Below are 288,358 nucleotides of genomic sequence, written 5' to 3'. Positions count from 1 at the left end.
TAGTGATTTTAGAGATACACCAAATTACAAGCAAAAGAACAAAAAGTAGATACATTTCAGTTGACTCTTTATTTTGTACATTCCGAGTTTTGAAATATATGTAATAACCTGTATCCATCATCACTGTGTCATACAGAATGGTTTCACTGCCCTGAAAATCCCCTGTATTCCACGGCCTTAGAGGTCTGGTGGTGTGAGCCTCGTCATCGATGTTTTGGGTGGTGGGGAATGTAGGTGTGATTTTCAGTTATTATCCTCTGCTTTAGGTCAGAAAAGAGAGGAATTCCCCACCTAGACTCATATTTTCATAAAACCATAGATAATGGAGGAATGCAATTCTGCAGGTCAAGAAATGAATCGTCAGGATATGTTGTTCCGTCGGATTACCAAGGTAAAAAAACAAAACAAACAAACAAAAAACAACAACAACAACAAAAAACTAAGAAATAAGGAAGGAGATCACATTTTAGAACCCAACAATGCAGCTTGAATTCTGCATTGATCTTGAGCTACTCATTTGGACTTTCTGAATGCAGTGTGAATGTTTCTTCCCAAGCAGTGGGGGACGCATGCACCTGCCGGTGCTCGTGCACACGGGATTGGCGTGCAGATGTGTGCAGGCCACACACGGAATGTTCTGCAGCTGCCCTGGGCCCTGGGTGTGTGAGGCGGCCCCCTGCCATGTTGAACTTTAAAGGGTGTGATGCCGGAATGTTGTTGGCTGAGTCCTGATTAGCATGAGCCCTTCTGATCCTCTTACCTCACACCTTGCCTGGCATCAGCCCAAATGGCGTTTGTGCAAATGGTTTATTGGCACGGGCTTGGGACGAAATCCACCCAAGAGGAGGGGTCCCTGGGGCCTTGCTATCCGTGGACTTGGATGAACTCATAGTGCCTGGGGGTGGAGAGGATGACCCTCAAACATGTTTTCCATCTCGTGTTTTTCTCCTAGATGCAGGACCCTAGATGCAGAGCCCCAGGGCACAGAGGATTCCAGATTCTTACAGGGGACTGAAGGAGGCTTGACTGAAAGGAATCAGGGCTGCGAGGGTGGGGGAGAGATTCTAGTAGTTTCTCCATTTCACAGCAATAATTCCTCCCCGCCCCAACCCAACACACACACATACACATGATATATGCATACACCTGTCTGGTGTGCAAGTTCCCCTTTTGCTCAGACTTCTGATTTTGCAGACACTTCTAAGGAAACATTGATGTTCCCTTTAATTTTTGTCTTCTTGCTCTTGCAGCTTCCCCGCCACGTGTGCAATATGACTGATCCCAACTTCTTTCTTTCTTTCTCTTTCTTTCTTTCTTTCTTTCTTTCTTTCTTTCTTTCTTTCTTTCTTTCTTTCTTTCTTTCTTTCTTTCTTTCTTTCTTTCTCTCTCTCTCTCTCTCTCTCTTTTTTTTTTTTTGTGGGGGATGGGTTTTCACTCTTGTTGCCCAGGCTGGAGTGCAGTGGCATGATCTTGGCTCACTGCAACCTCCGCTTCCTGGGGTCAAGCGATTCCCCTGCCTCAGCCTGGGATTGCAGGTGCTGGGATTGCAGGTGCCCGCCACCACGCCTGGCTAATTTTTACATTTTCAGTAGAGGCAGGGTTTCACCATGTTGGCCAAGCTGGTCTGGAACTCCTGACCTCAGGCGACCCACCCGCCTCAGCCTCCCAAAGTGCTGGGATTACAGGCGTGAGCCACTGTGTCCAGTCTCCCACATTTCTTAAATGATCTGCATCATAAAATGTGGTGCTTTAATTATGTGCTATCTGGTTGTTCCTCATTTCCTGGACACCTATGAGTATTATCTCCCAAACTAGTTTGCTTAGCTGTGTGGAGGCGTGCACCTCAAGGCATGTTCTTGCAAAAACCCACTTCCCCCATTCCCTTCCTGTGGTTAGAATGCTGGGTGCAAACAAGTAATTACTCTGTGTTTGGCTATGAATTATAATATAGGGCATTAGGTTCCCAGTACAAAAGGACTCCTTTTTTTTTTTTTTTTTTTTTTTTTGATACATGGTCTTGCTCTGTCTCCCAGGTTGGAGTGCAGTGGTACATCTTGGCTCATGGGGCAACCTCTGCCTCCTGGGTTAAAGCAATTCTCCTGCCTCAGCCTCCTGAGTAGCTGAGATTATAGGTGCCCGCCACCACACCGGGCTAATTTTGTATTTTTAGTAGAGACAGGATTTCACCATGTTGGCCAGACTGATCTCGAACTCCTGACTTCAGGTGATCCACCCGCCTTGGGCCCAGTTGGATTCATCTTTAAGGAACAAGTTAACCAAAAAGGAGGACCAAACATAATAAGCATACGTATTTTGTATATATGTAAAAATGTAAATGCACTAAACGATGCTAGGTAATGTTAATGGATATATGTGCTTTGTATATTAATACATGTTTAAATGTTATTAATATGTATTTGGATGTATATACTGTATGTGTATGAAATTTAGAATGGAAGTATATACACCGAATAAATAATGACATTTGCCTGCTCGGGGAAACAGAGAGGAGAGAAATTGGATTGTCTGGGGAGCCAATGGGAGACTACTTGTTTGTAAAATGTTATTTTTAAAAGACTCAAAGTAAATATAATGTCAGTAATTGTCCATTCTGGGTGATTGGAATGTAGATGTTTGATGTATTATAATTGCCTGATATAAAATGTAAAAAATAGGCTGGACGCAGTGACTCCTGCCTGTATTCCCAGCACTTTGAGAGGCCGAGGCAGGTCGATCACCTAGGCCAGGAATTCCAGACCAGATTAGCCAACATGGTAAAACCCCGTCTCCACTAAAAATACAAAAATTAGCCAGGTGTGTTGGCGGGCACCTGTAATCCCAGCTACTCTGGAGGCTGAGGCAGGAGAATCGCTTGAACCCGGGAGGCGGAGGTGGCAGTGAGCTGAGACCACACCACTGCACTCCAGCCTGGGCAGCAAGAGTGAAATTCTGTCTCAGAAAAGGGAAGGGGAGGGGAGGGGAGGGGAGGAGAAGTGGAGGTGGAGGGGGAGGGGAGGGGACGGGAGGGGAGAGGAGGGGGGGAGAGAGAAAGAGAGAGAGAGAGAAAGAGCGAGAAAGAAAGAAGGAAAGAAAGAAAGAAAAAGAAAGAGAAAGAAAAAGAAAGAAAGAGAGAGAGAGAAAGAAAGAAAGAAAGAAAGAAAGAAAGAAAGAAAGAAAGAAAGAAAGAAAGAAAAGAAAGAAAGAAAGAAAGAAAAAGAAGAAAGAGAAGTTGGCATCAGTCATATTGCACACATGGAGGGGAAGCTTCAGGAGCAAGAAGACAAAAATAAAAGGAAACATCTTTGTTTCCTTTGAAGTGTCTGCAAAACCATAAGTCTGAGCAAAAGGGGAACTTGCGGCACCAGACAGGTGTGTGCATATGTGTGTGTGTGTGCATATATGATGTGTGTATGCATATATCATGTGTGTATATATTATGTGTGTATGCATATATCATGTGTGTGCATATATCGTGTGTATGCATATATCATGTGTGTGCATATATCATTACACATTTGTTAAAACAGAGTGTAAAAAATAGTGAGCTGAAATGTATCTGCTTTGTTTTTTCTTGTACTTTTGGTGTCATCTCTAAAATCACTGTGGGTTTTTATGACCTTAGATATGGCTCATAAAATATTACCCTTTGTTTGCTTCTAAAAGCTTTCTAGTTTCAAAGTTTATCTTGACTACACTGGTCGATTTTGAGTTGATGTTTGTGTATCATACACGGCAGTAGACTAGAACTTTCTGGCCCCTTGTTAGCTGTTGTTTCATTCATTTTTCTATATCCTGTGAAGTAGGAGTCCAAAGTCATTCTTTTGCAGTTGGATATCCAGTTGTAGTGACCTTTCGAGCCTGAACCACTTCTCTCAGGCATGACACCGTCTTCCAACTGAAAACAACTAAGCAGTTCTCAAGTTTCCATGGAGATGAGGCAGACCACGTCCTATCCTTGTAGGAACAAAGATGCGATGATACCATGGTCTGCTACCAGATCCTGGGCTGCAGGAAACCCGAGGTGCAGGGCTCCACCATCACAGTGAAGCTCCTGCCTTCAGCAGATCCCACCACCTGTTGCCATTCTTCCCCATCATCTGAAAGAAACTCCTTTAATAAGTATTAAACTTGTACTGGAAAAAATTCAATAAGTAAATAAGATATCATTGTCGTAACAAACTCTGTATTTCTAAGGTGAATTAATAAAGCTGTCACCTCCACAAGGATTTTTTTTTTTTTTTTTTTTGAGACGGAGTTTCACTTTTGTCGCCCAGGCTGGAGTGAAATGGCCTGATCTCGGCTCACTGCAACCTCCGCCTCTCGGGTTCCAGCTCTAAATTTTATTTGTATTTTTAGTAGAGACGGGGTTTCTCCATGTTGGTCAGGCTGGTCTCGAACTCCTGACCTCAGGTGATCCACCCGCCTCGGCCTCCCAAAGTGCTGGGTTTACAGGCATGAGCCACCACACCCAGTCATGCATTCTTCTTTAAACTATTGGCTGCTTAAGACTCTGCTATTTAATTTCCACATCTGAATTTTCCAGCATTCTTTTTATTGTGAATTTCCAGCTTCTTTCTAGAGCAATCATAGAAGATACTTTGTATCTTCAGTCAACAACATTCAGACATGTGGAAATTAAATAGCAGACTCATAAACAGCCAGTGGTTTAAAGAAGAATGCACCGCTGGGTGTGGTGGCTCACGCCTGTAATCCCAGCACTTTGGGAGGCCGAGGCGGGTGGATTACCTGAGGTTGGGAGTTTGAGACCAGCCTGACCAACATGGTGAAACCCCTGTCTCTACTAAAAATACAAAATTAGCCGGGCGTGGTGGTGAATGCCTATAATCCCAGCTACTCGGGAGGCTGAGGCAGGAGAATTGCTTAAACCCGGGAGACAGGGGTTGCGGTGAGCTGAGATCGCGCCATTGTACTCCAGCCTGGGCAACAAGAGGGAAACTGTCTAAAACCAAAAAATAAATAAAGAGAGAAAGAAAGAGAAAGAAAAGAAAACCTAATTAAAATCACGGTAAACAGACATTGAGGTGTACATGTAAAGGTCTCCCTCTTTGGCTCACGAAACCCAATTTCTCACCACAAAACCATCCACTCCTTACACGTGTTGCCTTTCAAATGCTTTTAATAAAGAACAGGTGGGGAAGTACAAAGTGTAACAATTGAGAGTAGGAAAGAGGACCAGCATCCAACTCTGGGACCACACCCCCAACAGCTTCTCAGCGCCCCCTCCTCCTGCAGTTCATCCACCCGTCAGCATTTCTGCCTGCCTGGCCAGCCCGTCTGCCTGCAAGGCTCTGGCCAATCTCTCCCTGGTTTTCTTCACCCTCCTGGTCTGTCTCCGGATATCTGCACGAGTCACCAGTTGGCCCGAGAGGGGCGGTGGGAGCTGACAACCCACTCCTGGGGTTGGCCCCCCTGCCACAGCTGGAAACTGCCCAGGGGTGGACTCGGGCAGCCTGTGCACACGCTCAGCTCCAGCCCTGTCCAGAGATTCACCGGCCATCCCCGGTGCGAGGATACTGAAGACGTTCTCCAACTGCAGTGGACTCGAACCTTCGCCTTGGCTGCTGCAGGGCTGCAGGGCCTGCATTCTCCGGTAGGCGCAGAGTTGCTGTGGCTTCTCCAGGTGCTCCTCCCCTTTTCTGCGTCTGACCTGGTTGTCAGGATGAGACCTGATCCTTGTCACCGGCCTCGGGAAGATGCAGCTGGTGAGTCTCACGGGGAGAGCAGACCTCGCAGCTCGTCTCCGACGGGCCTTGGCCATGTGGATTTCTCGTTTCTTCTGTAAAGCCCAGGGCATCATGTTTCTTTTGAGCTTCCCCTTTCAAAAGAAAAGAAAAGGTGAAATTTCAGCCAAATGGAGGCTGGAGAAGGTCAGCTCTGGGGGGCTTCTCTCAGCTCAGTGGAATCTTCCCACCAGCCTCTCTTTCTGGGGAAATGTGTCTCAAACGGCACCGTACATCCTCAGCACCCGCAGGGTTTGTTAAACTCAGATCTCTGGACCTGAACCCAAGTGAGCCTGGGGTGGACCCTAGAGTCTGCATTTCTCCATGTGATGCTCATGCTGCTGGCAGGAGCTCCAAGCATTGACACTGGGTCCTGGGACCTCATCGGGCTGATGCGAGTCAAGGACTAAATGCTCAAGGTCATGTCCCAGGGCCAGTTCCAGACCTTGTCCCTCCTCATCCTCCTCGGAGGACACCCCTCTCTTCTCTTCCCTGCCACTGTCAGCTACACACATGCTGGTGCCTCCTAACCTATCCCCAACAGGACACCGGGATCCCAGACTTCCCTGTGAACCAAGACCTCACATTTCTCTGTATCTCTTGCTGCTGTGCTTCAGGACACACCATCATTTTCATAGCTCCTTGACTCCCTGGTCTCCAAAGAAATGGTGCCCTCGCCAACCCTTAAAATACTCACTGCCACACCCGGATCCCATCTTCACCTGAGCGCCTCCTGCTCCTGAAGAAAAACCTCAGAAACACCATGTTGGCTTTCTGTTTCTGATAAGCTCAATTAACCAGAGTTGTACCATGAGGGAATCTTTTGATGACATACTGGGAAAGATGATTAAGTTCTTCCTAAGATTTGAAATCCTTTCTTGCTCTAACTCAATTAGAAGACTCTAGTCTCATAAAGCTGTTTCAGATACAGACTTTATCAGGGCCTTCGTTTCTGTCCTTCTCATTTCATTTCTGTTGTCCTGGCATTAAGATTAACACTACCCCTTTACACAACCTAAGATGTTCCCCTTTGGAGGGAAAATTATTTAGTCCCCTTAGTTACAGGGCACCTGTGATGTGCCAAGCTGTACAGTAGAACCCCTGATCCAGAAGTAAACTTTGTAAGGCACCGTTCTGTTGATTTTCATCTTGGTGAGAAGGAAGACGTAATAAACACACTATAAACAAATTTCTGATAGAATCGAAGCTATTATCCCCATACAGTTTCATGGGCAAAAATGAGAATACTTTGAATATTATTCAACAAATATTAACACCTAAAGTATAACTTTCCACAACATCTAGTTTTAAGAACAACTCACTGCTAACTGCAAAGATGTTTTACAGAAAGAAAAAGGACACAAATGGACATTCTTGTGGTCGATAAAAATCCCGTACTCACCAGAACAGATGGTCTTGGAAAAGAGGTGAACGTGGGCTCTCCCATAGCTGTCGAGTTTCTCTTGCTGACCCCAGTCCTGAGATGCAGACAGCCCTTGGCTTGCTGGAAAATGCAGTGACTTCTGCATCTGGCTCCTCTTTTATAGAGAAAGGGAGTGATAACCCAATCACTGGATAATCCACAAGGAACGCCCTATCTCCGCCCATTGGATTTGAGGCATTTCTAAATCTTTATACAGAAACCAATGTGGTGTTACCGACACAGAGTGTTAGTAGAAAAAGAATTTAATATGTGTGTGTGGCGAGGTGGTATTTGCAGTTAATGTCAGCATTTTAGATGTGTTCCCTTTTCCTCCCCTTCTTTCAAATATCTCTGAAAGCATTCAATGGAAATAAGAATGGAACTGTTGGCTGGGCGTGGTGGCTCACGCCTGTAATCCCAACACTTTGGGAGGCTAAGGTGGGTGGATCACCTGAGGTCAGGAGTTCGTGACCAGCCTCAACATGGAGAAACCCCGTCTCTACTAAAAATACAAAATTAGCCGGGTGTGGTGGTGCACGCCTGTCATCTCAGCTACTCGGGAGGCTGAGGGAGGAGAATTGCTTGAACCTGGGAAGCAGAGGTAGCAGTGAGCCGAGATCGCGCCATTGCACTCCAGCCTGGGAGACAAAAGCGAAACTCTGTCTCAAAAAAAAAAAAAAAAAAAAAAAAAAAAAAAAAAAAAACCAAGAATGGAATTGTCCGTGTACATAAATGTTCATGCACTATTTGATTTAATAACAAAAATTAAAGACCATTTAAATGTTCATCCGGAAAAAAATGCCCAACAACTTTCCAATGTTGCTCACCCTGTGCTTTGGTTGGGATACCTGCTTTTGAGCTGTCTTTCACTTTAGTAATCTAGACTTTTGCTAGGTTCAATTTCATCTTAATGTCTTCCTTTTTTGTTGTTTGTTTTCTGAGATAGGGTCTTTGAGACAGTGTCACCCAGGCTGCAGTGCAGTGGCTCGATCATCGCTCACTGCCGCCTCGACCTTCTGGGCTCAAGAAATCCTCCCTCCTCAGCCTTCCAAGCAGCTGGGACCACAGGTACATGCCCCTCCACCCAGCTAATTTTTGTATTTTTTGTAGAGACAGGGTCTTGCCATATTGCCCAGGCTCATCTCAAATTTCTAGGCTCAAGTGATCCTCCTTCCTCAGCTTCCCAAAGTGCTGGGATTATAGGTGTGAGCCACCTCATCCAGCCAATTTCTAACATTCTTAATTGCAGTTCTAACTATAAGACACAATAAATAGCTTTAATTAAATAATAGGTTGAAAAGCAACTCCACACTGAATGAGAGACAAACTTTCCTTTCAATACAATAGAACTCAAAATGGCAAGGAGAAAAGTATAACTTGGATTACATTAAATTATGTTAAGATTAAAAAGATTTATTAAGAGCTCCCATTACTCAGGCTGGACACGGTGGCTCACACCTGTAATCCCAAGAGGCCAAGGTGAGCAGATCACCTGAGGTCAGGAGTTTGAGACCAGCCTGGCCAACATGGTGAAACCCTGTCTCTACAAAAAATACAAAAATTGATTAGGTGTGGTGACGGGCACCTGTAATCCCAGCTACTCAGGAGGCTGAGTCAGGAGAATGGTGTGAACCTGGGAGGTGGAAGTTGCAGTGAGCTGAGATTGCACCACTGCACTCCAGCCTGGGTGACAGAGTGAGACTCCATCTCAACAAAAAAAAAAAAAAGAAAAAGAAAAAAGAAAAACACCTAATAAATAAACAGACCTAATAAAAAAGAAATACAATCTCAACAGTCTTGGTCTATGTGGTTACTACTTAGTTTTTTCTTATTATTTTTCATGATCTTTTCCTTGCATAAATCTTCCTGGTTTGATCTTTGGGGAGGCAGACAGATGCTGGCTAGGAAGTTTAAGACACAATTAGCTTACATATTTATCACATTGTGGCTATTTCAACGTACTGATGCCTCCCCCAGCAAACTCCAATATACAGATACAATATCTGCACTCCAGCCTGGGTGACAGAGACTCCATCTAAACACACACACACACACACACACACACACACACACACATACACACAGAAAAAAGAAAGATCTCCTGTTAATCAAAATGCAGTGAGAAATCGGTGTTGGAAAATCATATTGGAAAATATATTTGCATGACATGCATCCAGTAAAGTACATCAAGCCAGAATACAGAATAGAAAGATGTCCATCAAATGAAAAAAATATATAAAAGATGTACATACAAAATGGGTGAAAAACTTCAGTAGGCACTACTGAAGACAGAATAAACGGTCAATAAAATCCTGAACACATGTCCAAATTCTGTTTGGCTTCAGATAAATGCTGATGAAAAATCACAATGAGATATTCATACACACTTCTGTTTGGCTAAAATGAAAAAACAGCAGTGCCAAGTGCAGACAAGGCTATGGAGCAATCGTACCATTCATGTATAGCTAGTGAGAGTTTAAGTGTATCCCAACCTGGATGTACATTGGAATCTCCTGGAGAGTTTGAAAAACTAATGGCAGCACCTACCCCTATACATTTGTATTCCACTGATGTTGGATGCAGCCTGGGGTACAGGAATTTTACAATCCCCCAAAGGCCAAAAGGACAGCCAAGGATGACACACCACTTCCCTGGGTGGTTTGGAGTCTGTGGTTCTGAACCTTGGTTTGCAGAAAACACACCTGGGAGTGTTTTCACACCTGGGCACCTTCCAGACCAATGTCTCAGGATGCCTATGGGAGGGACCAGGAAATCAGTATGTATGTATGTATGTATTTATTTATTTATTGAAACAGAATCTCCCTCTATTGCCTTCTGCCTCTGTTGCCCAGGCTGGAGTGCAGTGGCATGCTCTAAGGTCACTGCAAGCTCTACCTCCCAGGTTTAAGCTATTCTCCTGCCTCAACCTCCCAAGTAGCAGGGATTACAGGCCTGAGACACCACGCCCAGCTAATTTTTTTTTCTTTTTTTTTTTCTTGGAGACAGAGCCTCACTCTGTTGCCCAGGCTGGAGTGCAATGACGTGATCTCAGCTCACCTCAACCTCCACCTCCCAGGTTCAAGCGATTCTCCTGCCTCAGCCTCCCAAGTTCCAAGTAGCTGGGATTACAGGCCCCCGCCACCACACCCAGCTATTTTTTGTATATTTTTTTAGTATAGACGAGGTATCACTATGTCGGCCAGGCTGGTCTTGAACTCCCGACCTCAGGTGATCTGCCCACCTCAGCCTCCCAAAGTGCTAGGATTACAGGCATGAGCCACCGTGCCCAGCCACACCCAGCTAATATTTGTATTCTTAGTAGAGTCAGGCTTTCATCATGTTGGCCAGGCTGGTCTTGTCCTGACCTCAAGTGATCTGCCCACCTCAGCCTCCCAAACGTAGGGTCCAGCCCCACAGGGTTGGTGGGTTTTTCTCCCTGTGTGCGGAGACAAGAGATTGTAGAAATAAAGACACAGGACAAAGAGATAAAAGAAAAGACAGCTGGGCCCAGGGGACCACTACCACCAAGACGTGGAGACTGGTAGTGGCCCCGAATGCCAGGCTGCAGTGATATTTATTGGATACAAGACAAAGAGGCAGGGTAAGGAGTGTGAGCCATCTCCAATGATAGGTAAGGTCACGTGGGTCACATGTCCACTGGACAGGGGGCCCTTCCCTGCCTGGCAGCCAAGGCAGAGAGAAAGAGAGGAGAGAGAGAGAGACAGCTTACGCCATTATTTCTGCATATCAGAGACTTTTAGTACTTTCACTAATTTGCTACTGTTATCTAAAAGGCAGAGCCAGGTGTACAGGATGGAACATGAAGGCAGACTAGGAGCGTGACCACTGAAGCACAGCATCACAGGGAGACGGTTGGGCCTCCGGATAACTGCGGGCAAGCCTGACTGATGTCCGGCCCTCCACAAGAGGTGGAGGAGTAGAGTCTTCTCTGAACTCCTCCGGGGAAAGGGAGACTCCCTTTCCCTGTCTTCCCTGTCTGCTAAGTAGCGGGTGTTTTTCCTTGACACTGACGCTACTGCTAGACCACGGTCCACTTGGCAACGGGCATCTTCCCAGATGCTGGTGTTACCACTAGACCAAGGAGCCCTCTGGTGGCCCTGCCTGGGCATGACAGAAGGCTCACACTCTTGTCTTCTGGTCACTTCTCACTATGTCCCCTCAGCCCCTATCTCTGTATGGCCTGGTTTTTTCTAGGTTATGATTATAGAGCAAGGATTATCATAATATTGGAGCAAAGAGTAATTGCTACAAACCAATGATTATATTCATACATAATCATATCTATTATCTATATCTAGTATGACTATTCTTATATATTTTATTATTTATATATTTTATATATTTTATTATACTGGAACAGCTCGTGCCCTCCAGCTCTTGCCTCGACACCTGGGTGGCTTGCCGCCCACACCCAACAGAATTTATTGTTGTTATTATTTTTAAGAACTCCAAGTCCTGCCCGGGCAGGGTGGTTTATGCCTGTTATCCCAGCACTTTGGGAGGCCGAGGCGGACAGATCATTTGAGGTCAGGAGTTTGCGACCAACCTGGGCGAGTTGGTGAAACCCCATCTCTACTAAAAATACAAAAATTAGGCTGGGCGCGGTGGCTCACGCCTGTAATCCCAGCACTTTGGGAGGCCAAGGTGGGCGGATCACTTGAGGCCAGGAGTTCAAGAGCAGCCCGGCCAACATGGTGAAACCTCGTCTCTACTAAAAATACAAAAATTAGCTGGGCGTGGTGGTGGGCGCTGTAATCCCAGGTACTCAGGAGGCTGAGACAGGAGAATTGCTTGAACCCGGGAGGCAGAGGTTGTAGTGAGCCGAGATCGCACCACTGCACTCCAGCCTGCCTGACAGAGCAAGACTCTGTTTCAAAAAAAAAAAAAAAATTTAGCTGGGCTTGATGGCGGGCACCTGTAATAACAGTGACTTGAGAGGCTGAGGCAGGAGGATTGCTTGAATCCAGGAGGTAGGATTTGCAGTGAGCTGAGATCATGCCATGGCACTACAGCCTGTGTGACAGAGCCAGACTCTATCTCAAAAAAAAAAAAAAAAAAAAAGAACTCCAAGTCCTTCAATTGTAAGTCAAGAAGAGGACATTTCTGTCTCAGGTTTTGCAGCACATCACAGTAAAATTTAAAAGCACTGGTGTCTGGATCCCAAGCAGGATCATTTGTATCTGTATAATAGTTTGCTGAGGTGCTGAGGGAGGCTTCAGTACCTTGAAATTGCCCTATATGATAAAATATGTAAGCTAATTGTGTCTTTTATTCTCTTTTAGGGGGACGGGGTCTCGCTGTCAACCAGGCTGGAGTGCAGTGGCGCAATCTTGGCTCACTGCAAGCTCCGTCTCCTGTTCACGCCATTCTCCTGTCTCAGCCTCCCGAGTAGCTGGGACTACAGGCCCCCGCCACCACGCCCAGCTAATTTTTTTCGTATTTTTTAGCAGAGATGGGTTTTCACCGTGTTAGCCAGAATGATCTCGATCTCCTGACCTCGTGCTCCTCCCACCTTGGCCTCCCAAAGTGCTGGAATTACAGGCGTGAGCCACTGTGCCCGGCCCTAATTGTGTTTTAAACTTCCTAGTCCCCGGTCCAAATTGGCAAAATAGCCAGCGTCGTCTGCATCCCCAAAGATCAAACCAGGAAGATTTATATAAGGATAACATCATGAAAAATCATTTTAAAAAACCTGAGTAGTCACTGCAGAGACCAAGGCTGCTGAGATTGTATTTTTTTTTTTTTTGTCTGTTTCTTTATTAAGTGTTGCATGTTGATTTGTTTGTTTCTTTTGAGACAAAGTCGGTCTCACTCTGTCACCCAGGCTGGAGTGCAGTGGCATGATCTCAGATTACTGCAACCTCCACCTCCCGGGTTCAAGGGATTCGTGTACCTCAGCCCCCCAAGTAGCTGGGACTACAGGTGTGCACCACCATGCCTGGCTTATTTTTGTATTTTAGTAGAGATGGGGTTTCATCACGTTGGCCAGGCTGGTCTCGAACTCCTGACCTCAAGTAATCCATGCACCTCAGCCTCCTAAAGTGCTGGGATTACAGGTGTGAGCCATTGTGCCCAGCCTACAGATTTTGTTTTTGAGACAGGGTCTTGCTGTGTCACCCAGGCTGGAGTGCAGTAGCTCAGTCATAACTCACTACAGCCTTGATCTCCTGGGCTCAAGTGATCCTCCCACTTCAGCCTCTTGAGTAGTTGGGACTACAGGCATACATCACCATGCCTGACAATATTTATTTTTTATTTTTTGTAGAGATAAGGTCTTCCTTGTTGTCAGACTACTGAGCTCAAGCGATCCTCCCACCTCTGCCTCCCAAAATGCTGGGATTACAGGCGTAAACCACCGTACCTGGCCCTGTACAGCTTTAATAGATGTTTCCATATAGTTTTCCAAAGTGGTTATTCCAATTTAAACTCCCACAGTCCTTACAGGAAAGACTGGTCCCTCCATAGTCTAGTCAGCACTTACTTGGTGTTTCTGTGTTTTTCCCTTTAGCTAAGCTAATGTCTGTATAATAGTAACTCATTGTAATTTTTATTTTTTTTTTAGCATTTCCCTGAAGCTAAACAGGTTACACATTTGCTCAAATTTTGCTGGTCATTTAGGCCAGGCGTGGTGGCTCATGCCTGTAATCTCAGTACTTTGGGAGGCCAAGGCGGGTGGATCACTTGAGGTCGGAGTTCAAGACCAGCCTGGGCAGCATGGTAAAAACCCAGTTTCTACTCAAAATACAAAAATTAGCTGGATGTGGTGGTTGGAGCCTGTAATCCCACCTACTCAGGAGGCTGAGGCAGGAGAATTGCTTGAACCCAGAAGGCAGAGGTTGCAGTGAGCCAAGATCATGCCACTGCACTCCAGCCTGGGTGACAGAGCAAGACTCCACCTCAAAATAACAATAACAATAATAATAATAATTTTTTACGGTCACTTGTTTATATTCTTTTGTGTAGGATTCATTCAAGTCTTTCACCCAGTTTCAAGTGTGTTTTCATTATTTTTCTCTGTTTGTTTGACATTATTCTTTATATACTCTGGCTTGATGCATTTTCCCTGGGGGTACAGAATCAAAACCTCTTCCCCCACTCTCGTTTTCCGCCCTTTCTCTCTTACTGATGTATTTTAATGAATAGTTGCTCTTAATGTATCTTCATTGGTTCACATTTGAATTTTCTCCTTTCTATTTAGAGTTTTATTGTATCAAGAAGAAAGACTGTCTCCTCATTGACTGTGAAGTTGTTCTTCTACCTAGTTTTTAATTAAAGCTATTTACTGTGTTTTATATTTAGGACTGAAACTAAGAATATAAGAAATTAGGCCAGGCACGGTGGCTCACACCTGTAATCCTATCACTTTGAGAGGCCAAGGCAGGTGAGTCACTTGAGGTCACGAGTTCGAGACCACCCTGGCCAACATGGCAAAACCCCATCTCTACAAAAAATACAAAAATAAGCTGGGTGTGATGGCATGTGCCTGTAGTCCCAGCTACTTGGGAGGCTGAAGCAGGAGAACCGCTTGAACCTGTGAGGCGGAGGTTGCAGTGAGCCAAGATCATACCACTGCTATTCAGCCCGGGTGACAGAGTGAGACCCTGTCTCAAGAGAAAGGAAAGAAAGAAAGAAGAGAAGAGAAGGAAGGAAGGAAGGAAGGAAGGAAGGAAGGAAGGAAGGAAGGAAGGAAGGAAGGAAAAGGATAGGAAAGGAAAGGAAGAAAGAAAGAAGGAAAAGAAATTAAAATGAGATTGAACCTAGAAAAAACGTAGATTAGCAAAGTTCTGAAAAAGTTCTAGAAAAAACTCTGGATTAGCAGAGTTCAACAGCAAATATTTCCACCAAAGCACAAGATGAACAACGCTGGAAAATTCAGAGACAAGTGGGATGTGATGAAAAGAAGAGTAGAGAGAACTTGGAGAAGAATGGATATCAGAAGTGAAGGATACACATGCACCTTCCAAACTGATGAAAGACATCAACCCACAGATGCAATTAACCCCACACCCTCTAGGCAAAGGAAATACACAGGAAGCAATAATGAGCTACACTGTGGCCTACAAACCAACGACAATGAGAAAGAGTTTAGAGAATGCAGAAACTAAAGAAGCAAGGAAAAGCCTGACAGCTGACATCTCAACACACATAAAATGAGATAGACATCAGTGTAGCACCGTTTCTAACATGCTAAAAGAAACTTGTCAAGCCAGACACCTATACCCAACAGCAATATTGCCCCCAAATAAAGATGCCTAAATAAAGGTGTAAAGGAAAACAATTAGTTGTTAGCAGCACTGAATTAGAAAAGAAAATACTAGAATGAATTCTCAAGTCCACAGGGAAATAAATCCAGATTGAATGCCAGAAATGCAGAAAGAATAAAGATGAACGGACAAGATAATCTGTAGGTAAGTATTAGTGCATATTGCTTTATGTAGAATTAATATGCATGACAGTGGTAATACAAAAGTCAGAAAAAGCTAAAAAGAGCTAAAGTATTAGCATTTTGTGGGAGGGGTTCAAGTAAGTAATTGTATCAGAGTATATGATTTAATTATTAGCATAACTACACAGACTTGTATGGCTGTAAGTAGCAAGTTCATAGAGAGGACAATAAAATAATAAACATATTTAATTCAAAGTCAGCCAAGTAAAGGCAAAAGGAACATTCATTAACCGGTTAAGTCAAAACCTAGGAAAAATGAGATGATTGAAACAATTTCAAATGTACTGGTAATTATATTAAATGCAAATGCACAAAATAGAATTTTTTTTTTTTGAGATGGAGTCTCACTCTGTCGTCCATGCTGAACTGCAGTGGCATGATCTCGGCTCACTGCGACCTCTCCCTCCCAGTTTCAAGCGATTCTCCTGCTTCAGCCTCCCGAGTAGCTGGGATTACAGGCGTGTGCCACCACGCCCGAGTAATTTTTGTCTTTTTAGTAGAAACGGGGTTTCACTATGTTGGCCAAGCTGGTCTTGAACTCCTGACCTCAGGTGATCTACCTGCCTCAGTCTCCCAAAGTGCTGGGATTAAAGGCGTGAGCCACCTCGCCCGACCAAAGTAGTAATTTCTTTGCAACAACTGTGTTGCAAAATCCTATTCTATAGGATTGTAAATAAAAGTTTTGGGCTTTCTTTTCTTGAAGAAGACTTAAATGGTCTTTAGTTTTTGTTTTTAAATCAAATACTACATGAACATTTATGTAGATAGACAATTCCATTTCTATTTCTATAGAAAGTATTCAAAGATGTTTGGAAGACTGGGAGAAAAAGGAAACATATCTAAAATGCTGATATTAACTGCAAATACCACTTCGCCACACGCACACACGTATTAAATTCTTTATCTACTAACACCCTGTGTAGGTAACACATTGGTTTCTGTATAAAGATTTAGAAATGCCTCAAATTCAATGGGCGGAGACAGGGCGTTCCCAGTGGATTATCCACTGATTGCATTATCACTCCCTTTCTCTATAAAAAGGGGAACCAGATGCAGAAGTCACTGCATTTTCCAGCAAGCCAAGGGCTGTCTGCATCTCAGGAGTGGGGTCAGCAAGAGAAACTCTACAGCTATGGGAGAGCCCGCGTTCACCTCTTTTCCAAGACCACCTGTTCTGGTAAGTAGGGGATTTTTATTGACCACAGGAATATCCATTTGTGTCCTTTTTCTTTCTGTAAAACATCTTTACAGTTAGCAGTGAGTTGTTCTTAAAACTAGATGTTGTGGAAAGTTATACCTTAGGTGTTAATATTTGTTGAATAATATTCAAAGTCTTCTCATTTTTTGCCCATGAAACTATATGGGGAAAATAGCTTCGATTTTTTTTTTTTTTTAATCCAACATCACTAGGAAGGGGAAGAAGTATTATTTGGCCTTGCAGTCTTCAAATTGTCTCCTTCTCTGGAAAGTTCTTGAACTAGAAATTGCTTGCTCCCTTTAAAAAAAATAGTTCTCCAGTTAAATTTCATGATTAGTCCCCTAAACTCACTGTCACGATTCGTTGTAGTGAATTTCTTTCTTTTCTGTTTCTCCATTTCTCCTCCCTCCATCCCTGTCTCTCCTTTCTTCTTCATCACGGAACTTAATTATATCTGATATCCTATCAGAAATGTGTTTTTAGTGTGTTTATTACGTCTTCCTTCTCACCAAGATGAAAATCAACAGAACAGTGCCTTACAAAGTTTACTTCTGGATCAGGGGTTCTACTGTACAGCTTGGCACATCACAGGTGCCCTGTAACTAAGGGGACTAAATAATTTTCCCTCCAAAGGGGAACATCTTAGGTCATGTAAGGGGTAGTGTTAATCTTAATCCCAGGACAACAGAAGTGAAATGAGAAGGACAGAAACGAAGGCTTTAAAGTAGAAAGTGCCCTGATAAAGTCTGTATCTGAAACAGCTTTATGAGACTAGGGTCTTCCAATTGAGTTAGAGCAAGAAAGGATTTCAAATCTTAGGAAGAACTTAATCATCTTTCCCAGTATGTCATCAAAAGATTCCCTCATGGTACAACTCTGGTTAATTGAGCTTATCAGAAACAGAAAGCCAACATGGTGTTTCTGAGGTTTTTCTTCAGGAGCAGGAGGCGCTCAGGTGAAGATGGGATCCGGGTGTGGCAGTGAGTATTTAAGGGTTGGTGAGGGCACCATTTCTTTGGAGACCAGGGAGTCAAGGAGCTATGAAAATGATGGTGTGTCCTGAAGCACAGCAGCAAGAGATACAGAGAAATGTGAGGTCTTGGTTCACAGGGAAGTCTGGGATCCCGGTGTCCTGTTGGGGATAGGTTAGGAGGTACCAGCATGTGTGTAGCTGACAGTGGCAGGGAAGAGAAGAGAGGGGTGTCCTCCGAGGAGGATGAGGGACAAGATCTGGAACTGGCCCTGGGACATGACCTTGAGCATTTAGTCCTTGACTCGCATCAGCCCGATGAGGTCCCAGGACCCAGTGTCAATGCCTGGAACTCCTGCCAGCAGCAGCAGCATCACATGGAGAAATGCAGACTCTAGGGTCCACCCCAGGCTCACTTGGGTTCAGGTCCAGAGATCTGAGTTTAACAAACCCTGCAGGTGCTGAGGATGTACGATGCCGTTTGAGACACATTTCCCCAGAAAGAGAGGCTGGTGGGAAGATTCCACTGAGCTGAGAGAAGCCCCCCAGAGCTGACCTTCTCCAGCCTCCATTTGGCTGAAATTTCACCTTTTCTTTTCTTTTGAAAGGGGAAGCTCAAAAGAAACATGATGCCCTGGGCTTTACAGAAGAAACGAGAAATCCACATGGCCAAGGCCCGTCGGAGACGAGCTGCGAGGTCTGCTCTCCCCGTGAGACTCACCAGCTGCATCTTCCCGAGGCCGGTGACAAGGATCAGGTCTCATCCTGACAACCAGGTCAGACGCAGAAAAGGGGAGGAGCACCTGGAGAAGCCACAGCAACTCTGCGCCTACCGGAGAATGCAGGCCCTGCAGCCCTGCAGCAGCCAAGGCGAAGGTTCGAGTCCACTGCAGTTGGAGAACGTCTTCAGTATCCTCGCACCGGGGATGGCCGGTGAATCTCTGGACAGGGCTGGAGCTGAGCGTGTGCACAGGCTGCCCGAGTCCACCCCTGGGCAGTTTCCAGCTGTGGCAGGGGGGCCAACCCCAGGAGTGGGTTGTCAGCTCCCACCGCCCCTCTCGGGCCAACTGGTGACTCGTGCAGATATCCGGAGACAGACCAGGAGGGTGAAGAAAGCCAGGGAGAGATTGGCCAGGGCCTTGCAGGCAGACAGGCTGGCCAGGCAGGCAGAAATGCTGACGGGTAGATGAAGTGCAGTCCTGGGTTTTGCATCCCTTTCTTTTAATTCCCATTCTCTTTCCTACTCTGAATTGTCACACTTTTTCCTTCCCCACCTGTTGTTTATTAAAAGTATTTGAAAGGCAACATGTGTAAGGAGTGCATGGTTTTGTGGTGAAAAATTGGGTTTTATGGGATGAGGAGGGAAACCTTTACATGTCGTTGTACACCTCAGTTTCTGTTTACCATGATTTTAATGAGTTGTGGGGTTTTTTTGTTTGTTTGTTTGTTTTGAGACGGAGTCTCGCTCTGTTGTCCAGACTGAAGTGCAATGGTGCGATCTCAGCTCACCGAAACCTCCGCTTCCCGGGTTCAAGTGATTCTCCTGCCTCAGCTTCCCCAGTAGCTGGGATTACAGGTGCCCACCACCACACCCAGTTATTTTTTGTATTTTTAGTAGAGATGGGGTTTCACCACGCTGGCCAGGCTGGTCTTGAACTGCTGACCTCAGGCAATCTGCCCACCTTGGCCTCCCAAAGTACTGGGATTACAGGCGTGAGCCACCGTGCCCGGCCGTTAATTAGTTTTTATATTAAATTCTAATTTAATTTTTGGCCTGGCACTGTGGCTTATGCCTGTAGTCCCAGCACTTTGGGAGGCGGAGGAGGGCAGACCATCTGAGGTCAGGAGTTCAGGACCAACCTGGCCAATATGGCGAAATTCCATCTCTACTAAAAATACAATAATTAGCCAGGCGTGGTGGCGGGCCCCTGTAATTTCAGCTACTCTGGAGGCTGAGGCAAGAGAATCGCTTGAACCCAGGAGGCAGAGGTTGCAGTGAGCCAAGATCATGCCACTGTACTCCAACCTTGGTGAGACTTTGTCTCAAAAAAAAAAAATTCTAATATAATTTCAAATGAAATCCTTAAAAAATGAAAATAAAATATGTAAGTTTAAATGAAATGAATATATTACATAATTTATTAGACATTTATTACATTTTCATTTTTAAATTGTTTTCATTTTTTAAAAATTTTCGATTTAGGGGTACATGTACATGTTTGTTACATGGATACATTGCTTAATGGTGGAGATTGGGTTTGCAGTTTATGGGTTACCCAAATACTGAACATCATACCCAGGAGCTAAGTTTTCAACCAATGGGTAAATTCAATTAACCCAGCCTGAAGGATTGTTCAGTGTTTAGTCGTTACATTTTCTCCCTATAATATACATTCCCAAGGTGAAGTTGGTACGTATCCCAAGAGATTATTTTTTAATTAAACATTTTTACCCCATTTACTCTGATGTGTTTTTCAGAGTGGCTGTATGAAAATATCTCATGTACCGCATAAATATATACACATACTAGGTCCGTGCCTGCTGTTTCATTTTGAGTTTCCTTACCTCTTTCTCTCTATCATTGATCAAAACACGGAATGGAATACTTCATGGCAATTATTTTATGCATCTCAGGTTAGGTGGAAGCTACTGGTTGTTTTCACTCCAGCAGAGTTAGGGTGGTAGGAAGTGCCTATCAGCCAATGCTACCGCACACCAGCCTGGGCGACAGAGCAAGACTCTGTCGCTAAAAATACATACATAATTCATATATAATTATAAATACATTATATATTATACAATTATATGTTACATATAATTATATATTATAAAACAGCTATAATATAATTATAAATAGGGATGGGCACAGTGGCTCACGCCTGTAATCCCAGCACTTTGGGAGACCAAGGCAGGCGGATCAGAAGTTCAAGACCAGCCTGGGCAACATGGTGAGATCCCGTCTCTACTAAAAATACCAAAATTAGCCGCATGCCACTATACCTGGCTAAATTTTGTATTTTGAGTAGTCCCAGCTACTCAGGAGATTGAGACAGAAGAATCGCTTGAACCCGGGAGGCAAAGATTGCAGTGAGCCGAGATCGTGCCACTGCACTCCAACCTGGGCCACAGAGTGAGACTCCATCTCAAAATATATATATGTAATTATAAAGAGTTATGTATAATTTTTATATAAATGCATAAGTTATAATATATTGTATTATATATTATATTTAAATTATATTTATGTATTATATATAAATTATATAATATAATATATATTTGAGACTCCATCTCAATATACATATATAATTATAAATTATATATAATTTTTATATAAATACATGTTATAATATATCGTATTATATATTTATATAATATTTACATAATATATTTATATTTATATATTATATTTATATAAGATTTATATATTTATATAAAATATATTTATATTTATATAATATATATAATATTATATAATTAATAATACTATATATAAATATTATATTTAAATATTTATATAATTATATTTATATTTATATAATATAAGTATTATATATTATATTTATATATAATTTATATATATTTATATAATATTTATATTTATATAATATATATTTTATATATTATATATAATTTGTATATTATTCATTATTTATATACATTATATTTGTATATAATATATAAATTATATATAATACAACATACATAAATTAAATATATTATATTACATATAATATACATAAAATATAATTTATAATATATATAAATCATATATAATACAAAATTATATTTAAATATAATATATAAATTATATTTATATATATTTATATATTTTTTATATTCATATATTATATATAAATTATATATTATACAAGTATATATAATTTATGTATAATATAGTTATACAATTCTATATAATGTAATTATATATTAAATATATGTAAGTTATATAATATATAATGTATACATAATTTATATTATATATTTATATATATTATATACTTATATATATTATATATATTATTACATAGAGAGATCAACAAGAATCCCCATGTGCTCCCCAACCTGTCTCTGGGTTTCCATCTGTGGGATGCCTTTCCCAGTGACCTAAGGACCTTGGAGAGCTCCCTTCTGTGGCTCTCTGCAGGAAGACAGACTATCCCTAACTACAACCACTAGGCACAGAACAAAACTGTTGCCGTCATACCAGGCACCACATCAGTATCTTCGACCAAGACTGGAGCTCTCCTGGGGTGCTACAGAAGGCCACGGATAAGGAGTTTGTGAATTCTGGGGAGAGAAATATTTGGGTCTCCCCTAATGCCACTCTCTTACATCTCATCAAAGGGAAAGGTGGACACTGAGCTTACATATCCATGAGAGCTATAAGCAGATCCTAGGGAATTCCCTGTATCATGAAATGATCATGATGGTGACGATGATGATGATTATCACTATCATTATTTTGGAAAGAAAGTCTCGCTCTGTCATCCAGGTTGGAGTGCAGTGGTACAATCACGGCTCACTGCTGTCTCGACCTCCTGGCTCAGGTGATCCTCCCGACTCAGCCTCCCAAGGATCTGGGACTACAGATGCATGCCACCACACCCGGCTAATTTTGCTGTTGTTGTACAACACTATGTTGCCCAGGCTGGAGTGCAGTGGCATGTGGTATGATCATGGCTCACTGCAGTCTTAACCTCCTGAGCTCAAGTGATCCTCCTGCCTCAGCCTCCCAAGGAACTGTGACTACAGGCGCATGCCACTACACCTGGCTAAATTTTGTATTTTGCGTTTTTTTTTTTTTTTTTTTGGTAGAGACAGGGTCTCACTATGTTGCCCAGCCTGGCCTTGAACTCCTGGCCCCAAGTGATCCTCCTGCCTTGGCCTCCCAAAGTGCTGAGATTACATGTGTGTATCCAGTCAACATTATTAACAATAGCAAGGATGGGGATAAAGGAGAAGGAGCAGTGGATGCTGTGAGCCTCAACCCAGAGTCCTATCCATGGCTAATGCCTCCCTCCCCCAGCTGCTGAGACTAGTGACTGCTGACCATTCACAGCTGTCAGGATTACAGGAGGCCAGGAATTCCACAACACAGAGAAGTACCCCATCCTAGAATATGACTTTCTCAGCGGCATCCAGAGACCAGGCTCACACCTATAATCCCAGCACTTTGGGAGACCAAGGCGGGTGAATCACCTGAGGTTGGGAGTTTGAGACCAGCCTGACCAACATAGAGAAACCCTGTCTCTACTAAAACTACAAAATTAGCTGGGCATGGTGGCGGGCACCTGTAATCCCAGCTACTTGGGAGGCTGAGGTAGGAGAATCACTTGAACCCGGAAGGCGGAGGTTGTGGTGAGCCAAGATCGCACCATTGCACATCAGCCTGGACAACAAGAGCAAAACTGTCTCAAAAACAAACAAACAAAACAAAACAGACCAATGACTGTCAGATGCTAGAGATCTAAAGAAAGAATTTACTAAAGAATTTTCTTTCACACCAAAAGAGAGAAATATCTGGTTTCCAACACTTCCTCAAGACAGTGAACCCTTTCCAATACACAGAATACTTTTACTTTAGTAAATTCTGGATTGACCTTTTTTTCTTCTTACTTGCTGGGCCGCAAGATGGAAGAATTGTGGAGCCTGCCCTTCAAATTCTGCCACTGCACTCCAGCCTGGGTGACAGAGCAAGACTCGGTCTCAAAAATAAAAATAAATAATAAACGTATACATTTTGATGGGTTTGGACATATGCACACACCTGTGGTGCCACCACCATAATCGAGGTACTAAACATATTTATTCATGTCATGTGCTTTTCAAAGTACAAGGACCAGGTCAGGAGCAGTGGTGGCTCATGCCTATAATCCCAGCACTTTGGGAGGCCAAGGCAGGAAGACTGCTTGAGGCCAGGAGTTCAAAACCAGCCTAGGCAAAATAGTAAGAGCCTGTCTCTATAAAAATGAAAAGAAAAAGAAAAAAATAATACAGATTAGCTGGGCATGGTGGCATACACCTGTAATCCCAGCTACTCAGGAGGTCGAGGTGAGCAGATCACTTGAGGCTAGGAGCCTAAGACCAGCTGGGCAACATAGCAAGACCCTATGTCTACAAAAATTTTAAAATTTAGCTGGGTGTGGTGGTGTGCACCTGTAGTCCTAGCTATTCAGGAGGCTGAGGCAGGAGGATCACTTGAGTCCAGGAATTCGAGGCTACCATGAGCCATGATGGAGCTACTGCACTCCAGCCTGAGCAACAGAGAGATTCTGTCTCAAAAATATACATGTATTATTACTGTCCATCAAATTAGAAATTAGACGGTAAATTAAACTTTCTAACAATACTTTTTATAAGTACACATCCATCTTTGTCTATATATTAAATCTGATTTATTTGGTTGGGTCCAGTGGCTCACTCCTGTAATCCCAGCACTTTGGGAGGCCGAGGCAGGTGGATCACCTGAGGTCAGAAGTTCAAGACCAGCCTGAGCACCATGGTAAAACCCTGCCTCTTTTTAAAAAATATAAAAAAAGAAAAAGACTACATAATATGACTATGTGTTAGTAGATGAGTGATTAAATAAATTCTGGTACAGCAATTAATTGGAATACCATACCACTTATTTAAGACTTAGCTAAACACTCATATCTACCTGGAAAAAAGTCCACAGTCTGTTAATTTTTTAAAGTAATCTCCAGAATAATTAGTATGTAGTATCATAGTTTTTTTTTTGTAAAACTATTTTAAAACTCTAAATATAGGAATATATATTGTGATAAAATGCTTTTTCTAGTATTTATGTAGCAAATTATATTATTACATGCATAAGTTTAATTTTTCATAGATGGACTATAGTAATGGCCACCTCAAGCTCATATTAGAGAAGGGAAATGGAGTTTTATTTTATTTTATTTTATTTTTTAATTTTTGAGATGGAGTTTCACTCGTTGCCCAGTCTGGAGGTGCAATGGCGTGATCTCAGCTCACTGCGACCTCCGCATCCCAGGTTCAAGCAATTCTCCTGCCTGAGCCTCCCAAGTAGTTGAGATTACAAGCATGTGCCACTACACCTGGCTAATTTTTTTGTTATTTTAGTAGAAACGGGGTTTCACCATGTTGACCAGGCTGGTTTCGAGCTCCTGACCTCAGGTGATCCGCCCGCCTTAGCCTCCCAAAGTGCTGGGATTACAGGCATGAGCCACCGTGCCTGGCCAGGAAAGGGAATTTTGAATTGTGTTTTACATACTCTATATTTGTGAGAATAAGTACATATTATTTTACTAAATTTAAAAATCCAATTAAAAACTTCTAAATAAAACAACATTAAGAACTACGAAATATGAAAAATTTAGCACACAGGCCACCATATGTTTCCTCACCTATAAATAGTGATAATAACAATTTCCTTGTAGGTCTCTGTGAAAGTATTTACGGATAATGTATGTAAAACTGTTTATTACCATGCAGGCTGGAAAGTAATGTCCCATTCATTTGTCCACTAGGATGGCCATAGGGTGTTTGAGTTTTTTTCCTTTTAATTATTGAATTCCAGAGTTTTCAAACACATTCTATTGTTGTAAAGTGAATCATATTCATATTTTTTCCAAGGGTTTAGCGATTCCTTTTGCATACAAATTCAGGCTGTATGTGTTCACACATAGATCTCAAATAATACCTTAATTTTCACAATGAAAAGCTCTCTTCCTCACCCTGTAGCCTGGCTCCTAGAATCAACTTTTTTTTTTCCTGATATTAATTACATATTTGTAAGTTAGGTATTTATACTGCTTTTTCATTTATCAGCTTTAGACTATATTGAATTACTTTCTTCTCCAAAACAATTAGCACATAACTCTTACCTACTGTAAAATTAATTTTCCTCACCAAACATAATCATTTAAGGAATCTGGATAAATTAAAATTCAATGTTTATCATTTTATGACATCAATATTTACCATTTGTAGCATCTAAACCTTAGCCAGAGATGTAACAAGTAGTATGTTAATTTTTTTTATTTTTTCTTTTGATTTCTTAAATTTAAAATTTTCCTTTTTTATTTATTCCTATGAATCCAACACCTATTTTCTCCACCAGAAATGTAATTCTCTTTTCAATAGATCCAGATGTGCACGAGACAATTCATCAGCTTTGGCTTTTACTTGGAGACATCCCTCCCTAGCTCTCCCTCCCCTCGTCCCTCTCTGGATGGGAGAAAGATGCATACATGATCCCATTTTTGAAAGAAATTAGGAAGCTCAAAATCACAAAAAAGGCTGAGTGTGGTGTGGTTCACACCTGTAATCTCAGCACTTTGGGAGGCCGAGGTGCGAGAGAATGACTTGAGGCCATGAGTTCTACACCATCCTGGGCAATACAGACCTCCTCTCTACAAAAAAATACAAAATAGCCAGGCTTGGTGGTGTGGGAGGCCCAGGCGGAAGGATGGCTTGAGCTCAGGAGGTCAAGGCTGCAGTGAGCGACGATTGCACCACTGCACTCCAGTCTGGGCCAGAGTGAGACCCTGTCTCAAAACAAATGACGCACACAAGCCCTAAATGTGTGGCTATATCATTTTAACAGGCAGTGAATGTGGAGAAAGGACTGAAGAAAACTTTAGAGTTCATTTTGCATCCTGCTACCCGAACAGTTTTAAAATCCACAAAAAGCCCTGCACCCAAAAACTGACCTCCCCAAAGTCTTGCCCTCTCAGCCTCTTAGCTCAACCCCATTCCATGCCCCATCACTACCTTATCTGGTCCACATGCTCTCGCACCAAACCTGGTACTAGCCCGCAAGACCCGCCCATTAAACTTAATGCCCGCCCACAACCCCGCCCCCTAACAGTCTCTGGACTGTTAGCCCCGCCCGCATGCCTGGTACCGCCCCAGCCCCGCCCCAGAGTTGGTTCCCGCTCCCGGAACTAGCCCACGCCCACACTCAGCCCCGCCTCCAAGCCTGGTACCGCCCGCGGCCCCGCTCAGGAGCTAGTTCCGCCCCCAACCCTACCACAGACTCGCGCCAGGACAACCCTGCCTCCGCGGCTATCCCTGGTCAGGGCCCAACCTTGTTCTGTTAATAACTAAGCAAACTGGAACACCTCGGCCTGAGGTTTGCGTGCGCGGCCGCTGCTCCCGCCCGCCCGCTGCACATGCAGCCTGAACCCGGGGCCCCCGGACACGCCACATTTTGGGTTGGGACCAGCTGGAACCGGAAGTGGAGGTGCAGCGCCGCTAGCCGGGAACCGGAAGCGGAATTGCAGATGTGTAACCGGAAGCGGAATTGCAGGTGCGTACTGTGAGAAGAGCTGCGTTTGCAGCGACTGGGAGTCTTTTGGTCGCCGCGAGAGGTGCTGGGTTCGGTGAGTCTGAGTCCAGAGAGGGGTCCCAGCCGCGGGCCCTGCGTCCCTCCCGGGAGCTGGGTTTCCGCCCCTGAGGCCTTGGGCTGTACCCTCAGTTCAGCCCGAAGCTGCTGTTTCCTCCGGTGTCGGGGCCCCGCGCCCCTGTCGCCCTCACACGGGGCGATTATGCGCCCCAGGGGACTTTTGGCTATGGTTGGAGACGGTTTTCAATGTCACAAAAAGGGGTTTAGGAGGGACTATGTTACTACCGTAATCTAGAGGGTGGAGACCAGGGATTCTAGCAGCTTAGCATCCTGCAGCGCATAAAGCAGCCGCCGCCAGCCAAGACTCATCCAGCCCCAAATGTCAGTAGTGCCCAGGTTGGGAAACCCTGATGGAGGGCATTAAAATCTCTGCAGTCCTAAATGCACTGTAGAAATTATTTAGAATTCAGCTGAGTCACTTATAAGACCTAAAGTTACGAATTAGAGCATCTGGAGTCACCATAAAATCTCCAGGCAAATGAGTTAAGCAAGTCAAATGCAAACAGCTTTAAGCCCCTTGTCCCATTTTAGGGAGCAAATGGCCGGATAGGAATCTGGGGAATTCAGGCACAGCCAGTAGCCTGGGTTCTTATTATTATTTAAATCTTTTCTTTCTTTCTTTCTTTCCTTTTTTTTTTTTTTTTTTTTTGAGACGGAGTCTTGCTCTGTCGCCCAGGCTGGAGTGCGGTGGTGCGATCTCGGCTCACTGCAAGCTCCGCCCCCTGGATTCACGCCATTCTCCTGCCTCAGCCTCCCGAGTAGCGGGGACTACAGGTGCCCGCCACCACGCCCGGCTAATTTTTTTGTATTTTTAGTAGAGACGGGATTTCACTGTGTTAGCCAGGATGATCTCGATCTCCTGACCTTGTGATCCACATGCCTCGGCCTCCCAAAGTGCTGGGATTACAGGCGTGAGCCACTGTGCCCGGCCTCAATCAGTGTTTTTAAGTGAATTGGGGTGGTCTTTCTGTGCAACAACTGTGTTACTCTCAATAAATACATTTTATTATGCATACATATTACTCCCTACAAAAGCCCTCGTAAGCCATTTTTGTGCCCTTTTTCTTTTCGGACAAGAAAAGTATCATTCTAGCTCAGATTTGTGTTGAAACCAGCCTCAAGGTTCACCTATCCTCACTGATCTGCGGATTTCTGCATGATCAGGTGAGTAGCGTGTAGAACTTGTAAGCTGCAATACTCTACTGTGTAGAAATACTGCAAATGGATTTTTCCTGTGCTCAGGTTGTAAACACAAGGAATTACTAAGAGTGAGGGTATCCTTTTTTTTTTTTTTTTTTTGAGACAGACTCACTCTGTTGCCCAGGCTGGAGTGCAGTGGTACGATTTCAGCTCATTGCAACATCTGCCTCCCAGGTTCAAGTGATTCTCCTGCCTCAGCCTCCCAAGTAGCTGGAATTACAAGGGTGCACCACCACGCCCGGCTACTTTTTGTGTTTTTAGTACAGGCAGGGTGTTGCCATGTTGGCCAGGCTGGTCTTGAACCCCTGACCTCAGGTGATCCGCCCAACTCGGCCTCCCAAAGTGCTGGGATTACAGGCGTGAGCCACGAGTGAGGGTACTTTAAAAATTATTTGTTTGACCGCTTCTGTTCAAGAGAAAGATACTAAGGGGTGTGTGACAGTGTGTATGTAAATAAGTCAGTAAATACAGCTATATGCAAATCAGTACACAAAATAAACATGTAAACACTATTTAAAAATTTTTTTTTCAACCTTCCAAGATATCTCAATTTTTCTTTTATTTTTTTCTTTTCCTAACTGGCCTGCCAGCCTGTAGACTTGTGCTGTATAATAAGGTAGCTGCTAAGCGGGTGCGGTGGTGCACCCTTGTAATTCCTTGTAATTCCTTGTAATTATGTAATCCCAGCACTTTGGGAGGCTGAGGCGGGCGGATCACCTGAGGTCGGGAGTTCGAGACCAGCCCCACCAACATCGTGAAACCCTGTCTCTACTAAAAATACAAAATTAGCTGTGCATGGTGGCCAGCACCTGTAGTCCCAGCTACACGGGAGGCTGAGGCAGGAAAATTGCTTGAACCTGGGAGGCGGAGGTTGCAGTGAGCCGAGATTGCGCCACTGTGCTCCAGCCTGGGCGACACAGCGAGACTCTTTCTCAAAAATAAATAAATAAATAAGGTAGCTGTTAGTCCATGTGGTTGTTTAAATTTAAATTTAGACCAATTAAGATTCAATAAAATTGGCCGGGCACTGTAGCTGACACCTGTAATCCTAGCACTTTGGGAGGTCAACGCAGGTAGATCACGAGGTCAGGAGATTGAGGTCATCCTGGCTAACACAGTGAAACCCCGTTTCTACTAAAAATACAAAAAATTAGCCGGGCGTGTGGACGCCTGTAGTCCCAGCTACTTGGGAGGCTAAGGCAGGAGAATGGCGTGAAGTTGGGAGGCGGAGCTTGCAGTGAGCCGAGATTGCGCCACTGCACTCCAGCCTGGGCCACAGAGCAAGATTCCATCTCAAAAAAAAAAAAAAAAAAAAGATTCAATAAAATTTTAAATTCAGGTTCTCAGTCGCACTAACCGCATTTCAAGTGCTTGACAGCGACATGTGGCTAATGCCCCTATTGAAAAGCGAAGATTAAGATCATTTCCATCATCCCAGAAAGCCCTGCTGGGCGGCATTGTCCTAGTCTCTTCCATTTGTCCGTTGCAATGAAGCCAGAACGGCTGTTGTAAAAGATAATTTGTGGCCGGGAGTGGTGGCTCAAGCCTGTCTGTAATCCCAGAACTTTGGGAGGCCGAGGTGGGTGGATCACCTGAGGTCAGGCGTTCAAGACCAGCCGGGCCAACATGGTGAAACCCCGTCTGTACTAAAAATACAGAAATTAGCTGGGTGTGGTGACTTTTGAGCCCGGGTGGTGGAGGTTGCAGTGAGCCAAGATGGCACCACTACACTCCAGCCTGGGCAACAGAGCGAGACTGCATCTCAATAAAAATAAATAAATAAAAGTAAAAATACAGCTGGGTGCAGTGGCTCACACCTGTAATTCCAGTACTTTGGGAGACTGAGGTGGGCAGATCATCTTAGGTCAGGAGTTTGAGACCAGCCTGGCCAACATGGCAAAACCCCGTCTCTACTAAAAATACAAAAAGTAGCCGGGCGTGGTGGTGGGCGCCTGTAATCCCAGCTACTTGGGAGGCTGAGGCAGGAGAATCGCTTGAACCCGGGAAGCAGAGGTTGCAGTGAGCCGAGATCTCACCATTGTACTCCAGCCTGGGTGACAGAGCAAGACTGTCTCAAAATAAATAAAGATAAATTTGCTTCAGTCACTCCCCTGCCTGAAAAGCCTTTGGTGGCTCTCTACTGCCTCTCACCTTCAAACTCCCCACCACTCTTTATAATACCTTTTGAAATACAACCTTTCCCCTGTACTCTGGCCCCTTATTTGTCCACATGCTCCAAACTGCAAACTTGGCTGCCTCAGCAGCTTGCTTTCCTGCCTCTGCACGTGCACTTCCCACTGAGCAAGACCCTACCTCGACTCTCAAGACTCAACTCAAATGTTTTTAGTGTTTTTCCTTCCCAGGCTTCCCAGTCCGCTTCCTCCCAGATCCTGGGTTGGATGCCACGCGCCCCTCTGCCATAGCACATATCACTCTGACATGCAGCCATAGGTCTGTGTGTGTGTCCCACTCCTGGAAAGCCAGTTCTTAGATGACAGGGATCTTCCTCCCCTCCATCTGCAGCACCCGGCTTGGGGCAGGCATCAATAAAACATGAATGAAGGGTCAACGTTGGGACCCGAGGGCTGGAGAAGGGATTCGAGAGGAATAACTGGGTGAGGAAATGCTATGCCTCGTTTGGACTTGGGAGGGAAAAGGGGGCGGACCCACCAGGGGCTCACCTATGCAAAATTCTCTTTTCTACCGTTTGTGCAACACAGCTGCTGGCAGACCCCACTCATAAACAATTAGAAATATGTGGAACTGCAGAGAAATAATACTTTCTTTTTTTTTTTTGAGATGGAGTCTCACTCTTTCACCCAGGCTGGAGTGCAGTGGCATGATCTGGGCTCACTGCAACCTTTGCCTCCCGGGTTCAAGCGATTCTCCTGCCTCAGCCTCCCAGGTAGCTGGGATTACAGGCGCCCACCACCATGCCCAGCTAATTTTTTAAATATATTTTTAGTAGAGACAAGGTTTCACCAACTTGGCCAGGCTGTTCTCAAACTGCTGATCTCAGGTGATCTGCCTGCCTCGGCCTCCCAAAGTGCTGGGATTAGAGGCGTGAGCCACTGCGGCCGGCTATAATACAGATTTTCTTGCATGTCATAATACTAAAACTCAGGCTTTTACATATAAGTACAAATATATAAACTTTTCACATGTATATGTGAATTTTGGGGGTGTTGTTATTCTGCCAACCACAGAGACCAAATGTCAGAGACACTTGGCAGCTGTATTCATTGGGGGGTGGGGACTGTGGGGGGTGGGGGGTGGGGGCTGTGGGGGGTGGGGACTGTGAGGCTGCAGGCAGGAATGGGAAAGAGCCGCCCATCTCTGCTTGGCTCCAAGTACCAGCGAACAGCTGGCCTGTGGGGAATGGCTCTCCATTCACTCCTCTCCCAATCCTTCCCTCCCCGGACATTGGGGGTATGGGGGTCACCCAGGATAAATTCCCTGGGCAAGAGATCTAGGACGCCAGGGCCTGAATGCTGCATCTCAGGACAAATTCCTAGAGAGACTGAGTGGCCCTGCCTTCCATGAATAGCGAGCATCATCCACCCTCTACAGCTCTGTTTTGTCTCCCTGGCCCAAACTCACTCTTACAGTCTCTAACTCCAGACCGTGCCCCCTCGCCAACCCCTCCCACACGCACACCCTTGGCCGCTTTCTTTTTTTGTTTGTTGTTTTTTTAGACGGAGTATCGCTCTGCTGCCCAGGCTGGAGTGCATATGGCGCGATCCTGGCTCACTACAAGCTCCACCTCCCAGGTTCATGCCATTCTCCTGCCTCAGCCTCCTGAGCAGCTGGGATTACAGGTGTGCGCCACCACGCCCGGCTAATTTTTAATATATTTTTTAGTAGAGATGGGGTTTCACCACATTAGCCAGAATGGTCTCGATCTCCTGATCTCACGATCCGCCCGCCTTGGCCTCCCAAAGTGCTGGGATTACAGGCGGGAGCCACCACGCCCCACCGGCCACTTTCATCTTTGTGTGTATACACATGCGCGCGCACACACACACACAGCCCTTCTTTTCTCGTAAAAAAGGAAACATTCCATATATACTATTTGGTACTTTTTTTCCCCTTAAATTTACTGAGGATAATAATCTATTGATATCTAGAGATCTCTCTTTTTTTAACGGGTGCACTATAATGCCACAGTGAATAATCTTACACGACTTTTATATTTGTGTATCTTACAGATCGATTCTTAGAAGTTGTAGGAATCTAGGGTCTCTGATAGAAAATGGCTGGAGCTCTGCTGGGCTGTCATGAGAATAGGGGATGGGGAGAAGGAAATCAGCTGAAATGAGAAGGTGGAAACCAGGAGGGAGGGTGGCCAAGGCAGGGCACAGGCTGGAGAGGGGGTGACTGAAGCAGGGCACGGGCTGAGAGGGGGTGACCGAGGCAGGACATGGGCTGACGGGGATGACTGAGGCAAAGCACGGGCTGGAGAGGGGGTGGCCCAGGCAGAGTGTTCCCATTTCTTCCAGAGTGCTTTCCTGAGAGCGATGCAGGAATAAGGGAGGAGCGTCCTGCTTCCTGGCTGCCCTGTTGCTGTCGGAGTCACAGGATGGCAGCCATCATCCTGCCCCCGACTGCTGGTGAGTTGTGGGGTCTCAGAGTCCAGGCTTGAAAGGCTCTGACCCACAGCATGGGACGGGAGTGAGTTGGGCAGAGCAGGTGAGGCAGGAGTGGAGTCCCAGGGCCCAGAGGTCCTCAGTGTCTGACCGGGCGGCTCTCGGGATTTGGGACTTAGGCGTTTGGGTGTCTGTGGATGTCGCCTCTGTGGTGAATGTGCTGGAACTTTTGAATTCTCCCTTTAGTTCTTTCTGTGAACCTGATAAAAACACAGTGACACCCTTGGAACTTCAGTTTCCTCATCTGTGAGGTGGGAATAATCCCTTCCCCAAGTGCAGTCAGACCTTGAGCCCTGTTACCTGGCGTGGATGCCGCAGGGCCGTGCTCTGGTTTCCTTGGATTGCTGTTGCTGGGTGTTCGCGTGCAGTAGAGGTGGCTGCTTTGTGGGTGACTGTGTATGCTTGGGGACGTGGTCAATTGCAGGCAGGTGGGGGAGCTTCCAGGTGTGTGAGTGGACACAGGGCTGGTCTGGATTCCTGGGACTCGTTTGTCCTCCTCCAGCTCTGTCTTCCCCGTTCCCGGCCTCTCAGCGAGAAGGACACACGGAGGGCAGAGAGCTGGTTAATGAGCACCTGACAAGCTGGCTAAAGGTAAGTTAGATGTTCCTTTTTCCAAATCATTATTCCTTCAGCCAGAAGGTTGGACTCAATGCCTTTCAGTGGCCTGGACCTTCACGGCCAAACTCGCTCCTCAGGCATCCCAGGATCTCTGAGCGAGGGCTGTCCAGAAAATACAAGGGTGTGTCAATGTTTACCGCAGGTTCAGAGCTCCCTCCAGGGTCGCTAAGTACATCACGTGCTCCTGCGAGTTTTAAGGGAAAGCCAGGTAAAGACATGACAATGTTCTAAGCCCAAGCGATTAATGAAGGCTGTACGGAAATCATTCATTCACTTACCAAGTATTTCTCTAATTTCTGCTGTGTCACGGGCCCGTACTCCCCTGGAGATTGAGGGAAACGAGATCACAGGAGCACCCAGTCTGAGAGAAAAGACAGCTGCTCTGTGGTACTGGGCACTGGACCTGGGAGTGGCCTAAGGAGACAAGCATTGAGGGCTGAGCTCAGAAGCCAGGGAGGGGAGCTTGGAACCCCACCCCACATCTCGTGCTCAGGTTTCCCTAGCCATGGCTCTGTTCTGTTGGCCCCTCTTCCTGTGCACGTTGGTGCGGGTGGTCCTTGGCTAAGCCGTGATGTCTGCAATGCCTTAGGGCTTGGTGACCTTCGAGGATGTGGCCGTGGAGTTCACCCAGGAGGAGTGGACGCTGTTGGGCCCTGCCCAAAGGACACTGTACAGGGACGTGATGCTGGAGAACTTCAGGAACCTGGCCTCGCTGGGTAAGCCTGACATCATTCCTGCATTTATTTAATGACTCAGGAAGTAGGTCTTTCTTTTTTTTTTAATTGAGGTAACACAGGACACAAAAGTCACCATTTAAACTATTTTAAAGTGTCCAATTCGGTGGTTTTTCGTAGGTTCACCGTGTAGTACGACCATCACCACTAATTCCAGAGCATAGCTGTCATGCTGGAAATAAGCCCCGTAGTCATGAAGTGGTCTCTCCCCATTTCTCCCTCCCGAATACCTTGGCAGCCACTAACCTTCCTGTCTCTATAGATGTGTCTCTTCTTTTTGAGGAGGTGGTTTTCAGACAGTGTCTCCCTCCATCGCCCAGGCTATAGTGCAGTGGCGCAATCCTGAGTAGCTGGGACCACAGGTGCGCATCACCACGCCCAGCTAATTTGCTTATTTTTTGTAGAGATAGGATCTTGCTCTGTTGCCCAGGCTGGTCTCAAACTCCTGGGCTCAGGTGATCCTCCTGCCTTAGCTTCCCAGAGTGCTGGGATTACAGATGTGAGCTACCATTCCTGGCCCTATTCTTGCCATTTTATATAAATGGGATCATATAAAATGTGGTCTTTTGTGTCTCACTTTTTGCTTAGCATAATGTTTTCTGGGTTTTTTTTTGAGATGGAGTTTTGCTCTGTTGCCCAGGCTAGAGTGCAGTGGTGTAATCTCAGCTCACTGCAACCTCCACCTTCCAGGTTCAATCTGTTCTCCTGCCTCAGCTTCCCAAATAGCTGGGACTAAAGGCATGAACCACCACGCCCGGCAAATTTTTGTATTTTTAATAGAGATGGGGTTTCACCATGATGGCCAGGCTGGGACTCCTGGCCTCAAGTGATCCACCCACCTCGGCCTCCCAAAGTGCTGGGATTACAGGCATGAGCCACCACGCCCAGTTGTTTTCGAAGTATAGCCGTGTTGTAGCACATATCAGAACTTCATTCTTTTTATGGTTAAATATTGTTCCATTATGTGTATATACCACTTTTTATAAATCAGTTCATCAGCTGATGGAAATTTAGCCTGTTCTCATGTTTTGGCTAATGTGGGTAGTGTTGCTATAAACATTCATGTACAAGATTTTGCTTGAGCACCTGTTTTCTCTTGGGTATTTAACTAGGAGTGGAACTGCTGGGTCCTGTGTTAATTCTATGTTTAATGTGTTGAGGAACCTCCAAACTTTTACATTCCTACTAGCAATGCATGAGACCAGCAATGTATTACAATTTCTCTGCATCCTTACCAACATTCGCCTCTTTTCCTTTTTAAAAAAAAATTATGATAGCCATTCTTGTGGGTGTCTGTCTCATTGTGGTTTTTATTTCTATTCCCTAAAAAAAAATGATGAGATTGGCCATCTTTTCTTGTGCTTGTTGGCCATTTATACATCTTTTTTGAAGAAATGTTTGTTCAAGTGCTTTTTCCATTTGCGGGGCATTGTTTGCCTTTTTGTTACTGGGTTGTAAAAGTTCTTTATATGTTCTGGATCCTCGACCCTTAAGAGATACATAATTTTCAGATATTTCCTCCCATTCAGTGGATTGCCTTTTCACTATCTTGAATGACAGTTTTGCGGGAGATAGAACTCTTGGTTGATATTTTTCTTTCAGTACTTGGCGTATGTCATCATCCTACTGGCTTGTGGCCTCTATGGTTTTTGATGAGAAATCAGCTGTTAATCTTGTACATGATGACTTATTTCTGCCTTGCTATTTTTCAGGATATTCTCTTTGTCTTTGGCTTTTGACCGTTTAATTTTAAGGTATCTCAGTGTGAGTTTTTTTGAGTGTATCCTATTTGGAGATCCTTAAGCTGCTTTGATGTATAGACTTGTAATTTCCATCAAATTTGGGAATGTTTGGCCATTATTTTTCCATATATTCCTTTTTTATTATTATTATTTAGAGTCTCACTCTGTCACCCAGGCTGGAGTGCACTGGCACGATCTCAGCTCACCGCAACCTCCGCCTCCTGGGTTAAAGCAGTTCTCCCTGCCTCAGCCTCCTGAGTAGCTGGGATGACAAACGCACACCACCACACCTGGCTAATTTTTGTATTTTTAGTAGAGACAAGGTTTCACCATGTTGGCCAGGCTGGTCTCGAACTCCTGATCTCAGGTGATCCTTCCACCTCGGCCTCCCAAAGTCTTGTAATTAGAGTGTGACCCACCGCACCTTGCCAATTTTTCCATATATTCCTTCTGCTCCTTTCTCTGTCTCCTCTCCAGTAGCAACTCCCATTATGTGTATTGTGATGTTTGATGGTGTCTTCTGGGTCTCTTAGGCTCTGCTCATTTTTTTCCCTTTTAATTTCTGCTCTACCAATCAGGCAATCTTAATTGAGCTGGCATCAAGTTCACTGATTGTTTCTTCTGCCTGATCAAGTCTTCTGAGGAACCCCTCTAGTAAATTTTTCATTTCAGATAATATATATTTTTCAATTTAAAAATTCCTGTTTGGCTCCTTTTTATAATTTCCATCTCTTTATGCTTTTCTCTACTTGGTGAGAATTCATTCTGATGGTTTTCATTAGTTCTTTGCACACAGTTTCCATTAACTCCTTGAGCATATTTGAAATAGTTGACGTGAAGTCGTTGCCTAATAAATCCAATGACTGGGTTTCCTTGTGGATAATTTCTGTTCATTTCTTTTTTCCTATAATGCAGTTTCATTTCTTTGTTTCTTTTTTTTTTCTTTTTTTTTTTCGGAGACAGAGTCTCACTCTGATGCCCAGGCTGGAGTGCAGTGACACAATCTTGGCTCACTGCAAGCTTTGCCTCCCGGGTTCACGCCATTCTCTTGCCTCAGCCTCCCGAGTAGCTGGGACTACAGGCGCCCACCACCACTCCTGGCTAATTTTTGTATATTTAGTAGAGACGGGATTTCACTGTGTTACCCAGGATGGTCTCGATCTCCTGAAATCGTGATCCACCCACCTCAGCCTCCCAAAGTGTTGGGATTACAGGCATAAGCCACCACACCCAGCCCATTTTTTAATTTCTTTACATGCCTCATAATTTATTTGCTGAAAACTACTTTCAGAATATTACAATATGGCAGTTCTTTAAATCTGATTTTCCCCCCTCCCCAAGGTTTGTTGTAGTTGGTATTATTTCTTAGTTTAGTGACATTTCTGAACTAATTTTGTAATGTCTGTATTTGTCATATGTGACCACTGAAGTCTCTGTTCTATTAGCTTAATGTTCAGCTTGGGATTAATTTGCCAGAGATTTTCTTAAATACCTGGAACCCAAAAGATAACTAGTCTTTACCAATGGATCTGAATTACATGTTGAAGCATGCCTTCAAAACTCAGCTAAAGCACTTTACAACTCTGACTTAGCCTTCACTTCCTTCTTATGCAGAGCCTGAAGGTCAGTCAAAGGTAAGGGCTTGGTGCCTTCTCAGATCTTCTCTGAGCATGTGTTCATCCCTGGGTATGAACATGGCCTTCTAGAAATGTGTGGAGGGCTGGGCACAGTGGCTCACACCTGTAATGCCAGAACTTTGGGAGGCCGAGGTGGGCGGATCACCTGAGGTCAGGAGTTCGAGACCAGCCTGGTCAAGATGGTGAAACCGTATCTTTACTAAAAATACAAAAAAATCATCCAGGCGTGGTGGCACATGCCTATAATCCCAGCTACTTGGGAGGATGAGGCAGGAGAATTGCTTGAACCCAGGAGGCAGAGGTTGCAGTGAGCCGAGATCATGCCACTGTACTCTAGCCTGGGCAACAGAGTAAGACTCCATCTTGTGGGGGTGATAAAAAAGGTGTGGAAAGATGCTCTACTCCCCCAAGCATCTTTTTCTCCTCCCAGGTTTTTTGGTTAGTCTTGTTTGCTTCACAGTTTTCCCTTGCCCCATTCAGCAGTGGCTCATTTGCCTTTAGATGTGTTGGGATACACTTCCCTCTCCACCCTCCACCTTCCATAGGTGTAGCCTCTTCAGACCTGGGAGAGTTTGGAGTTACACAAATAAAGGGAAGCCCTTTGATCCAGCCCATCAGGGAGCCAGCAGACAGGTCAGAACAAACAACCACAGGTTTTTGAGAATAAGGTGCATTCTATTCCCTTCAGCACTAGAAACACAGGTTGTTGTCTTCAAGGCAAAATGGGGAATAGAGTGTGTGGCTAGAGTCAGTTAAAATGTCACAAATCTCTCTTACCCTGATTCGGCTGTTTGTCTCGATTAGGCATTCTCCTGTGGCTGTAAACTTTTGATAACATTCAAGAGCTCCAATGAAGCTGATTCTGTTTTTGCCCATTTACTTACTGTTTCTATGAAGGGATGAAGTTGGGGAGTTCCCTACTCCACTACTTTCACCGACATCACTTCTTTTAAGTCCTTCGTAAGCACCTCTGTTCCTAGGTCTGTGCTGGGATGTGGGTGTACAGTGAAGAATGCAACATGGTCCCCACCCTCATGGAGCTGTCTGTCTAATGCTATCCACTATGAAATGAAGATCTCCTCCTTTCCCTGACTGTATATTCTCTGTAGTTAAATCTTCTGGGCTTCCAGATTCTGTATTTAAACCTGGGCAGGGGCTCCTGGGACCAGTTATCCTGCAACCACCCTACATATTGCTTGTGATTTTGTGTATGTGTGTGAAAGACAGTTGCTATATTTCTTCAATTTTGGCATAATTATTCCTCTGCTCCTGAAGTCACACCTCTTCCCCTTCAGAACTGATTTCAGTTTCGTGGGGAGCTTGTCTGCTGCACAGTCCTCCTACATCATGCGTCTTTTCTCCATGTACAGGGAACCAAGTTGATAAACCTGGTCTGATCTCCCAGCTGGAGCAAGAAGATAAAGTGATGACAGAAGAGAGAGGAATTCTCCCAGGTACGTGTCCAGGTGAGCACCAGGTGGATATAAGTCCTTGTGAGGAACGGCTCTGGCCAGGGACCTAGGAGTTGGGGGTATTATAATACATTAGGAAATACCAGTCAGAGAACTGTGTAAATGCCCCTTTTCTCAAGAAGGCCAAGAACATTTGGTCTGAGCCCCCCCATGTACTTTCATGACTTTAACTTTCTGTCATCTCGTACTTTACTTGGGCCTCAGGGGAGAAAAAAAAGACATGTCTCTTTTTCTGACATTTAAGTCTCCTGTGAACTCTTTGATCAGTTTCAGTCCACCTTGCCTTCTTGACAGTTCCTTCATTCTGTCCACATCAATCTCAGTCTTCCTAGAGTCTTTCTTAAACATTGCCTAAAATTGTCACAGCCATATCTTTCATGGAATCCCTTCTCAAAAACCGTCACCTCTCAGATTCTGCCTTCACCCATGTATGCATTTTACCATTTCACCATCAACTTAAATTTGCCTCTTTTCTATCAACTTAAATTTCTTTTTAACTTGTTTCAGATGTGGAGAATCCACTTAAAGCCAAAGGGTTAACTCCTAAGCTGCATGTTTTTCGAAAAGAACAATCTAGAAATATGAAAATGGTAAGACTAACATGGGTGATTTCTGTTTTTTTTTTCATGGTAGGAGAATGCCCTACGTGAGAAAAGCCACAAAGACTGGCTTTGTTGGCCAGGCACAGTGGCTCATGCCTGTAATCCCAATACTTTGGAAAGCCGAGGCGGGTGGATCACAAGGTCAGGTGTTGGAAACCAGCCTGGCCAATATGGTGAAACCCCGTCTCTACTAAAAATGCAAAAAAAAAAAAATTAGCCGGGTGTGGTGGTGCACGCCTGTAATCCCAAATACCTGGGAGGCTGAAGCAGAAGAATCACTTGAACCCTGGAGGCGGAGCTTGCAGTGAGCCAAGATCGCGCCACTGCACTCCAGCCTGGGCGACAGAGCGAGACTCTGTCTCAAAAAAAAAGAAAGAGTGGCTTTATTGAATAGTTATTAAAGGAAAGTGTCATTTTTCCAAGAGAAAGTAGTGTCTCCGAAGAGATACTGTAAAATTATTTTGAATTTGGAAAAAAGCATTAGTTAGCCCCAAATGTCTTTTTCCTGAGAATTCCCACAAGTAAGTATTTCCAGTAATCTGAGTCAGATATTGGGTATTTGAAAAAGAAATTAGCCTTAAATTTATCAGAAAATACTCTGTGAATATGATAAAGACTTGCGGAAAGAATCCATCTTTTTTAAATGCTAAGAATTCAAACTGACAGAAGCAATGTACCAGCACTCATAGTGGCAAAAACATTAATTCCAATACTATGATACACAACAGAATTCCTGGGGGAGGAAATCCTCTGACAGCATTCAATGTTAAAAATATTATAAATGGTACTTATTAGTCATCTCTTAATCGACAGGAGAGGAATCATCTCGGAGCAGAACTCAACGAATGTAATCAGTGTTTTAAAGTCTTCAGCACAAAATCTTCCCTTACGCAGCACAAGAGGATTCACACTGGAGAAAAACCCTACAACTGCAGTGAATGTGGGAAATTCTACAGCAGCAAATCTTACGTTACTGTTCATAAGAGAATCCACAATGGGGAGAAACCCTACAAATGCAGTGACTGTGGGAAAACCTTCAGCAATTTGTCATACCTCAGACCACACCTGAGAATTCACACCGGAGAAAAACCCTACAAATGTATCCGGTGTTGTCGTGAGTTCCGCACTCAGTCAATCTTCACAAGGCACAAGAGAGTTCATACAGGAGAGAGTCAGTATGTATGTAATCAGTGTGGAAAGGCTTTCAGCACAGGGTCATCTCTTTCTTTGCACTATAGCATTCATACAGGGGAGAACCCTTACGAATGCCACAATTGTGGGAAAACGTTCAGGAGGAGCTCGAATCTGACACAGCACGTAAGAACTCATACTGGAGAAAAGCCCTACAAATGTAATGAGTGTGGGATGTCCTTCACCAGTAGCTTTTCTCTTACAGTTCACAGGAGAATACATAATGGAGAGAAATCCTATGAGTGCAGTGACTGTGGAAAAGCCTTTAATGTTCTCTCATCTGTTAAGAAACACAGGAGAACTCACAGTGGAAAAAAACCCTATGAATGTAATTATTGTGGGAGATTCTTCACAAGTAACGGGTACCTTTCTGTGCATATGAGAAAGCATATTAGGCAGATGTGAATTCAATAACTGCGAAAAGCATTCATTGATCTTTCATGCCTCAGATAACATGAAAGAACTCTTCACCAGATGTATGAATTACCTGCTACTGTATAACGTGTAACAAATTACCCCACAAAATTGTGTGGCTTCAAACAACAAACACTTATCTCACAGTTTTTGTAGGTCAGGAATTCAGAAACAACGTAGCTCCATAGTTCAGGATCTCTCAAGAGGTTACAGTCCAGATGTCAGCAGAACCATAATCATCCAGAATTTGTACTGGTGAAGGGACCACTTCCAGATGGCTCACTCACATGCCTGACAAGTGCATGCTAGGTGTTTCCGAGGGACCTGCACTTCCAAACCACGTAGGCCTCTCAACAGGGCTAAATTTCTTTATGGAAGCGACTTCTCCCCAAAGCCAGTGATCTAAAGGAGGCAACACAGAAAGCATAATGTCTTTTATGACCTAGCTTCAGAGAGAGCTGTTTTCATGTCCCTGTTACATTGGTCACACACACCAATCCTGATACAATGTGGAAGAACACCACACGAGGTATGAACAGTAGACATTCGGAACCATCTGGAAAGCTTGCCATGAAATCAGTGGAGATAATTTTTTATTTTATAATATTATTTTATTTTTTTAATTTTTTTTTTTTTTTGGAGACAGGGTTTCGTCTGTGCCCAGGCTGTAGTGCAATGGTGCAGTCTTGGCTTATTACAACCTCCACCTCCTGGGCTCAAGGGATCCTCCCATCTCAGCCTCCCAAGTAGCTGGGACTGTAGGCATGCACCACCATGCCTGTCTAGTTTTTGTAAAGATGGGGATTCACCATGTTACCCAGGCTGCCCTCAAAGTCCTGGGCTCAAGTGATCCACCTGCCTCAGCCTCCCGAAGTGCTTGGAATACAGGAACGAGCCACCACTCCCAGCCAGAACTTCTTAAGATAAAGGATGAGGGAATGTTTTCAGTGATACCTCTTACGTTAGGAAAAATATGAAAATGTTCCTTGGATACAGTACCCATGAGTGTGTTATTTTCAGAAAATCCTTCAGTGATTCCTCCCTTTACACATGAGAGAACTCATAGAGGAAACCCTAGGAACGTGATTGATGTTAGGATGCCTCACCTCTTACCTGAGTGGCCACATGATAACTTAGAACAAAAGGTGTAAGTGCTGTGTATGCAGAACTACCTTCATCAGTGTCTCATTTGTAGGTTGGGCCACTAGCTCATTAATTTTCCATCTTTTAAGTATTTATGGCTATAGCTGTCCTGAAAATCTTATTACCTTATTTTATATACAGTATATCTATTATAATTCTAAAACATCAATACATCAAATATTCAGAAAGGTATTTCCAAACAGCTCCTGAGTGATCTAGTTTGTTGTAACAGAAATTAGAGGCCGGGCATGGTGGCTCATGCCTGTAATGCCAGCATTTTGGGAGGCCAAGGCGGGCGGATCACAAGGTCAGGAGATCAAGACCATCCTGGCTAACTCGGTGAAACCCTGTCTCTACTAAAAATACAAAAAATTAGCCAGGCGTGCTGGTGGGCGCCTGTAGTCACAAAGCATAGAGTTAAAAGAGCCGTTTTTTTTTTTTTTTTCACTACGATGATAAAAATCACAGAATGGCTCATGCCTGTAATCCCATCACTTTGGGAGGCCGAGGCAGGAGGATCACCTGAGGTGGGGAGTTCGAGACCAGCCTGACCAACATGGAGAAACCCTGTCTCTCCTAGAAATACAAAATTAGCCAAGCGTATTGGCACATGCCTGTAATCCCAGCTACTCAGAAGGCCGAGGCAGGAGAAGCGCTTGCAACTGGGAGGTGGAGGTTGCAATGAGCCAAGGTTGACATTGCACTCCAGCCTCGGCAACAAGAGCGAAACTCGGTCTCAAAAAAAATTAAAAACAGAAGTGCCGAAAAAATCACAATGATTTGAGTTCTTCAAAAACCTTTGATTGGCTGCATTGGCTCTGTTCTGCATATTACTAGACTTCTTACATGATCACAAGTAACCACTAATTGGTTAAAACCAAAGTGAGTGTGTGTGTGTGTGTGTGTGGTGGGGAGGCGGTGTTCTGTTAGCTTCCAGGTGAATGCAGTATCTAACTGTTAATCCTGTTTATTGATCTATTTTTATAAGTGCTCCATGATTCTTTGAAAACAGTATACTGTGTATCTTAATTTTTGGATACAGGATGGACATACGTACTCAAACTAATAGTGTTTTTCAACATGTACTTTATTTTTTTCTCTCGACCTGACTTAGTGATAGAGGTATATTAAAGTCTTCCACTAGCATGGTGGGTTAACAAATTCTTTCTGTAATTCTGTCTTTTTTGCTTTATATAGGTTTATGTGTAATGTAACTAGGTGTGTAGAGGTTTACATATTTTCTTATGAATTTATTTATTTTCAGTAGGGGCCATACCTTTTCATACCAAAGAATTGTAACATTAAAATATATTAACAAAAAGAGATCAAACATCTCACTATCCTATAGACCAGGTACTCTTCCAAAGTGCCTTATGAACATTAACTGCATACTCACTATAGGCTTGCAAAGTATGTGCTATTACTATCTCCAACTTACAGATGGGAAAACTGGCATGGAATGTTTAGGTTGCTTGCCTGAGTTCACCAGCTAGCAAGTGGTAGAGCACAGATTGGAATCCAGACAGTTCATCCTCATAACCACTAGCCTGTTTATTGAGTACATTCCATGTGGCTAAGCACTGTTTGAGATATCATGTCTACAGCAGTGAATGAAACTCAAGTTTTGCCATTGAGGCATTTACATCCTAATGAGGAGGGGTGAATTATAGAAAAATCAACAATATGGCTGGCTGCTGTGACTCACGCCTGTAATTCCAATACTTCGGGAGGCTGAGGCGGGCAGATCATGAGGTCAGCAGTTTGAGACCAGCCTGACAAACATGGTGAAACCCCATCTCCAGTAAAAACACAAAAAAATTAGCCAGGCGTGGTGGCGCACGCCTGTAATCTCAGCTAATTAGCTATTCAGGAGGCCGAGGCAGGAGAATCATTTGAACCTCGGAGGTGGAGGTTGCAGTTATCCAAGATCACGCCAATGTACTCCAGCCTGGGTGACAGAGCGAGACTCTGTCTAAAAAACAGAAAAAAATCTGGCCGGGCGCGGTGGCTCAAGCCTGTAATCCCAGCACTTTGGGAGGCCAAGACGGGCGGATCACAAGGTCAGGAGATCAAGACCATCCTGGCTAACACGGTGAAACCCCGTCTCTACTAAAAAAATACAAAAAACTAGCCGGGCGAGGTGGCGGGCGCCTGTAGTCCCAGCTACTCGGGAGGCTGAGGCAGGAGAATGGCGTAAACCCGGGAGGCGGAGCTTGCAGTGAGCTGAGATCCGGCCACTGCACTCCAGCCTGGGCAACACTCCGTCTCAAAAAAAAAAAAAACAACAAAAAAAACAAAAATAAAAACAATATTCGTGTTATGCAGAAACATAAAGCACTGTGAGAGAGTTATGGAGGGCGGGGACTTGCTGTTTTACATAGCATAGGAAGGGAAAGGCCCCCAGTTAAGGAACATTTGAGGAGAGACTTGAGTAGGAGCTTGAGTCATGTGAATTTCTGTGGCAAGAGCACCGTTGGCACGCAAAGACCCACAGCACAGAGGCCAGTATGACTCAGGTAAAACAGGGATTCAGGGATTAGAGGGTAATCAGAGATGCAGATCCTGATCTTGTGGGGGTTTATAGGTCATTGTTAGGACTTTTCCTTACATGTTCAGGAAGTTGGAATATCAGAGTCCCAGCAGGAAACAGTTGACACACACGTCAACTGGGCTGATTCAAGTGCAGTTTCGATCAAGGGACAGAATTGTGAACAGGATGTAGAGAAACTGACAAAAGTACTTGAAATGGAACATCGGTCTTCTCCCCACCTCAGACATGGGTGCTTCTGGTTCTCCAGCCTTCAGACTCAGACTCGCTACTTAACACCGTCGGCCCTCCTGTTCTCAAGCCTTTAGACTTCACACTGGGGTTTGCACTGTTGACTCCCTGCTTTCAGGTCTTTGAGCTTGGACTGGAGCTAGACTACCAGCTTTCTTGGTTCTCCAGCTTCCAAACAAATGGCAGATCAGTGGACACCCATAAGCCTGAAGGGACAAAGGAAGGGAACAACTGAACGTTGTTGTTCAAGCGAGGAGAGGACCGCATTCCAGGAGCTCACAGGAGGTCAGTGAGGGGCAGCATCCAGCCTCGAGTTCTGCAAGGAATAGGGCCGGCCGGGCACAGTGGCTCACACCTATAATCCTGGCACTTGGGGAGGCCGAGGCGGGTGGATCACTTGAGATCAGGACTTCAAGACCAGCCTGGCCAACATGATGAATGAAACCCATTTTCTACTGAAAATACAAAAATTAGCCGGGTGTGGTGGCACGTGCTTGTAGTCCCAGCTACTCAGGAGGCTGAGGCAGAACTGCTTGAACCCCGGAGGTGGAAGTTGCAATGAGCCGAGATCATGCCATGGTCCAGCCTGGGTGACAGAGTGAGGCTCCATGTCAAAAAAAAAAAAGAAATAGCCAGGGCCAGCCCTCCTTGTCCTTCATTCTTCTGATATCATATTTGGGTTCCCCATTTGCCAAACTCAACCAAAAGCCAGTAAGGTAAGGGATTTCGTTGATTCTGTTCATAGTAACTAATCATCCCGTGCACAGCAGGGTAGAGGAGGTGGATCTGCTGCGGCGAATGGAAGATATCCTGTATTGGTCACTCCTTTTGCTTCTCAGAATCTACTCATGCCCATCACCTGGATGGAAAGTTCATATCCAAGCCCAGGAATTCCATCAGTTGCTCTGCTGCCCTGGGGTGCTGTCCATGCATTGATATTCCCCGCTGAAGCCTAACATAGTTGCCAACACCATTTCCTGTATAGGATGAGGGATAGAGCCACTGGGGAGGAAAGCACAAGAAATAATTAACCTGGCTGGGCACGGTGACTCACCCTTGTAATCTCAGCACTTTGGGAAGCCGAGGTGGGCAGATCACAAGGTCAGGAGTTGAAGACCAGCCTGGCCGAGATGGTGAAACCCCATCTCTACTAAAAGTACAAAAATTAGCCAGGCACAGTGGCGGGTGCCTGTAATCCCAGCTACTCAGGAGGCTGAGGCAGAAGAATCGCTCGAACCCAGGAGGCGGAGGTTGCAGTGAGCCAAGATCGCACCACTGCACTCTAGCCTGGGTGACAGAGCAAGACTCCATCTCAAAAAAAAAAAAGTAGTAACCTAAAGGACCTGGTTCCCAGAGGGGAACACTTCCACCAAGAGACACAGTAAGAGTCTCATCAGATGTTCAACTGACTTCTATGAGACCAGCACACAAGGAAAGAAGTCACCATACTGGCTTAGGTAACTAATGCTGTCATCCATTAGAATCTGAGGCTGCCGTTATCTGATGAGTGCAGGGAGAAAACATTTAGCATTCAGGGAATCCACTGGGATGTCTCTTGCTGTTGTTTCCCCAGTTTTAAAGATAAAAAAATTTCACCAGCTATATCTTGAGAAGGGCATGGTGAAGACCCCGTAGGCATGAGGATCTGGAGACGCTCTCCAGGTAAGCCGCCTAGACCAGCAGGATCTAGGTGAGAAGGAAATCTAGAATTTTCACCCTAGTCAAGGGTGAAGGGACATTAGAAGGTGCAAGTAAAGGAGTGTGATAAGCATCAATTGCATCTCTGAGACTTGTTCAGGTGGAAAGGGCTGTCTACAATTTGTCCACTGATCTTCCTCTTGTCAGTTTCTCCAGGCAATGGGACCAACCTTGATCCTGAGGGCGCGGTGGCTCACGCCTGTAATCCTAGCACTTTGGGAAGCCGAGGTGGGCGGATCACGAAGTCAGGAGTTCAAGACCAGCCTGACAAATATGGTGAAACCCTGTCTCTACTAAAAATACAAAAAGTAGCCGGGCGTGGTGACATGCGTCTGTAGTCCCAGCTACTCAGGAGACTGAGGCAGGAGAATCACTTGAATCTGGGAGGCAGAGGTTGCAGTGAGCCAAGATCACACCACTGCACTCGAGCCTGGGTGACACAGCAAGATTCCGTCTCAAAAAAAAAAAAGGAACTCCGGTAAATGCCACCTTTCCTACCCAATACCACTGCAACGTGCATCCCTTGTCTTTCCAAGACTCTAAGTATCCCCAGCAATGACACCCAAAACAAGCAATGGTCAGAATCTCAACAGGCAGCCCCCAGATTCTACAATGTAAGTGCCAAACTCATACCCCAGAAAACTATCTCTTCCCATTATCCCAAAGTAAGAGTTGATAGAAGCATCAGCAAGCAACACCCTTAACATAAATGAGGAAGGGAGCCCAGAATGCAAATCCCCTGTCTCCCCCAACATGAGTTGACTGCCCCTGTGGTGACCCCTCCTTTATCCCAAACACAAGGAATAATCATAACCTCAGCAGGCAACTCTTGCAGCCTCCCCTTGCAATATGAATATCTCTACGCTCACAATATAGATAGACAGAGCCCTAGCAAGCCAAGTATTCCCTGTTGGGGAATGTTGGGTACTCCAGTCTCAGAACATGGAAGACAACGGTAGTCCCGACAAGCTGGCAAATACTCTAAGCTCCCATAATACAGGAGGTGGTATAGCCCAGCAAGCAAACCTTCCAACATTTCCTGCACCCAGCAGACCCTTATCGGCTGCATTCCCAGTTGACTCTCAGAGCATCTCCTGCTCGCTCACTAGAAGCAAAGAAAGACCGGAGCTGGGGGTGAGGCTGAGAAGTAGAGAAAGGGGAGAAGGGTAAAAGAAAGAGAAGAGGGGGAAAGGAGACCTTCCAAGTTATTCTAAAACCGGCCATGAATTCCAGATGCCTCAAACAGCTACAATCAGATCAGGCACTCCAGCACAAAAAAAAGAGATTCCGGGCTGATGAAAAGAGGTGGTCTAGAGGAAAGGTGGGTGTGTTGGCTGGCCTTCAGGATGCTTACCAAAGACTCTTGCCACCTGACATTCCTGTCCTGTGTACCCCACCTCCAATATTGAATCATACATGACCCATACGATCAATACAGCACTACTGCATGTGACATCTGAGGCTAGGTCATAAGACACACTGAAGCTTCCTCCTTGGTCTCTTCTATTGCTCTTTCTCTAGGGGAAGCCATTCGCCATGCCGTGAGGAGACTCAAGCAGCCCCGTAACCAGTAACCAACTCACCAGCACCACATTGCTAGCCAGGGGATGGGCCACCTTAGAAGATCTTCCAGCCCCAAATTTTTAACTCTATTAATGATACGTAAGCTATCTGCAACCTACTTCAAAATGCATTAAAAAAGATGAATTGGTGGATGGCACAGAGATGTATATGACAAAGTAGAGCAAAATGTTACTGATGAATGTTCCTGTACATTTTTTCAAAAATTATTTCCATGCTTGAACATTGCTCATAATTTGTTATTATTCGAGAACTCCTACGAAGCAGTAAGAGAAAGACCAAGAGTTAAATCAGAGAAAGGAGCAAGTGCTAAGAACACTTCACAGAAATCCAAGTGGCTCTCCTAAGAAAAATGGGAAGTAAAACATTGAGATTACCTTTTTCATGGATCAGGAAGTTTTTTTCTTTTAAAAAGATAACAGATTGGCCAGGATGTGGAGACACTGGCACCTCCATATAATAATGACGGGAACTCAAATTAGTGCAACCTCCCCGGACTAAGACGAGGACCCAACCAGACCTAGTGCCACGCCGCGGCCAGGATGCCATGTGGAGAGGCGGAAAGAGCCGAACTGAAGCAGCGAAATCGGAGAAAACCGAGGCCGGGCGCAGAAAGCCGAACTGAACGAACCGAGTCGAGGAGCGGCGGGGAATCCAAGGCTGGGCGAGGGGAGCCAAAGACCGGGGGTGGGAGCCGAGGTCGGCCGAGAGGAACCGGAAGAGCCAAGGCCAATGGGAGGAGCTGAGGCCAGGCGGGAGGAGCCGCGCCGGGCCCAAAAGCGGCGGGAAGGGCGGCGGAGAAGCAGAGCAAAACCAGGCGTGGACGGAGGGGAAGTTTCAGGTCGGAGACAGCGAGGAACAGACGACGCCAAGGTGGGACGCGAAGCGAGGACTGGCGGGAAAGCCGAGGCTGGGCGGAAAGAGCCGAAACCAGGCGCGGAGAGAGCCGAAGCCAGGCGCGGAGGGAGCCGAAGCCGGGCGGGAGGATCCGAACTGGGCCGAAAAGCGGCGTCACCGGCGCCAAGGGAGGGAGGTCGCGGGGCAGAGACGGCGAAGGGAGGGCAGCACCTCGGGCGAGGGCGGGAGCGAGAGCCGAGCTAGGCAGAAACAGCGGAAGCCGGGAGCTAGTGGGTGTTTGGGGGCGGGCGAACCGAGGCAGGGCCCTGGAAACCGAGGTCCAGAGCGGGTCGAAGAGGGTAAATGAGGCTGGGTAGGAGGATCCGAGGACGCGTGGGAGGAGCTGAAGCCAAGTGGGAGTAGCCAATGGCGAGTGGGAGGAGCTGAGGCCAAGTGGGAGGAGCTGAGCGGGCGAAAAACGCTGAAGTTGAGCCGGGGCCCATTTTCTTGGGAGCAGGGGAAGGGGCTGTGGATGGTTAAGCCCGAAGCTGTCAACATGGCCAGAGTCACCTGCAGGGCCTCAAAATGCCTCTGCAAAAATTATAACAGTGAGAAAATTATGATAGTGAAAGACACCTGACCTAACCGACTCCATCTCGCCTTTAACCTCCAAATTCTCCTCGGTCATTCCTAGGTGTGGGCCAAGCTAACCTTGTGAGAAATTTAGTTATAGTTTAAATAATAAAAACCTTTCCTAAAACTAAACCGCCTTATAAAACTAAGAGACCACCAAGTTAGGATTAGGAGCGGGGCCCGAATTCCGCTAAGATGTAGACTTCGTTAAGGATTACCAGCCCTTGCTCAGGTGATCACAAGATTTGTAACCCCTCCAATTACTCCTGTAAATAACATCACTATTGTAGATTGACCTTTTGAGATGTCATTTAAGACTTTTGGGCCAGGCATGGTGGCTCATGCCTGTAATTCCAGCACTTTGGGAGGCCGAGGCGGGTGGATCACCTGAGGTCAGGAGTTCGAGACCAGCCTGGCCAACATGGTGAAACCCTGTCTCTACTAAAAATACAAAATTAGCCAGGCGTGGTGATGCACGCCTGTAATCCCAGCTACTCAAGAGGTTGAGGCACGAGAATTGCTTGAACCTGGGAGGCGGACGTTGCAGTGAGCCGAGATTGTGCCACTGCGCTTCAGCCTGGGCAACAGCAAGAGAGTGTTGGGGAGTAAGGGTACCCGAAGTCTGGTGGCGACAAAAGATTGAGAAGAGACAAGAGTAAAAGTGGGGAGCCAGGGGGCCAGATGCGAGGTAGGAGGCTGCAAAAGGCTCAGAGCTCTGGTCTCCACACTATTTATTGAGTATAATCACTTAGATCTAAGAAGCAGATGTTCAAGGCAAAACAGTGAAAGGGAGGCAGTGCCTCATAGGCGTAATCTATAGCAATAGCGCTTTAAATGAATCTCCTTTGTGCTCAAACAGCATGTCTTTAACTTATCGGAGAGAGCTAGTGGGAGCGGCTTTGCCAGGAGCCCGCAGGTCTGTCCACATTCCAGTGTTTCAAAGGAGTGTCTTTCTCCTTGAACACAGTGTTTACAGGTAAGAGCGCGGGTCTCGCTCTGAGCATGGGAACGTGATGGCAACTAGGAGGCATTCCTCCTCACAGGCCTTTTGTGGCTTTCCACAACTCATTGTCCCATACTTTTATGGCCAGTTTATAGAGGCACCCCACAAGCCTTTTCCCAACATGCCCTTTTCCCAACAGAGACTCTGTCTAAATAAATAAATAAATAAATAAATAAATAAATAAAGACTTTTGCATTTCTGATGACTGGATGATTCCTGTGGCTCCCCACCCAGAAACAAAGTCAGCGCACAAGGACTGTTTATTTCTACGTGTCCTGGACCAATTAGCAGCACCTGTTCCCTGCCCCGCCCACCAAACTATCTTTTAAAAACCCTAGCCTCCAAATTTTCAGGTTTCCCATTTAACCGACTGTGCGTGTTTTTTGTTTGTTTGTTTGTTTTGGTTTTTTGAGATGGAGTCTCGCTCTGTCGTCCAGGCTGGAGTGCAGTGGCACGATCCCGGCTCACTGCCAGCTCCGCCTCCCGGATTCACGTCATTCGCCTGCCTCAGCCTCCCAAGTAGCTGGGATTACAGGCGTCCGCCACCGCCCGGCTAATTTTTTGTGTTTTTAGTAGAGACGGGTTTTCACCGTGTTAGCCAGGATGGTCTCGATCTTCTGACCTCGTGATCCGCCCACCTCGGCCTCCCAAAGTGCTGGGATTACAGACCTGAGCCACCGTGCCCGGCCACTGTGCATGTTTTGAATTCTTTCTCTATTGCCATTCTCCTACCTTGATAAATCAGCTCTATATTGATGAGCAAAATGAACTTCTCCAGTGGTTTCAGGTCCTCCTGCCCTCCTGGTCCTGTTGCTCTGGGCCTGCCACCATCCCCTGCGAGGGCTGCTCCATCGGCAACAGCTGCATGTTCTCTGCCCCCAATGAATGCTCATTGGTGATATTTGCATAGCAACACCCCGTCGGCCTGGCAGACACTTTCTCTGAACTGCGCTGAGAACCTCTGGCCCCTCACCTGCTTATCCTCACACCGGAATCCTGTTTTGGTGTTTGCTTTTTGGAGGACTTGCCTGATAACACTGTTTTGCGAATGAGGAAACTGAGACGTGAAGGCACAGAGGGGTTAAGTAACTTACCTAAGGTTACACAGCTGGTAAGGGATTTAAATGGGATTAAAATGGGTACTCCAGAATGAGTACCCCTAACCATTGCGCTATGAGCAAAAGAGAGAATGAGAGAACCAAATCAAGATCCAAAAGAATGTCCTTATCTTGATTTTGTGGTCTCCCTGGTGTCTTTTGTTGCCCAGGCTGGAGTGCAGCGGTGCCATCTCAGCTCACTGCAACCTCCGCCTCCTGGATTCAAGCGATTCTCCTGCCTCAGCCTCCTGAGTAGCTGGGGTTACAGGCACGCACCACCATGCCTGGCTAATTTTTGTATTTTTTAGTAGAGCCATGCCTGGCTGATTTTTGTATTTTTTAGTAGAGACAGGGTTTCACCATCTTGGCCAGGCTGGTCTCGAACTCCCGACCTCAGGTGATCTGCCTGCCTCGCCCTCCCAAAGTGCTGGGATTATAGGCATGAGCCACCGCGCCCGGCCTCTCTGGCCTGTTTGAGTGAGGAGTTTCTAATACTTTCGTCGGTTTTTCCGATGGCTGGCACATCTAGAGTGCCTTTCTTTTTTATTTCAAAATATGCCCTGAAGATGGCAGTATTGCACCACCCTAAACCCACAAACCAAAATGGTTTCTCTTCCATTTAACTCAGGGTAAGAATTTGTGTTTTGTAGCCAGTGTGAAAGGAAAATAAATCTCCCTCCAAAATCACTAAGCCAAAGGGAAAAGTCAACTTGGGAACTGCGTGGGACAAACGTGCCTTCCATACTATTCCTAAATAAGATAGCTACAAAGATTAAAAAAAAAAAAGAAAAAAAGCTACACAGCCCCCTCACAACTTGCCCACGAGGAAATTCCTTGTGGACAAAGGACAGGCAGAACTCATGGTCATCCCTCTCTCCTATTGACTTCCTCTCTCCTATTGTTTCCCTTTTTTTTTTTTTTTTTTTTTTTTTTTTTTGTGATTGAGTCTCACTCTGTCACCCAGGCTGGAGTGCAATGGCACGATCTCGGTTCACTGCAACCTCTGCCTCCCAGGTTCAAGCAGTTCTCCTGCCTCAGCCTCCCGAGTAGCTGGGACTACAGGCATGCAACATCATGCTGGGCTAATTTTTGTGTTTTTGTAGAGACGGGGTTTCACCATGTTGGCCAGGCTGGTCTCGAACTCCTGACCTCAAGTGATTTGCCCACCTCAGCTTCCCAATGTGCTGGGATTACAGGCATGAGCCATCGCACCTGAACTCTCCTATTGTTTCACAAAGCCAGACTAAGGCCTAAGTGACTATTCCTGTAAATTGTGCATTCAGTGAAAGGCTAATGAGAAACTCAGAAGAGGCTGGGTGCAGTGGCTCATGCCTGTAATCCCAGCACTTTTGGGAGGCTGAGGCAGGAGGAGCACCTGAGGTCAGGAGTTTGAGACCAGCCTGGCCAACATGATGAAACCTTGTCTCTACTAAAAATACAAAAAATTAGCTGGGTGTGGTCGCGGGCACCTGTAATTCCAGCTACTCCAGAGGCTGAGGCAGGAGAATTGCTTGAACCTGGGAGGCGGAGGTTGCAGTGAGCGGAGATCATGCCACTGCACTCCTGCCTGGGCAACAAAGTGAAACTCTGTCTCAATAAAAAAAAAAAGAAAAGAAAAGAAAAAGAAAGGCTGGGTGTGGTGGCTCACACCTGTAATCCCAGCACTTTGGGAGGCTGAGGTGGGCAAATCACCTGAGGTCAGGAGTTCAAGACTAGCCTGGCCAACCTGATGAAACCCCATCTCTACTAAAAATACAAAAAATTAGCTGGGCGTGGTGGTGGGCACCTGTAATCCCAGCTACTCGGGGGACCGAGGGAGGAGAATCTCTTGAACCTGGGAGGCGGAGGTTGCAGTGAGCCGAGATTGTGCCATTGCACTCCAGCCTGGGCGACAGAACAAGACTCTGTCTCAAAGAAAAAAAAAAAAAAGAAAGAAAAAGAAAAATTCAAAAGAATGCAACCATTTACCTACGACTTGGAGGTCCCCCTCTCCACTTTGAGTTGTCCCACCTTTTTGGATGGAACCAATGTACATCTTATATATATTGATAGATGGCTCGTGTCTCCCTAAAATGTACAAAACTAAACTGTGCCCTGACCATCTTGGGCACATGTCATGAGGACCTCCTGAGGCTATGTCAGAGGCACGTCGTTAACCTTGGCACAATAAACTTTCTAAATTCACTGAGGCCTATCTCGGATATTTGGAGTTCACACCGGCAGACACTGATTCTTCTTAGGGTACAGGATGGCTTACAAGAGAGGAGTTTCTTTCTCTTTCAACTACATGCCATCTAACCAGAGGTCCCCAACCCAGAGCTACAAAATGCCAAAGAAAATTCTCCCCTGTATACCCTGTGTATCGAGATGGTATACCAGAATATTCATGGAAACTTACAAAATAGCGACAAAACAAAAGCAAAACAATGGGAAAACTCTGTGTAGACATCAATATGAGGGATGTAGACACATCCCTCATATTGCTTCTGACAACAGGGGGTCCTAATAGACATGAGGCGCCTAAAAGGAAACTGGGATCCTAGTGCGATGTCAGCTCGCCTTGAAAACTGGTTACAGGCTATTGGATTTAAAGGGACGCAGTTACCTTCCGGGCTGGTTTGGTTGTTCACAACACACACAACACGGTAAAACTTAGAAACTGTAGCACATCTTGGTGCTAAACAGCATAATAGTCTCCTTTTCAGTCCTCAGTGGATTCAAGCTCATTTCCAAATGATTGCCCTGATGTCCGTCTTCTGAAAACAATAATCACCAATTAGGTGAATCAATTAGCATTTACTCCTTCCACGAAGAACAATGCATCGGTCTCCTAGAGAGCAACCGTACAATTTATTCACTTTGTTGTTGTTGTTGTTTGTTCGTTTGTTTGAGATGGAGTCGTGGTCTGTTGCCCAGGCTGGAGTACAGTGGTGCGATCTCAGCTCACTGCGGTCTCTGCCTCCCAGGTTCAAGCAATTCTCCTGCCTCAGGCCTCCCGAGTAGCTGGGATTACGGGTGCATGCCACCACGCCAAGCAAATTTGTGTATTTTTAGTAGAGACGGGGTTTCACCATGTTGGCCAGAATGGTCTCAAACCCCTGACCTCAGGTGATCCACCCACCTTGGCCTCCCAAAGTGCTGGGGTTACAGGCGTGACCCACTGATCCCAGCTGTAACCGGGCTCAATGACTTTAATCTCTTTTCCTCAATGACTTTCATTCCTCGATGGCTTTAACCTGTTTTCTAAATGATTGCTCTGATGGCTAACATATGTCTATCTTCTGAAAACAATAATCACCAATTAGACATGTGAGCCCATTAGCGTTTAATCCTTCCATTAACAACATGACATTGGTCTCCTAGAACGCAATTTGCAATTATTCACTTTGAATAAGGGAAATCTCTTCGTCTCCACAGACAAGATAGCCACTGCCTTTGTGATCATGGATCCCAGTGAGCAATGGAAGTTTCATAATCGATGGTCTTCACTTTCTTCTCTGGAATGTAAAGCAAATTTGACTCAGCTGGGAAGAAGCCCATAAGAAAAAAAGATCAATATGAAACAAGGAGACTTGTCTGCAGTATGGCGGGCTAATTACCTTGAAAAACACTCCTACTACAGAACATTTAAAAAGGTGAATACACACCTGTAATCCCAGCACTTTGGGAGGCCAAGATGGGCTGATCACTTGAGATCAGGAGTTTGAGACCAGCCTGGCCAACATGGCAAAAACCCATCTCTACTAAAAATACCAAAAAAAAAAAAAAAAAAATTAGCCAGGCGTGGTGGCACATGCCAGTAGTCCCAGCTACTCGGGAGACTGAGGCAGGAGAATCGCTTGAACCCAGGAGGCAGAGGTTGCAATGAGCCGAGATCATGCCACTGCACTCCAACCTGGGCAACAAGGGCAAGACTCCATCTTAAAAAAAAAAAGAAATGAATACAAGGCCGGGTGTAGTGGCTCATGCCTGTAATCTCAGCACTTTGGGAGGCCGAGGTGGGCAGATCACCTGAGGTGGGGAGTTCGAGACCAGCCTGACCATCAAGGAGAAACCCTGTCTCTATTGAAAATAAAAAATCAGCTGGGCATGGTGGCGCATGCCTGTGATCCCAGCTACTTGGGAGGCTGAGGCAGGAGAATCGCTTGAACCCAGGAGGCGGAGGTTGCAGTGAGCTGAGATTGCACCATTGCACTCCAGCCTAGACAACAAGAGTGAAACTCTATCTCAAAAGCAAACAAACAAACAAACAAAAAACCCCCCGAAACCCTATTTCCAGATAAGGCCACATTCTGAGGTCCTGGGGACCAAGAGTTGATATATTTGGGGGTGCACAATTGAATTCATAGCATTGTTTAGGCACGGGGACCAACCTGTCATACCCTACATCAACCATCAAATGCGGCTGCTCTCTGGGGAGGAGGAATAACCTTGGACAAAATAACTCCCTTAAACCTAGGAAAGTTCCGGAAGAGGGACTCAGTTGTCAAGTTTCCAGAAGACAACTTTCCTGGAAGTTGGAAGAGTGAGCACTTAGTTCTGAATGGGGTGATCTGGGTGGTGCACGACAACATCCACAACAGTGGATGTGCCACGGCTCTTGCTGCATCCACTACAACATCCACTAGAGCATCCACTACCTCCACTACAACAACCACTACCTCCACTAGAGCATCCACTATCTCCACTACAGCATTCACTACCTCCACTACAACAACCACTACCTCCACTACAACAAACACTACCTCCACTACAACAACCACTACCTCCACTACAACAACCACTACCTCCACTAGAGCATCCACTATCTCCACTACAACAACCACTACCTCCACTAGAGCATCCACTATCTCCACTACAGCATTCACTACCTCCACTACAACAAACACTACCTCCACTACAACAACCACTACCTCCACTACAACAACCACTACCTCCACTAGAGCATCCACTATCTCCACTACAGCATTCACTACCTCCACTACAACAACCACTACCTCCACTACAACAACCACTACCTCCACTACAACAACCACTACCTCCACTACAACAACCACTACCTCCACTAGAGCATCCACTACCTCCACTACAACAACCACTACCTCCACTAGAGCATCCACTACCTCCACTACAACAACCACTACCTCCACTAGAGCATCCACTATCTCCACTACAGCATTCACTACCTCCACTACAACAAACACTACCTCCACTACAACAACCACTACCTCCACTACAACAACCACTACCTCCACTACAACAACCACTACCTCCACTACAACAAACACTACCTCCACTACAACAACCACTACCTCCACTACAACAAACACTACCTCCACTACAACAACCACTACCTCCACTAGAGCATCCACTACCTCCACTACAACAACCACTACCTCCACTACAACAACCACTACCTCCACTAGAGCATCCACTACCGCCACTACAACAACCACTACCTCCACTACAACAACCACTACCTCCACTAGAGCATCCACTATCTCCACTACAGCATTCACTACCTCCACTACAACAAACACTACCTCCACTACAACAACCACTACCTCCACTACAACAACCACTACCTCCACTAGAGCATCCACTACCGCCACTACAACAACCACTACCTCCACTACAACAACCACTACCTCCACTAGAGCATCCACTATCTCCACTACAGCATTCACTACCTCCACTACAACAAACACTACCTCCACTACAACAACCACTACCTCCACTACAACAACCACTACCTCCACTAGAGCATCCACTACCTCCACTACAACAACCACTACCTCCACTACAACAACCACTACCTCCACTACAACAACCAATGCCTCCACTAAAGCATCCACTACCTCCACTACAATATCCACTACCTCTGCTACAGCATCCACTACAGCATCCACTACCTTCACTAGAGAATCCACTACCTCCACTAGAGCATCCACTACCTCCACTACAGCATCTACTACTTCCACCACAGCATCCGCTACCTCCACTACAGTGTCCGCTACCTCCACTACAGCATCCACTACCTCCACTACAGCGTCTGCTACCTCCACTACAGCATCGTGGATCCACCACAGCAATCACCACATCCACTACAGCATCCACTCCAGAATCCACTACAGTGACTCCAACACAATGGCCTCCCAGAACATCCACCCCAGCATCCAGTAAAGTGAATCCACTAGAGTTTCCACTATAGTGGCATCCTTTGGGTCTTGGATTATAACAAGGGCTTCTAGAGGTGCTTGGGGTGTAAGATTCTGGGGTAGTCACCTTGAGGGCACAATCTCAGGCAGCAGAGTCAGCTTCATGAGGTTGGGGTTATGCTTTAGGAGATGGGTCAGCAGCCTCCAAGAAGGCTGGAGATCAACAGTTGAGAACATTAGACCATGGACTTATAGTCTAAACCACCCACCAGCTCTGTCAGCCCTATTAAAAGTATTGCTTCCTTCTTTGTGGAGTACTTTGAAGATGTTTTCTCTCACTTGTGTACTATCCTGATGACCACTGTCTCATCTGTGGTCATGCAAAACACACATGGAGCAGAGTCAAGGCCAGAATTTGCATTTCCTGGCTCCCAAGTCTGACTGTCTCAGCAACCCACATCCCCATTCTAACCCAGAGCCCAGCCAGAGTTCCTCCTCTGGTTGTGAGAGTGTGGTCTATAAAACCAAAGCCTTTGCCTTGCTTTCTCAGCCTGTCAGAGTCTTACGACTGGGTAGGAGCCTTGGATGAAAGGACAGGCAGATAGATAAATTGATGGATTGGCAGGAAGAGGGATGGAGGATGGATGGATGAATGGATGGAGGGATAGGTGGATGGATAAATGGACGGATGGATGGATAAGTGGGTGGATGAATGGACAGGTAGGTGGATAGATAGATGAATGGACAGACAAGATGGATATACAGACAAATGGGTGGGCGGATGGATAGAAAGGAAGGAAGGAAGGACAGATGGATGGGTGGATGAAGAGAAGGCAATAGACAAACATCTATGAAATTACAAATATAAATAGGTTAAAAAGGCCCCAAGAGAAGTACAGGTAGAAGCAGAATGATAGAAAAGGGGGAGGAGATCAGAGATATGAATGGGAGGAGGAAGGTGAAATGAGAGAGAAAGAAAAACAAAGCCCAAATTATAGCGTGACAGGAAGATTGGGTGGCAGAAACACACATGCAAAGAAAGAGAAACAAGTGAGACCAAAATTGGAGACATAATTCAGAGACAGTGACCAAGAAGGAGAGAAACTAAAGAACAGACACAAGGGAAGCAAAGCAAGAGAAGAAAAATAAGACAAGAGTGGGAGGAGGAGAGGGGGAAATAGAGAAAAAAATGGGAAGACAGAAAAGTCCTACATAGAAGGAAAGACAGAGGGAAAGATAGGGTAAGGAGATAGAGAAATAATGTAAAACAGAAATAAAAGTACGTCGGGCATGGTGGCTCATGCCTGTAATCCCAGCACTTTGGGAGGCTGAGACGGGCAGATCACCTGTGGTCAGGAGTTCAAGACCAGCCTGGCCAACATGGTGAAACCCGTTCTCTATTAAAAATACAAAAAATTAGCTGGGCATGGTGGCAGGTGCCTGTAATCCCAGTTACTCAGGAGGCTGAGGCAGGAGAATCACTTGAACCCTGGAGGGGGAGGTTGCAATGAGCTGAGACTGTGCCATTGCACTCCAGCCTGGGCAACAAGAGTGAAACTCTGTCTCAAAAAAGAAAAAAGAAAAGAAAAAAGGAAAGAAAGAATAAAAGAAAGTGAGGGAGCCATTGTGGGTGCAGGAGGGGAGTAGACAGGACAGAGAGAGAAGGGAAAAAAGAGAGAAGCACAAATGAAGAGAGGCAGAAATAGAACTGATCACAAAGAGAAGCACACAGAAGGAGAAAGATGAAGAGAATAGGAGAAAAGAGCAGAAGGCAGACACAGAAGAAGAGGGAGAAGAGGATGAAGAGGACTTGAAAGAGATAAAACAGAGATAAAAGAGTGGAAAGCAGTAGAAAGTAGGACAGAAACAAGGAGGGAGCAGGGTGATGAAGAAACAAGCAAGCAAACAACAAAAAAAATCAAAACACAAGGAGAAACAGTGAGATAAATACAAAGAGAGGAAGGGAATGAGAGGGAGAAGTGAAAAGGGGAAGCCAGGGTGGAGGCAGCAAAGAAGAGGCCCACACTGAACAAGATAGAGGAAAGAGAGAAGGGAAGAGGGAAAGAGAAGAAAGAGAAGCATTTCTTTCTTCTAGAAGGGTGGAAGGAGGCAGAGATACAAGGGTAGTAGCCAGCACTGGAAATCATCCTGAGGCATCAGATAATGATAAAGATAATGATGGTAATGGTAAGAATGACCACGATGGCGATGATAGTGATGGTAATGAGGGTGATGGTAATGATGATGATGGTGATGAAGATGGTAAGGATGGTAATGATGATGATGGTGATGGTGATGAGGATGGTAATGATGATGGTGATGGAGATGGTTATGATGGTGATGATGATGATGGTATGGTGATGGTGATGATGGTGCTGATGATGATAGTGGTGATGATGGTGATGATGATGGTGATGGTGATTAGGATGGTGGTGATAATGATGACGGTATGGTGATGGTGATGGTGATGGTGATGATGGTAGTGATGATGGTGATCATGATAGTAATGATGATGATGATGGTGATGATAGTGATGATGATGGTGATGGTGATGATGGTGATGGTGATGATGGTGATGATGGTGATGGTGATGATGGTGATGATGGTGATGATGGTGATGGTGATGATGGTGATGATGGTGATGATGGTGATGGTGATGATGGTGATGATGGTAGTGATGATGGTGATCATGATAGTAATGATGACGATGGTGGTGATGATAGTGATGATGATGATGATGGTGATGGTGATGGTGGTGATGATGATAGTGATGATGATAGTGATGATGATGGTGATGATGGTGGTGATGGTCGTGATGGTGATGATGATGGTGGTGGTGATGGAGATGGTGATGATATGATGATGATGAGGGTGATGGTGATGATGGTAATGGTGATGAGGATGGTGATGATACTGATGATGATGATATGGTGATGGTGATGATGGTGATAGTGGTGATTATGTTAATGATGATGATGACAGTGATAGCGATGGTGATGATGATATAATGATGATGAGGGTGATGGTGATGGTGATGAGGATGGTGACGATGGTGATGATAGTGATGATGATGATGGCGGTATGGTGGTGATGGTGATGACGGTGATAATGATGATGGTGATGATGACAGTGGTGGATATGGTGGTGATGATATAATGATGAGGGTGATGGTGATCACGATTATGACGGTGATTATGATGATGATGCTGGTGATAATTATGACGATGCTGATGATGATAATGCTGGTGGAAGCAACAATTGACACATACTAAGTGTTTACTGTGTGCCAGGCAACCTCTTTTAACTGAGATATAATTTACATACAATAAAAGGGATAGGTTTTAAGCGTACAGCTCAGTGAATTGATAAATGCATATACCTGTGTAATTGCTACCTCAGTGAAGGTACAGAACAAGGTACATCACCCCAGAAACTTCCCATGTACCCCTTTGCAACCAAGATCCCATTACCCCTCCATAGGAAACCCATGTTCTGGTTTTTGTCACCATCAATTACTTTAGCCATGCCCTGTGTAAGTGCTTTACACACAGCACAAATTTATTTTATGTCCCACAACAGCCCGAAGAAACAGGGACCACTTTCATCCCCATACCTAGGGAGATTCATACAACTAATCATAGGAGAGCCATGGCTCAAAATGAGGCAGAGGGCTTCTGGGAGCTCACTTGAACCACTAAGACAAATATAATATTTTGGGGGTCAAGTGAAGTAACCTTTCCCTGTCACCCGCTTAGAGTCTCTGACTGGGACTGACATAAGACAGATTAACAAGAGAAAACATACACATTTTATTTAGTTGAGGATTTTTGTTTATTTTTAGAGACAGTGTCTCACTCCGTCGCCCAGGCTGGAGTACAGTGGCACAATCATAGCTCACTGCAGGCTGCAATTCCTGGGCTCAAGGAGTCCTCCCTCTTCAGTCTCCTGAGTAGCTGGGACTACAGGTGTGCACTACTGTGCCTGGCTAATTTTTAAAAAATTTTTTAGAGATAGGGTCTCTCTATGTTGCCCAGGCTGGTCTTGAACTCCTGGCCTCAAGTGATCCTCCTGCCCTGGCCTCCTAAAGTGGAGGAATTACAGACCTGAGTCACCATGCCTGGTCTTCATTTAGCAATTTTTACATGTGCATGGGAGCCTTTGTAAGAAAAATGAAGACCTAAAGTAGCAGCTGGAGCCAAATGCTTATGTACTAGGTTGGACAAAATGTAATATGGTAGTTTCATCTCCTGCTTTCAAGAAGAAAAAGGCAAGCCAGAGTGTCCTTCTTGCATTTGCTATTTTTCAAGCATCTTTAACTCAAAATAACGAAAATGTGTCAAAGTGGCATACTTTCTTGTTGTGAAATGTTTTTGTTGTGCTTTTCTTACTTTTTATTTTTATCTTATTTATTTATTTATTTATTTATTTATTTATTTATTCATTCATTCATTCATTTATTTATTTTGAGACAGAGTCTCGCTCTGTCACCCAGGCTGGAGTGCAGTAGCACAACCTCGGCTCACTGCCACCTCCGCCTCCCGGGCTCAAGTGATTCTCCTGCCTCAGCCTCCCAAGTATCTGGGATTACAGGCGTGCACCACCACACTCAGTTAATTTTTGTATTTTTAGTTAGAGACAGGGTTTCACCACGTTGGGGCCTGGCTGGTTCTGAACTCGTGACCTCAGGTGATCCGCCTGCCTTGGCCTCCCGAAGTGCTGGGATTACAGGTGTGAGCCACCATGCCTGGTCAAAAGTGGCATGCTTTGGAGTGGCCTATTTTGATCCCCTACACAGGCAAAGGTAGAATGTGTTCTTGTCCCGAGTCAGCTGAGTCCACCAGGGGGAAGGGGAAGTTGTTAAAATGCAAGTTCCCAGGCAGCGCCGGTCCCCGGGGCCCACTTTTTCTTTCTCTATACTTTGTCTCTGTGTCTCACTTCTTTTCTCAAGTCTCTCGTTCCACCTAACGAGAAACGCCCACAGGTGTGGAGGGGCAGGTCACCCCTTCACCAGGCCCTGCCCCATAGATACTCACTGAGGAGGCCTGGGTTTGGCTTAGACAGACACGCCTTTGTTTTTAATAAGTGGGATTCTGTTAAGCACCCAAGGCCCAGGAGGCAGCTCCAGGAACCCAGTGCAGACACTCCCCACTCCAGGCCACGTCCCCAGCAACTCTTCCAAATGGTGCTGTGATCACTCAGCCGGGGGTTTCAAGGAATCCAAGTGGCTCCTCTGCGCAGAGACCACACGGCCATCCACCCTCCCTGAGACTCATGCCTTCCTTGATGAGCTTTCCTTGGGAGAAAAGCATTTTCAATTTTCCAAGAGACTTATATTGAATTTCACAAACCCAAGGAAGCCGACTTTACGCTGCCACCACAGCCAATAAGAAGTAGCATCGATTTCTTGGAGAACAGGGAACTTGGAGGGACTTGGGGATATAGGAACGTCCATCCTGGAGGGAGGATGAAAAATCAATGTTACCTCATTTAATCTTCGCCATGGTCATATCAAGTAAGGTCTATCATCAATAATAAGAGGGTAGGGCCTCTGTGGGCCATGATCAGCCTGCTAGCTGGATGGCAGAGAACTGGGAGCAGAAAGGAGGAGGGGCGAGAGCTCGAACGAATGTTGGGATTCCAGAGCCCAGGGTTAGGACCACCGCCCTTTGTAAAACCAGACAGATTAACAAGAGAAAACATGCACGTTTTATTTAGTTGAGGTTTTTTGTTTATTTTTAGAGACAGTGTCTCACTCTGTTGCCCAGGCTGGAGTACAGTAGTACAATCATAGCTCACTGCAGCCTGCAGCTCCTGGGCTCAAGGAGTCCTCCCTCTTCAGCCTCCTGAGTAGCTGGGACTACAGGTGTGCACCACCGTGCCTGGCTAATTTAGCAGTTAGTTGCTTTGTGTCTCTTCGGGCTAATTCAACAACCCCATACTGCGGAACTCTGGGCCAGAGTTTGGAGGAATGTGAAGACTTCAGAGGCGACTTTCATGCAGGCTCTGGAAAGCTCCCGGGATAATGGAGAAACCCATATTCGATAACCTCAACTTTCGATGGCCCAGCTCAGACCACCACCAGCTGGAGGTAGGTGGTCTGAAGAAATCCAGAGACCGCCTGGAGGGAGTGGGGGATTGAGTTCCATTGCCTTTGGGAGGGAGAGATTCCACAGCCCACATACTTTGTACTTTAGCTTAGGTCAACCCCTCCACCTGTGCCGTCGATCTCATCATCACTTGTTTGCTTAAGGACATAGATCTAGTAATGCCCTGCCTTCATCTCAAGGACATAGATCTAGTAATCCCCTGCCTTCATCTCTTTTCCCTCTGATGACTAGATTATCCCCGTCATCATCCATACTGCTATTTCTCCCATCTAAAACACAAGGAAAAAATAATAATAATAGGAGGGTAAAGTGAGAACTTTACCTTTATATTATTACCGGTAGTAGCAGTATTTATTTTATTTTTTATTTTTGAGACAGAGTCTTGCTCTGTCGCCAGGCTGGAGTGCAGTGACGTGATCTCAGCTCACTGCAACCTCTGCCTCCTCCCAGGTTCTAGTGATACTCCTGCCTCAGCCTCCCGAGTAGCTGGGACTACAGGTGCACGCCACCACACCCAGCTAATTTTTGTGTTTTTAGTAGAGACGGGGTTTCACCATGTTGGCCAGGATGGTCTCGATCTCCTAATCTTGTGATCGGCCTGCCTCGGCCTCCCAAAGTGCTGAAATTACAGGCGTGAGCCACCACACCTGACCCCCCTTTACATTATTAAAAATAATAATATTAATGATAGGAGGGTAAAGGAGTGGAAGATTTTGCAGGATTGGACTTTAGTTGGTTCACATCACTTTTTATCTGCATCCTTGGACAGTCCTCTTCAAAGCTGACTCTGGGTTTGGCCATGGGACTTACTTTGGGCAATGGGACAGTAGCAAATACCACATGAGCAGACGTTTGGAAAACATTTGCATTTGGGGGCTTTTTGTTTCTTCCGACTGGATGTCCTTGCAACCACCACCATACAAACAAGCCTGAACCTCCTGGAAGATAAGCAATCCTGGCTCTCCCAGCAGAGGCCTCAGCACAGGAGCGAGGCTGTTCCTGGAAGAACCGCCCAACCAACATATAGAACTGTAAGAAACAGGCCAGGCACCGTGGCTTATGCCTGTAATCTCAGCACTTTGGGAGGCCGAGGCGGGCAGATCACTTGAGATCAGGAGTTTGAGACCCGCCTGGGCAACATGGCGAAAACCCATCTCTACTAAAAATACAAAAATAGTAATAATAATGATAATAATAATAATAACGCTGGATGTGGTGGCTCATACCTGTAATCCCAGCACTTTGGGAGGCCGAGGTGGGCGGATCACCTGAGGCCAGGCTGGCTTGAGACCAGCCTGGCCAACATGGTGAAACCCCGTCTCTACTAAAAATACAAAATTAGCTGGGCATGGTGTGCATGCCTGTAATCCCAGCTACTCAGGAGGCTGAGTCAGGAGAATTGCTTGAACCCAAGAGACAGAGTTGCAGTGAACCGACATCGCACCACTGTCCTCCAGCCTGGGTGACAGAGCGAGACTCTATCTCAAAACACAAACACACACACATAAAAAAAAAAAAAAAAGAAAAAGAAAGAAGAAAAGAAATAAATGGTTGCTGTTTTAAGCCACTAAGTTCTGGGGCTGTAGCAAAAATTAACATGTGAAGTGACGTGACTCATTCGAAAGCACTCAAGGAACAGAAGGTGAGGAGTCTGTCTCCCAACCCACTACACTCCGTACTGTGCATGATAGCTCAAGACTGTTCAAAAGGCTTTCAATCCCATGGTCAAACCCATGATCACTCACCTGTCCACCCAATCTGGTAATAGGTCTCCACTCCCGGGATGACATGGACAGTATTTAACGTGTGAGTTTCCCGCATGTCAGAATAAAGCAAGATCTTGACGGTTCGTTGGTATTCTCGGAGTGAACCCTTGAGTGGTTGCACCATGGGGAGGTCTGGGAGCCCCTGGGGAAGCGCTTACTTACCAAATAGTATGGAAATAGTGCGATATTTAAACCGCCAGTTTGGTCATACCGGTATGTCCCTGCGAGTCATCAACTCCGCTGGTAGCAATTATTTAACCTCTTTTCATGTGTGGAAGAATCTAGGTGTTTTTCTCCTCTAAAAAAAAGGTACCCACAAATTCCAAGAGGTTTTCCTTCACACAAACCAACTCATAGACACATCCTCCCACCACACGACAGGTCCTTACTGGGACACCACACAAAAACAAGCGTATTCTCAGATAATTTAATCAGAATTTTAATATAAACAGGTCATTATCTCATATTTTACATGCAGAACGATTTCAATATTCCAAAAAAAAAAAAAAAAAGGCATCTTCTGTACATGGTGCTACTTGGCTCTTGTAGGAAAACATTGAAAAAATAATAATGGAGCTGTTGGTGGGTTTTGTTTCTGAGTTGTTTTCTGCAAAAGCTGCAGCATATTTGATCCTGCGTTGCCCACATGCAGGGCTGAGGCCACCCAGGCACACAAAGGGACGAGGAGCAGCAACTTTGAGGCAAAGTGTAAAGACTAAACAAGCTGTTCCTGAATATGTGCATGGATGCACACTTATTTTGAGGCTCTTCCTTCCTTCTCCAATGGGACCAAGAGCCCCAGATCTGGTTTTTAACAAGGATTTTCAGTGGCCCACACCCAGATAGAAATTTGGCTGGTGGCTGGTTCTGGACACTGACTGGGATCAGAAGGTAACAGTAAGCTCGAAAAGCCGTTGTGTCCCCTTCCCCCAACCCGATTTCTTGAGGACCCTTAAGGAAATAGTCACCTTCTGTTGCAGCCCCCTGAAAGTCCACCATGTTCTTTTGTATGTTCTAGGGGGAAAAAAAAAAGTGCTGACCTGTTCTTTTCATTTCCAACCTCACCTCTCATATAAATTAATATTCTGAAGAACATGCTAGAAGATTTTCTGAAGTGACACCCCTCTATGTGTACCACGAATATAAAATTGGCATTCCCTGTTCCCCATCCTCAACAAAACCATCGTTTCTGAAGAGCCTAAGGTGTCAAGGACTCACCAGGTGGCATGCAAAGGACATTTAACCCTAAACTTCCACCCACTGTGAAGTAGAGAAATGATTACTGCTGGGACTACAGCACATCCATTTACCAGGATGGCCAGCGCAAGTCATACCCTGATGATGCTCCTGCTCGTCCACAAGTGTTACAGGGGACTACAGATAAACACTTCCCAACCCAATAAACACATTTCTTGGTGGACTACCTGCCCTGGTAGGATACAGTGAAAGATCTGTCCATCAATTGGTAACATAGTCCCCAGGGTCGCAGGATGACCTGGGCAGACCCTTATGTCAGTTCCCACAGCTTCTCTCCATCGTCCTCAGCCTATATCCAGACAAGCAGCAGTGCTCCTCCTTCTCACTACTTCCAATGACGGAACAGCACCTAGGACAGCTCCCGAAACCTGAACATTTTCTGATGCGTATTTGACATCACCAATGCAGAGAGAAAGTGACGTGCTTAGTATTCTCCTCCTGGAAGAAGAAACTCCTGTGTGGCTTTCAGTACATGAATGAAAAGGCTTTTAATCATAGTGAGACATCTTTAAAAACAAGCAACAAAAAGTGTTACCCTAAGCTGGTTTTGTTGCTTTTTGTTGTTGTTGTTGTTGTTGTAATTTAACACTACAAACTCCCAGGACAACCATGTCTGTCTAGAACCAAAGTTTTATTGTTACAAAGTCAGCATTTCCTAATGTCAAAAGAGGCTTGCAACCCAAGAGCTGTTTGCTCTTTTCACTGTGGCAGTAGAGTCAAATAAATGAAACTGGTGAACCCCATTTGCAAGGGGCAGGCCCAGCACCCTACCTTTCTCCAGGGCGGGTGGAGAAAGCTGAGTCTGCAAGGGCAGTGCCTAAAAGTACCAGAGCAGCAAGATTTGGGCCCCACTGGCCCTGCCTAGACTCTTGCATGGGTTATCAAAGCTGCACAAGGTTCAACAATATCAGCTTGAGGTCAATTCAACCCCAACACAGAGATCCAAGGTGTTGTTGCAAAAAAAAAAAAAAAAAAAAAAAAAAAAAAAAAGGGGTGTTCAGCACATTAATGGGTTTGGATTGGAATTTCCCGCACATGCTCCCATCCCACTTGGAGAATTTTAAAAGACATTGTGTTAGGTGTTTGTGTGTGAGGTGTATCACCAGCCTGAAAGGAGTGGGGATAAACCATCGGGGAGCCCAGGGCACCTTTGTGCTCACTTCAGGGAAATTCCATGGAACAGGTGGGAATGCTTGTTCTGAATCAAAGCCCGTCTTTGCCCCAGCAGCCATCTCTCACCAAAGGAAGGTACACCTTGCGGGCGTACCTCATAGATCAGATACATCATGATGGCCTGGAACTTAGTGTATGCTTGGGGAACATAGTGACAGTAGATGGAGGATTTTTTTTTTTTAAAGGAAGATTAAATTCAGAGAAGAATATTACCAGCCAAGGAAGAAAAGGATCTATGCTCACATAAAAGCCATACCTTCTCCATCCCAACTCCCTCCCTCAAAATTCTTGCTGGTCCTTGGCATTCGAATCAGCTGATCCACATGTGCCCGGATTCAGACCGGTTCCAGGTAGAATTCTGAAATCTCGAAGATGTCTGTGATTGAATCACCTCTTAACAATACACTGAGGTAGACTGTGCTGAAAAACAAAAATCACTGTCCCCCATTCACCTGTTTATTTTTCTTTGATAAAAATGTACATGCGCTCCGTTTTTTATGAGAGTGATTTTCAGAGTGATTTTATATATTAAAATAAATACTTTTTCCCCTAATATAAGAAAAACTTTTCTGAATTAGAAAAATGTGAAAATTGCAGCTAGTGTAGTATACGACCACTACAAATTTACTAGGAAGAGAACAAAATACCTAGATCTACGTGTTTTTTTTTTTTTTTAATTTACGTACAGACCCTCATATTTACAAAATAAATTTGGCAAAAATAATTTCTGTACTCTTGCTCCTTGTACCCAATCACTGAGGCGTCTCAGCAATATTTTTACATGCTGTAATTTCTCGAATCATATAAATAAGATAGCAATAGACAATTGGGATTCGTGTCTACCTGTGTTCTTAATCAAGAATTGAGAGGGCTTGGAGGTTGCCATTATGACTCGATCCCATTCTTAAGCCCACAACTCTCAAGAGAAGAAAAGGAAGCAGTCAAAAAGTTGTAAGAAAATGCACTCAGGAATAGCGCATGGGTGATGATTTTTTGATGAACCAAAGTGATGAGTTCACTGTGTTCTTTGAGCAGCTGTGGTGGTTCTTTTCGCAAAGAGAAGAAACGGTGGATTCACGCCCATTCGGAAGTTCTTGGTGGTGCGAAAGGTCTTTTTCACGGTTTCTCCTCCAGACTCTACTCTCTTAGGGACTGCAACATCGTAAGTGTCTGCGCATTCTGCTCAGGCACCACACCTGGCCCAGATGAGGTCACCGGGCTCAGAGCAGCTTCCAGGAGTTCAGTACTGAGGACCATCGGATGCTCTCAGGGTGGAGGGGAGCCAGATGTACTCTCAGTGCACCTCTCTCTTTTATTGCTTAGATGTTCCCCAAATCCATCCAGGTTGTTGATCTTTGGGATCTGATGTTCTTGTGTTTGCACAATAACGGTAGGATGTTCACACCCAGGAGAGGAAACGCCACGAGAGGTACACACAGAGAACCAGAGGATGAACACGGGTGTTCTTGAAGGCAGGCTCAGAGCTAGGTAGCTACCAGCTTATCCGAACAGGAACCTTCCAGCAGACCCGGTACCTGAACGAGACCATCCACAAAACCTAGTCTCCCACACACTCCACGTGGCCTCACAGCGTCCAAAAGTGTTAGCAGCGAACGTGGCTTCATTCCCAGAAATGGATGCCTTTAAGACCAAACAAAGAGGCCACTTGTGCCTCACTCCCTCCCGTTCCCGGCCCCACAACAGGCAGACCAACTCACGTCTCCACTCCCCGCCAACCCCGGGGAATAGTCAATAACTTATGAGGCTAATACCAGAGACTTTAAAAATTAAATATGTTACAAATATATTCTCAAAACTCTGTCATCTCAGTTCTTCCTTTTTTTTTTTTTTTTTTTCCTTTTTCTATTTTGTTTTTCCTTTCTTTCTTTCTTTTTTAATGTCCTAGCTTGGTTTGGTCTTGAAAAGATTCATAATCACTCCAAATGAAATGTTCCTCCCTTGGCTCCCAAAAAGCATCTTTCCACCGACGTGAAAGGAGGGTAGAAACCTGAGGCTAGACTTCTGACACAAGAAGAATCTGTCGGGAGTACAGTCTCCCAGTCGATGAGAAGGAAGGAGAGAGGGGGACATGAGCTCGCACCCTTGAGAAGAACCTTCATGAGCCAATTCCCAAAGCATCAACTCCGCAAGGATACTTTGCACACACATCAGCCGTGTCGAATGGACACACACACGCATACACACGTGAGCACACGCTGGGACCACAGACCCTTATCCAAAGTATGAAAGCAGCAGCAGCTATTGGTCAATTTGAGGAACTGATCTGGTAAAGAAAAAAAAAAAAAAAAGAAATCCTTCAGCCTGGATGAGGGAAAAAAAAAAAAAAAAAAAAAAAAGCCGCCTTCATTGAAGCCCAACCTGTAAAGCTTGAAATTCTCCTGGAACAGGGCTGGGTATTTTTGTTTTGTTTTTTTTCTTTCGAACTTTTGTTCACAGACAAGAAGTTTTATCTTTTTTACTGCAGCTCAGACACCAGCAAAAAACAAACAAACAAACAAACAAAAAAGAATTTGTAAAAACAAGTGCTGTCTTCCATCTGCTGGGGGGAGAGAGGGAAAAACGAAAAAACACAAAATCCTGGTTTGAAACCGTCGTTGCCCCAAAAGGGCAGCAGTTAAATCCTCTGCGGGACTAGTTAAATTGGCAACCAAACGAGTCCATCTTAAGATGAACAGAAATGTATAGGAACGATCTCTGAACTCCATTGGACGTGGTAGAGTCGTGAGAATCCTGAGTTTTCCAGAGGCTTTCAAACCAGAGGAAAGTGACAATGGGAACCCCTGCCCGTCCCCGCCGCGGTAGGCACTGTTAGGAAGGATTGGACCGAGGCAAGGTCAGAATCCGCCCGTTTTTCTTGCCTCCGTTCATGTGGGTGTAAGGGATGTGTTCCTCGTAGCTCCGCTTGAAACCCAGCGAGGACCCTCCATCCCGGCCCCCCGCCTCCTCCCTCTGACAGTGCGAGGAACGGTCCAGGGGCACGTTCTCCATGTCCTCAAACTCCATCTCCAGCTCCTCACTCTCGGGAGCCTTGTTCTCCTCGCTGTGAAAGAACGACACCTCCGGAAAGCTGGGGTGCAGGTCGTCCTTGAGCAGGTTGACGATCTCCAGGAAGGTTGGCCTCATCTTGGGGTTGAATTGCCAGCACATGCGCATGAGGTCAGTGCTGCGGGGCAGAAGGACACGTCTTGGGTGAGTCTAGGGGCCCAGCCAAGCATCCTCCCAACCCCTACCCTCGTCCCTGCAGCCAACACCCACGGACCACACGTGTTCACATCAGATGCTGGCTGCGTGTGTGGACAATTGTCAAGGCAGAAATAGCAATGCTGGAGGTTCTGAGAGATGGCGTTTTCTTTTTGCTTTTCTCCTTTTTTTGGACACAGGGTCTCATTCTATTACCCAGGCTGGAGTGCAGTGGCATGATCATAGCTCACTGCAGCCTCTGCCTCCTAGGCTCAAGCAATCCTCTCATCTGGCCTCCCAAGTAGCTGGGACCACAAGTGTGCACCACCATGCCTAGCTAATTTTTCTATGTTTTGCAGAGACAGGGCTTTGCTATGTTGCCCAGGCTGGTCTCAAACTCTAGGCTCAAGTGATCCACCCACCTTGGCCTCCCAAGATGCTGGGATTATAGGCGTGAGCCACCATGCCTGGCCACTTTTTTTTCCCTTCCTTTTTTTTTTTTTTTTTTGAGACAGGGTTTCTCATGTTGTCATCCAGGATGGAGTGCAGTGGCACAATCATAGCTCATTGCAGCCTTGAACCCCTGGGCTCAAGCAATCCTCCTGCCTCAACCTCCCAAAGTGCTGAGATTACAGGCATGAGCCATCCTGTCCAGCCTGAATTTTTTTTTTTTTTTTTTTTTGAGACAGAGTCTCGCTCTGTCACCCAGGCTGGAGTGCAGTGGCGCGATCTCGGCTCACTGCCAGCTCCGCCTCCCAGGTTCATGCCATTCTCCTACCTCAGCCTCCCGAGTAGCTGGGACTACAGGCGCCCGCCACCACGCCCAGCTAATTTTTTGTATTTTTAGTAGAGACAGGGTTTCACCATGTTAGCCAGGATGGTCTCGGTCTCCTGAATTCATGATCTGCCGGCCTCGGCCTCCCAAAGTGCTGGGATTACAGGCGTCAGCCATCGTGCCCGGCCGAAAGATGGTTTTGAAAAGGGTTGCCTCATTTCAAAACTGGATCAAGAGTAATCCCAGCACTTTGGGAGGCTGAGCCAGGAGGCTGAGTCCAGGAATTCAAGGTTGCAGTGAGCTGTGATTGCAGCACTGCACTCTACCAGCCTGGGTGACAGAGCGAGACTTCATCTAAATATATATATACGTACATTTGGAGGGGGGAATACTAATATGTATGCCTGACAACATTTTTGTGTGTCTGTGTTTGTTTTTGAGACAGAATCTCGCTCTGTCACCTAGGCTGCTGTGCAATGGCACAGTCTCTGCTCACTGCAACCTCTGCCTCCGGGATTCAAGCAATTCTCCTGCCTCAGCCTCCTGAGTAGCTGGGATTATAGGTGCCCACCACCACACCCAGGTAATTTTTGTATTTCTAATAGAGATGGGGTTTCACCATGTTGGCCAGGCTGGTCTTGAACTCCTGACCTCAGGTGATCTGTTCGCCTCGGTCTCCCAAATTGCTGGGATTACAGCCACCCATTCCCAGCCACCTGACAAAATTTTCAGCGTATAAATAATTAATAGCCAAACATAGGTCTTGCTCCCCCAACCCCAGGTCTCCAGTTCCCTTCTCCCAAGATAACTACCACTATGGGTTTCTTGTGCAACATTCCAACTATACAATATGCAGGAAAATCTTATGATTTGCGAACACAAGCATGCCAGTAAAGACATAATATGTAAACAAGCACATATGTAAACACGTGTGCTTATAAAGATATGTAAACAAGGTGTACATGTGCCATATGCTGATGTACATGTAAACATATAGTATGCAAACATAAATACCTATGTAAATATATAATATGCAAACAAGCATACATGTAGCACATATGGAAACTCAAGTGTGTGTACCACCATGCAATATGCAAATGTATACACGCATGTAAAGACAAGCTATGCAAACACAAACACACCTGTAACATATAGCATGCAAACACAGTGAGCGTGTAGACATAGGAAAGGCAAAACCAAGCACACGTGTAAAGGGCAATACCCTTTCAATGGACACCTCACACACCTCAAACCCTTTCTACACTTACACTCTCTCTGGACAGTTGTCGGGTTGATCCAGATACCCTCCGTCCATGACAAATTTCAACACCTGTTCATTAGACAGGCCTTGGTAAGGCTGTTCTGCCAAGCTGGTGATTTCCCAAAGGACCACGCCAAAGGACCTGCCAATGACAGTTGAGAGTAGTAACAAAGAAACCATTCACACACACACACGCAAACACACACACACACGCACACAGGCAAACTAGCACACAACACACGCAAACACACATGCAAACACATGCGCACACACAAACACACGCGCACCCACGCAAAAACACACAAACACACATGCAAACACATGCACGCAAACACACACACAAACACACGCAAACACACACACAGGCAAACTAGGACACACACGCAAACACGTGTGCACACATGCAAATACACAAACATGCAAACACACACGTGCACACACATGCAAATACAAACACATGCAAACACACACACAAACTAGTATACACACGCAAACACACATGCACACACATGCACACAAACACACACGCACACAAACACAGGCACACATTTAATACACACAAACACACCCACACATACGCATACACATACAGGCAAACACGTGCACACACATGCAAATACACACAAACACATGCAAACACGCATGCACACATGCAAATAAACACACACACACGCAAACGCAGGCACATGCACACACATGCAAATACACACAAACACGCAAACACACACACAGGCAAACTAGCACACACACAAACACACATGCAAACACATGCACGCACACACGCACACAAACACACACACGTTTAATACACAAACACGCAAACACATATGCATACACATACACACAAACACACACACACGCTCACACACATACAAATACACACACAAACACACGCGCACACACACACACAAACACACAAACACATCTCTTGGTTTGCGAGAACATGGTTGGCCAGTTAATAAAACAATTCATGCTGCAGTCCATAAATGCTATGGAAGGAAAATCAATCTTGGGGCCCCCAAATCACTAAACTCAAGGAAAAAGTCCAGCTGGGAACTGCTTGAACACACTTGCCTCCCACTCTATTCAAAGTCCCCCCTCTGCTCACTGAGAAACATTCATATCTGATTGGCTCCTTTGGAGAGACTCATTAGAAACTCAAAAGAATGCAACCATTCGTCTCTTATCTACCTATGACCTGGAAGACCCCTCCCCGCTTCGAGTTGTCCCGCCTTTCCAGACCCAACCAATGGTCATCTTGCATATGTTGATTGATGTCTCACGTCTCCCTAAAATATATGTATAAAACCAAGCTGTGCCCTGACCACTTTGGGCACATGTGGTCGGGATCTCCTGAGGCTGTGTCATGAGCACGTGTCCTCAACCTTGGCAAAATAACCTTCCTAAATTAACTGAGACCTGTCTCAGATTTTCGGGGTTCACAATGCCTACAGGATTAATCAGGACATAAGAGTGGCCATGGGAAGGTCCTCAGACAGGACGCTGCCTTCCTTTCCTTGATTGGGGGTCCAGGAGGATGGCAGGCTTCCTTCCCCCGCTCTTGGCTGTTACTAGCACCTGGAATTCAAGCCCAGCGTCCGTCCACCCCTCCACACACAACTCACCACATGTCAGAAGAAGTGGTAAAGACCCCATCCTTCAGGGACTCCGGCGCCATCCACCGTACAGGGAGCAGACCCTTGCCCCCTTTCCGGTAGTAATCCGTTTCATAGATGTCTCTGGTCATTCCGAAGTCTGACAACACAAATAATTCACATGCTCTTAACCTTCAGCCTTGGTCCTACCATCTGCCATCTTGACTGCCCCACCTCTCATGGAGCCCTAAGAGGGGTTCACCTGGCCCTGGTGTGCGCTCACCTGGGTAGTAGCCAAATCCAGTAAGAAGGGATTCTGAGGGTGCACATGGGGAAGTGAAGGGGGAAGATGGGCTACTATTTAAAGGGAGGGAAAAGAAGGTACCAAATGACAAAGAAGCTACATTTTTCTTTCTTTCCCTTTTTTTTTTTTTTAAATATGGAGTCTCACTCTGTCCTCCAGGCTGGAGTGCGGTGGTGCGATCTCAGTTCACTGCAACCTCTACCTCCCTGATTCAAGCAATTCTACTGACTCAGCCTCCTGAGTAGCTGGGATTACAGCTCTCTGCCACCATGTCTAGCTAATGTTTTGTATTTTGAGTAGAGATGGGGTTTCACCATGTTGACCAGGCTGGTCTTGAACTCCTGACCTCCAGTAATCCGCCCGCCTCAGCCTCTCAAAGTGCTGGGATTACAGCTGTGAGCCACTGCGCCTGGCCAGGAGATGTCTTTTTGAGTCATAAATAGAATCATATCACTTCCTGCTGCCCCTTGCTAATGTAAGATAATGTCGAGATGACTTGCTGTGACATACAAGGTCCTTCTGGGTCTGGTTTCTGCCTCTGTCCTCAACCTCACATCTCATGCTGCTCTGGTCCCCTCTATATTCCTTTTTTGTTTGTTTTTTTGAAATAGTGTCTCACTATTGCCCAGGCTGGAGTGCAGTGATGCAGTCACAGCTCACTGCAGCCTCCACCTCCTGGGCTCAAGCAATCCTCCCACCCTAGCCTCCTGAGTAGCTGGGACCACAGATGTGCACCACCACACCCCTTTTTAAAAAAATTTTTCATAGAGATGGAGTCTCACTATGTTGCCCAGGCTGGTCTCAAACTCCTGGACTCAAGCAGTCCTCACACCTTGGCCTTCCAAAGCACTGAGATTACAGGTGGGGCCCCCGGTCCTACAAACATATCTTTTAAAGAAGTGAATGGGTAAATGAGTTTATCAATACATGCAATTAAATGACAGCCTGGTGGGGGCGGTCCCCATCCAAAATCTTGCCCAGGCCAGGCACAGTGGCTCATGCCTGTAATCCCAGTGCTTTGGGAGGCCAACACAGGTGGATCATTTGAGGTCAGGAGTTTGAGACCATCCTGGCCAACACGGTGAAACTCCATCTCTACTAAAAATACAAAAATTAGCTGGGTGTGGTGGCGCACGCCTGTAATCCCAGCTACTTGGGAGACTAAGGTGAGAGAATCGCTTGAACCTGAGAGGTGGAGGTTTCAGTGAGCCGAGATCCTGTCACTGCACTCCAGCCTGGGTGACAGAGCAAGACTCCATCTCATAAAAAAGAAAGAAAAAAAAAAGCCAGTGCGGTGGCTCACACCTGTAATCCCAGCACTTTGGGAGGCCGAGGCAGGAGGATCACGAGGTCAGGAAATCAAGACTATCCTGGCCAACGTGGTGAAACCCCGTCTCCACTAAAAATACAAAAATTAGCCAAGCGTGGTGGTGCACACCCATAGTCCCAGCTACTCGGGAGGCTGAGGCAGGTGAATCACTTGAACCTGGGAGGCGGAGGTTGCAGTGAGCCAAGATTGCACCACTGCACTCCAGCCTGGGCGAAAGAGTAAGACTCCATCTCAAAACAAACAAACAAAAGGAAACAAAACAAAACAAAACAAAAAACCAAAAAACAAAAACAAAAAGAAGTATCCTGCCCCTTTTATACTATCAGAAAAGACTTAGCGGCTCATTATAGACAACTTCCTTCTGAAATCAAACCTGTCGTGGGTCATTACGTTTTCAAAGCAGAAAGCCAGACGAACCTCCAATTTTGACAGTAAAATCGTGGGCAACCATGCAGTTTCTCGCTGCCAGGTCCCGATGCACAAACTTCTTGGCATTCAGGTAGGCCATCCCGTCAGCAATCTCTGCCGCCATCTGAATCATCTCTTGCAGGGTAGGGGGAGGGCGGCCAGGATTATTCTAAAACCGAAACATGGGGTTGGTGTTTCAGCAGCACTGGGATTTGAGGAGGCTGGGAGCAGGCGCCCCACCGAGTACCCCGCTGGGTCCCCCCGAGGCAGCTCACCTCAGCCTCTGGCCGCAGAGAACGGAGGTAGCTCTTCAGGTCTCCGTGAGCCATCAGCTCCATCACCACCAGCGTGGGCTGGCCCTTGGACACCACTCCCAGGAGGCGCACCTGCAGAGCAAGCCACCAGGGTTCTTGGAGGAGGGTCTGTGATTCGACTCGCCAAGGTTCTCCCTGCCTGGTGTCTATGTCACACACAGCACCCTGTGGCCTGGATGCAGTGTGCTCAGCCCTGGTCTAGGGGAGCAGACAGACCCATCTGGACAGCAGACAGATAGGCCTTTGTATTTTTTTTTTTTTTATTTTTAATTTTCGAGATGGAATCATACTCTCTTACCCAGGCTGGAGTGCAGTGGCGTGATCTCCGCTCACTGCAACCTTCGCCTCCCAGGTTCAAGCAATTCTCCTGCCTCAGTCTACCAAGTAGCTGGGGTTACAGACACCCACCAGCACACCCGGCTAATTTTTGTATTTTTAGTAGAAACAAGATTTCTCCATGTTGGTCAGGTTGGTCTTGATCTCCCGACCTCTGGTGATCCGCCTGCCTCAGCCTCCCAAAGTGCTGGGATTACAGCCACCACACCCAGCCAGGCCTTTGTATTTTAACCATTCTCTCTGCCTGGCTCTCTGTTCCCTGCCACATCCACAGGGCCCAGCTCCTCATGTCCTTTAAGTCTTTGCTCAAATACACCCTTGTCCAACCCTTCTTTCCTCCCTTTCTTCATGTTTCCATAGCATTTTCTCCTAATGTATAAAGGGTTTGCAGTCGGCCGGGGACGGTGGCTTATGCCTGTAATCCCAGCACTTTGAGAGGCTGAGGCCAGTGGATCACCTGAAGTCAGGAGTTCGAGACCAGTCTGGCCAACATGGCAAAATCCCATCTCTACTAAAAATACAAAAATTAGCCGGGTGTGGTGGTGGGCTCCTGTTATCCCAGCTACTCAGGAAGACGTGGCAGGAGAATTGCTTGAACCCGGGAGGCAGAGGTTGAGTGAACCAAGATTGTGCCACTGTACTCCACCCTGGGTGACAGACAGAGACTCTGTCTTTAAAATATATAAAAATAAAAATAAAGGTTTTGGAGTCTATCTCCACCTCCTGTTTTGGAAGCTCTACAGGGGCAGGAATCCACTGTATCGCAGGGACAAGAGCAGGGTTTTAAATGCCCCACAAATATGTGTGGCAAGGATGAAAGCACATGGGACTGAAAGAGAAACAAAAGAGCAGAAAGGCAGGAAGAGTTCATGCTGCCTTCAAGGGAGAGTAGGAATGATGGCAGGTGGTATGAGGTGGACCTCTGTGTGGTCCTGGGTTACAAAGGTGCCAGGAAAAAGCAAGAAATGGAGGAGTCTAAAAAGCAACGGAAGATTCTGGAAAATGATGGAAGAGTCCAGAAAGTGGTAGAAGATTCCAGAAAATGATGGAAGATTCTAGAAAGTGATGAAAGAATCTGGAAAGCAATGAAGCATTCCAGAAAGTGATAAGACAGTGATAGAGTCTGGTTCCAGGCGAAGTGGGAGAGGATGTGATTTGAGAAGGGAACAATCCCTCCCCACACCTTTAGGATGAGTAGTAGAGTGGGGGTTGGGCAGGAGGTTACACCCAGTGTCCTCTGTCACTCTGTGCAGGAGGAGGAGGCAGAGAGAGGGTAGGGGCAGGAAAGCCAGCCCGTGTCCCACCCCCGCTGGACTCACCACATGATGGCAGGTGAAGCCCTTCATGACCGAGGCCTCATTGAGGAACTCAATCCGCTCTCGGAGACTGGCTGACTCGTTGACCGTCTTCACTGCCACGCGGGTCTCTGCCTCACCCTTGATGATGTCCCTGGCGTTGCCCTCATATACCATGCCGAAGGAGCCCTGCCCCAGCTCTCGAAGGAGGGTGATCTTCTCTCGAGGCACCTCCCACTCGTCCGGCACGTACACAGAGCATGGAAACACTACTTCTCACTTATCTACACAGCATCTTTGGCTGATCCCTTGGGGGTCTGCAGCCACCTTCCACCCAAGCCCTCACCCAAACCCCCTCGAAAACACTCATGAAGTGAGTTCTGTGATCCAGGACCCATGCCAGGCACTGGGCGTATGGCTGAGAACAGGACAGGCATCTGCACCCATGGAGAGGGCATGGCAGAGACTCAAGGAAGGAGCCACAACCGATTCAAGATCCTGGTCAATATGTCCTGAGGCAAACCTGCATCCCCATCCTTCTTGTCTGATTTCAGACCCTTGCCACGGAATGGTGCTACTTCCCACCTGAGACTACTGTTTCTGCAAAGTGCCAAGGGGATGGAAGACAGGTTGTAATAGGTTGGGGGTAAAAAAAAAGCCAGGATACTTGGCAGCTCTTCCCATGAAAAGGTGGAGTCTATCTCACCACCCCTTGGCTCTGGGCATGGCCTTGTGAGTTATTTTGGTCAATGGGAATCAGCAGGAACAACCCAAGCAGAAACTCAGAATGGACTATTGCCCTGGAGCTTGCCCTCTCTTGCTACTAGGAACCAACAGAGTACCATGTAATGAAGCCTAGGCCAGCCTGCTGAAGCCTAAGAGGCCACATGGACAGAGTGAGGCTCAGCCTCCCCCAGCTTAGGGCCCCCACGTTGGGACCACCCAGCCTGCCGACCACCAGACATGTGAGTGAAATCATCTAAGACTACCAAGTGCTAGCTGACACACCAGCAAAATGTAGCTACATGGGTGAAGCCAGGCAAGACCAGAAGAAGAACCGCCCAGCTGAGCTCAGCCCAAGTTGTCGACCCCATCCAAGGGTCCCAGACCGGCTAGATGAGCCCATCCAGGCAGGTGCCAAATACCATGTGTCCACATGCACACCATAATGAGGTTTCTGCAGCGAGGGCAGTTTGGCAAGCTCAAATGACTAAGAGGGCTTTTCTTGGCCTCCCTGGGGAACCCATCCTTCACTCTCACTCAATGGTGAAGGCAAAGGAAGCTGTTGAGTAGGGTACTGGTCACCCACAGGGAAGGGATGGTACTCACCATCACTGGCACTGAGATACTCAGGGTTTGAAGAAGCGTAAAGCGGTCCCAGAGGCCCATCTGGCTGCCTGGAGGAGAAAAATGAGGCACATTAGCTTGAGGTTCTCATGGGACTCTGCAGGTCTCCAGAAAGGGGTTTCATACAAGACTCCTCAAGGCAAATGGCAGCCCTTACGAGCAGAATCCCCATAATTCTAGGTGCAGTCCAGGGCAGGGATGGGGGACCCTTATGTTTTGAATGGAAGCCCATCAGACAAGTACTTAAATGCATCAACATGGCAGCAGCACTCATCCCTCCCTGGGTGTTTTTGTTTTGTTTTGTTTTCACATTTCAGAGTTGGAGTCTTGCTGTGTTGTGGCTGGACGGCAGTGGTTTACTCATAGCTCACTGCAGTCTCGACCTTCTGGGCTCCAGAGATCCTCTCACCTCAGCTTTTTGAATAGCTGGGAATACAGGTGCTCACCACCACACCTGGCTAATTTTTAAAATTTCGTAGAGACAGGGTCTCGCTATGTTGCCCAGGCTGGTCTTGAACTCTTGGTCTCAAGTGATCCTCCTGCCTCATCCTTCCGAGTGGCTGGGATTACAGATGTGCACGACCATGCAGGGCTCTGGCTGGCTTTTATTATAATTTATGGCCATCTATGTAACACTTAAAAGCCACTCACCCAGTACTGTTCTACAGCGAACTCACCTCGACTGATGAGAAACAATTATTAAATTTTCAGGAAACAAGTGAGTCAGTTATTAAATACAAGCATCATTAAATTTTAAATTGTACAATGCCTTCCAAATAGAACAAAAAATGTAAATTATAGAGGCTTACAATTAAATAAATTACCCTAAAAGCAAAGACAATACATGCTCAAAACTCATCACTTTCTAACTGTCATACTCCATTTTACTATGATCAATGCAGTTGAGGTTATTTACCTTATATCATTTACACACCATATTGTATCCATAGGGTGAATTCAATGGGGAGCTATCATGTGTCTCTTTCCGACACTGTGCTCAGTAATATTATGTCTACAGCTTGAAATTAGACATGCTGGGAATATTTACATTACAGAAACTGGCAAAAGCTGTAACTTGGGACTGGATTTGTTGTTCTGTTGTTTGTCCAGGCTTGAGAAAGTGATGAGAAAAATGTTTTTTGTTTTGTTTTTGAGACAGAGTCTCCTTCTGTTGCCCAGGGTGGAGCGCAATGGTGCGATCTCAGCTCACTGCAACCTCTGCCTCCCGGGTTCAAGCGATTCTCCTGCCTCGGCCTCCTGAGGAGCTGGGATTACAGGCGCACACCACCACACCCTGCTAATTTTTGTATTTTTAGTAGAGACGGGGTTTCACCCTGTTGGTCAGGCTGGTCTCGAACTCCTGACCTCACGATCCGCCCGCCTCGGCCACCCAAAGTGCTGGGATTACAGGTGTGAGCCACCGCGCCCAGCCGAGAAAAATGTTTAATCATGTAGATTAAACTTAAAAGCAAGTCATGTCTGCAACTGTGATATTGCACATGGCACAAAACATTAAGAAAATGTTCTTCTGGTATTTAAAAATTATTATCTGACTCAGCAAAGGCATCACTCATATCACTGATGAACATCTATGTCTTATTTCAGTTTTGTCCTACTCTTTTTTTCTTTTTTTTTTTTCTGAGATGGAGTCTCACTCTGTTGCCCAGGCTGGAGTGCAATGGCGGGATCTTGGCTAGCTGCAACGTCCACCTCCAAGGTTCAAGTAATTCTCCTGCCGCAGCCTCCTGAGTAGCTGGGATTACAGGCACCTACCACCACGCCCAGTTAATTTCTTAGTATTTTTAGTAGAGATGAGGTTTCACCATGTTGGCCAGGCTGGTCTCAAACTCCTGACCTCAGGTGATTCACCCGCCTCGGCCTCCCAAAATGCTAGGATTACAGGCGTGAGCCACTGTGCCCAGCCATGTCCTACTCTTTAATGTAAATTTTGAAAAATTAATCAACATTCACATTGGAGCTATACTTGTTTAATTAATTGCAATAATAGGTTGGCTTCAGATATAAAGGTTTGGGCAAAAAAATCAACAAAAACATTCTGTGAGAATCAACTGGCTAGAGAAAATTTACAATAAAGAGTTGTATATATCGTATTATGACAATTATCTGTAAATTGCACGTTACACATCCTATATCAGTAAAATTCATAATAAACTTACATATACCTATACCTATATCGAGGCATATTTTCCCCCAGAGAACCAATGGTTCCCAGCACACCACTGAACTCACTCAACTCACCTCTTTCTCAGGAATAGATAAATACTTCCAATCACAATACTGAAGAGAAAGACAAAGATGAGGGGGCCGATGATAATTTTTGCAATATTTGACGGGACATCTACTGAAATAGAATAAGAAAATATATGTTTCATATCAATGTGTTCCCAAGAAACTTAACACCAAAAACCACATCCACTCCTGGAATGGGTGGGCCACCCTGTTTCCTCCCTCCCTTGTCCATGAACTTCTCTGCTACTCTTCCATACCCTGATTTTTCCAGCAGTCCCACAACAGTCCCGTGGGTTCAGTAGGACCAGGCAGTGGGCTCAGAGGTCAGTATTCCGGTAGCACACTGTTCCCCACCCCTACTCCCAAATCACTGCTCATTTCCACCCCTCCCACATCTCAGGCAGTGGATGCAGGACACCATACTGTCAGTTTAATGCTGTGCTGCTGCCCCTCTGAAATGCTTATTCATTTTATTTTAATCTTTATTTAGTTACTTATTTTTGTGACGGAGTCTTGCTCTGACACCCACCCAGGCTAGAGTTCAGTGGCACGATCTTGGTTCACTGGAACCTCCTCCTTCCAGGTTCAAGCGATTATCCTGCCTCAGCTTCCCCGAGTAGCTGGGATTACAGGCGTGCACCACCACGCCCAGCTAATTTTTGTACATTTAGTAGAGATGGGGTTTCACCTTGTTGGCCAGGCTGGTCTCAAACTCCTGACCTCAGGCGATCCTCCCGCCTCAGCCTCCGAAAGTGCTGGGATGACAGGCGTGAGCCACCGCGGCCAGCCAAATTCTTAATAATTTTAAAGCAAGGAGCTCTGCATTTTCATTTTTCACTGGGTCTTGCAAATTATATAGCTAGTCTCGACACCAGCATGACTTTTGACAGACGTAAAATTCTTTTGATTTTTATGTTTTAGAGACAGGGTCTTGCTCTGTCACCAGGCTGGAGTATAGTGGCATGATCACAGTTCACCGCAACCTCAAACTCCTGGGCCCAAGTGATCCTCCTGTCTCAGCCTCCCAAGTAGCTGGGATTACAGGCATGCACCACCACAGCTGGCTAATTTTTGTATCTTTTTGTGGAGACAGAGTCTTGCTATGTTACTCAGGCCGGTCTCTAATGCCTATCCTCAAGCAATCCTCTTGCCTCAGCCTCCCACAGTGCTGGGATTACAGGTGTGAGCCACCACACCCAGCCGAAAGACTCTAATAACAAAGATGGAGACGCTAGCAACAGGGGCCAGGCACTTAACATGTGTGTCATTAAAATGTCCCTCCACCTCCTGGAGTGGTTCTGTTATTATCTCCATGTACAGATGAGCAAGTGCAGGATTGCCAGATAAAGAAAATGTGATACATACACACCATGGAATACTACACAGCCATAAAAAAGAATGAGATCATGTTCTTTGCAGCAACATGAATGGAGCTGGAGGTGATTATGCTAATTGAATTCACACAGGAACACAAAACCAACTACCTCATATTCTCCCCCATAAGTGAGAGTAAGACACAGAGCACACATGGACAGAAAGAAAGGAACAGTAGACACCGGGACTGATATGGTTTGGATCTGTGTCCCCACCCAAAGCTCTTGTGGAAATGCAATCCCCAATGTTGGAGGAGTGGCCGGGTGGGACGTGATTGGATCATGGAGGCAGTTTCTAATGGGTTAGCAACATCCCTCCTGGGTGCTGTATAATGAGTGGGTTCTCATGGGATCTGGTGGTTTAAAAAGTGTATAGCACCATCCCCCCTGTCTTAACACCTTGCTCCCATTTCGCCTTCCACCATGATTGAAAGTTTCTTGAGGCCTCCTCAGAAGTTGAGCAGATACCAGCATCATGGTTCCTGTACTGTCTGCAGAACTGGGAGCCAATTAAACCTCTTTTCTTTATAAATTACTGAGTCCTAGTCTCAGGCTTCTTTTCTTTTCTTTTTTCTCTTCTCTTCTTTTCTTTTTTCTTTCCTTCCTTCCTTCTTTTCTTTTTTCTTTTCCTTTCTTTCCTTCTCTTTCTTTTTCTTCTCTCTATCTTTCACTCTTTCTTTTTTTATTTTTTGAGACAGAGTCTCACTGCATTGCCCGGGCTGGAGTGCAGTGGCATGATCTCGGCTCACTGCAACCTCCACCTCCCGGGTTCAAGCAATTCTCCTGCCTCAGCCTCCCAAGTAGCTGGGATTACAGGCACACATCACCATGCCCGGCTAATTTTTTTTTAATTTTTAGTAGAAACAGGGTTCCACCATATTAGCTAGGCTGGTCTCAAACTCCTGACCTCATGATCTGCCCACCATGGACTCCCAAAGTGCTGGGATTACAAGCATGAGTCACCGTGCCCATCCTCTTTCTTTTCTTTTCTTTTCTTTTGTTTTGTTTTCTTTTCTTTTTTTTTTCTTTCTTTCTTTCTTTCTTTCTTTCTTTCTTTCTTTCTTTCTTTCTTTCTTTCCTTTCTTTCTCTTTCTTTCTTTTTCTTTTTTTTTCTTTCCTTCTCTTTCTTTCTTTCCCTCTCTTTCTCCTTCCTTCCTTCCTTCTTTCCTTCCCTCCTTCCTTTCTTCTTTTTTTTCTTTCTTTCCTTCCTGTCTGTCTCTCTTTTTTTTTTTTTTTTTGAGACAGGGTGTCGCTCTGTTGCCCAAGCTGGGGTGCAGTGGTGCAATCTCGTCTCACTGCAACCTCTGCCTCCCCAGTTCAAGCAATTCTCCCACCTCAGCCTCCCAACTGGACTATGGGCACACACCACCATGCCCAGCTAATTTTTGTATTTTTTGGTAGAGATGGGGTTTCACCATGTTGGCCAGGCTGGTCTCAAACTCCTGACCTCAAGTGATCGGCCCACCTTGGCTTCCCAAAGTGCTGGGATTACAGGTGTGAGCCACTGTGCCCAGCCAGGTATTTCTTTATTGCAGTGTGAGTACAGACTAACACAGGTGCCTACTTGAGAGTGGTGGGTGAGAAGAGGAAAAGGATCAAAAAATGACCTATCTGGCACTATGCTGATGACATGGGTGACAAAATTATCTGTACGGCAAACCCCCAACGACACACAATTTACTTATATAATGAACTGCATAAGTACCTCTGAAACAAAAATAAAAGTGCTTTTTCTTTTTTTTTTTAAAGTGCAGGATCAGTCCAGGCATGGTGACTCATGCCTGTGATTCCAGCACTTTGGGAGGCTGAGGTGGGTGGATCACTTGAGGTCAGGAGTTTGAGACCAGCTGGCCAACGTGGTGAAATGCCATCTCTACTAAAAATACAAAAATTAGCCAGGCGTGGTGGTGTGCACCTGTAGTCCCAGTTACTGTGAGGTTGAGGTGGGAGAATCACTTGAACCTGGAAGGTGGAGGCTACAGTGAGCCGAGATGGTGCCACTGCACTCCAGAACAAGCATCCATCTCAAAAATAAAAATAAAAAAAAGTGCAGGATCAGAGAGGGCAAGCACCTAGCCCCAGTCACACAGCGGCAGCTGGTAGGCTGGAGAGTCAAGGCCAGGACCAGCACCTGTGGCCTCTCCATGTCATCCTCTTAAATGTCCCACCATGCTCAGTGCTAAGCACAGCCCCAACTAGCTGAGGCTGCCACGGAGACTTACAATAGTCCGTCACGTAGAAATAGGTGGGTTCCGTCCAGGAGCCGTTGCCCGCGAGGGAGGTGGCCCGGACTCGCACGCTGTAGTTCCCCGGCGACAGCCCGCGCAGCCTGCAGCCCCGTTCCAGAGCGAAGTGCTTGCGGGAGACACAAAGATGCAGCTCCTGGAAGGAAGAGAGGAGGAGGAAGAGGGTGGCTGAGTTTTGCACATTTGGGAGTGTCCGCCCCTAGCAGGGAGCTCACAGCCAGGATCCTGCTCAGAAATGACGCCAAGGCAGCAAAGCACAGACTAAGACACAAGTGACTTTGAGAATTGCAGAATTTTATAACCACAGTGCTAGGGATAAGGATATAGATACAGAGATGATCATTATTGGAAAGGGCCAGACTTCCTAAGCCAGAAGCCGAGCATTAGACCTTGATGGTTTCTTTTCTTTTTTCTTTCTCTTTTTTTTTTTTTTGAGACAGAGTTTCACTCTAGTTGCCCAGGCTGGAGTGCAATGGCGCAATCTCGGCTCACTGCAACCTACGCCTCTTGGGTTCAAGCGATTCTCCTGCCTCAGCCGCCTGAATAGCTGAGATTACAGGCACCCACCACCATGCCCAGCTAATTTTGCATTTTCAGTAGAGTCAGGGTTTTACCATGTTGGCCAGGCTGGTCTCAAACTCCTGACCTCAAGTGATCTGCCCACCTCGGCCTCCCAATGTGCTGAGGTTACGGGCATGAGCCACCACACCCAGCCCTATTATCTATTTTCTATTAATATTATTTTCTATAATATTATCTTTCTAAAGATCATTTGTTTTATTTTTAATTGACAACAGTTATATAGGTCTGGCACAGTGGCTCATGCCTGTAATCATGGAAGGCCATGATGGGAGGATCACTGGAGCCCAGGAATTAGAGACCAACCTGGGCAACATGGTGAGACCCCATTTCCACAGAGAACAGAACAATTAGCCAGGCACAGTGGTTCGTGCCTGTAGTCCCAGCTACTCAGGAGGCTAAGGTGGGAGAATCACTTGAGCCCAGGAGGTCAAGGGTGCAGTGAGCTATGAAAGCTCCACTGCACTCCAGCCTGGGTGACAGGCTAGACCCTGTCTCTAAAATAAATAAACAAAAATAAAAATAATAGTGGCATACACATATGGGATACAGTGTAAAGTTATAATACAGTATAAATTGTGGAATGATTAAAACAAGCTAATTAAATGCTCATCAGTTCATGTACTTATTTCTTTGTTGTGAGAATATTTAAAATGTATTCTTCTAGCCATTTTGCAATATGTGTTATTAGCTACAGTCACCATTCATGTACAGAGCAATGGATTCCAAGAACGTATTCCTGTCTGAAACTTCGCACCCTTTGATTCACATCTCTCCTTATTCTTCCTTTGATTGTTTTTTTCCCTGACCATTTTAAAATGCAAAAGTGGGCAGGGCATGGTGGCTCATGCTTATAATCCCAACACTTTGGGAGGCTGAGGTGGGCAGATCACTTGAGGTCAGGAGTTCGAGACCAGCCTGGTCAAGATGGTGAAACCCTGTCTCTACCCAAAATACAAAAATTAGCTGGACCTGGTGGTGTACACCTGTAATCCTAGTTACTCAGAGGCTGAGACGGGAGAATCACTTGAACCCGGGAGACGGAGGTTGCAGTGAGCCGAGACTGTGCCACTGCACTCCAGTCTGGGTGACAGAGCAAGACTCCATCTCAAAAATAAATACATAAATAAATAAAATGCAGAAGTGATTCCCAGCTCACAAATCATTACAAATCAGGCAGCAGGCCACATTTAGCCTATGGGATATAGTTTACTGACTGACCCCTGGTTTAAGACATTATATGGTTTGTCTGCGGTATCATAGCTGCAAAGTGGCAGGGCCAGCTCTTGAACTGTCTGGCTCTACAGCTACTCCGGAGGCTGAGGCAGGAGAATGGCATGAACCCGGGAGGCGGAGCTTGCAGTGAGCCGAGATTACACCACTGCATTGCGGCCTGGGCGATAGAGCAAAACTCCGTCTCAAAGAAAAAAAAAGAAAAAGAAAAAAGAAAAAAAAGAGAACTGTCTGGCTTTATAACTTCTCCTTAAGACCACGGCAGAATAATTTTGCCATGTCTCCAGCAAAATTAGAAAAGGGTGGAAATGAAGGATCTGCAGGGTCTATGCCAGATTTCCTGCCTTTCCCTGCAACTTTCGGCCTCTGCCGCATCAGAACCAAATAGATAAATGGGCTTAATGTCTAAGGACAAATAAAAAAGTTCTTTCTTTGCCATGGTGCTGCCTTTCGTTTTTTTTTTTTTTTTTACTCATTAGGCCAGGCACGGTGTGGCTCATGCCTGTAATCCCAGCACTTTGGGAGGCCAAGGAGGGCAGATGACGAGGTCAAGAGATCGAGACCATCCTTGCCAACATAGTGAAACCCTGTCTCTACTAAAAATACAAAAATTAGCTGGGCGTGGTGGCGGGTGCCTGTAATCCCAGCTACTCGGGAGGCTGAGGCAGGAGATTCACTTGAACCCGGGAGGCGGAGTTTGCAGTGAGTTGAGATCGCAACACTGCACTCCAGCCTGGGTAACAGAGCGAGACTGTCTGAAAAAGAAAAAGAAAATGTGGTACACTTCGCCTCAAAATAAAATAAAATAAGTAAATAAATAAATAAATGAAAGAGTGGGGATAAAACAGTTGGGATCCACCCAAATGGAGATTCGCAAAGTGCGAAACATACCTTGTGATAAGCATGTAACTAGAGATAAACCCGAGAACTTCCGAGAAGAGACAGGAGGCTCTCGGGAATAAGACCATGAACCTGCAAGCTTCCTCGAGCCAAAACTCTGAAAAGTTTTCGAAACAGTTTCAAGCTAATAGTATATGCAGAGAACCGGGCTGGAACATTTAGGAGGGGGGTGGAGAGTGGAGAAGAGAAATAAACGTTTTAGAAAAAAAAAAAAAAAAGCCAACAACCCCGTGCTTATCATGTGACAGTAACAGCAAGAAAACAAATCAGTCTGATGGCAGGGGTGGGGGCGGGGAACTCCAGTCCAAAGTTTCTTCCAAGTGGAATGAGTCACCGAGTAGAGAGGGATGAATAAGCAAATATAGAAACCCAAGGTAGCTGCTATGGGGGACAAAGGGGAAATGCACCTTCTGTTTTTTTTTTTTTTTGGGAGACGGAGTTTCGCTCTCGTCGCCCAGGCTGGAGTGCAGTGGCGAGATCTTGGCATCTTGGCTCACTGCAACCTCCGCCTCCTGGGTTCAAGCGATTCTCCTGCCTCAGCCTCCTGAGTAACTGGGATGACGGGGCGTGCCACAGCATGACTCTGTCTCTAAAAAAAATTTTTTTAAGGGAGATACTGAAAAAAAAATGCAATTAAATAGCTAGAGGTGGCTTTGTTTATGAAACTAGCAAAAGAAAAAACAACATAACACTCACCGGCCGGGCGCGGTGGCTCACACCTGTAATCCCAGCACTTTGGGAGGCCAAGGTGGGTGGATCACGAGGTCAGGAGTTCGAGACCAGACTGACCAACACGGTGAAACCCCATCTCTACTAAAAGACAAAAATTAGCCGGGTGTGATGGTGGGCTCCTGTAGTCCCAGATACTCAGGAGGCTGAGGCAGGAGAATCACTCGAACCCAGGAAGCGGAGGTTGCAGTGAACTGAGATTGCACCAATGCACTGTAGCCTGGGCTATAGAGATAGACTCTGTCTAAAAAAAAAAAAGAAAGAAAGAAAGAAAGAAAGAAAGAAAGAAAGAAAGAAAGAAATGCCAAACTCCTTCCTAAAGCAGATGTGCCATTTTACATTCCCACCAGCAACGTATGAGGGTTCTGATTTCTCCTCATCCTCACCAACACTAATTACTATCCATCTTTTTGTTTTTTGCCATGCTCGTGGGCATGAAGTGGTATCGCACTGTGCTCTTGATTTGCATTTTTGTCACGGCTAATTTGGGGCTGAATTTTGTGTTCTGTCCTGGTACCAGGGTGGGGTTGAAGGTGGGAGGTGAGAGCCACTCAAGGGAGACGAGCAGCTTCCAAAGGAAGTTCAGGGCATTGTTGACAACAAGGATACAGATTCTGCAGAGTGAACAATGCCTGTTTCCACTGCAGATCCTCCTTGATTTTTTTTTCTGTTTCTGTGTCCAACTTGTCCCTGTTCACCCAGAACTTTCTGAGTGTGGACACTGAAAATCTCACATCCCAGGGAGCCCTCAGTCCTGGCTAAACCTAGACAACTGGCCACCCTGTCTGCATTGGATTTAACTCGAATCCTAACTTCTCCTAGCTTTTTCCCATGCCTTTGACTGGCCTGTGTCTCCTGTTCCTGGGACCCAAGGGTCACTATTAGAAATTCCCACCACGAATCCCCAACAGCCTCTGCCCCACACAGTACAACCCCAATCCCACCCAGTCCAATTCTGTTCACCCTAGAGAGAAGCAGAGAAGGGGGAGAAAATGAAAGGAGAATGTGAGGTTACAGTCACCTTCTTAAGAACCTTTTCATAGACACATTTCTGTTATTGCCAACAATTTCCTTAATTACCTAGCATTGCTTTGATCAAGAAAAAAAAGTGACGTACAATTTTATTTATTTACATATATAGAGAGAGATGGAGTCTCACTCTGTCACCCAGGCTGGCGTGCAGTGGTGTGATCTTGGATCACTGCAATCTCTGCCTCCGGGGTTCAAGCGACTCTCCTGTCTTAGCCTCCTGAGTAGTTGGGATTACAGGCGCACACCACCACGCCCAGCTAATTTTTGTATTTTTAGTAGACACAAGGTTTCACCATGTTGGCCAGGCTGGTCTTGAACCCTGACCTCAGGTGATCCGCCCTCCTGAGGTGCTAGGATTACAGGCGTGAGCCACTGCTCCCGGCCTAAAACTTTATTTTTATGTACACAATTTATATTGTTGGAGTATAATTTTACTACATTTACAAAATTCTCTCTAGCATGCGGTGGGAGTGAATATTATGTTATGTAAGTTACATCTCAATAAAGCTGTTTCTAAATTAAAAAAAAAAAAAAAAAAAACCCTCATGCCCAAGCCAATCAGCACACAGCATTCCTCTGGTCACATGATTGGGCATTGGGTGTCACATGACCTCAGTCTAGCTGGGAATGCTGGGATGCACTCTGTCTTCCTCTGGGTTTGGCACTGCAAAGAAATGAGGTTTGGAACCACTGCAACCACAGGTGGACAGCCAGGGGCTACTGGGCTCACTGCCAGGAGCCTTAAGATGTAACCCACCCAGGCCAGGCGTGGTGGCTCACACCTGTAATCCCAGCACTTTGGGATGCCAAGGTGGATTACCTGAGGTCAGGAGTTCGAGACCAGCCAGGCCAACATGGTGAAACCCTGTCTCCATTAAAAATACAAATATTAGCTGGGTGTGGTGGTGGGTGCCTGTAATCCCAGCTACTTAGGAGGCTGAGGCAGAAAAATCACTTAAACCCGGGAGGCGGAGGTTGCAGTGAGCTGAGATTGCACCACTGCACTCCAGCCTGGATGACAGAGTGAATGAGGCTCCATCTCAAAAAAAAAAAAAAAAAAAAAAAAAAAAGATGCAACCGACCCAAAGATCCAGCTATTCCTGAAGCTCCTCAGTTGTTCAGCTCTGGGAGCTAATAAGCTTTTCCTCTGTCATAAGTTAGTTTGGATACAGGGGGATTCTTAACTGCTGGGGGGTAACACAAAGGAACTAAATTCCAGAGTGTGTAATTTTAACTTCTACATTACACTGAACAAACGTCATCCCAAACATTTCATCTTAGTTTTTTGGAGACAGAGTCTTCTTGCTCTGTCACCCAGTCTGGAGTGTAGTGACTGAGTCATAGCCCACTATAACCTGGAGCTCCTGAGCTCAAGCAATTCTCTCCTCAGCCTCCCAAGCAGATGGAACTATAGGCACAGACCACCACACCTAGCTAATTTTGAAAATTTTTTTCCAGAGATGGGGTCTGGCTATGTTGCCCAGTCTCAAACTCCTGGCCTCAAAGCAATCCTCCCACCTCAGCTTCCTGAGTCACTGGAATTATAGGCATGAGCCACCATGCTTGGCTCCCAAACATTGTTTTAAATGGCTCTTCATCCACCAATTCTATGGCTGCCCCATCTTCCATGTGTCCGTTCTCCAATGGATGGATGTCTAGTGGTTTGCATATTTTGCTACTGATGAAAATCTTGTGCATAGAGCTTTGTTCCCTGCCCCAAATTTGAATGATTTCCTTAGGACCTACAGGATTAATACATATAGGATAATATATTAATAAATTTTGCAATTATGGCCCCCAGGGAATCATGACTTTCTGTGTCTATGAGACTCTGGCAGCCTCAGTATCCAGCTCACTGAGATACTCAGAGGATGCATTGCACTTCCTTACTCTGGGCTTAGCCACGGGCTCACTTTGCCAAAGGGACACTAGCAAATGTGATGTGAACAGAGACCTGAGAAGTGTTTGTATATGGAGCATGTCCTTCCTTGCCTGGGCTAGGTCGCTGGACAGTGAGAGAACACATGGGGGGAAAAGCTCCAAGTGTCCCCAGCTGAGGCCCCAGTCACGTGAATGAGGCCATCCAGCTCCAGCCAAACTGGCCCACGACAAAGGAATCACCCAGTGAACCTGCAGAATTGAAAGAAAGAATAAATGTCTTTTTTTTTTTTTTTGCCTGAAATAGAGTCTCTGTCACCCAGGCTGGAGTGCAGTGGTGCGATCTCGGCTCACTGCAACCTCCACCTCCCAGGTTCAAGTGGTTCTCCTGCCTCAGCCTCCCAAGTAGCTGGGATTGCAGGCACGCACCACCATGCCCGGCTAATTTTTGTATTTTTAGTAGAGACGGGGTTTCACCATGTTGGTCAGGCTGGTCTCAAACTCCTGACCTCGTGATCCACCCGCCTCAGCCTCCCAAAGTGCTGGGATTACAGGCATGAGCCACTGCGCCTGGCCAATGTCCTTTGTTTTCAACCAGGACCTTTGGGGGCAGTTTGTCACGCAGCAAGAACTGACTGAAACAGTAACTAAAACTGTCAATCCAAAAAGCGAAACTGTTTTTCAGATAAAATCTGTATTACCTAAAATGGTAAAAACCAGAGGCAATCCAAATCCCCAAAAATAAATGATACCCCAATCATGAGATTAAACTCTATGTAGCAACTACAAATCATAATTCCAAAGGCTACTGTGGACAGAGACATCAAAAGGCAGAAGAAAGTAACTGAAGAATATGGATTAGAGGCATATGCACGTTGGTGCCAATTAAAAACTTGCTGAGCTTTGTATGGTAAGGGATTTTATTTTAAAAACGAATGTTAAAAAAGGCAAATCAAGCCATTCATTTAGCAAATAGGGCCCCAAAATAGGCCCAGAATGACAATTTCAGTAAGGACACTGGCTATTTTTGAAAGTTTACTTTTTCTGTGAAGGGCCACATATAGCCTGTGTTGTGTATTCTTTTTTTTTTTTTTTTTTTTTTTTTTTGAGACAGAGTCTTGCTCTGTCACCCAGGCTGGAGTGCAGTGGCACGATCTTGGCTCACTGCAACCTCTGTCTCCCGGGTTCAAGCAATTCTCCCTGCCTTAGCCTCCCGAGGAGTAGCTGGGATTACAGACACCTGCCATTACGCCTGGCTAATTTCTGTATTTTTAGTAGAGATGGAGTTTCGTCATGTTGCCCAGGCTGGTCTTGACGTCCTGACCTCAGTCTTGTTGCACATTCTTTACAATGCTCTGCAAGCTAGATTTGGCCCACAAGCCATAGTGTACGAATCTCAATTCTAAATTATTGTCAAAGCCAAAATCTTTGGTTGCCAAGAGTAGATGTGGTCCCAGGAGGGGTAAATAGAGGGAGGTCCACCTGGTTATAGGAGGACTCTCTTTCAAAGTTCCAGGAAATCAGACATTTTGCTGTAGCCTCTGTTAGTTGTTGGCAAACTCTGGCCCACCAGCTAAACCTGGCCCACCACTTGTTTTTGTATATAAAGTTTTATTGGCACACAACCACACCCATTCATTTACGTATCACCCATAGCAGCTTTCTCAGTAGAATGGTGGAATTGAGTAGTTGTAACAGAAATCATCTGGCCACAGAGTCAAACATGTTTACTATACAAACCTTTATGGTTAAAAAAAATTGGCAAATCTGGATTGGAATATCAGCCTTGCATTTGGATCCTGATTCTATTCTTCCAGGTTTTGTGCAGCAGCTTAAACTCTGGAAGCCTCAGTACCCAGCTCACTGGGATAATGTGAGGATGTATTGTACTTCCTCAATCCCAACAGGTATGTTATTTTTGCATTTTGGCATTTCTGAAATTGGAGTGCATCTTACAAGCACTTAACAGTGCTCAGGATCTATATTCTAGAAAAAATAAAAATAAAATTAGAATTAACAGCACCTTTTGTTTTTTTTTCTTTTGCCTGGCTGTCCATAAAAATAATGGGGCCTCTCAAAATTTCCTAGAGGTAATAAAATGTGATCAATGAGATACTGTGTGTAATGTGCTGAACGTGTTTGGGACATACGGTGAGTTCTGGGAATAGCTTAGCAACTGTTTGGGTTCTTTTGAGTTGTTTGTATTGGATTCTGTGTCTTGTGCGTCTCTGCATTCACCCAGCACTTGTATGGTGTCTGGCTGAATGGAAGCATCCAACGAAAAGTAACTTATAAGGTTTTTTGTTGTTGTTGTTGTGGTTTTTTTTTTTCTTCTTCTTCTTTTTTTGAGATGGAGCCTCGCTCTGTCGCCCAGGCTGGAATGCAGTGGTGTGATCTTGGCTCACTGCAAGCTCCGCCTCCCAGGTTCACGTCATTTTCCTGCCTCAGCCTCCCGAGTAGCTGGGACTACAGGCCCCCACCACCACGCCTGGCTAATTTTTTTTGCATTTTTAGTAGAGACAGAGTTTCACTGGGTTAGCCAGGATGGTCTCAATCTCCTGACCTCGTGATCCGCCTGCCTCAGCCTCCCAAAGTGCTGGGATTACGGGCATGAGCCACTGTGCCTGGCCTGTTGTTGCTGTTTTTGAGACAGAGTCTCGCTTTGTCACCCAGGCTGGAGTACAATGGCCAATCTTGGCTCACTGCAACCTCTCCCTCCTGGGTTCAAGTGATTCTCCTGCCTCAGCTTCCCACCTCGGCCTCCTGAGTAGCTGGGATTACAAGTACCCACCACCATACCTGGCTAATTTTTGTATTTTTAGTAGAGACGGGGTTTCACCATGTTAGCCAGGCTGGTCTCAAACTCCTGGCCTCAAGTGGTCTGCCTGCCTCAGCCTCCCAAAATGCTTGGATTACAGGTGTTAGCCACCATGCCCAGCAACTTATAAGGTTTTAAGACTCAAATAACTCCTTCTAAAGTGAAATGAGTCTCCTGTCATGGTGTGAGACAGACATCATTCAACTTAGAGGACACAGCTGAAAAGCAATGTGAGAAACTAAGAAAACTAACAAGCTTGTAGGTTGGCATTTCTGACCCATCTTCCTGGGAAGTCAAATATCAAGGCTTTAAGTGCTAATAACACAGTATCTGATGAGAGAAGCACTGGAATCAGAATTTCAGCAGAGGAAGGAGGTACCAAGGGCAACTCTGAAGGGGCATGCTGAAGTGTGAAGGGGTGTGCCCAAGAGTCAAGGGCCTTACCTCATCGCCATATCGCCGATAACTCACTTCATACAGCACAATCAGACCATTGGGCTCCTTCGGCTCCTGCCACATCAAGTGGACAATGTTGTTCTCAAAGATTTCATGTGTCACAGGGCCAACAATGTCATCAGCCTTGGCTGTAAGGAGAGGAAGTGAGAGGCAGGGATGTAACTGTTGGATCAGATCCCACTTCTGCCACCTGCCCATGGTGCAACCTTGGGCTGGTGACATCATTTTCCCACATCCCATTTTCCTCATCAGAGAATGGACATCTAAAACTCATCCCACAGGATTGTTAGGAAGATTAAATGGATTACTTTCTGCATATAACTTTTTTTTTGAGACGGAGTCTTGCTCTGTCACCCAGGCTGCAGTGCAGTGGTATATTTTCTAAAGTTTACATAATGGTTGCCTATGACTCTTATGATTTGAAAATATGGCCTGGCATGGTGGCTCATGCCTGTAATCGCAGCACTTTGGGAGCTCAAGTTTGGCGGACCATTTGAGCTCAGGCATTAGAGACCAGCCCGGGAAACATGGTGAAACCCTGTCTCTACTGAAAATACAGGTGTGGTGGCACACACCTCTAGTCCCAGCTACTTGGGAGGCTGAGGCAGGAGAATTGCTTGAACCAGGGAGGCAGAGATTGCAGTGAGCCAAGATTGCACCATTGAACTCCAGCCTGGGTGACAGAGCAACGCTTCATCTCATTAAAAAAAAAAAAAAAAAAAAGGCCAGGCTCGGTGGCTCATGCCTGTAATCCCAGCACTTTGAGAGGCCGAGGTGGGTGGATCATTTGAGCCCAGGAGTTCGAGACCAGCCTGGGCAATATGGTGAAACCCCATCTCTACTAAAAATACAAAAATTAGCTGGGCGTGGTGGGAGACACCTGTAGTCCCAGCTACTCGGGAGGCTGAAGCAGGGAATCACTTGACAGAGGAGGCAGAGACTGGAGTGAGCTGAGGTTGCACCACTGTACTCCAGTGTGGGCAACAGGGCAAGGCTCTGTCTCAAAAAAAAAAAAAAGGCCAATAAGGTAAAATACAGATATGCACTGCTCAGGGCGTGGAGAATCTGTCTTTGGTCAGCCTGGGTGTCCCACCGCATGACATTCGGACCCCAGGGCAGCAGCCCCACCTTCAGGCATGGTCCTGGCGCTGACGTAGGCTGCCACACTGCACCGTTCCTCAGGGGTGTCTTGGTTGCAAGCCTGCAGCTCGATGCGATAGCCCGTGAAGTGTCGCAAGCCGGAGATGACCAGCGACTCCTTGTTCACCACCTTCTCAAAGGGCCTGTGCTCCTCTGGACTCGTGGGCGTGCTGGTCGAGGAAGTGTTGGGGAAAGCTGCCACCGTGGGCACGGCCACCGTCACATTCCCAATATCGCCAAGGGACCTGCGTTTCCGAGATGGCCTGGAATGACAGTAGGACGTGCATGATCACACCATCACCATCATTTTTTTTTTTTAAATGACGCTGGAGAATTAAAAGGCTCGATGAAGAAGAAAGATCAGAGTGCAGGAGGGTGCAGCGGTGGGGAACATGGATTACAACGCAGACTGCCAGGAATGACCACCCAGAGCAGCTTTCAAGATGCCCTTGTGAGTATCTGAAGGATTAGAGCAGGCCCACCTCGTGAGGGATGAGGGCTTCTAAGACCATCAATAGTAGACACACACCGATATTCCCCTCGACAGGCTCGATTTCAGGTTTTTCATTTTGCAGATAAATAGGCCAGCCAGGGTCAGTGACAAAAATAAGACACTAAAAGCACGTAAGAGTCTAGCTTTTCAGGAAGCCCTGCCAAATGGCATTTGCTCAATGGTCCAAGCTACTGATCGACATCGTCAGTTTAAACAGGAAAAAATCATCTTCTCCTTCTTATGACTGCTTAGGGCACCTGCATAATTTGAGTGATTAAGCTGTAATTTTTAGAAAAGGAATCACAGCACTCAGGTCAGGAAGATTAACTCCAAGAAACATCTGGGCAATCCGCACACTTCTCTCCATCCCTTGAAAAGATACATCAAACAGCAGATGTTGATAGCTAGCAAATTTTAAAATACAAAGAAAAAAGGATAAAGGAGAAAATGTAGGCTGGGCGAGGTGGCTCACGCCTATAATTCCAGTACTTTGGGAGGCCCAGGCAGGCAGATAACCTGAGGTCAGGAGTTCGAGACCAGTCTGGCCAACATGGGGAAACCCCGTCTCTACTGAAAATACAAAAATTAGCTGAGCCTGGTGGTGTACAGCTATAATCCCAGCTACTCAGGAGGCTGAGGCAAGAGAGTCGCTTGAACCCAGGAGGCGGAGGTTGCAGTGAGCCAAGATTGTGCCACTGCACTCCAGCCTGGGTGACAGAGCGAGACTCTGCCTCAAAAAAAAGAAAGAAAAGAAAAGAAAATATAAATCACTCACAAATCCACAGCCCACTGCTTCCTTTGGGCAATTTTTTCCCTGTAAATATTATGTGTGAACATGATAAGCATCAAGCCTGTTTTATAAGTAAACTTTGTTTACTTGTTATATTGGAAGCATTTATTAAATATTTTCCTTTCAACATAACATCTTAACTAAGAGAGAATTTTGGGATTTTTCCTTTTTAATGTTAGGGTTTTCCCCCATCACCTACAGAAGTAGCATGTGCTCCCTGCAGAAAACTTGGTAAATGATGAATGACTGTAAAATATTCCATTTACTACATGAGTCATCATTCACTTAACCATCGTCCTTATTTTACTTAATTTATTCTGAGACAGAGTTTCACTCATGTCACCCAGGCTAGAGTGCAGTGGTGCAATCTCGGCTCACTGCAACTTCCACCTCCTGGGTTCAGGCTATTCTCCTGCCTCAGCCTCCTGAGTAGCTGGGATTACAGGCGTCTGCCACCATGCCCAGTAAATTTTTGTATTTTTAGTAGAGACGGAGTTTCGCCATGTTGGCCAGGCTGGTCTGGAACTCCTGACCTCAGGTGATCCACCCACCTCAGTCTCCCAAAGTGCTAAGATTACAGGCATGAGCCACCGTGCCTGGCTCCCTTTTTTTTTTTTTTTTTTTTTGCTGTTATAAATATTCCTTTGATCATTATCTGATTGTCTTATTACTTCCCCAAAGTAGATTCCTAGAGGAAAATATCACTAGGTTCAGGGAGATAAGAAACTCTTTAAGCTTCTTAATATCTACAGCTAAATGGTTGTCCAGAAACTCTAAACTGACTTCTGGTTCCACCAGCAGGCCATGAGACTGCATTCCAGGACAATCTCAGCAACCCTAACCTTAACAGTTTTTTTTTTTTTTTTTTTTTTTCTTTCTGTGTTTGTTTAGTTTGTCTAGATTTTTAACCCAAGAGATTAAAAATATGCTATCACTCGACTATGTTATTTGTGGATCTTTATAATACTGTGACTTCATTTTTCCTTTATTGATTCTCTGTGATTCTCCAAAGAATTGTCCCCTCCTTGTCCTTTGTTTTTCCATGAATTCCTTGTGCTTTCCTTACTCCTGTGTTGTTTATTCGTTAAAGATATTAACCTTTTATGTATCATGCTACACAACTTACACTTTTCCATTTGCCAGTAAGCTTTCTTTAAATGGTTTGATACAGGCTTTCATGTTTATTTATACAATTTAATATATCAGTAACATTTTAAAATTTGTTCCCTTACAAGTCATTCTAGATGGGGTTATTATGAGTTGTGCTAAGGTTTTATGGCAATTTGGAAAGGGATCTTTTTCCTTATTTTATATTCTAATTATTGCTGGTATATCTACAGTTTTTTTTTAGTTATTTCTATTGTACCTACTTTCCCAAACTCTAACTCATTTTAAAAGTTTCATAATTGGCTTTCTTGGGTTTTTAATGATACACTAGAAGAGGGGTCAGCAAATTTTCCCGTAAAGGGCTAGATAATAAATATTTTGGGTTTTGCAAGCCAAATGACCTCTGTCACAACTACTCTGTCATTGTAGCTTAAAGCAGCCCTAGATGATGTGTAAACAAGTGGGTGGGGTTGCATTCCAATAAGAGTTCATTTACAAAAACAGGCAGCTAGCCCATGGGCCATAGTTTGCCTACCCTTGAGCTAGACACTCTGCAAATAGCAATGACTTTATTTCCCACATTCCATTCTTTACAACTGTAATTTCTGTTTCTTGTCTTATTACATTGGCTGGATGCCCAGAGAAATGTTAATTAGTAATGATGAGATGGGGTTTCCTTGTTTTGTTCCTAAGTATACTAAGAATAATTTTAAGAATGACGTTAGCTTGGCTGTTGGTTTAACCTAGGTAACATTTATCTTGTAGAAGAAATATTCTATTACTAGTTTTATGAGTGGCCTCTTTTTTTTTTCCTCCCCTTTCTCTAAGTTAGGAATTTTAAATTAAGATTATTGAAATAGATATGATCTTCCTTATTGCGCCTCTTGATGAAATAGATGATGTTATCAAATCTTCTGATCTTAAACCATCCTTGCATTTTGGGGATAAACAATATTGCCAGTGCAGTGTTTTATTTGGGACATTTGAATCTAATATCACATATTAGCTTGGCCTGTGGCTTTTGTTCAGTGCAGTATCTTTGTCAAGTTTTTTTTTTTTTTTTTTTTTGAGACAGAGTCTCACTCTGTTGCCAGGCTGGAGTGTGCAATGGTGTGATCTCAGCTCACTGCAACCTCTGCCTCCTGGGTTGAAGTGATTCTCCTGCCTCAGCCTTCCAAGTAGCTGGGATTACAGGCATGTGCCACCATATCTGGCTAATGTTTGTATTGTTAGTAGAGACAGGGTTTCACCATGTTGGCCAGGATAGTCTCAATGTCTTGACATTGTGATCTGCCCACCTTGGCCTCCCAAAGTACTGGGATTACAGGCGTGAGCCACCGTGCCCAGCCTCTTTGTCAAGTTCTTTAAGGGTGTTATGTTCATTTCATAATATGAACTGGGATAATTTTTATAGATTTCTGTGCCCTAAAATAGTTTTTATATTATAGGAAATAGATGCTCTTTCAGAACTTGAAAGAACATGTCTATAAAACTCTCCAGGCCAAGGGACTTTTTTGAGGAAATTAATTGACACATATCTTTTTCCAAGGTTCATAACCACTTAATTTTTCTGCTTCTTTTTGAATCCATTTGGACAAGTTAAATTTTTCCACCATGCTGAAACTTTCAAACTGAGCAAGTGCACAGTTGTCCAAAGAACTTAACACATTAAAATTTTCTTCAGACACTAGTTTTATGTCATCTTCTTTCCTTCTGGTTTCCCTTTGATTATGTTTACCATAGGCTTAGCTGTTATTGCTTTTCCCTTCCTGTCTAATACATTTATATTTTATAGTTTAAAGTTTATTTCTTAATGTATCAATCCATTTAAGTCTGCTAACTAACATCAAAGCCAAGCTTTGGCAATATTCTACAAGTGAAGGTATGTGATATTCACGTTTTCATTATTTTCCAAAAGGACTTCAATGGAAGTTTCCATTTCTGCTTTGACCCAATAGATATGTAAGTGTTTAACTTTTTAACTTTTTTTTTTTTTTTTTTTTTTAAGATGGAGTCTCGCTCTATTGCCCAGGCTGGAGGGCAGTGGCCTGATCTCGGCTCACTGCAACCTCCGCCTCCCGGGTTCAAGTGATTCTTCTGCCTCAACCTCCCGAGTAGCTGGGACCACAGGCACGTGTTACCACATCTGGCTAATTTTGGTATTTCGAGTAGAGATAGGGTTTCACCATATTGGCCAGGCTGGTCTCAAGCTCCTGACTTCGTGAGAAGCCTTGGCCTCCCAAAGTGCTGGGATTACAGGTGTGAGCCACTGCACCCAGCCTGTAAGTGTTTGTTAACCACCAAGAAGTAAAGTTTTCTGTTTAAACTTTTGAAATTAACTTTTAGTTTCTATTGCAACGTCATCAGAAAATGTGTGGTCAGAAAACAAATCCTACTTTGGGGGCATTTGTTAAGATTTTCTTTGTGGTCTTTTTGTATTAAAAGACCAACAACATTCTAGAATGGAAAAGAAAACAGCTCCACCACTGATCAAGCCAAAGATACATCCATATGAGCAAGATTCAGATAATTTCTATACATGCAATAGGTCTTGTGAAAATAACCAAGACGCTGGTGCTTCATGAATAACTACTGAGAAATTGAAACCTGAATAACCAGAGATGTAAAACGGGCTCATCAAATAGGCCAAATGGGTTTATATACCAAAAAGATTATAACCAAAAAGACCATGAAGTGGCAAAAGACAAAGCATCAACTGAGTGTTCTACTTCTTACAAAGGCAGAATTTTTTTTTTTTTTGAGACAGAGTCTTGCTCTGTTGCCTAGGCTGGAGTGCAGTGGGGTGATCTCGGCTCACTGCAACTTCCAATTTCTGGGTTCAAGCGATTCTCCTGCCTCAGCCTCCCAAGTAGCTGGGATTACAGGCGTGTATCACCATGGCCCCACTAAGTTTTGTATTTTTAGTAGAGATGGGGTTTCGCCATGTTGGCCAGGCTGGTTTTGAACTCCTGACCTCAGGTGATCCGCCTGCCTGGGCCTCCCAAAGTGCTGGGATGACAGACATGAGCCACGGTGCCCACCCTAGGCAGCATTTCATTATCCAACAATCCCACACTAAACTGGTGGTCTCAACCAAGGGTCCTTCTGCCCCCATCCCCCAGGGGGATATTTAGCAACGTCTGAAGATATTTTTGGTTATTACTACTTTGGGGGGAAGACATGCTACTGGCATCAGATGAGTGGAAGCCAGTGATGCTGCTTAGTGTTGCTGGACACTGCCCAGGACAGTTTCCATGCCCTAGAATAGTCTGACCCCAAATATGATTTATTATTATTAATTACTATTATGTATTTATTATTTATTTATTTATTTATTTATTTATTTATTTATTTTTTGAGACAGAGTCTTGCTCTGTCACCCAGGCTGGAGTGCAGTGGCGAGATCTCAGCTCACTGCCACCTCCGCCTCCAGGGTTCAAGCGATTCTCCTGCCTCGGCCTCCCAAGTAGCTGGGACTACAGGCGTGTGTCACCACGTCCAGCTAATTTTTATATTTCTTGGAGTGACGGAGTTTCACCATCTTGGTCAGGCTGGTCTCGAACTCCTGGCCTCAAGTGATTGCCCCGCCTGGACCTCCCAAAGTGTTGGGATTACAGGCGTGAGCTACCACGTCCCGCTGTGGCCCCCAAATATTATGAATAGCAGGACTGAGATTGAGATCCACTCTGGACCAAGCCCACACATTTTTAGATCCTTCTTGGCCACAGATAGTATTGCAAATGGCCACTAGAGGTCATATCAGGCCACACAGGTGCCTGGAAAAAAATAAACACTCCACTAAAGGAAGAAAATCCCTCCAAGTGGTCCCAGCTTGCCTCTTTAGTCTCACCTCCTGTTCCTCCCAAAAGCCCCCGATGGGTAACATCTCCTTGCCTTTCTCCCAAGTTCTCCAAGGTTTTCCTCTCTCCCAGGACCCTACTGCTTCATTCTCCTAAGACACGAGTTGAAAAGAAACGTCCCTGGCCCGGCGCGGTGGCTCACGCCTGTAATCCCAGCACTTTGGGAGGCCAAGGTGGGCGAGAGTTCGAGACCAGCCTGACCAACACGGAGAAACCCCGTCTCTACTAAAAATACAAAAATTAGCTGGGCGTGGTGGCGCATGCCTATAATCCCAGCTACTCGGGAGGCTGAGGCAGGAGAATCGCTTGAATCCGGGAGGTGGAGGTTGAGGTGAGCCGAGATTGCACCACTGCACTCCAGACTGGGCAACAAGAGTGAAACTCCATCTCAAACAAAAAAAAAAAAGAGAGAAAGAAAGGAAAGAAAGGAAAGAAAGGAAAGAAAGGAAAGAAAGGAAGAAAGGAAGAAAGGAAGAAAGAAAGAGAGAGAAAGAAAGAAAGAAAGAAAGAAAGAAAGAAAGAAAGAAAGAAAGAAAGAAAGAAAGAAAGAAAGAAAGAAAGAAAGAAAGAAAGAAAGAAAAGAAAGAAAGAAAGGAAGGAAGGAAGAAAGGAAGAGAGAGAGAGAGAAAGGAAAGAAGGAAGGAAGGAAGGAAGGAAAGAAGGAAGGAAGGAAGGAAGGAAGGAAGCAAGCGGTCCCTGACTCTCCTCTGTAGAATTCAGTGAGCGACACGGTGTTCTTTTGTTCATATCCTGTCACCCTTTCATGAAAACATTCTGTTTCCAGACCACCCTCCCTTCATGGTATAGGAGTTGCTGGGTCGGGGCACCCAGCCGCGGGGAGCTCAGACTCTGGGGACCCCCACCCACTTCTGCAAATGCACGTGGGAGGTGCAAAGAGATGTTTAGTGAGCCAACAGTGGCTGCAAACAGAAGGCAGGGAGGAGGTACCCAGGAAGCACTCACGTGCTTCTATGTTTTAGCAAGAGTGTGTTAGTGAAGATTTCCCCCCACCATTCATGCCCAGATTTCATTTCAGAGTGAAGGCATTGAATTTCTGAATTTGTGAAGCATCTCGTCTCCAGCACAGCAGCCCACCGCATGCAAAAAGCCACAGAAACCCCTGCGTTCTCCGAGGCGTCTGCCTGGCACCCCGCCGGCCCTGCACGGAGCAGGCACCAGGGGTCGTACAGGTGAGTCATACCTAGGGTCCTCGGCACCAGTGCCTGAAGAGGTTTTTCTGTGGAAATAAAACCAACTGCTTTGAGGACAGAGGGAACTTCATTAGACAGACCACTGGGCTCTGACACTTGGAGGTCACATTGTGTTCGAGTAAGGGCACCTTGGCTTTGAACCTGGACCACTTGCTCCCATCACTTGCTGGAGGGAGGGAGCTACATCTTCGACAGCAGGTGCAGGGGCCCGGCAAGGGACGGGGGAGAAATCAGAGAAAATTCTCCCCCAGAGACGGCCTGCGGAGGTGGCCCTGGGATGTCAAATGTGACTACATGTGGACACAACTGACTCAGTCACTTCTCCAAGTCTGGCAGCACTTTTTTCTTTTTCTTTTCTTTTCCTTCTTTCTTCTTTCTTTCTCTTTCTGCTTTCTTTCCTCTTTCTTTCTCCTTTCCTCTTTCGTTCTCTCTCCCTCTCTCCCCTTCCTTCCTTCTTTTCTTTTCCTTCCTCTTTCTTTTTCTTCTTTCTTTCCTTTTTCTTTTTTCTTTCTTCCTTTTTCTTTTCATTTTCTCTTTCTCTTTCTTTTTCTCCTTCCTTCCTTCCTTCCTCCCTCCCTTCCTCTCTCTCTTTCCTTTTTTTTCCTTCTCGCTCTCTCTCTCTTTCTCTCTTTCTTTCTTTCTTTCCTTTTTGAGACAGGGTCTTGCTCTGTTGCCCAGGCTGGAGTGCAATGGTGCCATCATAGCTCACAGCAGCCTCCAACTCCTGTGCTCAAGCAATGCTCTCGCCTCAGCCTCCAGAGTAGCTGGGACTACAAGGCATGCACCACCATGTCTGGCTATTTTTGTTTCTTTTTTCAGTAGAAATAGGGTCTCACTCTGTTGCTCAGGCTGGTCTCCACCTCTGGCCTCAACTGATTCTCCCACTTTGGCCTCCCAAAGTGCTGGGATTACAGGAGGGAGCTACTGCGCCCAGCCAACATTTCATTTTTAACAGGTGAAACAGTAACCACTTCAATGCCTGGGCTGTCCCACTGAACATTCTTTTGGACTCGGGGTCATTGGGGAACGTGTAAGAAAAAAAAAAGAAAAAAAAAGAGAATTCTTACACATTGTTGGTTCTGGGAGAAAAGTCTGCTCGGGAGAGTAACATTGGTAAACATCTGAACAGATACTTTTCATTTTTTTTTAGAGACAGGGTCTCGCTCTGTCACCCAGGCTGGAGTGCAGTGGCGCCATCATTGCTCATTGCAGCCTCGATCTCCTGGGCTCTTATGATCCTTCTTTCTCAGCCTCCCCACAGGCTAGGAGTTCAGGCATGCATTACCATGCCTGGCTAATTTTTAAATTGTCTTTTTGTAGAGATGGGGTCTCATTATGTTGCCCAGGCTGGCCTCAAGCAACCCTACCACCTCGGCTTCCCAAGTAGGTGGGACCACAGGCTTACACCACTGTACCCAGCTAAACCCTCAATCATCATGGCCAGGCGCGGTGGCTCACACCTATAATCCCAGCACTTTGGGAGGCCGAGGCAGGCAGATCACCTGAGGTCAGGAGTTCGAGACCAGCCTGACCAACATAGTGAACCCTGTCTCTACTAAAAATGTAAAAATTAGCTGGGCGTGGTGGTGCGTGCCTGTAGTCCCAGCTACTTGGGAGGCTGAGGCACGAGAATTACTTGAACCCGGGGAGAGGAGGTTGTGGTGAGCCGAAACTGCACCACTGCACTCCAGCCTGGACAACAGACGGAGACTCTGTTACAAAAATAAAAAAATAAAAATAAAAGAGAGAGAGAGAGAGAAAAGCCTTAATTATCTAATGGTGTTTGTTTTGGAACTCAGATGGAGACCAGCTTGGGAGAGGTAAGAAAGGCAAAGGCTGAGTTTTGTCCATTTTTCCCCTTTTGTGTGATTATTTGCTCTTCCTGATAAAATTCCGCTCGAAATTTCGAAATTCCAAGATCTCTTCCTCCAGGAAAGGGCTGCATTCAGACTCCACCCACCCTTCTGCCATCTCTGGGTCCCACTACCTCTGGGTCCCTAAGCAATGACCAGCACCAAGCCAACTGGCACCCACTAAGACAGCCCAGCGCCAAGTCCTGACCTGGGGACGAAAACCACATTGTGCAGGTAATCCTCAAACGTCTTCCTAAACGAGGACTCCTCCAGCTCCTTCAGGATCTGAGAGTCTGTCTTTGGACAGGAGCAACATTCACCGGCTGAATCCTCATATTCACTCTGGTTGTGCTTCTGAGAATCTTCAGACTCGAATGGTGGAGACCAGGTCCTGGAGGGCAGCTTCAGCCCTGGAGAAAGAAACAGAAAAGCGGGGCTCACGTCTCTGCGGCTGAACACACACACACACGCACACACGCACACACACATCCACACACACGCACCCCACACACACACACCCCACACACACACACCATACACATACCACACACACACCCACCACACACACATACACCCACCACACACATCCACACACACCACACATACACCACACACATCCACACACACCCACCACACACACACACCACACACACATACACCACATACCCCATACACACCCACCACACACACACCCACCACACACACACACACCACACACACACACCACACACACCACCACACACCACACAAATCACACACACACCACACACCACACATACACCACACCACGCACACTACACACACACACCACACATGCACCAACACACCACACACCACACACACTACACACACACCACACACGCATCACACACACCACACACCACACACCACACACACCCACACACCACCACTTACACACACCACGCAAATCACACACCACACGACACACATTCACACCACACACTACACACACGACACACCCACGCCACACACCACACAAATCACACACATACCACACATGATACACCCACACCACACACACCACACAAATCACACACACACCACACAAATCACACACACACGACAAACACCCAGGCTACACACCACAAACACACCACACCCCCCCACACACACACACACATACAGTGAAGAGGGATCACCTTCTCAGAGAGGCTGAGCTGAGACACAGCCTAGATTCAAGTTCCGCTTTGGAAAAAAGCCAGACACTATGGTTCACGCCTGTGGTCCCAGCTACTTGGGTGGCTGAGGTGAGAGGATCGCTTGAGCCCAGGAGGCCAAGGCTGCAGTGAGCTGCGATTGCGCCCCTACACTTCGGCCTGGGTGACAGCGTAGAACCCTGTCTCAAAGATTAAAAATATAGCCGAACACAGTGGCTCACACCTGTAATCCTGGCACTTTTGGAGGCCGAGGTGTGAGGATCACTTGAGCCCAGGAGTTCAAGACCAGCCTGGGCAATGTGGTGAAACCCTGTCTCTACTAAAAATAAAGTAAAATAACCAATAAAAACAGGCCGGACAGATCACACCCGTAATCCCAGCACTTTGGGAGGCCGAGGTAGGCAGACCACCTGACGTCAGGAGTTCGAGACCAGCCTGGTCAATGCGGTAAAACCCCGTCTCTACTAAAAATACAAAAATTAGCCAGGTGTAGTGGTGCTTGACTGTAATCCCAGCTACTCAGGAGGCCAAGGCAGGAGAATCGATTGAACCTGGGAGGTGGAGGTTGCAGTGAGCCGAGATGGCGCCACTGTACTCCAGCCTGGGTGACAGAGCCAGACTCTGTCTCAAAAAAATAAATACATAAAATATCTGTGTCTAGAGTGTCATCTGAGAAGAGCATGTCAACATGTTTTATTATGTTAATGCATAAGTAATTGCAGCTTTTGCCATTAAAGGTAATGGCAAAAAAACCACAATTACTTTTGCACCAACCTAATAGAAACTAACAGGCGCGGTGGCTCACTCCTGTAATCCCAGCACTTTGGGAGGCTGAGGCGGGCGGATCACTTGAGGTCAGGAGGTCCATCTAGCCAACATGGCGAAACCCCGTCTCTACTCAAAATACGAAAGTTAGCCGGACGTGGCGGTGGGTGTCCTGCTAGGGACATTGGGCAACATCTGGAGATATTTTTAGGTGTCAGGACCTGGCTGCAGCATCCTCCTGGAGCGTGGAATGGGGTGGAGAACAGGGATGCTGCTCAGTACCCTGAAATGCCCAGGACAGCCCCACCCCAGAGAATGATCCAACACCAGATATCAAAAACACAAGGTAGAGAAACCCTGACCTAAAGGCATGAGAGGAGACAGAGGAAGGAATTTTTCAAATACGCACAGAAAAGGGAATTTAAAAATTAATAAATGAAGAACACCAGTAGCTTATAAAGGTAACAGTCCTAAAAATACAATACTATTTCTCTCTTTTTTCTTCTTCTTTTTTTTGAGATGGGGTCTTGCTCCGTCGCCCAGGCTGTAGTGCGGTGGCGCAATCTTGGCACACTGCAACCTCTGCCTCCCGGGTTCACGCGATTCTCCTGTCTCAGCTCTCCCGGGTAACTGGGATTACAGATGCACCACCACGCCTGGCTAATTTTTTTTGTATTTTTATTAGAGATGGGGTTTCACCACGTTGGCCAGGCTGGTCTTGAACTCCTGACCGCAGGTGATCCACCTGCCTTGGCCTCCCAAAGTGCTGGGATTGCAGGCGTGAGCCACTATGCCTGGTCAATTTTTTTTTTTTTTTTTTTTTTTTTAAAATCTGGTAGAGACGGAGTTTTGTCATGTTTACTAGGCTGATCTCAAACTCCTGAGCTCAAACAATCTGCCCGCCTCGGCCTCCCAAAGTGCTGGGATTAGAGGCATGAGCCACCGCACCCAGCCTACAATACTTAAGTACCGCAACTGGTCATGTCTTAACCCCTGAAGTCAAATTCCAGGGTTCTTGTGACCCATGGTGCAAGCACAATTACGCCTCTGGTACAGCCACTAATATGGACGGACACAGCTCTTTACAAGCACAATCTGCAACAGTCCCTGGAGAGTCACCTCCCCTGCTGCCACCTTGCTTGGTGCCTGGTGACTGCTGAGCAAAGGAAATTCCATTGTTCTCTCCTCCCCTTAATGCCTCCAGGATAGACAATAAGCTCTAAATCGTGTATCAAGTACCTTCCTGTGAATGGTGAGTATCGACTCGGAAACCCAAGTATTTATACAGCTTTAAAAGCCTACGAGAGACTGGAAAATACTTCTTATGTTTATAAATAGACCTAGAATAACCTGCCTGGGTTAACTCTGATGGGAGCTAGTTACAGCAATACAGATGGAAAAAAAAAATGTAGAACTACCTGAATAAGGGAAGCTCCTGGTATTATTATTATTATTATTATTATTATTATTATTTGGAGAGGAAGAGATATTTGTTCAGGCACAGGTATCATTCCTGATACCTGCTACCTCTTCCTAGAATCCACTGCAGGAAACCTGGTACACTGTGGTTTTTCTGAGATTAGAAAGATGAAGCACAATGGGCCGGGCGCGGTGGCTCACGCCTGTAATCCCAGCACTTTGGGAGGCCGAGGCGATCACGAGGTCAGGAGATCGAGACCATCCTGGCTAACACGGTGAAACCCCGTTTCTACCAAAAAATTAGCCAGGCGTGGTGGCAGGCGCCTGTAGGGCCCAGCTACTCGGGAGGCTGAGGGGGGAGAATGGCGTGAATCCAGGAGGCGGAGCTTGCAGTGGGCCAAGATTGTGCCACTGCACTCCAGCCTGGGCGACACAGCGAGATCACGTCTCAAAAAAAAAAAAAAAAAAAAAGAAAATTAAGCATAATGAAGTCTCTAGCGTCATCAGATTCACAAAGACATAAAGGAGGATGGTGGGTGCTGGGGCTGACGGAAGGAGAAGGGGGGTGAGTGTTTCAGGGGACAGTTTCAGTTTGGGAAGTTGAGAAAGTTCTGGAGATGATGGTGGTGATGGTCACACAACCACGGCAACGCACTTGATGCGGCGAAACTGTGCCCTTAAACACAGTTACAATAATAAATTGTATGTGATGTCTATTTTACGATAACAGCACATACCCTAGTGATATTAACAGGAAGGGTTTGTAAGCTTATTTATTTGTGTGTGTGTGTATTAAATTGTGGAAAAATAAATGTCATATAAAATTTACCAATTTACCATCTCAATCTTTTTTTTTTTTTTTTTTTTTTTAAGATGGAGTCTCATTCTGTTGCCAGACTGGAGTGCAGTGGCGCGATCTCACCTCACTGCAAGTTCCGCCTCCCGGGTTCACGCCATTCTCCCGCCTCAGCCTCCCGGGTAGCTGGGACTACAGGCACCCATCACCACACCTGGCTATTTTTTTGTATTTTCAGTAAAGACAGGGTTTCACCATGTTAACCAGGATGGTCTCGATCTCCTGACCTCGTGATCCGCCTGCCTCAGCCTCCCAATGTGCTGGGATTACAGGCGTGAGCCACTGCGCCCGGCCGCTAATTTCTGTATTTTTAGTAGAGACGGGGTTTCACCATGTTGCCCAGGCTGGTCTCGAACTCCTGGCCTCAAAGTGACCCACCCACTTCGGCCTCCCAATGTGCTGGGATTACAGGCGTGAGCCACTGCGCCCGGCCGCTAATTTCTGTATTTTTAGTAGAGACGGGGTTTCACCATGTTGCCCAGGCTGGTCTCGAACTCCTGGCCTCAAAGTGACCCACCCACTTCGGCCTCCCAATGTGCTGGGATTACAGGCGTGAGCCACTGCGCCCGGCCGCTAATTTCTGTATTTTTAGTAGAGACGGGGTTTCACCATGTTGCCCAGGCTGGTCTCGAACTCCTGGCCTCAAAGTGACCCACCCACTTCGGCCTCCCAATGTGCTGGGATTACAGGCGTGAGCCACTGTGCCTGGTAAATCTCAACCATTTTAAATGCACAGTTCTGTGGTATTAAGCGCATTCACAGTGTTTTGCAATCATCACCACCATCATCTCCGGAACTTTCTCATCTTCCCAAATTGAAACTCTGTCCCCAACCCGTCCCCTCCTCAGCCCCTGGCACTCCCCATTCTACTTTTTGTCTCTATGAATCTGAGGACTCTAGGGACCTCCTAGGAGTGAAATCACACAGAATTTGTCCTTAGTGAGTTTCCTTTTAATGATATTAACTTTGCGACAATTACAAATAAAACCATGTTTAAACGGTCCCTTGGTAATTAAGAGATTTAGACTTTCAGAATTTATTAAAAAAAAAAAAAAAAGAAAGCTTTGAGTGACATTGCTGGTAGCAGCTCTCACGGGTGGTTCTGGTTACTTGAACGCAGGGCCAACAGCTTACAGCGGAGCTGATGACTGGATTCACCCTGGAGTTATATAAAGCATCGAAGGAGATAAATCACGTTTGCAACCCTCGGTTCAGGCGGGGATGATGTCACACACACACATATAGCATATGAGCTTAGAGCTGGGACAGCTCCCAGAGATCATCTGTCCTCCCGCCCCTTCTCCCAAAAAGGAGGCAGACGGTGACTTGCTTGGGAACCTGGCCAAAACCCTTCAGCAGGTCAGGGCTGGAGCCAAGAGCAAATGTTGAGCTCCCGGCCGCAGCCACACCTCACTCGCCAGCGGCCCCCTGGCCTTCTCCTCCAGGGTCGTGGACTGAGAATATCACTAACAGAAAATATCTCAAGAAAAAGACATCAAGACACACAAGGAAACCAACACTAAAGAGAAAAATGGGCCCAGTGCAGTGACTCATACCTGTAATCCCAGCACTTTGGGAGGCCGAGGTGGGCGGACTACCAGGGGTCAGGAGTTCGAGACCAGCCTGGGCAACAGATCAAGATCCCCACCTCTAAAACATTATTATTATTATTATATATTTTTTCTCAGATGGAGTTTCACTTTTGTTGCCCAGGCTGGAGTGCAGTGGTGCGATCTCAGCTCACTGCAACCTCTGCCTTCCGGGTTCAAGCAATTCTCCTGCCTCAGCCTCCTGAGTAGCTGGGATTACAGGCACATGCCACCATGCCCGGCTACTTTTTGTATTTTGAGTAGAGACGGGGTTTTGCCATGTTGGCCAGGCTGGTCTCGAAGTCCTGACCCCTGCTGGTCCGCCCACCTCGGCCTCCCAAAGTGCTGGGATTACATGTATGAGTCACTGCGCCCGGCCTAAAAAATTATTTTAAACAATTAGCCAGGTGTAGTGTCTCAGGCCTATAGTTCTGAGTAGTCCAGCTACTCAGGAGGCTGAGGTGGGAAGATCGTTTGAGCCCAGGAGTTCGAGGCTGCAGTGAGCTATGATTGTGCCACTGTACTCCAGCCTGGACAACAGAGTGAGACCCTATCTTAAAAAAGAAAAAGAAAAAGAAAAAAGTGACAGATCCTTCTCCGGTTTGATGGGTTTTTAAAAAACCCAATGTTAAAATAATTTTAGGGCCGGGTGCAGTGGCTCACGCCTGTAATCCCAGCACTTTGGGAGGCTGAGGCGGGTAGATCATTTGAGGTCAGGCGTTCAAGATCACCCTGGCCAACATGATGAAACCCTGTCTCTACTAAAAACAAAAAAATTAGCTGGGTGTAGTGGCAGCACCCGTAATCCCAGCTATTCAGGAAGCTGAGGCACAAGAATTGCTTGAACCCGGCAGGTGAAGGTTGCTGTGAGCTGAGATCAAGCCACTGCACTCCAGCCTGGGTGACAGAGTAAGACTCCGTCTCAAAAAATAATAATAATAATTTTAAACTAATGTATACACGCTAGTTTAAGACTTTAAATATTAATCCATTTTCCTTCAGATGGACGGCGGTCCATTAAGTAACAAGATTAAGACTGAAAAATTTGTCATTAAGTTTTATAATAAAAATTATTTATGTAATTATTTATGTTATATTTATAAATATAATTTTTATACAATAAAATGATTACACAACATTGTGAATGCGCTTAATGTCATTTGTATTTTTTTATTTTAATTTTTTTTTTTTAATAGAGACGGGGTCTTGCTCTGTCACCCAGGCTGGAGTGCAGTGGAATAATCATAGCTCACTGCAGACTTGAACTCCTGGGCTCAAGAGATCCTGCCACCTGGGCCTCCCGAGTAACTGGGACTACAGGTGTACACCACCATTGTTTAAAAATTTTTCAGAGATGGGATCTTGCTATGTTGCTCAGGCTGGTCTCAAAGTCCTGGCCTCCAGTGATCCTCCCACCTTGGCCTCCCAATGTGCTGGGATTACAGGCATGAGTGCCAAGCCTGGTGGACATTTTTAATTGACAGTGTGGGGTGGGAGATATGAGATAATCGATTTTTGCTGCCTTCGAGCCTTACAACTAAGGGATCTCAATGGGGCCAAAATCCTTCCCTGACTTTGTCAATAACATGAGTTGTGTTTCTAGCTTTGCATGGATGCCTTGCGTGGGTTAACACAGCTGCATCCCCGTCAGTGTGAGGAGGGATGAAGAGGACAAGGAAGACAGGGAGGGAGAATGAAGGAGAGGGAAGAGGAGAAAATCCCAGAGGGAAATGATGCCAAGACATGTGGAAAATCTGGTTTAGACACAAATCTTCAGAGTGTGTGCTTGTGTTACGATGTTTAAAAATGTGTATGTAGGCCGGGCACAGTGGCTCACGCCTGTAATCCTAGCACTTTGGGAGGCCGAAGCGGGCGGATCACAAGGTCAGGAAATCGAGACCATCCTGTCTAACGGGCTGAAACCCCGTCTCTACTACAAATACAAAAAATTAGCTGGGTGTGGTGGTGGGCGCCTGTAGTCCCAGCTACTCAGGAGGCTGAGGCAGGAGAATGGCGTGAACCTGGGAAGCAGAGCTTGCAGTGAGCCAAGATCACGCCACTGCACTCCAGCCTGGGCGACAAAACGAGACTCCATCTCAGAAAAAAAAAAAAAAAAGGGGGTATGTATAAGCCATAGTGGCTCATGCCTATAATCCCAGCACTTTGGGAGGCTGAGGCAGGTTAATTGCTTGAAGCCGGGAGTTTGAGACCAGACTGAGCAATATAAGGAGACTCCATCTCTACAAAAAGAAGTTTAAAACTTAGCCAGGGCTGGGCACGGTGGCTCCTGCCTGTAATCCCAGCACTTTGGGAGGCCGAGGCGGGTAGATCATTTGAGGTCAGGAGTTCAAGACCAGCCTGGCCAACATGGTAAAACCCTATCTCTACTAAAAATGCAAAAATTAGCCGGGTGTGGTGGCAGGCGCCTGTAGTCCCAGCTACTCAGGAGCCTGAGGCAGGAGAATCGCTTGCGCCTGGGAGGTGCAAGTTGCAGTGACCCGAGATCGCACCACTGTACTCCAGCCTGCGTGACAGAGTGAGACCCTGTCTCAAAAAAAAAAAAAAAAAATAGGCCGGGTGTGATGACTCATGCCTGTAATCCCAGCACTTTCGGAGGCCGAGGCGGGTGGATCACCTGAGGTGGGGAGTTTGAGACCAGCCGCCTGACCAACATGGAGAAAACCCTGTCTCTACTAAAAATACAAAATTAGCCGGGCGTGGTGGCGCGTGCCTGAAATCCCAGCTACTCGGGAGGCTGAAGCAGGAGAATCGCTTGAACCCGGGAGGCAGAGGTCTCGATGAGCCGAGATCGCGCCATTGCACTCCAGCCTGGGCGAGAAGAGTGAAACTCCATCTCAAAAAAGTAAATAAATAAAGTAAATAAATGGCGAGAAGAGTGAAACTCCATCTCAAAAAAGTAAATAAATAAAGTAAATAAATAAATAGATAAAAACATGTATGTATGTTTTCGTATGAGATAGAACGGAGCGTGTGTGTGTGTGGCTCCCGACACTGAGACACGGGAAGGGATGGCTGCTTCGCTAGAGGTGAAGCAAAGTGCATCAGTTACATGTGGGCAAACCTCACCCATCCCAGCACAGCTGCCCGCACTCACCTTTGAGGCAATAATCCAGCTCGAACAGCTCACTGTCTTCCGCCTGCCTCTCCCAGAAAACCAGGTAGTGGGTGATGTTGCCGTTGGGGTCGGAGGGGGGTTTCCACTTCAAAATAATCTGGGATGATGAGTTAGACACTGAGATTGGATCCAGGGGCACGGAGGGGTCTGCCAAAGAGAAAGGAAATGGGTCCACTGTGAGAAAGAGTGTGCACAAAAAGCTGGTGGGCGGATGCAGGGGACACACTAAAGACATCATGAGGGCACGCATCCCAACACTTTGGGCGACCAAGGTGGGCAGATCACGAGGTCAGGAGATCGAGACCATCCTGGCCAACATGGTGAAACTTGGTGTCTAGTAAAAGTAAAAAAAAAAAATAGCCAGGCGTGGTGGTGCACGCCTGTAGTCCCAGCTACTCGGGAGGCTGAGGCAGGAGAATGGCTTGAACCCGGGAGGTGGAGGTTGCAGCGAGCCGAGATTGTGCCACTGCACTCCAGCCTCGCGACAGAGTGAGACTCTGTCTCCAAAAAAAAAAAAAAAAAAAAAAAAAAAAAAGACATTATAAGGATGTTTGCTGCAGTGTTTTTGTTTTTTGTTTTGTTTTTGTTTTTTGTTTTGTTTGTTTTATTTTGTTTGTATTGTTTTTTTGTTTCGGTTTTTGTTTTTGTTTTTGTTTTGTTTTGTTTTGTTTGAGACAGAGTCTTGCTCTGTGACCCAGGCTGGAGTGCAGTGGCGTGATCTCGGCTCACTGCAACCTCCACCTTCTGGGTTCAAGCCATTCTCCTGCCTCGGCCTCCTGAGTAGCTAGGACTACAGGCACCCGCCACCATGCCTGGCTAATTTTTGTAGTTTTGGTAGAGATGGGGTTTTGGCATGTTAGCCAGGCTGGTCTCGAACTCCCGACCTCAGGTGATCCGCCTGCTTTGGCCTCCCAAATTGCTGGGATTACAGGTGTGAGCCACGGTGTCCAGCCGCCGCAGTGTTCTTTAACATTGGAGAAAACTGGAGACGTACGGGGAATCCTCATCCAATCAGGGCACGGGATACCAAGCGGTAGCCCATTCACATCCCAGATTACGTGAGCATTCATTTATCCTTTTCTGCAACAAACACTAACGCTCTCTGACTATGAGCTAAACTCTCTCTGTTCTGGGCTCTGGGTAGATGCCGCTGGGAAAAGAGAGGATGGTGGGAAGAGACCAGTAAACTTACATTTTTCTGATTAACATCCGTCCCTAATTGAACCCGGTCGTGGGGAGACTTGAAGCCACTGGATCATGTCAATGACCTGGCATTCAGTCTACAAAACTTTCCCCTCAAGAATGGAGGTGGCTGACGGAGTGGCTCATACCTGTAATCCCAGTACTTTGGGAGGCTGAGGCGGGAGGATTGCTTGAGCTCAGGAGTTTGAGACCAGCCTGGGTCACATAGCAAGACCCTGTCTCTACTAAAAATCATAAAAACCAGCCAGGCACGAGGAAGCACGCCTGTGGTCCCAGCTAGTTGGGATGCTGAGATGGGAGGATCGCTGGAACTCAGGAGGCTGATGCTGCAGTGAGCTGTGATCGCACGACTGCACTCCAGCCTGGGCGACAGAACAAGATCCTTTCTCAAAGAAAGAAAGAAAGAAAGAAAGAAAAAAACCAACCAACCAAACAAAACCCAAAAAACCCAAAGTAACAGAGGTGGCTGAGGGAGCTGAGGGTGGGGAAGGAGTCCAAACACCTGGGAGCCAGACGTTTCTGAAAACTGTCTTTTGGTATCACTGAAAGATATAGGATGAGAGGGGATTAACTGAAGAAGATAGGGTGATTTATATAGTTTGAATTCGAGGCCGGGCACGGTGGCTCATGCCTGTAATCACAGCACTTCAGGTGGCCGAATCACCTGAAACATCTGAGATCAGGAGTTTGAGACCACACCCGGCCAACATGGTGAAACCGTGTCTCTACTAAAAAAAAAAACAAAAATTAGCTGCACATGGTGGTGGGCGCCTGTAATCTCAGCTTCCTGGGAGGCTGAGGCACGAGAATCTTGAACCCGGGAGGTGAAGGTTGCAGTGAGCCGAGAATGCGCCATTGAACTCCAGCCTGGGAGACAAGAGCGAAACTCCGTTGAAAAAAAAAAAAAGGGCCGGGTGCGGTGGCTCACGCCTGTAATCCCAGCACTTTGGGAGGCCAAGATGGGCGGATCATGAGGTCAGGAGATCAAGACTACAGTGAAACCCCGTCTCTACTGGAAATACAAAAACTAGCTGGGCATGGTGGCGGGCACCTGTAGTCCCAGCTACTTGGGAGACTGAGGCAGGAGAATGGCGTGAACTCGGGAGGTGGAGCTTGCAGTGAGCCGAGACTGCGCCACTGTACTCCAGCCTGGGCGACAGAGCAAGACTCTGTCTAAAAAGAAAAAGCTGATTTTGAGCCTATAGGACGGGGTTTCTCATCCTCAGCACTATTGGCTTTTGGGGCTGGATAATTCTTTGTCATGATGGAGGGTGCATCCTGTGTGTTGCAGGACATGAAACAGCCTCTCTGGCTTCTACCCACGAAATGCCAGTGGTTTCATCTCCACAGCTGTGACAACCAAACATGTCTCCAGACATTGACTGGCAACTGTTCCCTGGAAGAGCAGTTAACCCCATTTGGGAACTACTGCTATAAGAGAAGCACTTAGGTTTTACAAAAATAAATTAGGCTGGGCCCAGTGGCTCACGCCTGCAATCCCAGCACTTTGGGAGGCCAAGGTGGGCGGATCATTTGAGGTCAGGAGTTCCAGAGCAGCCTGGCCAACATGGTGAAGCCCCGTCTCTATTAAAAATACAAAATGGCTGGGCATGGTGTCTCATGCCTATTCCCAGCACTTTGGGAGGCCAAGGCGGACGGATCACCTGAGGTCGGGAGTTCAAGACCAGCCTGACCAACATGGAGAAATCTTATCTCTACAAAAAAAAAAAAAATACAAAATTAGCCAAGCGTGGTGGCGCACGCCTGTAATCCCAGCTACTCAGGAGGCTGAGGCAGGAGAATTGCTTGAACCCAGGAGGCAGAGGTTGCAGTGAGTTGAGATAGTGCCATTGCACTCCAGCCTGAGCAACAAGAGCGAAACTCAGTCTCGAAAACAAAACAAACAAAAAAAAGCTGGCATGGTGGCTCATGCCTGTAATCCCACCAAGGTGAGCAGATTGCAGGTCAAGAGATCGACACCATCCTGGTCAACATGGTGAAACCCGTCTCTATTAAAAATATAAAAACCAGCCGGGCGTGGGTGGCGTGCCTGGTAGTTGCAGCTACTTGGGGGGCTGAAGCAGGAGAATCACTTGAACCAGGACGGGGAGGTTGCAGTGAGCTGAGATTACACCACTGCACTCCAGCCTGGGCAACAGAGTGAGACTCTGTCTCAAAAAACAAAACCAAACCAAACAAAAATTAGCCAAGCATGGTGGTGCACACCCATAATCCCAGCTACTTGGGAGACTGAGGCAGGAGAATCACTTGAACCTGGGAGGTGGAGGCTGCAGTGAGTCCAGATAGCGCCACTGCACTCCAGCCTGGGTGACAGAGTGAGACTCCATCTCAAACAAACAAACAAAACATAATTAAATTGCTATGAAATACTCCAGGCCAAAACAAACAAACAAAAAACAAAACAAAAAGAAGTAACAAGTGGGAAGAGGGAAAAGACATCGAGATGAAACAAAAATGACCAAAGGTTGAAGTTGGGAGGCGGCTGCCTGTGGGGCTGTCGTTCTTTCTATGTTGTGAATATTTGAAAATTTTTCATAATAGGATGAAAAATATAAATATTCCCATCAAGTGGCTTGTTGCTACTACCTCATCTGAAACTATAAACCTCAATACTCAGCTCCTTTAAAAGCCAATAACTGACTGGGTGAGATGGCTCACACTTCTAATCCCAGGACTTTGGGAGGCCAAGGCAGGAGGATCACTTGAGGCCAGGGGTTCAAGACCAGCCTGGGTAACAAAGCAACGTTCTGTCTCCACAAAAAATACAAAAATTAGCTGGCTGTGGTGGTGCATGCCTGTAGTCCCAGCTACTCAGGAGGCTGAGATGGGAGAATTACTTGAACCCGGGAGGCAGAGGTTGCAGTGAGCCGAGATCGTGCTGTTGCACTCCAGTCTAGGTGACGAAGCCAGACTTTGTCTTGAAAAAAAAAAAAAATAGCCACACATAGTGGTATACTCTGGTAATTCCTTCTACTTAGGAGGCTGAGGCAGGAGGATTGCTTGAGCCTGGGAGTTTGAGGCTGCAGTGAGCCATGAACACGCCACTGCACTGCACTCCAGCCTGGGTGACGAAGTAAGACCCTGTCTCCAAAAAAAAAAAAAAAAGGTAATAACCGTATCAAGGAGCATTTTATACAACCTCGCTGCATCAGCCTGTTAAAAGCCAGAGGTCTGATTCATAGACAAATTCACATTCCCAAGACACACTCACTGGTGGCATCTGTCTGGACATAAATGATGTCACTCTTGGCTCCGTAGGTCCGGCGTTCATCCGAAAAGGTGACCAGGGTCTTCACAAAGATGGCATACTGGGTCCAGGGCTTGAGACCCCGCATTAGCCATCCTGGGTGGTTCTGTGATTTGGGGTCATTGGACCTCAGGGGCGGGTCAATGTCTACCACCGTCCAGCTGTTGGAACCACACGCGTCCTGCCCGTCAAACTCCGTCACGTTCTGGTAAGGGCTGTCAAGACAAAACAGCAAGGCGGTTACCTTTATAAGACCGTCACATTACGGCCGGGCGCGGTGGCTCAAGCCTGTAATCCCAGCACTTTGGGAGGCCGAGACGGGCGGATCACGAGGTCAGGAGATCGAGACCATCCTGGCTAACCCGGTGAAACCCCGTCTCTACTAAAAAATACAAAAAACAAGCCGGGCGAGGTGGCGGGCGCCTGTAGTCCCAGCTACTCGGGAGGCTGAGGCAGGAGAATGGCGTAAACCTGGGAGGCGGAGCTTGCAGTGAGCTGAGATCCGGCCACTGCACCCAGCCTGGGCGACAGAGCGAGACTCTATCCCAAAAAGAAAGAAAAAAAAAAAAAGACCGTCACATTGAGCACTGTGCAGGTGAGGCCTGGGAAGTTACATCCTGTAGGGTCACATCTTACTCACCCAACAATCTTATGCCGCAAGAAAAAATAACTCGGGAACAGCCGAAGAGAAAGAAACCGCCAACCCTGACATCTCAATGAAAAAAACACAGCTTGGGCATCCCTTATTCAAAATACTTGGGATTTGGCCAGGCGTGGTGGCTCACGCCTGTAATCCCAGCACTTTGGGAGGCTGAGGTGGGTGGATCATTTGAGGCCAGGAGTTCAAGACCAGCCTGGCCAACATGGCAAAACCTCATCTCTACTAAAAATACAAAAATTAGCAAGGTGTGGTGCTGCATGCCTGTAATCCCAGCTGCTCTGGAGGCTGAGGCAAGAGAATCGCTTGAACTCGGGAGCAGAGGTTGCAATGAACCGAGATTGCACCACTGCACTTCAGCCTGGGTGACATGTCTAAAAATAAATAAATAAATAAATGATTGGGACCAGAAGTGTTTTGGATTTTGGATATTTTTGGGTTTTGAAATATTTGCATTTTACTAGTTAATTTGCATTGTACTGGTTCAGCATCTCGAATCTCAAAAGCTGAAATCTGAAATGCTCCAATGAACTTTTCCGTTGAGCATCAGGTCAGCCCTCAAAAGGCTTTGGATTTTGGAGCATTACAGATTTCAGATTTTCCGACTAGGGATACTCAATCTGTAATAACAGTAATAGCAGGAATTTCCTCGCAAGTTATTGATAAGATTAGACTGTGTGTAAGTTCTCAGCAAGGCACAAGGTCAATCTTGGGGCTAGAACTATTATTAATATTACTACTGGCCAGGTGCGGTGGCTCACGCCTGTAATCCCAGCACTTTGGGAGGCCAAGGTGGGCGGATCACCTGAGGTCAGGAGTTTGAGACCAGCCTGACCAACATGGCAAAACACATCTCTACCAAAAATACACAAATTAGCTGGGTGTGGTGGTACATGCCTGTAATCCCAGCTACTCAAGAGACTGAGGCAGGAGAATTGCTTGAACCCGGGAGGCAGAGGTTGCAGTGAGCCAAGATTGTGCCACTGCACTGCAGCCTGGGTGACAGAGCGAGACTCCATCTCAAAAAAAAAAAAAAACCAGTTGGGGAAAAAAAATGAAAAATAGATAAGCAATACATTTGATAACATGCAAATGTAGTAGAATGTAACATGCAGTAGACTGAGCTCCTGACTACAAAGGATGTCTGATGAGACATACACAGGCAAGGCAAAATGGAATATTGCCCCAGGAAACTGGCCAGTCCGGGCTTCTACAGGAAAGCTGCCCGCTTCCATTTTCGGCATTTGATAAAAGCAGACATTATTGACTCTGCATACCATTGACCGGTGAGATTGTAAAAGGAACCTAAGATATTTATTCCAGGAGGAGGAGGGAGATAGAGAGGAACCCGAGAGGGGCAGACTGGGGCACAAACGAGGCAAGCACAGAGCCAGCCAGCCCTCGCCTCTGCAAGGTCTAACTCTTCCACTTACGCCTCTTTGTAGAACAGCATGAACCCCAGGAGGTCTCGGAAGTCGGGGGGCCAGTACGGCTCCCATCTCAGCAAGATCTTATCGAAAGATGTCCGAATGTAAGAAAATTTAAGTAACTCATTTTCACCTAGAAAAGTTAAAACAAAAGGCAAAACCAAGCGATTTCAGTGTAGTTTCAGACCAAAGTCTGGGACCCCCACACTTCCTGGAGGGACTGTGAGAAGGGAGAGGTCCAGCTGCAATTCCCCTAAGGGTCTCCTCCCCATGTGCCTGGCTGAGTATGAATCGGGGGAGATTCAAAGGCAAGAAACGGTTTTGCAACTTGGCCGCTTACGCTCACGGAAGCCAATGACTTGACTCAGCCAGACACTCAACTGAATAAGGGCGATCTGTTCCCGCGCAAGAAGGACAACTGGCCAACAGTTATTGGAGGAAGGGATTTCCAAGGATGATGTTTGTCCTGACATAATGTTGTCTCACACGTGGGCTTCTAAGACTGACCTGGAAGGAGATGCAACTCCAGTGCAAATAAACCCATGCCAAGTGAGTTTAGAGAGACTGCAGACCATTAGACATTGGAGAAACGCATCTAAGTAATTCTCTCTGCCTAGAACCTCGTTCTCTAAACCTCACCCCAACCTCGTTCTCTCTTCTTGTATTATTATTATTATTATTATTATTATTATTTTTTGAGACACAGTCTTGCTCTGTTGCCAAGACTGGAGTGCAGTGGCACGATATCTGCTCACTATAACCTCCGCCTACCGGGTTTAAGCAATTCTCATGCCTCAACCTCTCACGTAGCTGGGATTACAGGCACCCACTACCACGCCCAGCTAGTTTTTGTATATTTTTTTAGTAGAGATGGCGTTTCACCACATTGGCCAGGCTGCTCTCGAACTCCTGACCTCAAGTGATCTGCCCGCCTCAGCCTCCCCAAGGGTTGGGATTACAGGCGTGAGCCACCATGCCCGGCCCTTGCACTACATTTTGACAGAAGTAGCTAACTCCCCGTGGAGGTGTCACAGAAGCCCCTGGCAGCTCACTGCTCAGAATCTGTCAGGGAAGTGCAGTCAGCAGGCAGCCTGCAGCTGCAGAAACTGCAGGACCCGCTGTAGCGTTCCAGCCAAGACCTGATTCTCCCTGGACAGCCCCCACCTGTGACTGAGCTTGGCGGATGCCTGGCCGTCCCATTGCAATGCAGAACTTCCCTGTAGACAACCGTGGCCTTGAGCTCTTTCTGGGTTTGGACAAGACTCAGGGATACACCACTGTCTGAGGCTCTCCCAGCCCTATCCTCCTTCCTTCCTGCTCTCTGTTCACAGAGGTCAGACCCACGCTATTGTCAAAAGGCTCTTCATGGCCGGGTGTGGTGGCTCACACCTGTAATCCCAGCACTTTGGGAGGCCGAGGCGGGAGGATCAAATAAGTTCAGAATTCAAGACCACCCTGGCCAACACGGCAAAACCCTGTCTCTACTAAAAATACAAAAAAAATTAGCCGGGCATGGTGGCACGTGCCTATAGTCCCAGCTACTCTGGAGGCTGAGGCGAGAGAATTACTTGAATCCAGGAGGAGGAGGTTGCAGTGAGCCAAGATCGCACCACTGCACTCCAGCCTGGGTGACAGAGCAAGATTCTGTCTCAAAAAAAAAAAAAAAAAAAAGGAAGCTCTTCCTCTCTTTCACATTTCATGGGTATTACCCTCTATACATTTTCTGCACTCCTAAACTTCAACTTGGCAGTCACTTCACAGGAGATGCAGACTGACATAGGTATTTTACTCAACTCTGAACTCTTCAGCGTCAGCCTGATACACATATAAGATGTCATTCATTCGTCCATCATTCATTCAGTGCTTGTATGACTTCACCCCATATCAGGTACTATATTGCATGCAGTAAGCATAGTGATAATATTAATAAATGTGCAGAATCTGCCCTCAGTAAGAAAGCCTATCACACAATGGGTTGTTAGAGGGAAATAACACCCCTGGGGGGCCACTGTGATGGATGAGAGAGGACAGCCACATTATCTGGTTTGTGGACCACTTACAGCAGGGATCCCCAGCCCCTGGGCCACAGACCAGTATGCTCCATGGCCTGTTAGGAACAGGGCTGTACAGCGGGAGGTGAGTGGTGGGCGAGCAAGTGAAGCTTCATCTGTATTTATAGTCACTCCCCATCGCTCACATGACCACCTGAGCTCTGCCTCCTGTCAGATCAACAGCAGCATGAGATTCTCATAGGAGCATGAACCCCATTGTGAACTGTGCACATGAGGGATCTAGACTGAGCACTCCTTATGAAAATCTAATGCCTGATGATCTGCCACTGTGTCCCACCACCCCCAGCTGGGACCATCTAGTTGCAGGAACATAAGCTCAGGGCTCCCACTGATTCTACCTGATGGTGAGTTGTACAATTCTTTCATTATATATTACAATGTAACAATAATAGGAATAAGGTGCACAATAAATGTAATGCACTTGAATCATGCCAAAACCATCCCCACCCTCCACCAATCCGTGGAAAAACCATCTTCCACTAAACCGGTCCCTGGTGCCAAAAAGGTTGGGGACCAGTGACTTACAGGATGCCTGGTCCCCATTTGTCTTCAGGGCAATGTCATTTCTCTCCTGGCGCCCCTTGGTTCCTGAAACTTCTTCCATCTTGTGGATTTCTGACAAGCAGAGTTTGGGGTTATAGTGGAAGAAGAGTTTCCCCTGAGTGATGGTGAGGTTGTGTTTGCTCCAATCCCAGAGCTGCCTTAGGTTCTGGTTGTCCAAGGCATAGAAGGAGTAGTTCCTATGGAAATAACACACACATCTAGTCATTCAACAGCTGGTCTTCTACAGCTCCAAGATGGTATGGCCATACCTGGAGTTGATCTTGTTCAGTGCTATATCCCTAATCCTCTCTACTTGCTTGGCACATACTCAACATATGTTTGTCGAATGGGGATAACAGGGGAGGTTGAGGAAGTTTTCATGGCCAGGAAGGAGGCTCAGCTCAGTCTTGAAGGGGGGTGGAGAGTCTGTGATGAACTGAGGAATAGGTTTTGCAGAAACCAATTTCTGCAAACAGGGGAAATACTGATGACACAGAGGCACCAAAGTTGAGCTCAGGGAAGAGCAAAGTAGCCTGTTTTGGCCAATAGGTGACAGGAAATAGCTGGAGTTGCAATGGACCAGACCGTCTAGTATACTGCGTGCCAGACCAAGACCAAGAACGTGTGACCGTCCTTAATAAGCAGAAAGGAGCCACTGAAGGCTTTTGTTTATTTGTTTTTTAAATTGAGACGGAGTCTCACTCTGTTGCCCAAACTATATTGTTTAGACCACCTTCTCGAATCACTTACCAGCTCATGTTGATTAACATGTCCTTTTGTCCCTTTCCCCATTGGCTGTCTGTTCTACAGATGTGAGGCTGGGGCTGAGGCAGCCATCTTGTGACCATGAGGAACACAAAGATGGAAAGAACCTGGGTCTTCCACAGACCTCCTGCCTATGAGTCAATCTTGATCTGCGTGAAACACAGCTAGTCTGAGTTTCTGCTGTTTTACTAACAGAGTTTCTAGGACCTCAAGGAGAAGGCTGGAATATATTGGAATACACTGAGATGGAGTCCATCCCAGAAATTAGGATGGACAACTGGGACTAAGAAGAAATGTCCATTTTATGCATGTTAAACTCTACTTACAATGTAGCCCAAACAGCCGGATGCCCTATTTAGCAAAAATTCCAGCCTGTGCCCTTGGAGGATGGGCACCAAGGTTGGGCTGCTCCCACTTTTGTTTCTCAAGAATGACTATAAAACGGCTTTTACAATTTTTGGCTGGATGGACCTCTAGGCACATTCCAAGTTCTTTTCTCCCAAGGTTTTGCCACATAACTTTTATTTGTTTTTTAAAAAATCCTTAAGTTTTTCTTCTTCTTTTCTTTTCTTTTTTTTTTTTTTTTCTTGTGGACAGTCTCGCTCTGTCACCCAGGCTGGAGTGCAGTGGTGTGATCTTGGCTCACTGCAACCTCTGTCTCCCAGGTTCAAGCTATTCTCCTGCCTCAGCCTCCCAAGTAGCCGGGATTACAGGTGTGCACCACCACACCTGGCTAATTTTTGTACTTTTAGTAGAGATGGGGTTTCACCATGTTGGCCAGGCTGGTCTTGAACTCTTGGCCTCAAGTGATCCACCCACATCGGCCTCCCAAAGTGATGGGATTACAGGCATCAGTCACCGCGCCTGGCCAAAAAAATCCTCAAGTTTTTCTAATGCCTGAACTTCCTAGTTGGCACTCAGGCCCACGTACCCGATTTCCAAGGTCTCTCCTCGAATCAGGCGTAACTTCCGGAAGAAAGAAAGTGACACCAGAGCGTAGGATCGGCGGATTTTCAGATACCCTGAAATTTCTTCAATGAGGCCGAGGTTGGCTTCTAGCTCAGCTGCCAGATTATCTAAGGAAAGGAGAGAATATTCAGTGGGTTTCTATAGAAATATTTCAATCTTCTCATGATTCTCCATGGTGAGAAGATAACCCTCAGGCTGTAAATGATTTGACATACCCAGCTCAAAACTCATCATGCTGGCCAGGAGCGGTGGCTCACACCTGTAATCCCAGCACTTTGGGAGGCCGAGGTGGGCGGATCACCTGAGGTCAGGAGTTCGAGACCAGCCTGACCAACATGGAGAAACCCCGTCTCTACTAAAAATACAAAAAAAAAATTAGCCAGGTGTGGTGGCACATGCCCGTAATCCCAGTTACTTGGGAGGCTGAGGCAGGAGAATTCCTTGAACCCGGGAGGCGGAGGTTGTGGTAAGCCAAGATCGCACCATTGCACTCCAGCCTGGGCAACAAGAGTGGAACTCCGTTTCAAAAAAAACCAAAAAACAAAAAACAAAAATCAAAACAAAACAAACAAACAAACAAACAAAACTTCATCATGCTTAGAACACAATCTGTAGTTCTTAGCATTCCTTAAATGGGTCAAGCATACTTCTGCCCCAGGACCTTGGTACTGGCTGCCTCTGTTGCTCAGAACATTATTCCACCATATATCTGCTTGGCTTGTTCCATCATCATCTCAAACCCTCCTTTCCCACACCTGTAATCCCAGCACCTTGGGAGAGTGAGGCAGGTGGATCACTTGAGGTCAGGAGTTCAAGACCAGCCTGGCCAACATGGTGAAACCCTGTCTCTACTAAAACTACAAAAAAAAAAAAAAAAAAAAATAGCAACCCCTTTTATTCTCTATTTCAGAGGTTGACCAATGACAGCCCGCTGGCCAAATTCCACCGGTTTTGTAAAATAAAGTTTTATTGGAACAAAGCCATGCCCACTAGCTGACATGGGTCTATGGCTGTTTTCATATTACAACAGCAGAGCTCAGTGGTTATGACAGACATTGCCTGGCCTGCAGGGCTGACTATATTCATGACAGAGCCCTTTATAGGGAAAAGCTGCCCATTTCCATTCCACTTATTACCCTGCTGCACTTCCCTTCACAGCACCGGCCACCACCTGAACTTACAATATCTGTTGATTTACTTATGTGCAAAAATCCAGCAGGGTAAGGACTTTACCTTACTCACTGTGCGTATTCAATACATGTTTGCTAAAGAAATAAGCAAAGGGGCCGGGCGCGGCGGCTCAAGCCTGTAATCCCAGCACTTTGGGAGGTCGAGACGGGCAGATCACAAGGTCAGGAGATCGAGACCATCCTGGCTAACCCGGTGAAACCCCGTCTCTACTAAAAAATACGAAAAACCAGCCAGGCGAGGTGGCAGGCACCTGTAATCCCAGCTACTCGGGAGGCTGAGGCAGGAGAATGGCGTAAACCCAGGAGGCGGAGCTTGTAGTGAGCTGAGATCCGGCCACTACACTCCAGCCTGGGCGACAGAGCGAGACGCTGTCTCAAAAGAAAAAAAAAAAGAAAGAAGCAAAGGAATGCCTTTTTGCCTGACATGGTATTTCTTTTCTTTCCTTTTCTTTTTTTTTGAAATGGAGTCTCGGTCTATGGCCCAGGCTGGAGTGCAGTGGTGTGATCTCAGCTCACTGCAACCTCTGCCTCCCAGGTTCAAGTGACTCTCCTGCCTCAGCCTCCCGAGTAGCTGGGACTACAGGCATGTGCCACCATGCCCAGCTAATTTTTGTATTTTTAGCAGAGACAGGGTTTCACCATGTTGGCTGGTCTCAAACTCCTGACCTCAAGTGATACGCCCACCTCAGCCTTCCAAAGTGCTGGGATTACAGGCATGAGCCACCGCGCCTGGTCTTTTTTTTTTTTTTTTTTTTTTTGAGTTGCAGTCTCACTCTGTCGCCCAGGCTGGAGTGCAGTGGCGCGATCTCAGCTCATTGCAACCTCCACTTGCTGAGTTCAAGCAATTCTCCTGCCTCAACCTCCTGTGTAGCTGGGATTACAGGCGTGTGCCACCACACTTGGCAAATTGTTTTGTATTTTTAGTAGAGACGGGGTTTCTCCATGTTTCTCTGAGCTGTGAGCGGGGAAGAAAATGGACATGGAGCCCAGCAGGCACCCCCAATGTCCCCACAGAGAGAGCACTCACTGCCTCCTCGAATGTTGATGATCAGACTCCCATTGATGACGGTGCATCCTCGGAGCTCCTGGGCAGACGTCACCGAGTCGATGGTCTTCTCGCCTTCTAGGAGGTGGCATACCTTGGGACAGGGACCCAGGCACGGGGTGCACAGCAAGCTAAGGCAGAGCAGAGAGAGAGAGGGATAAGGGTGTTCAAAGTCCCTCAGATATCTCCAGCATCTTTCTGCCTGATATGCTATTTCTTTGTATGTGCGTGAGACAGAGTCTTGCTCTGTCGCCCAAGCTGGAGTGCAGTGGTGCGATCTCAGCTCACTGCAACCTCTGCCTCCTGGGTTCAAGAGATTCTCCTGCCTCAGCCTCCACAGTAGCTGGGATTACAGGTGCCCACGACCACGCCCAGCTAATTTTCGTATTTTTGAGTAGAGACGGGGTTTCACCATGTTGACCAGGCTGGTCTCGAACTCCTGACCTCAAGTGATCCACTCGCCTCAGTCTCCCAAAGTGCTGGGATTACAGGTGTGAGCCACTGCACCTGGCCCTTTCTGCCTGAGATGATATTTCTGAAAACACAGTCTGCAGATCTACCATAGGGCATATTGCTTGATTGTTAAAATTGTAGATTCTGGAGCCGGGCGTGGTGGCTCCTGCCTATCATCTCTGCACTTTGAGAGGCCAAGGAGGGAGTGTTGCTTGAGCCAGGGAGTTCGAGATCAGCCTGGGAAGACAGCACACCATGCAGGGTCTCAAGTGATGGCATGAGTCCGTCATGCGACGGCAAAGGTCTTCTGACCTCAGCGCTGTTCACATCTGGGGCCAAGTAACTCTCCACTGCGGTGGTGGGGGTGGCATCCTGTGCATTGGACGATATGGGGCAGCATCCCTGGGCTCTGCTCACGAGATGCCAGTAGCATCCTTCCCATAAGTTGTGGCAATTAAAAATGTCCTCCAGGCCAGGCGCAGTGGCTCACGCCTGTAATCCCAGCACTTTGGGAGCCTGGCCAACATGGTGAAACCCGGTCTCTACTAAAAATACAAAAATTAGCCAGGTGTAGTGGTACCCACCTGTAGTCCCAACTACTGGGGAGGCTGAGGCAGGAGAATCACTTGAACCCGGGAGGCGGTGGCTGCAGTGAGCCAAGATCGTGCCACTTTACTCCAGTCTGGGTGACAGAGTGAGACTCTGTCTCAAAAAAAAAAAAAAAAAATTGTAGCACCTTTCCTCCTTTCTCTCTTCCTCCAGTCGTGTAAGATGTGCCTGCCTCCCCTTCACTTTCCCCCATGATTGTAAGTTTCCTGAGGCCTCCCCAGAAGCAGAAGCTGCTATGCTTCCTGTACAGCCTGCAGGGCCATGAGTCAATTAAATCTCTTTTCTTTTCTTTTTTTTTTTTTTTTTTGAGACGGAGTCTCGCTCTGTCGCCCGGGCTGGAGTGCAGTGGCTGGATCTCAGCTTACTGCAAGCTCCGCCTCCCAGGTTTACGCCATTCTCATGCCTCAGCCTCCCGTGTAGCTGGGACTACAGGTGCCCGCCATCTCGCCCAGCTAGTTTTTTGTATTTTTTAGTAGAGACGGGGTTTCACCGTGTTAGCCAGGATGGTCTCGATCTCCTGACCTCGTGATCCGCCCGTCTCAGCCTCCCAAAGTGCTAGGACTACAGGCTTGAGCCACCGCGCCCGGCCTAAATCTCTTCTCTTTATAAATTACCCAGTTCCAGGTATTTCTTTCTTTCTTTTTTTTTTTTTCTTTTTTCCTATGAGACTGAGTTTTGCCCTTGTTGCCCAGGCTGGAGTGCAATGGTGCCATCTCAACTCACTGCAACCTATACCTCCTGGGTTCAAGCGATTCTCCTGCCTCAGCCTCCCAAGTAGCTGGGATTACAGGCATGCACCACCACATCCGGCTAATTTTGTATTTTTAGTAGAGATGAGGTTTCTCCATGTTGGTCAGGCTCGTCTTGAACTCCTGACCTCAGGTGATCCACCCAGCTCGGCCTCCCAAAGTGTTGGGATTACAGGTGTGAGCCACTGCACCCAGCTAATTTTGTATTTTTAGGAGAGACGGGGTTTCTCCATGTTGGTCAGGCTCATCTTGAACTCCCAACCTCAGATGACCCACCCGCCTCGGCCTCCCAAAGTGCTGGGATTACAGGCGTGAGCCACGACACCTGGCTCTAGGTATTTATTTATAGCAGTGCAGAAATGGATGAATGCACGTGGTGATGAGAATGTGCCATTCATTACCTTGAGCTCATGGGCCTGATGTGGCAGAACTGACACTGTTACCCCAAAGTGGCAGAACTCAACTTGCTACTCCAAGGAGACAGGACATTTGCTGTTCTGTGTGGGATTTGATGCAAGTATGGCTGTAACATGACTCCATGTTTAACAGCAAACAACTTGGGCAGCCTTTGGTTTTGCCAACCTGCAGCCTGATGCCATCAAACTCACAGCCCCCAGGAGTCCTTTGGGAGCCAGTCCTCCCCCAACACGGGGTCTCTGAGATCAGCTCTTGGCTTCCAAAGCCTTTCTAGATCCAGGATGGACACAAGATCCAAGACAAGCTAAGCACCACCTTCTATTCCTGTGGCGGCTCAGAGGTGGGTAGAGGACTTAAGTCAGCACAGTGAGGGTTTTGCTAGAACATGCAGGAAGGGGAAATTGTCTTCCTTCTGGAGTATCTAAGGGTTTTGCCATCTTGCTAGCACAGGGTGAAGGGTGAGGGAGAAGCTACCTGAAAAGAAAACCAACAAAGAGCAAAATAAAGATGGAAGAGACTGATCAGGTATATCACTTAAGCTTCTTGATACAGCCATGCCTGAAGCAACTCCCTGAACTCTTTGGTTATGGGCATCAACAAACTCCTTTAATCTTGGTTAAATCAAGGTTTTTGTTTTTTGTTTTTTGTTTTTTGATGGAGTCTCGCTCTTGTTGCTCAGGCTGGAGTGCAATGGTACAACCTCGGCTCACTGCAACCTCCGCCTCCCAGGTTCAAACGACTCTCCTGCCTCGGCCTCCTGAGTAACTGGGATTACAGGCCTGCATCACCATGCCCGTCTAATTTTTGTATTTTTTTATTTTTTTTAGTAGAGACGGGGTTTCTCCATGTTGGTCAGGCTGGTCTCGAACTCCCGACCTCAGGTGATCCACCCACCTCGGCCTCCCAAAGGGCTGGGATTACAGGTATGAGCCATTGTGCCAGACTGGTTAAGCCAATTTGAGTTGGGGTTCTGGTGCATGAAACCACAAGATTCCCAACTGTTACAGTCTCTGTGTGTTCATCTGAAAATAACAACACGAATGCCACAGCTTGTGATGAGGAACTCAATGATGCATACCACAAAAGCACTTCGCACACAGAACATAATTTTATCCATTGCTGCAAGAGTCATTTGTTATGGGTGGCATCGTTGTTGCTGCTGCCGTTGTTCTCACACCCCTGTGTATACAACTCTTCAGAATGATTTTTGTGACTGTAGTATCATAAAGAATGTATCTGGTCTTCATCCCAGTTCTTGGCATAGAGCTTCAAAAACCCTTGGAATTTTCTGAGTCATAGGAATGCTTTTGTTAGGAGGGTTAGGAATGTTGGGGGTGACTTGCGGTGGGGGCCTAGATAACATTAGGGTGGGGGGCGGTCACCAGAAAGACCAACCTTGTGATCACAGGGTTGAGGCTTTTAGTCACCTGACCTCCAGGGAGAGGAGGGGGCTGGAAATGGCAGTGTTTAATCACATGGCCAATGATTTCCATCGATCACACAGAAGGAAAGAGACTCCAATTAAAACTCTGGACACTGGGCCGGGTGCAGTGCCTCACACCTGTAATCCTAGCTCTTTGGGAGGCTGAGGCAGGTGAATCACGAGGTCAGGAGTTCGAGACCAGCCTGGCCAACATGGTGAAACCCCGTCTCTACTAAAAATACAAAAATTAGCCGTGCATGGTTTGTGCACGCCTGTAGTCCCAGCTACTTGGGAGGCTGAGGCAGGAGAATCGCTTGAACCTGGGATGTGGAGATTGCAGTGAGCTGAGATTGTGCCACTGCACTCCAGCCTGGGTGACAGAGTGAGACTCCATCTCAAAACAAACAAACAAACAAAAACTCTGGACACTGAAGCTCAGCAGTACTTCCCAGTTGGTGGACATGTCAGTATGTCAAGAGGGTGATATATAGGCTATTGCCACAGGGAGGGAATATGGAAATTCTGTGTCAAGAACTCTCCCAGATCTTGCCCTATATGTGTATGCTTTATAATAAAACTATAACTGTATAGCAGGGTTTTTAAATTTGAGACAAGATCTTGCTCAAGATCCACCCAGGCTGGAGTGCACTGGCACAATCTCAGCTCACTGCAGCCTCGAACTCCTGGGCTCAAGCAATCCTCCTGCTTAAGCCCCCCAAGTAGCTGGGACTACAGGCATGCACCCCCACACCTGGCTAATGTTTTTAAATTTTTGTAGAGATGGGGTCCTGCTATGTTGTCCAGGCTGGTCTCAAACCTCTGAGCTCAAGTGAGCCTCCAACCTTAGCCTCCCAAAGTGCTGGGATTACAGGCATGAGCCACCACACCTGGCCAGGTTTATTTTAGTTCTGTGAGTTCCTTCTAGGAAATTATCAAACCCAAAGAGTTTGTGGGACTCCCCCAGTTTAGAGCCAGTGAGTCAGAAGTGTGGGTGGCTGGGGGATCCCTAAGATGCTGCCAGTGTCGGAAGTAAGGGAAATCTCATGAAAGGCTGAGCCTTAAACTTGTGGAGTCTGATGCTAACTTTGGAGGAGGATGGTGTCAGAACGGTGTTGCAGCACACCCAGGTAGTGGCAGAACAGCTGAGGTGGAAACAAAACAGTGTCCGAATGTTTGACTTCTTTTATTGCCTCTATTCTTATTATGCGGCAGGCAATGCTCTAAGCCTGGAGTTGGCAAACAGTGGCTTGGGAGCCAAATCCAGTTGGCCACCTGTTTTTGCAAATAATATCCTATTGGAATATGGCCACATTTATTGGTTAGTATATCATCTAACCCCGCTTTCACACTGCAGAGGCAGAGTTAAGTCGCTCCAACAGAGACCATATGGCCCTAAGCACTGAAAATATTTACTATCTGGCCCTTGGCCAACCCCTGTTCTCAGCTGCCAGTATACATGAGTGAACAAAGCCAATAATATGCTTTCCCAGTGGGAAATTATAAATGACCACGAGTTCTTTGCTGCCTCTCCCACCAAGAAGTGGAGTCTATGTTCCCACCTGTTGAATCTGGGCTTGGCCATATGGCTTGCTTTGGCCAATGGGATATTTGCAAATGTGATACAAGCTGAGGCTTGAAAAGCACTTGAACGCTGAGGTCTGTCCTTCCTGGCTGCTGGAGTGAGAGGCTTATGGAGAGAGACCCCCGCTGACCATCTAAGACGCAAGAGGCTCTCCTAAACCATCCTCCTAAACCATCAGCCATAGCTAAACAGGCCCAGGCCAGACAAACCTTCAGTCAACACACAAAATCATCAGAGCTCCTAAAGGAGTGTTTTAAGCCGCTAAGCACTGAGGTGGTTTTGTTACACAGCAAGGGCTAGCTGATACACTCCCAAAGCTTATAAGCTGGTTGGGGAGAGTAAATAAATTGACAACAAAGATTAGGTGCAGTGGCTCAGGCCCTGTAATCTCAGCACTTTGGGAAGCCAAGGTGGGAGGCTCGCTTAAGCCCAGGAGTTCAAGACGAGCCTGGGGAATAGAGCAAGACCCCTATCACTACAAAATTTTTTTTTAGCCAGGTGTGGTGGTATGTGCCTATAGTCCCAGCTACTCAGGAGGCAGTGGCAGGAGGATCTCTTGAGCCCAGGGGGTTGAGACCACAGTGAGCCATGTGGGTGCCACTGCACTCTAGCCTGGGCGATGGAGCAAGACCTTGTCTCAAGAAAAAAAAAAACCTGACAATAAAAATATCAGCTAGCAACAAATCAAAGAGTTAAAACTAAATGATGTGACAGAGAGTAGTGCATGGATGATTGACTCAGATGGGAAGGATTTGCCAAGGAGACGACCAGGACAAAAAGTGGGTCATTCTCAAATTAAGGGACAAGCATTTTAGGAAGAGGGAACAGCTAATGCAAAGGCACAGAGGAAAGCAGACGTAGCAAGCTGGAGGAAAAGCTCCTGCGGTTACAGCCATGGCCAAGAGGCACCAGAATGAAATTAGAATGAGAACTGGCAAAGCCATCTCGATAAAGAGTTTGGATTCTGTGCACTGGTCTTGGGGAGCCACTGGGAGGTTTTAGGGAAGGACATGGCATATGATCAGATAGCCACTTTTATTTTTTCTTTTGAGACAGTCTCGTTCTGTCACCGAGACTGGAGTGCAGTGGCACAATCTCGGCTCACTGCAACCTCCATCTCCCAGGTTCAAGCAATTCTCCTGTCTCAGCCTCCCGAGTAGCTGGGATTACAGGCACCTGCCACCATGCCTGGTCAAATTTTTTTTTTTTTTTTTTTTTTTGAGACAGAGTCTTGCTCTGTCGCCCAGGCTGGAGTGCAGTGGCCAGATCTCAGCTCACTGCAAGCTCCACCTCCCGGGTTTATGCCATTCTCCTGCCTCAGCCTCCCAAGCAACTGGGACCACAGGCGCCTGCCACCTTGCCCGGCTAGTTTTTTGTATTTTTTAGTAGAGACAGGGTTTCACCGTGTTAGCCAGGATGGTCTCAATCTCCTGACCTCATGATCTGCCCGTCTCGGCCTCCCAAAGTGCTGGGATTACAGGCTTGAGCCACCGCACCCAGCCAACTGCCTGGCTAATTTTTGTATTTTCAGTAGAGACAGGGTTTCACCATGTTGGTCAGGCTGGTCTCGAACTCCTGACCTCAGGTGATCCACCCACCTTGGCCTCCCAAAGTGCTGGGGTTACAGGCGTGAGCCACCACCCCCGGCCCAGGTGGCCACTTTTAACCAGTGTCACTAGAATGGAAGCAGGAGCAAAGAGATTGTTCAAGGGGACTGGGTCAGACATGATGGTGAAGTAGATGGAGCTGTAGACGAATTTGAGACCTCAGCTTAACAGGAAGAAGTGAGAGAGGCCAAGAAGAGTCAAGGATTTTAGGTCATTCTCCCCTTCCCAATGGATGTCGCGTACTCATTGAAAATTTATCCATCACAAATATTTGATCCTCCTCATCTCAGGAAGCAGCACTGTGCTATTACATCGCAGCAGGTACTTTGGAAGGACAGTAGATGGTGAGACCTTTTTTTTTTTTTTGGAGATGCAGTTTCACTCTTGTCACCCAGGCTGAAGTGCAATGGCGTGATCTCAACTCACTGCAACTTCCGCCTCCTGAGTTCAAGCAATTCTCATGCCTCAGCCTCCTGAGGAGCTGGAATAACAGGTATGCACCACCATGCCCGGCTCATTTTTTTTTTTTTTTTTTGTATTTTAAGTAAAGATGGAGTTTCACCATGGTGGCCAGGCTGATCTCAAACTCCTGCCCTCAGGTGATCCATCCAGTTCGGCCTCCCAAGTGCTGGGATTACAGGCATGAGCCACTGCGCCTGGCCAAGACCTCTGAACAAATCCACATGAGTTCCCAGAACTCTGCTCTGAGAACATCAAGAACTCTTTCCCAGATAAGCCACCAGAATGGAAGAAAACATCTGGCCCTATTTGATAACAAACCACATTCGAAAATGCCACAGTCCTATAAAGTCTTTCATAAGATAAAAAGAAAAGCTTCAGGCCAGGTATGGTTGCTCACACCTGTAATCCCAGAACTTTGGGAGGCCGAAGTGGGGGGATCACTTGAGGTCAGGAGTTCGAGACCAGCCTGGCCAACATGGTGAAACCCCGTCTCTACTAAAAATACAAGAAAAAATTTAACAGGGCATGGTGACAGATGTCTGTAGTCCCAGCTACTCAGAGGCTGAGGGAGGAGAATCACTTGAACCCGGGAGGCTGAGGTTGCAGTGAGCCGAGATCGCACCATTGCACTCCAGTCTGGGCAACAAGAATGAAACTCCATCTCAAAAAAAACAAAAGCACTAACAAAAAACATTGGCCGGGCTTGTTGGCTCACACCTGTAATCCCAGCTACTTGGGAGGCTGAGGCAGGAGAACTGCTTGAACCCGGGAGGCAGAGGTTGCAGTGAGCCGAGATCACGCCACTGCACTCCGGCCTGGGTGACAGAGTGAGGCTCTGTCTCAAAATAAATAAATAAATTAATTAATTAAAAGCTTCAGAAATAAAAATATTAATTTTTTTAAACCTACGCAATAAAATACTGCGACAATGCACCGTCCTCTCCTTTGTTTTCTTCCATTCAGGAAAGGTCTCCGGTGCCAAAGATGTGCTGTCAGTTTCTCAGAGTTTTTGTTTTAGCATCTCCTACATCATCAGTGAGAAAATCAAAGGAGGCTGCTATATGTCTCAGGCCGTAGTTAAGGTGAGGCAAAAATGCCTTTTATTTAAGGCCAATGTCTTTTAAGCAAACGTCTTGCCAGGAGATATTACCCCATTTTTTTTTTTTAATTTCAAATGCGATTTTAGAAAAGAATCAAAAGGAATATGGTCATTTCCTCAATCTTGGGAATACACTGGCCAAAAAAAAAAAAAAACAAAAAAACAAAACTCTGTCTGGTATGCAAAGGTGATTTATAGACCCTTTTGGTCAATAAAGCCAAAAGGTTTTGTTGGTAGGTTTTTATCAACAACAAGCAAAACAAAACATATTGTACTTGCAGGTTTCACAAACACTCAAAGAAAGAGTCGTAAGAACTGAAATTACAGCTTGTTTTCCTTCCCGCCCTCTCCACCCAGGGAAATAAAATTTCCCACCACAACACTCTCGCTTGGCTAATTCTCAAGTCTGAAGAGGAAGATACTTGACGTAAGCAGGTCAGCTCAAGGCCTCTTGATATGTGTCTGTTTCTGATTTGCTTTTGTGTTGTTTTGTGGTGTGTGCGTGTGTGTGTTTTTAAAACAAAACATAAAACCTCAATACAAAAACCAGGAAACAGATTTTTGCAACTCAGTTACGGCCCCCAAAATAGCTCATGGAAGAAGCTAACAGCGTGAACAGAAAGTCTGTGATGTGCGTAGGAAATCTGACTCACTGCCGAAGAGAGAAAACCCTGCTATTTCTCACCCAAACGGCAGGAAATGGTTTGATTATACTGTCCTTCAGAGAACAGCAAAGCCCTGAGAATAATGCAGAAGTGAGTCTCTTCCTCCTGGAGACAGTATGTTCTGGGCTAATCTTGGCACACCACCAGGCTACAGGCCAGGGAAGACACAAAAGACCTTGGTATATCCTTGATGTGACAACGATGAAGCTACATCAGTGAGGACAGGCCACATGGAGGATTTTAGGGAAATTCAAGGACTCTGTCCTTATTATGTTTTCTCGTTCTGAAGTCAAGCACAGAAAGCTTAGAACTGGGGTCCACAATGCCAGACGGCACGGTGGCTCACACCTGCAATCCCAGCACTTTGAGAGACCGAGGCAGGTGGACCACTTGAGGTTGGGAGTTTGAGACCAGCCTGACCAACATGGTAAAACGCTGTCTCTATTAAAAATACAAAAATTGGCCAGGCGCGGTAGCTCACGTCTGTAATCCCAGCACTTTGGGAGGCCGAGATGGGAGGATCACGAGGTCAGGAGATCGAGACCATCCTGGCTAACATGGTGAAACCCCATCTCTACTAAAAATACAAAAAAATTAGCCTGGCGTGGTGATGGGCGCCTGTAGTCCCAGCTACGTGCGAGGCTGAGGCAGGAGAATGGCGTGAACCCGGGAGGTGGAGCTTGCAGTGAGCCGAGATTACACCACTGCACTCCAGCCTGGGTGACAGAGCAAGACTCCGTCTCAAAAAAAAAAAAAAAAAATTAGCCAGTCATGATGGCAGACACCTGCAGTCCCAGCTGCTTGGGAGGCTGAGGCAAGACAATCACTTGAACCCAGGAGGCAGAGGTTGTAGTGAGCCAGGTTCGTGCCACTGCACTCTGACTTGAGCGACAGAACAAGACCCCATCTCAAAAAAAAAAAAAAAGAAAGAATGGTGGGCACAATGCCAGAAGTATATACTATCTGGCCCTTTAGAGAAAAAGGTAGTCAACTCCTGCTCCCAAGCCCAGGACCAAAACAGGGTGCAAAAGTAGCATCTGAGAGCAGAGACCTCACTCATAGCCAATTAACCCCGGGTTTGCACACAGTTTTAACAGGAGGCATCGTTACAACCAACCCCACGTTCCTTCTCCTCTCGGCTGCCCCCCACACCCACATCCAGAACTCACTTGCTGGAATTCATCGTGTACCCGGAGGGACACTCAGGGATGCACTTGTTGTTATGAATGACGTACTGGTGGCAGCCCTGCCTCCGCGAGTTCTTGCATTTGTGGTGCAGGTCCTGGCAGAAGCTGAAGTTCACACAGCGCCAATCCTGGAAGTGGTAGTATGGGGGCGGGCAGGTCTCCACACACCTGCCGTCCAGGTAGAAGTTGCGGCAGGCCACGCACTTGGTGGGGTCGTCGGGTTCAGAACAGTTGCCCAGGCACTCGCTGTGGCAACAGAGGCCTTCGGCAGTGCAGCCGTGTGACTTACAGATGGTTGGGCAAACTGGAGAGAGAGAGGGAAGAAAATAAATGAATAAATAAAACAGTCGGTCAATGGCTTTGTCCAATTCCTGTCTGCATATGCAGCAATTCTGGATCAGACAGTGAGAGCCAACCAAATACTAACAATAAAAGCGGCATTTCCACATCATTACCCACATGCCAGACACATCTATTAACTGGTTTAAGCCTCCAAACCATTGGTGTGCTTGTCAATGTTTAACAACTGCCTGAGGGAGGGGGACAGGAGGTCCCAGATCTATATAGCATTTGCCAATTTCCATGGTGTAAATATTCCTACAGTGGTGGATTTCAGGCCACCCACATGAAGTTACTAAACATACAGCTGGCAAGCGACACATAGTAGCATTCCTCTAAATAGTATTTATAAGTATATACAAAATGTATCTACTATTGACACAAAAGTAGTAAATAACCTCAACAGCACAGATAATAGGAAAACATCGTATGCTATTAGGAGGTGGTGAGTTTTGAGTATTTGCTACTTTTAAAAATCTTTGTTAATTTAAAAACTTCGGTTTTTAATGTCATTTGTTTAACTGTAGGTTTATGTCGTTTTTATGAATATCTGTGTCTAACAAATGGCTCACAAATTGACTGAAAATTTGACCACTGGCTCTAGCAAGCCAACTCCAGCATGCTGCTGCACCCCACATGTCAAGTAGATACACTGTTATCTCCTTTATTTTTTTTGTTTTACAAATGGGGAAACTGAGGCATGGGGAGGTTAAGTAACTTGCCCCCAAACCACTGATTGCTTAACAGACATTTGCCTGCACTAATCTAGATACTGTAGCCACTATGGGGAAAAAGTGGCTGCAGACCCTGCCTTTGGGAGCAAGCACAAGGTCTAATGGAGGAGACACGTTAGTTACTTAAACATGCAAATGTGTCTGGGTGCCATGGCTCATGCCTGTAATCCCAGTACTTTGGGAGCTCGAGGCGGGTGGATCACCTGAGGTCAGGAGTTTGAGACGAGCCTGGCCAACATGGTGAAACCCTGTCTCTACTAAAAATACAAAAATTAGCCGGGTGTGGTGGTGCACGCCTGTACTCCCAGCTGCTCAGGAGGCTGAGGTACGAGAATCACTTGAATCCAGGAGGTGGAGATTGCACTGAGCCAAGATCACACCATTACACTCCAGCCTGGGCGACAAGAACAAAATTCCATCAAAAAAAAAAAAAAAGAAAAAAAAAAGAAAAAAAAAAGGCTGGGTGTGGTGCCTCATGCCTGTAATCCTAGCACTTTGGGAGGCCAAGGTGGGCAGATCACCTGAGGTCAGGAGTTCGAGACCAGCCTGGCCAACATGGTGAAATCCCATCTCTACTGAAAATACAATTAGCCAGGTGTGGTGGTGGGGGACTGTAAACTGTAATCCCAGCTACTCAGGAGGCTGAGGCAAGAGAATCACTTGAACTTGGCAGGTGGAGGTTGCAGAGAGCCGAGATCATGCCACTGCACTCCAGCCTTGGTGACAGAGGGAGACTCTCAAAACAAAAAAACGAAACAAAAAGAAAAAAAAAAAGAAAAAAAGTTGGGGAGTATTCTTCACCCCAAATCCCCAGACCGTGATTCTCAGCACAGTGGATCCCACCAGCCAAACTCAGGGAACAGAAGTGGCCCCAGAACCTACACCCGTATGTGAGCAGCACCGTCCGGTTGAACTTTCTGCGATGACAGAAATATTCTCCATCTGGGCCGTCCAACACAGTAGCCACTTCTCCCCTGTGGCTTCTGAATGTGGTTAGTGCGACTAGGAAATCCGATTTTTTTTTCAAGTGTGGTAAAATACACATAGCATAAAATTCACTATTGTAGCCATGTTTAAATGTACAGTTCAGTGGTATTAAATACTTTCACGTGGCTATGCGACCATCACCACCACCCATCTCCAGAACTTTCTCATCTTAACCAAACTGAAACTCTGTCCCCATGAAACACTGACACCCACCCTCCTCCCCAGCTCCTGGCACCTCCCATTTTACTTTCTTTTTATTATTATTATTATTATTATTATTATTATTATTATTTTGAGACAGAGTCTTGCTTTGTCGCCCAGGCTGGGGTGCAGTGGCACAATCTCAGCTCACTGTAACCTCCGCCTCCCGGGTTCAAGCGATTCTCCTGCCTCAGCCTCCAGAGTAGCTGGGATTACAGATGTCCACCACCAAGCCCAGCTAATTTTTGTATTTTTAGTAGAGATGGGGTTTCACCATGTTGGCCAGGCTGGTCTTGAACTCCTAACCTCGTGATCTTCCTGCCTTGGCCTCCCAATGTGCTGGGATTACAGGTGTGAGCCTTTGCTCCCGGCATCCCATTTGACTTTCTGTCTGACTCTGACAACTCTAGGAACCTCGTATAAGTGGAATAATATAGGATTTATTCTTTACTTATTTATGTATTTTGAGATGGAGTCTCACTCTGTCACTCAGGCTGGAGTGCAGTGACTCGATCTCGGTTCACTGCAACCTCCACCTCCTGGGTTCAAGGAATTCTCCTGCCTCAGCCTCTGAGTATCTGGGATTACAGGTGCCCACCACCACGCCCAGCTAATTTTTGTATTTTTAGTAGAGATGGGGTTTCACCATGTTGGCCAGGCTGGTCTCGAACTCCTCACCTCAAGTGATCCACCTGCCTCGGCCTCCCAAAGTACTGGAATTACAGGTATGAGCCACTATGCCCAGCCTAGTTGCACTATTTTAAATTCCCACCAACAGTGTACCAGGGTTCCAATTTTTACCAAGGAACCAAACTTTCAACTACATTTCATTTTAATTTCAGTTTAAAATTTTTAAAAAGTTGTACATTGATACACAATGTTTTACACATTTATGGGGTACATGTGATATTTTGTCACATGGATAAAACGTGTAACGATTTCTTTTTTGTGTGTGTGATGGGGTCCGGCTCTGTCCCCTAGGCTCTGGGGTACAATGACATGGTCACAGTTCACTACAGTCTCAATCTCCTGGGCTCAGGTGATCCTCCCACCTCGGCCTCCTGCATAGCTGGAATGATGGACATGCGCCACCACACCCTGCTAAGTTTTTAATTTTTTGTAGAAATGGGGTCTCACTATGTTGCCCAGGCTGGTCTCGAACTCCTGGCTCAAGCGATCTTCCCACCTCAGCTTCCCAAAGTGCTGGGATTACAGGTGTGAGCCACTGCGCCTGACACAGTTCCAATGTTTACTAGCCACAGATGACTACCGTCTCCCACACTAGACAGTGCACGCATAGAGAATAAAAGCAGACTCCCTACAGGCCTTGGGGGGTCTAATCCCTGCCAGTCTTGCTAAATCCTTCTCCCAGGCTGGCCTCCTTTCTGCACCTCCCACCCACACACACCCAGGCTCAGCCCTACCTTAGGACCTTGTGTAAGCTGTTCTGGGTGGAGCATCCTGGTCCCTTGTCCCCTTGTGGCTCGATCCTTTGTATCCTTCAGGTCTTTATACAGACCTTCCCTGACGTCCCCAGCAGAAGTTGCCCCTCCTTCTCCATTCATGAGCTAACACGTTATCTCATTACATTTTCCTTATGGCATGGATCACTCTTGAAAATTATCCTGGGGCTGGGCACGGTGGCTCACACCTGTAATCCCAGCACTTTGGGAGGCTGAGGCGGATGGATTACTTGAGGTCAGGAATTTGAGACCAGCCTGACCAACATGGTAAAACCCCGTCTCTACTAAAAATACAGAAATTAGCCAGGCATGGTGGCGGGCGCCTGTAATTCCAGCTACTCAGGAGGCTGAGGCACGAGAATCCCTTGAACCTGGGAGGTGGAGGTTGCCGTGAGCTGAGATCACGCCACTGCACTCCAACCTGGTTGACAGAGTGAGACTCTGTCAAAAACAAAACAAAACAAAACAAAAAAAACAAGAATTAGGAAGTTCTAACAGGGCCAAGCACAGTGGCGGATGCTTGTAATCCCAGCACTTTGAGAGGCTCAGGCGGGTGGATCACTTGAGGTCAGGAGTTCAAGACGACCAACCTGATCAACGTAGTGAAACCTGTCTCTACTAAAAATACAAAAATTATTTTTTTGGGTGTGGTGATGCTTGCCTGTAATCCCAGCTACTCAAGAGACTTAGGCAGGAGAATCGCTTGAACCCAGGAGGAGGAGTTTGCAGTGAGACAAGATTGTGCCACTGAACTCCAGCCTAGGGGACAGAGCAAGACTCCATCTCAAAAAAAAAAAAAAAAAAGGCTGAGGGAGGGATTGTTAATAAGAGTCCCTTGCTTCCTTCTTAAGGCTGTTGCAAGAAATAAACAGGATAACGTCGATAACACATCAGATTCTCTGATAGAGACATTTCTAGGCTTGATAGAAATTAACTACAGAGGGTATCTCTAATTATCACAATTATCAACATCATTAACACTGATCTGTCTGTGGGAACCTGAGGGCTGAAATTCAATGGGAGGAAGCAATATACAAGGCAGACAACAATTACCTAGGGCCCACAGAGTCCCAGCGCTCTGGCAAGGACACACACACAAGAGGAAAGGGCTTGTTTCCTGGGCTGGAGCCACTTCAGAGGGTCAGCCCTTTCATTCAAAAGAGGCGTCATCAATGGCCTAACACAAACCTCTCAAACACATAAGTCCTTCCGGCCCAGACAATGGGAAGAAAAATTATCCAACCATTGCAAACAAGGCCAGAGGCTGCCAGATTTTGTAATCCCGTGTTGGAGCCCTATCTGACAGGCTCATCTGAGCTATTTCATTTTCCAGCACAGGAGTTGGTCAACTTTTTCTGTAAAGGGCCACAGGCAAATACTTGAGGCTCTGCAGGACATACGGTGTCGGTTGAAACTACTCAACTCTGCCACGATGGCATGATAGCAGCTATAGACATATGTACATGAAGAGGCATGGCTGGGTCCAATAAAACTTTATTTATAAAAGCAAGTGATGGGCCAGATAGTTTATCAACCTGCGCTAGTTAAATGTACCTGTAATTGATTTTACTCTTTCTTTTTTTTTGAAATGGAGTCTCGCTCTGTAGTCCAGGCTGGAGTACAGTGGTGCGATCTCCGCTCACTGTAAACTCTGTGTCCCAGGTTCAAGCGATTCTCCTGCCTCAGTCTCTTGAGTAGCTGGGATTACAGGCACTCACCACCATGCCTGGATAATTTTTGTATTTTTAGTAGAGACGGGGTTTCACCACGTTGGCCAGTCTGGTCTTGAACTCCTGACCTCAAGTGATCTGCCCACCTTGGCCTCCCAAAGTGCTGGGATTATAGGCATGAACCACTACACCTGGCCGATTTCACTATTTCTATTAGGGACTAGACTCATGGAAATTAGTGCTAACTTACAGACAGATATGCTGCAAATTATTTTCATCTCAGAGAAAAGATACTCTCAGCTGGGCATGGAGGCTCATGCCTGTAATCCCAGCACTTTGGGAGTCTGAGGCAGGAGGATTGCTTGAGGCAGGAGGAGTTCAAGACCAGCCTGGGTAACAGAGTGAGATCCCATCTCTCCCTACCAAAAACAAAAAAAAAAAAAAAGGGGGGAAAAAAAGAAAAAAATCATCCCCAAAGATTACAGTTTTATTCTCCTATGGGACATTAAGCAGCCTCATAGCTAACATTGCCTTCTTATTTCAGTGACTATACATGTTTTGGCTTTATAATCCTGCTGTTCCCTCACTAACGGCTTAAATAAACATGTTGACCTGTATTCTTTGGTGTTTTGTTGTTGTTGTTGTTGTTGTTTGTTTTGTTTTGTTTTTGAGACAGAGTCTCACTCTGTCACCCAGGCTGGAATGCAATGGTGCGAACTCGGCTCACTGCAACCTCCACCTCCCTGGTTCAAGCAATTCTCTGCCTCAGCCTCCTGAGTAGTTGGGATTACAGGCGCCCATCATCACACCCAGCTAATTTTTGTATTTTTAGTAGAGACGGGGTTTCACCATGTTGGCCAGGCTGGTCTTGAACTCCTGACCTCGGGATCCACCCGCCTCGGCATCCCAAAGTGCTGGGATTACAGGCATGAGCCACCACGCCCAACCAGTTCTTTGAAGACTATCCTTGGAACACTATAAGCCCATTCCAGATGTCTCCAACTCCGTAGGGAGATGTTGATCAAACAGTACAAAATTTCACTTAGGAGAAATAAGCTTTAGTTACGTATTGGACACAATGGTTGCTATAATAAGTAACAGTGCACTGGACATTTCAAAATTGAAATGTCTTTTAAAAGCAACAGCTTTTAAATTGGCATGATTTAATAATTCTACAATGTAAACATATCAAAACATCACATGGTACTCCATAAATATGTAACATATACAATTATTATTTGTCAATTACAAAAAAAAAAATAGAGGCCAGGTGTGGTGGCTCTGCCTGTAATCCCAGCACTTTGGGAGGCCGTGGCAGGGAGTTTGAGACCAGCCTGGCCAACATAGTGAAACCCTGTTTCTACTAAAAATACAAAAATTATACAGGCATGGTGGCACGAGCCCGTAATCCCAGCCACGTGGAAGGCTGAGGTAGGAGAATTGCTTGAACCCAGGAGGCGGGGGTTGCAGTGAGCCGAGATTGTGCCACTGCTGGGAGAGAGAATAAGACTCTGTCTCAAAAAGAAAGAAAAGAGAAGGAGAAGGAGAAGGAGAAGGACAAGGAGAAGGACAAGGAGAAGGAGAAGGAGAAGGAGAAGGAGGAGAAGGAGAAAGAGAGAAAGAGAAAGAAAGAGAAAGAGAAAGAGAGAAAGAGAAAGATAGAAAGAGAAAGAGAAGGGAAGGGAGGGGATGGGGAGGGGAGGGTGAGGGGAGGGGATGGGGAGGGGAGGGTGAGGGGAGGGGAGGGGAGGGGAGGGAAGGGGAGGGAAGGGAAGAAAGAGAAAGGCAGGCTACTCGGGGTGGCCACTGCACCCCCTAGCTGAGTGGGAGTCCTCTAAACTGGTTCTGGATGCTTCCACATACTCTTGCTCCCCATACTGGTTTCTCTGAACACGAATTGTTAGAGAGAATGTGAAAAGCTCCACACGAAAATCACAAGCCTGCCAGGCTCAGTGGCTTGTGCATGTAATGGCACTTTGGGAGGCTAACATGGGAGGATCGCTTGAGTCCAGTAGTTCAAGACCAGCCTGGGCAAAATAGCCAGACCCTGTCTCTACAAAAATAAAAAAGTTAGCCAGGTCTGATGGTGCACACTACTAATCCCAGTTACGGGGGTGACTGAGGTGGGGGAATTGCTATAGCCCAGCAGTTTGAGGCTGCAGTGAGCTGTGACTGCACCCTGCACTCCAGCCTGGGCAATAAAGCAAGACCCTATCTTTAAAAAGAAGAGAGAGTGAGGGCCGGGCGCGGTGACTCACGCCTGTAATCCCAGCACTTTGGGAGGCCGAGGCGGGTGGATCACAAGGTCAGGAGATCGAGACCATCCTGGCTAATACAGTGAAACCCTGTCACTACTAAAAATACTACTAAAAATTAGCAGGGCGTGGTGGCGGGCGCCTGTAGTCCCAGCTACTCGGGAGGCTCAGGCAGGAGAATGGCGTGAACCCGGGAGGCGGAGCTTGCAGTGAGCCAAGATCGCACCACTGCACTCCAGCCTGGGCGACAGAGCAAGACTCCATCAAAAAGAAAGGATGGAAGGAAGGAAGAAAAGAAGGGAGAGAGAAAGAAAGAGAGAAAGAAGGAGGGAAGGAAGGGGGAAGGAAGAGAGAGAGGAAAGAGAAACAGAGAAAGAAAAAGGGAGGGAGGGAGGGAAGGAAAGAAGGAAGGAAGGAAGGAAGGAAGGAGAGAGAAAAAAGGAAAGAAGGAGGGAAGGAAGGAGGGAGGGGAAAGAGAGAGAAAGAAAGGGAGAAAGAAAGAGGAAGGAAGGAGAGAGAAAGAAAGAAGGAAAGAAAAAGAGAAAGAAGAAAGAATAAAGAGAAAAAAGAAAGAGACAGGGAGAAAGAAGAAATAAAGAAAAGAGAAAGAGAAAGAAAGAAAAAGAAAGAGACAGAGAAGGAAAAGAGAAAGAAAGAAAAGAAAGAGAAGGGAGGGAAGAAGGGAGGGAGGGAGGGAGGGAAGTAAAGAAAAGAAGGAAAGAAAGGGAAAATCACAAGCAGCCCAGGGTGGGGAAGGGGCATGACACAAGTGAAGTAGCCACAAAACAGCAGCTTCTTCTGGTGACACAGACCGCAAAGTGAAGACATTATGAAAGCCACGTGTCGTGCAAGATGAGAAACAGCCCCGGTGGAGGACGGGGTTGACTTTCCTCTCCCTGTGCCCCTGACCTGATCCCCCTTATTGACACTTAATGAGCCCAAGTGTCCGTTCCTGCCCAACTTCTGGTTTGGGCTAGGGACAGTCAGCAGCCCAGGCTGTGTCTGCCAGAGAAGACGGCAGACTTTCAGGAAAATGCCAAACCGTCCGGCAGCTATCCCTCCCTCACATCTGCACACGAGTGCGTGCTGTGTGTGTAGGGAACATCTACCCAGACCTCCCCTCTCCAAAAATGCAGGTTCTGTGTCCATCCATTGTCTCCCCTTCAAAGCCACCTTGAGCCGCTGGTCCCAATTTTCCCCCAGTTCTCCCTAAACCTCCCAAAAGCTCCTGGGTGAGCAAACAGAAGCAACCATTACCTTCCTGAAACTTTCAGCTGCGGTGGCTTTTTCACTATACGCTGCTGAGAAGATCGGAGACTAAAATCTAACTAAATTGATGGAGGGGAAAGGAGATGGCTGTGTCAGAGTCCTCTGGTGGACCCTCCCCAGGATAAACAATGTCCCCACTAAAGGAGCACTTCCCTAGACAGAGGGAGTCACAGAAACACCAATTTGCTTCAGGGAGGCAGTTCAAAGCAAAGGGAGGAACATTGCACCAAGAGGCAGGTGCAATTTGATTGCAGTATTTCTTTTTTCTTTTTTCTTTCTTTTTTTTTTTTCAAGATGGAGTCTCACTCTTGTCCCTTAGGCTAGAGTGCAGTGCCACGATCTCAGCTCACTGCAACCTCCACCTCCCGGGTTCAAGTGATTCTCCTGCCTCAGCCTTCCGAGCAGCTGGGATTACAGACGCCTGATACCACACCCAGCTAATTTTGTACTTTTAGTAGAGACAGTGTTTCATCATGCTGTCCAGGCTGGTCTTGAACTCCTGACCTCAGGTGATCTGCCCACCTCGGCCTCCCAAAGTGCTAGATTACAGACGTGAGCCACTACGTCCAGCCCTGACGTAGTATTTCCACTTCTAGGAATTACCCTGCAGACAAGAGACCCAACGTCCACGTCAATGCCTGGAAGGGGACATTCTCTGCCCTGTCAGACCTTAGCCATTTGTGTTTCTAACAGCAAAGGACAGAAAACAACCTAGAGATCCAAAATAGAAGACTGAGTAAATAAATTACTGTGGGTCAAGGAGGCGGAATCTGCTGTAGAAATGGAGATAGCTCTGTGCATTGAGAAGTTGGAATCGCTACTGACATAGCATTAACTTGAAAAATATCAAGGTACAACACAGTGTCTAAAGAGTCTAATTCATTTGCAGAGAAGGGAAGGAGACACGTATAGTGGGAATACAAAATGGGATGGCTACTTTGGAAAAGAGTTTGGCAATCTTTTTCTTTTCTTTTTTTTTTTTTTTTTGGAGACAGGGTCTCGCTGTGTTGCCCCAGCTGGAGTGCGGTGACACAATCTCAGCTCACTGCAACCTTGATCTTCCAGGCTCAAGCCATCCTCCCACCTCAGCTTCCTAAGTAGCTGGGCTACAGGCACGTAGCAGCTCGCCAAGCTTAGAGTTTGACAAATTTTTTGCAGAGATGGAGTCTTGCTATGTTGCCCCGGCTGATCTCAAACCTGACCTCAAGTGATCCTCCTGCCTTGACCTCCCAATGTGCTGGGGTCACATACGTCAACCACCGTGCCCCGTGCCAGTAATCTAGCACTTTGAAAGGCCACGGTGGGCGGATCACCAGAGGTCAGGAGTTCAAGACCAGCCTGGCCAACATGGTGAAGCCCCCTCTCTACTAAAAATACAAATTTAGCCGGACATGGGCCGGCATGCGCCTGTAATCCCAGCTACTCGGGAGACTGAGGCTGGAGAATCACTTGAACCCAGGAGGTGGAGATTGCAGTGAGTGGAGATCATGCCATTGCACTCCAGCCTGGGTGACAAGGGTGAAACTCCATCTAAAAATAATAATAATAATAAAATAAAAATAAAGTTAAGCATATGGGTCGGGTATCATGGCTCACGCCTGTAATCCCAGCATGTTGGGAGGCCGAGGCTGGTAGATCATTTGAGCTCAGGAGTTCGAGACCAGCCTGGTCAACAAGGCGAAATCCCATCTCTACTAAAAATACAACACAGGGCAGGGCGTGGTAGCACATGCCTGTAACCCCAGCTATTCGGGAGGCTCAGGCAGGGGAATCGCTTGAATCCGGAGGCAGAGGTTGCAGCGAGCCAAGATTGTGCCACTGCACTCCAGCTTGGGCGACAGAGAGAGACTCTGTCTCAAAAAAATAAAAATAAAAATAAAGTTAAGTATATGCTTCTCATCCTTACCACACAACCCAGAAATCTCATTCCTAGGGTTTTACCCTAGGTATGTAAAATGGAAACATGCGTTCACGCAAAAACCGGTACTTGAATGCTGATAATGGCTGCGTTCATAATCACTCCGAACCGGAAACAACCCAAATGCCCCTCAACTGCGGAATGCATTAAACTGTGGCACATCCGGGCCAGGCGCGGTGGCTCACGCCTGTAATCCCAGCACTTTGCAAGGCCAAGGCGGGTGGATCATGAGGTCAGAAGATCAAGACCATCCTGGCTAACACGGTGAAACCCCGTCTCTACTAAAAAATACAAAAAATTAGCCCGGCACGGTGGCGGGCGCCTGTAGTCCCAGCTACTCGGGAGGCTGAGGCAGGAGAATGGCGCAAACCCGGGAGACGGAGCTTGCAGTGAGCCGAGATCGCGCCACTGCACTCCAGCCTGGGCGACAGAGCGAGACTCTGTCTCAAAAACAAAAACAAAAACAAACAAACAAAAAAACCTGTGGCACATCCATACAAGGAAACACCACTCAGCAATAAAAAGAAATGAAACACTCATACCCATAACAGCATGGATGATTTTTTGTTTTGTTTTGTTTTGGTTTTAGATGGACTCTCACACTATTACTCAGGCTGGAGTGAACTAGTGTAATCTCAGCTCACTGCAACCTCCGTCTCCTGGGTTCCAGTGATTCCCTTGCCTCAGCCTCCTGAGTAGCTGGGATTACAGCTGTCCACCACTATGCCTGGCTACTTTTTGTATTTTTAGTAGAGATGGGTTTTTGCCATGTTGCCCAGGCTGGTCTCGAACTCCTGGCCTCAAGCAATCCTCCCACATTGGCCTCCCAAAGTGCTGGAATTACAGGCGTGAGCCACCACACCTGGCCAACAGCATTGCTGGATTTTAAGTGCATTATATTCAGTGTAGAAATGGATCCAGGTCGGATGCGGTGGCTCACGCCTGTAATCCTAGCACTTTGGGAGGCCGAGGTGAATGGATCACCTGAGGTCAGGAGTTGGAGACCAGCCTGGCCAACATGGTGAAACCCCGTCTCTACTAAAAATACAAAATTAGCCGCGTGTGGTGGCAGGCGCCTGTAATCCCAGCTACTCGGGAGGCTGAGGCAGGAGGATTGCTTGAACCCAGGAGGCAAAGGTTGCAGTGGGAGGAGATTGCACCATTGCACTCCAGCCTAGACAACAGAGTGAGACTCCATCTCAAAAAAAAAAAAAAAAAAAAAAAAGGCATCCAGGCCAAACTGGATTATTCTCCTCCTCTCTCTTCCCTTGCCACTTTTACGTATTGAATTTATTTTGTATAATTTTAGTGGAATTATTCTTACTGAGAATAAAATTTTTTACAATCATTAAAAAAAAAAAGAAAGAAACTGGTCTCAAAAGCTACACAGTGAATGATTCCATTTTGATGACATCCTTGAAAAGGTAAAATCATAGCAAAAAATGACAGAGCCCAGTGGGTCACCAGGGGGCTGAAAATGGAGAGGGAGTATCTGCAAACACCCAAGAGGAAATTTTTTTTGTGAGGGTTGGGGGTGGGTGGTGATGGAACCATTCTACATCTTGATTGTGGTGATGGTTACATCACTACATAGACCAATTAAAATCTGAAGAACTTTACATTAAAAATGGTGAATTTTACTCTATGTAAATTATACATTAAAAACTGGGGGCCGGGCGTGGTGGCTCATGCCTGTAATCCCAGCACTTTGGGAGGCCAAGGCGAGCAGATCACAAGGTCAGGAGATCCAGACCATCCTGACCAACATGGTGAAACCCCATCTCTACTAAAAATACAAAAATTAGCTGGTCATGGTGTCGCGCACCTGTCGTCTCAGCTACACGCGAGGCTGAGGCAGGAGAATCACCTGAACCCGGGAGGCAGAGGTTGCAGTGAGCTGAGATCGCGCCACTGCACTCCAGCCCGGCGACAGAGTGAGACTCCGTCTCAAAAAAACAAACAAAAAACCCAGGGGGTGGGGGGGAAGGGGAGGACACACAGGACATATGTCCCTCTAAAAGGGACACAAAAAAGTGCCCTATTTTATTTTTATTTTTTACCATGTATGTGTACTATCCTGTCAAAACTGACATATATTTGGAAATACTTTTTTTTTTTCTCAAGTAGTTTCTTCTTTCATTTATTTATTTAGAAACAGTGTCTCACTCTGTTGCCCAGGCTGGAGTGCAGTGGCATGACCTCGGCTCACTGCAACCTCCGCCTCCCAGGTTCAAGTGCTCCTCCTGCCTCAGCCTCCTGAGTAGCTGGGACTACAGGCGTACACCACCATGCTTGGCTAATTTTTGTATGTGTATATATACATTTGGTAGAGATGAGGTCTCACAATATTGCCCAGGCTGGTCTCGAACTCCTAGGCTCAAGAGATCCGCTCTCCCTGAGCTCCCAAACTGCTTGGATTATAGGCGGAAGCCACAATGCCCAGCCAGGAAATACATTTTTCAAAAGCCTCTGCTAGACAGTAAACAATGTTATTGATCCATCACATGATTCTACTCCCAGATATTCTAATAATGACGCATAAAACAGCTGACAGGCATCGGTGAGAGCTTTTACAAAAGTTTTCTTAAAATCATCTTTGCTGGCCGGGTGTGGTGGCTCACGCCTGTAATCCCAGCACTTTGGGAGGCTGAGGCAGGAAGATCACTTGAGGTCAGGAGATCGACACCATCCTGGCCAATATGGTGAAACCCCATCTCTACTCAAAATACAAAAATTAGCTAGGTGTGGTGGTGGGCACCTGTAATCCTAGCTACTCGGGAGGCTGAGGCAGGAGAATTGCTCGAACCTGGGAGGCGGAGGTTGCAGTCAGCTAAGATCGTGCCACTGCACTCCAGCCTGGACGACAGAATGAGACTCCATCTCAAAAAAAGAAAAAAAAATTATCTTTGCCTTATTACAAAATCAATATGGGGCTCGGGGTGAAGTGTGGAGTGTGTTTTAATAATAGCTTTGCTTTTTTTTTTTTTTTTTTTTTTTGAGACAAAATCTCGTTCTGTCGCCAAGGCTGGAATGCGGTGTTGCAATCTTGGCTCACTGTAATCACCACGTCCTGGGTTCAAGTGATTCTCCTGCCTCAGTCTCCTGAGTAGCTGGGACTACAGGCACGCGCCATCATGCCAACTGATTTTTTTGTTTGTTTGTTTAAGTGGAGAAAGGGTTTCGCCATGTTGGCCAGGCTGGTCTCGAACACCTGACCTCAAGTGATCCATCCACCTCGGCCTCTTAAAGTGCTGGTATTACAGGTGTGAACCACTGCGCCAGGCCAGCTTTGCTCTTTTATGGACTATTCAACAAATTGCTAGCATTTCTCTTTTTTCTTTTTTTCATTCAACAAACGTGTCGAATGTTCCAGTGTGCCAAATCATAGGAAACCAGTTCTCATATTAACTGAACAAGCATGAGATCATAGACGATACAGAAACCCCATCCCTGTCCTCGAGACATTCAGGTTTAGCATTGTCCTCAGCCCCCAGCAGCACCCCCTCCTGCAGGGAGAAAAGAAAAGGAAAAAACTCCCACAGTACAAGAAAATGGCAAGAGTAAATCTTGTTGTGGGAAACTTTTCATTCAGGTATATGCATGTCTTGGGTACTGAGTCTTACGGGAAATGTACTTCTTAAAAATTCTAGTTAAAAATACTTCAAGTAACATCGCCCACAATAGTGGCACAAGGCAACAACACATGTTTCCCATTATGATGCACTGAAAAAGACAGTATTTGTGTAGCTTTCTTTCCATACATTACTTACCCTAGGCTTGAGGTCATTCTATTAAATAACTGGCCTGTGCTCTTCATAAATGCCAATGTTGGCCAGGCTTGGTGGCTCACACGTGTAATCCCAGCACTTTGGGAGGCCGAGGCAGTAAGATCAGTGGAGGTCAGGAGTTTGAGACCAGCCTGGCCAACGTGGTGAAACACCGTCTGTACTAAAAATACAAAAATTAGCTGGGTGTGGTGGTGCATGCCTGTAATCCCAGCTACTCGGGGGCTGGGGCAGGAGAATCGCTTGAACCCAGGAGGCAGAGGGTTCAGTCAACTGAGATCTCACCACTGCACTCTAGCCTGAGTGACAGAGTGAGCCTCCGCCTCGAAAAAAATTTAAAACTAAATAAATAAATAAAAGCCAACGTTGTGAAAGACACAGAAAACTCAGGAATTGTGCAGACTAAAGAGACAGCAGCATTCAAATGCAAAGTGTGATCCTAGATTGGAACCTTCGCCTAGGAAAAAAAAATCTATATAGGGCAATATTGAGACAACAGACAAGATTATAGAAGACACTGGATGAAAATACTGTATCAATGTTAATTTCCTGATTTTGACCACGGTACCAGTACCGTCGCTGTGTAACTTTCTTTTTTCTTTTTCTTTTCTTTTTTTTTGGGGGAGATGGAGTTTCGCTCTTGTTGCCCAGGCTGGAGTGCAATGGCGCCATCTCAGCTCACTGCAACCTCTGTCTCCTGGGTTCAAGTGATCCTCCTGCCTCAGTCCCCCAAGTAGCTGGGATTACAGGCACGCGCCATCACTTCCGGCTAATTTTGTATTTTTAGTAGAGACAGGGTTTCTCCGAGTTGGTCAGGCTGGTCTCAAACTCCTGACCTCAGGTGATCAGACCTCAGGTGATCAACTCCTGACCTCAGCTTCCCAAAGTGCTGGGATTACAGGTGTGAGCCACCACGCCCCACCTGAGAACATTCTTGTTCTAGGAAATATCCCCTGAAGAATTAAGGAGTATGTATCATGCCTGCAACTGACTCTCAAATAGTTCAGGGAAAAAAATATATATAATGTGTGTGCATAAATATATTAGAGAGGTAATAGAACAAATAGAATAAAACAAAAACAATTTATCGATCTAGATATAATCTTGCAATTTTTCTGTAAGCTTGAAACTACATCAAAACAAAAAGCGACCAATTTGTCCAAAGCAAGGTTAAAAGCCAGAGAAATAGGACATGCAGCGCTGCGTTGTTAAATGACTTGAGCACAAAAATCCAGTCGCTGACACTTTTTTCTTTGCCTCCCTTTTTAAGTTCAAATTAGTTTAGGTTTTCCTTAATTAAGAAGGTATGTGGTAAAAAACAAAACAGAAAATACAGAAACCACCATTAAATGATTCGATAGCCCCACATATGTTAATAACATTTTGTTACATTCTTTCCAAAGCCTGTCGTTTAAAAAAAAAATACTCAAGATTTATGATTCCAAAAATTACTGCTTTCCAGAAATTTCCAAACGGAACAGTTGCGTCATGGGCCTGCTGGTACATTGACCACAGGGGCCCGCGGCTCCTGAGTGTGAGTTTTATAAACTCCTTAAAGTAATTTATTTTGTTTCCATTCAAGGCCTTTCTCTCCCACACTTGCCCCGGACCCTGACCTCAGAGGTTCGACTCCCCGGAGCCAAATTCCTCTCGTTGGAATCCAGTAAATGATTTAATGGCGAAGGGGCAGGGGTGGGGGGCAGCCAAAGGGGTGAACTTTTGAAAATTGGGTGGTCAGTAGCGACGACCGCAGGAGCCCGTGTCCTTAAAGCGGGGAAGCGCCCCTTTTCCTTGCCTGACAATACCGCCCCACGCGCGCTGACGCCTTTGAAATCGAACCGCGCAGCTCTTTGGAGACATACGGCGCATACAGAGGCTAGAAAGGGAACGGAGTCCTAGGGGGCCTTCCCGCTTCGGGAGCCTCAGGCTTGCTGTGTTCCAAGAAAGAGTGAGTAAGCAAGCGAGTGAGAGAGGAGTGAGTCTGTCCTGTCCACAGGGGCGGGCCCGCTGCGTGCTGCGGATCTCTTCGGAGATATACCGCGCACGCAGAGGCCCGGAAGGAGGCGGGGTCCCAGGGGCCTCCACGCTAGAGCAGCCCCGGGATTGGTAGGTTCCAGAGTGGGAGTGGGAGTGTGAGAGTGTGTGTGTGTGTATGTGTCCCCAGAATTGGTCGGTTCCAGAGTGGAAGAGTGAGAGAACGAGAGAAAGAGAATGTGTGTATGCGTGTGTTTGTGTGCGCGTGTGTGTGTCTCTACAGCCCCAGGATTGGTCGGTTTCAGAATGGGTGTGTGTGTGTGTGTGTCCCCATGGTGGGAGTGTGTGTGTGTCCATGGTGGGAGTGTGTGTGTGTGTCTGCGTGTGCGCCCATGGGGGCGGGGGAGGGAGCCCTGGGCTCTCAAGGCCCCGCCCCCTCGAGCCGGAGGCCTCCGTGCAGCACAAAGCCCGGGGCGCGCTCCGCTCCGGGGAATCCGGGCCGGGCGGTTGCGGCGGCCGCAGTGCCGCCCTCGCGTTCAGCCAATAGGCGGGCGTGCTGCCGGGGCGCTGGCCCCGCCCCCCCGGGTGCGCCGGGCTCCGTTCCCCGGACTTGCGCTCGGGCAGTGGCCGCCGCTGGGCGCCCTGGGAGAGCCCCTCGTGGCTGCCGACCCCGCAGGTCGAGTCAGCCACGGATGGAACTTTGGAAAGAGCTAGGGAAAAGGAGAAACCGAGCGTGCAAGGGTTCATCAAGCATCCACCAGGGTGGTTTAGGCTGTGCGCGGCGCTGGGCGTGTGCCCGGGAGGAGATCAGGTCACCGCGTGGCAGCGCCCGGCACCGCCGAGGGGCCCCCTGACCCTAGGCCTCCCTCGGGAGGGTCCCAGAAAGGGGCAGCGGCTCACTGGGGTCACACAGCAAAATTCCCCACATTGCAGGGGGGAGGGTTCGCATCTCCGAACTCCCCGGGCCAGTGCACCCTCTATTCTCACCCACCACTCGCCCAGAAAACGAGAACCATACTCATAAATACATTCTTAAAATCCACAGGCTACGTTTTTGGGGTAACCTCCAGCCAATATTTCCCCATGCATTTGAAAACTTCTGTATCCCCATTGAATTTGTGGTTCCAGTAAACAAAGGCAGCTAGTGGACATTCTCATTTAACATTCACCCCCATAAATACACTTTTTTGGGTGGAGGGGGGTCTCACTCTGTCGCCTCAGGCTGGAGTGCAGTGGCGTGATCATCACTCACTGCAGCCTCAAACTCCTGGGCTCAAGGCATCCTCCCACCTCAGCCTCCCGAGTAGCTGGGACTACAGGCATGCATCACTGTGCCTGGCTAATTGTTTTGTATTTTTTGTAGACATGGGGACTCGTTGCCCAGGCTGGTTTAGAATCCCTGGCCTCAAGTGATCCTCCTGCTTCAGCCTCTCAAAGTGTTGGGATCACAGGCATGAATACACTTTAAAATGTGTATTCTGTTTGCAGCACACACGGTCCAATCCGTCAGTGAGGTCATATTAACTCAATTATTCAAGCAATCATCTCCATTAGAGTTGGAGAAACTAAGGCATAGAATGGCTACTTTGCCAATAACCAGCTCTGCCAGAACTCGAACCCAGGTCTCCCAGAGAGACCAGGAGAGGGTGTGGCATGGAGTTTGGGGGAGCAGTTTGTTTGATGTGTTCTGTTTTGTTTTTTGGGGTTTTTTTTGAAACAGGGTCTTACTCTGTGGCCCAGGCTGGAGTACAATGGCACCATCATAGCTCACTGCAGTCTGGGACTCCTGGGCTCAAGTGATCCTTCTGCCTGAGCCTCTCAAGGAGCTAGGACTACAGGAGTGTGCCACTGTGCACAGTGTGTGTGTGTGTGTGTGTGTGTGTGTGTGGAGAGGAGGTCTGTGCTGCCTAGGTTGGTCTCAATATCCCGGCCTCAAGCAATCCTCCCACCTTGGCTTCCCAAAGTGCTGCAATCACAGGCCTGAGGTACCCCACCTGGCTGTAACACGGTGTTACACTGTGAGTTGTGTTTACCTGTTCCTTACCCCGACCCACCCAGATCTGACACCCTCTTGGCATTGGAATGCAGAAATGGATGGAGACCCTGTCCCTGCCCTCCTAGTATGCACAAGACACATATGCCCCATGAAGGGAAAGATGGTGTCTGTCTTGCTTATTACAGCATCCAAGAGCCATGCACACAGTAGGTGCACAGTAAACCTTGTAGGAAAAACAAATGCAATGGCGGGGGCGGGGATTAGGTGACTGTCGCTTTATCCCAGCAGGAGAGGAACAGTACATGCAAATGTGTGAATCACTAGGGCTATGTTCAGAGAACTATAAACAGTTCAGAGTTGATGAAGGGCAAAGTACAGGGTGAGAGGAATAGAAGATTAGACTCACAGAGGAAAGACAGGGAACCAAGGGGCTTGGACTTTACCCCACAGGAGAAGCCAAAGAAAGATGTCAGGCAGAAAGAACAGCATCGGATTCACACTTGGGGGTCACTCTTCTGGCTTATGGTAGACGGATGAGGAAGGTGAGAGGCAGAGGAAACAGAAAAGAAGAGGCTGGCTTCTGAAGCCATCCGGGAGGTGGAGTTGTCAGGACTTATCTACTGGATGACAGCCAACTTTCCACCTTGGGCAACTGGATACGACTCACGAGAGAAACAGCAAACCAAAAAGACAAGTGCTCACATGTGGACAATCTGGGTTTGAGGTCTGGAGTTCAAGATATAGAGGCTGCGCTTTGGAGGCTGAGGTGGGAGGATTGCTTGAGCCTAAGAGTTCAAGACCAGCCTGGGCAACAGAGCAAGACCTCATCTCTTAAAAAAAAAAAAAAAAAAAAAAAAATTAAAATTAGCTGGGCATGATGACACACAAGTGTAGTTCCAGCTACTGGGGAGGCTGAGACAGGAGGACTGCCTGAGCCTAGGAGTTCAAGACCAGACTGAGAAACATAGCAAGACCTCATCTCTATTTCTTAAAAAAAAATTAAAGATTAAAAAAAAATAAAACTTAACTGGGCATGATGGCACACGATTGTAGTGCCAGCTACTTGGGAAGCTGAGGCTTGAGTCCAGGAAGTTGAGGCTGCAGTGAGCTAGGATCACGCCACTGCAGTCCAGCCTGGGTAACAGACTGAGACTCTGTCTCAAAATAAAAAAAAAGGGTGAAGAGCCACACTTCCACACAAAAATGGTTGTGTTTGTGGTTGCCGAGTCACACCTCGAACCACTCCAGCTTGCTCCAGAAAGCTACTCATGGCAAGGTGCAAAAACCCGTTTGTTGGGGACACTTTGGAAGTTTTTATTCCCATTCACGTAGGTAATATACATTTTTTTTTTTTTTTGAGACGGAGTCTCGCTCTGTCGCCCAGGCTGGAGTGCAGTGGCCGGATCTCAGCTCACTGCAAGCTCCGCCTCCCGGGTTTACGCCATTCTCCTGCCTCAGCCTCCCGAGTAGCGGGGACTACAGGCGCCCGCCACCTCGCCCGGCTAGTTTTTTGTATTTTTTAGTAGAGACGGGGTTTCACCGTGTTAGCCAGGATGGTCTCGATCTCCTGACCTTGTGATCCGCCCGTCTCGGCCTCCCAAAGTGCTGGGATTACAGGCTTGAGCCACCGCGCCCGGCCGGGGGTAATATACATTTTATGCAATTAAGTACAGGAGTCACTTCTTAAAAGTTGTTGAGTTTCAACCTACCGATGTTTCCTGCTTTTTGAGTCCATATAGATTTTACAGGCTATTTAGAAATGACTGATAATGAGAGAGTACAGCTTATGAGAGAGAATGGCATAGCCATTCTCTGGGGCAAATTCAGAGCCTCAATTTCTGGTAAAGAGAAACAATCTAAATAAAAGTCACACTGGAATCAGTAAATGAAGTTATTTTTAATATTTCCGAAATTGTTAGTAGAGCTGTCTTTACAATTTTTTTTTTTTTTTTTTTTTTTTTGAGATGGAGTCTTGCTCTGTCGCCCAGGCTGGAGTGCAGTGACGCAATCTCAGCTCACTGCAAGCTCCGCCTCCCAGGTTTACGCCATTCTCCTGCCTGAGCCTCCCGAGTAGCTGGGACTATAGGTGCCTGCCACCTCACCCAGCTAGTTTTTTTTTTTTTTTTTTTGTATTTTTTTAGTAGACACGAGGTTTCACCGTGTTAGCCAGGATGGTCTCGATCTCCTGACCTCGTGATCTGCCCGTCTCGGCCTCCCAAAGTGCTGGAATTACAGGCTTATGCCACTGTGTCCGGCCTACACATTTTTATGGATTTAAATGACACCTGTTTTTAATCCCAGCACTTTGGGAGGCCGAGGTGGGCATATCACCTGAAGTCAGGTGTTCGAGACCAGCCTGGCCAACAGAGTGAAATCCCTTCTCTACTAAAAATATAAAAATTAGCTGCGTGTGGTGGCACGCACCTGTCATCCCAGCTACACAGAAGGCTGAGGCAGGAGAATCGCTTGAACCCTGGAGGCGGAGGTTGCAGTGAGCCGAGATTGTACCACTGCACTCCAGCCTGGGCGACCAAGTGTGACTCTGTCTCAATCAATCAATCAATCAATAATAAATAAATTACATCTATTTTCATTCTTAATTTTATCTACAATATTTGTTCTCTCCCCCTCCTTTGTCTTAGTTTTTCTATTTTATTGATTCTCCTCTCTAAAACACCACTGTCCAACAAAGGTCGGCAGTGATGGAAAAGTTCTGTGTCTGTTCTATCCATTTCAGTAGTCACTAACCATATATGGCCCCTGAGCACTGGAAACTTGGCTCGTGTGATTGAGAAAATGAACTTTTAATTTAATTTTCGCATGGGTTGTGGCCACCCCTAGTGAGCAGCATGGCTCTAAAAGATCCAGCTTTTTGATTTTGTCAGTTCTATTTGTTTTCTAATCGGTTCGTTTGTGCTAATTGATTATTTCCAATATTCATTGTCTCATTTTTGTGATTTATCTCTATATCTTTATAATAAACTATCAAGCAAATTTCCTCCATCATCATTTAAATGTCTGCCTTCGTCTCCACGTTCACATCGTTGTCATCTCAAAATAGGCTGTCCTTGCAGTGTTTCGATCCTCCAACTTAAGATTTGTGGGTTGGTTGTGTTTTTTGCTTTTGTTTTTGTTTGAGATGGAGGTTAGCTCTTATTGCCAAGGCTAGAGTCCAATGGTGTGATCTTGGCTCACTGCAACCTCTGCCCGCTGGGTTCAAGCAATTCTCCTGCCTCAGCCTCCCAAGTAGCTAGGATTACAGGTATGCTCCACTACCCTCGGCTAATTTTTGTACTTTTAATAGAGACGGGGTTTCACCACATTGACCAGGCTGGTCTCAAACTCCTGACCTCAGGGGATCAAAGTGCTGGTATTACAGGCGTGAGCCACAACGCCTGGCCCTTTTGGGTTTTTTGTTTGCTTGTTTGGTTTTCATTTTATTTTTAATTATCAAGTGGTAGGAGTCTCTCTTGCATGCTTGTTCAGTTAAGCTTTTTTTTTTTTTTTGAGACGGAGTCTCGCTCTGTCGCCCAGGCTGGAGTGCCATGGCTGGATCTCAGCTCACTGCAAGCTCCACCTCCCGGGTTTACGCCATTCTCCTGCCTCAGCCTCCCAAGTAGCTGGGACTACAGGCGCCCGCCACCTTGCCCGGCTAGTTTTTTGTATTTTTTTAGTAGAGACGGGGTTTCACCGTGTTAGCCAGGATGGTCTCGATCTCCTGACCTCGTGATCTGCCCATCCCGGCCTCCCGAAGTGCTGAGATTACAGGCTTGAGCCACCGCGCCTGGCCTAGTTAAGCTTTTAAAAATTAATTTCCAGTTATGCTTACTTGCAGCCAGAGATTAGTCTGCTTTTATGGAATGCATTGGTTTGGGGTGTTTTTTTTTTTTTTTTTCCAGATTTAACAGATGATTACTTTTTCTAACTATTCCAAGAGTACTTTAAAATGTATATTGTTTGCAGAGTGCAAAGTTCAGTCCTATCTGTTACCACAATCTTATTAACCATGTTGTTCAAACTTTTTGTTACCTGAGTCTTATCTCCCAGATCAAGGCTGTGTTGGAGTCTTCTCCGAAGTTTCTCCTTGCATTTCCAACAATTTGCTCTTAACAGTTTAATTCTATTCTAGATGACCCTCAACTCATTAAAGATCATCCCTTCAAACCACGCAAAAGCTCTCCCTCTCTCCCTGAAAATGCCTTGCGCCTTGAAATCTTTGCTTATTTTTCTCTGTTCAAATTTAGCCACATGTTGAAGTTTTCTGTGTCGTTTTTGGAAATAGGTATGACCATCTGCAAGAGGCACAGAGAGAGAGAACCGCAGCCTCCATGGGAACAAGGAAGTGGGAATGGGATAAGAGTTTGGAATCGATCTCCGTGGAAGGTCTGAATTGCAAGGCGGGTTTCCCTGGGGACAATCTCAGCCATAAAAAAGTTCCGCTCACATGACTGATGGCTTTTCAATAACAAGTATATGGCAGTCTTGAATGTGCACAGGTCGACAGTTTTCCCGGGAGCTGCTACACGCACAGGGAGTTTTCCCGGGAGCTGGCACAGTCTAGGGACAGGGACAGGGAATGGAGAAAATTTCCTCAACTCCTGAAGGACACAGGTGCCCATGGGGACATACTGAATTTCTGCAGAGGCACCATGAAACAGAATCATTAAGTCAGAAGGAAAATGCACCTATTTCAAATTCCATTGTGACAAAAGGGAGACGACTTTTAGCTTACTTCCCAATTCTGTGGGTTCCCAAAAGCCAGGATGACTGCTTTAATTTTTATTTTTTATTATTTTATTTTATTTATTTATTTTTGAGACGGAGTTTCACTCTTGCCACCCAGGCTGGAGTGCAGTGGTATGATCTTGGCTCACTGCAATCTCTGCCTCCCGGGTTCAAGGAATTCTCCTGCCTCAGCCTCCTGAGTAGCTGGGATTATAGGTGCCCAGCACCACACCCAGCTATTTTCATTTTGTTTTGTTTTGTTGGATTTTTAGTAGAGATGGGGTTTCACCATGTTGGCCAGGCTGGTCTCGAACTCCTGACCTCAGGTGATCCACCTGCCTCGGCCTCCCAAAGTGTTGGGATTACACAGGTCGCCCAGCCTGGAATGACTGCTTTGTTTTCCCCTCTAGAAGTTAGGAGAGGCTCCGTGTGTCATCTCCATGCCAGAAGCCTCGTGGCCTCGTTTTCCCGGGGAGGGGGGCCACTCCTCATGTATACACCTCAGACACTGCTATTCTGTTAGAAAAACACGTCAAGTTCTCTGACTGGGGGAGATGTCCATTTCCTGCCCATGTTGATTTCAACAAAAGAAAGGAGTAAGTTTCCCGCTGGATCCTCAGACTTCACTGGCTTATCAGCCCCACCTTGCAGCTGCTCTTCGTCCACCAGAGCAAACAGGCCAGACACCTGGAACTTCCCAGCTCTACCTGGATTTATGCTACTGATGCCGGCACCTATGCACGGAAAATGCAATAAGGAAAATAAAGACAAACAATGCTCCCCTATCAGACTGGCTGCTGAATATCATCATGTAAGAAAGATGGGTAGAGCCGGGCACGGTGGCTCATGCCTGTAATCCCAGCACTTTGGAAGGCTGAGGCGGGCAGAGCACTTGAGGTCAGGAGTTCGAGACCAGCCTAGCCAACATGGCAAAACCTCATTTCTACTAAACATACCAAAAAAAGTAGCCGGGCGTGGTGGCAGGTGCCCGTAATCCCAGCTGCTTGGGAGGCTGAGGCAGGAGAATCGCTTGAACCCAGGAGGCAGAAGTTGCGGTGAGCCAAGATGGCACCACTGCACTCCAGCTTGGGCAACAAAAGCGAAACTTCGTCTCAAAAAAAAAAACAGAAATAAAAAGAAAAAAAAAGTTTACTAGGCAGCAGAACACCTCCTGTTGCTTGTCCCATTCTCTAGTGGCTTCCTTCAACAGATCTGAGCTCTTACGGAGTGTCCGGCACCATCTGAGCTCCAGATACAAGCTAATGGTTAAAACAGACCATTCCACAGCCTAGAGGGTAGACAGAGAGAAATCAGCATGGGGCAGGCAAGAACAGTTCCTTACAAATTGTGACCATGCTCCAAGCAAGTTCACAGGGGGCTGAAATGCCTAGGTTGTTAATTTCCTCAGAAGGTTATTCTATAAAAGCCAAAGTGTTACTTTTGTGCATTGAAAACCCAGAGCACCAAATGCCAACTTTCTAGCTCAGTTTCTGCCTTCCTTCCTCATCTCTGCTATGCAATCAAACGAAGGAACAGATGGACAGCCAGCCATGCCTGTCAGTCCCGTAGCAGTCAGGCCTAAGATGGGGACACTAGGGGGAGTGCAGAGAAATTCTACATTGTCCAAATCTGCTCTCTTGGCTTCCTGCAGTGGCTCTCTCATGCCTGTAATCCCGGTACTTTAGGAGGCTGAGGCCAGAGGATCACTTGAGGTCAGGAGTTCAAGACCAGCCTGGGCAACATGGCAAGTCCGCCCCCCCCCCCCCCCACCCACCGCCATCTCTACAGATAATACAAAAATTAGGTGGGCATTGTGGTGCACAGCTGTAGTCCCAGCTACTCGGGAGGCTAAGGTGGGAGGATCAATTAGCCCAGGAGGTCAAAGCTGCAGTAGGCTATGATTGCACTCCAGCCTGGGTGACAGAGTGAGACACTGTCTGAGGCTCTCCCCTCAGACCTGCGAGCCACAGCTTCCATTGCCAGGACGTGGAGTGCAAGGACTTACGGTATCAGGCAGACCTGAGTTTCAAGCAGACAGAGCTACTTCCTGGTCACGTGACTCTGCGTTCTGTTCCTCAGTTTCCCCATGTGCAGAAGGGAACCATCGAAGTACATTGGGCTGACTTGAGTACTAGAAGGGATGATGCACAAAACAGTACTCACAACTTCCTTTATTTCATGGGGAGGAGAGGGTTGGACAGATTAAACCAGGGATCCCCCACCCCTCGGGGAGTTGAGAGACAGAATCTCATTCTGTAACCCAGGCTGGAGTGCAGTGGGTGTGATCACAGCTCGCTGCAGCTTCCACCTCTTGGGCTCACTCAGTCCTCCCACCTGAGCCTCCCAAGTAGCTGGGACTACAGGCACACACTTAGGATCCACACTCAGCTAATTTTGGTATTTGTTGTGCTGACGGGGTTTGGCCATGTTGCCCAGTCTAGTTTCAAACCAGCCAGTTAGGAACAGGGCTGTACAGCAGGAGGTGAGCGGCGGGCGAGCGATGGAAGCTTCATCTGTATTTACAGTCACTCCCCATCGCTCGTATGACCACCCGAGCTGCGCCTCCTGTCAGATCAGCAGCAGCATTAGATTCTCATAGGAGCGTGAACCCTGTTGGGACCTGTGCATACGAGGTATCTAGGTTGCACACTCCTTATGAGAATCTAATGCTTGATGATCTGTCACTGTCTCCCATCACCACCAAATGGGATCATGAGGTCAGGAGTTCGAGACCAGCCTGACCAACATGGTGAAACCCCGTCTCTACTAAAAACACAAAAATTTGCTGGGTGTGGTGGTGAGTGCCTGTAATCCCAGCTACTCGGGAGGCTGAGGCAGGAGAATCGCTTGAACCCGGCAGGTAGAGATTGCAGTGAGCCGAGATCACGCCATTGTACTCCAGCCTGGGCAATGGAGTGAGACTCCATCTCAAAAAAAAAAAAAAAAAAAAAAGAGAGAATCTAATGCCTGATGATCTGTCACTGTCTCCCATCACCCCCAGAATGGACCATCTAGTGCAGGAAAACCAGCTCAGGGCTCCCACTGATTCTATATCATGATGAGTTATACAATTATTTCATTGTATATTATAATGTAATAATAATATAAATAAAGCGCACGACAAATGTAATGGGCTTGAATCATCCTGAAACCACCCCCCCACCCCCAGCCCGGGCTCAGTCTGTGGAAACATTGTCTTCCACAAAACCAGTCCTTTGGCGTCAAAAAGGTTGCTGGCCTTGGGATTAAATGATGGAATTCGAAGCGTGCATTGAGCAACTGTAGTAGTTGTTGTTGTTGATGCATTCTTTGAAAACTTTGATGCATTCTTGGGAAAACTGTGTTTGTCCCCACTTCTGTGTGTTGCTCCCAAATTGTCCAGGTACCGGAGGCAGAGGTGACCTGAACTGGTAACTGGTCCTTCCGGGCAGTTGATCCTGTCAGTCCAACCCATCACCTCGCTCCATTCAATTCAGCAAACGCAAATATGAACCCGATCTGTGCCAAGCAGCCCCTGGCCAGGCACAGGAAGCAGACACTGCCCTCCAAGATCCCAAAACTGAGCCCAGGAGGATCACAACCAGACATTGCTATCTGTGCATCTGGATCTGAACCCACAGTCTCTCCACATTCCCATCAACCCTGCATTCTCCTCTTTCCTAAAAGGACACAACCCAAAAGAGTCATCAAGGAAGGCCGGGCAGGGTGGCTCACACCTGTAATCCCAGCACTTTGGGAGGCCAAAGCGGGTGGATCACTTGAGGTCAGGAGTTTGAGACCAGCCTGGCCAACATGATGAAACTAAAAAATACAAAAAGTGTACAAAAATACAAAAATTCTACTAAGAAAAAGAAAAATTAGCAGGGCGTGGTGGCACACTGTAATCCCAGCTACTTGGGAGGCTGAGGCACGAGAATTCCTTGAACCTGGCAGGAGGAGGTTTCAGTGAACAGAGATTGCACCACGGCACTCCAGTCTGGGCAGCAGACTGAGACTCTATCTCAACAACAACAACAAAAACAAACAAAAAGTTATCAAGGAGTAAATAAAACAGGTGGCATGCTGTTTTTCTAAAGCCCAAATATCATGTTGTCAACCACACTTCTGACAACACCTAAATCCCCTTTGAAACCACTTGGAAGTTTCTAGAAGAGCTCACCCACAGTAACAGAACACTCAAGTCTAAAAGGGAAAACACAAAATCCCCAATTTTCCTCTCAGAAATCAGGATTTAATAGCCTCCTAAGGAAACCATAATTTGAGGGCCATTGGGTGCACTGCTCTCCAAGGCCTGTGATTATAGAATGCCAAGAATGACTGGGAACTTGAACCACCAGGGAATTTGGGCTCCAACTAAAACGAATGAGACCCATGGCTGGGCACGGTGGCTCACGCCTGTAATCCCAGCACTTTGGGAAGCCGAAGCAAGCGGATCACCTGAGGTCAGGAGTTCGAGACCAGCCTGGCCAACATGATAAAACCCCATCTCTACTAAAAATAGAAAAATTAGCCAGTCATGGTGGCAGGCACCTGTAATCCCAGCTGCTCGGGAGGCTGAGGCAGGAGAATCGCTTGAACCCGAGAGGCAGAAGTTACAGTGAGCCAAGATGGTGCCACTGCACTCCAGCCTGGGTGGCAGAGTGAGACTCCGTCTCAAAACAAAACAAAACAAAATAAAATGAATGAGACCCAAAGCAGAAGGTATAGCAAAGCCCCTTCACCCACACACAGATGCTGAGAGGAGGCTGGGGAGGGCACAAGGAAGGTGCAAAGAGGGAAAATATCACGAGAATAAAGAAACCATTTCAAATAAACATGAGTTTGCCCACTTATGTCTCCCTAGCCTGGCTAAAGAAAGAGTGGGCCAGGGCAGTGGCTCAGGCCTGTAATCCCAGCACTTTGGGAGGCTGAGGCAGGAGGATCGCTTGAGACCAGAAGTTCAAGACAAGCCTGGGTGACATAACAAGACCCATCTCTACAAGCAAGTTTAAAAACTACTTGAGGGACCGAGGCAGGAGGATCCCTAGAGCACAGGGGTTTGAGGCTGCAGTGAGCTATGACTGTGCTGTTGCACTCTAGCCGGGGTGACAGAGTGAGACCTTGTTTGAGAAGGAAGGAAGGAAAGAGGGAGGGAAGGAAGGAAGGGAGGGAGGAAAGGAAGGAAGGGAGGGAGGGAAGGAAGAAAGAGAGGGAGAGATGGAGGGAGGGAGGGAGGGAAAGGAAGGAGACAGAAGAAGGAAGGGAAGGAGGGAGGAAGGGGAGAAGGGAGGGAGGGAGGAAAGGGAGAAGGGAGGGAAGGAGGGGAGGAGAAAGGGAGGGAGGGAGGGAGGAAGAGAGAAGAAGGAAGGGAGGGAGGAAGGAAGGGGAGAAGGGAGGGAGGGAGGGGAGAAGGGAGGGAGGGAGAGGAGAAGGGAGGGAGGGGAGAAGAAAGGAAGGGAGGGAGGGAGGGAGGAAGGAAGGAAGGAGAGAGAAGGAAGGGAGGGAGGGAGGGAGAGGAGAAGGGAGGGAGGGGAGAAGAAAGGAAGGGAGGGAGGGAGGAAGGAAGGAAGGAGAGAGAAGAAGGAAGGGAGGGAGGGAGGAAGGGGAGAAGGGAGGGAGGGAGGAAGGGGAGAAGGGAGGGAGGGAGGAAGGGGAGAAGGGAGGGAGGGAGGAAGGGGAGAAGGGAGGGAGGGAGGAAGGGGAGAAGGGAGGGAGGGAGGAAGGGGAGAAGGGAGGGAGGGAGGGGAGAAGGGAGGGAGGGAGGGGAGGAAAGAGGGAGGGAGGGAGGAGGGAGGGAGAGAAAGAAAGAAAAGAGTTACAAGGAGCTTGGCCTTGGGCGTGGAAAGGGATTTGTGGGTAAGAGCTGGCCCCACTTCCAGCCCTTGTACCCCCTAGAAAACCACCTCATGTTTGGCTCACGAACTTCTGCTTCTTGGAACTCGTCTAAGTCAAAGACAACAACCCCCTCTGAGATGTCACTGATCTCATGCCACGGAACCATTCTGTGGCTGCCAGGAGGAACCGCCCATTCGGTCTTCTTGGGTTTACTCCTAATTCCACGCCCACCTCACCTTGAATTTCCCACTTTGAAATCTAAAGATCAAAGGTGTTTCTTGGTTCTCACACAGAAATCGCCCCCTTGAACTTCCTTCCTATCAGTTTCCTCAGCCTATCTTCCCTCTGGCTGTGTATTATTCACAAAGAGTTCTACAGGATGCAAAGATAAAATTTAATGTACCTTTCCTTAGCAACCGGGAAAAAAAATCCCTGAAAAATTAAACAGCAGATACCCAAATAGAAACTTTGCTTTGGAAAAATGGGATCTGACCACACACACGTGCACAGGCCACACAAACTGTCATAACCTTGACCAGCTTAAGAGAACAATTCTCAAGCCAGTGAGAAAACAACAGCTGTGGCTGGGCGCCGTGGCTCATACCTGTAATCCCAGCACTTTGGGAGGCCCAAGTGGGTGGATCGCTTGAGCCCAGGAGCTCGAGACCAGCTTAGACAACATGGCAAAACCTAGTCTCTGCTAGGGATACAAAACTTAGGCCGGGTGCAGTGGCTTACGCAGGTAATCCCAGCACTTTGGGAGGCTGAGGTGGGCAGATCGTGAGGTCAGGAGATCGAGACCAACCTGGCCAACATGGTGAAACCCCATCCCTACTAAAAACACAAAAATACAAAAATTAGCTGGGCATGGTGGCGCGTGCCTGTAATCCCAGCTACTCGAGAGGCTGAGGCAGGAGAATCACCTGAACCAGGGAGTTGCAGGTTGCAGTGAGCCAAGATCACACCACTGCTCTCCAGCCTGGTGACACAGCGAGACTATATAGAGAGAGAGAGAGAGAGAGAGAGAAAGAGAGAGAGAGAGACAGAGAGAGAGAGAGAGATACAGACAGACAGACAGAGAGACACAGACAGAGTCTTGCTCTGTGGCCCAGGCTGGAGTGCAGTGGCACAATCTCAGCTCACTGCAGCCTCTGCCTCCGGGGTTCAAGCCATTCTCCTGCCTCTGCCTCCCAAGTAGGGCTGGGATTACAGGCAGCCACCACCATGCCCTGCTAATTGTTATATTTTTAGTAGAGACAGGGTTTCACCATGTTGGTCAGGCTGGTCTCAAACTCCTGATCTCAAGTGATCCACCCTCCTCGGCCTCCCAAAGTGCTGGGATTACAGGTGTTGATCAAACTCTTCTTCATACAACCAGGTAATTCGGGAAAAATGGTCCCCTTGGGGTCTGCTTGTTGGCTGGCTGGTTGGTTGGTTTGAAACAGGATCTCTCTCTGCTGCACAGGCTGGAGTGCAGTGGCACAGACACAGCTCACTGCAGCCTCGACTTCCTCGACTTCCTGATTCTCCCGCCTCAGCCTCCCGAGTAGCTGCGACTACAGGTGCACGCCACCACACCCAGCTAATTTTTATATTTTTAGTAGACATGGGGTTCTTTCTGTATTGCCCAGGCTGGTTTTGAACTCCTGACCTCAAGAATTTCTCCCACCTCAGCCTCTCTAAGTACCAGGATGACAGGTGCGAGGCACTGTGCTGTCTTATTTAGCAATAAGCTAAATTCCGTTTTCAGGAGAGGATGCTGTCATCCAACTGCCGGTACAATCCAGGTAAGGATTTCACTCCATCCTCTGTGTTTTCCAAAGGAGCCGGCGTTGGAAAAGGACGTGCATTCCACCAAGCATTCTTAACGACCTGGCACTTTGGGGGTCAGGTAAGTTCCGGATTTTATTATTAGTAACAAATTAAATTAACTAACAACAACAAAAAGGTGCACCATCGGTGACCCCTCAGGAACCAAAACATGCACGACCCCATTTACACAGGGGCAGAGTAAACCACTCAACAGCTGCCTCTGCTCCCACAGACTGAAAGCTGCAGGGTCAGGGCCGGCAGCCGCGGACTAGGAAGCAGTCCCAGTCAACACGATCTGGAACAATCCACAACGCTTATCAGGGGAGATACCCTGGGCAAGAAGCAACGAAAACACTCCTTCTGCCAAATAGAGCTTTGGAGGGAAGATCGGTTTGTCTGGGGCAGGACTGGGTCACGGGCTACACACCTTCCCCTTTTATTCTCACGAATTCAACACCTGGTAATGCTGGGGCTGTTTCTCAAGTCACAGACTCAGACTCCGGGGTGGATAATTCCCCCTTCACTGTTATCTTTTTTTTTTTTTTTTTTTTTTGAGACGGAGTCTGGCTCTGTCGCCCAGGCTGGAGTGCAGTGGCACGATCTCGGCTCACTGCAAGCTCCACCTCCCAGGTTCACGCCATTCTCCTGCCTCAGCCTCCGGAGTAGCTGGGACTACAGGCGCCCGCCACCTCGCCCGGCTAGTTTTTTTGTCTTTTTTTAGTAGAGACGGGGTTTCACCATGTTAGCCAGGATGGTCTCGATCTCCTGACCTCGTGATCCGCCCATCTCGGCCTCCCAAAGTGCTGGGATTACAGGCTTGAGCCACCGCGCCCGGCCCACTGTTATCTTAAAGTAGCGTTTGTCAGCCTCAGGACTGGTGGTATTCAGAGCCGGATCTTCATCTAGGGTGGGGCCGCCCTGTACACTGCAGGGTGCTGAGTAGCATCCCTGGCCTCCGCCCACTCCATGCCAGGAGGATCTCCCCCTGGTCCCCCCCGCCCCGGTCTGCTGTATGACAACCACAGATGTCCCCAGAAATACCCAGACCCACCAGGTGAGAACCACCTGGTGAGCAAGACCCTTGCCAGAGCCAGAGGGAAATCATCAAAGCGGATGGGGCTGAAATGGCTGAGTTGATCCATCTGTCTGTTCATCAGGCCCTGATTTACAGCTTTGGGGGCTCCAGCACCCCACGCCCCTGGCTTCCCCACAGTCACACTGCCATTCTCCGTTATCCCCGGGACCCAAGCCCGGCAGTTCCCGCTCAGCTCCCACCTTGGAGACACATGTTGAATCCAACGCACATTCACCTGTCCAAGATTTGCTAAGGGTCTGGCATGTTTTGGGGGCGCTTCAACAGTGACAAGACATTGTGGACAGTGACCTCATGGTGCTTCCAGCCCAGCAGGCAGGCAGAATCAGAGAGAACATTTTTCTTTTAATTTACGTCTGGGTTTTTTTGAGATGGAGTTTCACTCTGTCGCCCAGGCTGGAGTGCAATGGCATGATCTTGGCTCACCGCAACCTCCGCCTCCTGGGTTCAAGCAATTCTCCTGCCTCAGCCTCCCAAGTAATTGGGGTTACAGGCACCCACCACCACGCCCCGCTAATTTTTTGTATCTTTAGTAGAGACGGGGTTTCACCATGTTGGCCAGGCTGGTCTCGAACTCCTGACCTCAGGTGATCCACCTGCCTCGGCCTCCCAAAGTGCTGGGATTACAGGTGTGAGTCACTGTGCCCAGTCAGAGAAATTTCCATCTCCTTCTGTGCCACCCTCTAGCAGCCTCTTCAGTCCCGGCCCCTCAGTGAATTCCTACAGTACACAAGGATCCCAGGCCAGCAATTAGAGTCCTTTTTCAGCTCTGTTTAAAATGTGAGGCTTAGAATAACAATGAAGATGCTTTCAACCACTACAGGGCACTGCAAGAACCCATCCTCCATAAAGCATGCAAAGAATGATTACGCAGCATTCACTTTCCCTTTGCTTCTCTCCCCAAGGAATGCTCAAAATAAATTCTCTCCTACAGGTCCTTTATTTATGGAGCCAAAGAGCATCTCAGAAGGATGATTTCTGCAGCAAAGGTTGCAAATCATTCGCACATCTTCAAAGTATTAGCGTCCATAGCCCAGGGCATGGGCTCCTCTATTTGTCTACGAAGAAAAGCAACATCTTCAACAACTCGTGACCAGCAGGGAAAGACTTTAGACAGGAAAAGTCAAATCACAAGTTAAAAAGTCAGAACTGGCTGGGCACGGTGGCTCATGCCTGTCATCCCAGCCCTTTGGGAGGCTGAGGCGGGTGGGTCACAAAGTCAGGAGTTCGAGACCAGCCTGGCCAACATGGTGAAACCCCGTCTGTACTAAAGATACAAAAAATTAGCCAGGCGTGGTGGTGCATGCCTGTAATCTCAGCTACTCGGGAGGCTGAGGCAGGAGAATCGCTTGAACCCGGGAGGCAGAGGTCATGATGAGCCGAGATCGTGGACGACAGGGCAAGACTTTGTCTCAAAAAAAGAAAGGAAGGGAGGGAGGGAAGGAGGGAGGAAGGAAGGAAGGAAGGTGAGAGAAATGGGATATAGACACTTTAACTTCCCAAAACCCAGACAGGTTGGCTGTTAGGCAACCTGAGTGAGAACTCTATGAACCAGCTTCTCAATAAATGCCTTCTAAGGATGGCTTTGTGATGAAGGTGTTTTCTCTTTGTGATTAAACTCCTTACTCATCTGAAGGGGGAAATTCCATTTAAGAAATGAACCAGGTATGAGAAGAGACGTTTTCCCCGGAGGGAGGCAGTGACCTCTTCTTTCCTCCCTGGGGCTCGGAACCTGTTTCTTCACACGTCCTCTCAGAACTCTAGTTCCCATTACCCGCTGTGCTGGCCCCTCCATAAACATTTGCTGAACAAATAAACCCACGACGGAAGGCAACAGAAACTTCAAGACAAGACGGCTGGGCCGCCGACCGCCTAACCGGAGGGAACCAGACGTTACCGTTAAAGTTAAAAGTTAAAAGCCTTCCCAAGGTCACCGAGCGAGGTCTGTCTAACCTGGCCTGAGGTCCTCATTCTTCTCTACCCTGTTTACCCAGGATGGAAAAATGACGTTCTCTGCTGGTGGATTGGTTGTCCACGTGAGAGATTTCAACACAGCGTTTGGGAGTTTTAAACCTCCATCATCGCTGCAGCCCGAGGAACAAAATCAGGGACCAGGTATGCGTTAGGGGATTTGCAACTGCCGTCTTATTTCATCCACTCAATGACCATAGAGGAAGGTGTGATGATGATTTATCCCTCTTTTTATAGATGAGGAAACAGAGATGTTCAGTAGTTCCAAAGGTCCTTCCCTTCCCTTTTTCTCTTCCCTTCCTTCCTTCCTTCTTTCCTTCCTTCCTTCTGTCCTTCCTTCTTCCATCCCTTTCTCCCTTCCTCCCTTCCTCCCTCACTCCCTTTCCTTCCTTCCCTCCCTCCTTCCTTACTTCTTCCCTCCCTCCCTCCTTCCTTGTTCCCTCCCTCCCTCCCTTTTTCCTTCCTTCCTTCCCCCCTCCCTCCCTCCCTCCTTGTTCCCTCCCTCCCTTTTTCCTTCCTTCCTTCCTTCCCCCCTCCCCCCTCCCTCCTTCCTTCCTTCCCCCTCCTTTCCTCCCTCCTTCCTTCCTTCCTTCTTCCCTGCTGCCCTCCCTTCATTTCTTTCTTCACAGTCTGGCTCTGTTGCCCAGGCTGGAGTGCAGTGGTGCAATCATAGCTCACTTCAGCCTCGACCCCTGGGCTCAGTGGATCTTCCCGCCTCAGCCTCCCAAGTAGCTGGGGCTACAGGCACACGCCACTGTGACTGGCTAAATTTTTATTTTTTGTAGACAAAGGTCACACAGCAAAGAAGTGGAAGAACTGGGATTCGAACCCAGGACCACGGGCTCTGAGGCTGTGCTTGTTCATGGAAGCACCAGTCAGTTCAGGCGCTCCCAGGCCTCACCCAGATGGTCAAATGCTTCAAACAAGGACACCAGGGAAGGTCACTGTTCCTCGTATTTATGCCCCTTGTGTCACTGTCTATATCTGGGGTTAAGAATCACTCCAGAAACACCACAATGATCTTCCAGACTGTCAATTCCAGCAGAGCAGACAGCCGTCCCCGCCACCACCCCCCTCCACCCACTCAGTCCTCTCTGGGTTCCACTTCAGGATGACTCGAAAGACAGAAAAAGACTCAAAGCAAAATGCCTAAAGCTTGGAAATGCCAGCAGCCCCTAAAAACTACTGAGTTTCCTTTTCTTTTATTTATTTATTTATTTATTTATTTATTTATTTATTTATTTATTTATTTTAGATGGAGTCTTGCTCTGTCACCCAGGCTGGAGTGCAGTGGCATGATCTTGGCTCACTGCAACCTTCACCTCCTGGGTTCAAGCGATTCTCCTGCCTCAGTCTCCCGAGTAGCTTGGATTACAGGCACATGCCACCATGCCTGGCTAAGTTTTGTAAATTTTAGTAGAGACGGGGTTTCATCACGTTGGCCTGGCTGGTCTCGAACTCCTGACCTCAGGTGATCCACCCACCTTGGCCTCCCAAAGTGCTGGGATTACAGGTGTGAGCCACCGCGCCCGGCCCCGAACCTCCTTTTCTGATTGTTATCAGAAAATTCATTTCTGCTTCCTTCTCTGAACATATTCGAATCACAAAGCTCTGGCTCTGTTGGGAAATTCCGATGGGAATTGAAACAGGTTCCTAATCTCATGGTCTCACCTGAGGGAAAAGTGGCTAAGAAGATGGAAGCAGGCCGGGTGCAGTGGCTCACGCCTGTAATCCCAGCGCTTTGGGAAGCCAAGGCGGGTGGATCACTTGAGGTCAGGAGTTCAAGACTAGCCTGACTAACATGTGAAACCCCATCTCTACTAAAAATACAAAAAATTAGCCAGGTGTGGTGGTGTGCACCTGTAATCCCAGCTACTCGGGAGGCTGAGTCAGGAGAATCGCTTAAATCCAGGAGGCAGAGGTTGCAGTGAGCTGAGATCACGCCATTGCACTCCAGCCTGGGCAACAGAGCGAGACTCTGTCTCAAAGACAAAAAGAAGATGGAAGTAACTGACTGTGACTCTGAAATCCTAAACAGAGTATTGCATGGCATCTTGGACCTCCGTGATGTGATGTGGTACAAAAGAGACAGCCCCTGAACTCCCACTGTGTACCAGGCGTTGGGGAGAGGTGCATAGTAGCAGGACAGACATCCAGAGGGTAACAGGGAACCACAGTGGATGTCCCTGGGCTCTGGTTCTAAAGTGCAGGTGCCTTGTATCCAGGAGGTCTAGGAAGGAACAAACTGCCACAATCTAAGGGAGCCACTGCAGGTGTCCCCAGAAGCCACAGCAAGGCCACCAGGATGCTGGGGCCCCGTATCCACCTCTCACCAAGCCTGTGCTCCAACTCCTGTTGGCCCCTGGCTAGAGACCTACTCAGAGGGGGTTTCCAGGCCCAGATGCTGGGTTTCTCACTGTATCCTTTTCCCACTGCTGCTGTCACAAATGCCCACAAATGTAAAACGACATACATTTATTATTTTCTCTTGCATCAGGATCTTACTCTGTTGCCTAGGCTGGAGTGCAGTGGTGCAATCATGGCTTACTGCAGCCTCGAACTCCTGGGCTCAAGCAATCCTCCCACCTCAACCTCCCAAGTAGCTGGGAATATAGATGTGTGCCACCAAGCCCAGCTAATTGTTTTGTAGAGATGGGGTCTTCCTATGTTGCCCAGACTGGTCTCAAACTCCTAGCCTCAAGAAATCGTCCCACCTTGGCCTCCCAAAGCACTGGCATTACAGGCATGAGCCACCATGCCCTGCCTATTTGCTCAGTTTTGGTGGTGAAAAGCCCAAAATGAGTCTTACACGGCTAAAATCAAGATGTTACCAAAGGCTGGTTCTTTCTGGATGCTCCAGAGAAAATCCAGCTTTTAGGGCAGCCTCTTTATCCTGGCCATAACACTCCGATCTCTTGCCTCCCTCTTTCCCTGAAAAGGGTCCCTGTGATGACATCTGGTGCACCAGATAATCTAGGATCATCCCCCATCTCAAGATTCTCAACTTAATCACATCTGCAAAGAGCCTTGTGCCAAGTGAGGTACCAAATTCACAGGTGGCAGGGATTACGATGTGGGCATCTCTGGGGGAAGGGAAAGGCATCATTCAACTGACCATATTCACCCTTCCTGTTATTTTCCTCTCCCAGCCACAGAATGAATGTTTCGGTAGCAGTCAGTGAGTGATCTCTCTCATCTTTTTCTTTTTTTTTTTTTTTTTTTTTTTTTTTGAGACGGAGTCTCGCTCTGCCGCCCAGGCTGGAGTACAGTGGCCGGATCTCGGCTCACTGCAAGCTCCGCCTCCCGGGTTCACGCCATTCTCCTGTCTCAGCCTCCCGAGTAGCTGGGACTACAGGCGCCCGCCACCTCGCCCGGCTAGGTTTTTGTATTTTTTAGTAGAGACGGGGTTTCACTGTGTTAGCCAGGATGGTCTTGATCTCCTGACCTCGTGATCCGCCCATCTCGGCCTCCCAAAGTTCTGGGATTACAGGCTTGAGCCACCGCGCCCGGCCCTTTTTCTTTTTTTCTTTTTTTTTTTTTTTTTTTGAGACAGAGTCTCGCTCTGTCGCCCAGGCTGGAGTGCAGTGGTGCAATCTCGGCTCACTGCAAGCTCCGTCTCCCAGGTTCACACTATTCTCCTGCCTCAGCCTCCCGAGTAGCTGGGACTACAGGCGCCCGCCACCACACCCAGCTAATTTTTTGTATTTTTAGTAGAGACGGGGTTTCACTCTGTTATCCAGGATGGTCTTGATCTCCTGACCTCATGATCCACCCGCCTTGGCCTTCCAAAGTGCTGGGATTACAGGCGTGAGCCACCGCGCCCAGCCTTCTTTCTTTCCTTTTGTAAAAACAAAACGGAAAAGTTGGAAGGGTGATACAAAGAGTTCTCATGTACCCATCACTCAGCAGAGGTAAATCCCCAGGAATGAAACAGAAGGCTGCACCCAAGAATCTGCTGCTCAGAAGAGTCCTAAAAGCTCTCTCCACTGTGGGAGGATGGGATAGTGACGGAGACAGGAGAGTCCCTGCCTTGTGGTGGGGGAAGAGAGACTGCAAAACGGTGAGCAAAGAAATAAACACGTTCTGCCTCCGCAGGAAAACACAGGGGGAAGGGGAGAAATTCTGATACCCCCAGGGGTCGCTCGGCAGTGCCTAGGAGACATTTCTGGTTGTCGCAACCGGTGTGGGGTGGGAGTGCTACTGGCATCTAGTGGGGAGAGGCCAGGGATGCTACTAAACACCCTAAAATGCCCAGGACAGCCCCCACCGGAGAGACTAATCCAGCCCCAAATGTCCTCAGTACTGCGGTTGAATAAGCATGGAGTGAGGAAATTTCATCTAAGAGAAATCAAATCAGTTGCCTAAAGTCACCCTGCTCAAAAGGGGCAGACCTGGGGTTAACAACCACGGGTTTTTCTCAGAGATTCTGCACACTGAACTTCTTGCCTCTTGTTTTTTGTTTTGTTGGTTTTTTCTGTTTGTTTGCTTGCTTGTTTGTTTTTATGAAACAGAGCCTCGCTCTGTTGCCTAGGCTGGAGTGCAACAGCACGATCTCCACTCACTGCAACCTTCGCCTCCTGGGTTTAAGTGATTCTCCTGCCTCAGTCATCCAAGAGCCTGGGATTACAGGCACCCGCCACCACATCTGGCTAATTTTTTGTAGAGGTGGGGTTTCGCCATGGCGGCCAGGCTGGTCTCCAACTCCTGACCCCAGGTGATCCACCTGCCTTGGCCACCCAAAGTGCTGAGATTACAGGTGTGGCCCAGCCCTTGCCTGTTGTTTGAGCAAAGATAATCTGAGGAAATCATATGAGGAAGGATCACAGGGAAAAGCATGTAGGTATAGGGAACAGCAAGTGCAGAGGCTTAGAGGCAGCAGGAAGGCAGCCAGTGAGCTCCAGCCAAGGGTCAGAGTAGGCAACTGGCTTGTTGGTGGCAGCAAAGAAGGCATGAACCATTCTCTCTTCTGCACAGCAGTCACTCTGTGTGTGGTTTTCAGATATATTTAAAGTGGATTTTAAAAACAAACAAACACAAAGGACTTGCAGTCCAACATCTGAGTAGGGGCTTTGTTAGGCTTCCCAGGACCTGGAGAAATTACCCAGGATCCAGGATCAAACTGCAGGGGTGTCTGTTGCAGGGACCAGATATATCACTCTCTCCTGACCACAACCTTCCCAACCTCTACACTGGCCTTTGAAGCTCTGGGCTCCAGTTACTTCCACTGACCACCCCCAGGGCTGGAAACCATAGAGGGGAGTTCTGAGGCTCTCTGGGCTTCACATGTTGCTTTGATTGTCATGCCTTGGATTAGCAAGACCTCTCTCCGTTTGTGAGAACAGAAAGCTGTTATACAGAGAGAGAGAGATAAAGGAGGGAGGGAAGGAAGAAAGGACGGAAGGAAGGAAGGCAGGAAGGACAGAGAGAGGGAGGAAGGAAGGAAGGAAGGAGAAAGAAAAAAAGAAAGAGAGAGAGAGAGAGGGAGGAAGGAAGGAAGGAAGGAAGGAGAAAGAAAAAAGAAAGAAAGAGAGAGAGAGGGAGGAAGGGAAAGGAGGGAGGTAAGGAAGGAATGAGGGAGGGAAAGAAGGAAGGAAGCAAAGAGAAAGAGGAAGAAAGAAAAGAAAGAAAGAAAAAAGGAAAAGAAAGAAAACAGAAAGAAAAGAAAGAAAAGAAAGGAAGGAAGGGAGGGAAGGAAGGAAAGAAGGAAGGAAGGAAGGAAAGAAAGAAAAAGAAAGAAAAAGGAGGGAGGAAGGAAAAGAAAGAAAACAAAAAAAGAGAGAAAAGAATGATTGCTGGCTCATTTAACTAACAAGTCATAGGACAAGCATGCTTTCAGGTATAGCTAGATCCAGGTGTCAAAGGATGTCATGGGCACCCCATCTCTCTCCCTTTCCTTGTCTCAGTCCTGCTTCCTTCTATGGTGTCAGAAGTCTGAGACAGGTGGTCTTTACATGGTGGCACCTGGATTATAGCTTCACAGCAAGGAAGATCTAGCAAGGAAAAATCTCTCTTTCAGTCACTCCCACCAACGTACCAGAACTGAATCTTATGGAACCCTCTGGGGTCACATGCCCACCCCTGAACCAATCATGGAGGCTAGAGGAATTAAGAAAGCTGATTGGCCCAGTCTGAGTCCTGTGCCTTCCCCTGAGCCAATCATAAGAGTCTGAAGGAATAAAGGAAGCTGGCTCTGGTCCGCACAGTGAGGTCTGAGTGGCTTCCCAGGCAAAATATGATTCTAACCCATGCAAAATCTGGTTCTATCTCCAGGAATGCTGAGTAGACACATCTGAATGTTTCCTCTCCAGAGATGAGTACTCTTGTGTTTGCCTCCTTTTCAAGTTGCTGGCAAAAGTGAATCCTATTTTTTTATTTTATTTTTCAGCCTCTCTCTGTCGCCCAGGCTGGAGTGCAGTGGCACAATCTTGGCTCACTGCAACCTCCACCTCCCGGGTTCAAGCGATTCTCCTGCCTCAGTTTCCCGAGTAGCTGGGGCTACAGGTGCGCCCCCACGCCTGGCTAATTTTTGTATTTTAAGTAGAGACGGGGTTTCACCATGTTGGCCAGGCTGGTCTCAAACTCCTGACCTCAGGTGATCCTTCTGCCATGGTCTCCCAAAGTGCTGGGATTACAAGTGTGAGCCACCGTGTCCGGCCGCGAATCCTATTTTTACAACTTGTGCCAACTCTAGGTAGGTTCGGTCTTGTTATGCCGATTCGAAAAACTGGGACTCACAGAGCATATGTTATGCAGTGACCAAGAAAATTAAATAAAATAATAGATATCAAACACACTTAGCACAGGGTCCAGTATTTGGTAAGCCCGCCACACATCGGCCATTATTATTACTGTATTTTAAATGTTACTGGTAACATAATAGTATGATTTGAGTATTTGTCCCCTCCAAAACACATGTTGAAGTGTAATTCCCCATGTGGCAGCACTGAGAGGCGGGGCCTTTAAGAAGTGATTATGAGGGCTCTGTCCTCATAAGTGGATTAATCCATTCATGGATTAACGGTTTATCATAGGAGTGGAACTGGTGGTTTTATAAGAAGAGGAAGAGCGACCTGAGCTGACACTCTCAGCCCCTTCGCCATGTGATGCCCTGCTCCCTGTCAGGACTCTGCAGAGAGCCCCCAGCAGCAAGAAGGTCCTCACCAGGCCGGGCACGGTGGCTCATGCCTGTAATCCCAGCACTTTGGGAGGCTGAGGCGGGCGGATCACTTGAAGTGAGGAGTTTGAGACTAACCTGGCCAACATGGCGAGACCCCGTTTCTACTAAAAACACAAAAATTAACCAGCCGTGGTGTTGCACACCTGTAATCCCAGCTACTCGGGAGGCTGAAGTGGGAGAATCTCTTGAACCCAGGAGGCAGAGGTTGCAGTGAGCTGAGATTGTGCCACTGCCCTCCAGCCTGGGCAATAGAGTGAGACCCTATCTAAAAAAAAAAAAAGAAGAAGAAGAAGGCCGGGTGCAGTGGCTCACGCCTGGCCTCACACTCACCGCACCCGGCCAGTTTTTTTATTTGTTTAGAGACAGGGTCTTGCTACATTGCCCAAGTTGGTCTTCAATTCCTGGCCTCAAGTGATCCTCCTGCCTCAGCCTCCCAAAGTGCTGGGATTACAGGCATGAGCCACGGCATCCAGCCTGGCTTCCCTATTTGGCAGTGATTAGGTCCACTCCTTACTCTTGGTGAAGGAAACAGCTGAGTCCTTGGGGAGGGCCAGGCTGGAGGTAGCTACACTTCCTTAGAGGAAGCTGTAGGTATAAGGAAGCCTGCTGACTCCAGGGACAGGGAGGCCAGCTCCCTTGCAAAAAAGGCAAAGAGGGGCTGGGTGCAGCGGTTCATGCCTGTAATCCCAGCACTTTGGGAGGCCGAGACGGGCAGATCACAGGGTCAAGAGATTGAGATCATCCTGGCTAACACGGTGAAAACCCGTCTCTACTAAAAATACAAAAAATTAGCCAGGCGTGGTGGCGGGCACCTGTAGTCCCAGCTACTTGGGAGGCTGAGGCAGGAGAATGGCGTGAATGCAGGAGGCAGAGCTTGCAGTGAGCCGAGATCGCACCACTGCACTTCAGTCTGGGCGACAGAGTGAGACTCTGTCTCAAAAAAAAAAAAAAGGCAAAGAGGGAGGTCAATGAAAAACTGGCTAAAACTGGCCAGGCACTGTGGCTCACGCCTGTAATCCCAGCACTTTGGGAGACCAAGGAGGGAGTATCACCTGAGGTCAGGAGTTTGAGACCAGCCTGGCCAGCATGGCAAAACACCATCTCTACTAAAAATACAAAAATTAGTCCAGTGTGGTAGTGTGCACTTATAATCTCAGCTACTCGGGAGGCTGAGGCAGGAGAATTGCTTGAACCTGGGAAACGGAGGTTGCAGTGAGCTGAGATTGCGCCACTGCACTCCAGCCTGGGTGACACAGCAAGACTCAAAACAAACAAAACAAACAAAAACAACAGGCTAAAACTAAAGAGGTTACCATGTGCTACACACTTTATATATCACAAGCATTAATTACCTCATTTGATTTTCACCCAAACCAAGAAATGGAAGTATCTAGAGAAAGAAGCCCAGCATAAAGACACAAGGGAGTATTTTTGGAGAGAACCATTGACAGAAATGAGTTAAAGAAAATTCAATCAGTGTCCAGGCTCTGGTGTAAAATTCTGCTTTTGGGTGAAATGTAGGGTGACCTGGGCACAGTGTGATGGTCCTGGCTAACCAATAGCAGATGGGCTTTTGCAGAGAAAATCCAGGGCCCTGTGATGAGCTGGTCACCCTAGTGACCCAATTTTGGCCTCCAGATAATAGCTTCTGGCCAACTCTAAGAGGATCAGGAAGGCAAGGTTAGCACAGACTGTGCGTCTTCTTCATTGAACTCCTATTCACCCTTCAAAACCCAGTACAAAAATTCCCTTCCTCTGTAAGGCAGAGTATAGCAGGAAAAACTAGGGTTCTGAAGCCAGAGAGACTGTGGGTTCAAATCCTAGCTCTGTAAAAAGATTGTTATGAGGACTATGTGCCTGGGAGACAATGCATGCTCAATAACTGTATACAGCTGGTGCTCAATAAATAGTAACTTGTGGATGTTCCCAGGTGCTTCAAAGCCCTTAACCTGATGGATGCTACTTATTAAACCCAAAATTTCCCATCTTCCCTCCTCTAAGCCACCAGAACAGACTGGAACACAATTTTTTTTTTTTTGAGATGGGCGGAGTCTTGCTCTGCCACCCAGGCTGGAGTGCAGTGGCGTGATCTCGGCTCACTGCAACCTCTGCCTCCTGGGTTCAAGCCATTCTCCCACCTCAGCCTCCCGAGTAGGTGGGACTACAGGCATACACCACCACACCCAGCTAATTTTTGTATTTTTAGTAGAGACGGGGTTTCACCATGTTGGCCAGGATGGTCTCGATCTCTTGACCTCGTGATATGCCGGCCTCAGCCTCCCAAAGCGCTGGGATTACAGGAGTGAGCCACCGCACCAGGCCAGTTTTTTTGTTTTTTTTTTTTAAGACAAACTCTTGTCACATGCGCAAACCAGTTCATGCAAATCTCCATTTCAGTCTTTCTCCCTCAACCTCAAGCCCTGACACCAAGCAGGGCTGTTTTTCCACTTGGCTTCTCCTCTGCCAAGAATTTCTCCAGAGCACAAACAGAGGCGTGCAGCGAAGTAAACACGGGAAGCTCTGAAAACCCATTCACGGGCAGCTCAAAGGTGTCGAGACATCAGGGTGTGTGGCCGAGCTTTCCGCCATGGGGACAGCGAGACTCCACGAAGCCGAGGCGACTTCTGACGGCCCCGCTCCAGATGACCAAGCCACATCTCGACCAGAGGAAGGAGAACACACAAAGAAAGACAGTGTCTCTGCCGGCGGGCGATGGTCCAGGCAGTGCACCCTGGGCGAAGGTGCCAAGAAGCCGTAAGATGTGCGTCCCGAGGAAATGCACTGTGGTTATAAATACAGCAAAGAGTGTTTGGATGAAGCTGGTGTCTGAAAGTGGAGATGGTCCTGGCTAACCAACAGCAGGTGGGCTTCTGCAGAGATCATCCAGGGCCCTTTTCACAGAGACCTGCGGCTGTAAGGAAGTCCCCCAAGCCCCCATTAAATATCTAGGTTCTCCTTGTCTCTAAATTAACTGGCTGAAGAAAACTTGGTCCAAACTGCATCAGTGGTGGGGGTGGGGGAACAGAGGAAAGAAAAGGGGATGAGACAGGCAGATAGACAGACAAACAGAGACAGACGGGGAGTATCCCATCAAGGCAGCAGGGCAGCAGCAAAGCGGAGACAGGAGAGAGGAGGGGAGAGGGGGGGCTGTGGCCACATGCTATAACACTTACAGCTTCCTATGCACCCAGCACTAGTCCAATTATTAACCATTTATTTCCCCCAACAATCCTAGATGTTACCATTTTACAGAAGAGAAGACTGAGGCACAGAGAGGTTCAGTAACCTGCCCATGGCCACACAGCTATTGGGTTACCGAGCCATAAGAAGATGCTCGCTCCATCAGTGTTACTGTGGGCCAGTTGCCATCATGGGCGTAAGATGATTCCTCAGGGAGAAATGCTGATGTTCCCCTTCCCCGACACTTTCTCCAGATCAGCTTAGGGGTGCTTGAGTGCCTGGCGCGCCCCCACCCCCACCGCCACCAAGCCAAAATGCTTGAGTGACACCCTCTGATCCTCCAGTGTACCATGTCACCAATTAGGTGTTTCACGAGGGGCTTCCAGGAGAGAAGGACCTGTCTGTCTTCTTCCCTGCGGGTATGTCCTGACTCCCCAGCCCAGCACTTGCGTAATACATAAACCCGCCCTCATTACATGACTATAGTCATATTCCCCCAGGTTCCTTGGTCCCCCAAGACTAGGGACGTGGTTTTTGTTGGTAGCACTGCAGTGTCAAGCCACAGAGCCATTTGGTGGATGATAGGCTCTTGCTTTCCATTCCCCATCCCCTCAAAAAAAGAGCAGAGAATAACTGCAGAGTACCCCTCACCCCCATTCCAGCACCCTGGTCCAGGGGTCCTCAAACGGAGGTAATTCTGCTCACCAGGAGACACCAGCAGTGTCTGGAGACATTTGTGTTTGCCATGCCTCGGGGGCGGCGCTCCTGGCATGGAGTGGGTGGAAGCCAGGGATGCTGCTTAGCACCCTGCAGTGCCCAGGATGGCCCCACCCCAGAGAACAATCCAGCCCCAGTGTCCACCGGACCCAGGTGGAGACACCTCGTCCCAGAACGGGAAGCCCCTCTTCTCCACCACATCAAAGCCAAGATGACAACGTCTCTGAGTTTGACGCAAAGTTAGGGGGAAGTCTCATTTTGCAAATGGCTGACTGTAACACTAAAAAAGGAACATTAAAAAATGTCTGAGGATCGGCCAGGCGTGGTGCCTCACGCCTGTAATCCCAGCACTTTGGGAGGCCAAGGCGGGAGGATCACGAGGTCAAGACATAGAGACCATCCTGGCCAACATGGTGAAACCCCATCTCTACTAAAAATACAAAAAGATTAGCCGGGCATGGTGGTGTGTGCCTGTAGTCCCAGCTACTCAAGAGCCTGAGACAGGAGAACTGCTTGAACCCAGGAGGAGGAGGTTGCAGTGAGCCGCGATCACACCACTGCACTCCAGCCTGGCAACAGAGCGAGACTCTGTCTCAAGGAAAAAAGAAAAAAAAAAAAAATGTCTGAGGACCAACTGCAGTGGCTCCTGCCTATAATCCCACCACTTTGGGAGGCAGAGGCAGGAGAGTTGCTTGAGCCTGATAGGTCAAGACCATCCCTGGCAACATAGTGAGACCCCATCTCTACAAAAAAATATAAAAATTAGCCAAGCACGATGGTGTGCACCTGTGGTCCCAGCTACTCGGGAAGCTGAAGTGGGAGGACTGCTTGAGCCCAAGAGGTCAAGGCTACAGTAAGCCATGATCACGCCAGCCTGGGCAACAGAGCCAGACCCTGTTTAAAAAAAAAAAAAGCCTGAAGGAGGAGGTGAGTCCTAGAAACAGCCCGGTTTCATCTCAGTACACCCATACCCCAAACAGGTTTCCAAATTGCAAAAATGGCTGATAAGTTGTTAAAGCTGATGTAAAAACCAATGCCGTCCTCCTCCTGCCAATTTTGCTACTCTTGAGCAAGATCTCAGCAGCTCCACTTGGATGCTGGAAATATATGCCAGAGGAGACTTATTATGCTAATTTCCTTTAGTAAACAGTTCAAATCTTGTCTTGGACACCAATGAAATAAGAAAAGCTAGCCACAGGCTGTGTGGAATTCCTTCCTCTTAACACTAAGCATCAGGCATTTCATGATGTTTGCTCTTGGGGTAGCAAACATGAAAGTTCCTAGAACACTGAGTTTTCCAGCATATACCTTTTCCAGTTATTTTCAATAGGTGCAAAAAATTAATGAATTCACTATTTGTTGCTGGACAGTCCCTCTGGAACAAAGAACTGTGTGTTAAATACCAGCTGAATAATCAAGCAAACATTGCATTTTTTTTTTTTTTAAACAGTCTGGCTCTGTTGCCTAGGCTGGAGTGCAGTGGCACAATCACAGCTCACTGCAGCCTCGACCTCCTGAGCTCAAGCAATCCTCTCACCTCAGCCTCTCAAGTAGCTGGGACTACAGGCATGCACTACCACACCCAGCTAATTTTTGCATTGTTTTGTAGAGATGGGGTTTCACCAAGTTGCCCAGGCTGGTCTCGAACTCCTGGACTCAAGCGATCCACTTGCCTCCGTCTCCCCAAACGCTGCAATTACAGGCGTGAGCCACTGTGCCCGGTCAACATTTGCATGCTCTTCAAAAGATCACGTGCTTTTTCCAAAGCCTGTGAGAGTTTTGCATCGACTCCAGGCAGCTTAGACCTAATGTGGGCCCTCCCCTTTCACCAAGAGGACCAGCAGCTATTGCAGATGCCCTTGCAAGTTACAAAACGAGTTCTTCATCAGGCCACACAGGGTTATGGACTGGAAGGGCAGCCCACCCTGATGAAAACCACAGTCGCGGTATAAATTGCTTTGCTTTTGTTTTTGTTTTTCCAGAACACTGATATGTATCCTCGATGGTTAACATTGTGTTCTAGAAGGTGTTTTTCTGTTTCTTAACATACCAGAAACAGGATGGTCTGAGACCGGAACCTTCACACTAAGGTCATATTTCAACACAGAAACCAGGGCAGCATCACCCAGAAAAAAAAGTGGGGGAGGCATAAATCAGACTGTCCCAAATCTAGGGCCTCTCTCAGGGCACAAGAAACAGCCCCAGAGGGCCCCATGGGTCCTGCTCACTAAGGCCATTTGTCTCTGTTCACTGTGGTACCGGGTGGTTCTGAAATGCATCCTAACTTTAGTGATGACACAGGGTCCGGTAAGTATCCAGACCTGCAGTCCACCAGACTGTCCATCAAGAGCTGCTCTAAAACGAATAGCGACATTTGGCCGGAAGCAACAAAACAACATTCCATTCTGCTTGCAAATTGAGGCGGGGGCTTAAAGGCTTATTTTAACAGCTTAACAGCTTAGCAAAATAAATCTGCTGTCATTATACACAGACAAATGTCGTTTATGTCTCTCGCATCTACGAGACAATCAAGATTTCACGATCACACCCCATTTACTCAGTGAGGCTAAAGACAGGAAGGTCAAGAGGATGAACGATTATATAATTATCCTCTGCAGTAAAACAATTGAGGCATTCCACTCAAATCAGAAATGAGACTGGGCTGACCATATTCAGCTGCGTCACCAAACACTGTTCTGGAAGTTCCTGCCATAACAAGGTTAACAGCAATAACTGGTCTAATTATTGGCAAAAGGCAACAAGTCATCATTATCTGCAGATGCTGCGATTATAGAGTTGGAAAATTGAAGGGAATCAATTGCAAGGCTTTTAGAACTAGTAAGCATTTAATAAGGTAGCAGTGAGTAAAGAAAACATGATCCCTGTCCCCTGTTCTACAAAATAATCACTTTTAATACTTCAAAACATCTCCCTTATATTAGATGACAGACACATGGATAGATGGAGAGATGAATGGATACATGGATGGGTGGATGAATGGGTGGGTGGAGGGATGAATGAATAAGTGGATGTATGGATGAGTGAATAGATGGATAAGAAGATTGGTGGGTGAGTGGTTGGAAGAGATGGAGGGACAGGTATGTGGATTATTGGGAAAGTAGATAAAAGGATGGATGGATGGATGGATGGATGGATGGATGGATGGATGGATGGATGGATGTCTGGATGAGTGGATGTATGGATGAATGGATGAGTGGATGTATGGATGGATGGGTGACTGGATGAGTGGATGGATGGATGGATGGATGGATGGATGGATGGATGGATGGATGAGTGAGTGGATGGATGAATGGGTGAGTGGATGGATGGATGGGTGAGTGGATGGATGGATAGGCGAGTGGATGAATGGATGGAGGGATGGATGGATGGATGGATGTCTGGGTGGGTGGATGGATGGATTAATGGATGAGTGGATGTATAGATGGATGGGTGACTGGATGAGTGGATGGATGGATGGGTGAGTGGATAAATGAATGGGTGAGTGGATGGATGGATGGGTGAGTGGATGAATGAATGGGTGAGTGGATGGATGGATGGGTGAGTGGATGAATGAATGGGTGAGTGGATGGATGGATGGGTGAGTGGATGGATGGATGGGTGAGTGGATGGATGAATGAATGGGTGAATGGATGGATGAATGGGTGAGTGGATGGATGAATGAGTGAGTGGATGGATGGATGGATGGATGGATGGATGGATAGATGGATGGATAATGGGTGGGTGGGTGGATGGACTGGATGGGTGGATGGATGGATGGATGGATGGATGGAAGGGCAGATGAGCAAGTGGATGGAGGGATGGATGGATGGATGGATGGATGGATGGATGGATGGATGGGCAGATGAGCAAGTGGATGGAGGGATGGAGGGATGGATGGATAGATAGATAGATAGATAAGATAGATAGATAGGCAGATGAGCGAGGGAGTGATAGATACAAAGCCAGCAATCTAAGAACAATGCTTATAAGAAGTAGACAAACTGTGTCTGAAGGAAAATCACAAAACATTTCTAAGAATAGGAACGAACCCTCGGGAAAATGGAGAGGAAATCCATGACATAGGAGAGTACAAGTAAATACTATCAAGATGCTCCTTCTCGCCATCAATTTATGGACTTCACATACAATCAAACCCATAAAGGGCCTCTGGGTCTGTATTTTCCTTTTCCTTTGCTTCCCTTTTACTTTCTTGGAACTTGGCTACAGTTTTTAAACTTTTGGAAGCATAAACAAAGCAAGGATGCTTTTGAAAAATGAAAAAGAAGAATTACTCTGGAGGATACATTTACAGTCTTTTTTTTTTTTTTTTTTTTTTTTGAGACAGGGTCTTGCTCTATTGCCCAGGCTGGAGTGCAGTGGCACAATCATGGCTCACTGCAGCCTCAAACTCCTGGAGTCAAGTGATGCTCCCACCTCAGCCTCCTAAGTAGCTGGGACTACAAGTCAGTGCCACCATGCTCAGCTAATTTTTCTTTTTCCTTTTTTTTTGTTTTTGTTTTTGTTTTTGTAAAGACGGGGTCTTGCTATATTGTCCAGGCCAGCCTCAAACTCCTGGCTTCAAGGAAGTCTTCTGCCTCAACCTCCCAAAGCACTGGGTTTACAGACATGAGTCACCATACCCGGCTCAGAACTTTTATCCATATTGTTCTCGGCCACATTCTCAGAGCCCAGCACAGCACCTGGCTCTTAACAGATGGACAGAAGGCACAAGTCAATGAATGGGCAGCTTAGATAGGGAAGATGGATTTGAAGGCCATGGAAGGAGTTAAAGGGATGGGACTCAGTAATTGATCAGGTGTAGCAACGAGGGAGAGAAAGGTTCCCAGCTCTAGACTGAGGTCAGGCTGTGAGCTCAGAGCAAAGGCTACAGTTCATCTTGGTAGCAGCTGGATCACTTTGAGTACGGTGCTGACCTTTCTGTCAGCCTGAAATTCTCCCTCTGCAAATTAGGAATCCTAACAGTGTCCACCTGGTGAGGTCACTGAGGAGATGACAGGATAAACCACACCAAGCCTCTAGCTCACAGCATGGTACTCCACCTTTCAGAAATATTACCTCGGCCGGGTGAGGTGGTTCATGCCTGTCATCCCAGCACTTTGGGAGGCCAAGGCAGGTGGATCACCTGAGGTTAGGAGTTCGAGACCAGCCCGGCCAACATGGCAAAACCCTATCTCTACTAAAAATACAAAAATTAGTTAGGTGTGGTGGTGGCCATCTGCAATTCCAGCTACTTGGGGGGGCTGAGGCAGGGAGAATCACTTGAACTGGAGAGGCGGAGATTGCAGTGGACCAAGACTGCACCACTGCACTCCAGCCTGAGTGAGAGAGAGAGATTCCAACTCAAAAAAAAAAAAAAAAAAAAAAAAAGAGGCCAGGCGCAGTGGCTCACGCCTGTAATCCCAGCACTTTGGGAGGCCAAGTCAGGCGGATCACGAGGTCAGGAAATCGAGACCATCCAGGCTAACACAGTGAAACCCCGTCTTTACTAAAAATACAAAAAAATTAGCCGGGCGAGGTGGCGGGCACCTGCAGTCCCAGCTACTCGGGAGGCTGAGGCAGGAGAATGGAGGGAACCCGGGAGGCGGAGCTTGCAGTGAGCCGAGATCATGTCACTGCACTCCAGCCTGGGCAACAGAGTGAGACTCTGTCTCAAAAAAAAAAAAAAGAAAAGAAAAGAAAAGAAAAGAAATATTAGCTCAAGGCCTCCTCTAGGAGAGATTAGGTCAGACTGTTCCTCCTGCGGCAAGGCCCTTTGGCGTGCGGAAGAACCTCGGAGGTCTGTGCAGAAGAGAGACTATCTAAGAAAAGCGTTTTCAACAAAGCCAGTGCCAAGGAGGCACGTGTCTACAGCGGAGCTGCGGCCTTTAAAAGCCTCCAGCCTCCCCTCCTGGCGCGGACTCAGGGAAGCCAACTCCCTTGGCCAGAGCTAGGAGCCAGGAGCCACACCAGCTTACTGATTTCCAGAAACTCACAACTGCCCACTTACTCGGCACAGCCTGTGTGCCACGGAGGAAACGGGAAAGGAGGGATCTCCCTGGAACATCCTGGCAGCTCAGCAAAGAGGGGGCAAAAATTAGTTTCGGATCCTGAATTTGCATCTGCAAATGCTGTTTCTTTCGTTCAAATGCTTTGTGGTGTTTGTTTTTGTTTGTTTGTTTGTTTTTGAGATGGAGTCTCCCTCTTTCGCCCAGGCTGGAGTGCAGTGGTGCGATCTCTGCTCTCTGCAACCTCCACCTCCCAGGTCCAAGTGATTCTCCTGCCTCAGCCTCCTGAGTAGCTGGGATTACAGGTCCCCAACACCGCGCCCTGCTAATTTTTGTATTTGTAGTAGAGACGGGGTTTCACCATTGTTGGTCAGACTGGTCTGGAACTCCTGACCTCAAGTTACCTGCCTGCCTTGGCCTCCCATAGTGCTGGGATTACAGACATGAGCCATGGCACCCGGCCCTGTGTTGTCTTGATAAAGTTTAAAGTCACTGGACGTTAGGGCTGTATATCCACCACCCAATGACCTGCCATGCATCCTTTTACCCTCAAATTTTTGCTCTTCTTGTATCCTAACTGCTCCTGGCAGTAAACCCCGTCTAGGACAACCTGCCAACACCCCTTAAACTTTTCTCCTTTTTTTTTTCTTTTTTCTTTTTCTTTTTTTTTTTTTTTGAGACAGAGTCTCGCTCTGTCGCCCAGGCTGGAGGACAGTGGCCGGATCTCAGCTCACTACAAGCTCCTCCTTCCGGGTTTACGCCATTCTCCTGCCTCAGCCTCCTGAGTAGCTGGGACTACAGGCGCCCGCCACCTCGCCCGGCTAGTTTTTTGTATTTTTTAGTAGAGACAGGGTTTCACCGTGTTAGCCAGGATGGTCTTGATCTCCTGACCTTGTGATCCGCCTGCCTCAGCCTCCCAAAGTGCTGGGATTACAGGCTTGAGCCACCGCGTCCGGCCTCTTTTTTCTTTTTATAGAGACAGAGTCTCATTATGTTGCCCCGGCTATTCTCAAACTCCTGAGCTCACGTAATTCTCCTACCTCGGCCTCCCGAAGTGCTGGGATTACAGGCATGAGCCACCACACTCAGCCAAACTTTCCAAACAATACTCTCCTTAAGCCATATCTCAGGCTCTCATATGCCCTACTTTTTGCATGAAGCTAACTATTTCTTTCTCTACTCTCTTCTTCAATCAAACCAAACTGAACAATAATAATCAGTAATGGTGATAATAATCATCGTAACACCTCATTCCCAGGGGGTACTAGGAATTCACTGGAAAGGGCTGGGATGAGGCAATGTTCTCCATTTTGTTTTCAGTGGTGGCTACACGAGTACCTATAATTTTTGTCAAAATTCATTGAACTGAATGCTTAAGACTTGTGCATTTTATGTTATTTATTTTGAGACAGAGTCTCCCTCTGTCACCCCTTCTGGAGTACAGTGGCCTGATCTTGGCTCACTGCAACCTCCACCTTATGGGTTTAAGCGATTCTCCTGCCTCAGCCTCCTGAGTAGCTGGGATTACAGGAACGCACCACGATGTTCGGCTAATTTTTGTATTTTTAGTAGTTGGCCAGGCTGGTCTCAAATTCCCGACCTCAAGTGATCCGCCTGCCTCAGCCTCTCAAAGCGCTGGGATTACAGGCGAGAGCCACTGCGCCCCGGCCATATGCATTTTATTGTATGTGAAATATTTCAGTTGTTAAACTTAATCAAAGGAATAACAGCAGCTACAATAGGATCACAATGTGTAACTGCAATATAACTACAATACTAGCAAAAATTTAACCTGTTAAACACAACCAAAGGAACAGCAGTAGCTACAATAGGTCGCAATGTACAGCTGTAATATAACTACAATACGTCGCAATGTACAGCTATAATATAACTACAATACATTGCAATGTACAGCTGTAATATAACTACAATACGTCGCAATGTACAGCTATAATATAACTACAATACATCGCAATGTACAGCTGTAATATAACAACAATACGTCGCAATGTACAGCTGTAATATAACTACAATACGTCGCAATGTACAGCTGTAATATAACTACAATAGGTCACAAGGTACAGCTGTAATATAACTACAATACGTCGCAATGTACAGTTGTAATATAACTACAATACATCGCAATGTACAGCTATAATATAACTACAATACTAGCAACAATGTAACTACCATGCTTATTATTCCCACATCCACTTCTCTGATCCTCACAAGCTTGTAATACATTTTGGGTTTGGCTTTGGTGTTGATTTTTTGAGACGGTCTCCCTCTGTCGCCCAGGCTTAAGTGCAGTGGCACCATCTTGGCTCACTGCAACCTCCGCTTCCTGGGCTCAAGTGATTCTCCTGCCTCAGCCTCCGGAGTAGCTGGGATTACAGGCACCAGCCACCATGCCTGGCTAATCGTTGTATTTTTAGCAGAGACTGGGTTTCTTTTTTTTTTTTTTTTTTTTGAGACGGAGTCTCGCTCTGTCGCCCAGGCTGGAGTGCAGTGGCGCGATCTCAGCTCACTACAAGCTCCGCCTCCCGGGTTCACGCCATTCTCCTGCCTCAGCCTCCCGAGTAGCTGGGACTACAGGCGCCCGCCACCACGACCGGGTAGTTTTTTGTATTTTTAGTAGAGACGGGGTTTCACCGTGTTAGCCAGGATGGTCTCGATCTCCTGACCTCGTGATCCACCTGCCTCGGCCTCCCAAAGTGCTGGGATTACAGGCTTGAGCCACCGCGCCCAGCCAGCAGAGACTGGGTTTCACCATGTTGGCCAGGCTGGTCTTAAACTCCTGACCTCAAGTGATCCACCCACCTTGGCCTCCCAGAGTGCTGGGATTACAGGCGCCCGGCCTGTGATATGTTTCAGTTGCCATTTTACAAAAGAAGAAACAGAGATGCCAGAGAACTCCAGTGAACTTGCCCAGGGCCCCACGGCCACTAACGGGTAAAGCCTGGTTCTAAACCATAGCACTACGCTGTGTGTCCTGGCATGTGTTAGGTGGGGGAGAAAGAAATGAAACATGACTGCAGCTTTTCAGAAACTTCTACAAGCAAGCCCTGACCCCGAGTGCTGGGAGCCACACTGTCAATGAAAGAAACCCCACACACTGCCCACTCTGCCATCCTGCCACCCTGCACATCCTATGCCTTACACCAAGGATGGCCAATCCCTGCAACACTGGGTCACCCAGGAAAGCTGAACATCTTTCGTTTTTAATTTTTCTCTTTATTTATTTAGAGACGGAGTCTCACTGTCGCCCAGGCTGGAGTGCAGTGGTGTGATCTCGGCTCACTGCAAGCTCCACCTCCCGGGTTCATGCCATTCTCCTGCCTCAGCCTCCCAAGTAGCTGGGACTACAGGCACCCACCACCACGCTCGGCTAATTTTTTTATATTTTTAATAGAGACGGGGTTTCACCGTGTTCGCCGGGATGGTCTCGATCTCCTGACCTCGTGATCTGCCCGCCTCGGCCTCCCAAAGTGCTGGGATTACAGGCCTGAGCCACCATGCCCAGCCATCTTTTGTTTTTTCTAAGAGATGGGGGTCTCCCTCTGTTGCCCAGGCTGGAGTGTAGTAACACGATCATGGCTCACTACAGCCTCAACCTCCTAGGCTCAAGCAGTCCTCCCACCACAGCCTCCTGAGTAGCTGGGACTGCAGGTGCATGCCACCAATAACTTGTTAATTAATATTATTTTGTAGAGACAGGGGTATCACTATATCGCCTAGGCTGGGCTCGAACTCCCAAAGTGCTGGGATTACAGGTGTAAGCGACAGCTCCTGGCCTCTCCCAACTATTGAAAGATCTATTTACTTTGGCTCATAACAAAGTTCTCTAGTAATACAAAGTTACAGGGTATAAATGTGTGTGTGTGTTATGTTCTGTTCCTAACAAAACAAATATCGACAACTATTTATTTTTAACATGGTTTAAGTTCAACTGCTTTCTTCGTCACACTCTTCAAGCTCAGCTGTAACTTTCTGGCTCTAAATGAGTGCTTACTACGTGCTAACTGTCGTACGTGCAGTCTCTTAGTTAAGCCTCACAGTAGTTCCACGAGGAAGCTTGGATTATTATTTTACCTTTTGCAGGTGAGAAAACAGAGGCTCAAAATGGACACACAACCTGTTCCTGGGTTGTCGCCAAGGTTCACATTTATCTGAGTGCTTAATCACCACTATAAAGTACTTTCATGAATGTGACTGACAACTTGTTTGGTGTTTAATCTTTACTTTTGATAATCTGTTATTGGTGGACACAACTCTATTGACAGAAACTTTTTTTTTTTTTTTGGGACGAAGTCACATTCTGTCACCCAGGCTGGAGTGGTGCAGTGGTGCGATCTTGGCTCACTGCAACCTCCACCTCCCAGGTTCAAGTGATTCTCCTGCCTCAGCCTCCCTAGTAGCTGAGACTACAGGTGCACTACCACGTCCAGCTAATTTTTGTATTTTTAGTAGAGATGGGGTTTCACTATGTTGGGCAGGCTGGTCTCAAACTCCTGACCTCAAGCGAGGACCTGTCCACCTCAGGCTTCCAAAGTGCTGGGATTACAGGCATGAGTCACTGCGTTTGGCCCCTATTATTATGTTAAATGGAAACGGGGTCTTGCTTTGTTGCCCAGCCTGGAGTGCAGTGGTGTGATCATAGCTCACTGCAGCCTGGAACTCCCTGGCTCAAGCAATCTTCCTGCCTCAGCCTCCCGAGTAGCTGGGACTACAGGTACATGCCACTATGCCCAACTAATTTTTAAATTTTTTGTAGAGATGGTCTCGCCATGTTGCCCAGGCTGGTCTTGAACTCCTGGGCTCAAGTAATCCTCCTACCTCAGCTTCCAAACGTGCTGGGGTTACAAGTGTGAGCCACACTGCCAGACCAAGATGATTTAAAGTATACAGGAGGGGCCGGGTGCGGTGGCTCACGCCTGTAATCCCAGCACTTTGGGAGGCCGAGGCAGGAGGATCCCGAGGTCAGGAAATCGAGACCATCCTGGCTAACACGGTGAAACCCCGTCTCTACTACAAATACAAAAAATTAGCCAGGCTTGGTGGCGGGCGCCTGTAGTCCCAGCTACTCGGGAGGCTGAGGCAGGAGAATGGCGTGAACTTGGGAGGTGGAGCTTGCAGTGAGCCGAGATTGCGCCACTGCGCTTCAACCTGGCCGAGAGAGAGAGACTCGTCTCAAAAAAAAAAAAAAAAAAAAAAGTATATAGAGGGATGTGTGTAGGTTACATACAAACACTACGCCATTTTCTATCAGGGACTGGATCCCCAGGGGGTTTTGGAATCGTCAAGGATGCCAAGCACAAGTGTACAATCTATCCAGGAGAAAATGAAAATGGGAAAATCGACAGTTCCAAGTATCGGGATCTAAGGAGGAGATTTCAAAACACTGCTTTTCATATCCTTCCATCATGAAAACGAGGGTTTTTCAAAAATTCCTTCTTAAAAATATTTCTGGAAATAGACTTTTCACAGATGGTTGTGAGGGCCAGTATTCAATCATCACTTGCAATCAGTCAGCCCTGACTTCTGCCTTGGCACTTATTTGTTCAACTATAAACTCAGTCAACAGTCTAAAAGCAAGGCAAGTTTCAACCTGCAGCTCGTCCACCCTTTGAGAACCCCGAGGTGGTCATTAGACCACTGCTATGCTCTCCCCTCTCCAAATACAGTCACGAACTGCCTAAATTCTTACTCCTTGTGTTTGAAGATGAATAACCATCCTGAAATGATTGCTCCAAACTCTCTCACTGGAAAGAAAATTTCCAGGACTCTAGAAAATAAGATTCTGCAAATGTCCATGTGTCTGGGGCTAGAGCTTATGGAAGATTTTCAGAGCCACAACGTGGAGCTAATTAAATTAATGACAACACCCTGTGAAAAATCAGCTGCTTTTCGAAGATACTGTTAAAAAAGTGAAAGGGGCCAGGCGCTGCAGCTCTCGCCTGTAATCCGAGCACTTTGGAAGGATGAGGAGGGAGGATCGCTTGATCCCAGGAGTTCAAGACAAGCCTGGGCAAGGTAGTGAGACCCCATCTCTACAAAAATGAAACTAGCTCGGTGTGGTGGTGTGTGCTTGTAATCCAAGCTACTCAGGAGGCCGAGGTGGGAGGATTACTTGAGTCTAGGAGTTCAGGGGTGCAGTGAACTCCAGCCTGGGCAACAGAGTGAGATCCTGTCTCTAAAAATAATAATAATAAAGATTGACAATAAATATTAAGTGCTGCTGAGGATGTGGAGCAATTAGAACTCTCACACAGGCTCCAACCACTTAGGAAAACAATCTGGCCTTTTTTTTTTTTTTTTTTTTTTAAAGACAGAGTCTCGCTCTATTACCCAGGCTGGAGTGTAGTGGTACGATCTCAGTTCACTGCAACCTCCACCTGCTGGGTTCAAGCAATTCTCCCAACGTAACTGGGATTACAGGTGTGCACTACCACACCCGGCTAACTTTTGTTTTTTTAGTAGAGACGGGGTTTCACCATGTTGGCCAGACTGGTCTCGAACTCCTGACCTCAAGTGATCCACCTGCCTCAGCCTCCCAAAGTTCTAGGATTACAGGCATGACCCATCGCGCCCGGCCTGGCCATTCCTTATACACACTTCTGCTACACAACTCATCCATTCTGCTCCAGGATATGCCCTCAAGAGATATGAAGGCATTGGTCCACATAAAAGTCTCCTACACAGTTGTGTATAACAAGTTTATGCATAATAGCCAAAAGTTGAAAACAACCCAAATGTCTCTCAACAGGTAAAATGCTAAAACAAGGCCGGGCGCGATGGCTTAAGCCTGTAATCCCAGCACTTTGGGAGGCCGAGACGGGCGGATCACGCGGTCAGGAGATCGAGACCATCCTGGCTAACATGGTGAAACCCCGTCTCTACTAAAAAATACAAAAAAAAAAAACCTAGCAGGGCGAGGTGGAGGACGCCTGTAGTCCCGGCTACTCGGGAGGCTGAGGCAGGAGAATGGCGTAAACCCGGGAGGCGGAGCTTGCAGTGAGCTGAGATCTGGCCACTGCACTCCAGCCTGGGCGACAGAGCGAGATTCCGCCTCAAAAAAAAAAAAAAAAAAAAAAAAAATGCTAAAACAAAATGCTGTCTCTTCACACAATGGAATACTACTGAACAACACAAAAGAAATAGGCTATTGATAAATGCAAAACCATGGATGAATCTCAAAACATGACACCAAAGCAAAGATGCCAGACATTGACCAGGCACCAGGGCTCACGCCTCTAATCCCAGCACTTTATACATTATTCAGTCTCACTCTTAAGTGAAGTAACTCAGGAATGGAAAACCCAATATCATATGTTTTCACTCGTAAGTGGGAGCTAACCTATAAGGATGCAAAGTCTTAAGAATGATACAAGGCCGCACGGTGGCTCCTGCCTGTACTCCTGGCACTTTGGGAGGCTGAGGCAGGCGGATCACGAGGTCAGGAGATCGAGACCATCCTGGCTAAAATGGGGAAACCCCGCCTCTAATAAAAATACAAAAAAATTAGCCGGGCGTGGTGGTGGGTGCCTGTAGTCCCAGCTACTCAGGAGGCTGAGGCAGGAGAATGGCGTGAACCCGGGAGGTAGAGCTTGCACTGAGCTGAGATCGTTCCACTGCACTCCAGGCTGGGCGACTGAGCGAGACTCTATCTCAAAAAAAAAAAAAAAAGAAAGGATGATACAACAGACTTTGGGGACTCAGGGGGAAAGGATGGGAAGTGAGTGAGGGATAAAAGACTACAAATTGGGTTCAGTGTATACTGCTCGGGTGATGGGTCCACCAAAATCTTACAAATCACCACTAATTTACTCATATAACCAAATACTACCTGTTCCCTAAAAACCTATGGAAACAAAAAAAATAGGCCGGGCGCAGTGGCTCACACCTGTAATCCCAGCACATTGGGAGGCCGAGGCAGGTGGATCACGAGGCCAGGAGTTCGAGACCAGCCTGGCCAATATGGTAAAATTTTCAGTCTCTACTAAAAGTACAAAAATTAGCTGGGTGTGGTGGCAGGTGCCTGTAATCCCAGCTACTCGGGAGGCTGAGGCAGAAGAATCACTCGAACCGGGGAGGCAGAGGTTGCAGTGAGCAGAGATTGTGTCACTGCACTCCAACCTGGGCAACAGAGGGAGACTCTGTCTCAAAAAAATAAATAAATAGGCTGGGCGCGGTGGCTCATGCCTGTAATCCCAGCACTTTGGAAGGTCAAGGTGGGCAGATCACGAGGTCAGGAGATCAAGACCATCCTGGCTAACACGGTGAAACCCTGTCTCTATTTAAAAATACAAAAAATTAGCCGGGCATGGTGGCGGGCACCTGTAGTCTCAGCTACTCGGGACGCTGAGGCAGGAGAATGGCATGAACCTGGGAGGAGGAGCTTGCAGTGAGCCGAGATGGTACCACTGCACTCCAGCCTGGGTGACAGAGCAAGACTCAGTCTCAAAAAAAAAAAAAAAAAAAAAAAAAAAAAAAAAAAAAAAAAAAATTAAAAGAAAAATAAATTAAATTAACTTTTTAAAAATTTAAAAAATACCCAGTCTCAGATAGTTCCTTATAGCAATGTGAGAATGAACTAATATCCTCTCATCCCAAAATCAAAATCAAAATGTTCAGTTATGTACAAAACCAGGAAGAAAAAGGCAAAAAAGAGAAGGGAAGGTTTCCCTCCATCTTGGGCATGTTTTTATACTCATTCCTTTCCCAGAGGAAGGATGGAAAGAAAATCCTCCTAGAACAGACTTGACCTGGCCAAGCAAGCCCTGAAATCATTTGAAGAGACCATGATTGAATGTAGAATCACAAAGTAAATCCATAACTATTTCCCTCCCACACTAAGGAAGTTCTTCATCTCTCAAAATCCAAAAGCAAATGAAATAATAGAGAGAGAAAAAAAAAAAAAAGCACCAAGTTCCTGGACAAATGCCACATTCCACATCAACATAGAAAACGTCCACAGGCAGGAGACGGACTTTCCATTGATGCAACAGAAAATGCAAAAAGAGGCCAGGCTCAGTGGCTCACGCCTGTAATCCCAGTACTTTGGGAGGCTGAGGTGCGTAGATCACTTGAGGTCATGAGTTCAAGACCAGCCTGGCCAACATGGTGAAACCCCATCTCTACTAAAAAACTATAAAAAATTAGCCAGGCGTGGTGGCATGCACCTGTAATTCCAGCTACTTGAGAGGCTGAGGCAGGAGAATCACTTGAAGCCAGGAGGCGGAGGTTGCAATGAGCCAAGATCATGCCATTGCACTCCAGCCTGGGCAACAGAGTGCTCCATCTCAAAAAAAAAAAAAAAAAAAAAAGGAAGGGAAAGTGAACCCAGCCATGAGTCTCGTCGTCTCTCATCTCAGCCTTCAAAGAATCACAAGGGTCCGGGGCCGGAGAACTTTTGCATTGTCCTCCATTCCCTCCATGTTCCTCACTGGAACAGAGGCTCCCATGGGCTAAGTCCCTCAATGGGCACCATTCTTGAATCAGGAAGGGGTGGGCTTCCACTATGTGTCCCCAAAACTTGGACAGCCACAAACAGGTATTGGTAGACCCATGTTTTTCCCAGCATTAATTACAATGGCCAGAAGGCAGAAACAACGCAAATGTCAATCAACAGATAAATTCTCAAAAAAAAAAAAAAAAAAGGTTAAGATGGTCAATTTTATGATGCATGTTCTATTACTACAAAAGCAATTAAAGATTTAAAGAAGAGCAACTGAAGATATACAAACATCAGCACCTCAAAGAGATTAAAAAAAAAAAAATGGATGCCTATTGGTCTAACTGGGTTTCTGCCTGGCCACAATTTCAAGTGAGAAAAGCAAAGCAAAGCACACATTGAAATGCTGGGTAAAGAAATGCAATGACAACATTAAAGCATTTCCGACACTTCAATCCCTTGTGCACCTCTTTGTGACAGTTGCAAATGCAGAGTCCCTGAAGAAAAAGGCCCAGCTCCACCCCCACCCCAAAACAGCTCCCAGGGAAAGAGGAGGAAGAGGTAGGAAGACATGGCTAAGAAGCACACAGAGAGAGTCTCAGTCTTACCAGGAATCAGGGAGTTGCAAAAGAAAACCGTAGGATACCAATTTCCATGCACTGGAAATAACATAATTTTCCTGAAGCCTTGCCCACATTTGACATATACCTTAATGCACCACCGGTAAAATGGTATGCTGTCACAGCCACCTTGGAGACCATCTGGGGAGTATATACTAGATTTTAAAATGCACACACCCCATTCCCAATCACTTCAATTCTGAACATCAATCCTAGAAAACCATTCACAAATGGGCAGGAGGAGATGGACACCAAGATGTTCACTGCCGCATTGTTTATAAAAGAAACAAACCGGAAACAATCTCAATGTCTCCCACTAGGGGAGCTAGTGAGTAGCATGTGGCTCATTCATACAAGATACTATGTAGCACTTAAATGAATGAACTAGCACTACTGAATCAAGAGGCATCAACTTAAAGAACATATTGGCTGAGAGAGAAAAAAAAAAGCATTTGGCTTAAGAACTCATGCAGCAGGTGTAGAAATTTGAATCACACACACAAACCTATCATACGTGTGCATGGTGAGGGGGATCGTGGAGTATTTTTAAAGACTAGATCCATTACCATAGGACCAGCCACGTGTGGCCAGTCAGAACTGAAATGTGCTTTAAGGGCAAAATACACAATGACTTCCTAAGGGATAACACTGCTTAGCTTCCCAATATATGCAGATATTTAGAATACTCAAAAGTGTATTCCAATATAAATGGCAGTGTTTAACGCCAGTGAACTGTATACTTAAAAATGGTTAAGATGGCAAATTTTATGATGTATACTTAATTACAGCAGCAAAAGATTTAAAGAAAGATTTATGCCAGGCACGGTGGCTCACGCCTGTAATCCCAACACTTTGGGAGGCTGAGGCAGACGGATTACCCGAAGTCGGGAGTTTGAGACCAGCCTGGCCAACATGGTGAAATCCTGTCTCTACAAAAATACAGAAATTAGCCAGGCATGGTGGTGCACACCTGTAATCCCAGCTACTAGGGAGGAGAATCGCTTAAACCGGGAGGTGGAGGTTGCAGTAAGCCAAGAATGCGCCATTGTACTCCACCCTGGGTGACAAGAGCGAAACTCGGTGTCAAATAAATAAATAAATAAATAGGCCAGGTGCGGTGGCTCACGCCTGTAATCCCAGCACTTTGGGAGGCCGAGGCGGGAGGATCACGAGGTCAGGGGATCGAGACCATCCTGGCTAACATGGTGAAACCCCATCTCTACTGAAAATACAAAAAATTAGCCGGGCATGGTAGCAGGCGCCTGTAGTCCCAGCTACTCGGGAGGCTGAGGCAGGAGAATGGCCTGAACCCCGGAGGTGGAGCTTGCAGTGAGCTGAGATCCGGCCACTGCACTCAAGCCTGGGTGACAGCGCGAGACTCCATCTCAAAAAAAAAAAAAAACATGCATTTTTTTGGCTGGAAGTTTATGTACCAAACTTAAGAGAGTTGTTACCTCTGGGAAGAACAGAGGAGAATATGGCCAGGGAAGATGACAAAGAGAACTCCAATGGTATCTTATATTTTATTACTTTCATTTATTCACTTTTTTTTTTTTTTTTTTAAGAGATGAGGTCTTGCTCTGTTGTCCAGGCTAGGGTGCAGTGGTGTGATGATAGCTCACTGCAGCCTCCAGCTCCTGGACTCAAGTGATCCTCCCACTTTACCCTTGTAAGCAGCCAGAACTACAAGCGCATGCCACCACCCCTGGCCAAATTTTTTAAAATTATTTTGTAGAGATGGGGTCTTTCTATGTTGCCCAGGCGGGTAGATCACCGGAGGTCAGGAGTTCGAGACCAGCCTGCCCAACATGATGAAACCCCGTCTCTACAAAAATACAAAAATTTGCCAGGCATAGTGGCGTGCACCTGTCATCCCAGCTACTTGGGAGGCTGAGGCAGGAGAATCGCTTGAACCTGGGAGGCAGAGGTTGCAGTGAGCCGAGATCATGCCAGTGCACTCCAGCCTGGGTGACAGAGCAAGACTGTCTCAAAAATAATAAATAAATAAATAAATAATAAAATAAAAATAAATTAGCTGGGCATGGTGGCACATGCCTGTGATCCCAGCACTTGGCGGCATCCGGAGACATTTCTGGCTGTCGTGACTTGGGGTTGCTACTGGTATTGAGTGGAGGCCAGGGATGCTGCTCAGCTTCCTGTAATGTACAGGGCAGTCCCCACCACAGAGAGGGGTTCAGCCCAGAATGCTAATACTGTTGAGGCTGAGAAACCCTGCCTAAACTCATTAAGTTTAAAAAAGAAGAAAAGCCAGGCACAGTGGCTCATGCCTGTAATCCTAGCACTTTGAAAGGCCGAGGTAAGAGGATCACTGGAGGTCAGGCGTTCGAGACTGGCCAACATGGTGAAACCCCATCGCTACTAAAAGTACAAAAATTACCCAGGTATGGTGGTATGCACCTGTAATCCCAGCTGCTTGGGAGGCTGAGGCAGGAGAATTGCTTGAACTCAGGAGGCAGAAGTTGCAATGAGCCAAGATCATGCCACTGTACTCTAGCCTGGGTGACAGAGTGAGACTCCGTCTCAAAAAAAAAAAAAAAAAAAACCACACAAAACAGAAGGAGGAGGAGGAGAATGAGAAGGAGAAAGAGAAGGAGAAGGAGGGAAGCCAGATGTGGTGGTGTGTTCCTGTAGTCCCAGTTACTTGGGAGGCTGAAGTTTGAGGATCCCTTCAGCCCAGGAGTTCGAGGCTGTGGTGTACTATGGCTGTGTTTCTACTGTACTGGGCAACATGGTACATATCTTTTTAAACATTCTTTCTAAAAACACCAAATTTTATTTTATGTGTGACTTTTACCATAAAAAAAAAATGTTTTTAAAATAATAAAAGTTCAGCCGGGTGCAGTGGCTTATGCCTGTATTCCCAGCACTTTGAAAGGCCGAGGCGGGCAGATCACTTGAGGTCAGGAGTTCGAGACCTGCCTGGCCAACACAGTGAAACCCCGTCTCTACTAAAAATAGAAAATTAGCCAGGTGTGGTGGTGGGTGCCTGTAATCCCAGCTACTCAGGAGGCTGAGATGGGAGAATTGCTTGAACCCGGGAGACGGAGGTTGCAGTGAGCCACGATCGCACCATCGCACTCCAGCCTGGGTGACAGAGCGAGACTGACTCAAAAAAAAAAAAAAAAAAAAAAAAAGCTACAACTCTGGTGTAATATCATGAAACCAAAAATATTTGCATGTTGTGTACCACAGAAGCTATTTATAAATGAAAATTTTGGCCTAAAAAGAAAGAAAGAAAAGGAAACCAAATCAGGACCCCTCTAAAAAAGCAGCACCCTGTTTTCAGTGTTGGTCTACTACTAGAGCAGAGAAAAATAAGGTTTTGGGAAGTAGGACAGATCCTTAGAGCCAATGTTAGCAAAATTACCAAACCCACCCACCCCAGCACAGACACACACACCATTCTTAGTCATCAACAGTAAAGACATACAAGGAACACAGACTCCAGATGGCACATTAAAAAAAAACATTATTAGATTTCCAATGAAAACTTCTGCTGTAGTGCTTCTAACGTGATACAGCCCTATAAAAATAAAGATGAATCACGGCCCATTTCGAAGGAAAGATCTAACTGCCTTACGTCAGAGCCAGTCACACACTGTTTTGGGTTTTTTTTTTTTCTTTTTTCTTTTTTTTTTTTTCTGAGATGCAGTCTAGCTCTACTGCCCAGGCTGGAGTGCAGTGGTGAGATCTTGGCTCACTGCAACTTTGGCCTCCCGGGTTCAAGTGATTCTCCTGCCTCAGCCTCCTGAGTAGCTGGGATTACAGACTTGCACCACCACACCTGGCTAATTTTTGTATTTTTGGTAGATACGGGGTTTCACCATGTTGGCCAGGCTGGTCTCGAACTCCTAACCTCCAGTGATCTACCCACCTCGGCCTCCCAAAGTGCTGGGATTACAGGCGTGAGCCACCGTGCCTGGCCTAAATTTGTTTTTTAGGCTATCAAAGAATTGCTCCCCCCCAAAAAGTTATGGCACCATAAAACTTGTCAATGAAAACTCAGTTACCTGCTATTTCATTTTATGTGGCTAGAACATAATAAATAATCGAAACTGATGAAGAGATTGCAAAATAAAACAAACCAAAAACATAGCCCAGTTTCACTCATGAACACAGATGGCAAGAATTCAAAAAACGAAACAAAGCAAACCTAGCAAATCGAATTCAACATTATGCTGAAAGAATAATTCATCACCACCAAGTAGGGTTTACCACAGGAAAGCAAGGATGATTTCATATTAGGAAATCTATTAAACATGGATGTCGGATAATACCATTGTTAAATATTTAATGTTAGTCTAGAAGCCCTGGTCAATAGAATAAGATTTAAAACTGAAACAAGAGGCATGACTTTTAGACATAATTTTTTTTTTCATGCTTCCAGAACTGAGCAGACATCATTTTTTTAAATGGCCGTAATTTGTAGAGGACAAAATTGCATATAATGAATAAAACGATTTAAAAACCTACCAATCACTTTCGCTAAAGGATCTGGATTCGGGGTAAATATGCTACTCGTAGGAGACATAACTAACACAACAAAACTCCGTGATACAGAAATCAGGAACTATCATAACAAAAATAATACAGGATAAAGATGAAAAAGGGACAATATAAAAGATTTGAACAAACTGGCAGGGTGCGGTGGCTCATGCCTGTAATCCCAGCACTTTGGGAGGCCGACGTGGGTAGATTACTTGAGGCCAGGAGTTTGAGGCCAGCCTGCCCAACATGGTGAAACCCCATCTCTGCCAAAAATACAAAAATTAGCCAGGCGTGGTAGTGGGCATCTGTAATCCCAGCTACTTGGGAGGCTGAGGCACAAGAATCACTTGAACTTGGGAGGCGGAGGTTGCGGTGAGCCCGGATCGTGCCCCTGCACTCCAGCCTGGGCGACAGAGCGAGACTCTGTCTTAAAAAGAAAAGAAAAAAAAAGATTTGAGCAAATGGAAAAGGAGATCTCATACCTGCCTGGAAAGGAAAAATATGAAGTTATTGATTTCTTAATTTATGGATTTTAACCCATTTTTCCATTTGTCCCAAGAATACTCTTTTCTCTAATCCTAATGTAACATTATAGACATTTCTATTACATTAACACTAGAGATAAGTTCTGTTTAGAAATAACTCCAGAACCGTTTTTATATTTTCTCACATTGAAAATCAGTCAGATTTGCTTCAGACTCAAAGAACATGTTTATGCAAAATTAAAGAAGTGCTGGCAGCGAGCTGTACTTTTTTTCTATGGGAAATGGGTTACATTTTTAATTAAATTTTTAAATCAGTATCTCGATGAGTTTTATATGAGGGCGAGAGGAGGGAAAGATTTAGTTCAACCAGAAAAGGAAACATTCTTCTAAAAGGTGTAATAGGGAAAAAACCTAGATTTGCCACTTTATAAAGCATGTTCTTACCAGGCATGAGTTTGTAGTCCCAGCTACTTGGAGGCTAAGGCAGGAGGCTCACTTGCACCCAGAAGTTTGAGTCCAGCCTGGGCAACACAGTGAGCCCCCATTCTTGTTTGAAGACAGAGTCTCACTCTGTCACCCAGGCTCAAGTGCAGTGGCACAATCTCGGCTCACTGCACCTCCACCTCCCGGGTTCAAGCAACTCTCCTGCCTCAGGTTCCCAAGTAGCTGGGACTACAGGCACGTGCCACCATGCCCGGCTAATTTTTGTATTTATAGTAGTGGGGTTTCTCCATGTTGGCCAGGCTGGTCTCAAACTCCTGACTTCAAGTGATCCAGCTGCTTCAGCCTCTCAAAGTGCTGGGATTACAGGCATGAGCCACCACGCCCAGCCAAGCCCCACTTCTTTAAAAACAAAACAAAACAACAACAAAAACTTAAAAAACACAAACTCTAAATCTATAAACAGTATGGTACTGGGGTAAGATTAAGACACAGAAGACTTGAAATCGAATGGATATCCCAAAAGCAAATTCATGGTTTTGGTTTAATTTAATACCTGATGAAGAAAACATCAAGAATTACTGGGGTAAGGAATTGGTTATTCAACAAGTGGAATTCATAAAAATTAAATTCCTACTCGGAAAACTCATTTAATGTCCTCAGTCACACCATCCACAGTCCTGATGTCCAACTGAGCTCGAAATTCTGATTAAAATGTTACTGTACTCATAACCTAAAATAAAAGGTTTTTAAAAAAATGTTTTATGAGCCCCACTGTTTCCCACTCCAGGGTTCTTTGGTAGATGGCAAACAGGGCCACAAATTCTTCCTCTTCCATCAACAGGTAAATTCTATCTTCTCCCTTCCCCCCTCCCCCCAGCTCACCTTAGCCAATGGGATGTTAGCACACAAGATGCAAACAGAAACTCAAAAGGCACATGTGCACTGAAAATTGATCTCTTGCCACTCTTGGAACACTGAGACCATCATGTAATCTAAGCCCAAACTAGCCAACTGGAGGATGAGAGGATGAGCAGCTACAGGGAAGGAAACCAAGGCCTCCCAGCTGACAGCCAGCACCAACCACCAGACATGTGAATGAGGCCATGCTAGACCATCCAGCTACCAGACAACCCACTGGTTGATCCCAGACACGAGAGAGCACAGAGCCTGTGTTTGTGGTCTGCTGGTGGGTCTAAACAAGAAAACTTGCCCAGCTGCCCCACAAAGTCATGAGCTAAGTACACGATTGTTGATTAAGCCATTACGTTTCAGAGTAGTTTGTTACACAGCAAAAGCTAGCTGATACAAGTTCCATGATTGAACTTGGATACAAGTTCCCAGTTTTATGTTTCAGGGTGGTTTGTTACACAGCAAAAGCTAGCTGATACATGCTCCACGAATGAACTTGGATACAACAAGTTCCAAGTTCTCTGTTTCAGGATGGTTTGTTACCGTGGCAAAAGTTAGCTGATACAAGCTCCATGATTGAACCTGGATACAAGTTTCAAGTTCTATGTTTCAGAATGGTTTGCTACACAGCAAAAGCTAGCTGACACAAGCTGAAAGCCCTGTGTTGCCCCAATTAACACGCTGCCCCCACCTCCATGGCTTAAGTGAGTCCAGAGAGATTCCCATTACTGGCATTCATGTGTTGACTGAGACACTCAGTGCTGAGCCAGGAAGACAAACTCAGGCTGGGGTTCTCTCTCACGGCCCCTTCCACATCCTTAAACCACTTCCTCCATGCCCATACCCGTTTTACTCCACTTAAGCTGCAATGCACTGTTCTCTGTTCCCAGAGAGGAGAAGCCAGGAAGGAGCTGACATATTCCTCATTCTTGGTGACCCACAGACAAGACACTGTGAGCCCCGGTCAACACTTGTACTCCTTCCTTGTTCCTCTTCTAGCTTAGATGTACCTATAATAGCCTCTTTGTTGTGATCAACTTTCCCAAGCCACTCCTTCCTCTCTATTCCAGGGACTCTCAAGGGGTGGAGAGGTTGAAAAAACATTCAACGGTGTATTTTATATTTAGAGGAAAAAAGAACAAACTCCAAGTAGGGAAGAGGAACTGGATTTTTATTTTTATCGAAAGAAGGGATATACCAGTTCGAAGTTGAGGAAAAGCTTGGAGACTGGTTCCCTTATCATGTCCTCATGAAAGAAGAGAAAACAAACATTCAGAAAAGCTAGACAATGTGCCCAAGGTCACAAAACAGATACAGGATTCAAATGTAGGCCTGTCTGACTCCAGAACAATCTTTCATCATGGAATGCGAAGTTCTAAGGCAGAGGTAGTTACCCAATACAAATTTTTGCAGTGATAGCAATATTCTCTGTCTGCATCGTCTAAATATGGTGAGTACAACTGAGGGGCAAATATCTAATTTTAATGAATTTCTACTTAAATTGCCACACGTGGCTGTGGCTGGCAGGGCTACCTTAGTAGATAGTGGAATTCTAGAATTTCACTAGGTTGGTTCTATATCACTACCAAAAGCAGCACCCAGACAGGTGCAGTGGCTCATGCCTATAATTCCAGAACTCTGGGAAGCCAAGGCAGGAGGATCACTCGAGTCCAGGGGTTCAAGACCAACCTGGGCAACACAGCAAGAATCCATCTTTTTTTTTTTTTTTTTTTTTTTTTAAATTTTTGGAGACAGGGTCTCACTCTGTCACCCAGGCTGGAGTGCAGTGGCATGATCTTGGCTCGCTGCTGCCTCAATCTCCCAGGCTCAAGCGATCCTCCCGCCTCAATCCCCCAGGTAGCTGGGACTACAGGCGTGCACCACTGCGCCTGGCTAATTTTGCAAAAATATATTTTTTAAATTAGTCAGGCATGGTGGTTCATGCCTGTAGTCCCAGCTACTTGGGAGGCTGAGGTGGGAGGATCACTTAAGCCTGAGAGGTTGAGCCTTCAGTGAGCTGTGACTGCCTCACTGCACTCCAGCCTGGGTGACAGAGGGAGATCCCATCTCAAAAAAAAAAAAAAGCGCGACCCTCAACATACATACCCACCCACCCAAGAAGAAGTGGCAACTTAAAGATTTAAGAAAGACCTTAAGGGGCAAATAGCATGAGGAAAATGAAGTTATGACCAAACCTGGGAAAGCCCTTTATAAATATTCTAATGTCCTCTAAAACACAATAGACGACCCACGCCATTCGACAGTTCATGGTTAGCAAGAATAAGTTCTGACGAATGGATTGTCCTGGACTGTTCCCGGCTGGCCAGAGTTTATTTTATTTTATTTTATTTATTTATTCATTTTTTTGAGACAGAGTTTCATTCTCGTTGCCCAGGCTGGAGTGCAGTGGTGCAATCTTGGCTCACTGCAACCCCCGCCTCCCGGGTTCAAGTCATTCTCCTGCCTCAGCCTCCCAAGTAGCTGGGATGACAGGCACACACCACCACATCCAGCTAATTCAGTATTTTTAGTAGAGACAGGGTTTCTCCATGTTGGTCAGGCTGATCTCGAACTCCCGACCTCAGGTGATCCACCCATCTCGGCCTCCCAAGGTGCTGGGATTACAGGCGTGAGTTACCACACCCATGCCCCCCACCCCCAGTATCTTTGGAAGCCATCCTTTCAAAACTAAAAGTCTGTGAAGAATTACAACTTCCTCTGAACTACGCTGGCAAATTTAAGACCATCCTCTAACTTTTTTCCTGCATCGAATTTATCCCTCCCTGGGAACCTCTTTCCTTTCAGAGGTTCAGCTATCACTTTCCCCGTGACATTTGTGGTGACGTCTTCTGCCCATTCCGTCTTCCGTACCACCAGGAATCCTAAGATAAACCTCTCGCTTTTTTCTCACCCGAGTAAAATTCCTTTGCAAATAACCTTCATACCTTTCTCGCCTATAAAAATAATTTTCTTAGCAAAACTTGCCTTCGTCAAGAACACAAAGTTTTGTTATGAAGTTTGGTCTGTGCCCTGTTTGTCAGACACTAAGAAAAGGGAGGCCTGTCGGCACTGTTTTGCCACAGAAAAGAATTCTCAGATGTAATCCCGCATAGCTTTATCACTCAAGTATGGATCTCTAGACAAATTTTTAGTCTTGCCCAGTGAAAAAAAAAAAATAGGTACACCTGTAATCCCATTGAACTGGGGGAGGCTGGGGTGCTAGAACTGCTTCAGCCTGGGAGTTTAAGACCAGCCTGGACAATATAGTGAGACCCCATCTGTACAAAAAATAAATTTTTAAAAAATTAGCTTAGGCTAGGCACAGTGGCTCACACCTATAATCCCAGCACTTTGGGAGGCCAAGGCAGATGGATCACTTGAGGTCAGAAGTTCGAGACCAGCCTGGCCCTCATGGTGAAACCCGTCCCTAATAAAAATATAAAAAGTAGGTGGGCGTGGTGGCATGCACCTGTAATCCCAGCTACTCAGGAGGCTGAGGCAGGAGAATCACTAGAGCCCAAGAGGTGGAGGTTACAGGAGAAAAGAAAGAAAAGAGAGGGAAAGGAGAGGAGAGGAGAGGAGAAGAGAGGAGAGGAGAGGAGAGGAGAGGAGAGGAGAGGAGAGGAGAGGAGAGGAGAGGGGAGGGGAGGGGAGGGGAGGGGAGGGGAGGGGGAAAGGGAGGGAAGGAAAAGAAGGAAAGGAAGAAAAGGGAAGGGAGGGGACAGGAAGGAGGGGAGGAGAAGAAGGGGAGAGGAAGAAAGTGAGGGGAGGGGAGGAAAATGAAAGGAAGAGAGAGAAAAAGAAAGAGGAGGGAGAAAGGGAAAGAGGAAGGAGGAGGGGGGGAGGAAGGGGGAAAGGGAAGGGAAGTAAGAAAAAGGAAGGAAGGAAAGAAAAGAAAGAAGAAAGAAAAGAAAGAGAAGGAAGGAAGGAGAGAGAGGGATAAAGGGAGGGAGGGAGAGGGAGGGAGAGATTGAAGGAAGGGAGGAAATAAAGAAAAAGGAAGGAAGGAAGGAGGGAGGGAGAGGGAGGGAAGGAGGAAGGAAGGAAGGGAGAAAGATGAGAGTTTGGGCAACTGTGTTTTAAAAACTGTGTTTTTTGTTTTAAAACAAAAGCAAAAGAATAAAAAAGAACACACCACCACTCAGAGCCACGTGCAGACGAACAGCATCAAGCATGGTCGCCTTTGAAAACAGCTGACTGCAGAGAGTGTGGAAGTGTTACTTGTTAAATAAAGTCAGTCCAAGAGGTAGAACCTGAGTGTGACCCTAGCTCTGAGTCTGGAGCTCAGACGGGCAAGCAGAACTGCCCCAGGAACGTACAATCAGCAACACTCAGAGCCCAGCTCTTCAACAGAGAGAAGGTAAGGAACAGAAAGGGATGGAGGGAGAACCTGTGGACCAGGGTTTCTCCCCCTCAGCACTATTGACATTTGGGGCTGGATCATTCTTTGTGGCTGGGCTGTCTCTGCATTACAGGATGTTGAATAGCATCCCTGGCCTCCATCTGCTCAATGAAAGCAGTACACACACATTCCCTGGAGTTGTGACAAGCAAAAACGTCTCCAGACATTGCCAAATGTCCCCTGGGAGACAAAATCACCCTCAGTTAAAAACCACTGCTAGAGATCCAAACAAACACATCAATTTATTTTATTGTTTTTCTTTATTTTTGAGCCAGGGTCTTGCTCTGTCACACAGGCTGGAGTGCGATATGCGATCTCAGCTCATTGCAGCCTCAACCTTCTGTGCTCAAGCGATCCTCCCACCTCAGCCTCCCGAGTAGCTGGGACTACAGGCATGCACCATCACGCTTGGCTCATTTTTTATTTTCAGTAGAGATGGGGTCTCACTATGTTGTCCAGGCTGGTCTCCAACTCTTGGCCTCAAGTGATCCTCCCACCTCAGCCTCCCAAAGTGCTGAGATTACAGGCATTAGCCACCATGCCCGGCCATCAATTTTTTTTTAATGGGCAAAGCTTAGAGATTCACATTTAGGTGATAAAACTATACAGAAAGAAGGAAGTGATGTCTACAAAAGACAGGACAGTGACTACTCTAGGGGAAGAAGGCTGTGACTAGGATGTGGTCCATACCATGGCTTTTGGAGGGGCTGTTCTGGCAAAGCACTATTTCTCAACCAGAGTTAGGGATTACAAGGGTGTTCACGTTAGAGTGAACCATTAGGCTATTCATTTGTTTTGTGTGGCTTTCTGAATCTGTGGGTTTTTTATATAGTACGATAGAATTTTTTAAAGTAAAACCAAAAAAAAGAAAAAGAAGCCTTGATTCCATTAATTAAACATAGAATTACCAAGTAACCCAGCGATTCCACTCCCAGGTATAACTTCGAAAGAAGTGAGAATAGCCCAGCTGCAGTGGCTCATGCCTGTAATCGCAGCACTTTGGGTGGATGAGGTGGGTGCATCACCTGAGGTCAGAAGTTTGACCTCATGGCGAAACCCTGTCTCTACCAAACATGGTGAAACCCTGTCTCTACCAAAAATACAAAAATTTGCCAGCGTGTGGTGGTGCACGCCTGTAATCCCAGCACTTTGGGAGGTGGAGGCGGGTGGATCACTTGAGGTCAGGAGTTCAAGAGCATTCTGGCCCACATGACGAAACCCCATCTCTACTCAAAATACAAAACATTAGCCAGGCGTGGTGGTGTTCACCTATAATCCCAGTTACTCAGGAGGCTGAGGCAGGAGAATCGCTGGAACCCAGGAGGTTGTAGTGAGCTGAGATCACACCACTGCACTCCAGCCTGGGTGACAGAGCAAGACTCCATCTCAAAAAAAAAAAAAAAGAAATTTAAAGAAAAGGCAACTTGACCACTCTGGATCAAACCTGTCGGCTAGGTTAGTAAATTTCTTTGCAAATGAGGAAACCCTTAACGTCATCACCGCCAATGAGGCAGCCTGAGACAAGAGCCTTGTTCACCAGCTGACGGGCTTTGCAGGTGGTCAGTAAACAACGCAGTACTTCACACACCACGTGTCGGCATGACTAGCTGCCACGGCTTTAAAGCCTGTCCTTATCAGACCTTTGAGTAAGAATGTTTTCCTTCCCCAGGTGAGCCCTTGGAAACACTTGGTAATAAAGCCTATTAAAAAACCATTCTTTCTAGGCTGCAGTCAATAAGCCATGGGGTCATTAAAGATCCAAGACCCTCCTTGCCTGGGTCAAAACGAGAGGCAAAGAAACTTCTAGGATAAGGAAGCCACGGCCAGGCGCGGTGGCTCACGCCTGTAATCCCAACACTTTGGGAGGCCGAGGCGGGCAGATCACAAGGTCAAGAGATCGAGACCATCCTGGCCAACATGGTGAAACCCCATCTCTTCTAAAATACAAAAAATTAGCCAGGTGTGGTGGCATGTGCCTATAGTCCCAGCTACTCAGGAGGCTGAGGCAGGAGAATCCTTTAGAACCTGGGAGGTAGAGCTTGCAGTAAACTGAGATTGTGCCACTGCATTCCAGCCTAGTGACAGAGTGAGACTCTCTTAAAAAACAAAAAAGAAGCCGGGCGCGGTGGCTCAAGCCTGTAATCCCAGCACTTTGGGAGGCCGAGACGGGCGGATCACGAGGTTAGGAGATCAAGACCATCCTGGCTAACACGGTGAAACCCCGTCTCTACTAAAAAATACAAAAAACTAGCCAGGGAGGTGGCGGGCGCCTGTAGTCCCAGCTACTCGGGAGGCTGAGGCAGGAGAATGGCGTAAACCTGGGAGGCGGAGCTTGCAGTGAGCTAAGATCCGGCCACTGCACTCCAGCCTGAGCGACAGAGAGAGACTCTGCCTCAAAAAAAAAAAAAAAGAGGAAGAAGCCACAGGACCCTCTACCCCAAACCCTCTTGTACTTGACAATGGTGGGCCTCAACCTACCACACGCCCTACAGTGTAATTTTTTTTTTTTTTTTGATACGAAGTTTTGCTCTTGTCACCCAGGCTGGAGTGCAGTGACGTGATCTCGACTCACTGCAACCTCCGCCTCCTGGATTCAAGCGATTCTCCTGCCTCAGCCCCTCAAGTAGCTGGGATTACAGGTTCCCACCACCAGGCCCGGATAATTTTTGTATTTTTAGTAGAGATGAAGTTTCACCATGTTGGCCAGGCTGGTCTCGAGCTCCTGACCTCAGGTGATCCACCTGCCTGGGCCTCCCAAAGTGCTGGGATTACAGGCATGAGCCACCCTGCCTGGCCCGTCCAGTGCAAATTTGATGATCATGCTAAGTCCAGTGTGTTGAGAGACCTCAGTCCACTTCCCAAACCTGTGATTGGAGGAAGGTGGCCCAATCTACAGCTACTCCTCAGGCCCCAGGATGACAGAACCAGGGAGCAGAGGAGAGCAATGTTCTCAATGCTTTCTTGTTTGCCTCCCACTCTTGACATCATTTATGTTTAAAAATGAGCAACAGGGCCGGGCTCGGTGGCTCAAGCCTGTAATCCCAGCACTTTGGGAGGCCGAGACGGGCGGATCACGAGGTCAGGAGATCGAGACCATCCTGGCTAACACGGTGAAACCCTGTCTCTACTAAAAAATACAAAAAACTAGTCGGGCGAGGTGACGGGTGCCTGTAATCCCAGCTACTCAGGAGGCTGAGGCAGGAGAATGGCGTGAACCCGGGAGGCGGAGCTTGCAGTGAGCTGAGATCCGGCCACTGCACTCCAGCCTGGGCGACAGAGCGAGACTCCGTCTCAAAAAAAAAAAAAAATACAAAAAATACAAAAACCAGCCAGGTGTGGTGGCATGCGCCTGTAATCCCAGCATTCTCACTGAGGTAGGAGAATTGCTTGAACCCGGGAGGCAGAGGTTGCAATCAGCCGAGATCGCGCCATTGCACTCCAGCCTGGGTGACACAGCGAAGCTCCATCTCGGGGGGGGGGGGGGGGGGGGGGGGAAGGAAAATGAAAAAATGAGCAAACAGGTCAGCCTAGTGGCTGACACCTGTAATCCTAACACTTTGGGAAGCCCAAAGTGGGAGGATTGCTTGAGTCTAAGAGTTCAAGACCAGCCTGGGCAACATAGCAAAATCCCCATGTCCACAAAAAGAAAAGTTAAAAAAAAAATGAGCCAGGCATGGTGGTGCGCACCTGTCGTCTCAGCTAATGGGGAGACTGAAACAAGAGGGTCACTTCAGGACACGAATTTGTGACTAGCCTGGGAAACATAGCAAGACTCCATCTCATAAATAAATAAATAAATAAATAAATAAATAAAATTAGCTGGGCGTGGTGGTGTGCACCTGTAGTTCCAGCTACTGGAGAGGCTGAGGCTGGAGGATTGCTTGAGCCCAAAAGGTTGAGGCTGCAGGGAGCTGTGATCACACCACTGCACTGCAGCCTGGGTGACAGAGCAAGACCCCATCTCAAAACCAAACCAACAACAACACAAACAAAAAACAGAGAGGGAAGACAGAGGAAAGGGGAGCTAGGGTAAGGGGTACAATTTTGAAACTCCAGCATGCACACATCGCCTCCCTTTATTGGGGAATGGACGGTTCTCTCTGACGCAGGCACAGCCAGAGAGACAGACCACAGAAGGGCCTGGGCTCCCGGCCTGACGCACGCGCTTGCTGACGTCCCTGTGTCCTCCCCGGGGCATTTCAGGTGTTCAGTCACAAAGAACAGATTTTAATTCTGACAAAGGGTCGGGTGACATGGGAAGTAACTGGTCAATGAATATCAGGTAGGAAGGAGAAAAAGAAAAACTTGTCAGACTAGTTAAGCCGCCTTTCTATAACGATGGATTTTAATTCTACCCCCCTTCTTCCCAAAAGGATTGGGCCAAAAGGTCAGTTTCAACTGATAGCCCTCAGCCTCCCCGCCCCCCGCCCCCACCGGCTCCAGGAAGCCAGGCAATGGTGGGAATTGTAAATTCATTATCTTCACCACTCAAGATTTAGACATCATCTGTGGGGCAGCCAAGTGACCACACGGCCAACTAGTCTACCATCTTTCAGCACAGCCTTGAACCCACTACAGCACTTTCTGCCCACCCAGTTTATATAACCTGATAGTTACTTTGACTTCCTCCCTGACTCAGCAAGGACTGCAGGGCCCCAGCAAAAAGCCTGGCTCAGCAAGGCTGTCCACTCAGCACTGGTAGAAACAGCCCCTCCTAAACACAGCTCCCCCTAAACACAGCCCCCGTGTGACCTTCATGAGGGCAATGGAGCCCATAAGGACTCTGCACTGGTCCAAGCCTCCCTTCCCAGCACGAGGCACCTTCTTCACTCTTTCCCACAAAACGCCTCTTGGCCTTGCCTTTGCCATTTCATCCACCCGAATACCCTCCCCTCTCACCCTCTCTTCTCTTTTCTTTTTTTTCTTGTCTTTGTTTTTCATTTCTTTTCTTTCTTTTTGTTTTTGTTCGTGTGTTTGTTGTTTGTGTTTGAGACAGGGTCTCACTCTGTTACCCAGGCTGGAGTACAGTGGTCTAATCATAGCTCATTGCAGCCTCCAAGTCCCAGGCTCAAGCGATCCTCCTACCTCAGACTCCTGAGTAGCTAGGACTACAGGCACACAGCCCCATGCTTGGTTAATTTTTAAAAACTTTTTTGTAGAGATGGGGTCTTGCTATGTTGCCCAGGCTGAGCTCAAATTCCTGGGTTCAAGCAATCCTCCTGCCTCAGCCTCCCAAAGTGCTGGGGTTACAGGTGTGACCCACCATACCAACCTCATCCTCTTTCTTTGTGATCCTTGACACCCAAACCAAAGCACGTCTCTGCCACTCCGATCTGGAACAATCTCTCTTCTTTTACAAATGCCAACGGCAATTCATCTTCAACCCCTGGAAGAAGAGCCGGGAGCCCAGAAACATACTTTCCAGAGCACTCGTTCTTTCCTGCTCTACAAAATCCAATCATCTTCAAAGTGAAAAGTTTAAAAACTTTCAAATTTTTAAAATGTATTTTATTTAAAAATAAAATAAAAATAAACAAATAAGGGCCGGGCACGGTGGCTCACGCCTGTAATCCCAGCGCTTTGAGAAGCCGAAGTGGGAGGATCACCCAAGGTCAGGAGTTCAAGACCACCCTGGCCAAAATAGAGAAACCCCATCTCTACTAAAAACACAAGAAAAAAAACAATTAGCCGGGCATAGTGGTGGGCGCCTGTAGACCCAGCTACTTGGGAGGCTGAGGCAAGAGAATCACTTGAACCTAGGAGGTGGGGGTTGCAGTGAGCCGAGACTGCACCACTGCACTTCAGCCTGGGCAACAAAGCAAGACTCCATCTCACTAAATAAATAAATGAATAAATAATTCCAATCATGGCCGGCACCGTGACTCACAGCTATAATATAGCGCAACACTTTGAAAGTCGAAGCGGGTGGACTGCTTGGGTCCAGGAGTTCAAGACCAGCCTGGGTAACGTGGTGAAACCCCACGTCTACAAAAAATACAAAAATTAGCCGGGCATGGTGGTACGTGCCTGGAATTCTAGCTACTCAGGAGGCTGAAGTACAAGGATCACTAAGCCAGGAGGTCAAGGCTGCAGTGAGCCAAGATTGCGCCACTGCACCCCAGCCAGGGCCACAGAGTTGAGACCCTTGTCTCAAAAAGAAAATAAAACAAATGCTAATCATCTGAGTGAAAAATGAATTACAACTTCTGTGGAATTTTTTTCAGTATAGTGATTGTTTCTCGCCTAGATTTTTTTTAAAAAGATCTTTGACGGCCGGGCGCGGTGGCTCAAGCCTGTAATCCCAGCACTTTGGGAGGCCGAGACGGGCGGATCACGAGGTCAGGAGATCGAGACCATCCTGGCTAACACGGTGAAACCCCGTCTCTACTAAAAATACAAAAAACTAGCCGGGCGAGGTGGCGGGCGCCTGTAGTCCCAGCTACTCCGGAGGCTGAGGCAGGAGAATGGCGTGAACCCGGGAGGCGGAGCTTGCAGTGAGCTGAGATCCGGCCACTGCACTCCAGCCCGGGCTACAGAGCAAGACTCCGTCTCAAAAAAAAAAAAAAAAAAAAAAAAAGATCTTTGACAACTTAAAAGGGAAGAAAGAGGAATGAGAAATTCAAGTGGGCCATCATTGGCGTTACATGCTCTACCCCACCTTTTTTTTTCCCCCCTTCTTTTTTTGAGACAGAGTCTCACTGCGACGCCCAGGCTGGAATGCAATGGCACAATCTCGGCTCACTGCAACTTTCGCCAAGCGATTCTCCTGTCTCAGCTTCCCCAGCAGCTGGGATTACAGGCACTAGCCACCCCGCCTGGCTAATTTTTGTATTTTTAGTAGAGATGGGGTTTCACCACGTTGGCCAGTGTGGTCTCGAACTCCTGACCTCAGGTGATCCACCCACCTCGGCCTCCCAAAGTGCCCGGCCTCCCCGACCTTATCTTTTTCTTTTTGTTGGATCCCCATGTGCAGGTGTTACACTTTCTTGTCTTCTGTGTGGACGACAGTAACATCACCACAAGGGAATTTACCCATATTCCCTGTTATCTGGAGAACATCATGATTTCCAGGTACTCTGCTCCAAACATGTCTAGAAGCACCGGTCTGATGACTCACTCGAAGGGGAAAGGCAGGGTGGGAGGAGGGAGGCGGGTGGAGAGGGGCCTTGCCTTGTATATATACTGCACTCCTCCACCCAAACAGAGAGCTCAAAAAAAAAAAAAAACAAAGAAAAACAAATGCTAATCATCTGAGTGAAAAATGAATTACGGCTACTGTGGAATTTTTTTCAGTACAGTGATTTGTGTTTGTTTTTTCTCTCCTAGATTTTTTTTTTTTTTAAACAGATCTTTGACAACACAAAAGGGAAGAGAGATGAATGAGAAATTCAAGTGGTCCATGATTCGCGTTACATATTCTACCTCACCTTTCTTTTTTTTTTCTTTTTTTGAGAAGGAGTCTCAAAAAGGAAGGAAAGAAGGAAAAGAAGGAAAGGAAGGAAAGAGGGAGGGAGGGAAGGAAAGGAAGGAAAGGAAGGAAGGGAAGGAAGGGAAGGAAGGGAAGGAAAGGAAGGAAAGGAAGGAAGGAAGGAAGGAAGGAAGGAAGGAAGGAAGGAAGGAAGGAAGGAAGGAAGGAAGGAAGGAAGGGAAGGAAGGGAAGGAAGGGAAGGAAGGGAAGGAAGGAAGGAAGGAAGGAAGGAAGGAAGGAAGGAAGGAAGGAAGGAAGGAAGGGAAGGAAAGGAAGGAAAGGAAGGAAGGAAGGAAGGAAGGAAGGAAGGAAGGAAGGAAGGAAGGAAGGGAAGGAAGGGAAGGAAGGAGGGAGGGAAGGAAGGAAGGAAGGAAGGAAGGAAGGAAGGAAGGAAGGAAGGAAGGGAAGGAAGGGAAGGAAGGGAAGGAAGGGAAGGAAGGGAAGGAAGGGAAGGAAGGGAAGGAAGGGAAGGAAGGGAAGGAAGGGAAGGAAGGGAAGGAAGGGAGGAAGGAAAGGAAGGAAAGGAAGGAAGGAAGGAAGGAAGGAAGGAAGGAAGGAAAGGAAGGAAAGGAAGGAAAGGAAGGAAAGGAAGGAAGGAAGGAAGGAAGGAAGGAAGGAAGGAAGGAAGGGAAGGAGGGAGGGAGGGAAGGAAGGAAGGAAGGAAGGAAGGAAGGAAGGAAGGAAAGTACCAGCAAAGGTCAGTACCAACAAATGGCAGCTGGGCTTTGTGGGCCTGAGGCCGTGGTGGTCCCAAGTTCCACTGCAACAGCCTCTATCCCTGAATGTGAATGTCCAGCTCATATATAGAGAGACGGAGTCTCGCCCTGTCGCCCAGGCTGGAGTGCAGTGGTGCAGTCTCCACTCATTGCAACCTCCGCCTCCCAGGTTCAGGTGATTCTCCTGCCTCAGCCTCCTGAGTAGCTGGGATTACAGGTGCCTGCCACCATGCTCAGCTAATTTTTGTACATTTTTTTAGTAGAGATGGGGTTTCTCCATGTTGGCCAGGCTGGTCTCGAACTCCTAGCCTTGAGTGATCCTCCCACTTCAGCCTCCCAAGGTGCTGGGATTACAGGCATTAGCCACCACGCCTGGCCAAAAATGTGAAAAAGCAGTCTTAAGCCAAGCAAGCACTATGGCTCACGCCTATAGTCCCAGCACTTTGGGAGGCCAAGGCGGGAGGATTGCTTGAACCCAATTGTTTGAGACCAGCCTGGGCAACATAGCAAGACCCTATCTCTACCAAAAATATAAAAAGAAATTACCTGGGCATGGTGGTGCATGCCTGTGGTTCCAGCTACCCAGGAGGCTGAGGTTGCAGTGACCTATGGTCATCCCACAGCACTCCAGCCTGGGTGACAGAGTGAGACCCCATCTCTAAAAATAAAAATAAAATAAAAAATTCTTAGCTCATAGGTCATACAAAAATAGCTGGCGGGCTGGATTTGGCCCACGGGTCATAGTTTGCTGATCACTGGACAAAGGCCTTACGTCAGACAAGTCTGAAGTCAAACCATTCCCCAGCTAGGTCTCCTAGAGTGAGTCTCTTAATTCCTAGCCATACCTCAGTTCCCTCTTCCGTAAAATGAGGGTAATAAACCCTCATAGGCTGTGGTGGGATCCCCTAAGGCATTGCTTAGCACATAGTAAGTGCTCAATAAACACTAGCTATTGATGAGTGTTAAGGATGTCATTGTTTGTCAACTGTGAGCCAGGTACTAGACAGGTGCTTGACATAGTAACAAAGTAGTAACAAAGTCCCTGCCTTCGGGGGAGCTTAGTCTGATGGGAGAGGCCCTAAGTCAAGACAGGATGAGAAGGCTGATAAGAAGAGGCAACAAGCATGTTGGCAGCGGCAAATTCTAGATTTCCTCTCCAGTTTCTTTTCCTTCCTTCCTTCCTTCCTTCCTTCCTTCCTTCCCTCCTTCCTTTCTTTCCTCCTTCCTTCCTTCATTCCTTTCCTTTCTCCTTTCCTCCTTCCTTCCTTCCTCCTTCCCTCCTTCTTTCCTTCCCACCTTCCTTCCTTCCTTCTTTCCCTCCTTTCTTTCCTTTTCTTTCTTCCCTCCTTCCTTCTTTCCTTTTCTTTCTTCCCTCCTTCCTTCCTTTCTTTTTACAGTTTCCTGCATTTCACCAACTTCCCTCAATGACATCTATAAGACACAATGGTAAGGAGCTTGGATTCTGAGCCAGAATACCCAGGTTCAAATTCCATCTCCACTACTTACTACCCGTGTGTATGTGTGTGTGTCTGTGTGTTTGTGTGCATGTGTGTGTGTGTCTGTGTGTGTGCCTGTGTGTCTGTGTGTGTGCGTGTCTGTGTGTGTGTCTATGTGTCTGTGTGTGTGTCTCTGTGTGTGTGTGTGTGTCTCTGTGTGTGTCTGTGTGTGTGTGTGTGTGTCTGTGTGTGTGTGTGTGTCTGTGTGTCTCTGTGTGTGTCTGTGTGTGTCTGTGTGTGTGTGTCTGTGTGTGTGTGTGTGTCTGTGTGTCTCTGTGTGTGTCTGTGTGTGTGTCTGTGTGTGTGTGTGTGTGTGTGTGTGCGCGCGCGTGCGCGGTGGGGTGGTGGTGGGGCGGGACAGTGTTGGAAATGGAAGTTGCTTAACCTCTCGAAGCCTTAGTGGCCTCAACCATAAATGAGACTGTTGGGAAGATGAGATGCAATATCCTAATGAAAGCACCTAGAACCATGGCTGGCATGAAATCAGCATTTGTTGCAAAGACAATTTCGATTGTTAAAATACCAAGACAAGCCCAGAGTGATGGCTCACACCTGTAATCCTAGCACTTTGGTAGGCCAAGGCAGGAGGATCCCCTGAGGCCAGGAGTTCGAGACCAGCCTAGGCAACATGGCGAAACCCCATCTCTACTAAAAATACAAAAATTAGCCAGGCATGGTGGCACGTGCCTGTCATCCCAGCTACTCAAGAGGTTGAGGCAGGAGAATCGCTTGAACCCAGGAGGCAGAGGTTGCAGTGAGCTGAGATCATGCCACTGCACTCCAGCCTGGACAACAGAGCAAGACTCTGTCTCAAAAAAAAAAAAAAAAAAGAAAGAAAAAAAAATCAAGGTAAGCCCAGCGTGGCGGCTCACACCTGTAATCCCAGCACTTTGAGAGGCTGAGGTGGGGGAATGTCTTTGAGCCCAGGAGTTTGAGATCAGCCTGGACAACATAGCAAGACTCCCATCTCAATTTTTAAAAACATTAAAAACTAAATAAAAATGTAAAAAAAAATAAACTGTCAAGGCAGACTTTTTAAATGGAAGAAGAAAAAAAAAGCAGAGAGTTTCCATAGGCAGCTAAAAATTCTGCCAAAAATCAAACCCTCCCTGAGCATGCATTTAAACTAGTACATTTAAATACGCGATATTTAATGTGGTAGGCAGAATACCACACGTTCAGAGACTTTGACTCGGAGCTGTAATCTCAGACCCAGGGAGGAGGGATTTGCTGCTTTCGGCCTCCGCCTCCTGCTTTGGTGCCGACGTCCATATGTGGCATCTCGGGCTGGTTTCCCCTGGCACCCAGCATGTCCCAGCCTCACCCACCCCTCTGGCCGGCAGTAAGCAGCTGGGGTGACCTCCCAGACAGAAAATGCCAGTGGGTTTGGCTAAAGCAGCTGGTCAGGCAAACCCTGTGGCTTCTGGTCCCCTCGAAATGCCCAGAGCTGAGAATTTCCAGAGCATCGCACGCTGTTGGCACCTGAAAAATCAGGGTGGCCTTCCCTCCGGGGCTGGAGGTGTTGCACCCACCCCTCATCAGCAGGTCACAAGATGCACGTTCCTCTGCCTGCCTCAAAACCAAAGTCAGAAATGAGGCTGAGACCCGGTAGATATTCACCTGGAAGCTAGTCTGCCCAGATAGGGTGGGCCCATGGTGCTTACTTAGTGGAAGCTTCCAGAACACTCACGGAGCACCCGAGGCTGGGTTAAGTGCCTCCCCCTGCACCATCTCATTGAACCCCCAAACCACCACCCTAAGAAGCAGGTCCCATAATGACCCCCATTTTTCAGAAAGTGAGGCTTGAGCCAGCTTGTGACCAGTCAATGGTAAAACGAGACTGGGAGCCGGTGCTGCCTGCCTCCAAGAACTACTTTTTTTTTTTTTTTTAAAGACAGAGTCTCACCGAGTCTCACTCTGTCGCCCAGGCTGGAGTGCAGTGGTGCGACCTCAGTTCACTGCAACCTCCAGCCCCCGGCCCATGTGATCCTCCCACCTCAGCCTTCCAAGTAGCTGCGATTACAGGCACCTGCCACCACGCCTGGCTAATTTTTGTATTTTTTGTAGAGATGGGGTTTCTCCACTTGAACTCCTGAGCTCGAGCAATCTGCCCTCCTCGGCCTCCCAAAGTGCTGGCATTACAAGGGTGAGCCACGGTGCCCGGCTGGTTGAACTAATGTCGATCTCCCTCTAACGCTCCCACTCCTCTGAGGATACTTGGTTTGATCGTGAGCATCTGCATTTGCCACTAGAGTGGCTGCTCTGAGGAGGCAAAGGCTGGCTCTCTTCCTATGCCCTGAGTGCCCCAGAACATGATACCTAGTAGGCAGTCAATAAAAGAGCTGCACAGACCCCGTCTCCACTCTTCCCATGCAGGGCTTCGTGCATTGGACCTATTCTGGTATCTTTGCCCCAAATCCATGGCAGGATAATGGAGAGAGGGTGTCCTCTCCAGGCTATGGATCATTAGCACATGCCATGTTTCTTTTTTTTTTTTTTCTTTTAATTCCCCTAACCATTTTTTTTTTTCTTTAAAAAACAGAGTTTCACTCTGTCACCCAGTTTAGAGTGCAATGGCACGATCTCGGCTCACTTCAACCTCTGCCTCCTGGGTTCGAGTGGTTCTCCTGCCTCAGCCTCCTGAGTAGCTGGGATTACAGGCGCCCGCCACCACGCCTGGCTAATTTTTGTATTTGTAGTAGAGACAGGGTTTCACTATGTTGCCCAGGCTGGTCTCCAACTGCTGACCTCAAGAGATCCGCCCACCTCGGCCTCCCAAAGTGCTGGGATTACAGGTGTGGGGCCTCCACACCCGGCCCCCTTAACTATCGAAAGCCTTCCTTCGGTCTTTCTGTAAAAAGCATCACTGCTTAAGGGACAGATAGAAGAAGGGGTGTATGCTGCTTGGAATTGCTTAAACTAGGTCCAAAGGACAAACCAGCATCTTCATCCTAAACATTGATCCATTCCCCTGATGCTTCCAGAAGCTGCCAAGTGTGGAAGACAAAAACAGCAATTACAGATGTTCACGGAAGGATCTGAGAAGACTCTGGGGGAAAAGAGGGGTTAATGGATAGTTTTCTCCAGCCCATTTCTGTCACCTAAGACAGGGGAGTATCCTCTGAAGGTTCAATCTAGTCTGCATTCCAAGATCCCATCACGGCAGGGCACGGTGGCTCACGCCTGTAATCCCAGCACTTCGGGTGGCCGAGGCGGGCGGATCACGAGGTCAGGAGACTGAGACCATCCTGGCTAACACGGTGAAACTCCGTCTCTACTAAAAATACTAAAAAATTAGCCGGGCGTGGTGGCGGGCGCCTGTAGTCCCAGCTACTCAGGAGGCTGAGGCAGGAGAATGGCGTGAACCTGGGAGGTGGAGTTTGCAGTGAGCCAAGATCACGCCACTGCACTCCAGCCTGGGCTACAGAGCGAGACTCCGTCTCAAAAAAAAAAAAAAAAAAAAAAAAAAAAACCCATCAGACATTAAATTGCCTCTGAAGGCTGGGTGAGGTGGCTCATGCCTGTAATCCTAGCACTTTGGGAGGCTGAGGTGGGTGGATCACCTGAAGTCAGGAGTTTGAGACCAGCCTGGCCAACATGGTGAAACCCCATCTCTACCAAAAATACAAAAAAATTAACTGGGCATGGTGGCAGGTGCCCATAATCCCAGCTACATGGGAGGCTGAGGCAGGAGAATCGCTTGAACCCGGGAGGCAGAGGTTGCAGTGAGCTGAGATCGCCCGGTTGCACTCCAGCCTGGGCAACGAGAGCAAAATTCCATCTCAAAAAATAAATAAATAAGTAAGTCTCCTAAAGCCTCAGCAACAAGGTTAATGCAGGCATTGAAAAGCTAGATGTGTAAACGGCAGCAGCCCTGATTCACAATGGCAGAAATGTGAAAGGAACCAAGTGCCCATGGATGGATGAATGAACAGGCAAAATGTGCTCCCTCCATACAATGGACATGATTCAGCCTTAAAAAGGAAAGAATTTCCAACACAGGCTACCACGTGGATGAACCTTGAGGACATCCCGCTCAGTGAAATAAGCCAGGCACAAAAGGACAAATCCTGTCTGACTCCACTCACAGGAGGTCCCTAGAGTCATCACATTCATAGAGACAGAAAACAGGAATGGTAGGTGCCAGGGGCTGGGAGAGGGAGATGGTGGAGTGAGTGTTTCATGGGGACAGAGTTTCAGTTTGGGAGGTTGAGAAAGTTTGAGAAAGATGGTGGTGGTATTGGTTGCAAAACCACGTGAACGTGCTTACTGCCGCTGAACTGTATACTTAAAATGCTTAAGATGGGGCCAGGCACAGTGGCACACACCTGTAATCCCAGCACTGTGCAAGGCTGAGGTGGGTGTATCGTTTGAGGCCAGGGGTTTGAGACCATCCTGGCCAACGTGGCAAAGCCCCGTCTGTCCTGAAAATACAAAACTTAGCCGGGCGTGGTGGCCGGTGCCTGTAAGTCCCGGCCACTTGGAAGGCTGAAGCAGGAGATCACCTGAATCCAGGAGGCGGAGGTTGCAGTGAGCCGAGATCGCACCACTGCCCCCCAGCCTAGGTGACAGAGCAAGACTCCATCTCAAAAAAAAAAAAAAAAAGTTAACATGGCAAATGTATTCTATGTGTATTTTACCACAATAAAAGAAATTGAGAAAGGGAAAGAAAGCTGAAGCTGAGTTGTTCTCCAAAGACAGGGGCGACAGTTCGAAAAACAATCATTTCTTGACATTATTATCAGGACATGGCAGGCTCCCCAGGGACACTGCTACTAAATGGGTGGCTGAGATACACACCACATGCCAGGAACCCAGTACCCGGGGAAGTATTACTCGCACCTTCTCCAGGTGACAAAACCCCCAGTACTGGAAAAACAAGCCCAGTTCTTTTCACTCTTTGGTTTTGTGTTCGTTTTTGTTTTTGTTTTCTTTTGTTTTTGAGATAGAGTCTCGCTTTGTCACCCAGGCTGGAGCTCAGTGGCATGAACAGGGCTCAGAGCAGCCTCGACCTCCTGGACACGAGAAGCCTGGTTCTTAATAGCAAAGCAATTTTTGGCAGGGCGCGATGGCTCACGCCTGTAATCCCAGCACTTTGGGAGGCCAAGACGGGCAGATCACGAGGTCAGGAGATCGAGACCATCCTGGCTAACATGGTGAAACGCCGTCTCTACTAAAAATACAAAAAAACTAGCCAGGCGAGGTGGCGGGCGCCTGTAGTCCCAGCTACTCGGGAGGCTGAGGCAGGAGAATGGTGTGAACCCAGGAGGCGGAGCTTGCAATCAGCTGAGATCCGGCCACTGCACTCCAGCCTGGGCGACAGAGCGAGACTCCGTCTCAAAAAAAAAAAAAAACAATTTTTAATTCACTCAAAACATCAGGCACAGCCAGGCACGGCCAGGCATGGCCAGGCACACTGGCCAACGCATGTAATCCTAGCACTTTGGGAAGCCGAGGCAGGAGGATTGCTTGAGCTCGAAGTTTGAGGCCAGCCTGACCAACATGGCCAAACCCTGTCTCTACAACATATACAAAACTTAGCTGGGTGTCAGCCGGGGGCGGTGGCTCACCCCTGGAATTCCAGCACTTTGGGAGGCCAAGACGGGCGGATCACCTGAGGTCGGGAGTTCGAGATCAGCCTGGCCAACATGGAGAAATCCCGTCTCTACTAAAAATACAAAATTAGCCGGGCGTGGTGGCGCATGCCTGTAATCCCAGCTACTCGGGAGGCTGAGGCAGGAGAATTGCTTGAACCCGGGAGGCAGAGGTTGCGGTCAGCCGAGATCATGCCATTGTACCCCAGCCTAGGCAATAAGAGCGAAATTCTGTCTCAAAAAAAAAAAAAGAAAAGAAAAAAAGTAGCCAGATGTGGTGGCACCTGTAATCCCAGTTACCTGGGAGGCTGAGGCAGGAGAATTGTTGAGGAGGTTGCAGTGAGCCGAGATCGCGCCACTGTACTCCAGCCTGGGTGACAGAGCGAGACTCTGTCTCAAAAACAAACAAACAACAACAGCAACTAAAAACCCATCAGGGAGCAGGAGACTCAATTGCAGATAACACCATTCTGGATATTTTGTCTAAAACAGATCCAAAAATAAATCCATACAGGAATGTCTTATATTATATCTCAAGACGGGCAAGCCTAGAGCATTTCAAACAAGCACCTACATTTGGAAAACTCAGTAACAGAATAAAAGAATGTTCGCTGTTTCCCCTGGTGTCCCAGTTGGAAGCAGCTCACTTGTTTCTAAACAGAGGGGACATCCTTCCCACTCCCCCCAAAAATCATAGTTTTTATTTTGGTGTATGTCTTGCATAAATTTGGCGCAAACCAACCCTAGTTCTGTCTTTTATTAGCTGTGTGGCCCTGGGCAAGTTAAGTAACCTCTCTGGTCATAGTTTAGCTTCTCCTTGCCCCTGACCTACAATATTCTCAGGATTTTTCCACAGTACAATAATAACGGTCCCCTCTCCCACCTCCCTTCACTACCCCATCTTCTTTTTTCAGCCCTCCCACTCCCCATTTCCAACCATCCAACATGTACCATGGAAGGACTCATTCTAGGGGCTCCAAGGGAGTCCTCACAGACAATTCCAAGGATTCTATTTAGATCTATTTAAGGACTCAACTCACTCTGAGTGGCTTCCCCAGAGCATTGGGCTCAGATAAGAAGATCCTCCTTTCTCCCCTCCCTTCTATCTTTTGTGATACAACCCTCAAGCCACCTACTTAACTTCTTCCCATCTCCATCGCATGTTCCCTAGTTCTTCCCAGGGAAACGTGGAAAGAAGTCCATGAAACAACAAACCAGTAACGTGTGTATGTGGAACTGCCTCCTTGAGCATGAAAACATGATAAAACTACCATGATCAGAACAGTCACAGCTCTGTGGCATGGAGTGGCAAATCTATGGACACACCAGAAACAGACCGGAAAGCAATGGTAAAGAGGTCGATTTCTATAATCAATACCTGTCTGAGGCCCCCAATTAGCTATTTGGAAGAGAAAAGAAACACCCGTTGAATCACACAAACAGATCTCAAGCAGTGAGGCTGAATTTTTTTAGATGATAATAATTAAAATATAGGCTGGGCATGGTGGCTGACACCTGTAATCCCAGCACTTTGGAAGGCCGAAGTGGGTGGATCACCTGAGAGTTCGAGACCAGCCTGGTCCACGTAGTGAAACCTCGTCTCTCCTAACAATACAAAAATTAGCTGGGCATGGTGGTGGGTGCCTGTAATCCCAGCTACTCGGGAGGCTGAGGCAGGAGAATCGCTTGAACCCGGGAGGCGGAGGTTGCAGTGAGCCGAGATCGTGCCATCACACTCCAGTCTGAACAACAAGAGTGAAACTCTGTCTCAAAAAAAATAAAACTAAATTAAAATATAAAATGTAGAGGAAAAAAAAAAAACCTTTCATGGGTAGAGAAAGACATTCTAAGTGTAAAGTACAGAAGTGGTACACAGAAATCCAGCTCTGAACTCCATCAACATTTTAAGCTTCTCCAGCAAAACAAATCCCAGGGCATTTAAACCACTGAACAGCAACAAAAACAATAAAATGCAACTGGCAAAGGGTTAGTAGCCTTCATTGATGAAAACCACATACAGATTAACTTTGCAAAAGCCACTGAGGTACCAAGAGACAAATGGGCAAAGGATATGAACAGGAAGAGAAAACCCAAATGACAAATAAACACGTTTTAAAAGGCTCAGCCCCGATCGCAATCAAAGAAATGCAAATAGAAACAATGACAACACATCAGCTCCTCCCTCCCACAGTAAATTATGAAAGATCTTTCAAATAACACTCAAAGCTGGCCAAGGTGTTCCCTCTCCTCCAAAGCTAGGAGGAGCGGCCGTTGGTACAATGTTTCCGGAACACCATTTGGCAATCTGCACCAAGAGCCTCTGACCCAGAAATTTCACTTCTGGAAAGCAAGCCTAAAGAAATAACTGCTCGATAAAGCTTTGACTCTAAAATGTTCATCACTCTCTCTGTGAAAACTAGAAATCATCTTTTTTTTTTGGATGGAGTCTCCCTCTGTCGCCCAGGCTGGAGTGCAGTGGCGTAGTCTCGGCTCACTGCAAGCTCCGCCCCTCCAGGTTTAAGCAATTCTCTGCCTCAGCCTCCGGAGTAGCTGGGATTACAGGCGCATGCCACCACGCCCGGCTAATTTTTTTGTATTTTTAGTAGAGATAGGATTTCGCCATCTTGGCCAGGCTGGTCTTGAACTCCTGACCTCGTGATCCACCCGCCTCAGCCTCCCAAAGTGCTGGTATTACAGGCGTGAGCCACCGCACCCAACCAAAATCATCTTTTTTTTGAGACGGAGTTTTGCTCTGGTTGCCCAGGGTGGAGTGCAAAATGGCGCAATCTCGGCTCACTGCAACCTCCACCTCCCGAGATCAAGTGACTCTCCTGCCTCAGCCTCCCAAGTAGCTGGGACTACAGGCGTGCACTGCCACACCCTGGCTAATTTTGTATTTTTAGTAAAGACAGGGTTTCACCATGTTGGTCAGGCTGGTCTCAAAGTCCTGACCTCAAGGGGTCCACCCTCCTCAGCCTCCCAAAATGCTGAGATTACAGGTGTGAGCCACCACGCCCAGTCCGGAAATCATCTTACTGCCCAATAACAGAAATGGTTAAGGAAACCTTTAGTAGACACAACAGATTCCTGAAGACCACTAGAAGGAACAACCCCCAATAAAGTACTCTCAGCGACATGCATTGTGGAATAAGATGAATGTTTTGCTTTTTCTTCATTTACACGTTTCTTTTTCCAAATGTCTATTATAAGCAATATCACTTCTATAATCAGATAAGAACTAAACTATTTAAAAAAAAAAAAAAATCTATAGTTTTCCACTCCTTTTCCTCTCCCAAGCAAGAAGAACATTCCCTGTCTAGCACAGGAGGTGGCAAACTGCTGTCCTCCAGCAAAATCCGGCCCACGACTTGTTTTTGTAAATAAAGTTTTATTGAAACACGTTTATGCGTGCCTGTGGCTGCTTGCCCACTACAATGGCAGAATTGAGTCATTGCATCAGAGACCATATGGCCTGCAAAATCTGAAGTATCTACTATCTGAGTCTTTACAGAAAAAGTCTGCCACTCCCTGGGCTAGTGAATGCCACCACCCACTGTTCCCCAGCCCCTACCTAATGTCCATTTAACATTTTTAAGCTATAAACATTTTAAGCTTTCTAGAACAAGGCACTAGACACTGCTTAGAACCCTGTATCCCCAGCATACCTTTCTGGCAGTGACTATGAGTCCAACACCGTTCGACAAACTGCCCATTGATGACAGTGGCGGGGCAGTTGGTCTTGCCCTTCGCTGTACCCGGACAGATGTCTCCACACTCCTCGTTGTCATCTTTGTTCAACACGATGTAATTATCCTCCACGGAATCCAGGATGCGGGACCAGTCGATAGTGGCCAAGTAACAGAGCTCATTGTTCTTCTCGATGCGGACAGAACCCCGGGTGATGTTCATTAGATTGTAGAGGCCAAGTTCCTTGAGGTGAACCATCTCGAAGATGACCAGCGCGTAGTTAAAGAACAGTCGTGATCCCCGGATGACCGTGAGGTTGGGGAACAGGTCCTTCAGGCTCTCGAGCCCATAGACCCGGAAGAGCAGCAGGTAATCAGTGATCATTATGAGTTTGGGGAAACTGAGGTCTCGGAAATCTTCGGGCCTCGTTTTGAACATCAAGAGTATCTGCAAGTGTCCTTCGATGACAGAGCAATTCTCCAGCTCGTGTAACCTGGTGAGGTTGTTCCGGATATCCATGCCGGGACACACTAGAAGAGAAAATGAACAGAAAGCAAAGACAGGTGAGCAGACGCACGGTGGATGCGTCAGAAGGATCGGGGGCAGAGCCGGCCTCGTGGACGTGAAACTGGGCCCTGTGTTTTCATCCCAGGCCCTGTAAACCCTGCAGCCGGCAGGGATGAGTGGCTTTCTCTGTAAAGTGCCCATGCCTAAGTAATTACTTTCAAAAGGCCAAGAAAATAATTCTTTTGGCAAGCCCTGTTAAAATCCTTAAAATCATCACCTCTGAAATGATGCAATCGGGACAATGGGATTACAGGGGATTGAGTAACGCGGCAGGTGCAGAAGGCGAAAGGGAAACTGTCTCCAGTGCGTCAACACTGAAGATCTTCAGGAGATGATTTACGGGGATAAAGGTGCCCGCGTCAGAAATGGAGCAAGGAAAGCTGAATGTATTTGTTTTGTCAATCCTCCCACCTCGCTGGCTGACTTTCCTTCCCGGACTGCTCTCCTGGCCTGCAATCAAGACCTAATTACCTTTTACCTGGGTGTGGTGAGAGCTTCCCAGGGAGCCCGATCTCCATTGCACAAATGCCCTGAGTTCTCATTCTCCTGAAGGCGGTCCCTCCCAGGCCCCAATACCCTCCATGGCTCCCCATCACCCTGCACTCCCCTCAAGATTCTGTCCCTCCATCCCCTGCACCCACTAAACAGGCCTGCCCACCACTCTTGCACAACTCCAAGACTCCTATCCTCCTCTGTAACATGGCTTATGTGGAAGAAGAAGTGAAACAACTCAGGGCAAGCACTCTAACAGTGCCTGAAATATAGCAAGTGCTGCATTAATGTCAGTTATTTTCTTGTTTGTTGCTTTGCTGCTGCTGTTGTCTATTCCTCCAAACATTTAACAGTCATCTCTAGGCATCTCTAGGCTAGTCTATCTTTTGGCTAGTGAAGTGCTTTGGACCTTAGCTCCCTATTTCTAAATCCAGCCCATCATGCTTCAAGATATCCAGTTCAAATGCTGCCTCCTCCTCCAGGCAGTCTTCCCTGATTTCCTTTCCTCAGCATACCTATTTGGGTGTTTCTCCTCCTTGTGTCCCTTACACTTGAGTTGACATTTTTCAAAATCAAACTCTTCAGATGGCTTCTCTCTGCCAATGCGCGCGCGTGCACACACACACACACACACCCCATCTCCCCAACACACACACCACAATCCTCAGCACCTAGAATATAAGGCTCACTATATAACTCCTGCTTATTTTGTTCCAAAACACGAAACCTTCCACCAATATCTTTGAGGAAAACCAATTGTTCTAAAGAAGAATAGTAAATCCTCTTAAAAAAAAAAATCCACCCTGAGAATTACCCACAAAAGAAGCACAAATTAGAAAAACAACAACAACAACAAACAGAAAAAGCAAACAAATGGGAAAAACAAAGTAGCAATAATTCTGAATCACATTCCATGCAGCAAACGGACTAGGCTAAGTCAAGAAAACACACACACACACACACACACACACACACACACACATATAGTCGCTTGCTAGGAAGTTGGAGGAAAGCCCAAGTATACAACTATGGAATAACCTCCACCCTCCCCCCAACACTGGCTGCCTGGGGTCTGAACCAAGCAGGAACCCTGCAGGGACCAAGCTCAGGCTGAGAGGCTGAGAAGCAGCTTCAAGGGGACAAGGATGCCAGTTCTAGCCCCCTACCCCTCCCAGTCACAGTCACATCAATGGCTTCCACATCCAGAGATGTCACAGGACCCTGTGTGCCACTGACACCTCCCAGTAAGCTCTGTCCCCATCCCACAGATGAGAAAACTGAAGCTCCAAGGGGCAAAGGCCATCACTCAAGGACACGCAACTCACCAGCGACTGGCAGGATTGCCAGACTTAGCAAATAAAGATGGAGGATGCCCGGTTGAATTTGAATTTCAGATAAGCAATAAAACCTTTTTTAGGATAAGTATATCCCATGCAATGTTTGGACCATACTTACCCTAAAAAAAAAATTACTCATTGTTTCTATGAAATTCTTGTGGGGTTTGTTGTTGTTGTTGTTGTTGTTGTTGTTGTTTTGACATGGAGTCTCGTTCTGTTGCCCAGGCTGAAGTGCAGTGCCATGATCTTGGATCACTGCAAACTCCACCTCCTGGGTTCAAGTGATTTTCCTGCTTCAGCCTCCCGAGTAGTGTCCAACACCACGCCCAGCTAATTTTTGTATTTTTAGTAGAGACAGGAGTTCACCATGTTGACCAGGACGGTCGTGATCTCCTGACCTCGTGAACCACCCGCCTCGGCCTCCCAAAGTGCTGGGATTACAGGCATGAGCCACCATGCCTGGCCGGCATCCTAGTCTTAGATTTGGCCATAGCCCTGGGCTTCTCAGCCCTGAGTCCCACACTATATTTCATTTCTCTCTCTCTCTTTCTCTCTCTCTGTCTCTCTCTCTCTCTCTCTCTCACACACACACACACACACACACACACACACACACTGCAGGTACAAAGAACACTTGCCCGCCATCCTCCCCAGGCTATGGCAGAACTAAAATCAAACATGAATATGCATTCAAAGATTAACTAGGGCTGGGCACAGTGGCTCCTGCCTGTAATCCCAGCAGTCTGGGAGGCCACAGTGGGAGAATCAATTCAAGCCAGGAGTTCAAAGTCAGCCTGGGCTACATAGCAAGACCCCAACTCTAAAAAAGAAATAATAATAATTAAATATCCAGGCATGGGCCAGGCGCGGTGGCTCACACCTATAATCCCAGCACTTTGGGAGGCTGAGGCAGGCAGATCACGAGGTCAGGAGATTGAGACCATCCTGGTTAACATGGTGAAACCCTGTCTCTACTAAAAATACAAAAAAATTAGCCAGGCGTGGTGGCAGGCGCCTGTAGTTCCAGCTACTCGGGAGGCTGAGGCAGGAGAATGGCATGAACCTGGGAGGCGGAGCTTGCAGTGAGCCGAGACTGTGCCGCTGCACTCCAGCCTGGGCGACAGAGCGAGACTCCGTCTCTAAATAAATAAATAAATATCTAGGCATGGTGGCATGTGCTTGTAGTTCCAGCTACTTGGGAGGCTGAGACAGGAGATCACTTGGGTCCAGGAATAGGAGGTTACAGCGAGCTATGATCACACCACTGCACTCCAGCTTGGGCAACAGAGTGAGACCTTGTCTAGATTTAAAAAAAAAACAATGGCTGGAGGTGGTGGCTTACACCTGTAATCCCAGCACTTTGGGAGGCCAAGATGGGTGGATCACGAGGTCAGGAGATCAAGACCATACTGGCTAACACGTTGAAACTCGTCTCTTACTAAAAAATACAAAAAAATTAGCTGGGCCTGGTGGCGGGTGCCTGTAGTTCCAGCTACTCACGAGACTGAGGCAGGAGAATGGTGTGAACCCGGGAGGTGGAGCTTGCAGTGAGCCAAGATCACGCCACTGCACTCCAGCCTGGGCGACAGAGCAAGACTCTGTCTCAAAACAAACAAACAAACAAACAAAACAACAACAACAACAACAACAAAGATTAACTGGCTGTTGGACATTAGGGAAATACAAATTCAAACCACAAAGAGATATTACTTTATCCCCACTAGGATAGCTAAAACCAAAAAGAGTGACAATTACAAGTGCAAAGAATGTACAGAAATGGGCCGGGCACCGTGGCTCACGCCTGTAATCCCAGCTTTTTGGGAGGCCAAGGCGGGCAGATTACCTGAGGTCAGGAGTTCAAGACCAGCCTGGCCAACATGGAGAAACCCCGTCTCTATTAAAAATACAAAAAACAATTAGCTGGGCGTGGTGACAGGCGCCTGCAGTTCCAGATACTTAGGAGTCTGAGGCAGGAGAATCACTTGAACCTGGGAGGTGGAGGTTGCAGTGAGCCAAGATCACTGCACTCCAGCCTGGGCGACAGAGCGAGACTCCATCTCAAAGGAAAAAAAAAATGTAGAGAAATTAGTATCTTTTTGCATTCCTGATGGGGATGTAAAACCGTGCAGCCACTGTGGAAAACACTCGGGTAGTTCCTCAAAATATTAAACCAAGAGTTGCCATATGACCCGGCAATTCTACTCCTAGGTAACTACCTAAGAGAAATGATACTTTATGTCCACACAAAGACGTGTACACAAATGTCTATAGCAGCATTATTCACAATAGCTAAGGCTGAGTGCAGTGGCTCACGCCTATAACCCCAGCACTTTGGGAGGTAGAGACGGAAGGATTGCTTGAGTCCAGGAGTTCAAGACCAACCTGGGCAACATAGTGAGACTCCATCTCTACAAAAAATTAAAATATTAGCTAGGGATGCTGGTGTGTGTCTCTGGTCCCAGCTACATGGGAGACTGAGGCAGGAGGATCGCTTGAGCCTAGGAGTCTGGGACTGCAGTGATCTGTGTTTGCACCCCTATACTCCAGCCTGGGCAACAGAGCAAGATCTTGTCTCAAAAGTAAATACAGGCCGGCCGCAGTGGCTCATACCTGTAATCCCAGCACTGTGGGAGGCCGAGGTAGGTGGATCATGAGGTCAGGAGATCGAGACCATCCTGGCCAACATGGTGAAACCCCATCTCTACTAAAAATTAAAAAAAAAAAAAAAAAAAAAATTAGCTGGGCGTGGTGGCATGTGCCTATAATCCCAGCTACTTGGGAAGTCGAGGCAGAAGAATCGTGTGAACCCGGGAGTGAAAGGTTGCAGTGAGCCGAGATCGCACCACTGCACTCCAGCCTGGCGAAAGAGTGAGACTCTGTCTCTAAATAAATAAATAAATGTAAATAAAAGGCCAGCCACAGTGGCTCATTCCTATAATCCCAGCACTTTGGGAGGCCGAGGCGAGGGGATCACCTGAGGTCAGGAGTTCGAGACCAGCTTGGCCAACACGGTGAAACCCTGTCTCTACTAAAAATACAAAAATTAGCTGGGCGGGGTGGCACGTGCCTGTAATCCCAGCTACTAGGGAGGCTGAGGCAGGAAAATGGCTTGAACCCGGGAGGCGGAGGTTGCAGTAACCTGAGATCGTGCCTTTGCACTCCAGCCTGGGTGACAGTGCGAAACTCCATCTCAAAACACACACACAAAAAAAACAAAAACAAAAACAAAAACAAACAAACAAAAACAAAACAAAACTATGCCTCCAGTGTAGCTGGAACCACAGACATGCACCACCATGCCCAGCTAATTAAAAAATTTGTTTTGTAGAGACAGTGATCTCGCTATGTTGCCCGGAACGCCCTCAAACTCCTGAATTCAAACGATCCTCCAGTCTTTGCCTCCCAAAGTGCTGGGATTACAGGTATGAACTTTCTCCATAAAAGAAGTCGAACAGAGAAGACCACGTTTTCCGACTCCATTCATACAAAAAAATCCAGAAGAGGCAAATCCATAGAGACAGAAAATAGATTCGTGGCTGCCAAGAGCTAGGGAAATGGGGGATGGAAAGTGGTAGCTAAAGCGTACAGTGTTTCTTTGAGGATGATGCAAACGTTCTAAAACTGACTGTGGTCACGGTTGCACAACTGTCAATGTACTCAAAACCACCTAATTGCACACTTAAAATGGGTGAATTGTATGTCATGTGAATTCTATCTCACTAAAGTTGTTATGAGTAAAGATTAAACAGCTATAATTGTAGGGAACAATCAAGAATTGCTTTTCTTTTTAAATCTCCTATGAATCTAACTCTTAATTCATTAAAGCCGTATATGTCCCTATTAGTGAAAGACAATAGTGCAATTTACTCCTGGGACAGAAAATACCCAGAGGATGTTAGAAATGACGGCAGAAATAGACGCAAGGATTTCTGCCGGCTTTTAACATCTCTGAGTGGGAGTGAAGGATGCTTCAAGTACTTCATAATGGGTACCTGGTTAATGGCCACTCTTTGTACAGGTAGAGAAAGGCAATGAGGAAGAGGGTGCTAGTGGCAGCTAATATTTTCTTTTTTCTTTTTTCTTTTTTTTTTCTTTATTTGAGACTGAGTCTCACTCTGTTGCCCAGGCGGAGTGCAATGGCACGATCTCGGCTCGCTGCAACCTCCACTTCCGGGATTCAAGCAATTCTCCTGCCTCAGCCTCCCGAGTAGCTGGGATTACAGGTGCCTGCCACCACTCCCGGCTAATTTTGTATTTTTAGTAGAGACGGGATTTCATCATGTTGGCCAGGCTGGTCTCAAACTCTGACCTCAGGTGATCCGCCCACCTCAGCCTCCCAAAGTGCTGGGATTACAGGCATGAGCCACCGTGCCTGATCACCATCTCCGTACTAAAATATGCCAAATGGGTCAGGTACCGTGGCTCACGCCTGTAATCTCAGCTACTTGGGAAGCTGAGGCAGGAGAATCACTTGAACCTGGGAGATGGAAGTTGCAGTGAGCTGAGATCATGCCATTGCACTCCAGCCTGGGCAACAGAGCAAGACTCCATCTCAAAAATAAAAAAAAGGCTGGGCGTGGTGGCTCACACCTGTAATGCCAGCACTTTGGGAGGCCAAGGCGGGTGGATCACCTGAGGTCGGGAGTTCAAGACCAGCCTGACCAACATGGAGAAACCCCATCTCTACTAAAAATACAAAATTAGCCGGGCATGGTGACGCATGCGTGTAATCCCAGCTACTCGGGAGGCTGAGGCAGAAAAATCGCTTGAACGCGGGAGGTGGAGGTTGCAGTGAGCCAAGATTGCGCCATTGCACTCCAGCCTGGGCAAAAAGAGCGAAACTCCATCTCAAAAAAAAAAAAAAAATTCCGCATGTAATCAATCCTTAAAAAAAAAAAAAAAAAAAAAAGATTAATGAGATAGTCTATAGCAGTGTTCCTCAACCTTTTTGGCACCAGGGACCAATGATAGAAGACAATTTTTCCATGGATGGGGATGGGTGGTGATGGTTTTAGAATGAAACTGTTAGATTGTCATAGGGAGCAGGCAACCCAGATCCCTTGTACACACAGTTCACAATAGGATTGGAGTTCCTATCAGAATCCAGTGCTGCCACTGATCTGACAGGAGGCGGAGCTCAGGCGGCAATGCTCACCAGCCCTCCGCTCACCTCTGCTGTGCAACCCAGCTCCTAACAGGCCATGGACTGCTAGTGGTCTGTGGCCTGAGGGTTGGGGATCCCTGGTCTGCAGGATTTTTTTCCCATGATGCCTACAAGATGTGGTGTGTACTTTACCCTGGCAGCCTATCTTGAAACGGAGGCTCATTTTTCATTAGAAATATTTGATCTGTGTAATCCCAGCACTTTGGGAGGCCGCAACAGGCAGATCACGAGGTCAGGAGATCGAGACCAGCCTGGCTAACACGGTGAAACCCCATCTCTACTAAACAAATACAAAAAAACTAGCCGGGTGAGGTGGCGGGTGCCTGTAGTCCCAGCTACTCGGGAGGCTGAGGCAGGAGAATGGTGTAAACCCGGGAGGCGGAGCTTGCAGTGAGCTGAGATCCGGCCGCTGCACTCCAGCCTGGGCGACAGAGCGAGACTCCATCTCAAAAAAAAAAAAAAGAAAAGAAATATTTGATCTGTCTATGTAGATTTTATAAAAAGTATCATCGAAAATATAGGTTTGATGTAGAAGAGGCAAGCCCCAAAATTGACCCTTACCCTGGGAGGGTTTTTGGCTTCACCCAGGAAAGAATTCGAGGGCAAGCTGGTGGTGTTAGACGGCACCTTTTTTCGCTGTTGTTGTTGGTTTTTTTGTTTTGTTTTTTTGGAGATAGAGTCTCACTCTGTTGACCAGGCTGGAGTGCAGTGGCATGATCTCGGCTCACTGCAATGTCTGCCACCTGGGTTCAAGCAATTCTCTAGCCTCAGCATCCCAAGTAGCTGGGAATACAGGCATGCACCACCACATCTAGATAATTTTGTATTTTTAGTAGAGATGGGGCTTCACCATGTTGGCCAGGCTGGTTTCGAACTCCTGACCTCAGGTTATCTACCTGCCTCGGCCTCCCAAAGTGCTGGGATTACAGGCGTGAGCCACTGTGCCCAGCCAGCCCTATCCTCGTTGTAGCTAGACCTTGATTTGGTCCAGGGCTGGATCCCCACCTCTGGAGGTCTGGCTGTGTATACCTGTTCTGTCTCCCATCTGAGCCATGTGGAATCCATTCCCAGATTTATTACCTCCAGAAATTAGAGCTTGGACACACTGGTCAGAGATCGTTAAGATTCTCCGCCTGTCTGCAAGAATAGCTTTCAAATCTACCTCTGCGAGGAGGAATGGAGGTGTCATGGATTAAATGCAGGTTCTGGACCCGGCAAATCAGCCACGTGGAAATCATTCCTGTATTCACTCAACAAACGTTTGCTGGGCATCTCAGTGGGCCAGACATTGTGCCAGGCCCAGGGGGACTCTCAAGATAAATAAGGTTGCACTCTTACAGCAAGTAAAGGAAAGACGCACCTAAAGAACTGTGATAAGCTACCACCAGAGCTAAAGGACAAAGTAGTAAAACAAAGAACTGCAGAGATGTTGGCCGGGTGCAGTGGCTCACGCCTGTAATCCCGACATATTGGGAGGCCTAGGCAGGTGGACTGCTTGAGCCTAGGAGTTCCAAGACCAACCTGGGCAACTGGCAAAACCCTGTTTCTACTAAAAATACAAAACACAGCCAGGTGTGGTGAGGTGCATCTGTGCTCCTAGCTACTCAGGAGGCTTAGGGAGGAGAACTGCTTGAGCCCAAGAGGTTGAGGCTGCAGTGAGCTATGACTGCACCATTGCACTCCAGCCTGCTGGGTGACAGGGTGAGACCCTATCTCTAAAAAAAACCAAGGCCGGACGCAGTGGCTCACGCCTGTAATCCCAGCACTTTGGGAGGCCGAGGCGGGCAGATCACTTGAGGTCAGGAGTTCGAGACCAGCCAGGCCAACATGGTGAAACCCCATCTGTACTAAAAATACAAAAATTTGTCAGGCGTGGTGGTGCACACCTGTAATCCCAGCTAGTCAGGAGGCTGAAGCAGGACAATCTCTTGAACCCAGGAGGGAGAGGTTGAGTGAGCTGAGATCATATCACTGCACACCAGCCTGGGTGACAGAGTGAGACTCTGTCTCAAAATAAATAAATAAATAAATAAGGAAAGAAAAGAAAGAAAATAAAAGAAATATCCCTCTAGACAGGGCACAGTGGCTCACATCTATAATCCTAGCCCCTGGGGAGGCTGAGGCAGGAGGATCACTTAAGTCCAGAAGTCTGAGACCAACCTACGCAACACAGTAAGACCCCATGTCTAGAAAAATAAAATTAAAAAAGAAAGAGAGAAACAGCCTTCTGGCAGCAGAATGAAGAAGGCACTGAAGACAGCACGCATACCACCACAGAAACCAGGGGCAGTTTGTGTGAACAGGACTTCACACCCAGGAGAAATGGAAGAGAGGAGGGAGAAGAGAGTGAGGAGGGATTGTCAATGAGCCTGAAGCATCCAAGATAGGGCCAGTTTACGGTGGCAAGAACAACAGGCTCAGTTGGGGGCATATTGAATCTGTGAGGGCTATGGGATACTCAGGGATGTGGGTCCCATGGGCACTGGGAAGATGGGGGAACAGGTATGGATGCTGGTGGATGCAATGACAACAGGTGATATTACAGGAAAGGTGGCGGGGAGAAAACTGAGAGAAGAAAAGGAGAGAAAGAGAGGCTCACGCCTGGAATCCCAGCACTTTGGGAGGCTGAGATGGGTGGACTGCTTGAGCCCAGGAGTTTGAGATCGGCCTAGGTAACATAGGAAAACCCCATCTCTAAAAAAAATAAAAAATAAATAAATGGGTGTGGTGGTGTGCACCTGTAGTCCCAGCTACTTGGGAGGCTGAGGATTGCTTGAGCCTGGGAGATGGAGATTGCAGAGGCCTGAGATCACACCACTACACTCCAGCCTGGGTGACAGTGCGAGACCCTGTCTCAAAAACAAAACAAAGGCCGGGTGCGGTGACTCACGCCTGTAATCCCAGCACTTTGGGAGGCCAAGGCAGGTGGATCACTTAAGATCAGGAGTTTGAGCCCAGCCTGGCCAAAGTTTGAGACCCGTCTCTACCAAAAATATAAAAAATGAGCCAGGCCGGGTGCAGTGGCTCACACCTGTAATCCCAGCACTTTGGGAGGCCAAGGCAGGTGGGTCACCTGAGATCGGGAGTTTGAGACCAGCCTGACCAACATGGAGAAACTGCATCTCTACTAAGAATACAAAATTAGTTAGGCGTTGTGGCGTATGTCTGTAGTCCCAGCTACTTGGGAAGCGGAGACAGGAGAATTGCTTGAACCTGGGAGGCAGAGACTGCGGTGAGCCAAGATCATGCCATTGCACGAAAGCCTGGGCAACAAGAGCGAAACTCCATCTCAAAAAAAATAAAGAAAGAAATAATAAAAAAATTAGCCAGATGTTGTGGTAGGCGCCTATAATCCCAGCTACTCAGGAGGCTGAGGCAGGAGAATCTCTTGAACCTGGGAGGCCGAGGTTGCAGTGAGCCAAGATCGTGCCACTGCACTCCAGCCTGGGTGACAGAGCGAGACTCCATCTCAAAAAAAAAAAAAAACAGAAAGAAAGAGGGGCTCCAGGGGACACAGTATGAAAGGCCAGGGACTAGGAAGGGCACCTGTCCCACAGCCACCCTAACATCAACACCTTCTGTGAACTCTGGAATGTCTGACTCCTCTAGTCTATTACATACTTCTGTAATCCTAACAATATCACACATCAAACCACAGGATTACAAGGGGGCTTCTGTGCTATTTCAGGAGTCCTGAGATTTATACAGACAGGAGCAGACAGGACACAGAAGACAGAAGGAAAAATAAGAGAAGTCCTGCAAGACCAGAAAGGCACTTTGTAACAGGTGGTATGGAGACCATGTAACTGGGTATAATTAGGAGGGAACATATGAGGTCCTCCCTTTTCTGATCTTCTGGAAGGAAACAAAAGGATACATCCTGGAGAGTAGAATGGCAACAACAACACACATGCGCAGTCAGAAAACAGTTGTATCCCACCAGGCACAGTGGCTCACATCTGTAATCCCAGTACTTTGGGAGGCTGAGGCAGGACAATCACTTAAGGTCTTGAGTTTGAGGCCAGCCTGGGCAACACAGCCAAACCCTGTCTCTGCAACAAATAAAAATAAAAATAAAAACTATCCAGGCATGGTGGTGCATGCCTGTAGTCCCAGGACGAAGCGCAAGAATTGTTTGAGCCCAGGAGTTCAAGGCTGCAATGAGGCATAATCGCACCACCGCACTCCAGCCTGGATGACACAGCAAGACCCCGTCTCTAATGATAAAAATAAATGAGATTTCAAAATCAATTTTAAAAAGCAGTTGCATCCCTACTCTCTTGAGTCCCTTCCTGTCTGACTACTTTTGCCTGCATTGATAACAAGGGTAATTTTTAGAAAGTACCTATGGTTTCCACATTCCCACAAAGGCAAAGGAAACAAGAATCTCATGATAGCACCCTGCCCTTCCTGAACACACGTCAGGGGCTTTTATATAAACCTGATGAGACACCCTACTTTTAAGGAACTGGAAGAAAATGCCAGATGTGAAATTAAACATTCATTCTCACAAGTCCGCTTTGAACTCCAACAGGAACTTAGAGCCGGTCTGTACGTGGCACCGCAGAATAGCAAACCTTGTTCTGCTGAAAGCAAAATATGTTTCTAAAATCCCGCAAGCCAGCCGGGCGCGGTGGCTCACACCAGTAACCCCAGCACTTTGGGAGGCTGAGGTGTGTGGATCATTTGAGGTCAAGAGTTCGAGGCCAGCCTGACCAACATGGTGAAATTCCATCTCTACTAAAAATCCAAAAAATAGCCAGGTGTGGTGGTATACGCCTGTAATCCCAGCTACTCAGGAGGCTGAGGCAGGAGAATTGCTTGAACCCAGGAGGTAGAGGTTGCAGTGAGCCGAGATCGTGCCACTGCACTCCAGCCTGGGCAACAGAGCGAGACTCCATCTCAAAATAATAATAATAATAATAATAATCCTTCAAGCCAGCTGGACAAGGTGGCTCACACCAGTAATCCCAGTCCTTTGAGAGGCCAAGGCAGGCGGATGGCTTGAGGTCAGGAGTTTGAGACCCAACTGTGCAACATGGGGAAACCGCATCTCTACTAAAACACAAAAATTAGCCAGTCGTGGTGGCACACACCTGCAGTCCCAGCTACTCAGGAGGCTGAGGCAGAAGAATTGCTTGAACCCAGGAGGTAGAGGTTGCAGTGAGCCGAGATCATGCCACTGCACTCCAGCCTGGGCAACAGAGCAAGACTCCACTCAAAATAATAATAATAATAATAATAGGCGACATGGCGAAACTCCATCCCTACTAAAATACAAAAATTAGCCAGTCGTGGTGGCACACGCCTGTAGTCCCAGCTACTCAGGAGGCTGAGGCGGGAGGACCACCTGAGCTCAGGAGGTTGAGGGTGCAGTGAGCTGTGACTGCGCCACTGCACTCCAGCCTGAGCGACAGAGCAAGACCCTTTCTCAAAAAAGTATAAATGAATAAATGAAATAAATAAAATCCTGAGAGCCACTGCTGCCTCTCCCTGCCACCAGTGTTGGCAGAGGGCAGGGATTCCCCTCACTGAAACACAGGCTGGAGTTTTTGGACATCTCATGAACTTTCCGAAAGGTAACCAACCCAGCGGTTTCCATGAAGATGCAAATACAACAAAAAGAGCATTTGCATTCAAAGGATTCTAACTGGGAAATGATAAGCCCACAGTTTTGTTTTGTTCTTTTTTAAGACGGGGTCTCACTCTGTTGCCCTGGCTGGAATGCAGTGGTGCAATCTCGGCTCACTGCAACCTCTGCCTCCCACGATTCTCCCGCGATTCTCCTGCCTCAGCCTCCCAAGTAGCTGGGACTACAGGCATGAGCCACCGTGCCCGGATAATTTTTGTATTTTTAGTAGAGACGGGGTTTCGCCATGTTGGCCAGGCTGGTCTCAAACTCATGACCTCGGGTGACCCACCTGCCTCAGCCTCCCAAAGTGCTGGGATTACAGGCGTGAGCCACAGATGCACCAATTTTAAACCACTTGCAGCCGATTCTTGTTACTGGTGGACTCTGTGAAATTCCCTCGAATGTTGAACTAGCGAATACTGAACCACTGCTCCCAGGAAAATGCAAGGCTAAGTACCTGCGAACTTCTGGCCACAGCACATTTATCCACGGCTCAATACCTAGCCTTGTTTTATGTGTGTTTCTGTTGAAAGACATTATTGAATCTATATTGTTGATTCATTAACACTGAACTCACAGCCAACAGTAGAACTCATGCCTGAACAAAGTTTATGTAACACACGCCTTTGTGTGTGTGTGTGTGTGTGTGTGTATGTGTGTGCTGGTTTTTTATTTTGTTTTTTGTTTGTTTGTTTGTTTTTTTGAGACAGGGTCTCACTCTGTTCTCTGTTGCCCAGGCTGGAGTGCAGTGGCACCGTCTTGGCTCACATGCCTTTGTGTGTGTGTGTGGGTGTGGGTGTGGGTGTGGGTGTTGGTTTTTGGGGTTTCTTTTTTGTTTTTTGAGACAGAGTCTCACTCCGTTGCCCAGGCTGGAGTGCAGTGGCACCACCTTGGCTCACTGCAACTTTCACCTCCTGGGCTCAAGCAATTCTTGTACCTCAGCCTCCCAGGTACCTGGGATTACAGGCATGCGCCATCACATCCAGCTAATTTTTGTATTTTCATTAGAGATGGGGTTTCATCATGTTGCCCAGGCTGGTCTCAAACTCTGGCCTCAAGTGATCCGCCTGCCTTAACCTCCCAAAGTGCTGGGATTGCAGGTGTGAGCCACCGCGCCTGGCCACACTGCATTTTCTCCACAACGGTGTGTGGTCACAGCCTTCCTTAGCCAAGGAACAGTAGAAAGCTGAGCTTCAGCACCCTGGGGTGCATTTGAAACAGCCCCATCACCAACTGAAAGCACAAAAATGCTAAAAATGCGGCACCAAATAACCACAAAAAGGACTTGGGTTTTTTTGTTGTTTTTTGTTTTGAGACGGAGTCTCACCCTGTAGCCCAGGCTGGAATGCAATGGCATGATCTCGGCTCGCTGCAACCTCCGCCTCCCAGGTTCAAGGGATTCTCCTGCCTCAGCCTTCAGAGTAGCTGGGACTACAGGCACCTGCCACCATACTGGCTAATTTTTTGTATTTTTAGTAGAGACGGGGTGTCATCATGTTAGCCAGGATGGTCTCGATCTCCTGACCTCATGATTCGCCCCAGCCTCCCAAAGTGCTGGGATTACAGGCATAAGCCACTGCGCCTGGTCAAAAAGGACTAGTTTTAATCCTCAATGTACAGATTGTATGAATCTGATGCATAAGGGCTGAAGCAAAAAGGTGGAGTGCCCCCTTACTTGACCTCAAATTTGAGATTCATACTTATGAGTGTCCTGAAATGACCAGAAAGGCACTGAGCATGCTGGTTCGAGGGTTACAAATAAATTTTAGTGAGTAGGTGAATTCAAAAATACAGGGTCTGGGGCCAGATGCAGTGGCTCATGTCTGTTATCCCAGTACTTTAGGAGGTCAAGATGGGAGGATCACTTGAGGCCAGGAGTTCGAGACCAGCCTGGGCAACATAGCGAGCCCTTATCCCTACTGAAAAATTAAAAATTAGGCTGGGCATGGTGGCTCACACCTGTAATCCCAGCACTTTGGGAGGCCGAGGTGGGCGGATCACTTGAAGCCAGGAGTTTGAGACCAGCCTGACCAACATGGTGAAATCCCATCTCTACTAAAAATAAAAAAACTAGCCGGGCATGGTGGCAGGCCTGTAACCCCAGCTACTTGAAAGGCTGAGGCAGGAAAATCACTTGAACCCGGGAGATGGAGGATGCAGTGAACCCAGATCATACCACTGCAGTCCAGCCTGGGCAACAGAGTGACTGAGACTCCATCTCAAAAATAAATAAATAAATAAATAAATAATAAAAAAATAAAAATAAAAATTAGCTGAGCGTGGCAGCTAGTCCCATATGTCCCAGCTACTCAGGAGGCTGAGGCAGGAGGATCGTTGGTGCTCAAGAGTTGGAGGCTGCAGGGAGTTAGGACCACACCACTGCACTCCAGCTGGATATCAGAGCAAGAACCTGCCTCTCAAAATAAAAATTTTAATTTTTAATTTTATAAAGAAAATATGGGATCTGGGAATAATGAGGATCAACTGGACTCAAATTTAAAATTTCAACTTTAAGAATATTAATCCAGGCCAGGCGTGGTGGCTCATGCCTATAATCCCAGCACTTTGGGAGGCCGAGGCAGGCGGATCATAAGGTCAGGAGATCGAGACCATCCTGGCTAACACGGTGAAACCCCGTCTCTACTAAAAATACAAAAATTTAGCCGGGTGTGGTGGTGGGCGCCTGTAGTCCCAGCTACTCTGAAGGCTGAGGCAGGAGACTGGCGTGAACCCGGAAGACGGAGCTTGCAGTGAGCCAAGATCGCGCCGCTGCACTCCAGCCTGGGTGACAGAGCAAGACTCTGTCTCAAAAAAAAAAAAGAAAAAAGAATATTAATCCAATTATAAGATAAAACATTTTAAAGTCTAGAGAAAACTATAGGGATGGAGAACAGATCTGTGGTTAGGGGTGGAGGTGGTTTAGTGATAAAGGGGTGAATTGAGGGAGTTTGGACAACAATGAGACTCTTCTCTATCCTAATTGTGGTAATAGCCATACAACTTACAACCTTCCTTAGCCAAGGAACAGTAGAGAGCTGAGCTCTACACATGGCTTAAAATTCATAAACGGTACACCTTTAAAAAGCCTATTTTACTGTATGATAATTTTCTAAATATTTTGTTGTTGTTACAGAGTCTCACTCTGTCACCCAGGCTGGAGTGCAGTGGTGCAATCACAGCTCACTGCAGCCTTGCCCTTCCAGCCAGCCTCAAGAGATCCTCCCATCTCAGCCTCGCAAGTAGCTGGGACTACAGACGCAGGCCACCATGCCCGGCTAATTTTTGTTTTATTGTTAGTGGAGACAGGGTCTTGCTATGATGCCCAAGCTGATCTGAAACTCCTGGACACATGTAATCCTCCCACCTCAGCCTCCCAGAGTGCTGGGATTGCAGGCATGAGCCACAGCACCTGGCCAAAAGTATTTTTTTTCTTTTTTGAGATGGAGTTTCGCTCTGTCGCCCAAGCTGGAGTGCAGTGGCGCGATCACAGCTCACTGCAACCTCTACCTCCCGGGTTCAAGCGATTCTCCTGCCTCAGGAGACAGGGATTACAGGCATGCGCCACCACGCCCGGCTAATTTTGCATTTTTTTAGTAAAGACGGCATTTCACCATGTTGATCAGGCTGGTCTCAAACTCCTGACCTCAAGTGATCCACCCACCTCGGCCTCCCAAAGTGTATGGGATTACAGATGTGAGCCACCACGCCCAGCCTCCGAGAGTATTCTTAATAGAAATTAACACAAAAGAGGCTTGAGAAAAAAAAAAAAAAAGTCTCATTATATACACCAGTTATATTTTCGGTTCTAGACACAGGGCTGAGAGCGTGAAATCCTTATTCAATACCAATATAGCTGTTTAAATAAATAAATTATAAGATCATACACATAGCTAAGTAGGCAACATCACGGTGATTTTTTTCATCCTTGGAATCCGTGTATTCAGTGCAGCAAATGATACACTTTCTTTAACGTGTCTTGCAGCGTAAAGAGAAAGACATAGCATTTCTTTTTTTTTTTTTTTTTTTTTGAGACGGAGTCTCACTCTGTCGCCCAGGCTGGAGTGCAGTGGTCGGATCTCGGCTCACTGCAAGCTCCGCCTCCCGGTTCACGCCATTCTCCTGCCTCAGCCTCCCGAGTAGCTGGGACTACAGGCGCCCGCCACCTCGCCCGGCTAGTTTTTTTGTATGTTTTAGTAGAGACGGGGTTTCACCGTGTTAGCCAGGATGGTCTGGATCTCCTGACCTTGTGATCCGCCCGTCTCGGCCTCCCAAAGTGCTGGGATTACAGGCTTGAGCTACCGCGCCCGGCCAGATATAGCATTTCATTTCACTCGCTTCATTCAAGTTGTACCAGGGACCACACAAGTCATTAGGCATGCTATCATGAATGAAACCTCAAGGCGTCTGTTCCAGATCAGAGGTTAGCAAACGTTCTCTGTAAAGGGCCAAAGTGTAAATATTTTGGCCATAGAATTCCTGTTTTAACTACTCAACCTGCCATGTCCAGGCATTTTTGTGCAGTCATAGATGATGAGTAGACAAATGAGTGTGGCTGCATGCCAATAAAACTGCATTTACAAACTCCGTGGGATTGGGCCTGAGGGCCATAGTTAGCTGACCCCTGTTCAGATGAAGAAGTCGGATCTATGTAAATTTCTTAGCTGGGTGCAATGGCTTCTCATGCCTATAATCCCAGCAGTTGGGAGGCCCAGGAGAGAAGACTGCTTGAGGCTAGGAGTTTAAGACCAGCCTAGGCAACATAGCAAGACCCTGTCTCTACAGAAAAAAAAAAAAAAAAGTTTTAATTAGCCAGGCGTGGTGGTGACTGCCTGTGGTCCTAGGTACCCAGGAGGCAGAGGCGAGCAGGTTGCTTGAAGCCAGGAATTCAAGACCAGCCTGGGCAACATAGCAAGACTCTGTCTCTACAAAAAATTTTAAAAATTAGCGAGTCATGGTGGTGCCTGTGCCTGTGATCCCAGTTTCTCAGGAGGCCAAGGCGGGAGGATCACTTGAGGCCAAGAGTTCAAGACCAGCCTGGGCAACACAGCTAGACTGTGTCTCTACAAACAAATTTTTAAAATTAGCTAGTCATGGTAGTGCCTGCCTGTGATCCCAGTTTCTCAGAAGGCCAAGGTGAGAGGCTCACTCAAGGCCAGGAATTCAAGACCAGCCTGGGCAACATAGCAAGACTCTGTCTCTACAAACAAATGTTTAAATTAGCTGGGCACAGTGGCACCTGCCTGTGATTCCAGCTATTTGGGGAACCTAGGTGGAAGGACTGCTCCAGGCCATGACTTGGAGGCTGCAGTAAGCTAGGACCAAATCTCTGCACTCCAACCTGTGTGACAGAGCAAAATCCTGTCTTTAAAAAGAAATAAAAATTTAAAAAAGAAAAAAGAAAGTGGGCCGGACACGGTGGCTCACGCCTGTAATCCCACATCTTTGGGAGGCTGAGGTGGATGGGTCACTTGAGGTCAGGAGTTCAGGACCAGCCTGGCCAACAGGGTGAAACTCCATCTCTACTAAAAATACAAAAACTAGCCCGGTGTGGTGGCACAGGCCTGTAACTCCAGCTACTGGGGAGGCTGAGGCAGGAGAATTGCTTGAACCTGGGAGGCGGAGGTTGCAGTGAGCCTGGATCGTGCTGTTGCACTCCAGCTGGGGCGAAGAAGTGAATTTAAAAAAAAAAAAAAAAAGTGAGCTGAGAGAAGATTAAAGGAAACACTGACCCTCTGAGAAAAGAGAGCCAACATCTTAGCCTAGGTAGAAGGAGAAGAGAACAGTAGAAAACAAGAACCCAGGCTCAGGTGAGACTGGAGACGCAGCCTTCCTGGAGGAGGGATTGGCAGTGTCAAACCCAGAGGGGTCAAGTGAGGTGAGGTTGCAGGAGACGCAACTGGGAGATGAGAGATTAACTTTGACAGCCATTGGTAAAGTGGCGGAGATGCAAGCCAGACGCTGGGGGCAGAACAGTGAGTAAAGAGTGAGATGGCAAGGGCAGGGAGGACTGGCCGGAGGAAACTGGACAGGGTGGAGGCTGGAGGTCAGTGGTGGGTGGTGGGGATCGGAGGGTACGGGGTGTTTAGAGGCTAAAAAAGCATGTGGGTAAATGAAGTTTTTTTTTTTTTTTTTTTTTTTTTTGAGACAGAGTCTCTGTTGCCCAGGCTGGAGTGCAGTGGCGTGATCTCGGCTTGCTGCAATGCAACCTCTGCCTCTCAGGTTCAAGCAATTCTCCTGCCTCAGCCCCCCTAGTAGCTGGGATTACAAGGGCCCACCACCACACCTGGCTAATTTTTGTATTTTTAGTAGAGACGGGGTTTCACCATGTTGGCCAGGCTGGTCTCAAACTCCTGACCTCAGGGGATCCGCCCACCTTGGCCTCCCAAGGTGTTGGGATTACAGGCGTGAGCCACTGCACCCGGCCAAAGATTCTTGAACAAAGAGAGGACAAAGAGCAAGAGCCCAGATGGGTGAATGTCTCAGACAGGGAAAAGGTTAACTCCTCCAGTGCAGTGCCTGGCAATGTCTGGAGACATTTGTGGCTGTCATGACTGGGTGGGAGGGGGCCCCACCAGGACCACGTGGGTGGAGACCAGGGCTGCAGCTCAACACTCTACATGCAGGACAGACCCCAGCACCAAGAATGATCCAACCCCAAATGCCAGCAGTGCGGAGACTGAGAGCTCTGCTTGAATCAAAGAGGAACGGAAGTCAACAGTAGAGTGGGGTGAGGTGAGGACCCCCAGGGACTCAGCCCACACTCTATGGTCTCTATGCATGAATGGGGAAGGGCAAGAAGCAGGTCTCCAGGAGAGAAGCAAAGAATAAGAATAACTGCAGAGGCCAGACACCGTGGCTCATGCCTGTGATCCCAGCACTTTGGGAGGCTAAGGCGGGCAGATCGCTTGAGGCCAGGAGTTTGAGACCAGCCTAGACAAAATAGCAAGACTTCATCTCTACAAATTAAAGTAAAAATTAGCCAGGCAGGGTGGCATGCACCTGTGGGCCCAGCTACTAGGGAGGCTGAGGTAGGAGGATGGCTTGCATCCAGGAGGTCGAGGCTGCAGTGAGCCATCATTGCCCAGCTGCACTCCAGTCTAAGCAACAGAGCAAGACCTCATCTCAAAAATAAATACAGTAAAAGGAATAGATAGGTAGATAGATACAAAAATCACACTGATTTTCCTCCACCCTTCATCCCAATCAAAATGCCATATTGGGCCAGGAGTGGTGGCTCACGCCTGTAATCCCAGGACTTTGGGAGGCCGAGGCAGGCAGATCACTTGAGGTCAGAAGTTTGAGACCAGCCTAACCAATATGGCGAAACCCCATCTCTACTAAAAATACAAAAATTAGCCAAGGGTGGTGATGGATGCCTGTAATCGCAGCTACTCAGGAGGCTGAGGCAGGAGATGCACGTGAACCTGAAAGGTGGAGGTTGCAGTGGGCAGTGAGTAAAGATCGTGTCACTGCACTCCAGCCTGGGTGACAGAGTGAGACCCTGTCTCAAAAAAAAAAAAAAAAAAAAAGGCCAGGCGCGGTGGCTCATGCCTGTAATCCCAGCACTTTGGGAGGCTGAGGCAGGTGGATCACGAGGTCAGGAGATAGAGACCGTCCTGGCTAACACAGTGAAACCCTGTCTCTACTAAAAATACAAAAAAATAGCCAGTGTTGTGAAACACACCTGTAATCCCAGCTACTGGGGAGGCTGAGGCAGGAGAATCCCTTAAACCTGGGAGGTGGAGGTTGCAGTGAGCCGAGATCATGCCACTGCACTCCAGCCTGGGTGATAGAGCAAGACTCCGTCTCAAAAAAAAAAAAAAGCCATATTGGTTGACATTAGAGATTAATGATCTAATGATCTGAAAAGTTCTTTGCCCCTCCCCATGCCTTCAAGAGGCATCACAGCCCATTTATTTGATAGGATTTTGTTCACCATTACCCCAAACATGGGGGGTATGGAGGCTCAGACTCAAAAGAACAAAGATTTGTTAAGAAACCATTGCTCTGCAGCCACACTAGCTAGATTCCAATTCCAGCCCTGCTGCCTGCTGGCCTCAAACGAAGGTTTCTCACTTGTGAAAGGCGATGATTAAACCACACCTCGTGTGGGGTTTTGCCGTGAGGATTAACTGAGATTATATATGCAAAGCAAATAGAACAGCACCTGCTGAGAGCTTGCTCTTATAATTCTTAGGAAGGTATTATGCAGACAATAAAGAACTTCTTAAGATGATAAAGGAGCCCAGTACACCCAGGGTTTCTGTGCCCCACTGCAGAACAAATATTTACTGAACACCTACTATGTGCCAGGCACCGTTCTGGGGTCTAAAAATACAGTGGTGAACAACATCAACAACAAACCAAAAACCCCTGCCCATATGGAAGCCATAAATGTGAAAAGAAATGGTAAATCCATTTACTGACCCTGAAAGTCCAGGCACAGATCCACGATTAATTACCAAAGCTACAAGGAACAGAAGAGCAGGGAACCACACACACGCACACACAGAATCTGGCATAGTTCTAAACCACTCGTCTTGGATTTTTTTTTTTTTAAAGACAAACTCTCACTCTGTCGCCAGGCTGGAGTACAGGGGTGCCATCTCAGCGCACTGCAACCTCCTCCTCCCCGGTTCAAGCAATTATCTTGCCTCAGCCTCCCAAGTAGCTGGGATTACAGGTGCACGCCACCACACCCCGCTAATTTTTGTATTTTGAGCAGAGAAGGGAGTTTCACTATGTTGGCTAGTATGGTCTCCATCTCCTGACCTCCTGATCCGCCTGCTTTGGCCTCCCAAAGTGCTGGGATTACAGGCGTGAGTCACAACAACCAGCTGGATTTTCTTAACAAAAACCCAAATTAACCGCCACCCTTCATTGAGCACCTACTGTCTACCAAGCACCTGGGGGCGGGGTGGCCACCGGGCTTTTAAACATTATGTAATTCACAGAGTCGACTCAGCACACCCGGTTGGTCCACTCTAGCACCTCTGATTTTACATGCACCTGGTTCCCCATCAATAAATTTAGGAGCTTCAATTCTTTCCCTCCCTGACCCCTTCCTCATTACCATTGATTTCCTTTTATGGAGAAATCTGAAACAGTAACCCAACAGATATGTTTAAAGCAGGGCCTCAGACCCCACAGTGGGACACTCAGGCTATATTGTCTTAAATAATTGCGCCATCTTTATCTTACAACCCCAAAGGTGCCTGCTGTCAAGCCCAAGAAAGATGCTACCCACACGTGGGAGAGGGGCCCATGGGGTCAGGGGGAAGGAAAGCCTCACTCAAGGTCAAAGGCTCCTTCATGAAGGGCAGGGCTGAGGGGAGAGGAGGGGTCAAGGAGACAGCAGACAAGGGACAGTAGTCTAGATTCTTGTGCAGAATGGGACACAGAGAGGTTCAAGTCCTGGCTCTGGCACTGACTTTAGGGCAAAGGAGTTATGCATCCTACCTGAGCCTTAGTTTACTCCTCTGTAAAATGGGTACAGAACTGTATCCGCCTCCCGGGGCCACTGTGACAGTCCAGAGAGATAAGATAGACCAGCCTGTGGCGTGCGGTGATACTAATTACAATAAATAGGGTAAAAAACCGCCACTACTTCTGCTACAATTGCTGCTGTTGCTAAGGCTTTAGAATTTGCCTCCAGACATCTGGAAACAGAACCCAAAAGGGTAAAGATGGACCTAGAGTCCGGGGTGGCCACGGGCCTAAATCCAAGGTAGCTGGGTAGAGGGGGGTTCTGCAGTCCCTGACCCCAGGCAGCGTCACCCACCGGTGAGGCACTCGGGGCGATTGGCTCTACCTACACCATATGCGCTCGGGAGACTTGGCTGTCCGCGGCTGTATGGGGCTCTCCAGACCCAGTGACCCCACTTCCCGGCCGCGACCCAAAGAGGACGCATGTCGTGTCTCCGGAGCGACTTGGGCTCGGAGGGGCTGGGGCACGGGTCGGAGGCGCGCTCCAGAGAGGCGCCCGCGGCGGGGCGGGCACTGGGGCAAGGTTCCTCGGGCTCAGGTCGGGCACGCGGGGCGCGGAGGCGCGAGCCCGGGCGGGCAAAGGCCAAGGTCAGCGGCTTGCCGCCCACCCCCCTCCACCACCACGCGAGGCAGGAGCTACAGTCCCGGCCACCGCCCCCCGCCCCCGAGGGAGGGTTCTCAGTCCATAAGCCGGGGCTCGATTTTGGCTCGGGTGGGGTCCTCTCCCCATCGCGGCGCTCCCCGTCCACGCCCGCGCCCCCAGACTCACCCTCTCCGGGGTACAGGTGGCCCGCGGCGCCCAGTAGCAGCGCGGCCACCGCCACCAGCAGCGGCGCGGCAGCTGTCCCCCGCCGGCCCCCGGTGCCCATGGCTGCGGGAGCGCGGGGTCTCCTCGGATCAGAGCGCGCGGCGCTGGCCCGCGGGGGTCATGCTCTGAGGCGGCCGTCCGAGAGGCGCTGGGGGCCGCGCGTCCTTCTCTTCCACGCCGGCGACCCGCGGGCCGCAGCCCCGCTGCCCGGGAGGGCCCTAGAGACAGCCCCGGGAAGGAGGCGCGCGGCTTCGCCCGCTACAAATAGGGAGCGGAGGCCCTCGCGGTGGCGGCCCCGACCCCCGGCCGCGGCGGCCCGGGCCCTGTCCCACGATGTCGGGGCGGGGAACTCGGCGCTGCGCCCCAGACTGTCTCTCGGCTCTCGGCCCCGCGCGCTCTGGGTCGCGATGTGCGGGCTCCGGGACAGAGGGACGCGCGGACCAACGGACAAGCTGACGGGCGGGCGGGCACCTGGGCTGGCGGGTGGCGGGCGGGCGGCGGGAGCGAGGGCTGCTCGGGCCCGTAAACAACGCGGCCCGTCAGCTGGGCCCGGTGCGGGCCGCGGGAAAAGGCGGCGCGGATCTGGCCTAGGAAGGGACTCTGCGCCCGGGAGAGGCCCAGGAGAGGGAGGGAAAGCAGGCAGGAGAGGGAGGTGCCGCCCGGCCCCGCCCCGCCCGCCTCCCCGCCTGCCTCCCCGCCTCCTGTGCCGGGCCCCGCGCTGGAGGCCCTGGGCGCGCCGGGACCGAGGGGGCGCCCCAGATCCGCGGGCCCTACAGCCTCGAGTCTCCTCCAGTTTCAGACCCCCGGAGGCGCCCCACAGGCCCTACCCAGCAGCACAGGTCCTTTCTCTACCGTTGTGCTATTTTGTTCATAGTGGGTTTTGGAGGATTCCTGATGATTTTTTTTTAAATACTGCATTAAAATGTTTATTTTGGTGACTCGAGGTGGTTTTCGTTTCTTTCTTTCTTTCTTTTTTTCACTCCCTTAAATTTTGCAGCCCAGGCAAGTAGTGTCTCACTCGCCTTTCCCCAGTCCGGGCCTGGCCAGCGACACTCGTCCCAGAGCGCGTGGGCGCCCCCAGATGTCCCGCCCGCGCGTGCGCTCCCGCCCAGGGGCGAGACCCAAGCCAGGCCCCTGGGGACAGCCACGTGCCCGCGCGCCCAGTGCGCTCCCTGTGTTCAAGTTAGAGAAATGACACCTGGAAAAATGTGCAGACGCTTCTGAAAGAGCAAAGAAGGGGCCAAAGACGACTCCGGAGACCTCGAATAGGGCGCAGGTGGACATCTCAGATTTTCAGCATCTCAGATTTTCAGCAGACCGGCCTGTATGTGTCTGAACGTCTAGCAACGACATTCACCAACAAGGCGGGACAGCGGTTCCACCTACCATACTGAAGGAGAGGAAAGGGCTTTCAGTATAGGAAAGCCAGAACTCAATGGGAAGAGGGTTCCTCCACCCCTCACTCCTGTATGGTCTTGGGCCAGCTACTTTACTGTCTCTGGGCCAGTTTCACTTGTGTAATGAGTTTGATAATACCTGCAGGCCAGATCTGGGGAGGAACCCGGGAAAGAAAACTTAAGAAAGCGCCCAGCACAACCCTAGACGCAAGGCATTCATTCTTCTTTTATTAAATAAATAGTTTGCTAGGAGCTGAACCCACTGTTCATGCAACAGGCCAAACCTATTCCTGCCTCCAGGCCTTTACCCCAGCGTCTCCCTTGCCTGTAACTACAGGATAGCTTCATCTCTGCTCCAAGGAGCCGTCCCTAACCACACTTTTGCAAATCCTCCCCACCAGTTCCCTGTTCCCTTCTCTCTCTCTCTCTCTCTTTTTTTTTTTTTTTTTTTTTTTTTACATGGAGTTTTGCTCTGTTGCCCAGGCTGGAGTGCAATGGCCAGATCTCAGTTCACTGCAACCTCCCCTGCCTGGGTTCAAGCGATTCTCTTGCCTCAACCTCTCAAGTAACTGGGATTACAGGCATGCACCACCACACCCGGCTAATTTTTGTATTTGGTCTCGAACTCCTGACCTCAGGTGATCCACCAGCCTTGGCCTCCCAAAGTGCTGGGATTACAGGCCTGAGCCACTGCGCCCGGCCCCTTCTCTCTCATTTTCATAGCATGCTTACCTCTCTACCTGCAGTTCTATTTTTTCTTTTCTTTTTTTTCCTTTTGACAGAATCTTGCTGTCACCCAGGCAGGAATGCAGTGGCACAATCCTAGCTTACTGCAGCCTTGAACTCCTGGCCTCAAGCAATTCTCCTGCCTTGGCCTCCCAAGGTGCTAGGATTACAGGCATGCACTACCATGATTGGCCTTGAAATTCTTATTCAACGTTTTCTGTGTCTTCTCCCCTCCCCCGAAAGTGAAAATCTTTTCGGTCTTGTTTCACTGCTTAAACCCAGTGCCTGACATATCTGTTGCTTAATAAATATTTGTTGAGTGGGAGAATCAACAAGCAATAAGTAATAGGGGGATTTTTCAGTGAGCAAAATAAACATGACCCATTTCCTTATGGAGTTCACAACTGAGCCAGGGAGAGAGCCCTTAAAATAACTGAGTGTGTGATGAGTTGAGGGGAGTGGGAGGTGCACAGGGAGGAGTCTGCTGAGGACGTGTGTTTTTTTGTTTGTTTGTTTGCTTGCTTTTTGACGGATCTTGCTCTGTCGCCTAGGCTGGAGTGCAGTGGCACGATCTTGGCTCACTGCAACCTCCGCCTCCCGGGTTCAAGCAATTCTCCTGCCTCAGGCTCCCGAGTAGCTGGGACTACAGGTGCACGCCACCATGCCCGGCTAATTTTTGTATATTTAGTAGAGACAGGGTTTCACCATATTGGACAGGCTGGTCTCAAACTCCTGACCTCAAGAGATCCACCTGTCTCAGCCTCCCCAAGTGCTGGGATTACAGGTGCGTGAGCCACTGAGGACGTGGTTTGAGCTTAAGTCTGAAAATGAAGAGGAGCCAGCCTAGGGAAGCACAGGGATGTGTTTCAGGTAGAGGGGAAGGCATGAGCAAAGGCTCAGAGGAGGGTGGACAAGGCATTCTTGCAACTGAACCAGGCACTCACTGTAACTGTAGAAAAGAAACAGGAGAAAGTGAAACCATGGGTAAGCGCTGCAGTGGGCTCTTCAACAACATGAGTTTGAACCGTGCACGTCTTTTTTTTTTTTTTTTTTTTTTGAGGCAGAGTCTTGCCCTGTCACCCCAGCTGGAGTGCAGTGGAGCAATCTCAGCTGCAACCTCCATGTCCCAGGTTCAAGCGATTCTCCTGCCTCAGCTTCCCAAGTATCTGGGACTACAGGCACACGCCACCACACCCAGTTATTTTTTGTATTTTTAGTACAGATGTGGTTTCACCATGTTGGCCAGGCTGGTCTCGAACTCCTGACCTCAGGTGATCTGATCAGCCTCCCAAAGTGAGGTCATCTTTTAAACAGAATGTTTTTCAATAAATATATTGGAAACATGTTTAGAGATTTGCAACAGTTTGAAAAGATTTCCAGATGAACTTGGTAGCCAAGAAATATTAAAAATAATAATAATAAGTTAGGTATTTCATGAATGCATAAAATATATGTAGATACTAGTGTTTTATTATTTTTGTTATTATTTTCTTTTAAAGACAGGGTCTTGCTCTGTTGCCCAGGCTGGAGAGCAGTGGCCCAATCATGGCTCACTGTAACCTCCAACTCCCGGGTTCAAGCGATCCTCCTGGTAAGCACCAACACGCCCGGCTAATTTTTTTACTTTTTATAGAGACGAGGTCTCACCATGTTGCCCAGGCTGGTCTCAAATTCCTAAACTCAAGTGATCCTCCCGCCTCTATCTCCAAAAGCGCGGAGATTACAGGTATAAGCCACCATGTCCAGCCCTATTTTATCATTTACTAACATAAAATATACACAAATCTGTTACAAAAAGTTAAAATGTATTAAAACGTGCACACACACTTACAAACCATGTATGGTGTTACTCCAAGTCAAGAGAAACGTAAAGACACAGCATTCAATCATAGCTACATAAAATTAACTGTAGCATATATTGTGTTATCGTAATAATTTCATAGCCACCTCCTGTTGCTACTGGAGTGAGTGCAAGTGTTGAAACTATCTGCTTAAAATGTCAAGTTACATTAATTATCTCCCTGCGGGCAGTTCGCCTCTCCAGGAAATTGTGCCCCAGTAAAAAGGGATCTCTTGGCGGTTCCCGCGTATTTTTCACTGTGTTTAGTGCAATACCGTAAACATTGAATAACATCATTAGGCCCATGTGAAGTGCCACTAGTGAGCTGGAAATGCTCCCAAGAAGCAAAGAAAAGTCAGGACGGGACAAGAAAAAGTTGAATTACTTGCTGAGTAACGTAAATTGAGCTCTACAGCTGCGGTTGTCCATTTCAGACAGACAATTCATCTTATAAACAAATTTATGGCATGATAAATATTGTAGCGGTCTGTAATTGTGAATGTATTTTCTCTTCCTTGTGATTTTCTTTTCCTTTTTTTTTTTTTTTTTTTTTTTTTCCTTTTTGGAGACAGGGTTTCACTCTGCTGCTCAAGCTGGAGTGCAGTGGCACCATCTGGGCTCACTGCAACCTCTACCTCCTGACCTTGGGTGATCCTCCCGCCTCAGCCTCCCAGGGAGCTGGGATTACAGGCACGTGCCACCATGCCCAGCTGGATTTTTTTTAAAATAACATTTTCTCTTCTCTAACTTGCTTTATTTTAAGACTATAGTGTGTAGAGGCTGGGCACAGTGGTTCACTCCTGTAATCCCAGCACTTTGCAAGACCGAGGGAGGTGGCTCACTCGAGGTCAGGAGTTCAAGACCAGCCTGGCCAACATTACAAAACCCCATATTTACTAAAAATACAAAAATTAGCCAGGTGTGGTGGCGTGTGCCTGTAATTCCAGCTACTCTGGAGGGCTGAGGCATGATAATTACTTGAACCCAAGAGGCGGAGGTTGCAGTGAGCCAAGATCATGCCACTAGCGCACTCCAGCCTAGGTGATGCAGTAAAACTCTATCCCAAATAATAATAATAATAATAATAATAATAATAAAATAAGAAAGAAATAAATACAGTGTGTAATACGTGTAACATACAAAATGCCTGTTAATCGGCTGCTTATGTTACTGCTAAGTCTTCAGGTCAACAGCAGGCTATAAGTAGTTAAAGTCTACTATAAAAGGTGCAGAACCTAGAATATGCCATATTAAGATTTGCTTTGGGGCTGGGTACGGTGGCTCATGCTTGTAATCATAATCCCAGCACTCTGGGAAGCCAAGGTGGGTGAATCACTTGAACCCAGGAGTTCGAGACCAGCCTGGGCAACAAGGCAAAACCCTGTCTCTACCAAAAATACAAAAAAAAAATAGCCAGGCATGGTGGTGGGTGCCTATAGTCCCAGATACTCAGGAAGCTCAGGTAGGAGGATAGCTTGTGCCCAGGAGGCAGAAGCTGCAGCGAGCTGAGATCACCCCACTGCACTCCAGCCTAAGCAACAGAGGGAGACTCCATCTCAAAAAAAAAAAAAAAAAGAAAGAAAAAAAAAGATTTGCGTCTCCATACTAAAAATGCATTTTGTAAACTTCACAGCCGTTCAAAAATGAAACTGTAAGACATTAGGATATGAACATTTTATTTTATAATTTCAGAGTGAGGAAAGTTTCTCCAAGCAAGACATGAAACCCAAGTTTAACTTTGTAAAATAGTAAACTTGGCTATGTAGAAATTAAGATTATATGAATAGCCAAAAAAGAAAAAAGAAAGAAAGAAAGAAAGCCCTATGTATCAAGTCAAAAGACAGATTTTTAAAGAAATTCTTCTTGGCCGGGTGTGGTGGCTTACGCCTGTAATCCCAGCACTTTGGGAGGCCAAGGTGGGTGGATCATTTGAGGTCAGGAGTTTGAGAACAGCCTGACCAAAATGGTGAAGCCCCGTCTCTACTAAATACAAAAAAATTAACTGGGCGTGGTGATGCATGCCTGTAATCCCAGCTACTTGAGAGGCAGATGCAGGAGACTAACTTGAACTTGGGAGGCGGAGGTTGCAGTGAGCCGAGATCGCGCCATTGCACTCCAGCCTGGGCAAGAAAAGCAAAACTCTGTCTCAAAAAAAAAAAAGAAAGAAAGAAAAGAAAATCTTTTCTGTTGATGCATAATAGATATACATAGTTTTGAGGCACATGTGATAATTTAATACATTCATATAATTTGTAAAGATCAAATCAGTGCACTTGGGATACCCATCACCTTAAATATTTGTCTTTTCTTTATGTTAGAAACAGTCAACTTCTTCTCTTCTAGCTATTTTGAAATATTCAATAGGCTACTACAAACTATAGTTACACTACTGATTTAACAAACACTGTCTTATTTCTTCTATCAAATTGTACATTTGTACCTAGTAATCAACTTCTCTTCATCTCCCTCTTTCTCCTACCCTTCCTAGTAACCACCAATCTACTGTCTATCTTTATGAGATTCATTTTTTTTTTTTTTTTTGAGATGGAGTCTCACTCTGTCACCCAGGCTGGAGTGCAGTGGTGTGATCTTGGTTCACTGCAAACTCCGCCTCCTGGCTTCAAGCGATTCTCCTGCCTCAGCCTCCCAAGCAGCTGGGACTATAGGTGCCCACCACCATTTCCAGTTAAATTTTGGTATTTTTAGTAGAGATGGGGTTTTACCATGTTGACCAGGCTGGTCTCGAACTCCTGACCTCAAGTGATCCATCCACCTCGGCCTCCCAAAGTGCAGGGATTACAGGCATGAGCCACTGCACCCACCTAAGATCCACGTTTTTTAGCTCCCACGTAGGAGTGAGAACATGTGATATTTGTCCAAAAGACAAACAGTTTAAGTGAGGAAATTATATGCAACAGAAAAAAGGCATGCACTCAGTCTGGGCAACATAGCAAGACCTTGTCTCTACAAAGAATGTAAAAATTAGCTGAGTGTGGTGATGTGCACGGATCGTCCCAGCTACATGGGAGGCTGAAGTGGGAGGATCGCTGGAGCCCAGGAATTCGAGGCTGCAGTGAGCTATGATTGCACCACTGCACGCCAGCCTGGACAGCAAAGCAAGATCCTGTCTCAAGAAAAAAAAAAAAAGCATAAGGGTCAGAAATGAGAATTTTTTTTATTTGTACAAATTTAAGTGGTACAAGTGCAATTTTGTTACACGGATATATTGCATCGTGGTGAAGTCTGGGCTTCTGGTGTATCCACTACCCAAATAATGTACATTGTGCCCCAGAAATTTAAAATGTAAAACTAAGAGAGCTTTCTGTGAGTATTGAAATATACCTCCTTGTTTTTGTTTATCACGGTAAAATACACGTAACACAGAATCTATCTTTTTTTTTTTTTTTTTTTTGAGACAGAGTCTTGCTCTGTTGCCCAGGCTAGAGTGCAGTGGCGCGATCTCGGCTCACTGCAAGCTCCACCTCCCAGGTTCACGCCATTCTCCTGCCTCAGCCTCCGGAGTAGCTGGGTCTACAGGCACCCGACACCACACCTGGCTGTTTTGTATTTTTAGTAGAGACGGGGTTTCACCATGTTAGCCAGGATGGTCTCCATCTCCTGACCTCATGATCCACCCACCTCGGCCTCCCAAAGTGCTGGGATTACAGGCGTGAGCCACCACGCCCGGCCAGAATCTATCATTTTAATCATTTTAACCATTTTAAGGTGTACGACAGGGATATTCAGTACATTCACGACATTGTGCAACTGTTGTCACCATCTGGTTCCAAAATGTTTTCATCACCCCAAATGGAAACGCTGTCCCCATCAGCACTCATTCCCCACCTCCCTTCCCCAGCCCCAGGCATCCACTAATCCACTTCCTATCTCTGTGGACTTGCCAGTTCTGCAAACTCCGTATAAAAGGAGCTATATAATAGGCGAGCTTTGGGGACTAGCTACTTTTATTTAGCATAGTGTATTCAAAGTGCATCCTTGTCGTTGCCTGAACCAGTGCTTTATTCCTTTTTATGGCTGAATGATAGTCCATCATTCCTTAGAGTTTGAATGACCAGACCCATTCCATACTCCTATTTTGAACCCATGCTTATTTATTTATTTATATATTTATTTATTTGAGACAGAGTCTCTCGCTGCTCAGGCTGGAGTGCAGTGGCCCTATCTCGGCTCACTGCAGCCTCCACCTCCCTGGTTCAAGCGATTCTCCTGCCTCAGCCTCCCAAGTAACTGGGATTACAGGAGTGCACTACCATGCCCAGCTAATTTTTGTATATTCTTGGTAGAGACAGGGTGTTGTCATGTTGGTCAGGCTGGTCTCCAACTCCTGACCTCAAGTGATCCTCCCGCCTTGGCCTCCCAAAAGTGCTGTGATTACAGGCATGAGCCACTGTACCCAAATAAACCCATGCTTTTTGAAGCCTGCAACGTGAAAGTGCAAACCACAATAGTCAATAATAATTTTATTGTATGTTCACTTTTTATTTTATTTTATTTTATTTTTTTGAGACAGAGTCTCACTCTGTTGCCCAGGCAGTGGTGCCGTCTCAGCTCATGCAACCTCCACCTCCCGGGTTCAAGCGGTTCTCCTGCCTCAGTCTCCTGAGTAGCTGGGATTACAGGTGCCCACCACCACACCTGGCTAATTTTTGAATTTTTGTATTTTCAGTAGAGATGGGGTTTCACCATGTTGGCCAGGCTGGTCTCCAACTCCCAACCTCAGGTGATCTGCCGGGCTCAGCCTCCCAAAGTGTTGGGATTACAGGCGTGAGCCAGCACGCCCGGCTTAATTGTTTAAAAATTATTTAATTATTTAAAATATTATTTATTTAAAAATAACTAAAAGAGTGTAACTGGATTGTTTGTCACACAAAGGATAAATGCTTGAGGGGATGGAGATCCCATTCTCCATGAAGTGATTATTACACATTGCATGCCTGCGTCAAAACATCTCGTGTACTCTGTAAATATAATCAACCAGTATGTACCCACGAAAATTAAAAACACAAACTTAAAGAAAAATAAAAGTGCAACCAAGCCCGGGCGCGGTGGCTCATGCCTGTAATCCCAGCACTTTGGGAGGCCGAGGCAGGCGGATCACGAGGTCAGGAGATCGAGACCATCCTGGCTAACATGATGAAACCCCGTCTCTACTAAAAATACAAAAAAAAAAAAAATTAGCCGGGCGTGGTGGCGGGCGCCTGTAGTCCCAGCTACTCTGGAGGCTGAGGCAGGAGAATGGCCTGTACCCGGAAGGCGGGGCTTGCAGTGAGCCGAGATCGCACCACTGCACTCCAGCCTGGGCGACAGAGCAAGACTCTGTCTCAAAAAAAAAAAAAAAAAAAAAAAAAAAAGGAAGTGCAACCCACAGGAATTTCTGGACGATGAGCTTCCTCCAGTTTCTTATGCTGCCAGGGCCATGATCAGAATTGAGGCTTCATCTTAAAGAGTTTCAGAGAGCATAGATATTACCTGGGCTCAACAGATAAAACTCTTAGAAAATGACTGGGAAAGCCAGGCGTGGTGGCTCACGCCTGTAATCCCAGCACTTTGGGAAGCCGAGGAGGGTGGACCACCTGAGGTCAGGAGTTCAAGACCAGCCTGGGCAAGATGGTGAAACCCCATCTCTACTAAAAATACAAAAATTAGCTGGGTGTGATGGTGTGAGCCTGCACTCCCAGCTATTCAGGAAGCTGAGGCAGGAGAGTCGCTTGAGCCCAGGAGGTGGAGGTTGCAGTGAGCCAAGACTGTGCCATTGCATGCACTCTGGCCTGGGCTGCAGCGCAAGATTCGTCTCAAAAAAACAAAAAAAAGAAAAGAAAAGAAAGAAAAGAAAATGAGAGGCCAAGGTGGGTGGATCGCTTGAGTTCAGGAGTTCAAGACCAGCCTGGGCAATATGGTGAAACTCTGTCTCTACAAAAAATACAAAAATTGCCACTGTACTCCAGCCTGAATGACAAAGTGAGACCCTGTCTCAAAAAAGAAAGAAAGAGAGAGAGAAAAAGAAAGAAAGAAAGAAAGAAAGAAAGAAAGAAAGAAAGAAAGAAAGAAAGAAGAAAGAAAGAAAGAGAAAGAAGGGAGAGAGAGAGAAAGAGAAAGAGAAAAAAAGAAAGCAAAGGAAGGGAAGGAGGAGGAGGGGAGAGGGTGAGGGGAGGGGAGAGGGTGAGGGTAGGGGAGAGGGTGAGGGGAGGGGAGAGGAGGGGGTGAGGGGAGGGGAGGGGGTGAGGGGAGGGGAGGGGAAGGGGGGGTGAAGGAAGAGGAGAGGAGGGGCTGAGGGGAGGGGAGGAAGTATTACCAGTTTATCTGGAGATCCTGGCGCAATGGTCTTTGCTTCTCTCTCTTCCCATTTCCCTCCCCTCAGTGCACTTTTCCAGAAAGATGAAGACAAAATTTATGTAAAATATTCTCATTTCTCCAAAGCACTTCTTGGATTTGTTTTGCAAATGTACAAGACCCTTTCCCACTGGCTGAGAGAAGTAGTTACCTGAATCTAGGTGGAAAATGATTATGTAAAATTTTATAATTAAAGTAAAATTATTTTTGCAACATAAACACTGAAAAGATATTCAGTGAAACACTGTGATGTTTCAAGAAAAGACCAAGCTACATCTACACGTCCTGAGATGAGAATTTCCAAAATATATATATTACAACCTAAAAATATTAAATGCAGAATCATGTATCTGAAATACTATCATTTGCATTTTAAAGGGGGGTGAGGTACAGCTACGCACACTAACCTATACACATTCACTGATACTTCCAGAATCTTGAAGTTTGTCTCCAAAGACACATTCAAAATTGGCAATCATTTTTTGTCTGTTTGAAGAGTTTTAACCATGTATATTAATCCCTTTTTAAAACACAGCATGAGACAGCTACAAGTTTTTTTGTTTTTGTTTTTTGTTTTTTCCAGAACAGCATCACCATAGCTACAAAGTGACATAAAATAAAATACGGAGGGAGCCGGGTGTGGTATGCCCCGCCTGTAGTCCCGGCTACTCCAGAGGCTGAGGTGGAAGGATTGCTTAGCCCGGGGGTTCAAGGATGTAGTGAAACATGTTCCTGCTTCTGAATACCACTGTATTCCAGCCTGGTTGACACAGGGAGAACCCACCTCCTAAGAAAAAAAAAAAACAAACTTAGAAACACATTTAACAGCAATGGCCCTGACCTAAATTTTTTTTAAAAACTAATGCTTAATAACTTGAATAAAGAAATGTGCCTTATTATTTCTGGAAAAAAGAACAAAATATTGGAGGCCAGGCACAGTGGCTCATGCCTGTAATCCCAGCACTTTGGGAGGCCCAGGCAAGAGGATCACATGAGGCCAGGAGTTTAAGACCAGCTTGGACAACAGAGCAAAACCTTGTCTCTACAAAAAAAAAAAATTTTAATTAGCTGGACATGGTGACGCCCACCTGTTGACCTAGCTGCTCAGGAGGCCCAGGCAGGAGGATTGCTTGAGGCCAGGAGTTCAAGATAAGCCTGGACAACATAACAAGACCCCACCTCTACAAAATGTTTTTAAAATTAACCAGGCATGGTGGCACCCACCGGTTGACTCAGCTGTTCAGGAGGCCCAGATGAAAAAAATCACCTGAAGTCAGGAATTCAAGACCAGACTGAGCAACATAGCAAGACCCTGTCTCTACAAAAAAAAATTGTAAAAATTTGCTGAATGTGGTGGTGCCTGCCTGTGGTCCCAGCTACTCCAGAGGCTGAGGTGGAAGGATCACCTGAGTCTAGGAGTTCAAGGCTGCGGTTAGCTATTATTGTATCATTGTACTCCAGCCTGAGTGACAGAACAAGATCTTGTCTCAAAAAAAAAAAAAAAAATTCAAAATCTGTACCTAAAAGGGTATAGGAAAATTATTCTGAGTTCACCTGGTATAGGGCTTCTCAACCTCAGGGCTATGGACACTGAAGCATGGATAATTCTTTGTTGAGGATGTCTGTCCTGCACATTGTAGAATGTTTGTATTTTGTTTTTTTGGGGTGTTTGTGTGTGTGTGACTGAGTCTGGCTGTGTCACGCAGGCTGGACTATAGTGGCACAATCTCGGCTCACTGCAACCTCCACCTCCCGAGGTGAAGTAATTCTCCTGCCTCAGCCTTCTGAGAAGCTGGGATTATAGGTGCCCACCACTGAATTTGGCTAATTTTTTTGTGTTTTTGGTAGAGACGGAGTTTCACCATGTTGGCCAGGCTGGTCTCGAACTCCTGACCTCAAGTGACCAGGAGCATGGATTTACACCCCAGTTCTGCTGCTCAACCAAGATGTTTGGCCAAGACCACGCAGAGTATCTCAACCACTAGCTCTTTCTCTAGAAAAACTCTCTTGTGGTTGTGATCTGCCTCTGTCAACCGAGTCACCACTCCCAGACCCTGGATGTCCCCACCAAGATGTGCTGCCTCCTCTGCCCTCTGAACACCTCTCTACCTGCTTCCTTCACTTTCAGTTCTTTCTTATGTATTTATTTTTGAGATGAAATATTGATATGTTGCCCAGGCTGGGGTGCAGTGTTACGATCTCGGCTCACTGCAACCTCCTCCTCCTAGGTTCAAGCGTTTCTCCTGACTCAGCCTCCCGAGTAGCTGGAACTGCAAGCATGCGCCACCACACCCAGTTAATTTTTGTATTTTTAGTAGAGATGAGGTTTTACCATGTTGGCCAGGCTGGTCTTGAACTCCTGACCTCATTTTCTGCCCGCCTCAGCCTCCCAAAGTGCTGGGATTGCAGGTGTGAGCCACCGCACACACTCCTTTGCATGTTTTTAAAGACAGGATCTCACTCTGTCGCCCAGGCTAGAGTGCAGTGGCACACGCTCAACTCACAGCAACCTCTGCCTCCCGGGTTCAAACGATTCTCCTGCCTCACCTTCCCAAGTAGCTAGGAGTACAGGTGTGCACCACTACACCTGGCTACTTTTTGTATTTTTAGTAGAGACGGGGTTTCACCATGTTGGCCACGCTGGTCTTGAACACCTGACCTCAGGTGATCCACCCACCTCAGCCTCCCAAAGTGCTGGGATTACAGGCATGAGCCACTGCGCCCGGCCCCATCTGACTTCTTAAATCACTTTGCCTTATTACCCGTCAGAGGAAGACATTTCTACTCCCTTCCCTCTCTGAGATGCTCTAGTTGCATTAAAACAATCGTAAAAGTCCATGCTTTCATTACATGCAATAGCTCAAACCTAGAAACAACTCAGATTTTTATCAACAGGTGACTGGATAAACCAATAGTGATAGAACCATGCCATGAATCACTGCTTCACAATAAAAAGGAAGGAACTATTGATACATCCAACAATAGGGATGTATCTCAAAATAATTCTGCTGAGTGAGAAGAAGTCAGGCCATTAAAAAAAAAAAAAAAAATGCTTGGTACATGATTCCAGAAAATCTTAGAAATTCTGCTGAGTTAGAAGAAACCAGGCCAAAAAAAAAAAAAAAAAATGCATGGTACATGATTCCATTTCCATGCCTGTAATCCCAGCACTTTGGAAGGCTGAGGTGGGTGGATCATGAGGTTGCGAGATAGAGACCATCCTGGCCAACAAGGTGAAACCCCGTCTCTGCTAAAACTACAAAAATTAGCTGGGTGTGGTGGCAGGCACCTGTAATCCAGCTACCTGGGAGGCTGAGGCAGGAGAATCGCTTGAACCTGGCAGGCGGAGGTTGCAGTGAGCCAAGATCGCGCCACTGCACTCCAGCCTAGGTGACAGAGTGAAACTCCATCTCAAAAAAAAAAAAAAAAAAAAATCAAACTCATCTATAATGACAGACAGCAAATTAACAGCTACCAGGAGAGGGGAAAGAGGGAGGGATTCCAAAGAAGCATGTAAAAACTTTCAGCTGGGCACAGTGGCTCACACCTGTAATGCCAGCACTTTGGGAGGCAGAGATGGGCAGATCACTTGAGGTCAGGAGTTCGAGACCAGCTTGGCCGAAATGGTGAAACCCCGTCTGTACTAAAAAAAAAAAGAAAAAAAAAAATAGTGGGGTGTGGTTGTGGTCATGGGCATCTGTAATCCCAGCTACTTGGGAGACTGAGGCAGGAGAATCACTTGAACCCAGGAGGCAGAGGTTGTAATGAGCCAAGATCACACCATTGCACTCCAGCCTGGGTGACAGTGAGACTCCATCAAAAAGAAAAAAAGGAAAGGAGAGGAGAGGAGAAGAGGAAAGGAAAGGAAAGGAGAGGAGAGGAGAGGAGAGGAGAGGAGAGGAGAGGGGAGGGGAGGGGAGGGGAGGGGAGGGGAAGGGAGGGAAGGGGAAGGGAGGGGAGGGGAGGGGAGGAAAAAAAAATAATCAAACTAATCTATAATGACAGACAGCAAATCACGAGCTACCAGGAGAGGAGAAAGAGGGAGGGATTCCAAAGGAGTGTGTAGAAATTTTCAGCTGGGCACAGTGGCTCACACCTGTAATCCCAGCACTTTGGGAGGCAGAGGTGAGCAGATCACTTGAGGCCAGGAGTTTGAGACCAGCCTGGCCAAAATGGTAAAACTCCATCTCTACTAAAAATACAAAAAAAAAAAAAAAAAAAAAAAAAAAAAATTGGCGGGGTGTGGTAGTGGGTGCCTGTAATTTCAACTACTCAGGAGGCTGAGGCAGGAGAATCATTTAAACCCAGGAGGCAGAAGTTGTAATGAACCAAGATCACACCATTGCACTCCAGCCTGGGTGACAGAGCAAGAAAAAAGAAAAGAAAAGAAAAGAAACTTTCAGAGGTGATGGATATGTTGCTGTCCTGATGGTGGTGGTGTTCTCACAGGTGTAGACATACAGCAAAGAGTAACCTACTGTACACTTTAAATATGAGTGTTTTCTTGTATGTCAATTACACTTTAATAAAGTTGTTTTTTAAGCCATAAAGGTTGTCTTTTACAAGTTTCAACTGGTGATTATTTTGTTAGTTTGTTTGAGACAGGGTCTGGTTCTGTTGCCCAGCCTGGAGTGCAGTGGTTGCAATCATAGCTCACTGCAGCCTTGACCACCTGGGTTCAAGCAGTCCTCCCACCTCAGCCTCCCAAGTAGCTTGGCTTGCAGCTGCTCGTCACCACACCCAGCTAATTATTTTATTTTTTGTAGAGACAAGGTTTTTGTCATGTTGCCTAGGCTGGTCTCGAACTCCTGGGCTCAATCAATCCATCCACTTCAACCTCCCAAAGTGCTGGGGTTACAGGTGTGAGCCACTATGCCCAGCCTCCCAGACTGATGATCTTTTGACAGTGTTTGCTCTTCCCCACACTCTGAAGTTTAAGGAAACGATCAATGAGACCAGTCTCTACAGCAGAACACGTTAGTGCTACCTGGTATTCTGTTGTGGAGGTGGTGGGTACGAATTTCCTATTGAGTAGCTCTAATTCAAGGGGTTATACTTCTGTAAAAGCTGCCCCCATCATATCTGATGTAAAAACCTGCAGGGTTGAAACCATCCATCTCTAGTTACAAAATAGCTCAGCAAGAATCAAAGAGGCAGACCAGGTGTGCTGGCTCACGCCTGTAATCCCAGCACTTTGGAAGCCCGAGGCAGGCTGATCACGAGGTCAGGAGATCGAGACCATCCTGGCTAACACGGTGAAACCCCGTCTCTACTGAAAATATAAAAATTAGCCTGGCGTGATGGCACGTGCCTTGGGAGGCTGAGGTAGGAGAATCGCTTGAATCCGGGAGGCAGAGGTTGCAGTGAGCCGAGATCGCGCCACTGCACTCCAGCCTGGGTGACAGAGTGATACTCTGTCTCGGGGAAAAAAAAAAAAAAAAAAAAAAAAAAAAGAGACAGTAAACATCCCAAGCAAAGGAGACCATGACGAGGTAAGAGATTGTAACTCAGTACCAGACATTTCACAGGACAGAATTAAGCGTCACGGATTTGTGGTGAAAAGTGAGCAAAACAAATTTTATCCAGCCAATGAACCTCTCCAAATAGGAACACAACCAGCTTTTAAAGGGACAGCCGCAAGCAATACAAAGGTGTTTCCCAGCTATTAAGGATGCACCTGGCCAGCTTTATTCTAAGTGAAGTAACTCAGGAATGAAACGGAGAATATCCTATGTTCTCATTTATAAGTGGGAGCTAAGTTAGGAGGATGCAAAAGCTTAAGAGTGATGTAATGGCTGGGCATGGTGGCTCACGCCTGTAATCTCAGCACTTTGGGAGGCCGGAGGTGGGCAGATCATGAGGTCAGGAGTTCGAGACCAGCCTGGCCAAATGGTGAAACCCCATGTCTACTAAAACGACAAAAATTAGCTGGCTGTGGTGGCAGGTGCCTGTAATCCCGGCTACTTGGGAGGCTGAAGCAGGAGAATCGCTTGAAACCAGAGGGTGAAGTTGCAGTGAGCCAAGATCGTGCCCCTGCACTCCAGCCTGGGCGACAAGAGTGAAACTCTGTCTAAAAAAATATAGTGATATAATGGACTTTGGGGACTTGGGCGGGGAAAATGGCGGGGTGAAGGATAGAAGACTACATATTAGCTACAGTGTACACTGCTTGGGTGACGGGTTCACCAACAGCTCAGAAATCGCCACTAAAGAGTTTATCCATGTAACCAAAAACCACCTGTGCCCCCAAAACTACTGAAATAAAAATAAAAATTTAATAAATAAATAAATATATCTTTGTCCTGGGAAAAATAATAATAATAACACCCCAGCCGGGCGCAGTGGCTCATGCCTATAATCCCAACACTTTGAGAGGCTGAGGCAGGTGGATCACCTGAGGTCAGGTGTTCAAGACCAGCCTGGCCAACATTGTGAAACCCCATCTCTACTAAAAATACAACAATTAGCCAGGCATGGTGGTGCACGCCTGTAATCCCAACTACTCCGGAGGCTGAGGCAGGAGAATCGCTTGAACCTGGGAGGCAGAGGTTGCAGTGAGCTGAGATCACGCCACTGCACTCCAGCCTGGGTGACAGAGTGAGACTCTGTCTCAATAATGATAATGATGATAATAATAATAATGCATATATCCAGGTGCAGTGACTCACACCTGTAATCCACCACTTTGGAAAGCCAAGGCAAGAGTATTTCTGGAGGCCAGGAGTTCAAGACCCACTTGGGCAACATAGCAAGACCGCATCTCTTAAAAAAAGATTTCAAATTGGCCAGTCGTGGTGGTAGATCCCTATAGTGCCAGCATTTTGGGAGGCTGAGGGAAGAGGATGGCTTGAGTCCAGGTCGAGGGTGCAGTGAGCAATGATCACACCACTGCACTCCAGCCTGGGTGACAGAGTGAGACCCTGTCACTAAAATAAATAAATAAATAAATAAATAAATAAATAAGGAGTCAGAGAGAATTTTGACAGAAGAGGAGAAGGTCATGTAAAGAGAGTTGCAGAGATTGGAGTGATTTAGCCACAAACAAAAGAATGCCAGTAGCCACCAGAAGTAAGAAGAGGCAAGAAATGTGTGTGTGTGTGTATGTGTGTGTGTGTGTTTGTGTGTGTGTATTTTCTTTTCTTTTCTTTTTGAGACAGACTTTCACTCTTATTGCCTAGGCTGGAGTGCAATGGCACGATCTCGGCTCACTGCAACCCCTGTCTCCTGGGTTCAAGCAATTCTCCTGACTCAGCCTCCTGAGTGACTGGGATTACAGACGCACACCACCACGCCTGGCTAATTGTTTTTGAGAGATGGGATTTCACCCTGTTGGCCAGGCTAGTCTCGAACTCCTGACCTCAGGTGATCCATCTGCCTTAGCTTCTCAAAGTGCTGGGATTATAGGCACAAGGCACCGCGCCCAGCCGTGTGTGTGTATTTTTTAATTAATGTGAAATTCCCATAAAATAAGATCAAGGATCTTAAAGTGAAAAACTTAGTGGTATTTTGTACGTCTATGATGTTGTACAACCACCACTTCTATCAAGTTCCCGAACATTTTCATCACTGTCAAAGGGATGAAAATATGTGTGAGGGAAACCTCACATATACTAAGCGGTTATTCCCCATTCCACCCCCATCCTTGGCAACTGGTAATTCACTTTCTGTCTCTATGAATTTCCCTACGTCAGATTTTTTCTTTTTTTCTTTTTTTTTTTTTTTTTGAGATGGAGTTTCACTCTTCTTGCCCAGGATGGAGTGCAGGGGTGTGATCTCGATTCACTGCAACCTCTGCCTCTCGAGTTCAAGTGATTCTCCTGCCTCAGCCTCCCAACTAGCTTGGATTACAGGCATGTGCCACCATGCCTGGCTAAGTTTTGTATTTTTAGTAGGGATGGGGTTTTACCGTGTTGGCCACGGTGGTCTCGAACTCCTGACCTCAAGTGATCTGCCCACCTCGGCCTCCCCGATTGCTGGGATTACGGGCGTGAGCCACCACAACTGGCTAGAATTTCCTTCCTATTTATTTATTTATTGTATTTTATTTTTGAGATAAATAAAACTTGGCAGTTTCGCTTTTGTTGCCCAGGCTGGAGTGCAGTGACATGGTCTCGGCTCACGGCAACCTCCGCCTTCCGAGTTCAAATGATTCTTCTGCCTCAGCCTCCCAAGTAGCAGGGATTACAGGTACCCACCACCACACCCAGCTAATTTTTGTATTTTGAGTAGAGACAGGATTTCATCACATTGGCCAGGCTTGTCTCGAACTGCTGACCTCAAGTGATCCACCTGCCTCGGCCTCCCAAAGTGCTGGGATTACAGGCATGAGCCACCGTGCCAGCCGAATGTCCTTCCTTTTTAAGGCTAAATCCTATCCCAGCCTACGGAGGGACCACATTGTTTATCCATTCATCTCTTGGTGGGCACTAGAGTGGCTTCCGTCTTTTGCCTCTTATGAATCGCACCGCTGTGGACATGGGTGTACAAGCGTCTCTTTGAGTCCCTGCTTTCAAATCCCTTGTGCATATACACAGAAGCAGAATTTCTAGGTCATACAGTAATTCTATGTTTAATTTCTTTTTTTTTTTTTTTTTTTTGAGACAGAGTCTCGTTCTGCTACCCAGGCTGGACTGCAGTGGCGTGATCTCGGCTCACTGCAACCTCCGCCTCCCAGGCTCAAGTGATTCTCGTGCCTCAGCCTCGTGAGTAGCTAAGATTACAGGCGCCCGCCACCACACCTAGCTAATTTTTTTGTATTTTGAGTAGAGACAGGGTTTCACCACGTTGCTCAGGCTGGTCTCGAACTCCTGACTCAGGCAATCTGCCAGCTTCGGCCTCCCAAAGTGCTGGGATTACAGATGTGAGCCACGGCGCCCGGCCTGATTCTATGTTTCATTTTGCTAAGGAACCAGCGTACTCTTTTCCATAGCGGCGGCACCATTTTTTATTCTCATCATCACTGCACAGGAATTTCGATTCTTCCACATCCTTGCTTTGTGGCGTACACATCCCGCACCCCAACACCTTCTTGGTGACTGCTTCCAGAGCACCCCATTGGCGACCGTCAAGCCCCACGGCTGGGTTTCTAACCACTGTGCTTCCCAGATTCCTTCCTGAATACTCCATCTTCTGAATGCCTTTGGGCCACAGATGAAGGAGAAGGAGAAGGAGGTTTTCTGCTAGCATAAGCCACTGTAGTACAGTGTACACAGCAGATATCCAGGTCCTGGGAGCATCCTTCCCCTAATTTTTTTTTTTTTTTTTTGAGATGGATTTCGCTTTTGTTACCCAGGCTGGAGTACAGTGGCATGATCTCTGCTCGCCGAAACCGCTGCCTCCCAGGTTCAAGCGATTCTCCCACCTCAGCCTCCCAAGTAACTGGGATTACAGGCATGCACCACCATGCCCAGCTAATTTGTTTTTTAGTATTTTTTTTTTTTAGTAGAGACGGAGTTTCTTCATGTTGGTCAGGCTGGTCTCGAACTCCCGACCTTAAGTGATCTGCCCACCTTGGCCTTCCAAAGTGCTGGGATTACAGGCATGAGCCAACGCGCCCAGCCTCCTTTCCCTAATTCTTGGTCAACCATCCCCACTCACTTTCCACAACCTGACTGAAGCCCTCTCGTTCTTCTCAGCTCCCAAGACCTCCCATCCCTGCCTGAGACACACCAGCTGGTGGCCTCCTCGCTCCCAAGAGGAAGAACAGTGACGCCGTCCATTACACGCCTTCCCAGTCTTTACCCAGAACTCCATCCGCACCCACCTCATGGCCTTCCTTCCTCCCTGTTCCCAGCTGTGATCAGCCCTTCCCCTCTATCCTGGGCCTGTCCCTTTGCAACTTCCAGGTTGGCATCTACCAGCCATTCTGTCTGTCCTGAGCCTTGGCTCCATTCCCCTGGCTGTGGACTCAGCCTTGTCAGATCCCAGCTCTGCCACATCCCGGCTGGGTAAGACACAGATGCACCTCTTCTGTAAAATGAGGAATAAAAAAAGAAACATGGGACCAGGCACAGTGGCTTACACGTTAAGAGGCCAAGGCGGGAGGATTGCTTGAGCCCAGGAGTTTGAGACCAGCCTGGGCAACATAGTGAAACCCCGTCTCTACTAAAAATACAAAAATTAGCTGAGCGTGGTGGCAGGTGCCTGTAATCCCAGCTACTCGGGAGGCTGAGGCAGGAGAATCGTCTGAACCCGAGAGGCGGAGGTTGCAGTGAGCCGAGATCACGCCACTGCACTCCAGCCTGGTGACACAGTGAGACTCCATCTCAAAAAAAGAAAAAGAAAAAAAAGAATAAAAATAAATAAAACTAACTGGGCATGGTGGCGCGTGCCTATAGTCCCAGCTACTCAGGAGGCTGAGGCAGGAGGATCGCTTGAGCCCAGGGGTTTAAGGATGCAGTGAGTCATGATCATGCCACTGCACTGCAGCCCAGGAGACAGAGTGAGATTTTGTCTCAACAACAACATACAAACAAAAATGATGCTTTCTTATCCTTGTCACAAACAACTGGTGCTATTTTCTTAGTGCACAATTAACAAAATTCATCCATGCTTCCAGTTCATCAGATCAACAGTGTCTGTATCATCCCACACAGAAGAAAATGTTATTTATTTTCTACCTTTTTTTTTTTTTTTTTTTAAGGCATTCAGAAGATGGAGTATTCAGGAAGGAATCTGGGAAGCACAGTGGTTAGGAACCCAGCCGCGGGGCTTGACTGTCGCCCAATGGGGTGTTCTGGAAGCAGACACCAAGAAGGTGTTGGGGTGCGGGATGTGTACGCCACAAGGCAAGGATGTGGAAAAATCAAAATTCCTGCGCAGTGATGGTGGGAATAAAAAATGGTGCCACCGCTATGGAAAAAGTTACGCTGGTTCCTTAAAGAAATGAAACATAGAATCAGGCCGGGCACGGTGGCTCACGTCTGTAATCCCAGCACTTTGGAGGCCGAGGCTGGCAGATTGCCTGAGTCAGGAGTTCGAGACCAGCCTGGGCAACGTGGTGAAACCCTGTCTCTACTCAAAATACAAAAAAATTAGCTAGATGTGGTGGCGGGCGCCTGTAATCTTAGCTACTCGGGAGGCTGAGGCACGAGAATCGCTTGAATCCAGGAGGCGGAGGTTGTAGTGAGCCGAGATCGTGCCATTGCACTCCAGCCTGGGCAACAACAGTGAAAGTCTGTCTCAAAAAAAAAAAAAGAAAGAAAAGAAAAAGAGAAAATACACACACACACACACACACACACACACGCACACACACACGCATTTCTTGCTTCTTCTCACTTCTGATGGCTACTGGCATTCTTTTGTTTGTGGCTAAATCATCCAATCTCTGCAACTATCTTTACATGACCTTCTCCTCTTCTGTCAAAACTCTCTCTGACTCCTTATTTTATTTATTTATATTTTTATTTTTAGAGACAGAGTCTCACTCTGTCATTCAGGCTGAAGTGCAGTGGCATGATCTCGACTCACTGCAACCTCCACCTCCAGGGTTCAAGCAATCCGCCCAACCTCAGCCTCCCAAGTAGCTGGGATTACAGGCATGTGCCACCATGCCTGGCTAATTCTGTACTTTTAGTAGAAACGGGGTTTCACCATGTTGGCCAGGCTGATCTCGAACTCCTGACCTCAGGCGATTCGCCCACCTTAGCCTCCCAAAGTGCTGGGATTACAGGCATGAGCCATCACACTTGGCCTCCTTTTTGTTTTTGAGATAAGTTCTGGCTCTATCGCTCAGGGTGGAGTGTAGTGGCGTGATCTCAGCTCCCTGCAACCTCCGCCTTCTGGGTTCAAGTGATCCTCTCAACCTTGGCCTCCTGACTAGCTGGAACACAGGCAGGTGCCACCAAGCCTGGCTAAGTTTTGTACTTTTTGTAGAGAAGGGGTCCTGCCATGTTGCCCAGGCTAGTCTTGAACTCCTGAGCTCTGATACATACCATAGATATACGATATATAATATATATCAGCATATATATTTACGAGGATATATATATATGTATATACATGTGTGTGTGGCAATATATCGTTGGTTTTTGATTTGCATTTCCCTAATGACTGGTGATGTTGGGCATCTTTTTCGTGTCCTTATTGGCCACTTGTACATCTTCTTTGGAGAAATGTCTATTCAAGTCCTTTGCCCAGTTTTTAGTTGGAGTATTGGATTTTTGTTGTTGAATTGCAGAAGGTATCTTTATGTATTATAGATACCAACCCCTCATCAGGTATATATTTGCAAATGTTTTATCCCATTCCGTAGGCTGCCTTTTCACTTTGTTGATTGTTTCCTTTGATACACAAAATATTTTAAGTTTGAAGTAATCCCATTTGTCTATTTTTGGCTTTTATTGCCCATACTTTTGTGTCATATTCTTTTTTTAAGTAATTAATGTATTTTTTGAGACAGGGTCTCACTCTATCACCCAGGCTAGAGTGCAGTGGCATGATCTCGGCTCACTGCAACCTCCGCCTCCTGGATTCAAGTGATTCTCTTGCCTCAGCCTCTCGAGTAGCTGGGACTACAGGCACCTGCCACCACGCCCAGCTAATTCTTTTGTATTTTTAGTAGAGACAGGGTTTCACCATGTTGGCCAGGCTGGCCTTGAACTCCTGGCCTCGAGTGATCTACCCACCTTGACCTCCTGACCTTCTGGGATTACAGGCATGAGCCACTATGCCCGACCACTTTTGTGTTATATTCAATAAACCATTGCAGAAGTGAACAGACCAAACTTTCTTCAGCCTCCTAACTTTTGTATGTGCTACTTCTTCTGCCTGAAAGGTCTCTCCTTTGGCCCAGCTAACTCTTATTTGTCTATTAATGCTAACCTCTTGTGGGAAGACTTCCCTGACCATCCCTGGGCCCAAAAGTTGGGTGTATACCCAAAGGAATAGAAATCATTCTATCATAAAGACACATGGAAGTGTATGTTCATTACAGCACTATTCACAATAGCAAAGACATGGAATCAACATAAATGCCTATTAACAATAGACTGGATAAAGAAAATACGGTATATGGCTGGCCACGGTGGCTCATGCCTGTAACCCTAGCACTGTGGGAGGCCGAGGTGGGTGGATGACCTGAGGTCAGGAGTTTGAGACCAGCCTGGCCAACATGGTGAAACCCTGTCTCTACTAAAAATACAAAAATTAGCCAGGCATGGTGGTGGGCACCTGTAATCCCAGCTGCTTGGGAGGCTGAGGTGAGAGAATCGCTTGAACCTGGGAGATGGAGGTTGCAGTGAGCCGAGATCGCACCATTGCACTCTAGTCTGGGCAAAAAAAAAAATCATAATAATCCATATAATAAACTCCCATAACACGAGTTTACCTATATAACAAATCTGCACATTTGCCCCTGAACTTAAAAGTTAATTTTTTTTTTTTTGAGATGGAGTCTCGCTGTATCACCCAGGCTGGAGTGCAATTGTGGGGTCTTGACTCACTGCAAGCTCCACCTCCCGGGTTTAAGTGTTTCTCCTGCCTCAGTCTCCCAAGGAGCTGGGATTACAGGCACCTGCCACTACGCCCGTCTAATTTCCTGTATTTTTAGTACAGACAGCATTTCACCATGTTGGCCAGACTGGTCTCAAACTCCTGACCTCGTGATCCGCCCGCCTCGGCCTCCCAAAGCGCTGGGATTGCAGGCGTGAGCCACTGCACTCGGCCAAAAGTTAAAATGTTAAAAAAAGAAATACAACAGCCAGGGGTTATGTCTTGAGACCATCCATGGGGTGGGGGGGGGGGGGGAAGCCTTCTCTAAATTGCAACAAAAAATAGACGATCATAAACAACCCGAATCATAAAATCATCATCTCCGTGATCACCACCAGACAATCAACAGCCAGCAAACCCCCTCAAACAGCCCCCGCTTTAGAGTTCTTGGGTCTGTCTGAAAGAGACCTCAACGCATGCATGTTCCAAACGAAGAGAACCCGAAGGTCACTTCTGAAGTCACATCCTCTATCCACCCGTCAGGCAAGGCCAAAACAAACAGGCGCTGATAAGCCGGCTCTATTCTGAGTAGAGAAGGGTCAGCTTATCACCCAGCCGGCCCTGCCCTCAATGGAAAGACACGTTCCTCTCCTTGGCCCAGAGACGGGAATGTGTTCAACAGCACAGAAAAATTTAAAAATGAAAGAAATAAATAAAATGACTCCAAGTAGAGTTCATTCTGTCAGAATAGAGTTACTTGGCCTCGGCACTGTGGATGCTTGGGACTGCATAATACTTTGCATAGGGACCATCCTATGTGCATGGCAGGACCTTCAGTGGCACCCCGGCCTCTACCACCCCAATGCCAATAGCAGCTACACCCCAGTTGTAACAGAGTCTCGCTCTGTCTCCAGGCTGGAGTACAGTGGTGCGATCTCGGCTCACTGCAACCTCCACCTCCTGGGTTCAAGAGATTCTCTTGCCTCAGCCTCCGGAGTAGCTGGGATTACAGACTCGCGCCACCATGCCCAGCTCGAGATCAGTCTGGCCAACATGGTGAAACCCCGCTTCTACTAAAAATACAAAAGTTATCTGGGCATGGTGGTGCGTGCCTATAATCCCAGCTACCGGGGAGGCTGAGGCAGGAGAATCATTTGAGTCCAGGAGGCAGAGGTTGCAGTGAGCTGAGATCGCGCCACTGCACTCCAGCCTGGGCAAAAGAGAGAGACCACGTCTCAAAAAAAAGTAATTTACATAATGATAATAATATACTTTTTTTTTTTTTGAGACAGAGTCTCACTCTGTTGCCCAGGCTGGAGTGCAATGGCACAATCTCAGGTAACTGCAAGCTCACCCTCCTGGGTTCACACTGTTCTCCTGCCTCAGCCTCCTGTGTAGCTGGGACTACAGATGCCCACCACCACGCCCGGCTATTCTTTTTTTTTATTATTATTTTTAGTAGAGATGGGGTTTCACCGTGTTAGCCAGGATGATCTCGATCTCCTGACCTCATGATCCGCCCACCTCGGCCTTCCAAAGTGCTGGGATTACAGGCGTGAGCCACCGCTCCCGGCCAATAATATACCACTCTTTAAAAGTAACACTCTAAGTCTTGTTTTTTACGTAAAGACATGGGAAAATGAGCAAGATCTATTAATGTGTTAAAAAGCATAAAGCGTGATCCCATTTTCACAAAACGTGGATATTATATATTTATTTGGGTGTAGATAGAGAACATAAGAAAATACATACGTAGCTGTCTGTGTGTGTGTTTATAGCATTCTAGGAGGATATACAAATATTCATAGTGGTTGAGATCACTACAGGAGACTTCCACGTTCTACATTTTTGTGTTATTTCTTTTTAAAATATGTATTGTTAAGGCTGGGCACAGTGGCTCGCACCTGTAATCCCAGCACTTGGGGAGGTCGAGGTGGGCAGATCATGTGAGGCCAGGAGTTTGAGACCAGCCTGGCCAACATGGTGAAACCCTAACTCTACTAACAATACAGAAATTAGCCGGGTGTGGTGGCACATGCCTGTAATCCCAGCTACTCGGGAGGCTGAGGCATGAGAATCACTTGAACCCAGGAGGCGGAGGTTGCGGTGAGCCGAGATCACACCGCTGCACTCCAGCCTGGGCGACGGAGCGAAACTCTGTCTCAAAAAAAAATATACATATATATGTGTGTGTGTGTGTGTATGTGTATATATATAAAATATATATAATGTATATGTATAATGTATATATTATTGCTTTTTTCAATTCAGCAATTTTTAAAATTTTTACTTGTGGCAAATCACACATAAAAATGTATCCTTGTAACTATTTTTCAGGGCACAGTTCGGTGGCATTAAGCACATTCACATGGCTGTCCAGCCACCACCACCATCCTTTCCAGAACTTTCTCATCTTCCCAAACTGAAACTCTGTCCCCATGAAACACTCACTCCCCATCTCCACTCCTCAGTCCCTAGCACCCAGCATCCTACTTTCTGTCTCTATGAATCTGATGACTCTAGGGACCTCATGTAAGTGGATGAAGGGGATGTTTGAAAAACCTCAGAATCATCATGAGTGGTTTGGGGGTTCCTGATATATATGGGAGATCTCAGAGAGGTAAACTAATCCTATGCAGTAAAGGGGCGCCCCTTTCCATCTTCCGGAGAGATGGGAACCAGGGACGAAGATTCCAAGAATCCTGACAGAGGCCAGAAACAATGGTCATGTTCCTGGGTTGATTGTTTCTTGCTCTCTGGGAAGGGAGGATGAAAAAAACCAGGCCCACCATGCCCCAGAGCCCAGGCCAATTTAGGATAGGAGTGCAGCTTCCACATGGAATCCTGGCAGAATCTGGACATCCTGGGGTCCAAACCCTCTTTTGTGGCGGGGAGTCAGAGGCACTGTCCCAGTTGGCGTGGGGTTGGGGTGCTCTCAAGCAGCCAGAAAGACCCGGACAAGGTTTTCTGGCCAGGCGCAGTGACTCCCGCCTGTAATCCTAGCACTTTGGGAGGCCAAGGCAGGTGGATCACTGGAGGTCAGGAGTTCAAGACCAGCCTCACCAACATAGTGAAACCCTATCTCTACTAAAAATACAAAAAATTAGCCGAGAGTGATGGTGGGCGCCTGTAATCCCAGCTACCCAAGAGGCTGAGGCAGGAGCACTGCTTGAGCCCGGGAGGTGGAGGTTGCAGTGAGCTGAGATCGCGCCACTGCACTCCAGCCTGGGCGACAGAGCGAGACTCCGTCTCAAAAAAAAAAGAAAAGAAAAGAAAAAAGAGAACAATTTTTAAATAAAGTAAAACACAGCTGGTCTTTCATTACTCTGCCACTGTCACTTATTTCAACCAGAAAGAACCTCTCTTCCTGGAAAACTCTTATTCACCCGTGACAACCCAGTTTAAAGTTTAATTCCCTTGACCCACTTTTCTACTACATTTCAGAAAATGAGATCCTCCCTTCACTATGATACTATGGGAGTCAATAAACCTCCAAAGCATTCAACTCAATAAGTCCTAGAGAAATAAGCTGAGACAGGAATTTGTCCTGGGTAACAAAAGTGGAACTTTATCCATTAAAACACATAAAACGGTTAGAATAAAGAAAAGAATTTCGGAAATAGAATTTGTTTTTCTTTTTCTGTTTCTTGAATAAACTGGCTCTAGCTAGAGCCAGTTTATTCAAGAAACAGAAAAAGAAAAACAAATTCAATTATCTAAACAACAGAAAGGTGGCTATAAATTCAGATGTAGAATTTTTTTAAAATAAAAGAATATGATATACAACTCTATGCCGAAATTTTTAAAATCTCAGTGAAACTGAGCTTTCTATAAACATGTAAATTATCAACATTAATTCAAGGAATAGAGGCACTGAATGAATAACTAAATAATGATGAAATAAACTGAAGATACTGTGAAAAATAACCTCCAAAAAAGTCAATCCCAAATGGTTTATGGAATCATTTAACCTTCAAAAGTTCAAGAAATAGATAAAGATTTCTAAGGTTTATGGAATCATTTAACCTTCAAAAGTTCAAGAAACAGATAAAGATTCCTAAAATAGACGAGAAATTTCCTAATCATTCTATAAACAGCCCAATCCTTGTACATAACCTGACAATCTACCAAAAAATTTTTAAGACCAAGTTCTCTCTCTCTCTCTCTTTCTCTGTCTCTGTCTCTCTCTCTCTCATAGACACACACACACACACACACACACACACACACGCACACAGAGCTAAGTAACACAAAACTAGGTTCACTCACCCTTTTTTTTTTTTTTTTTTTTTTGAGACAGGGTCTCGCTCTGTTGCCCGGGGTGGAGGCCAATGGTTCAGTCGTAGCTCATAGCAGCCTCCACCTCCCGGACTCAAGCAATCCTCCCACATGAGCCTCCCAAGTAACTGGGACTGTGGGCACACACTACCATGCCTGGCTAAGGTTCACAGACTGTTATCCATAATTCTGAAAACCTAAATGCTCTGGGCACACAAAATATTTGGCATAAATTTGGCGCCAAAACTAAGTTGGTAACCGACTTCACTAAAAGTGATATGAGCCTATTGATGACACGATTTATGACACCTATATGGATAGTCATGGATTGTCTCTGCTGCAATATTAATGTGCTTGATTATGAGGTCCTCCTATATAAACCGTAAGTCGTGTTAGGTAGTACCACATGATATGCACTCTATTGAATATGCGTGTATTAAAATAATAAATGATATATAATTAATAAATTATTATTATAATAAAAATAATTTATAATTAATAAAATTATTAATAAATAATAAAATAATAAACTACATCTGAGTTGATAGCCACCTTTTTGTTGTTTAGATAATTGAATTTCTTTTCTTTTTCTGTTTCTTGAATAGAGTTTATTGAAGATCTTAGAGGTCTATACCGGGAACACACGTACGAATCAATGTAGGTGGCAATGTGTTGGAACTGGCTCAGAATGGGTCGGTGGCAATGTGTTGGAACTGGCTCAGAATGGGTCACACGGGCCAATGGGCAGCATCTCTTCCCAACTTACCATTAGCACCATCATCCTGGGTAGCTTGAATCACCCACAGTGCGAGTATTTACACCACTGGAATTGGCAAACGCTACAAATTTGGGACTTGTTTTTTTCCATTGGCCAGTACCTTCTTGAACACCGGGAAATCTTTTAAGTAAAACTCACTGTCTGTAGGTAAAAGAAAAAAAAAAATAGTGCCTGTTCATCTCCAAAGAAGTCAAACAGTTGTTAGATAAAATCTTTTTTTTTTTTTGAGATGAAGTCTGTCTCTGTCGCCCAGGCTAGAGTGTAGTGGCACCATCTCGGCTCACAGCAACCTCTTCCTTCCGGGTTCAAGCAATTCTCCTGCCTCAACCTCCCAAGTAGCTGGGATTACAGGCGTGTGCTACCACGCCTGGCTAATTTTTGTTTTTTTAGTAGAGATAGGGTTTCGCCATGTTGGTCAGGCTGGTCTCGAACTCCTGACCTTATGATCTGCCCACCTTGGCCTCCCAAAGTGCTGAGATTACAGGCATGAGCCACCGTGCCCAGCTGTTGGTTTGATAAAATCTTTATCCATTTCTGATATAAAAGTTTAGTAAATTAGTAGTGGAGGATATTTTTATTGTCTAATGGGGGCAGTATAGCCCAGGTAAACACAAAGGCTCTGAAGTTCTATTCCCTGTGTTAAATTCTGATTCTTCCGCTTTCTGGTTTTTCGTGGGCTCTCTGAGCCTATGCTTTCTCCTATGCATATATAATAATATCAGTACCTACCTCTGAAGACTATCTGCAGGAATCAAGTGAAATAATTCCTGTAAAGTGGTTAGAAAAATGCCGGACAAATATTAATAGTAAAAAACTAGTAAATGGTAGCTAGTGCTATGAATTGTTAAATATAGGAAAAGATTATATTTTCTTGATCATAAATGGTTCTATCTCAATCACTGCCTCATGTTTAATAAGGAGTCTGGGTGCAGTGGCTCATGCCTGTAATCCCAGCATGTTGGGAGGCTGAGGCGGGCAGATCACTTGAGGTCAGGAGTTCGACACCAGCCTGGGCAACATAGCGAAACCCTGTCTCTACAAAAAATACAACAATTAGCCAGGAGTGGTGGTGTGTGCCTGTAGTCACAGCTACTTGGGAGGCTGAGGCAGGAGAATTGCTTGAACTCAGGAGATGGAGGTTGCAGTGAGCTGAGATCATGCCACTGCACTCCAGCCTGGGTGATGGACTCACGCTCCGTCTCAAAAAAATAAACAAAAAAAAAATAACAAGGGGGTCGGGCATGGTGGCTCATGACTATAATCCCAGCACTTTGGGAGGCCGAGGTGGGCGGACCACGAGGTCAGGAGATCGAGACCATCCTGGCTAACACGGTGAAACCCCGTCTCTACTAAAAATGCAAAAAATTAGCCAGGCGTGGTGGTGGGCGCCTGTAGTCCCAGCTACTCGGGAGGCTGAGGCAGGAGAATGGCATGAACCCAGGAAGCGGAGCTTGCAGTGAGCCGAGATCGCGCCACTGCACTCCAGCCTGGGTGACTGAGCGAGGCGAGACTCCATCTCAAAAAAAAAAAAAAGAAAACAGAAAATCCTTAAGCCGACCCGAATATAGATAACTATCTGGTGTTTATAAATGAACAACTTTAAATCAGAATGCAAATAGCTACTTATTCAAGAAATGAGTCTTGGACAACTGAGTAAACATTTGGAATAAGTTTGATCTTCACTTCAACCCATACAACCAAATAAATACTATATGGATTTTAAAAAAAAAGTTAAGTGTAGAAAATTTGCAAAAGCACACTGCTAAAAGAATATTAACCAAAGGTATACATCACAAAGGAAAAGACTGATTAATTTGGTTAGATACAATTTTTAAGCTTCTAAGGGCCAGAAACCATGTTCAAAATGTTAGAAGAGAGAAACAAGAAAAGAATATTTGAAACATATTTGCCAAAGGACACTTTTTATATAAGAAATCTTAGAAAGCAAACTGGGAGCAGTGGCTCACACCTGTAATCCCAGTACTTTGGGAGGCCAAGGCAGGCAAATCACCTGAGGTCAGGAATTCGAGACCAGCCTGGCCAACATGGTGAAACCCAATCTCTACTAAAAACACAAAAATTAGCCGGGCATGATGGCTCGCGCCTGTAATTCCAGCTACTTGGGAGGCTGAGGCACAAGAATCAGTTGAACCAGCCATTTCTTGTTTCCTCAGTTCCAGGCTCCACAAGCCTGAGACAAAAAGAGCATGCACTTTAGACTGACTACCTAGAGATTCGAATCTTGGCTCTTCCATTTTTCAGCTCTGTGACTGTAACTAAGAATCACGTTTCATCTCTCAGAGTCTCTGTTTCCTCATTGTGTTGTTGGAGGAATGATAGTAATGGATGAAATGCTGAATCATGTGTCTGGCACGTAATTGTTGCATTATTATTGCTACTCCTACCCACCACCTTCACCCCCACCATCATCAACACCATCATTACTGTCACCGTCACCATCTCCATCACTATAATCACCAACATCATTATCACCATCATCACCATCACGATCATCACCATCACCATTACCATCTCCATCATCATCACCACCATCAATATCACCATCATTGTCATCACCATCACCATCATCATTGTCATCACCATCATCACCATCACCATCACCATTACCATCACCATCACCATTTCCATCATTATAATCACCAACATCACCAACATCAATATCACCATCATTGCCATCACCATCATCATCACCATCACCATCACCATTTCCATCATTATAATCACCAACATCACCAACATCAATATCACCATCATTGCCATCACCATCATCATCACCATCGTCACCATTACCATCTCCATCATCATCACCACCGTCAATGTCACCATCATTGTCATCACCATCACCATCATCACCACCATCACCATTACCATCTCCATCATCATCACCACTGTCAATATCACCATCATTGTCATCAACATCATCATCACCACCGTCACCATTACCGTCACCATCACCATTTCCATCATTATAATCACCAACATCAATATCACCATCATTGTCATCACCATCATCATCACCACCATCATCACCACCATCATCATCACCATCATTATGATCACCATCATCATCTTCATTATCATCATCACCACCATCTTCATATCACCATTATCTTTACTGCCATTGTCACCAACATTGCCACCATCAATATCATCATCATTGTCATCATTGTCATCACCATCATCATTACTATCACCATCATCATCTCCATCACCATTATCACCAGCATCATCACCATCAACACCATCATCATTATCACCATCATCTCCACCACCACTATTATAATAATCATCAATATCACCATCACCATCATAATCGTCATTGTTATTACCACTGCCGTCATCAAAATCATTATCATCACTATAATTACTATCCTCATCACCATCATTAACTTCACCACCATCATCACTATCATAATCAATATCATCACCATCACCATTATCACCATCACCACCACCAACATCATTATTATAATTATCATTCTTGTTGCTGTTATTATGTTCTATCGTTAAGTTCATAATGATCCAGTTTGTGATAAGACGACACACTAGTGTGGGCTGTTAGCTTCCTCCCTACAAAACCAACACAGGAGACACCACAGAAGAGAGATGGAAGCAAGGCATTGAGGGATTAATATAAAAACCGTGAGAAACCCTGCTGGTGAACAGGTACATGTGTTTGTGGGGCGGGGGGAGCACAGTAAATCATAGGACAGGAGGGAGGTGGGCAGAAGGAGATTTACATTCCGTTTGTGCCTTTCCCCTTTATTGTCCTGGGAGAGTCAGTGTTAGTTTCATGTCCCAGGTGGGGCTCTTTGGAAGCAGACACAGAAACAGAGTTTCAGGTGCAAGATATTTACTAGAGGCCAACACCTATGAAAGGAAAGGAGAGGAAGCAGGATGAGCAGAGAGGGAAATCACAGTGCATGGTAGACTCTCAACAAAGATGGTTGAATGAATAAAGACTTCAACTAGTGGAGTTATATGCCCAGAGTGGGGCAGTTAACTTCCATTTGTTCCTTCCATGAAGGTTTTTTTAGGTGTGCACTTAATAATAAATAATAGCGAATATCATTTGAGTGCACACACACCAGACACTGTTTTCTAAGCACTTTACATGGGTGTGCTCTGAATTTCGAATTATTATCGTTGGCCAAGTGCAGTGGCTCACGCCTGTAATCCCAGCTCTTTGGGAGACCAAGGTGGGCAGATCACTTGAGGCCAGGAGTTCGAGACCAGCCTGGCCAACATGGTGAAAAAATACAAAAAATACCTGGACAGGGTGGTACATGCCTGTAATCTCAGCTATTTGAGAGGCTGAGGCACAAGAATTGCTTAAAACCAGGGGGTGGAGGTTGCAGTGAGCCAAGGTCGAGCCACTGCACTCCAGCCTGGGCGACAGAGCGAGACTCTGTTTCAAAAAAAAAAAAAAAGGCAGAGTGCAGTGGCTCACGCCTATAATCCCAGCACTTTGGAAAGCCAAGAAGGGCAGATCACTTGAGGTCAGGAGTTCAAGACCAGCCTGGCCAACATGGTGAAACCCCGTCTCTACTAAAAATACAAAAAAATTAGGTGGGTATGGTGGCACATGCCTGTAATTCCAGCTACTCGGGAGGCTGAGGCACGAGAATGGCGTAAACGCGGGAGGCGGAGCTTGCAGTGAGCCAAGATCATGCCACTGCACTCCAGCCTGGGCGACACAGCGAGACTCCGTCTCAAAAAAAAAAAAAAAAAATTAGCTAGGCATGGTGGCGCATGCCTATGATCCCAGCTACTCGGGAGGCTGGGGCAGGAGAATCACTTGAACCTGGGAGGCGGAGGTTGTAGTGAGATCACTCCATTGCACTCCAGCCTGGAGCCTGAAACAGAGCCAGACTCTGTTTCAAAAAAAATAAATAAATGATCATCATACCGAGTGAATAGATCAGACGAAGGAGATGCAGATGTTAAACAACTTTCCCGTATGAGTGGTAAGTAGTGGAGCATGGAACGTGGTTGGAAATAAACTGGACAGGTTCCTGATTGTACAAGCTTCCGTTCCAGCTGCAGAGAGAGAACAATGAATAAATCCTGGTAACAATGAATAAAGTCAAAAAGTGTTGTGAGAATAGAATAAAGAAAGTAGCGGGGTGGGGGGCATGCGGAGGGAGGCCTGCCTGAGGTGACTTGTGACTTGTGACTCCAAGTCGAGAGAATGAGAAGGGACATCCATGAAGATGTGGGAAGCAGAGGGGGCCTGGAAGACACAATGCTGAGCAGAGGGAACAGCATGTGCAAAGTCCCGGGGGCTGGAGAGAGGTCTGTCTGAAGGATAAAAAGGCAGCCTGTATGTTTGATTTGTTGGGAGGAAGATATAAAGCAGCGTTCATAACTTCCTCGTCCTGGGCCTGGCACCCAGCCCACACTGACTAACTGCAACAATTGTTACGACTTCATTAGAAGAGGTGGGCGCCTCTGCAGCTGCCCCCGGGGGGCTGAGCTTTTGGAAGTCCCCTAGCCTTCGGATGTGACTGTGGAACAAGCAACGTCTGTCGTGGGAACCTCTCCCAGGTCTGGCTCAGGAAAGCCTGGGAAGGTCCCAATCAGTCAGCGAGTCATTCTTCCTCATGTCCTCAAACACAGCCCTGGGGTCACCCACACCTACCTTCCAGGAACAGGGCTGGGGATTCAGCACCCCTCCCATTCTCCTAAGACCTCTGTCACATGACAGCTGACTGCTTTTTCTTTCCCTTTTTTTTTTTTTTTTTAAACACAATAGTCACATTGGAGAACGGAACAACTAAAAAAAAAAGAAAGTGCTCAAAAGTCATTTTTATCCAAAATATTTGCATGTATTGACTACATATTTTATGCACACTGCAATGACTGCTGCTCAAGGTAGGGTTCTTAAGAAACTAACGCGGGCCAGGTGCAGTAGCTCACCACTGTAATTCCAGCACTTTGGGAGGCCCAGGCGGGTGGATCACTTGAGGTCAGGAGTTCAATACCAGCCTGACCAACATGGTGATACCCCATCTCTACTAAAAATACAAAAATTAGCCAGGCGTGGTGGT

General features: G+C 46.9%; 5 protein-coding genes across 12 annotated transcripts; 2 read left to right on the top strand and 3 right to left on the bottom strand.

The window, feature by feature from the left end:
• Positions 1–4,797: 4,797 nt before the first annotated feature.
• On the bottom strand, positions 4,798–5,917 carry LOC103233787 (putative methyl-CpG-binding domain protein 3-like 5). The gene has a single exon (XM_007995016.3). It carries the CDS (start codon positions 5,816–5,818, stop codon positions 5,255–5,257), a length of 564 nt encoding a protein of 187 aa, XP_007993207.3. The 5' UTR covers positions 5,819–5,917; the 3' UTR covers positions 4,798–5,254.
• Positions 5,918–18,348: 12,431 nt separating this feature from the next.
• On the top strand, positions 18,349–19,059 carry LOC103233790 (putative methyl-CpG-binding domain protein 3-like 5). The gene has a single exon (XM_037994399.2). The coding sequence runs from the start codon at positions 18,426–18,428 to the stop codon at positions 18,987–18,989; it is 564 nt and encodes a 187-aa protein (XP_037850327.1). The 5' UTR covers positions 18,349–18,425; the 3' UTR covers positions 18,990–19,059.
• Positions 19,060–26,849: 7,790 nt separating this feature from the next.
• Positions 26,850–43,750, top strand: ZNF557 (zinc finger protein 557). 6 transcript variants are annotated; one of them, XM_073017047.1, is made up of 8 exons: positions 27,151–27,167; positions 30,914–31,005; positions 32,890–33,000; positions 33,539–33,627; positions 34,244–34,370; positions 39,138–39,233; positions 39,747–39,829; positions 40,655–43,750. In XM_073017047.1, the coding sequence occupies exons 3-8, from the start codon at positions 32,970–32,972 to the stop codon at positions 41,435–41,437; spliced, it is 1,209 nt and encodes a 402-aa protein (XP_072873148.1). In that variant the 5' UTR covers positions 27,151–27,167; positions 30,914–31,005; positions 32,890–32,969; the 3' UTR covers positions 41,438–43,750. The 6 variants fall into 6 exon arrangements, with proteins under 6 accessions (XP_007993212.2, XP_007993209.2, XP_007993214.2 ...); XM_007995021.3 differs by lacking the exons at positions 27,151–27,167; positions 30,914–31,005 and adding an exon at positions 26,850–27,094; XM_007995018.3 differs by lacking the exon at positions 30,914–31,005 and having other exon boundaries at positions 27,058–27,167.
• A 22,921-nt stretch (positions 43,751–66,671) lies between these two features.
• Positions 66,672–254,066, bottom strand: INSR (insulin receptor). Of its 3 annotated transcripts, none has more exons than XM_037994474.2 (22): positions 253,445–254,066; positions 229,976–230,527; positions 139,111–139,432; positions 128,858–129,006; positions 126,603–126,747; positions 124,889–125,103; positions 122,298–122,424; positions 120,171–120,421; positions 115,715–115,882; positions 107,001–107,202; positions 104,930–104,965; positions 97,467–97,741; positions 96,327–96,466; positions 86,690–86,849; positions 83,104–83,206; positions 80,827–80,894; positions 79,522–79,766; positions 77,828–77,938; positions 77,562–77,721; positions 75,541–75,670; positions 73,923–74,057; positions 66,672–71,862 (listed from the first exon to the last, which is right to left on the bottom strand). In XM_037994474.2, exons 1-22 carry the CDS (start codon positions 253,542–253,544, stop codon positions 71,508–71,510), a joined length of 4,149 nt encoding a protein of 1,382 aa, XP_037850402.2. In that variant the 5' UTR covers positions 253,545–254,066; the 3' UTR covers positions 66,672–71,507. The 3 variants fall into 3 exon arrangements, with proteins under 3 accessions (XP_037850402.2, XP_037850403.2, XP_037850404.2); XM_037994475.2 differs by having other exon boundaries at positions 83,104–83,203; XM_037994476.2 differs by lacking the exon at positions 104,930–104,965 and having other exon boundaries at positions 253,445–254,065.
• On the bottom strand, positions 173,718–189,588 carry LOC103233794 (uncharacterized). Its single transcript, XM_073017045.1, is given in 4 exon segments — positions 173,718–182,938; positions 182,941–183,387; positions 183,390–183,468; positions 183,471–189,588. Coding segments are annotated over 4 exon segments (675 nt in total). The 5' UTR covers positions 183,525–189,588; the 3' UTR covers positions 173,718–182,843.
• Positions 254,067–288,358: the final 34,292 nt, after the last annotated feature.

Source organism: Chlorocebus sabaeus, chromosome 6, assembly GCF_047675955.1.
Source record: "Chlorocebus sabaeus isolate Y175 chromosome 6, mChlSab1.0.hap1, whole genome shotgun sequence".
NCBI lineage: Eukaryota > Metazoa > Chordata > Mammalia > Primates > Cercopithecidae > Chlorocebus > Chlorocebus sabaeus.
Note: the sequence above shows the minus strand (reverse complement) of the source record. Positions and strands in the feature narration are given on the sequence as shown.

Bases quoted from the DNA above. Each gene is read 5' to 3' on its own strand.
- LOC103233787 (XM_007995016.3), bottom strand. From the start codon at position 5,818: ATGATGCCCTGGGCTTTACAGAAGAAACGAGAAATCCACATGGCCAAG.
- LOC103233790 (XM_037994399.2), top strand. From the start codon at position 18,426: ATGATGCCCTGGGCTTTACAGAAGAAACGAGAAATCCACATGGCCAAG.
- ZNF557 (XM_007995021.3), top strand. From the start codon at position 32,970: ATGGCAGCCATCATCCTGCCCCCGACTGCTG. The intron at 33,001-33,538 runs GTGAGTTGTGGG...GTCCTCCTCCAG, and splicing joins CATCCTGCCCCCGACTGCTG to CTCTGTCTTCCCCGTTCCCG. The intron at 34,371-39,137 runs GTAAGCCTGACA...CTCCATGTACAG, and splicing joins CAGGAACCTGGCCTCGCTGG to GGAACCAAGTTGATAAACCT.
- INSR (XM_037994474.2), bottom strand. From the start codon at position 253,544: ATGGGCACCGGGGGCCGGCGGGGGACAGCTGCCGCGCCGCTGCTGGTG. The intron at 104,966-107,000 runs GTCAGGACTTGG...TTATTTCCACAG, and splicing joins AATGTGGTTTTCGTCCCCAG to AAAAACCTCTTCAGGCACTG. The intron at 74,058-75,540 runs GTGAGTTGTGTG...TGTCATTGGCAG, and splicing joins ACCACTTCTTCTGACATGTG to GTCCTTTGGCGTGGTCCTTT.